The sequence below is a fragment of the Pipistrellus hanaki genome, assembly GCF_964339955.1.
Source record: "Pipistrellus hanaki genome assembly, chromosome: 3".
Taxonomy (NCBI): domain Eukaryota; kingdom Metazoa; phylum Chordata; class Mammalia; order Chiroptera; family Vespertilionidae; genus Pipistrellus; species Pipistrellus hanaki.
Window position 1 is genome coordinate 95,704,580 of NC_140505.1, and position 237,469 is coordinate 95,942,048.

A 237,469-nucleotide genomic window follows, 5' to 3' on the forward strand; every position below is an offset into this window, starting at 1 on the left:
TTTCTTTGGTAACCCAGTCCTTGTTTAATAGCATGCTGTTTAGTCTCCATGTGTTTGATTTCTTTGGATTTTTTTCATTGTAGTTAATTTCCAGTTTTATGCCACTATGATCTGAGATGATGCTTGATATGATTTCTATCTTCTTGAATTTGAAGAGACTTGGCCTATGTCCCAAAATGTGGTCTATCTTTGAGAATGTCCCATGTGCGCTTGAGAAGAATGTATATTCTGTGGCTTTGGGGTGGAATGTTCTGAAGATGTCGATTAATTCCATCTGGTCTAGCGAGTCATTTAGGATTGATATTTCTTTGCTGATTTTTTGTTTAGATGATTTGTCAAAGGGTTACAGTGGGATATTAAAATCTCCTACTATGACTGTATTGCTATTGATCTCTCCCTTAATGTCCTCCAGCAGTTTTTTTTTTTAATATATTGGGGTGCTCCCGTATTGGGTGCATATATATTTACCAGGGTTATTTCTTCTTGTTGGATTGCTCCCTTTAGTATTATGAAGTGGCCTTCATTATCTCTTGTTATGCCCTTCACTCTGAGATCTAATTTGTCAGATATAAGTATTGCTACCCCAGCTTTTTTTTCATTTCCATTCGCCTGGAAAACCTTTTTCCATCCCTTCACCCTCAGTCTGTGTGCATCTTTTTTTCTGAGGTGGGTTTCTTGTAGACAACAGATATAGGGTCTTGTTTTCTTATCCAATCTGACACCCTATGTCTTTTGATTGGAGCATTTAGTCCATTTACATTTAAAGTTATTATTGATGGATACTTATTTGACACCATTTTTATTCTATACCCCTGTGTTCCTTCTTTGCTTTCTATTTCTTTAATTTTACAGTAGACCCTTTAGCATTTCTTTCATTGCTGGTTTGGTGGAGATAAATTCCCTTAGTCTGTTTTTGTCTGTGAAGCTCCTGATTTCACCTTCACTTTTGATTGATAGCCGTGCTGGGTACAGTATTCTTGGATTCAGATCCTTCCTTTGCATGACTTTGTATATTTCATCCCATTCCCTTCTGGCCTAATAAGTTTTTGTGGAGAAATCAGTTGCTAGTATGATGGGGGTTCCTTTATATGTAACTTTCTGTCTCTCTCTGCCTGCTTTTAAAATTCTTTTTTTGTCGTTGGTGTTTGCCAGCTTAATTATAATGTGCTTAGGGGTCGGTTTTCTGGGATTCATTTTGCTTGGGACTCTGTGAGCATCTTGGATTTGTGTGGGTTTTTTCTTCTCTATCTCAGGAAAGTTTTCTGTCATTATTTCTTGAAATACGTTTTCCATGTCTTCCTCAATTCCCATTTCTTCTGGAACCCCTATTATTCTAATATTGTTTTGTTTTGTATTGTCCCAAAGTTCACTTAGACTTTCCTCCTGTTTTTTAATTTTTTCCCCCAGCAGCTGTTCTAATTGGGCATTTTTTTCCATCTTGTCTTCTAGCTCACTGATGCGGCCTCTGCTTCTTCTAATCTACTCTTGATGCTTTCTATTGAGTTCTTTACAGTAGCAATGTCATTTTTCATTTCTTCTTGGTTTCTCTTCATTTCCTCTTGGTTCTTACTCATATTGTCAAATTTGTCTTCCATTCTTTTTAGCCATCTTATGATCATTACTCTGAATTCTTGCTCTGGTAGGTTGCTTGCCACTATCTCGTTTACTTCCTTTTCTGGTGAAGCCTGCTTTTCTTTCATATGTGGGCTGTTTTTTGGTCTCCCCATGATCTAGGATGTCTGGTTGTGTAGTTCTCTTTCTCCTGCTTTGATTTAAAGGCACAAAATACAACACAACCAGGCACAACACACAAGGCACTTAACAGAAATGTGTTTGCGATATTAATAACCACCAATAAGGGTGACTAGAACCCAGCTAACAAAAATATACAATCAAACAAAAAGCATAGGCAAATCAATCTTATATAAAAAAAGCATACAACTTCAGTATAGTTAACATTCAACATACAACTTCAAAGAGTTAGAGAGAAAGACTGTTTTGTTTTGTTTTGTTTTGTTTTTAGGACAACTGCGAGGGAGGTGTGAATGGGTTTGGAGCAGGTAGTTGGAAATTAGATATATACAAGTAGGGTGAAATTTTAGGAGGGGGTAGACAGAAGGAATGGGGAAAATCTAGAGCAGGAAAGGTTTAAGATAAACGGGGTACCAAAGGAAAAGTTCGGAAAGAGGGTGAAAGCATAAAGATAGGGTTGAGATAGAATAAAGCGTTGGAGAAGGAAAGATAGATAAAGACTGTAGAACAGTAATCCTGAAATAAAATATATATATATATATATATATATATATATATATATATATAATCAAATGAAATAAAAATAATAAAAATCAACAAAGGAAAATAAGATGAAAAAGGTAAATTAGTAGTAGTAATAATGTTGATTACATATACAATGTAATAATTATAAAGATAAAATCAAGTGAGGAAAAAGAAAAAAAAATAGTTTCTTGAGTAAACGTTGCAAATAATGAAAACAAAAATAAAAAACAAAAATTTAAAAATTAAAAAAAAATAATAAAATTTAAAAAATTTAAATAAAATTTGCAGTAATGAAGGTCATTCACTTCCTCTATTGTTATGATCCAGTCCTGATTTTTAGGCAGGTTTTGCTTTGCTTTTATTACACTAGAGTCAATTTGTGAATTAGCCTCTGGGGGCAGTGTTTCTAGGTTGACTTCCCAGACTCTAGAGCAGTGTTTCCCAAACTTCTCTCATGATGAGAATCACCTGGTGGAGTTGTTAAAACACAGATTCCTGAATCCCAACTAAGAAGTGCTAAACTAGAATTTTTGAGAACATATAGGTAAAATTGCATACCTAACTTAGTGCTCTGTATATAACATCTGTCTTAGAGGACTAGTTAAGTATACAATTTTACCTATATGTTCCCAAAAATTCTAGTTTAGCACTTCTTAGTTGGGATTCAGGAATCTGTGTTTTAACAACTCCACCAGGTGATTCTCATCATGAGAGAAGTTTGGGAAACACTGCTCTAGAGCCTCTCAAGTTTTTTTTTTTTTTTTTTTTTTTTTTTTTTTTTTTTTGGGGGGGGGGGGGCAGGCCTGAGCAACTGCAATCTCCCGCAACTCTCCGATATCCCTCCAAGCCAGATCCAAATGTGTTGCTCTTTAGATATCTCCCCTGTTAGGAGTCCTGTCCACTTTCATCGGTGACACCCGCCCAACAGCGGGGTCTTCTACTTGTAATCACCGCCCTTGTCTTCCAGCTTCCACGCGCGCTCTGTGCGCTCAGGCTTTTTGTTTTCACCGCGAGCACTCTCCACCCTCTCCCCGCGAAGTCTGAACTTTTCGCTGAGCAGTGGGGCACTCCTGTGAGGCCAGGTGTTCGTGCCGCATGGGATCCGCATTCTGAGGGTCACAGCTGCTTGGTGGTTGCTGCGGCTGTGGATATTCAGGCCTCTGAAACGATCCTATCTTCCTCTCAAGATGGCGAGGTTTCCCCGTCCAAGCTGGTAGGTAGCTCCGGGCAGGGACGTAGCCTGCGTGGGTGCTTCCCTGTGAGGAGTACCTCTTTCAGCGGCCCCCCAGCAGATTCTTCTGGTGTTCGCTGTCTCCCAGCTTGCTAATAAACACTCACAGCACAAGACCCTCAGTTGCTCTCTCTTTCTGCTTCGGGAGAGGGCTCAGAATCCGCCCATCTATTCTTCCGCCATCTTACCTCCTCTCCCAGATGCCTAATGTTGATTTCCAAGTTCAGGTGGAAAATAGAAAAATCAGAGTATATCGAGTTTTTCCTTCTTTATATCAGGGAAGTTTTCTGTCATTTCTTCAAACAGGTGTTCTATTCCTTGCTCAGTTTCCTCTCCTTCTGTCACCTCTATTATGTAGATGTTATTTCATTTTGTATTGTCCCAAAGTTCCCTTAGGCTCTCCTCCTGTTTTTTTTTTTTAAGGGTTTTTTTTTTTTTCCCTAGATGCTGCTCTGCTTGAATATTTGTCTTCTAGCTCACTGATGCATTTTTCCATTTCTTTTAGTCTATTGTTGATGCTTTCTATTGAGTTCTTTATTGCAGTGATGTCATTTTTCATTTCTTCCTGGTTCTTCATTTCCTCTTGGTTCTTACACATATTGTTGAATTTGTCTTCCAACCTTTTCAGCAACCTTATGACCAATTTCTGAATTCTTTCTCTGACATTTTGCTTGCCTCCACTTAGTTTATTCTTTTTTCTGGTGATGCCTACTTTTTCATATGCAGGCTGTCTGTCTCCACATGATCTCTCCTCTCCTGGTTTCTGATTATGTAGCTCTTTCTCTCCTACATTGACTTAAAACACAACAAGGTACAACGCACAAGGCACTGAACACAAATGTACTCACAATACTAATAAAGGTCACTACCAGAGAAAAGAGAATTAGAGGATAAAGAAAAAGAGTGCAAAAATGATATTGAGAAAAGGAAAAAAGTGAGAGAAAAGGAAGAATAAAAAAGAAGGGGAAAAACTATTTATATGGGGAGAAAACTCCAATAGAACAACAACTAATCCAAAAAAATGCAAACAACAAACACCCAAAGATGAATGTAACCTACAAACAACAACTAATAACAAGTGAGGAGAGGAAAAACAGAAGCAAGAAAAAAAGAGGGAAACAATCACACAAAAAATAAAAAAACCAAAAACCCATAATCTAATCAACCATCAAACAAACAATAGGACAGTGCAAAAGAAGAGCAAAACAAAACAAAAAACAAACAAACAAACAAACAAACAAAAAATGGAAGGGAGAAAAAAATTTGGTTAGTGAAAAAAGAGAGAAGTATGTATGGTCTTGGAGCAGGGGATCAGAAATTTGATATGTAAGTATGATGAATTTTAAAAAAATATATATTTATTGATTTTTTTACAGAAAGGAAGAGAGATGGAGAGCTAGAAACGTCGATGAGAGAGAAACACCGACCAGCTGCCTCTTGCACACCCCCTACTGCAACTAACGTACATGCCCCTGACCGGAATCGAACCTGGGACCTTTCAGTCTGCAGACCAATGCTCTACCACTCAGCCAAACTGGTTTTGGCTAAGTATGATGAATTTTTAACGGGGGATAAAAAGAAGGAATAGGGAAAATCTAAAGCAGTAATAGGGTAAGAAAAACAGCACAACAAATGGGGAAAAGGGAGGAAGAGTGTGTTGGCATAAAGGTAAAGTTGAGATAAAGTAAAATGATGCTAAAGGAATAATGAAAATAGAATGTAGCACACTAATCTCAAATTAAAGAGAAAATAAAATGAAAGTTTAAAAAGGTAAAATAACAGTAGTAATAATACTGATTAAAAAATAAAAATATAATTAAAAAGGTAAAATCAAGTGAGAAAAAAAGAAAAAAATTAGTTTCTTAAGTAAAGGATAAAAAAATGTGTAGTAATGAAGGTTATTCACTTCTCCTATTCTGTTTGGCATACCTGTTTCCTGTCAGGTAGTCAGGACAGTATTGAAGTTCCCTGTGTTCCACCGCTCCTCTGTGTCATAAGCCACAATCCTGTTTTCAAGCAGTCAGTATTTGTTTCTCAGCCTACGTTTAGTTGTAGCTACACAAGTGTCCATTTGTTATTCAACCTCTGGGTAGCAGTGTTTTGGTATTGATATCCAAGGCTATAAGTCTTCTTTACCCAATATTTAGATTTTGTTTTCCCTGCCGCATTTAATACTGGTTTCGGGGAATTGACTTCCCCAGAGCTGGCTTTCTGGTTGTTTCTCCCCTCTCTGATCCCCAGTTTCCACAAAAACAACTTTCCCTTGCAGTATCTGAGAGTGTTTTGGGGTGATCATATGTACCGGGCTTAGTAATCAAAAGCAAGGATATAAAGAGAAACAGAGACAGAGTAAGTGCTCATACTCATGATTTTCCCCTCCTGGCACGGCGCATGACTCTGTGTACGTCCTTTTTCCACTGGCACTGCGCAGCCGGTATACGGGTAAAACTTCAGGCTGCTGTTTTTGTGCCCAGACCAGCTATCGTTTGATTTCTAGAGTTCCCTTTTGCCAGCAGCCCTGTGGGCCCTCTTCCACATTCATGGACTATGCTGGCTCCAATGGCTGTGGATTTTGTTGGGCACAGAATGCTTCTGAACCTCTAGATCCCACTGCACGTGTTTCTCCCTCAGCCTGGATCACAGACCTCAACTTTCTCTAGGTGAAATCTGACCTTTATCTGAGAAAGTGCAGAGCTCATCCAAGTCCATATATTCATGCTGCTTGAGACCTGGTGTTTGTGGGTTTGCAGCTGGCTTCTGGGTGTTGTGGTTATAGAGTTCTGGGAGGTATCCAATTTTTCCCGGTTGAAGGTAAGGCTACGCTTCTGATTATAGGCACTCTCCCCTTCAAGATGGCGCAGTCTCTGCAGCAGAGTCGATCACTCCAGGAGAGATTTCAGCAATAGTCCAAGAGTTTTTAATGACAAATTAAATAATTCCTATATAATGTTAAAAGTAGCAAATACAACCTGTGTGTAAAGTATCAATATGATCTCAAATATGGAATATAGTCAGAAAAATAGAAGTTTATCAATTTCTTTTACAAGAAAAACAATTTTGAGAGGAATTGACAGGAGTGCTCCAGCCATGAAGACAGAAGAGAAACAGTCCAGAGATTGAAGACGCTGACAGTGCCTTGTCATACTAGCAGTCAACACTGTGCATCACTGCAGGTTGCCCAGAACAAAAAAAGAGAGGATCAGACTTGCATTTCCTCCATTTGTCCACCATCCAGAACTGAAATATCATTGCTGATATGTACACATAAGGAACTGTTTGACATTGAAATTTGGACTCAAAAGAACTGTTGGCCCAGAAAGAAACTCACTACAGACTGATTCATTTGCCTCTCAGCATAACCCTTATTGCTTGTCTCATTTTTGGTTCTTATAAGTGTATTTCTAGGATCACATGAGCTCACTCATCTAGGGGAAATGATGAACAACATGGACTGATGAACAAGAACAGCATCGATCAGACTGTAGGACCTCAGAGGGATGGTAGGGGAGGATGGGGATAAGGGAGAGAGATCAACCAAAGGACTTGTGTGCATGCATATGAGCCTAACCAGTGGTCACGGACAACAGGGGATGGGGGCATTCATGGGGAGGGGTTTGGGATGGGAATGGGGGGGATGAGGACAAATATTTGATACCTTAATCAATAAAGTAATTTAAAAAATAAATAAAAGATGACCTTCACATTGGTAAAAAAAAACAAATGATTTTAAGTATAATATTACATGCAATAAACATTAATATTTCAAGAAAAAGTCTCTATGTGGTCTCTACTTTTGGTCCTTAGGTATCAGGGTTCTCTCCTGCGAGTTTTCCGTTGATTATTCAGAAAGTTTTTCTGGCCGAAACCAGTTTGGCTCAGTGGATAGAGCATCTGCCTGCAGACTGAAAGCTCCCAGGTTCGATTCCGGTCAAGGGCATGTACCTTGATTGCGGGCACATCCCCAGTGGGGGGTGTGCAAGAGGCAGCTGATCGATGATTCTCTCTCATCGATGTTTCTAACTCTCTATCCCTCTCTCTTCCTCTCTGTGAAAAATCAATAAAATATATTTTTTAAAAAAGTTTTTCTGTATTTTAGTTGCAATATCAGTCTATTCCTGGGAGCATGCCCTGGGAGCATCCACCTACTCTGCCTTCATTTTTAAAATTTTTATTTTATTTAAAAAATATATTTTATTGATTTTTACAGAGAGGGAGAGGGATAGGGTTAGAAACATCGATGAGAGAAACATCGATCAGCTGCTTCTTGCACACCCCCTGCTGAGGATGTGCCTGCAACCAAGGTACATGCCCTTGATTGGAATCAAACCTGGGACCCTTGAGTCTGCAGACCGACGCTCTATCCATTTAGCCAAACCGGTTAGGGCTGCCTTCAAATTTTTAAATATCTTTAAAGAAATTATGAGACAGTGTTAAAAAAATGGTCACCTCTTCTGGGTTGTGTGACTGTGGGTGAATTTTTTTCTCTCCATTATAGTTTCGGTTTATTTATTTATTTAAAATATATTTTATTGATTTTGTACAGAGAGGAAGGGAGAGAGATAGAGAGTTAGAAACATCGATGAGAGAGAGTCATCAATCAGCTGCCTCTTGCACTGGCCATGCTACTGTGTCATTATCTTCGTTTCACAAAATTCTTAAAATATAAAAGGCCGTAAGCTGCATTTTGGTTCACTTTGCCCTTTTGTAGTAAAATGAAAGTTATTTTGTTTCTCAAGCAATAAGAATTTATTTATTTTTAAATCCTCGCTTAAGGACATTTTCCCATTTATTTTTAGAGAGAGTGGAAGGGAGAGGGAGATAGAGAAATGTTGATTGGTTGCCTCCCACATGCACCCTGACCAGGTCCAGGAGCCTGCAACTGAGGTATGTGCCTTTGACTGAAATCAAACCCAGGACCCTTCAGTCTGCAAGGTGATGCTCTATCCACTTAGCCAAACTGGCCAGGGTTCATACTATAAAAATTAAGTAACTTCCTCAATGTGGAAATGCCAAATGAAAAACTCTGTTTTTCAATGGAACTAATAATGCAATTCTTCTGCAGTGACATAAACACATATAAACCTTGCCCAGCCAGTGTGGTTCAGTGGTTGACTGTCGAGTTATAAACCAGGAGGTTATGGAACTATTCCTGGTCAGGGCACATGCCTGGTTTTGGCCTCAGTGTACAGTGGGGGGCCTGGAGGAGGGTCCTTCAATGATTCTCCCTTTCTCTCTCAAAACAAACATATACATACATACATACATATATATATTTTATATCCCCCACAAAACCTCAAAAGTGTGACTTACTTATAACTAGGAAGAAGAACTAGAGGAAGATTTCAACAGAGTAAACTTAAATACCCTGAAATACAACTTTCTGTTGTCAAGAGAACTCAAAAAGAATCTGGATGCTTTGGCTAGAAATAAGGTGTTTTTTTTCAAGGATCTTAAAGAGTTTGCAAACGTGGAACACAGGTTGGCAAAACCCCAGAAGTATTCCAAAAAAGAAAGAAAGTTTTCTTATAGAAAAAAGTGCACTCTTGAGAATTACAGTCCTGCATTCTTACCCTAGGATTGGTCCAGGACAGTTACCAACCAGTTAGTCAGGTGTCCTGGATAATAGACACCAGGTCTGGTCAGGTCCTATAGTCTGGGATATGAGAGTCCTTCAGGGAGGTAATCAGAAGGCTATCTGGAGGTTTGGTGTAAGTCCAGATGTATTGTACATTAAGGCATTGACCCAAGACTGAAAACTTCAAAAAGTTTTGAGTTCCCAGGCTGCTAGAACAAGAACGGAGTATTTCCTCATGCTTCAACCTTCCTAAAGTTAATAATTTTTAGCAGCTTGGTTAAAGTGACCCCAGTTTCTATATTTCCTATCTTCATTCTTTCCTCACTGTGTAGACCCAGAGAGCAGAGCAGCAAGAAAGCAGTAACCAAAGTTATAGGAACAGGAATATGGGCCATAAACTAAATACACCCTCAAATCAATTTGTGTGAATTCTGAGTCCGCTTTCTCAGGACCACGTGCCTGAGCATTGTAAAGCAGAGTGCGGGTGTGTGTGTGTGTGTGTGTGTGTGTGTGTGTGTGTGAGGGGTGTTACTGGTGACTCAATGGCCCTCCCACAGGGACCCAGAATTAACAGGATGAAACCGGAAAACGCGACATAGCTGGCGGCCTGGATGCTGCAAGTTCTCACTTGGCTAGAGAAGCACCAGCAGCCTGGGTCCCTCTTCCCCCTCCTGTGGACTGAGCCTGGGCTGAGAAGAAACGGCTGTTCGGCGGGTGTCAGCAGCCTCGGTGTGAACGCCGTCTGCGGTGGATTCCCCCGGACGCCGCCTCCAGCGGGGCTGCCTCCGCGCCCCCGCGGTCCCGGGGGAAGGCCGGGACGCCAGGGAACGTCCTAGGGCCCAGGTCCCGCTCACAGGGTCCGCGCGGCGCGGACGGAGGGACGAGGAGACGGCGGAGGCCCGCGCGACGCCAGGGACTCGGGTCAGTGAGGAGGCGCCGCGGGCCGGTGCGGACGGACCAGGGAGCCCGAGACCAACAACGCGCCGGAGCGCCTTGGCCGCCGTCCCGCAGCGGGCGGACTTGTCACAGTGCCCCAATCCCAGGCCGGACCCGGACCCGCCCCTCCGCTGCGCCCCATCTCCTGCCTTGTCAATCCTCACGGGCGCCGGCGCCCCACCGCCCTCGCTCCGCCTCCCGCCGCATCATCGCCGGGAGCCGCGGAGCGCGGGGGCGGGCCGCTCGCCCATTGGCCGGCCGCGTCGCCGCTCCCAGAATGCACCGGATGGCGCGTCATTGAAGAGAGACCATGATGGCGGCGGCACTGGGGCCCCCAGAAGTGATCGCCCAGCTGGAGAACGCGGCCAAAGTTCTCATGGTGAGCGCGCCGCCCCGCCCCGGCCTCCGCGCCGCCGCGCCGCCCCCACCCCTCGGCCCCGACGCGTCCGCCGGGCCGCCTGGGAGCCCCGGGGAGGCGGCGAGGAACCGGAGGCTGCCGGACGGGTCTGTCCATCCCGGGGATGTGCAGCTGCTGAACTGTGCTTCTCGAGCCGCGGGGTTCCCCCAAACTGCGCGCAGCATAGGTGGGGAGCCCGGCGCGGGGCCGTGCGCGCCGCTGGGCTTGGAGCCGGAGAGAGGAAGAGCGGCCCGGCCCCGTGCCCGGGGCACCCTGCGCCCGCCGCCGCGTGCTCCCTGATGCAGCTCCGCCCGGGCCGCCCCGGGCCACCTCGGCGCCGGCACGTGGGGAGGCGGCCGCGGGAGGGAGGGGACTCTTTGGGACCAAGGTCATTGGGGCCAGACGTTTTTCCAGTCCGCTCCGTGGTCGCGTGTCCACTTCATTCTGACTCTACGTCAAACAAATTAGTTTCAGGGAATTTGGGAAGAATAAGGATAAAAAAGGATTTCCCATAGGGAGAAGTCAGGATTAGCTGTATTCCTTTACTCGGTAAACTGAATTTGCTGATTCAGTTTTGTTTTTTATTTATGTTTTACTTTTAAAAACTTTTCATTGATTTTAGAGGGAGGGAGGGAGAGAAAGAAAGAAAACATAGATTTGTTCCACTTATTGATTGGTTGATTCTTGTATCTTACGTTACCGGGATCCATAGGGAAACCGTGCTGTATACCACGCACTAACTGAGCTACCTGGCCATGGCTCAGTTTGTTTTTTAAATGATTTCCGTGTCTGTAGATTTTTATTTTTGGAATTTAGAGGCTCATTTGATTCCTTTAATTGATTCGGCTTTTCTAGGAATTGAATCCTCTGGACTTCTATTTTATTTTATTGACTTTAAAGAGAGAGAAGAGAAACATAATTTGTTGTTCCACCCATTTATGCATCTTGGCATATCTGGGTATCTGGACAATGCTTTAATCAACCGAGATACCCGGCCAGGACTGGACTATTTTTTCTTCCTTTTCCTTTTGGTTCTGTGTTTAAAAATATCTGAACTAATTCTAGCACAGTTTGTAGTTTCATTTACCAAGGGTTGTTTTCCCATACAACACCAGATAGTTCATGAAATTGAGAAGTTTAATAGAAAGGATTTACTGCTTCAATCTGAGCAAGATTAAATTAATCATTTTGTCACAAATCTGAGTAGTTGTCAGATTCTTGCTAGTAAGTCTAGAAAAAGCTAGTTAGTGTCCTCTTTAAAAGAAAAATAAATAAAAAAGTTGAACATCATTGATGCCTCTCCCTCCCTTTCTCTCCCCTTCCTCTCTGAAGTCAATAAAAGTATATTTTTAAAAATGGAAAAAATTTATTTCAGAGAAGAGAGAAAGAGAGAGTGATAGAAACACCAGTGAGAGAGAATCAGTGATTGGCTGCCTCCTGCATCCTCCCTACTAGGGATGGAGCCTAAAACCTGGGCATGTGCCCTGACTGGGAATGAAACCATAGGTCAGTGCTTAACCATTGAGCAACACCAGTGGGGCTCTAGACTCCTTACTAAAAGGTTCTTAAGATCCCTTACGTAGAGAACTTCCTGAAACACTGGTTAGTTTTCTAGGAGCTCAAAACCACTGCTTTCTCTCATGGATCAGAGAAAATGAGTGTCCATCATTGGCCTGTATTTTAGGATTTGTGCTTGCCTATGCTTTTCCTCTTCCCTGGCAAAGCTGTTTTTATTACTTATGAGGGATAGCTTAGAAGAATAGTCATAAATGATGTTTGAGTGCATACTACATACCAGACACTGTGCTTGATGCTTTACATACTTAGTACTTCTTGCAATAGCTTTATAAGATTGAAAGAGTTTACATGGCCTGGATTACATAATTATTGAGCTATTGAATTTGGTCTAAAACTGAATTGGCTCTAAAGCTGGATTTCTTTCTACTCTACCTCACCACTTCATACATACATCTAATAGATAACTGTTTACATACTTTTAATCTTTCCAGGGAAGAGTATGGGGGAAAAATGTTACTGAAAATAGGAAATTCTGTTGTAGAAATTTCTACTTACTATTTAAAAATGTGTACCAAAAATATGTAAGAGTAGCAGTTATTGTATTATTCCTCAGTTATAGCAGCATTTCAATTTATCCTATATAATAAAGAGCTAATATGCAAATGGTCATCATGCCTCACACCACCACGCAGAACTTCTGACACTCAACACTGGGGAGAGGAATGGTACCAGTCAGGTACAAATGAGCTCTAGAGAAGAATGGGGACCAGCCAGGCTGTGGTCTGGAAGAGGGACAAGCTGCCCGCCTCGTGGTCCCAGACACCAGTGGCTGTGGCCTGGGCAAAGCCGCCTGCCCACAGTCCCCTGCGGCTGTGGCCAGCCTGGGTCCTGGGAGCCTACGGCTGGCCAGAGGGAAGGAATCCTGGATCCCAGGTGAGGGGCAAGGCAGAGGCAGTTAGAGGCGATCAGGCCATCAGGCAGGCAGATGTGGTTAGGGGCTAGCAGGCAGGCAGGCAGGCAGGCAGGCAGGTAGGTATATGAGTGGTTAGGAGCCAGCAGTCCTGGATTGTGAGAGGCAGTTGGATATCCCCTGAGGGATCCTGGATTGGAGAGGGTGCAGGCTGGGCTGAGCCCTCTCCTCCCCGTGCATGAATTTTGTGCAGCAGGCCTCTACTTAATAATAATAGCTCATATTTATTAAGTGTTTATTGTGTGTAAGCACTTTGCATGTTTTAGCTCAGTAATTTTATGAGTTATTTCTATTTTCATATAGACTAGGGGATTCAAACATGTAAATGCTAAGTAATGGACTTAAATTTGCAAGGGAAGTGGTAGAGCAGAGACTCCAGTTCATGTCTGTTATTAGTCTGTGGTTCTTAACCTATAGGAAAGTGGGATAGAAAGCAGACAAATTAATTCATTTGGGGTAGCTAAGATTGTTAAATGCCCTTTACTTACTAAGCATTAGAGTATGAAAAAGGAGAATGGGAGATTTTTTTCCATTTATCCACCTGTGGGTCAGATATGTATCTATCTGAAGAAACATTGTTTACAGAAATTTGTTATATATTATAGTTCTTAATATGTTTTGGGATTCAAAGTAAGTAGTGATGCCTTTCACAGTAGTATTTTTGCTTAGTTTTTTCTTTTGGTATATTTCATAAAAATCAGAAGTTTTAATGTGTAGATCAATCCCAACACATCTTTTTGTTCAAGTCTTAGGAAGTACACGATGAATATCAGAAAAAAAATTATAAGAAAATTTTTGAGTACAAACATACATTTTTGGTAATAGGTTCTGTAGCTTTTTATCAGCTTCTCTCAGGAAATAGAGACCCCCAAATATGCTAGTCTAAGCATTCTCCCTTCCATTCTACAGATGGGGAAACTGAGATTCAAAGAGGTAGAAGTGACTTGCCGAAGGTAGGTCACAGAACATACTTGTGATAAGTCTGATCCAGAACCACGAGCACCAGACTCCCATTTCAGAACCGTGTTCCTTCTCAGAGTCCACATATTATAATACCATAAATATTACATGTTCTCATTTGATGAGAAATTTCAAAATATATTTTTGGATATTGCAGTTGGTTGACTGTCAGCATTTATATTCATTCCTATTTAGGTTATTGAATGAGCAGCCAAATAAAGTGGTGTATTAGCCTTTAGGATATTTATGATACTTAACGAATTTTATAGGCCTCAACATGAGAATTCCCCCCCCCCCCCCAATCCCAAAAGTAGCAACGGAATATTTTTTGTATATGCTTATACATACTACTTAATTTTCTGATTCAAGGCAGTGAATCTAAGCTAATGAGACAGGGAGACCTTCTGGACGTCCTTTAGGACAAAGCTATTGGTGGTGTGGCTGAGACAGGCGGTTAGGGGCTATCAGGCCAGGAGGGGTGGGCAGTTAGGGTTGCCAGGGTGGGGAAGTTGGAGGTGAGTAGGCTGGCAGGAGGGGCCAGTTGGGGATGAGCAGGCCGGCAGAGTGGGGGACAGTTGGGGGTGAGCAGGCTGGCAGTGAGGTGCAGTTGGTGGCAATCAGGCTGGCAGGAGTGAAAGTTGGGGATGAGCAGACTGGCAGGGAGGCAATTGGGGGTAAGTAGGCTGGCAGGGGGAGCAATTTGGGGCAAGCAGGTTGGCGGGGGCGGGGGGGGGGGAGTGTAGTTGGGGACAAGAAGGCTGGTTGGGGGTGAGCAAGCTGGCAGGCAGGTGAGCGGTTAGGAACCAGTGATCCTGGATTGCAAGAGGGATGTCCAACTGCCTCCCCCGAGGGGTCCCAGATTGGAGAGGGTGCAAGCTGGGCTGAGGGACACCCTCCTGAGCACGAATTTTGTGCACTGGGCCACTAGTTAGAAAATAAACTTGAAGGTGAACAAACTAGAAGAAAAGACTGTAAATTATTAAGAGTATGCAAGTGAACTTTTCTATTGTGAAAATTGTGCAAATGGAATATTTAAATAGAGCCCGAAAACTTACCTTTTAAAATTTATTTTTTGAAAATCTTTATTGTTGAAAGTATTATTAGGTCTAGTAATAATTAATGTCGTTTTCTAATACTTTTTTAAATCGAATTTATTTAAACAATACAACAAAATTTAATCAACAATATAGTTGCCGTTGTTTTCTACTACTTGTGCCCAACGCTCAGGAAGCATTTTAATCCCTCTGTTGTAAAATTCTTGTGATTTTGATGCAAAAAATTCGGTCAATGCATTTTTGAGGCATTCTTCATTATTAAATTTTTTTCCAAGAAGAAAGTTTTGCAAAGAACGAAACAAATGGTAATCGGAAGGGGCAATATCAGGAGAATATGCAGGTTGAGGGAGAACTTCCCATTCCAACTGGCGCAGTTTTTCAGCAGTGATTCTTGCAGTATGCGGTCGTGCATTATCGTGGTGAAGAATTACGCCCTTCCGATTAATCAGCGCGGGTTCTTTTTCTCTTAAAGCTTGGGCTAACCTTTCCAATTGGGCACTATACACTGCACTTGTAATGGTTTGGTTAGATGGTAAAAGTTCATAATGAAGAATTCCTTTAAAATTCCACCAAACACACAACATCACTTTTTTCGCATGCAAGTCAGGTTTTGGCGTGGGCTGCGGAGCCTCATTTTTGTCCAACCATTGAGGCCGCCTTTTCAAATTAACATACAGCACCCATTCTTCATCTCCGGTAACAATTTGCTTTAAAAACGGCAAACGGTTTTGACGAGAGAGGAGCGAACTGCAAATTGTGACTCTTTTTTTTTTTTTTAAATATATTTTTATTGATTTTGTACAGAGAGGAAGGGAGAGAGAGATAGTTAGAAACATCAATGAGAGAGAGTCATCGATCAGCTGCCTCCTGCACACCCCCCACTGGGGATATGCCCGCAGCCAAGGTACATGCCCTTGACCGGAATCGAACCCGGGACCCTTCAGTCCCCAAGCCGACTCTCTATCCACTGAGCCAAACCGGTCTCGGCAAATTGTTACTCTTTGATTACGGTTGTTGTCGGTCAACTCATGAGGAACCCATTTTCCAAACTTTTGGACTTTGCCAAGTGCACGCAATTGATTGGAAATTGTTTTTTGTGAACAATTTAAAGTTGTCGCAAGCTCTTGTTGGGTAATTTGAGGATTTTGCACCAAAAGAGCTTGAAGAGCTTCTTGATCAAAATTGGACACACGGCCTCGACCACTCTTGTCATCTAACGAAAAATTTCCCTCGCGAAATTTCTCAAACCAACGCTGGCATTTTCTGGCGCTAACTGCATTTTGACCAAGATGTTTTTTGCAGCCTCACTTGCTTTTCTTCCTAATTGGAACTCGTAAAGCATGCAGTGCCGAATATGCTCTTCATCCGCCATCTTCTTAGCCCTAGTTTCGCAACAAAAACCAAACCAAACACAAACTTTTTCAAGCAAAACTTGTTAATTGCACTTCACACGTTCTGTAGATACCACGTGTTTGAAGGTTATGTCAATACACGTCAACGCCAAACAAGATTTTAAACGAATGTTAAAAAACGACATTAATTATTACTAGACCCGATACATATGACCCCTTTTTTCCTATTGGCCCCTTTTATTCCACCTCCTACCCTCTCCCTGGCCGTCACTACCCTATTGTCTGTATCCATGGTTTATGCATATAAGCATGCAAGTTCTCTGGTTGATCACTTTCCACTCTCCCCTTCCTTCCTTCTGAGATTCCATAATCTGTTATTTGCTTTTATGTTGTTCATCAGTTTATTTTGTTCATTAGATTTCATATATAAGCAAGATCATGTGATACTTGTCTTCCTCTGACTGGCTTATGTCACTTAGCATAGTACTTTCCAGTTCCCTCCATGCTGACTCAAAGGGTAAGAGATCCTTTTTTACTGCTACATAGTATTCTGTGGTGTAAATGTACCACGGCTCTTAAAAGTTTTAATTTATTTTTTCTTTCAGACAAAAAGGGAGAGGGAGAGAGAGATAAAAACATGAATGATGACACAGAATCATTGATCGGCTGCATGCCCCAAACTGGGGATTGAGCCTGCAACCTGGGCATGTGCCCTGAATGGGATGGAACTGAGTCCTCCTTGCACATAGGTCGATGCTCAACCATTAAGCCATGCCAACTGGGCTATTTTTTTATTTTAAAAAAATCTTTTATTGTTGAGAGTATTACAAATGTCCCCCTTTTTCCCACCAGTGCCCCCTCCACCCAGTTCCCACCCAACCAGGTCCTCACCACCCTATTGTCTGTGTCCATAGATAATGCATATATACATACAATACCTTTGGTTGATCTCATCCCGCCCTCCTGTCCCCTTTCCTCTGAGATTCATCAGTCAGTTCCATGTTTCCATGCCTCTAGTTCTATTTTATTCATCGTTTTCTTCCCCTCATAAGATTTTTCATTTATTTTGATTTTTAGATGGAATTAATGGTAGATATGTATTTTTTGCCATTTTATTGTTCATATTTTTTTCTTCTATTTTGTTCTCTTCTCCTCCTCCTCAACCCCTTCCCCTCCCTCTCCTCTTTCTCTCCTTCCCCCTCTTACTCCTCCTCCTCCTCCTTCAAAAATACCTTCAACATTCCATGTAATACTGGTTTGATGGTGATTAGCTCCTTTAGCTTTTCTTGTCTGAAGTTCTTTATCCGACCTTCAATTCTAAAGGATAGCTTTGCTGGGCAGAGTAATCTTGGTTGTAGGTGATCACTTTGAGTATTTCTTGCCAATCCCTCCTGGTCTGCAAAATTTCTGTTGAGAAATCAGCTGACAGTCATATGGGTGCTTTCTTGTAGGTAAGGAACTGCTTTTCTCTTGCTAGTTTTAAAATTCTCTCTTTTGCCGGGACCGGTTTGGCTCAATGGATAGAGCGTCGGCTTGGGGACTGAGGGGTCCCGGGTTCAATTCCGGTCAAGGGCATGTACCTTGGTTGCGGGCACATCCCCAGTGGAGGGTGTGCAGAAGGCAGTTAATCGATGACTCTCATTGATGTTTCTAGCTCTCTATCCCTCTCCCTTCCTCTCTGTAAAAAATGAAAAAAAAAATGTATTTAAAAAAAAAGATTATGTGACCATATCCTTTGAACAAAATTAATTAGAAAGTGGCTCTATCTTTATTTTGTAGTTTTGTGGCAGGGATTAGAGAATGAATTAGAAACACCAGTTGTATAATAGTGACCTAATCAAATGACAGGAGAACAGTCACCCTGTTGCTGTATTGTAAGTACACATGGAAATTATTAAAATTTAGAAATTGAAAGGCAGTATAACATTGAGGATTTGGCGCCAGACTATCTGGATTCTTCTTGGCTCCACCTGGGACTAGCTGTGTGAATTTGGCAAGCCACTTAACCTCTCTCTGTGTGTGTTTTTTTGTTTGTTTTGTTTTGTTTTTGTCTCTAAAAAAGGAAAGTAATGATATCTATCTCAGGGAGTTAATGTAAAGATTAAATTGTTTCACTTACATTATAAGAAAAGTATTTAGTGTAGTGCCTGCCACATAGTAAACACTCTGTAAGTGTTAAAAATTATTTTGTACTTTACTGTATCAAATTACTTTGTGTCAAAGCACATAACTTAAGGGAGCATTATTATAAGCACTCAGTAAATATTATTATTATTATTATTTTCCTTTTTCAAATTAAAAAAATATATATTTTATTGATTTTTGTACAGAGAGGAAGGGAGAGAGATAGAGAGTTAGAAACATCGATGAGCGAGAGTCATCGATCAGCCGCCTCTTGCACACCCCCCACTGGGGATGTGCCCGCAACCAAGGTACATGCCCTTGACCGGAATCGAACCTGGGACCTTTCAGTCCCCAAGCTGACTCTCTATCCATTGAGCCAAACCGATTTTGGCCCTTTTTCAAATTTTTATTTTAAAGTTTCAAAATTACAAAGACAGCAATTCTTCCCGGCACAAATAACACTTGTGGGTTTTTGTTTTGTTTTTTCTTACAAAAGGGCGGGGGGGGGGGGGGGGGGCGTGGTGCGGAATACGACGCGAACTGTGCCTTTTCCTATTTTATGAGAAAGACGACTGTACAGTTTTTTCTCCCAGCTCCCGGTGTGAACTGAGTGCTAGCCTAAGGAGGTATGTACACATATACACGCACAGACACGGACCTAGCTTGTAAACTACTTAGCGATTCAGTCGACGGTATGTCTTACTGTCCACTCCCCACGCCCGCCCCACTCCCACTACTTAGAAAAGACTCAGAAACAACGAGGACCGGCCGTGTTTAGGTGGCGCTGGCAGGGCTGGAGACTCACCAGACCACCAAGCCACCTCTTGTACAGGAGGAACCAAAACACCGGGGGAACACAATCCAATTGTGTGGAAAACCCGTTTCAACAGGGCACACTGAGGCACTTGGCTGACTGACTCCCTACCCTTACCCCAAAGTTTCCACTCCCACAACAGGAGGCTTTCCGAAGCCACAAAGACCCCCCTCTCCCGCCCCCAATGGCTAGTTTCCAGCTGAGAGAAGCCACAGCCTCTCAGACCAGCTGTCGTCGTCTGTCTCTCCCCTCCGACCCCCCAACAATAGGAAGCCCCAGGACAGACTCACAGAAGTGAGAAGGAAACTGGACTTGGACCCCCCCACTGCTCACCACCGGGAGTGGAAGTCTGCCCGAGAGGGCTTCTCCCACCTCCCTAACCTGGTGTCCAGCGGCTGGTGCCCCCCCCCCCCCCCAACAAGGTCCTGAAACTCACAAGGGCCGCTCAACTTAAAAGAAAACTCACTTGTCTCAAAGATATTCCTACAGACCTTACAATTCCTGGGCTCCCTTTCAACTAGCCAAAACAATCCCTCCCCCCCTCCTCCATTTACCTTCATAGCGAACAAGCCATCCACCTAAACAAAACACACAAAACCCTCCCCAAACCCTAAGTAGATTAATAACAAAGTAACAGAACAAAATATAAGTACATTCTCATTATTACAGAGATGAGATAGTTTTTTTGTTTTTGTTTTTTTGCTGTCCTTGCACGACTGGTGAAAGAAAAAGGAACTATTCCCTAATTTCTAAGGAATCCGAATTGTCTCACATAAAGTCAGAATATAGAAAGGGGAGAGGGGTGCAGGTGAGGAGTTAAGAGAGAAGGAAGGAGGAAAGTATTTACAGAAAATAGGAGAGAGGCAGGAGTGTCCAACAAGAAAAGCCTCATTGTCACTTCTTGCCAGCCTGCTTGGCACTGGACTTGGCTTTGGGCTTCACCGGTTTGGCCTTCTTGGGCTTGGATGCCTCGACCGGCTTGGCTTTGACAGTCTTGGGCTTTTTGGTTTTCTTGAGCGTGGCAGCCGCCTTCTTCTTGGCTTTCTTGACCGCTGTGGCTTTGGGCTTCTTGCTGGGGCTTTGGCGGCCGCCTTCTTGGGCTTGGCCGTTGTCTTTGGCGTGGCCACCTTCTTGACTTCCTTCTTGGTCTTCTTGAAGGCCACCGACCGCTTGGGCTCGTCGCCCACGCCTTTGGTTTGCTTGAGTCCCCCGGTGGTTACCAGGCGCTTGATGGACAACTTGATCTGCCAGTCGGCATTCTCGCCCACCTTGTAGTGGCTCTTGATGTACTTCTGGATGGACTGGCGCGAGGAGCCGGCGCGGTTCTTCTCTGCCTGGATGGCGGCCACGATCATGCCCGCGTACTTGGGGTGGTCCGTGGACTTGGCCCGCTTGGGTTTGGCCGCAGGGGCCGACGTGGAGTTCTCGGTCATGGTGGGCTGCCCGGTCCCGCTGCTGAAGAATGCGCCTTCAAAAGGGCCGGCCCCAGTCGGAGGCCGAGGGGAGCTTCAAGAGTGGCTTTCGCACCCCGGGTTCTCTGGGACCGGGCTCTGGTGCAGGCAGAGCTCGCTGCGCTGGTTCTGCGTGGCTCGGCCCCACCAGCCGCTCCGTCGGTAGATCTGTCTGTCTGTCTGTCTGTCTGTCCCTCCCTGCGCGCCGCGGCGGCTGCTATGGCTCTGGTCTTGCCACCGCCTCCGCTGCCTCTCTTTTCCCAGCTCCGTGTCTCAGCATTCAGTAAATATTAGTTGAGTTAATTAAATTTCGTCTATAGAAGTGTTAATAGGATTTTCTGTGATGATTAAAATGTTCTATGTATACATTTTTCGTCATGGTAGCCAGTAACCATGTGTGGCTGTTGAATACTTGAAATTTGGCAAGTGCAGTGGAGGAGATAAATTTTAAATTTTACTTAATTTAAATGGCCACACAGGAGGAGTGGCTATCATAGTGGGCAGCACAGAGTGTGGTTGTGTGTCTATTTGCATTCTTCTTCTGTTTTGTAAACTGGTCCCAGATGTCAGTCACATAATCCTCATAGGTCCCATCATTACTTCTGCTTGTTGCATTCCTACTGTTAAAATGAATACTGAATTTTATTATTCTGATTTCTTTTCTTGCTTTAGAATCATTAAAATACAATATTGTTGAAAAGAAAACATTGATAGTACTATATAGTGATGGTATTATACACTTCATAATTACAACTTATTTTCACTTGTAGATTTATAAGTGCCACATAGAATGATCAAAACGATGTTTTTCTCATCATATATATATATATATATATATATATATATATATATACCTACCTTTAATATTTATCCATTTATGAACAATATCAAGAGAGAATCATCGATCTGTTACATCCTGCATGTTGTGGGGATCGATCCTGCAACCAGGGCATATTTCCTGACTGGGAATAAAACCATAACCTCCTGGTTCGTAAGTCTATGCTCAACCACTGAGCAACGCCAGCTGGGCCTCTGCCCATTTTTTGGGTTGTTGTGTTTGTTTGGTGTTGAGCTTTATGAGTTCTTTATATTTTTTGGAAATTGAACCTTTGTTGTAGCTACTGTGTGTGAATATCATCTCCCATCTGGCTAGCTGTCTCTTTTTTTTTTGTTGTCAATTTCTTTTGCTGAGCAGAAGCTTTTTTGATATAGTCCCATTATTTTATTTTTGCCTTTATTTCCCTTGCATTTGGGGTCAAGTTCTTAAAATGTTCTCTACAACTAAGGTCTATAAGTTTTGTACCTATATTTTCATCGATGAAACTTACTGTTTTGGAGCTTATAGTTAGGTCTTTGATCCACTTTGAGTTAATTATTGTACATGGGGACAAACTGTAATTCAGTTTTATTCATTTGCATGTGGTTTCCCAAGCACCATTTATTGAAAAGACTATCTTTACTCCATTGTGTGTTTCTGGCTCCTTGTGGAAAATTACTGTCCATATACATGTGGTTTTATAGCTGAGCTTCTATTCTGTTTCACTGGTCTGTTGTCTCTTTCTCTGCCAATTCCATGATGTTTTGATTATTGTAGCTCTGTAGTATAATTTGAAGTCAGGTAGTGTGATATCTTCAGCTTTGTTCTTTTTTCTCAGGATTGCTTTGGCTATTCTCTGGGTTTTTTATGGTTCCTTACAAATCTATTGAATTTTCATGGTATTCTTTATGTATGTCTTTCATGGTATGTCTTTAAAAAATGACAGTGGGATTTTGATGGTCATTGCATTAAATCTGTATATTGCTTTCAGTAATATGGCTATTTTAACTATGTTGGTTCTTCCAATCCATGAACATGGGGTATTTTTCCATTTTGTTATATTTTTTTCAATCTCTTTTAATAAAGCTTTGTTATTTTCAGTATATAGGTCTTTCATGCTCTTTGTTAAGTTTATTTCTGGGTATTTTATTCTTTTGGTTGCAATTGCAGAAGGAATTGTTTTGAGAAACATTGATTTATTGTTCCACTTATTTATTCATTGACTATATGTGTCCTGATTGGGAATCGAATCCACAACCTCGGCATATCAGGATGACACTCTAACCAAATGACTCTACCTGCCTAGGGCCTGGCTTATTTATTATTGTTATTAAAAATATATTTTTTATTGAATCAGAGAGGGAAAGAGAGGGACAGAGAGATAGAAACATCAGTGATGAGAGAGAATCATTGATCAGTTGTCTACTCCATGCCCCCTACTGGGGAACGAGCCCGCAACTTGGGCATGTGCTCTGACTGGGAATCGAACTGTGACCTATACTGGTTGATGCTCAACCATTGAACCTCACTGGCCTTTTTTTTTTTTTTTTTTTTTTAAATAGTTTACTCTTCTACTGAAGATCCCAGCTTTATGTGGAAGGATGTTTCTTAGATCTCCACTTTGGGAAGGCCCTGGTTATGTCTCTTCTGTAACTTGGGCAGCTGTCAAAATGAAAACTCAAGGTCACTTAGGGTTGATGTGTCTTTAGGGTGCATGCATGCGTGTTTCTTTTTATCTTTAGATCCCTGCTTTTGCTTCCTTTTTACTAGTAGCTTCTGAGGATTCCTTAATTTCTTGTAAGCTCAGCAGTACATTAAAAATGTTTGGAAATATTTTATTCACCATTTTAATTGGTTTAAGCAGAAGAGTTGTTCAAGGTATCTAGTCAGCATTATCATCACTAATGGAAAGCCAACATATTCAAAAAATAATAACTATCATTTTGTGCTAGTGTCTCCACCCACAGGTTGAGAACCGCTGCTGTAGAGCCGATTCTCAATTACAGTTATGAAGTAGCAACATAAATAATTTTATGGTTGGGGGTCACCACAACATGAGGAACTGTATTAAAGGGTCATGGTATTAGAAAGGTTGAGAACCACTGCTCTTTGTGGGGGGTCCCTCTGACTTGCCTGCCCCCTCTCACAGTCCGGAAGCCCTCAGCTGTGGGAGGCTACCCGCTGATCAGGGGAAGGCAATGCTCTCATCACACCTCTGCTCCTGCCACTGCCAGCAGCACAAGCCTTGGCTGGCTCTGGTTACCTGAGCCTCTGGTGGCCCTGGGCAGCTGGGCAGCCACCATCCGAGGCTTGCCTGTGCTTTGGGTGTTGGCTGGGCAGCTGCCATCTGTGGCTTGCCTGCGCCTTTGGCCAGCGATGGGCGGTTGGAGGGCTGACGGGGGGTCCGGCTGCACTGTGTGCCTGCTGCCCCCCTGGCTAGACCGAAAGGACCGTGGGATTCCGGGGCAGCCGCACCGTGCACCTGTCACTCCTCCTACCCCCCACCTGGCGGGACTGAAAGGACTGGGGAACTCTGGAAGGTCTGAGGGGGCTGGGCGCTGCCAGCTTTGTAATGGCATGATGGTCAATATGCATATTCTCTCTTTATTAGATAGAATTGTGTATGAAGTCTGATGCTTTATAAGTGGAATATCAGCCCTGGTCAGTGTGGCTCAGTTAGCTGAGTGTCATCCCATGCACTGAGAAGATTTTGGTTTAATTCCCAGTCAGGGCACATGACTGCGTCTCAGGCTTGATCCCAGTAGGGGTCATGCAGGAGGCATCTGATCCATGCTACCTCTCACATCAATGTCTGTATCCCTCGCCCTTTCCCTCTCTGCCACCCCTTCCCCCCTGAAATGAATAATAGAAACATTTTAAGTAGAATCTCATACTTTGTTATATTAAAATTATAATCAGATCTGTACTTTATAAAGTATGTGATTATCAGTGTGTCCAAAGGCAGTTGGCTTTAGAAAATATATTTTTTTGTAAACTTAACTATCATATTAACTTGTAAAATTATGCCTGTGTAGTGCTGCTTTTCAAGGATGATGAGAAAAAAAGAAAGTAAAATTCAGAAAATTTTTGAGTAATCTATAGTTGATTTGTATTTTCAGAAGTGTAATGTGGTAGTTGTTGCCTAGTAATGTGCTGAGTATACAGGGTATAACCAGCTGACATTTATGATGAAATTACCTTCTGAAAACAAACTTGCTCTAACCGGTTTGACTCAGTGGATAGAGCGTTGGCCTTCGGACTCAAGGGTTCCAGGTTTGATTCTTGTCAAGAGCATATATCTTAGTTGCGGGTACATACCCAGTAGGGAGTGTGCAGGAGGCAGCTGATCCATGTTTCTCTCTCATCGATGTTTCTAACTCTATCCCTTCCTCTCTGTAAAAAAATCAATAAAATGTATTAAAAAAACACACCACAAACTCAACGTGTTGAATTGGAGAAGATAGTGGGAATTAAGAATTTGCAAGTGGAAGGAAAAACATATATTTAGCAGTTTGCTGTTCACAGTGTATTCTTAATAAAGCTTTTAAAGTATTAAAGAGTTTGACACTGTGCTTTATTGGAAATGTTTGCACTTTTACCTACAGAGCTATAGAGGGTGCTGTATCCTTAAAAAAAGTAGTGGGGTTTGGCTTTAATTTCGTTAGGCCAGAGCATTAAAGTTAATTTATTTTTCTTGGATGTACATCTTTTTTTTTCTTTCTACTATTTTAATTGAAGTTAGAATTACTAAAGTTGCATAATTGGTATAGTTTACAATGAATATTGATATAATGGACTTGGTTGTGAAATGTTTGTCTTCGAGAATATTTAAATATAGTTGAAATTATGATTTCCCTACTTTATACTGGTTAACAAAGGTTTATTTTCCTACCATCTGCCTTCTTCTCCCTCTCCTTCCAAATTGAGAATTGTCCTGTTTTGACAGTCTCTTTTCTTCAGATGGGTCAAAAAACAGTCAAACCATATAATGAACTGTATGCTTCGGTAGGTTTGGTTCAAAGGGTATTATCTTGAGAGGAGAGATTGTTAGAACAAAGTGGAATTTAAAAACCTCGCAGACTTCAGAAGTTGTTTTTTCTTTTCTTCTTCTTTTTTTTTTTTTTTTTTTTAAAGAAGCTGACTAATTTATTCAGATAGGAGTTCTTTAAATTCTAGACGTAGTCTCTATTTTTAAAAATTTAATGGTGATTTTAGAAAACTTGAAGTCAAATTATCCGATAATACTTTTTTTTTTATGGTTAAAAAAAGTTTGGGTTTTTATTGTTTTTGCTAAACTGCTATTTTTTATTTTTTTTTTATTTTGAAGGCAGGGATGGAATTATTAATTTTGATCCATTTATTTAATTTGTAAAAAAGGGGAAAGAGATCATGGCGTAGAGATAGTAGTTAACTCCCACTGCATCCTCGAAGTTCTAGTCAGTGACATGAGCATCACCTACTTTCCACTATTCAGATGATGGCATACTTTGCCCCAGTGGATCACCCTGAAGACACAGGGCAATGGGTCTTAGTTTTAGTTCTCATCAGGTTATTCAAACCAGCTAAAGTCGTGAGCTAAAGTCCAGAAATTCCTTTTTCCCACTCCTTAATCCTTATCTCTACCTAATAAAGAGGGAATTTGCAAATTGACCACTATGCCGTTACAAAGATGGCGGCGCCAGTCCTTTCAGCCTAGCTGGAGGGATGGCAGGTGCCGCCCGAGGCTCAGGTAACCAGGGCCAGTCAAGGCTTGCGCTGCTGGCAGTGGCAGCATCAGAGGTGTGATAGGGCATTGCCTTCCCCTGATTGCCAGGTCACCTCCCGCCCCTGAGGGCTCCTGGACTGTGAGAGGGGCAGGCTGGGCTGAGGGACCCCCCTCCCTCCAGTGCATGAATTTTCATGCACCGGGCCTCTAGTGTGTGTGTATGTGTGTTTACTGATTTCAGAGAGGAAGGGTGAGAGAGAGATAGAAACATCAATGATGAGAGAGAATCAATTGGTTGCCTCCTGCACACCACCCTCTGGGGACCAAGACCATAGCCTGGCATATGTCCCTAACCGGAATTGAACCTGGGTCCCTTCAATCCGAAGGCCAACGCTCTACCCACTGAGCCAAAACGGCTAGGAGAAGTCTGCAACCAAGGTATATGCCCTTGACTGGAATGGGACCCAGGACCCTTTGGTCTGCAGGCCAGCTCTGTCTTTTGAGCTAAACTGGCTAGGGCTGTCCAGAAATTCTTTCCAGGATTTCTGTCCATTGGCTGACCACATGAAAACTATCAGGAGCTTATAAAATTTAAGGGGGGTGGGGAAGGAGGAGGTTGGCAGAAGATAAATTATATAGGCCATTCAAGCTTTCTCCTGGGCTAGTGATTCTGGATACAGACTTCAGGGGAGGTTGTGATAGGTGGACTGTAGGTTTCTGATGAAAGAAAATCATCCCTTGAGGAGGAGTTCAGACATGCCATGCAGAGAAGTTCTTGCAGAGTGCACTGGAGAAAGGGCAGTTGATCCATCTAGGACAGGGGTCTTCAAACTACGGCCCGCGGGCCACATGCGGCCCGCAGAGGAGTCTGATCTGGCCCGCCAGGTTTTTTGGGTAGTGAGCACAGCCGAGGTGTTACAGTAGGGATTAGTAGTTCATATAGTCCGGCCCTCCAGCTCTCTGAGGGACCGTGATCTGGCCCCCACTTTAAAAAGTTTGAGGACCCCTGACTAGGAGATAGGAGGTTCTCCTACTGTGTTTCCCCGAAAATAAGACATCCTCCGAAAATAAGTCCTAGCGCATGGAAAAATAAGACATCCTCTGAAAATAAGATCTAGCGCATCTTTGGGAGCAAAAATTAATATAAGACACTGTCTTATTTTGGGGAATCAGGGTAGTACCTTGAAGTAAGATGGAAGGCTGATGGATAATCCTGAGGTTTCGGCCAAGTATGAGACTGGTACACACATACAAAACTGAAAAGTCATCAGGAACACCCAAAACCAACTCCACCTACATTCATTGGCTCTGCAAAGTGCTGCCAGAGATTTTTGCTGTCTGTTAGTAAAAAGAAACATGTAAGAAGCAGAAAATATTTAGAGAACATTCAAATATCTCTTCCCCAAGATTATATATTTAAAGTTAAGAAAAAGTAAAACTGATTCAAGCAGTACCCTGTGTAAAAAAAAAAAAGGAAAAGAAGAAAAATTTAAAGCGAGACCTCTGTCTGCTGCTACATCTCAACTTAAGTATCACAGTCGAAGAGAAGATGTAAAAGTTTCTTTCATTCATTTAGAAGTCAAGTATGCCACTTATAAAAACACTACCGTTTCCCCGAAAATAAGACTGTGTCTTATATTATATTATATTATATTATATTATATTATATTATATTGCTCCCAAAGATGTACTAGATCTTATTTTCAGGGGATGTCTTATTTTTCCATGCGCTAGGTCTTATTTTCGGAGGATGTCTTATTTTTGGGGAAACATGGTAAAGGCCCAGTGCACGAAATTACGAAATTCATGCGCTGGGGGAGAGGGGTGTCCCTCAGCCTGGCCTGCACCCTCTCCAATCTTGAACTCCTTGGGAGATGACTGACTGCCTTTTTAGGCCCGATCCTGCCTAAACCAGCAGTCGGACATTCCTCTCACAATCCAGGACTGCTGGCTCCTAACCACTTGCCTGCCAGCCTGATCACCCCCTAATCATTCCCCTGCTGGCTTGATTGATGCCCAAGTGCTCCCCTGCCAACCTGCCCTCCCCTGCTAACCTGATGACCCACAGCTGCCCTCCCCTGCTGGCCTGATGGTCCCCAACTGCCTGTCCCTGCAGGCCTGGTTGCCCCCAGTTGCCCTCCCCTGCTGGCCATCTTGTGATTATGTAGGGGCAGCCATCTTGAGATGACACGGGGACAGCCATCTTGTAAGGGTGTGAGGGTCTATTTGCATATTACATCTTTATTGTATAGGACTAGAGGCCTGATGCATAAAATTCTTGCAAGAGTGGGCCTTTCTTCTCCCAGCTGCCAGCACCAGCTTCCCTCTGGTACTTGGGACCCAGGCTTTCCTCTGGCCGCTGGCAACCACCCAGGACCTAGCTTCCCTCACAGCCCTGGCTTTAGTCTAATTAGCATATTATGCTTTATTATAGATAAAGGCAGGAACAGACTAGGAAAGGAAAGTAACTTTGGATTCAGTTTCATCAGTGCTAAAGAATTTTGAAATTATTTAAACTTGGTCAAATTAAGTGGAGTGGTACATTTTGGAATAAAAGGTAATAAATTATCTGGGTTTAAAAAAATACAAAGAACATCTTAGATAAGTATCTGTTTTTCTAAAATGTAGGCAATTTTAAAGGATTCTGACCCCAACCTTGCAAGTAATTTCTTCCTTTTTCCTAAAACTGTATTTTAAATACTGGTATTTATTATGAAGTTTCAGGTTAATAGTTCCTTTAAAAAAAAAAAAAAAAAAGTAAGAATTTGTGTTCCTTTGGTACCCCTACTCCACAAAGTGAAAATGTTTTTTCATTGTGAGTAAAAGGATTGTTGTTCAAGTTTCCTTACTGAACACATGTGCTCTATTTTTTTTTTTTCTCTTTAATGTCAAGGCACCTCCTTCCATGGTCAACAATGAGCAACGCCAGCATGCAGAGCACATATTCTTATCATTTAGGAAATCGAAGTCACCATTTGCAGTTTGCAAGCATATTTTGGGTAAGAATTCACTTTAAAAATATTTTTGCATGATCACTTCTAATTTTCCTCTCCTGAATATTACATATTTTAAATTCCTTTTAAAATAAGCAGGTTGTATAGTTATAATTTTTTTTTTATTAATAATCATTCTCTGAGGTGGCTTTAAAGATATCCCATATAGCCAGACAGAAAACATTTTTTAATTTTGGATTTTTCTCCCTTAGATATAGTGGTCAATAATTTGTTTTATTATTGATCATAGTGTGAAGGTTGTTAAGAGTGGGGGGGGAAAAGTCTAATATTTTTTCAGTTGTTTTCAACTGTGATGTCATTTATTATACCAAATGTACTACGTATTATCTCAGGGTTTTAAAATTTAGATAGTTTTTGGAACTTTTCTACAATTTTCTTTTTCATAGTTTTTTTTTTTAAACCATGTAGTTTGTACTCAGCTTGCTTAAATAACTACTAGTCAGTTCTGTGTAAGTTATCACTGTATATCCTAAAGTGAAGCATTGATTTTTACACTTGTATTATGAATACCTTATATCTGACATATGTACAGAAATGATCTCTTTCCAAAAACGATATTATTTATATACATACGTATATACATATATATATAAATAATACATATATATATAAAATATGGCAGGTGCCATAACTACATTAACTGAGTTCTATTAGTGTTTCATTTAACACACACACACACACACACACACACACACACACAGTCTTCTGCCTCTTAAATATTTTATAATCTTGTTATTATTGGCTCTTTTTTTTTTTTTAAATTGGAACCATTTTTGTCACCCAGAGTTAAGGCTCTAAAATGCTGCGTTATCCAATGACCACAGAATTGGCTAGTTGAATACTAGGAACTAAAATAAAATAGCTGACCTTTTATTCTTATGCTTTGACTTATCTGTTAGCCAGCAGATTGAAATCGCCTACAATGAAAGTCATGATGTTATAAGTACTCTACATATACGAGGTTATAGAATTGTTAGATTGAGTGGATTGGAAAAGCTCTGTTGCAGGGGCTGATGAGGTCCCAGCTGCAGTGGTGCCTGCTGCATTGAGTCACTGACCCTCTCTGAGCCTGTTTCATCTGTGAAATGGGAGTAGTGATGTCCTCTTCCTTCAGGGATTCGGCTATCTTAAGTTGTTGTGAGGTGCAAATGTAGAATGTAGGTAACAATGTAGAAAAGCACTTTGTAAAAACTCAGGTAAATGTCCTGATCCCATTATACATTAAAAATATGATAAGCTTTTTGAAGGAGAAAAATATAAGCTTTAAAATGCTGTATTTTGTTTGCGAGGAGCTCGCAGTGGTGGTGAAGGTGGCTCTTTCCCACTCAGGAGTTAGATCCCACCATTAGAGGGGAAGCTTTAATAACCACCTTTAAGTTCCAGATGAGGAAGTTTTGAAAAAAATTTTGAGTGGTAGTGGTGAGTTTGTTTCTGGCACTGAGATAATTTATTTTATGCCTGTGGAGAATATTTAACTCAGCATTACATTAAAAGAAGCAAAACTAAACATTAGCCTTCAGAATTTAATGGAGACTTGCTTCATCCTTGCTTCCTGGAAATTGTTCAGCATTAATGGATTTAGAAAACCATTTTGTTAACTAGCACTTAAAATAAACTGAGAAGGGTTTTCTTCATGGCAGGTGCCATAACTACATTAACTGAGTTCTATTAGTGGTTCATTTAACTTTCTGTTACAATTCAGTCATCATTCTTTACTAGTCAGGAAGTAGTTGATCTAAGTTAGAAGAATTTTATTAGTATATTTGTTTATACCACTTTTTTCGAATATGTATATTTATGTAGTATTATTGTTTTGTTATGATTTAAGTTATTTTGGAAAACTTGTTTTTCTGATAAAAATTTCTAAAGACTGGTGTTGCGAATTCCAGCCGTGCTTCTAAAATCATTTTGCATTTTGAGACATGAACTATTTAAAAGCCTGAGTGCATGTATTACAGTCATTAATGTACTGCCAAGCCCTGTGTTACGTTATGTTACATCTAAACTTCACAGAGTATCTTTTAACTCCATCCTCGTCCTCGGTTGCCATCAGCACAGAAAGATTAATTCCTCTAAGAAGACTTCTCATGCAAGTGGCAGTCAATCACAGTTCAGAATTTTCACATTCTTGTCTAGGAATTGTATATAATTTTTGTAGAATGTAGGGGCAATATATTCTAATAAAAGGGAGACTTTCTCCTTGATGCTTCCCTTTTCTGGCCTCTTAAAATTCCTCCTTTCCCCTTCTCACTTAGGTTTTATTATGTTTCTCATCTTTCTTCATTTCCTGGTCTTACCCTTTTGTTTTCATTCTAGTTTTATTTTTTTTTTCTCTTTTCTGAAAGTGTGTTTACACACGTTTGTGCATGTTACATGCTTGTGCATTTTGTCAGAAGAGCACTTCAGACTGCTTCACCTCAGAAGTCTTTGGCATAGGAATTTTTTAGGTTTATGGGGTCCAATGTTTCTTAAGAAATCCTCAGTTCTCTTATTATTAAAGAACTATTATATTCCCAGACAGTGAGGGAGTCACCGTCTCCTGGGGCTTTGTGACATTCTTTTGTCCTCCTGTCAGGGAGAAATTGAATTCTTTTATTTGTTACCCCAGAAGTATCCAAAATAAAACAAAATGATGTGCATATGTGGCTATCATCAAGCAGAATTTGGGGCTTACATTACTTGTACTTTAAAGCCAGAGAGGTGATTGTCTTCACTGATATCTAGACTTGACTACTAGGGCTTTCTTTAAAAACAAAACACAAAAAGCCAAACAAAACAAAAAAAACCCCACAAGCACAACTTTCTGATCAGTCAAAACAGAGTGTGTACATTTTCTCTCTGACATTTACTTCATTTTAACTTTTGTCTTCATGGCTCTGTCTAGTTTCAGATGGTTGACAAGATACAAATGAATTTTAGTTATGTAATTATTATTAAAGTTACTGTGGTAGGAAATGAAAGTATGCAACAAAGTGGCCTGAAAATAATTGGTCATTTAGACTGTGCCCTAGCTAGTGGAAAGTTACCCTAGTTAGAAATTCTAGATGAATGTGACTTTCTTGTGAAGACCTGTCCCTTTCCAGTGTCTCTCCAGCAGAGAGCAAAACAAGCCTTAGGTACTGTGGGTCCTGCTGGAAAGTTTCTAGGTGCCTGCAAGCAGCATTCGCACATCTACTAGTATGTTAGGGGTAAGTGTAGTGTAGGAAGGCTAATAATAGTTTTCATGAAAAAGTGTAATTTATTAGGTTACAAAAATTCTTCTTTAAAATTTGGCTTCTTTTTTCCAAATTCCTCCTTTCATAGGGAGTTTTTTATGGGGGTAGTAATATAGAGATCTTCATTTCATACCAAGCAGGAGAAAAGAGTTACCTTGAGCCATGGCCAGGTACCTCAGTTGGTTAGAGCCTTGTACCATTATGCCAAGGTGGAGGTTCAATTCTCGGTCAGGATACATAGAGGAATCAATTAATGAATGCTTGGATCAGTGGAGCAACAGATGGATGCAACAGATCAGATGGATGTTTTTCTCTTTGTCCCGCTCCCTTTTTCCTTCCTTCCCTCTTCTCTCTCCCTCTCTCCCTTTCCCTCCTCCTCTTTCTAAAAATCAATTTATAAAAAGTCACCTTGGAAACTTTGAATATCATTCACCATTTATAATTGTGCCTCCAGCACAAATACTTAGAAGTAAGCATGTTCCATTGTCCTTGAAGGCCAGAAGGTCTTACCTTCCTTGGCATGTGCAGTTGGGGCTGGATCAGTATTGCTCAAGGAACACTCCAGCCTTGTGATCTTGGATTTCCTTCTTCATCTCTTGGTGCTTCACTTCCTTTAATTGTAAAATGGCAGGAATTGAACTAGATGATTTTTGGAGTTCTATTTCTAAAGTTCTGTGAATCCCTACGATCGTGCTTTCTTGTTAAAAATCCATGGTTAAGGATTTCAGGTTTCTTGCTCTTAAAATTTTTACTGTTGTAATGGAATATGAAGATAGCAGAAACCATAATTTTGTTTCAAAGATTTATAATAAGAGATAATTTGAATTACCATTATGAAGCAGTTCTGTATTTCTCCATAAGCGATCCAAATAGATAAAACTGGTTTTTGTTTCAAATCCTTTTTTAATAAAACACTTAATTTTCTCTTGGAACTTTACATGCATCTTTTCATTATAAGTTTCCATTTTTGGAAGCCATTGCTTTATTTATTAAGGTTTCTAAATTTTTGTGAGTTTTGATGATCATCTGAATTAGAATTCATGTAAAGATAGCATGGAATAATAAAACGTTGAAAAGAATGTCCAGATTGGTTCCTCTTATTAGTTTCGGAATTTTCAAGATTCCTAGATAGTATTGTAGTATAATGTAATAGGAATTTAAGTAGAGTATACCTTTTCTCTCACATTTTTATGACTAATTGTGTCAAGATCTCTTGTAAGCTTTCTAAATGACCTAAACTTGAACAGGAGAGAAAATGGTGTATCTTCATGCTCTGCTGCTAATTTCTTGAAGGTGCCATTGTCTGCCTAGAGTAAATTTCTCATGGCTTTCAGATAATCATGTCCAGTGATCTTGGCAAATAACCTGCACTCTAATCATAGACACTTCATGGTACATGGTTACTTTTTGGAGCTTCAGAAAATTTCCACTTTTTCTTGACTTTATTTTGACTGTTTCTTCTTTTTGATCAATGCTGTTTGAAAAGACTAGACTTGTAATGTGAATAAAAGAAAAATAGAAAATTAATATAAAATATTTTTTTGGTATGTTAATTTTCTATCTCCCCCCCCCCCGGATTCAATTTCTAGTTCAGATACTATCACTTGCTAGTTATGGCTGGATCTTTCTAAGTGTAGCTTTGGGATTTTACTCAGTTTGATCAGTATTGCAATCAGAAAATTCACAAGAACTTCTCACCTTGTGTAAATTGATTTCTTTTTTACTTTTTTTTTAATTTTAGAAAAATATCTTAATGATTATATTTATTTCTGAACTTACTATTGGAGATGGGTCATCCTGCTGCAAGCTTAATTACTTACATTGAAATTTTGTTCATCTTCACCTTAGAATATTTTTCCCATTGATTTTTGGAGAGAGTGAAAGGGAAAGGCGAGAGGGGGAAGAAAAGAAAGAAAGAAAGAAAGAAAGAAAGAGAAAGAAAGGAAGGAAGAAAGGAAGATAGATGAAAGAAATAAAGAGAGAGAGAAAGAAAGAGAGAGAGAGAAAGAGAAACATTCATATGAGACATCCATAGATTGGTTGGCTTCCATACACACCCCAACTGAGCCCGGGGATCGAACCTGCAACTCAAGTACATGCCCTTGACTGGGAACCCAACCCAAGACCCTTCAGTCTGCAGGCTGATGCTCTAACCACGGAGCAACCAACCAGGCTATATTGAAATATTTTAACAGTGTGGCTCATCACAAAATAGTAATGTTCAAAGACTAGTTTATTAAGGTATTTTGCAGGTATCAAGTTCTGTTTTGCACAGGGTGAGAATCTCTTAGGAAGTTTTCTGAATGCTTTCTATTTTTATTTTTATTTTTTTTTAAAGCTGTGTTATTTTTTAGTTCCTCATGCTTTGGAAGTAACAGTTGAAGAGAGGTGAGGAAAGTTTGTGAAAATTGTGATCGGGGATTAGCTGCCACCTGCCAGAGGTGTCTTCTAGAGGAACTAACCTCTTTGTGGTGCTAGAGCAAGGTCACTGGATTAAAAAAAAAACAGGTAACCATCTTATTCCTTGTCTGAAAAGTTCAATTAATAAATGCAACGTGTTCAAGGGAAGGTGAGCTGGTGTTTACAGAAAGAACCTAATTCTCTCCTCAGAAACAAGCAAGGTGGACTATGTCCTCTTTCAAGCTGCCACGGCCATCATGGAGGCAGTGGTCCGAGAGTGGATCCTCTTGGAAAAGGGAAGCATTGAGTCACTGCGAACATTCCTTTTAACCTACGTCTTACAGAGGCCCAAGTAAGTACACAAAGGAGTTCTGCTGAAACACTATGCTAAGCTTATCCTTTTGGAGCCTTTCCCTTTGTTTTTCTTTATTTCTTTTAAAGATAGACATTATGGGGAAGCTATGTGTGGGCCTCATATTTTAAAAACTCATTCGTCCCCAATTGTTTTGGCTTAGTGAGTAGAGCATCGGCCTGGGGACTGAAGGATTCTGGGTTCGATTCTGGTCAAGTTGAGGGCTCCATTCCTGGTGGGGGGTGTGCAGGAGACAGCCTGTCAATGATTCTCTCATCATTGAAGTTTCTGTCTCTCTTTCTCTCTGAAATCAATAAAAATATATTTAAAAACAGCCCTGGATGGTTTTCCTCAGTGGATAGAGTATCGGCCTGCAAACCGAAAGGTCCCAGGTTCGATTCTGATCAAGGGAAAATGCCCAGGTTGTGGGCTCAATCCCTCATGGGGGACTTGCAGGAGGCAGCTGATCCATGATTCTCTCTCATCATGGATGTTTCTCTCCCTCCCTCCCCCCCCCCCCCCTCTCTCTCTCTCTCTCTCTCTCCTTTCCTCTCTGAAATCAATAAAAATATATTAAAAATATATACATATTTAAAAACAAAGCAAACTCATGATTATAGCTTGTTTTGCTACTTAATGAAACAGTGATTTTTTTTTTTAAATTGAATTTATTGGGGTGATAGTGGTTAATAAAATTATATGGGTTTCAGGTGTACATTTCTATAATACATCATCTGTATATTGTATTTTGTGTTCACCACCTCAAGGAAATAATGATTTTTGGGTTTATGATACTAGATTTTGTTTCTTTGAGGAGATTGTGCTGGATGTTAGTTTTTTTTGTTCTTTGTTTTGTGGTTGTTTAGAAGATTTTGGTTTTAAGTAAAAGTTGATTTTGGACTCAGTTGAAAAGCCTTTTTAGTTGTTCTTCCTTTGGTGCTTGGTAAATATTATAAGACAGGTGAGTATCCCAAGATGGGTGAAGGAGGAATTAAGTACACTGACAAACCAAACATTACATATAGAAATGTATGTTACATAAAAAGGTTGTAGAAGAAAAAAAGCACCAAATTCTTTTAACATTTTTTTTGGAGAGGGGCTCCAGTTTAAGTAATGGGGTGAAGGTGAATTTCTTTACATGTTATACACATTGTAGTGTTTAAACATTTTATAAGATTGTATGTATTTATTATTGCTTTATGTTTTTTTGTTTTTTGTTTTTTTTTTTAAATAAGAGGAAAATTATTAGCACACAACTTTTGGGGGGAGATTCACTTATAACTTTCCTTTTATGGTAAGTCCCTTAAATGCCAAGTCTTCTTTTAAGAAGAGGCAATGCACAGTCTCTATGTGCTGTCTGGGCTGTTGGATACTTTTTTGAATGCATGCTGTTAATTTCCAAGTTTTTTTTTTTTGTTTGTTTGTTTTTTAATCAATCTTTATTGTTCATATTATTACAAAGGTTCCTCATTTCTTCCCCCTTCCACCAGGTTCCCACCCCATCCTCCGCCCCCTCCCCACCCCCCCATTGTCCTCATCCATAGGTGCACAGTTTATGTTCAGTCTCTTCCTCCCTCCCTTTCCCCGAGAACAGTCAGTCCACTCCCCTCCCACATCGCCGACTCTACTACAATGAACCGCTATTATTGTTCATCAGGTTTTTCAATCTCCTTTTTTTTTCTTTCTTTTAAATTAATAAACTTTTACACTTCTAAGAATAAATTTTAAAATCTAATAATTTTAAACCTTGTTTTTTTTCTGCCCTGGGAATTGAGAGCAAACTTGTGACATCTAAACTTGTCCTTAGGCTATCAAAAAGTGTAGCCATTCAAGTGTAAATGGACACCTTGTTTAAACATAGCTGCTGGTTGGAGTTGGATTACCTGTTCTGGGTGGGAAGGGCTTGTCATTCCCTTTCTCCATTAAAATTAAGGTGTTAGCTTTAAAACCTCTTTTTGGCAAGAGACCTTAAACTTTCAGAATTTTAAATTTTTCAGATAGTAAATCAGTTACTTAGCATTTTCTCAAATCAATAATACCTCCACATGCCCAGGGATACACTTCAGACAAAAGACATTTCCAAATAGATCAACCAACCTCATCCAGGCCCCACACAAGGCACTCACAGATCAACACCCCAGCCCTATACTAACTCAACACATCCAGATCTAAGCCTTCCTCATTTGATTCAACAGACCCTCAAGTTCCCGCAAAAGTTTCCAGCCATGTCTGAGAGGCAGCCTTGGGGTGGAGGCAGGCGAGGAGCGAGCTGTTCCGGGCCTGGCTGCTCCGGGCCTGGCCTCTGTTGCTCTGGTCCGTTCCACAACCAGCTGCTCCGGGCCTGGCCGCTCCCAGCCTGGCAGCTGCTGCTCCGGGCCTGGCCACCCGACCCGGCTGCTCCGGGCCCGGCCGCTCCGGACCTGGCCGTTCCCGACCTGGCTGCTCCAAGAATGGTTGCTGCTGCTCTGTGCCTGGCTGCTCCCAACCCGGCTGCTCTGGGCCCGGCTGCCCCGGGCCCAGCCGCTCCGAGCCTGGCAGCTCCCGGCCTGGATGTTCCGGGCTTGGCTGCTGATGTTCTGGGTCTGGCTGCTCCCGACCCGGCTGCTCTGGGCCCGGCTTCTCCAGGCCCGGCCACTTCGGGCCTGGGTGTTCCTGGACTGGCCACCCTGGGCTTGGCCGCCTCCGCCTCAGGCCTGGCTGCCACTGCCCCAGGTCTGGCTGTTCCAGGCCTGGCTGTTGCTGCTCTGGTTCTGACTGCTGCTGCTCTGGGGCCTGGCTGTTGCTGCTCCAGGCCCGGCTGCCACTGCCTTGTGCCTGGCCACTCTAGGCCTGGCCACCGCCGTTCCAACATTCTGTCCTTTTTTTTTTTTTTTTAAAACGCATTTATGTTCCAATGTTGGCTACTGAGTTGAGTTCTGACTTAGTCTTCGATTTTTCAAGATCTTTTTTGTATTCTTTCTTAAGTAATTTTACTATCTTTTGCTCTCACTTGATTTCTTCACATTGAAAACTTCTTTGGTTTCTTCCTCCTTGTCCTGGAAGCTCAGCAGGTTGGCCTGTGGCACCCCTTTGTTCTCCGCGCGCTCCTGTGCTGCTTCAGCCTGTTGCAGGGGTCGGCAGCGCCGCCCAGGAAGCAGTCCCCGGCCTCGGCTCCGTGGCCCGCGCTCAGCGGTTGAAGGCCCAGGGGCACCCCCCCCACCTGGGGGCCCCGTCGCCCGGCTCCTTGCTGGTGCCCAGATGGCCGGTGTCCGGCAGGGGCTCCTGCTCCTCTTCGCGTTCCTCCAGTCTGGAGCTTTTTTTTCTCCTTCCCGCTAGGGGCGTCTAGCATCAGAGTCAACAGACTGTCCTCTGCGCGCAATGTGCGCGACTCCAGGGGCTCGCTTTTCGCCGCTCCCCCAGGACTCCACCTCACAGCCCCGTCTCCCTCTGCTTGAGCCTGGGTCCCCAGGGATTGGCCTAGAACTGGGGTTCAGAGCAGTCGGGAGTGGGGCTCAGCACCGCCAGAGGTTTTGTTTCTTCCCGCCTGGGCAATCCAGCATCAGGGTCAGCATTCCGTCCTCTGCGCGCAATGTGCGCGACTCTGGGGGCTCTGCTTTTCGCCGCTCCCCTGGGACTCCGCCTCACAGCCCCGTCTCCCTCTGTTTAATTTCCAAGTTTAATGAAGAAAATTTTACGTAATTAAAAACGTTAGTCGTGAGGAATGTGGATTGGTAATGATAAACATGCATAAAGCTTTAAAAGTAATAGGGAGCACAGTGTTGTTTTACCTTCCTACTGACTGTTCATGGGAAGTCTTTGAATTTGTAATATTGAATCATAATTACTGGCATGACTTTAACTTTCAGTTAATTGCTGATTGCTTTACATATAGAAGATGCACAAAAGAAAAAAGCCTATGTTAGTTTAGCATGTTAGCATTGCATGTTTAATGAATGTGTTCTATATAGATGAGTGGCTATACATGTATGTTTTCTGGTTTTAACAGTGGAAGATAAATTTGCTCCAGTTTCAAACCTTTCTCTTTTTTTATGCTGGTTTTCTTAATTATTTTATTTTTTAAGTGTTCTTTATTATTTATTTTCCTAGTCCTATATAATAAAGAGGGAATATGCTAATTGACCATCACCCTCACAAAGATGGTGGTGCCCACAGCCAATAAGGAGGGAATATGCTAATTGACTGCCATGCCCTCAAAGATGGCGGCACATACAGCCACAAGATAGAGGCGCCCAATCCCTTCAGTACTGCTGGGGCAGCAGGTGCATGGCATGGCCGGGCCTGCCCCCAGGTGGGTCCAGCACTCTGTGAACCTGCCTCTGGAGTACCCCGGTCTCTTCAGTTCCTCAGCTGCCCAGGGCCAGCCCAAGGGATGACCAAAGACTGAACAAGCAGGCTGCATGGGGCAGCCAGGCCGGCAGTGGGAATTAGTGAGGGACAATCAAATGACTGAACAGCATGCTGCATGGGGTGACCAGGCTGGTGGGGAGGAGTGTGAGGGTCAACCAGGTTGGCAGGGGTGGGGGGCAGTTGGGAGTGACCAGGATTGCAAGGGAGGCAGTTAGGGGCAATTAAGCGGGTGGCGGCGGTGCAGTAAGAGGTAACCAGGCCAGCAGGGGGGGCAGTTGGGGGCGACCAGACTGGTGGGGGGAGCAGTTAGGGGAGACTAGACTGGCATAGGGATGTAGTTGGGTGTGACCAGGCCGGTGGGGGTTGGAGGCTATTAGGGGTGACCAGGTTTGTGGCAGAGTGGGGGGAGCAGTTAGGAGCGACCAGGCCAGCAGGGATGGGGCAGTTGGTGGCTGCCTGGTTGTCAGTGGGGAGCAGTTAGGGGTGGTCAGGTCAGCATGCAGAGGCATTGAAGGGTGATCAGGCTGGCAGGGTGGGGGTCTGTTAGGGGTGACCAGGCAGGCAGGCAGGCAGGTGAGCAATTAGGAGCCAGCGGTCCAGAATTGTAAGAGGAATGTCTGACTGACCGGCAGTCGTGCACCTGGCCTCTAGTAATTTATAATTCTTGTCAGTAGAGATAATTGAAACTAGTTTTATGTACATTCCTAGTAATAGTATTCAGCTTTATGTACTTTTTCTACTAGTAGTCAGTGAGTGTATTTGAAACTGTCGGGTTCCTCAAAAGTACAAAAATTACCTTTGGTCAACTCATATTCTTGCCTATAATAGGATCTCTCTGTTTGGTTAATGAATGATTCAAGTCTGTATTTTGAAGAAACATTTTTCACATTAGTCTGGATGTAGGGACATGTATTTATTCATTTGCATAAATTTCTCTTTTTAAAAAAATCCTCATATGAGGGTATTTTTCCATTGAATTTTAGAGAGAGGGAAAGACAGAACTATCAATGTGAGAGAAATGCATCCATTAGTTGCCTCCTGTATGTGCCCTGATCAGGGCCTGGGCTGGGGCAGAGCCTGCAACCATAGTATGTGCCTTTGATGGGAATTGAACCTGGTGCCTTTGGTCCACAGGCCTACCCTCTGTCCACTGAGCCAAACCAGCTAGGACCATTTGCATTACTTTCTAACATGCCTATCATGTGGCAGGCATTATACTTTACCGGGGACTACAGTACCAGCAGGCCTGGTATGGTGGCCAGTCTGGGAGATGAAGTTAAACCCCTGGCAACAGATGGTGTTATAATAGGTGTTGGAGAGCCTCCTTATACCTATTATGACCAGCCAAGTGTAGGAACTCTCTTCAGGGATGATGTCTGGACAAAGTAGTGCCACAGTCTGGGCAGAGGGCAGAGCAATTCAGAGGCCTGGAAGTGCCTGAACCTTGTGACAGTAACTGTGAAGAAAGTTCAGTATCTGCAATTCTTAGTGTGTGTAGAAAGAATGAGATCAGAGAGGGAAGTCAGTACCCATCCATAAAGAGCCTTAGGAAAGGGTAACCATCATTTACTAGTATGTCCAAATGGGGATACGTTCAGAGTAAAAGAAAGCACTATTTTGAAAAATACTGATTTTTATAGATAGGGAGGGAGAGAGAAAAACACCAATGATGAGAGAGTTGTTGATCAGCCACCTTGTGTATGCCCCACACTGGGGATGTAGACATGTTCCCTGACCAGGAATTAAACCATGACCTGGTTCATTGGTCAATGCTCAACCACTGAGCTGCACTGACCAGGCAGGAAAGCACTATTAATAACTGGAGGCCAATGCACGAAATCTGTGTGAGAGTAGGCATTCCTTCCCCCGGCTGCTGGCATCAGATTCCCTCTGGCACCTGGGACTCAGGCTTTCCTCTGGCCGTTGGCAGATTCCCAGGACCCGGGCTTTGCCTGGAAGGACGTCTGGTCTAATTAGCATATTGTACTTTTATTATTATAGATTGTGTTGGACAGCAGGAAATTGGGAGTGTTCCATAAAAGTTCATCTAGGTCCCATTGCTTATAAGTCATGTTAAGGAAATAGGGATATTTTTGCAAGTGTTAGAGGATATGTATAATAGCTGGGTCCATCTACAGGGTTTTATGCTAAGTGAAATAAGTCAGAAAAAACAAATACTCCTATGTGGAATCTAAAGCAAAATAAGTGAACAAACAAACTCATAAATAAATACAGAGAACATACTGATGGTTACCAGATGGGAAAGTGGTTCAGGGGGTTAGTGAAAAAGGAAAAGGGATTAAGAAATATAAATTGGCAGTTACAGAATAGCCACAGGGTAACTCATTTGGTTAGAGTGTTGTCCTGATATACCAAGTTTGCAGGTTGGATCCCCAGGGCACATATAACAATCAACCAATGAATGTGTAACAAAGTGATGCTTCTCCCCATCTCCCTATCCCTCCTCCCCTCCCTCTGTCTCTAAGAATATATCAATTAAAAAGTAGTCACAGGGTGTAAAGTGCAGCATAGGGAATATAGTTAATATTGTAATAACTATGTATGGTGCCAGGTGGGCACTTGGATTATCTGGGGGATTACTTTGTAAATTATATAATTGTTTAACCTCTATGTTGTACAACTGAAACTAATAAAATTACTACTGACCCAGTGCACTGATTCGCGCACATTGAAAGGAAATTAATTAGAAGGTGGCCAGTGGGGCAGGACTAAGCGAGATGGGGTTGGACACGCCCTGGAGCCAACCTCCCGTGGTCCCTCCCTGGCCAGCTGCACCTGGGTTGGTGCTGTGGCTCAAAAGGTGTCTGTACCCCAGTTCTGGGCTCACTGGGGAAGAGCCTAGACTGTTTGGTAGCAGGCGAAACTCGAGGGCACCTCACTCTCAGAGGTGCTTGCAGCGAGTACCGAAGGACCCAGAGGAACACTGAGACTCAGGAGCCGCATAGGGCATGGCTGACGAAGCCAAGGCTGTAGGCTCCACCCTGAAACTCCGCCCCATCTAAGCTGAACACAGAGACTTTTAAGGCTACCAACTCAGGGAAGCTGCGAAAATGCCGAGACAAGGAAACAGATCACAAACGAAAGAAATGGAGGACAAAAAGCGACTGGATATAGAGGTCAAAACCACGGTTATAAGGTTTTTCAAGAATTTCCTAGAAAAGGTCGATGAAGACCTATGAGGATATGAAAAGGGATCAACTAGAAATAAGGGATCAACAAGAAATAATAAGGGGTCAACAAGAAATAAAGAATACATTATCTGAAATAAAAAATATTATACAGAGTCCTAAAAACAGAATGGAAGATCGCAAGAATCAAGTCAGATTTGGAACATAAAAGAGCCAGAAGACACTCCTCTACAGAAGCAAGAAGACAAGAGATCCCAAAAAGTTGAAGATAATGTAAGAAACCTCTGGGACAACTTAAAGCAAACCAACATCAGAATTATGGGGGTCCCAGAAGATGAGAGAGCAAGATATCGAAAACATACTGAAAGAAATAGTGACATAAAACTTCCCCCACCTGGTTAAAGAATTAGACTTACAAGTCCAGGAAGCGCACAGAACTCCAAACAAAAGGAATCCAAAGAGGACCACACCAAGACAAATCATAATTAAAATTCCAAGAGCAAAGGACAAAGTGAGAATATTAAAAGCAGCAAGAGCAAAGCAGGTAGTTACCTATAAAGGAGTACCTATACGATTGTCAGCTGATTTCTCAACAGAAACCATGCAGGCCAGACGGGAATGGCAAGAAATATTCAAGGTGATGAATAGCAAGAACCTACAGCCAAAAATAATCTACCCAGCAAAGCTATCACTCAGAATCGAAGGCCAGATAAAGAGCTTCACCAATAAAAAAACGCTAAAGGAGTTCATCACCACCAAACCAGAATTATATGAATTGCTGAAGGGGGTTCTTTCGGAAGAGAAAGTAAATAAAAACTATGAACAACAGTTACTAACTATCAAGTGAATCTAAAAAGCAAGGAAATAAAAAAAATCTGATGAACAATATTAACTGTTGAATATAATAGAATCAGAGGTATGGAAGGGGAGTGAACTGACGATTCTCAGGGAAAAGGGGAGTGGGGGGTGTGGTAAGAGACTGAACATAAACTGCACCTATGGATGAGGACAATGGGGGGTGGGGAAAGGGCAGAGGGTGGGATGGGAACCTGGTGGAGGGGAGCAATTGGGGGCGGGGGAGGAACATTTATAATAATATGAACAATAAAGTTTTATTTTTTTTTAAAAAGTGTGAAGTGCACGGGTACCTCTGGCAGGTGGGGTCCCTTGGCCTGGACTGCGGGGATATTCAATATCCCCGATTGGGTCCTGCAGTGCGAGAGAGCACTCTGAAAAGTTGCTTTTGTACAGGGTGTAGAATGGAAACATAAGTGTGCTATTATATAAACCATATTTGGGGTGGACAGTGCCCCAGTAGCAACAAACACATGGCCGAAGGTGGAATTGTGCGGACCTATGAGGAATCTGGCTCCTCCTCTCTGGTTTCAGGGTGTGTCACTTGAGAATGGCCCCTGCTAAGTCACTGCAGTTTGGCAACTCCTGTGTTGAGCGTCTGCCCTGGTGGTCAATGCGCATTATAGCAACTGGTTGGACCGTCAGACACATAGCATATTAACCATATCTTTCTTTCTATCTATCTATCTATCTATCTATCTATCTATCTAATCTATCTATCTACTGGTTGGACCGTCAGACACATAGCATATTAGCCATATCTTTCTTTCTTTCTATCTATCTATCTATCTATCTATCTATCTATCTATCTATCTATCTATCTATGGTTGGACCGTCAGACACATAGCATATTAGCCATATCTTTCTTTCTATCTATCTATCTATCTATCTATCTATCTACCTACCTACCTACCTACCTACCTACCTACCAATGTACCTGAAGCCCAGTGCAAGAAATCCGTGCATGGGAAGGGGGGATGTCCCTTAGCCCAGCCTGTACCCTTTCCAATCTGGGATCCCTCTCACAATTCAGGATTGCTGGCTCCCAACTGCTTACCTGCCTGCCTTCCTAATTGCCCCTAACCACTTCTGGCTGCCAGCCTGATCTCCCCTAACCACTCCCCTGCCAGCCTGATTGATGTCTAACAGCTCCCCTGCCAGCCTGTTTGCCCCCCACTTCCCTCCTCTGCTGGCCTGGTCACCCCTAACTGCCTTCCCCTGCAGGCTTAATCACTCCCAACTGCCCTCCCTTGCAGGCCTAGTCCCTCCCAACTACCCTCTCTTTCTGGCCATCTTGTGGTGACCATCTTGTGTCCACATGGGGGCAGGATCTTTGACCACATGGGGGCAGCTATCTTGATCTTGTGTGTTGGAGTGATGGTCAATCTGCATATTACTTTTTGATTGGATAGAGGCCTGGTGCATGGGTGGGGGCCAGGTCGTTTGCCCTGAAGAGTATCCTGGATTAGGGTGGGGGTTCCCTTGGGGTGTGGGCGGCCTGGGCGAGGGGCCTATGGTGGTTTTCTGACTGGCCAACCCTCCCTCCCCAATCCACCTGCCAGGCGACCCAAGTGGAGGCCCTGGTGTCTGGAATTTATTTATCTTTTACAATTGGAACTTCGTAGCCTGGAGCAAAGCAAAGCCTTCTGCTCGATCTGTGGCTTCAGCCATTTCTGTTGGAATTTATGTATCTTATATAATTGAAGTGGAGGCCTGGGCCTGCCACTGTGTGTGGAAAGCTTGGCTTCCTCCATTGTCGGGGAAACCCAAGCCTCCCTTCTATTCTCTGTGGTGGCAGTCATCTTGGTTGGGGTTAATTTGTATACTAACTTTGATTGGCTGGTGGGCATGGCTTGTGGATGTAGCGGAGTGATGGTTAATTTGCATATTACTCTTTTATTAGGTAGAATATTACACTGAGTGGCCAGATTATTATGATCTATGAGCACATAATAATCTGGCCACAGTGTGTGTGTGTGTGTGTGTGTGTGTGTGTGTGTGTACACACACGCATACACATACACTAGAGGTCCAGTGCACAAAATTCGTGCACGGGGCGGGGGTTGGTAATGTCCCTCAGCCCGGCCTGCACCCTCTCCAATCTGGGATCCCTCTCACAAACCAGGACTGCAGGCTCCCAACTGTGCTCGCTTGCTTGCTTTCTTGGTTGCTCATAATTACTTCGGCCTGCCAGCCTGATCACCCTCATCCCCTTCCCTTTCAGCCTAATTGATGCCTAACTGCTCCCCTGGCAGCCTATTTGCCCCTAACTGCCCTCCCCTGCTGGCCATTTTGTGGCAGCCATCTTGTGTCACATGGGGATAGTCATCTTTGACCACATGGGGGCAGCCATCTTGTGTGTTGGAGTGACAGTCTATTTGCATATCACTCTTTTATTAGATAGGAGAGAGACCTGGTACACGGGTGGATGCCAGCTGGTTTGCCCTGAAGGGTGTCCTAGATCAGAGGGCGTTTGCTTGGGGCGTGAGGCATCCTAGGTGAGGGACTTGTGGTGGTTTGCAGGCCAGCCATGCCCCCCAGTGACCCCAGCGGAGGCCCTGGTATCTGGGATTTACTTATCTTCTATAATTGAAACTTTATAGCCTTCAGTGGAGGTCAGGGCAGGCCAGGAACTTGGCTTCCTCCATTGCCGGAAAAACCCAAGCCTCCTGCTTGCTCCATGGCCACAGCCATCTTGGTTGGATTAATTTGCATACTCACTCCTGATTGGCTGATGGGTGTGGCTTGTGGTTGTAGCAGTGGTATGGTCAATTTGCATAATTCCTCTTTTATTATATAGGAGATACACACACACACACACACACACGCACACACACACGCACGCACATACATATATGTATATTTTAGTGGCCCGGTGCATGAATTCGTGCACGGGTGGGGTCCGGCCAGCCTGGCCAGGGAGAGGGGGCTTAGGCAGTTGGCTGGCCTCCCTGCTGGTTGAACTCCTGGTCGAGGGGACAGTTTGCATATTAGCCTTTTATTATAAAGAATGTACACTGAGTGGCCAGATTATTATGCCTTCAGAGATCATAATAATCTGGCCACTCGGTGTATATAGATATTGAATGTCAACTGTAATTGAAAAGTTTGGATTTTATTTCAAGGGCACTTGGTAGTTGTATCCTTGTGCACTCTAAAGGCTGGATTGTAAAGTTCAGGGTTATGGTTTCTTTAAGAAACAATTTTGCAATGGCAGTTAAATCTCTATGCCCTTGTCTAATGAGCCTTTTAAAAAATATATATATAATATATATTTTTATTGATTTTAGAGAAGAGGGGAGAGTGGGAGAGAGATAGAAACATCAGTGATGAGAGAGAATCACTGTTTGGCTGCCTCCTGCACCCCCAACCCACTACAAGGGATCGAGCTCACAAACCAGGCATGTTCCCTTGGCCGGAATTGAACCCAGGACCTTTCAGTCCATAGGCTGAACCAAAGTTGGTGAGGGCTAATGAGCTTATTATAATGCCTTAATTAAGACCAATACTCCTGCCACCACACCGAGGAACACATCTCAGAGATAAGATTTTAAAATAGATTTAAAAATTTTGTTTTTATAACATTGTGTAATGAATAGCTAGCATGCTGCCTTTCCATGGGAATAGACAAGATTACTTCTTGGAGATGAATATTCGGTCAGAATTTCTCTCTTAATTGGTGGAATCTTAATCTGGCTCTTAGTGAGGTGACTTACATGAATCGAACATTGATTGAAGAAACTAATGATTACATAGTGCTTACTGTGCACTGGGCAAAGTTTTGAGAACATTCAATTCTTGTAATAACTCTGTTATTGTTGTCCCCACACCCCAGAAAAGAAAACTGAGACTCTGAGCGTTAACTGTCTTACCTATGGTCCCAAAGCCAGTAGAAAATGGAGTGTGGATTTGCACCCAGGTCTTCTGGCTTTGGAGTCTATACATAATCACTGAGATAAAAGCAGGGTTATTAGGAGGTCAGACATAGTGAGACATTGGGGAATATTTTTATATTAGAATTATGTGAAATTTTTCACTTTGATCTTTGTTTTACAGCCTCCAAAAGTATGTTCGGGAACAGATTCTCTTAGCAGTAGCAGTAATTGTAAAACGAGGCTCACTAGATAAGTCAATTGACTGCAAGAGCATTTTTCATGAAGTCAGCCAGTTGATCAGTAGTGGCAATCCCACTGTGGTAAGTATGCTAACATTTTGTAAATATTTATTTTTTATATTATATAGATTCCATTATTGCAGTGGCTATCTACATAAAAGAAAAAGCAGTTTTTAATTGTTCCTATTTTCTCTAGTCCTTTTCATACATGTGTACATACTGTAGATATAGTGTAGTTCGTTTTTTCATTTGGTCCTGTTTCCATATTGCTCTAGTATTCATAATCATCATTTTAAGATGTAAAATATCATAAACTAATATATCACACTATGCTTAGCCATTTTCCTTCTATTGAACATTTCCTCCATATTTAATAAACCTTTGATAGCTACTAATGAACATGGATATAGTGTTGCCTAAACTTCCTTTATAAAGGAGATTTATAGAGATATTTGAAAAAAAGAGATTATTGATGGTGTTCTGTGGATGAAATAGGGTTGACCTCATCAGTTAAGTGAGGTTAAACCATTTAGTTTCGTTGGCCAGAAACTATCTACAATAGTTTGGCTTTCACTCTTCCCTTTCTAATAATGTATTTTTTGTGGCCATCCCTTATACTAGTCTAACTTAAGTGTTTAAATAAATTTGGGGCAGTATAGTAGATTCACTGGTTTTTATTGTGGATTAACACTTAGGGGCTGCCCAGAGGAGACAGCGCTCAATAAGCATTCATCAAGTGTTGATCTCCCCAGTGGTATCACCCTTATATTTATATAATCTTATTAGGACATGAACAATACTAAATGATCTCTTGTTCTATCAAATAATATTTTAATTATTGAAAATTAGAAGTAAGTATTTATGCTATTATTTGCGAGTGAAAACTAATTGTGTATTAAGATGGAACACCAACTTATTAGCTCTAATTTTAATGCCTTAAGAAATATTTTATAGTCTTGATTCTCTATAGATAATTTTGTGGACGACTATCTAATTTATAAAATGTTTCCTAAGGATATTATATTTTTCAGACACAGTACTGTTCCCATTTATCATAACGTGTTTTTAGAGCAAGTGTGCTTGTACAGTTATTAGATAACTAGAGGTCTGGTGCATAAAATTCATGTACTGGGTGGGGGGGTCTCCTCAGCCCAACCTGTACCCTTTTGCAGTTTGGGAGCCCTCAGGAGCTGTTCGGTTGACAGCTTAGGCCTGCTCTCCCCCACGGGGAGTAGGCCAAACCCGTCAGTCAGACATCCTTGGAGTTGCTGCGGAGGCAGGAGAGGCTCCCACTACTACTGCTGTGCTTGCCAGCTGTGAGCCCTGCTTCTGGCTGAACAGTTTTCCTCCTATGGGAGTGCACTGACCATCAGGGGGCAGCTCCTGCATTGAGCATCTGCCTCCTGGTGGCCAGTGTGTGTCATAGTGACTGGTTGTTCCGCTGTCGTGCTGAAACCGGCTCTCCAACATCCTCCGAAGAGTTCCGGATTGCAAGAGGGCACAGGCCAGGCCAAGAGACCCCACCGATGCACGATTAGGGAAGGGAGGGATGCGGAGATTGGTCAGCTGGGGAGGGACCATGGGAGGGCTGTAGGTTGTGTCTAGCCCATCTCACTCAGTCCCGATGGACTGGACCCCATCAGGAAGCTGACCTACTGGTCGGAACATCTGCCCCCTGGTGGTCAGTGCATGTCATAGTAAGCAGTTGAATGGCCTTAGCATATCATTAGCATATTATGCTTTGATTGGTTGAATGACTGGATGACCAGACACTTAGCACATTATGCTTTTATTACAATATATAGGATAGTTGTTTCATGCCCTTCTTTGTGATGGTTCATTTTCCTTCTGTTGCTATAAAGGTTTCTGAGGTTACTTCACTGCAGTTTGCAAGGGTCAGATTTACTGTGTACTAGTTAGAGGGATAGATATAGAAACTTTAACTTCTTAAGGAAAGGAGCTAAATGTTTTTGTTTGAAATTAATGTTTAAGCAAAATTTTAATCTGTTTTATGTGTTTTTTTAATTTTCTTTGATAGTAGGCATACATTAAATCACTTTTATAGCTGTTTAATTTAGCATTTCTTTCTTTCTCTTTGCCATGTGAGAGAAGTGGGTGAGAAACTCACTTATTCATAGCAGCGCTGCCCTGGATGTGATACTAGCTTAATCTCTCTTATCACAAGTCTCATTGGTTAGAGGAACAGCTGGAAGTCTGAATGTACGGCAACCTTTCATAAAGTTTATTCTTGGTAATAAAGCTCCTGGGGTAAGAGCCAAGCTATTATAAGAGACAATCCTCTCTCTGAACAAGAGTATTGTGTTTTGTCAGCTGGAGTTAGTGTTTGAATATCTTGTGCTTGTGACAGTAAGCTGGTGAGTAAGGCAAGCTACCTCTTAAGGTATTTTTTCACTGTAATGAAATTAATGGCTTTTAATAAAAATGAGAATGCTGCTGTAAGACTTTAATGTGAAGAAAACAGTTACTTAGTTGTTAGTGAATTAACTTGTGGATTTTCAGTACTTCAATGAAAGAGAACAGATTAGACAATTTTATAACCTTGAAATTGAATTTCTTCTTGTTCCACATATTTAATTTTCTTTTTGGAATTTATCAACAACTAAAAAGATAGTGAATATATTGTATATTCATTTTTCACTTCCCCTTTGTATTAATATAGTGTTGATGTAGAGATAAAGTTGACTCATTAATCCAGGTAACTGAGCATCTACTGTTACTTTAGTGATGCTCTAGTTATGACTTTCCCTTATTAATTATAACCTATCTTGAGATTTTAATTTGGTGGAATATAGATAATAAAGAAGTAGGATTAGAAAAGCCAAAATAGGTGATTATTTTATATCATGATGATAAAAATTCTGTTGCTTCTTTATCTTATGGTAACCTGCTACATTTTACATGGTACTTTTACCTGCATGATTTAATTTGAACCTTAGGACAGTCACATGAATTAGGCAGGGCAGAGGGTGTGACCCTTTTTGTAGGTGAAAAAAGTGAAGCCAAGACAGAAGTGAATTGCCCTCAGGTACAATCCTGAGCTGTTGTAACCCAGATTTCCTGAATTCTTTGTCTAAACAGGAGGATTCTAGTACTGGACTCCAGAAAGAGTCCTGTAATGTTTTCATTTAGAATTTACTTTGGATATAGTTTTAATAAATTGTATTACTTGGTTTCTAATTTGTTGGAAATAAGAATTATCAATTTAGGATGGCTTGTTAGTGCTACTTACATTGCAAACAGCTTGTGTGCCACTAGACCAAGATGACTGAGAAAACGGGAGTGTGTAATCCGTGGTCATAGCACGTAAAGTAAAGCCTGTGTGTTTTGGTAGATTTCATTTGTTTTTTGTTGTAACATCAAACAGTAAATGCCTTAGAAATAAGTCTTTTGGAAAGATTTATAAGAAGTAAGTTCCATTAAAAATATTTGCTGCATTTGGAAAATGAACAGATATTTGCTTAGTTCTTTTTTTATCTTGGATAAATGAAGCCTTGCTATATTAACTTTTCATAAGTCTCAGACTTGTTAATGGTGTTTATACTAGTTTAATTCCTGTAAACTGTAGTAGACAATCTCAATCTTTTATCAGTCAACTTTGATCAAATTTCATTGAAATTCACCATTCTGAATTATTTAGAACAGCTTTTTTTCTTTACCCTCTTGAGCACATATGTCAAACACAAGGCCCGCGGGCCAAATCCAGCCCGCCAGGCCTTGCAATGTGGCCCGCACCGCGCTGTCATCACTGCACTCCGCTGTCAGTTTATGACATTGTCAGTTTATGACTGTTCAGTAAACCATTCGGCCCGCGATTTAGGCTGGATTTTAGATTTTGGCCCCTTCTCTGATTGAGTTCGACACCCCTACTCTTGAGGATCAGAGTCGTCGTCTCCAGTACAGAAATAATAGCCCTGACTGTGGTAAGGGATTGAGAGGCAATACTTGAAGATACAATAAAACCTCCATGTAATGGACTAATGTGAGGAGTTTGTCATGAAAGCTGAAAGTCTTTCAAAGTAGCTTTTCTGAATTCGTTTGTTAAAAAAGTGACAAATTAGTTTGTTTACCTGCCTTTACTTATGTAGACATGTTTGTGTAATAAAATTAAGTATGCATGCCCCTGGCTGATGTGACTCATTGATTAGAGCATTGACCTGCACATCGAAGGGTTGTGGGTTTGATTCCCAGTCAAGAGCACATACCTGGGTTGCAGGTCCAATCCCTGACTCTGGTCAGGGCATGTAAAGGAGGCAACCAATCCATAATCTATATTTCTCTCTCTTACATTGATGTATCTCTCTCCCTATCTCTGTCATATTCTCTTCCTACATCTCTTTCTCCCCTTCCTTTCTCCCTTACACTCTTTCCAAAAATCAATGGAAAAAATATACTCAGGTGAGGATGAACAAAAACACTTTAATTTTAACCTGAGACATATGAACTGGAAATTTTGTCTCTTAAATCCGAAATCCATTAAATTGAGGCCCTCAAAATCGAGGGTTTACAGTACTAATTGGTGGGTGGGGTTCAGATGGGCTAACCATTAAGATCTAAGTCTGAAGCAAGCACACAGGAACCTCCTTCTACAGGGTAAGAAAAGCAATACACTTGTGACCTCTCATAGGGGGGATTGGATGCTTACCCCTTTCCTCTCTCTCTCTGTCCTGAGAGGGAGCTGTCCCCTTCTCTCTCTTAGGATTACATTTTCAGCTTGCTTCCCAACTATTGTCATTGTAATGCACTTACCATGAGAGTAATTTTGAGATTTTATTTAATTGATAATTAAATACTAAAAATGAGTGAACACTTTGGGAAATGAGTCTTAGATGCCCTATGATATTAATTCTTCTTCTATGAATAGCCAGAAATACCCTGTTGATATGTGCAGAGGTGCTTTGCTATCTTAATGTACAATCAGTACTTAATCATTTATTATTCTCCAGGTATGGCACCTTTGAGCATGAACAGTATAGTATAATTAATGTTTATGATACTGCTCTCAAGTCTTTATAGGGCTTCCAAATTAAGGAGTAATTAAACTATTTGGTATCTTTTAATGATGAAATATTTTAGTTATTTGAAAGCTGGTAATTTTAGATACATTAAAATCAGAATATTTGATTTCTGGTAATAACTCTCAGCCATATTGCATAATTTATTTTCATGTATTTCTTAAGTCTTTGAGTGGTAAATTTGAAAAGAACACAGTTGCTTTTAAAAATTTGTGTTTTTATTTTATAAATATGAAGAGGAAAAGGAAAATACAAAACCCGACATCTCGGTTGATGGTAATGGGGTGTATTTAATGATACCTGTGCGTTAACACACCTGGAAGTTGTGGACAAATGTTAACAGTCGTGGCCCTCGGATAGTAGGATTGTGGGAAATTTTATTCCCTTCTGTGCTTTTCTGTACTTTCTGGTTTTTAAAAGAAGATGATACATTATTTTTGTAGGAAGAAAAAGTTAGTTTAAAACAAAATGTTCAGAGAGCTAATAAGTCTGTAATAAGAATGTATTTTGATTTAATTATCATGGATTAAGAATATACTTGCTTTTATGGGTGAATTAGAACTTCCTTAGAGTAAAAGGTTGCTGTTTTAGAGCAAGCATGTCAAACCCAATGGCTAAGATGGGCCAAATAAACACGGTTTAAGTTTATGTAGCCGTAAATAAATAAATAAATAAATAAATATTCAGTTTTTATAGAAATATATCTTTATTTCAATAGAGACACGTTGAATATAAAGGACTGAAATAAACAAGTGATGGTCAACATAAAATAATAGAACATTTTAATAAAAATGTATTTTCCCTTGAACATTATCAGACACTGATTAACTGCACAAATTAATAAGCCTAATGCAAATAAACCTATTTTTCTTGTCCTCCGAAAGCAAAATATTTCTTGTTGCACACACCAAACAAGTCAGTAGAAGACTAATAACATGGTAGTCAGCTGCTAAAAGATTCGCTGCTGGTGTTAGTGGAGAGAAATGGTGCACCTGCACATAAAGTGCATAAGGAAAATGAATGCAACATGATTATAGTAATCAGTCATTAGCGAATGTTGTAGTTCGTTATTAATGATTATGTGTAACAGGATATTTTAAAAATTAAGTTATGAAATTTTTATTAAAATGTTTCTTATTCGTTGTGGGCTGCATGCGGCTCAAGAGTTTGACATTCTTGCTTTAAACTGTAAAATGAAATGAGTGTGAAACGAACTGTTCTCTGTAAGAGAAGGCAGTTAAACTTGTACACTTCTCTAAATGATTTAGGGAAGAGGGACATTTTTATATTAAAACAAATGTTTATTTTGAGGTAAATTTACAAAGTGTGTAGTGTGTGTTTAAGTGGGTTCAGAGTACTTTATCCTTCTTGAAAGAAGTTTGGTCTGTCCCCCTGATTCTTGGCAAATTTGCATGTGTTTTCTGTTGTTAGGGCTTCCTATTATGGAAGAATGTGAGAAAATGCTGTAATGTATGGGCTAGTATGCCATCTGTAAATATCAGTTATATATCATGCTTATTTTAGTTGAGATTAAGAGGCCAATAGTAATTTAATTATTTTTACATTTTGTAGAAGAAAATTTCAGATATATGCAAAAATAGACAAGAGTGTATTGGTCAGTCAAGTAACCATCATTCAGTTTCAACCAATATCAACTCATTGCAATACTTGGGAATTTGATTTTATGTATATTTGCTAAGATTTGCCAAGAAAAGCATCTGTAAGGTCAAGGTACCCACATCACAAGCATTTCTGAACAAAGATGTGGCAGTTGGTGGGTGGGATGACTGTTCAGCTGTTGGCTTGCATGAATAGTATCATCTTGACTTTAATCTTTGGTTATTCAGTGGTAGTGAGCATATTTCTGTTTAACCCCTGGAAATGTGCCAAAATAATTTGTATCCTCTCCATTCTTGGCACCTTGATTCTAAATAGTCTGTGAATAAAAATAATGAGTTGATATTAGTAGCCTGTTGGATAGAGCCATTGAGAAGGAAAACCTTAATTTTTAATGGAAATTAAAAAAAATATATTACCTGGTTAATATTTGGAAGACTATAAACTTTCAGTTTTTCATCTATTTGGAAATACATTTTATGGGCTCAATTTCAGCTGGACTTCATTTCTTTTTCTTCTTTTTAAAAAATACTTCTTTGTGTTTATTTATTTATTTTTATAAATCAACATTGTTGAAAGTATTAGATATGTCCCTTTTTTCTGCCCCCATTACCCTTACACGCTCTCCGTCTTCATTTCTTAATGTCTGTGAATCTCATTTCTTTCTAATGTAAAGTGGGGCATGATTAAGTGTTGTGTGAATTAAATGAAATAATACATTCAATATCTCAAAATATCACTTGTACTCTGATCAAATTAGGAATATATCCTGAGTTCAAGTGTTGGATGGATTTGGGTAACTGGGATTGAGGAAGAACTAACAATTACTAGGCCACTTAGGAAGGAGAGCCAATCATTATTTTTACTATCTGATTTTCTGTTTGGTAGATATAAATCTAAAGACATAATGGAAGATCTAAAGATAGAAAGGAAATGTTTCATTATGTTTGAACAAATGTGGTTTTGAAACAAACTGTTAGAAAAATAATGCCTCTTAATTATTTCTTACCTAATAATTACAGCAAACTCTGGCCTGTTCTATTCTGACTGCACTATTGAGTGAATTCTCAAGTTCAAGTAAAACTAGCAACATTGGACTGAGTATGGAATTTCATGGTAACTGCAAAAGAGTTTTTCAGGTATTAGCGTTTTTGTTCTTACGTTTTAATTATCAGATCATGCACTTTTTATGTAGTCTGTTCCCAATGCAGTGAGAACATTTATTTTATCTGAATGATAGCCTGCACCTGAAGGTTTGTGTTGTGATTTGTTAGAATATATAGAAGTGATAGGTTTGGTGAGTATAGATGACAATTTAAGGTTATTTGTTTAATGCTAGTTTTTAAATAAAACAAAAAGGAAATACACTCTAAAGATTTCTAGTTTATTTAATTTGATCTTACTGTGTTTAGATGTCAGTGCTTCAATTGGTGGAACTCTCCTGGCCTTAAAAATAGGCCTGGCAGAACGCCCATGAGGGCTGTGTATTTAAAATGTTATTGCAGGTGGTATGGGCTCTTTGTCTTGTGTGTATTGTTTGGCTCTGAAATAAAGTTATGTGAAGGCACTGGCTTAAGTCCGAGGACCCTGTACTAGAACAGCTGACCCTCCAGCTCTGTCTAGTGGTCAGACTTATTGCTCCACAGAATAGCCTTTTTCTTTTTTCTTTTTTAATATATTTTATTGATTTTTCACAGAGAGGAAGAGAGAGGATTAGAGAGTTAGAAACGTCGATGAGAGAGAATCATGGATCAGCTGCCTCTTGCACACCCCGTACTGGGGATGTGCCCGCAACCAATGTACATGCCCTTGACCGGAATCGAACCTGTGACCTTCCAGTCTGCAGGCAGACGCTCTACCCAGTGAGCCAAACTGGTTTTGGCCACAGAATAGCCTTTTGTCACAGTAAATGTGCTCAAACTGGCGTCACTTGAAAGCTTACTGTGGTGAAAAGATGAGCAGGCCTTAAAATGGAAAATGTTCCTAAAAAATAGTGTTTTCTATTGGAAATGTTAAGGTTTTTGTTTGTTTTCTTTTATAGTTCTAAAAGGGAATGCGTTTTGAATAAGCTTTTGACACAAAAATACTTGTGACTTATTTACTGCAGGAAGAAGACCTTCGTCAGATCTTCGTGTTAACTGTGGAAGTTTTGCAGGAGTTCAGCAGGCGGGAAAACCTCAGTGCTCAGATGTCCTCAGTGTTTCAGCGCTACCTCTCACTCGCAAATCAGGTCTTGAGCTGGAACTTTCTTCCTCCAAATTATATCCTTTAACAATGGAATAAGATGACAGTATGGCTGAAAGTACCTTATCTCTGTGGTTTCTAAAACATGTTGAAAGGAAATAGTATTTTTTAGAAGTGTAATGTAATTAACTTGTATTTTATATTAGAGACCTGGTGCATGGATTCATGGACCGGTGGGGTCCCTCAGCCTGGCCTACACCCTCTTGCAATCTGGGATGCCTTGGGGGATGTTGGACTGCTGGTTTCCCAGGATTGGGCCTAAACCAGCAGTCCAACATTCCCCGAGATATGTAGTAGTGCGGGAAGCGGCAGGTGGCTGGGGAGGACCCCCAGCTCAGGCCAGGTGCCACACTGCATCCCGGCCTCTCAATGCCTCCCTTCATGGCAACGTGGTGACACTGCCTCGAGGTTGGAGAGGATTGTGTCGCCATAGCAGTGCTCACTAGCTGTGAGCCCGGCATCTGGAGCCTGTTGGTCAGCTGAGCATCACTCCCGCTTTGGGAGCTCACTGACCATCAGGGGGCATTCCTGTGTTGAGCATCTGCCCCCTGGTGGTCAGTCTGCATCATAGCGACTGGGCGGTCGACCAGTCACTTAGGGTTTTATACCTAAACCAGGGGCCCAGTGCACGAAATTTGTGCACTGGGGGTGGGGTGAGGGGGAGGCGGGTCCCTCAGCGCATCCTGTCCTCTCTCACAGACTGGGAGCCCTCAGGGGATGTCCTACTGACGATATCATATAGGGAGCGGGCCTAAGCTGCAATCTGGCCTCCCTCTGCAGAAGGCAACCAGGCTGATCAGGGGAAGGCACCAGACCTATCTTCCCTCTGCCAGCCACCACAGCCACCAAGGTGTTTTCAGCAACATGGACTCCATCTTTTCTCCATGAATGGATGACAACTTTCTTTAGGCATTTTCAAGATGTGTCTTTTATAGTATATGACATTTCTTTTTTTCTTTTCTTTTTTTTAATCCTCTCCAGGGGATATATTTTCATTGATTTTTTTTTTTTTTTAAATATATTTTATTAATTTTTTTTTTTTTTTTTTTTTTTTACAGAAAGGAAGGGAGAGGGATAAAGAACTAAAAACATCAATGAGAGAGAAACACCGACCAGCTGCCTCCTGCACACCCCCTATCGGGGATGTGCCCACAACCAATGTACATGCCCTTGACCTGGGACCTTTTAGTCCTCAGACCGATGCTGTATCCACTGAGCCAAACCGGTTTTGGCTCCATTGATTTTTTAGAGAGTGTGGAAGAGAGAGAGAGGGAGAAACATTAGTGTGAGAGGGAGACTGATTGCTTGCCTCCTAAATGAGCCCTGACCTGGGCCCTGGCTAGGGAGGAGCCTGTAACCTAGGTACATGCCCTTGATTAGAATTGAACCCGGACCCTGTGGTTGGCAGGTTGAGGCTCTATCCACTGAGCAAAACAGGCTAGGGCAGGATATGACATTCCTTAGCCCCTCCAGCAGCAGACCTTTGGTTTTTTTCCTCCAGGAGTGAGGTGAAAAAACCCTAGATCACCTTCTTGGATTCTTATTACCCAAATTACCAAGAACACTGCAAGTGGAGGTGTTATAGGGAGTTTAGCCAACGAGTGGTCAGATAAGGTGATTATGCTCAAACATAGTTTGGCTCAGTGGATAGAATATTGGCCTGTAGACTGAAGGGTCACAAGTTTGATTCCTGTTAAGGGCATATACCTTGGTTGGGGGCACATCCCCATTGGGGAATGTGCAGGAGGCAGCTGATTGATGTTTCTGACTCTCCCCTTTTCTCTGTAAAACATCAATAAAATATATATTTTTTTAAAAAGAAAAGAAACGGTGTTTCCTCTGCAGCCCATGTGCAGAGGATCCCCTGCTTTATGTCCACTGGGCTAGGGGTGTGTCCCTGACCGCTGGGGGCATGCCCCCAAGCCAGCTGCCGTTTGTTTGCTATGTTCGTGGGCTGAGGGGCGTGGTCCCGGGCCACTTGGCGCGGGTGCAAGTGGCCCCGGAGCAGGAACTTATGCTGCATTGGCATGGTGACACGGCTCAAGTGGCAGTGGGGTGGAAGTTCCCACCCCCATCCCGCGACCACTTGCGCTTGCTGCTCCCAGCCAATCATCCTGAGACCTTGGCTGCTTGGTGCCAGCGCCTATCGGCCACTTCTGTCTTGGGACATTCTGGGACCCTGGCTACTCAGGGCCTACAGGCTTGGAGCGGTCTAGGTCCTAAGGATGTTCTTGGGACCCAAGCTACTTGGTGCCCATGTATGCAAATTAACCTGCCATCTTTGTTGGATTAATTTCATACTCACTCCTGATTGGCTGGTAAGCGTAGTGGAGGTACAGTCAATTTACATGTTTCTCTTTAACTATATAGGATTATATAGGACTAGAGGCCTGATGCACGACATTCATGTACAGGTGGTGGGAGAGAGTCCCTCAGCCCACCTGCGATCTCTCGCAGTCCAGCACCCCATGAGGGATGTTGATTGCTAGCTCAGGCCCATTGAGCAGGCCTGAGCTTGCAGTCGGATATTCTTAGCATTGCCGTGGAGGCAGGAGAGCCTCCCGCTGCTGGGCTTGCCAGCTGTGAGCCTGGCTTCTGGGAGCACACTGACCAACAGGGGGAAGCTCCTGCATTGAGCATCTGCCCCCTGGTGGTCACTGCATGTCATAGTGACCGGTCGTTTTGCCATTTGGTCGATTTGCGTATCAGGATGTAATTATATAGGATACTAGAGGCCCAGTGCACTGGAGGGTTGTCCCTCAGCCCACCCTGCACCCTCTCCAATCTGGGTCCCCTTAGGAGATGTCCGTCTGCCAGTTTAGACCTGATCCCTGTGGCACACAATTTGTTTAGGCCTAATACCTATGGGAAACATCCCTCTCACAGTCTGTGATTGCTGGCTCCTAACCACTCGCCAGCCTCCCTAATTGCCCTTAACCGCTCCCCTGCCAGTGTGATTGAAGCCTAACTGCTCCCCTGCAGGCTTGATCATCCCCAACCGCCCTCTCCTGCTCACCTGGTCGCCCCCAACTGCCCTCCCCTGCCTACCATCTTGTTGTGGCTATCATGTGACGATATGGGGGCGGCCATCATATGATGATGTGAGGGCACGAGGGCCACTTAGGCTTTTAGTAGTATAGATTATATCCTATATGACAAAGAGCTAATATTGCTAATTAGACTGAACAGCAGAACAACTCTCCGGACGACCTGGATGAAGCCGAGGGTCTGTGAGGGCTGAGCCCCTTGCATGAATTTCATGCATCTGGCCTCTAGTAGATATATAAAAACCAAGCAACCAGAACAACCAGTTGCTATTGATGTGCACTATGGCCGGCCAACTGGCCTGCCAAATTGTGTCCCGCCCCTCCCAAACCTTGACAGGGGGCATGGCAGGCTGGCCACCCTCCTTTGGTCCCTCCCCCATGCACAAATTAGTGCACTGGCCTTCTAGTATATAGATAATACATAGTACACTGGACCACTCAGAGGATTTAAAAATTACATTTACAATTTTGTAGAAGATTGACTAAATGGAAAACTGACTGGATGTTGGGAATTTTGTTCCCTAAAGGAAGGGCAGTTACTATTAGGCAGGAAAAGGAGAAAATGAGAAGTGTATTTCTATCAAGCAACTGAATCGTTTCTCCTTATAGAATGTAATGACTTGGATATTTTGACTGTCTTTCCTTAAGTCTCTAACTTGACTTTTTTTAAAAATCCTCACCTGAGGATATGTTTTCAGAGAAGGGGGGAGTGGGATAGGGAGGGACAAAAGGTGAGGAGGAGGGATAGAGAGAGAGAGAGAGAGAAAGAGAGAGAGAGAGAGAGAGAGAGAGAGAGAGAGAGAGAGAGAGAGAGAGAAACATTAATCCATTGCCTTCCATAGGCACCCTGACTGGTGATTGAACCAAACCCTAGGTATATGCTCTAATAGGGAATTGAACCAGCCACTTTTCAGTGTATGGGACAGCTCTCCAACCAACTGAGTTACCTGGCTAAGACTCTAATTTAATTCTTTTTCTTTTTCTTTAAATCAATCTTTATTGTTCATATTATTACAAAGGTTCCTCATTTCTTCCCCCCTCCACCAGGTTCCCACCCCACCCTCCGCCCCCTCCCCATCCCCCATTGTCCTCATCCATAGGTGCAGTTTATGTTCAGTCTCTTCCTCCCTCCCTTTCCCCAATAGTAAATCCCTTCTCAGATAGTAAATCAGTTACTTAGCATTTTCTCATATCAATAATACCTCCACATGCCCAAAGATACAGTTCACACAAAAGACATTTCCAAATAGGTCAACCAGCCTCATCCAGGCCCCGCACAAGGCACTCACAGATCAACACCCCAGCGCTATACTAACTCAACATATCCAGATCTAAGCCTTCATCACTTGATTCAGCAGACCCTCAAGTTCCCGCAAAAGTTTCCAGCCATGTCTGAGAGGCAGCCTTGGGGCGGAGGCAGGCGAGGAGCGAGCTGTTCCGGGCCTGGCTGCTCCGGGCCTGGCCTCTGTTGCTCTGGTTCGTTCCACAACCAGCTGCTCCGGGTCTGGCCACCGCCGCTCCCGACCTGGTTGCTCCGGGCTTGGCTGCTGCTGCTCGGGCCTGGCCACACCCAACCCGGCTGCTCTGGGCCCGGCTGCTCCGGGCCCGGTCGCTCCGGGCCTGGCCGCTCCGGGCCTGGCCGCTCTCAGCCTGGCAGCTGCTGCTACAGGCCTGGCCGCACCCGACCCGGCAGCTCTGTGCCTGGCTGCTCCCAGCCTGGCAGCCGCTGCTCCGGGCCTGGCCGCACCCGGCCCGGCTACTCCGGGCCTGGCCGCTCCCAGCCTGGCAGCTGCTGCTCCGGGCCTGGTTGCACCGGACCCGGCTGCTCCGGGCCTGGCTGCTCCCAGCCTGGCAGCTGCTGCTCCGGACCTGGCCGTACCCGACCCGGCTGCTCCGGGCCTGGCCGCTCCCAGCCTGGCAGCCGCTGCTCCTGGCCTGACTGCACCCAACCCGGCTGCTCCGGGCCTGGCTGCTCCCAGCCTGGCAGCCGCTGCTCTGGGCCTGGCCGCACCCGACCCGGCTGCTCTGGGCCTGGCTGCTCCGGGCCCGGCCGCTCCTGGCCTGGCCGCTCCCAGCCTGGCAGCTGCTGCTCCGGGCCTGGCCGCACCCGACCCGGCTGCTCCAGGCCTGGCCACTCCCAGCCTGGCAGCCGCTGCTCTGGGCCTGGCCGCACCCAACCAGGCTGCTCCGGGCCTGGCCGCTCCCAGCCTGGCAGCTGCTGCTCCGGGCCTGGCCGCACCTGACCCGGCTGCTCTGGGCCTGGCTGCCCCGGGCCCGGCCACTCCGGGTCTGGGTGTTCCTGGACTGGCCACCCTGGGCTTGGCTGCCTCTGCCTCAGGCCTGGCTGCCACTGCCCCAGGTCTGGCTGCTCCAGGCCTGGCTGTTGCCGCTGTGGTTCTGGCTGCTGTTGCTCTGGGGCATGGCTGTTGCTGCTCCAGGCCCAGCTGCCACTGCTTGTGCCTGGCCACTCTAGGCCTGGCCACCGCTGTTCCAACATTCTGTCCTTTTTATTTTTTAAATTTTTTTATTATTTTAAAAATGCATTTATGTTGCAATGTTGGCTGGTGAGTTGAGTTCTGACTTAGTCTTTGATTTTTCAAGATCTTCTTTGTGTTCTTAAGTAATTTTAGTATCTTTTGCTCTCCCTCGATTTCTTCACATTGAGAACTTCTTCGGTTTCTTCCTCCTTGTCCTGGAAGCTCAGCAGGTTGGCCTGTGGCACCCCTTTGTTCTCCGCGGGCTCCTGCACTACTTCAGCCTGTTGCCGGGGTCGGCAGCGCCGCCCAGGAAGCAGCCCCCGGCCTTGGCTCCATTGCCCGCGCTCAGTGGTCGAAGGCTCGAGGGCACCCCCCCCCCCCCCGGGGGGCCCCGTCGCCCGGCTCCTTGCTGGTGCCCGGCTGACCGGTGTCCAGCAGGGGCTCCTGCTCCTTGTCGCATTCCTCCAGTCTGGAGCTTTTTTTCTCCTTCCCGCTAGGGGAGTCTAGCATCAGAGTCAACAGACTGTCCTCTGCGCGCAATGTGCGCGATTCCGGGTGCTCAGCCTTTCACCGCTCCCCCAGGACTCCACCTCACAGCCCCGTCTCCCTCTGCTTGAGCCTGGTTCCCCAGGGATTGGCCCAGAACTGGAGTTCGGGGTGGTCGGGAGTGGGGCTCAGCACCACCGGAGGCTTTGTTTCTTCCCACTAGGGCAATCCAGCATCAGAGTCAACATTCAGTCCTCTGAACGCAATGTGCGCAACTCCGGGGGCCCTGCTTTTCGCAGCTCCCCTGGGATCCCGCCTCACAACCCCATCTCCCCTGCCCGAGCCTGGGTCCCCAGGGTCTGGCCCATAACTGGGGCTCAGCGCTGCCGGTTCGGGGGTTCAGCCCAGGCTGGGGGTTTTATTTCCTTCCTGCTAGGGAACGCCAGGCAGCACCCAGCTCTCTCCTCCTCTCCGGCTGTGACCTCTCCGCGCTCACGCGCGCCTGCGGGCGCGCAGCATGTCTCCGTACCTTAGGCTTTTTTCAGCTCCTCTGATTTTCCTTCTGGTTTTCTCTTTCCTTCTTGTTGTAGAATTTTCAGTCAGTCCACTACCTGTAGCTCTGGGCAATGTCCACTCTACATTTTAGTTGTATTCCATTGAAATTGTTGTGTGCTGCTGCGGCTAGGTGTCTACCTGAGTAGCCATCTTGGATCCCCTCCCTCTAATTTAATTCTTATGGTGACAGTATTGTTCAGGGGTAAATAATAAGGTCATTATGTTTATTCTTAAAGATGTGTTTAATGGAAAATATGAAAATTTTATTTCTAGCGAATTATTAGTAATACAAAAGCAGTTTAAATGGGTTAGATTACAGCTTTAAATATATACACTTTTTGCCCAGCTGGTATGGCTCAGTGGTTGAGTGTTGACCTATGAACCAGGAGGTCATGGTTCGATTCCTAGTCTGGTCACTTGGCCAGATTGTGGTCTGGATCCCCAGTGTAGGATGTGCAGGAGGCAACCTAATAATGATTTTCATCATTTATGTTTCTTTCTCTCCCTCTCCCTTCCTCTCTGAAATAAAAAACAACAACAAATATTTAAAAAATATATCTACTTTTTTAATCAGTTATTGAAGTTGGAAGTTTATATTATGGAGAGCATCTATTTAATGTTCACAATTTGCTATTCTGGAACATTTGCTGCCCATTGATAGATTGAAGGCAGTGCTACACAGTGGCTCCCATTTGTGTCACGTTGAGTCAGACATATCTAAGATCAGTCTCAGCTGAACAAAGGTAAATTACTTAACCTCTCTGAGACTCAGTTTTTCCAAATGTAAAATGAGGATATGGAATGTTAAGTGGATTAAATGAAATAATCATCTACAACACTCAGGACTTAGCCAGTATTTCTTGAGGTCCTATTAGTCTCCTTGAATAAAGAAGTTCATCAGCTAGCTACCTGCAAATGCTCTTCCTTCTTAAATCTGACATACTACCTATGGATAGGAAATTATAGTTTAATTTAATTTATTCTAGATGTCTTTAGTCAATCCTTTCCCTAAGGCAGTTATGGTGAATTGCTGTTCTGTGGGGCAGTTTACAGGAAGTTTATCACTTCCTCCTTTATCCCTAATTTCTAATCTTTTTTCTTAACAAACAATGTTATATATTATTTATTTATGTTTTTGGATTGTTAAGAAGCACATATTTTCTTAGGTATGCTTTAAAATTTTTCTCTTTGGGTGGTACAGTATAATTTTTGCTTAGGTGTTTTTTTAATCACACACACACACACACACACACAAATAAAACAAAAACAAAAAAACCCACTTTTTTATTTTTTATTGCTGACAGTATTACAGATGTCTCCCATTCACCCGCGTTTTACTGCCACATCCTCCTTGTCCCCCACCCCCACATTGAGGTATGTCATTCTATTCCATGCCTCCATGCTTCAAGTCTTATTTTATTGGTCAATTATTTTTATTAGTTTCCACAAATAAGTGAGATCTTGTGATATTTATCTTTCTCAGATTGGCTTATTTCACTTAGTATAATAATCTCTTGGTCCATTCATGCTGTCCTAGAGAGTTAGAAACATCGATGAGAGAGAAACATCTATCAGCTGCCTCCTGCACACCCCCAACTGGGGATGTGCCCACAACCAAGGTACATGCCCTTGACCGGAATCGAGCCTGTGACCTTTCAGTCCGCAGGCTGATGCTCTTTATCCACTGAGCCAAAATCGGTTTCGGCTTACTGAGAATTTTTATCAAGAAAGAGTGCTGGATTTTGTTGAATGTTTTTTGTGCATCTATAGATATGATCATCTGGTTTTTATCTTTCATTTTGTTTTTGTGATGTATCACATTTACTGATTTGAGAATATTGTACCAGCCTTGCATCTCCAGAATGAATCCCACCTGATCATGGTGTATGGTCTTTTTTAATATATCGCTGGTTCTGATTTGCTAATACTTTGTTGAGTATTTTAGCATTTGTGTTCATCATGGATATTTACCTGTAATTTTCTTTCTTTGTATTGTCTTTATCTGGTTTTGGGATAAAGATTATGCTGGCCTCATAATAAAAGAACTTGGAAGTGTTCCTTCCTCTGGAGTTTTTTGTAATAGTTTGAGGAGAACAGGTGTTAGTTCTTTTGAATGCTTGGTAAAATTCTCTTGTAAAAACATCCAGTTCAGGACTTTTATTTACTAGGAGTTTTTAAGTGACTGTTTTAATTTCATCATTTATTATATTTCTATTTTGGTAGTTTATTAGTGCTTTTCTTGTTTCTTGAGGTAAACTTGTAATGCTATGAACTTCTCTCTCAGGACTGCTTTTCTTATGTCCCATAGGTTTTGGTGGTTGTGTGTGTGTTCATTTTCATTTGTTTCCAGGAAGTTTTTAATTTCTTGCTTGATCTCATTGGTAATCCATTGATTAAGAACATGCTATTTAGCCTCCCTGTATTTTATGTTTTTTATTGTAGTTGATTCCTAATTTCATGCCATTGTGATCTGAGAAGATGCTTGGTATGATATCAGTTTTCTTGAATTTGTGTAGATTTGTTTTGTCTAACATGTGTTCTGTCTTTGAGAATGTTTCATGTGCACTTGAGAAGAATATATATTTTGTTGCTTTGGAGTAAAATGTTCTTAAATATCAGATCCATCTGATCTAGTGTGTCTTTTTTTGTTTTTTAGTAGTATGTAATTTAAGGCCTCTATTTCGTTGTTGATTTTTTGCGTGGAAGATTTATCCCGTGATGTCAGTGGAGTGTAAAAGTCCCCTACTTTTACTGTTTTGTAGTCAATCTCCCTCTTACAGTCCATCAAGAGTTTTTTTTAACCCTTTGCACTCTGAACCATTCTGGACATTGGCTACCAGCTACTCGACGCTAACGGCGGAAACGTGCGTTGAATTAACTCAATTCCCCGTAATCACTAATAAACTGCGATGTCCCCTGAGAGGGGACATCCGAATGATATGCTAGAATTCCGATGTCCCCTGAGAGGGGAAAGCGGAGTGCAAAGGGTTAAATATATATTTGGTTGTGCTGGTATTGGGTTCATATATGTTTACTAAGGTTATATTTTCTTATTGAATCATTCCCATATTTATGTAGTGCTCTCTTTGTCTTTTGTTATGGATTTTGTTTTGAAGTCAACTGTTTTGTCAGATATTAGTATTACTACTCCAGCTTTGTTTTTCTTTCCATGTGTGTGGAATATATTTTTCCATCCTTTCACTTTCAGTCTGTGTGTATGTTTTGTTCTGAGGTTGGTCTCCTGTGGACAGCATATACATAGGCCATGTTTCTTATCCATTCAGTTACCCTATGTTTTTTTTGACTAGAGCATTAAATCCATTTACACTTAAGGTTATTCACAGGTATTAATTTATCTCCGTTTTTATTTTCTTATGCCTATGATCCTCTCTCCTTTTCTTCTTAAGGCAATCCTTTTAACATTTCTTGCTTTGCAGATTTGCTGCTAATATACTCTGTTAGCTATTTTTTTCTCCTGATAACCTTTTTATTTCACCTTCAATTTTAAATGATAGCCTTGAGGTATACTGTAGTCTTGGATTCAACCCTTGTTTTCATTACTTTGTATAGTTTAATGCAGTTCCTTCTGGCCTGAAGTCTTTCTATTGAGAATTCAGTTGACATTCTAATGGGGGACTCCTTTACAGGTAATTTTTTTTCTTTCTCTTTCTGACTAAGACTATTTCTTTGTCTTTAACTTTTGCCATTTTAATGATGTGTCTAGGTGTGGGTCTCTTTGGGTTCATCTTAACTGGGTCTCTTTGCTTCCTAAACTTGTGAGTCTTTTTCCATCATCAAATTGGGCAAGTTTTCTGTCATTATTTCTTCAGTTTCTCTGTTCCTTGCTCACATTCTTCTTCTTCTTCTTCTGGGGTTCTTATGATATGGATGTTGCTATGTTTTAAAATAGCTCCCTTAAGCTGTTTTTCTTTTAAATTATTTTTTCTATTTGCTTCTCTAATTGGGTATTTATTTCTACCTTCCAAATCACTAATTCAGTCCTCTGCTTCATCCAATCTACTTTTAATTTCTTCCAGTGTATTTTCCATGTTCGATACGCTAGTCTTCATTTCTTTCTGGTTCTTGTTCATGGTTTCTGTTTATTTTTTCATGCCTTATTTAGTGTCTTATAATTTTTACTAAGTTCCTTAACATGTTAAATGCCATGTCATTCACCAGTGTCTGACATTATACTTTTTCTTTGGAAGACAAAACAGACTGGGTGCTTAACATGTTAAGCATGTTTATAAACATTACTTTGAACTCTGGTAGGTTGCTTGCCTCCATTTATTTAGTTCTTTTTCTGTATAATTCTCCTTTTTTAAAATTTGTGTTTGTTCTTTGTCTCCCCAGTTTAGTTGTCTCTTGTATTTGTTTTTATGTATTAGAATTCTTCTCTCGGTCTTTGAGGGATGGTCTTATGTATTATGTGTCTTTAGGGGTCCAATGATGCAGTCTCTTTGATCTCCTGAGCTACATGCTCTAGGATTTCCCCTTGTGTGACTTATTTGGACTCCTTTGTTGTAATTGGAATTTGACTGTTGATGTCCCGTTCATGGGATTTAATAAAAAACACCATGAAAATCATCAAACTACGCAAAACAAGAACAGGAAAAACTAAGAAGGAAAAAGAAGAGAAAGCAAAGGAAAGACAAAAAAGAGTATTAAAAGTCATGAGACCAAAGTCTTGGAGGGGATATAAAGAAAAAGGGAGAAACAAGAATAAGAAAAAATGGCAACATGGAAGCAAGAAGGAAGCTAAAATAACTAATCCTATCTAATAAAAGAGTAATATGCAAATTGACCATCGCTCCAACACACAAGATGGCCACCCCCATGTGGACACAAGATGGCCACCACAAGATGGCCTGCAAGGAAGGGCAATTGTGGGTGACCAGGCCTACGGGGGGAGGGGCAGTTGGGGGGAAACAGGCCAGCAGGGGAGTGCAGTTAGGGGCAATTAGGCCAGCAGGGGAGCAGTTGGGCATCAATCAGGTTGGCAGAGGAATGGTTAGGAGGTTATCAGGCTGGCAGGCAGAAGCAGTTGGCAGGCAGGTGAGTGGTTGGGAGTCAGTAGTTCTGGGTTGTGAGAGAAATGTCTGACTGTCTTCAAGGGGTTCCAGATTGGAGAGTTTGCAGACTGAACTGAGGGACACCCACTCACCCCATGCATGAATTTTGTGTACTGGGCCTCTAGTATGGGAATAAAAAAGAAACGGAAACAGAAAAGAAATTTAATAATAAGAACTGTGACCTTCTGGTTCATGAGTTGATGCTAAACAACTGGACCGCACTGTCCTAGCAATAATGATGGATTTAAAAATCACTAACAATGTATATATTAAGACACAGACAGGAAAGTTAAATGGAAAAGCATGGAGAAAATAAGAGAAAAATGAAATAATTAATAATAATAAAAAGTCAAAGAGAATAGAACCAAAGAGAAGAAATTAAGAGCAAAGAAAAAAAAAGGAATAAAACTCAAAACAAAACAAAACAAAAAAAGGGCTACACACACACACCAGGGTGAGGGGTGCGGCCTGAGGTCCCCTGTCAAGCCCTACAGGGACTTGGGGGGTGGGTGGTCGTCACAGTCCCAGGTCCCTGCTGATGGCTCATTAAGGCTTGTTACAGCTACTCGGCCTCTGCTGTGGGCGTCGCCGTCTTTGTGGTGGAGTGATGGTCACTTTGTATATTCCCTCTTTATTATATAGGATTATATTATCTTTCTCTTTTGTCAAATATCCTTTGAGTATGTTTATGTGGCTCGGTTTTTGGACTTTCTCTTCTGTTTCACTTCAACTATTTGTTTTTTCACCAACAGTACATTGTTTTGTTTACTGTAGTTTTAAAATAAATTGGATTGTATCATTCTTCAACTTTCTTCTTGACCTTAAGATCACAAAGATTTAATCCTGTATTTTCATCTAGAGTTGTATACTTTTAGCCCTTACATTAGTTCTATCATCCATTTTAAGTTTATTTTTGTGTGTGATATAAAGTAAAGATTCAATATAACACAAGTGACCTTAGTGTAAATGTAATGGTATATTTCTGGTTTCTGAATCCTGTTCCATTGGTCTGAATTCATGCCAGTGCCACACTGTTTTGATTACTTAGCTTTCTAATAAGTTTTGAGATCAGGAAGCATGAGTTCTCCAACTTTGTTCTTTTTTGAGATTATTTTGTCTTCTCTATGTTCTTTGCATTTCCATATGAAATTAAGGATCAGCATATCATTTCTGCAAAAATGGCAGCTGGTATTGTGCATAGGGCTTGTGTTGAGGCATCAATCAGTTTGTGAGTGTTGCCATTTTGACAATGCCAGGTTTTCCCACCCATCAGCATGGGGTCTTTCCATTTAATAGATGTTTATTTTTCTTCAACACTGTTTTATAGTTGTCAGTTTTTAATACTTTTTATTTATTTCAGGGAGGAATGGAGATGGGGAGAGAGAGATAGAAACATCAGTGATGAGAGAGAATCATTGATTGGCTGCCTCTGAGGATGGAGCCCACAACCCAAGCATGTGCTTCGACTGCAATTGAACTGTGACCTTCTGGTTCAAAGGTTGACCTCAGTCACTGAGACACACCATCTGAGCCACTATAGTTTTTAGAGTAAAAGTTTTGGACTTATTTTGTTGAATGTATTCCTGAATATTTTATTTCTTTTAGTTTGATTTTAAGTACAATTAACTTGTGTTATTTTCATATTATTCTTTTATATATATATATTTTATTGGTTTTTTACAGAGAGGAAGATTGAGCTATAGAGAGTAAGAAACATCGATGAGAGAGAATCATCGATCAGCTGCCTCTTGCACCATCCCTACTGGAGATGTGCCCGCATCCAAGGTACATGCCCTTGACCAGAATCGAACCAGGGACCCTTCAGTCCACAGGCCAACACTCTATCCATTGAGCCAAACCGGTCTCAGCTTCATATTATTTTTTACTTGTATATAGAAATAAGAATTATTTAATGTTGATTTTGTACTATGTAACCTTGCTAAACTTTTTAGCTCAAATACTTTTAGTGATTTAAAAAGTTTTCTATATACATGATATCATCTGTAAACTCTTTTTTAAAAAGGATTATTATATGTAGGTTTTATATATGTAGAAGGTGATTGAAAGTATCCTCCCCTTTAGGCTTGGGTGTGGTATAAAATCTATAGCTTCTGGGATTTGGTGGATGTTAAAATCACCCTGGCTCAATGATCTAATTCCTCAGCCATTGTGGCCGGTCTTATTCTCTCAAATGAGACTGAGATTAAATCCACCTGTTTTTATTCTGTTGTAGATCACTGCTGTCCAAAGAGTGTCCTTGTTCTATGACTGACCCTCTGTCATTCATCATCCACATTTAAAAATGGGCTCTTGAGTACCTGAGTGGTCTGATCTCTGCCTCCCTCTTGAAGCTCTTTTCCATGCTCTCCTAGTTAGAACTGCAATCAAAAGCCCTGTCTCTTCCTTCCCTGGTGCCTTCCCACATGGAATGTCTCTGCCTGGATCCCTTTACCCTTCTTTGCCTAGTCACCTCCTAATTGAGCCTCCGTTATGAACCAGGTCAGGTTTCTTGTGCTGTGGCTTCTCATATGTGTTACATGTGCTTTACTTCTACTTGCCTCACATCTCAGGTGTAAATTTTCATTTCTTAGCTGACTTGAATAATCAAGAATGAATGAATCTGTTGACTCACTGGTTTGGGAGCTAACAAAAGCACAGGTCATGCTTTGTTTACTGTATTGTTAGCACCTTGCATAGTGGCTAGGACATAGTAATAGATGCTTAACAATATTATCTGTTATTTGATTATTGAGGTGAGGTGTTTCAGAAATATTATCTCAGTTCTTGGATATCTGTTTATGCTGCTAATATTCTTTAGCTAGTGGTTCATCTAGTGTCCATAAATGCTTAGGGGTTTTGGCAATGCTAATTGTAAATGACAATATCGTTTTGTAATAAGAATGTTTGGCAGGTATGTTTGGTATGTTGGCTTCAGTGACTCTTCTATTTTTAGTTTGGTTACACTGCCTTTTATTAGTATTCTATTTTTGTGGATCTGATTTGATTTTGATAAAAAAAAATATTTTTTTAACTCAATCTCTTGGGGAAAGCTAACTGGATCATAAAATAGTAGTGGGATATAGACGTCTTCACCTAAACTAGGATTTCCAGTAAAGTCAGCATTTCTATTTGGAGGTAAGGTTTGGGAAAACATCCTGGTGAAGTCAGGTCTCCTTTATTTCAAAGGACTTCTGGTTACTTGCAATAACTGTATGTGTAAGACAGGCTCATAGCTATTGTTTTATGCCAGGAGAGAAATAGCAATTTTTGTTGTTAAGAAAAAATACTATGCTTCTGAAACTTTGTTTTTACTAATGAGGTAGCATAAAAAGAATATGGAAGGATGGAGAAATTATTTATTACTTTGGTAAAAAGTCCATTGTTGTTACAAACCTGTATTGTGAAGTAAGAATAGGCAGTGGAAAATTTCAGACTTCATATTTGATCAAGGACAGTTTGTAGATTTTTATATGACTCATTTAATTGTCTTTTTACTGTCAGTCACCATTACAAATGACACCCTTACTGAATGTGTAGGTAAGTGAACAAGAACCCATTGCATATGTAAGAACACATATATTTCCAAAGATGGTTTCCCCCTTCCCCCTCTTGCTAAGAGGCATATACTTGTGATAATATGGTTTGTTTTCTGAGACAGAAGACTTGGTGTGTTATTTCCAATGACAGTCAGTAGCAGTATGCTCTGTCCTGGCTCTTAGCCTGGTTGTTTATGTCTTGGGTCATGTAGCTATAGAGCATTTTATGTGTCTTTGGCTTCTTAGAAGATGGTGAGTTTTCCTAAATGGAAAATTTTAGAAGTAGGTAGGATTGTTGTGGCTTGGATTTGATACAGTGAAAGAAAATCATCATATTATAACTCCTTATTCTTGAATTCGGTGAAAACATGGGAAGGTGAAGCAAGATTAGATGTTGATGAAAAAAATTTAAAAATACATAGATTATTAAAATGCTGAAAGTAGCTCTGTATTGCTATCTTACTAGTGGAATTTTATTTATTTGGTTACAAATGAATTATTCTGATATAACTTGTAAATTATCTGAGTTCATTGTTCATTTTAGAAAAATGTGCAAGAAAACCCTTGATTTAAAAATCTGATTTAAATTTTGGTAAATGATAGCTATTAATAGTATCAATCTGTTGTGACTATATCTGTTCTAAAATTTGACAAGCGTATAATAGTTATAATAAATGATTAATTTACTAAATAATCACTTAATTTAGACTTCTCTTTTACTGATGACTTTTTTAAAAAATATTTTTTTTATTGATTTCAGAGAGAGAGATGGAAACATCAATGATGAGAGAAAATTGTTGATTGGCTGCCTCCTGTCTGCCTCACATTGGGGATTGAGCCTGAAACCAGGGCATGTGCCACATTGGGAATTAAACTGTGACCTTCTGATTCATAGGTCCATGCTTAGCCACTGAGCCACGTCAGCTAGGCTCAGTGGTGGCATACTACCTTATAAAAGAATAATATGCAAATTAGCCACCACTCCGCTCAAGCCACGCCCACCAACCAATCTGAGCGAGTATTCAAATTAACCTCAACCAAGATGGCTGTAGCTACAGAGAGCAGTTGAGAGGCTTGGGTTTCCCCGGCAACAGAAGCCAAGCTTTCCACACACTCTGGCCAGCCTAGGCCTCCACTCAAGGATACAAAGTTTCAATTATAGAAGATAAATCCCAAGAAAAATTGCGGCAGCCTCAGAGTTGGAAAGAGCAGGTTAGCGTTGCCACCGTCAAAGAAAGAAGCAAAGCTTTTCACCTGCCCTGGCTGGAGTCTGGGGATTACAGTGAAACTGACTATTCAGAACAGACAGGCTCAGATTGAGGTAGTACTTCTGCCTCCGCCTAATCATCAGAGCTCTCAAGGCTACAAAGTTTCAATTATAGAAGATACATAAAACCAAACAGAAATGGCGGCAGCCATAGTGAGCAGGGAGTTTGTCTCTGCTCCAGACTACAAAGTTTCAATTGTAGAAGGTAAATAAGTTCCAGATTCCAGGGCCTCTGTTTGGGTCGCTGCGGGGTGTGGCCGGCCTGCAAACCACCACAGGCCCCTCGCCCAGGCTGCCCCACGCCCTAAGAGAACCCCCACCCTGATCTGGGACACCGTTCAGGTCAAACCAGCTGGCCCCCACCCATGCACCAGGCTTCCTATCTAATCAAAGAGTAATATGCAGATAGACCATCATTCCAGCACACAAGATGGCTGCCCCCATGTGGTCAAAGATCCTGCCCCCATGTGGACACAAGATGGCCACCACAAGATGGCCAGCAGGGGTGGGCAGTTGGGAGGGACCCAGGCCTGCAAGGGAGGTTAGTTGGGGGCAACTATGCCAGTAGGGGAGGGCATTTGGGGGGGGGGTCCAGGCCCGCAGGGGAGGGCAGTTAGGGGCAATTGAGCCAGTAGGGGAGCAGTTAGGCGTCAATCAGGCCGGCATGGGAGTGGTTAGGGCGTGATCAGGCTGGCAGGCAGAAGTGGTTAGGGGCAATCGGGCAGGTAGGCAGGCAGGCGAGCAGTTGGGAGCCAGCAGTCCTGGATTGTGAGAGGGATGTCCGACTGCCTGTTTAGACCCGATCCCAAGGTGGTCCCATATCTTACCTTGGGATCGGGTCTAAACGGGTAGTCGGACATCCCTCGTGGGGACCCAGATTGGAGAGGGTGAGCCTGGGTTAAAGGACACCCCACCCCTCTAGTATTTAGATAAAAAAGATAAAGCCATATAATGTCCAGATATTATGACATGTCAAAGTAGTACTATAAAACTAAAACTTGTGAAAGATTTGAAAAGGAAACTATTTTATTTAAAGCTATTCTTAAAATAAACTATTGCTTTATTTACACTTTAAATCATTGAAAATGTATTTTTTCTCTTTTTTTAATATATTTTGTTGATTTTATACAGAGAGCAAGAGAGATAGAGTTAGAAACATCGATGAGAGAGAATCATCGATCAGCTGCCTCTTGCACACCCCCTACTGGGGATGTGCCCGCAACCAAGGTACATGCCCTTGTCCGGAATCAAAGCCAATGCTCTATCCACTGAGCCAAACCGGTTTCGGCAGAAAATGTATTTTCTTAAGATGGAAGCACTAGCTTTTGGTTTTCAGCTCAGATGAGGCTTAGGCGCAACTTTCTTCAGTCCTCCCATATCTGGGTTCATCCGACACCAGCTGCCTTCACCATGCTGCTGAAGTTCAACTCTAAGGAGACCAATATATATTTGAGGTACACTGGTGGGGAAGTCAGTGCCACGTCTGCCCTCACACCCAACAGCAGCCCCTGGATCCATCTCCAAAAAAGGTTGGTGATGACATTGCCAAAGCAACCAGTGATTGGAAGGGTCTGGGGATTACAGTGAAACTGGCTATTCAGAATAGACAGGCTCAGATTGAGGTGGTACTTCTGCCTCCGCCTAATCATCAGAGCTCTCAGAGGACCACAAAGAGATAGAAAGAAGTGAAAAAACATTAAACACAGTGAAAATATCACTTCTGATGATATTGTCAACATTGCCCAACCAATGCAGCACTGATCTTTAGCTAGAGAGATTCTCTTTTTCCCTTATTCTTTTTTATTAAATTATTATCTGTGTACATATCTTCTTACCATTGTCCCTCCCCCCCCCATATATATATATATATATATATATATATATATATATATATATATATATATATATATATACCTTCCTCCCCAGAGTTTTGTGTCCATTGGCTGTACTTATATGCATGTATACAAGTCCTTCGGTTGATCTCTTCCCCAGATCTCCCTACCCTCTCCGCTGTAATTTGACAGTCTGCTTGTTGCTTTACTGTCTCTATATCTATCTTTTGGTTCATCAGTTTATAATGATCTTTATTATCCATAAATGGGTGAGGTTATGTGGTGTTTCTCTTTCACTGACTGGCTTATTTCACTCAGCATGATGTTCTCCAATTCCATCTAGGTTGCTGCAAATAAGAATTCCTTCTTTTTTATGGATAGCTAGAGAGATTCTGGGGACTGCATTGGAATGCCCAGCTAGTTATGAACTACAAAGGAAATTATTTCTATTTGGGATCGTTTGACAACCACCCCTCACCCCCCCCAAAAAAAGTCCTAGATTTCTGCGTTTTAGTGGTAGTCTTTTTGTTTTATTTTAATAATATTCTACATTAAGAATCACCTGTGGGAGGAGTGGTATTATGCTAATTCTTTGGCTGTCTTTAAGTATTCTGTTCACATTGTAATATGCTTTGAAATAGTTTTAAAGTTGAAAAGTAATACCACAATATTCATAGTAACCTTTCAGGTAACACGGAAGAGACCTCTTAGTCTCCTCTTCAGAGGCAACTTCAACAGTTTCCCTGCACAATCTGCTAACTAAAACTCATTTCTTGTTGGAATTGTATTGTTCTTAAAATTTTTGTTCCATTCATTATAATACTGTTCTTTCTTGTGTTTTCATGTTTAAGTTTTTATTAAAATGCTTTTGGGGAGAATTATTTGGTTTTTAGTACAGAGATATTATTTGTAATTAAGTTATGTTGGGTGTATCTTATACAAATTAGAATCTGTGCATTTTTATTTATTTATAAAAATATTTTTTATTCATTTCCGTGAGGAAGTGGGAGGGAGAGATAGATAAAAGCACCAAGGATGAGAGAGGGTAATTGACTGGCTGCCTCCTACACACCCCCTACTGGGGATATGCCCTTGACCAGAATCAAACCGGGACCCTTTGCAGGCTGATGCTCTATCCATTGAGCCAGATTAGCTAGGGCTGTGCATTTTTATTATGAGAACATGGTATTTTTAATGGAAGTGCTCATAATAAGGTTGGGTGGTGGTTCTTCAAAGAAAATCAGCATGACTCTTTGTGAGTGAGGTGCCCTACAGATGAGCTTTCTTGATGGAAGGTAGACTTTGTGTCAGAGAAAACTCCTTCCAGGTTCTGAGCTGGAAAACAAAACCACATGTATATAGAAAGATCTTGTATTCAATCAGGGTGTTACATTATGAGTGAAGATCATATTGTTAACAGCCTTAGATGTCTAGTGAAGACATGAGATCATTTTAGAAAAGATTAGCACACTGAAAATAAAAACAGTATTTTTTAAAAATAGATATTTTTATGATTTCAGAGAGGAAGGGAGAGGGAGAGAGAGAGAAAAACATTAATGATGAGAATCATTGATTGGCTGCCTCCTGCAAGCCCCCTACTGAGGATTGAGTCCACAACCCCAGGCACGTGCCCTTGATTGGAATCGAACCCAGGACCCTTCGTTCCGAAGGCTGACGTTCTATCTACTCAGACAAACCAACTAAGGCCAAAAACAGTATTTGTTGGCTATTTCTGTTCTCTTAAATTCAGGCTGGCTTTATTGAGTTCTATCAGTTACCTTTTTTGGCTTTGGATTCTCCCTACATCTCCACAAGGGGGCAGGTGAGGAACTGAGATGGACCTGGTTTGAGTCTTAGTTTTATTCATCCATTGAGTGGAGTGATTTTTCAAAACCCAGCAATCCGACTCTCTTCTGAAATTACTACCAACTATTCCCTTTCTCTTTAGATACAAAATAACACTAGAGATTTAAAAAGGGTTAAACAGTAATCTTTAAAAAAAAAGGTTTCCAAAACATTGACACAGCTTTTAATGTTCTCTGTAAATGATTTGGGGTTTAATAAAACTATAGCAGTTTTGAACTTGCATCTAAGTTTTACAAGCTGTAGTTTTGGATAATTGTTGTTGCAATTTATAATGCTATGATGAGAACGTAGCCCACTGGGTGTATTTCATTTGGACATTTGATGAGCTATGGGATAGGCAATTACTGTCTTCCCTAGTTCTGAAAGACTTCAGTTATCATGTCAGTGTCATTGAGTGAGTTATGTTCACAAACTCTTGTAAATATGTTATGGTGACTTATGTATGGCAAAGAAAGTATTCTTTTAGAAGTATGTTTGATATGGAGCACCTGAACACCTAAGACTGAATTTTAGTCTCTGGGATTTTAAAATGAGCATTGATAGAGTTTTATGTGATCCAATTATTTCTTTGTGTGAAATTGATACTCTGATGTGGGAGTTTTTCTTCTTCAATGCAATGTATGTTTGTTCTTAAATATATTGCCTTTGGGGGAAATAGTATTTTTCCAAGTAGACTATGTGAGATTCATATTCTATATATTGATTTCTCTTTTTGTATATATTTTGGCATCTGTTTTGCATTAGTGTTACCACGGTTAAGATCTGTGGTCATCAAAGTTTCTGTATTCCTGACACTGTTATCTTACATTCCTATAGCATTCTTTTTTTTTCAGCACTTAATGCCTTTTATTCCTAAGCTTCATGCATGAATTATGTAGCATATGTGAAGAGGCTTAAACTGTTTCCATTACATTCTTTCTGGATGGCTCCTGTTATATTTCGGGTATATTTATACTTTAGACAAAGTAAGAATGTTATTGTTGTTGACCTTGACACCAGATAACTGGGCAGACATTATATAGCCATGTTTGAATCCTCACAAAATGTGCTGTTAAAGCCAACGGAGTCCTGGCGGGAGACCCTTCTGGACAGCAGAGTCATGGAGCTTTTCTTTACAGTAAGTTGGAAAGGTTTTCCTCTCCAGTGGCAAAGGTCACAGAAGGCCTCTAAATGAGTGTGAGTCTGTAGTTTTTTTTAGGTAAAAATCGCTTTTGTCCTCTAAAGTCTTCTCTTCTAATCAATCTTTCTGCTGAAACAGAAATTACATAGAAATGTTCTTGATATTTTATAAAAGTATATAGAATTATGAAGGGCTTATATCCTAGAACTGAAGTTTTCAATATTTTTGGTTTCAGGACTCCTTTACACTTTAAAAATCTTTTAAGGATTCAAAGAGCTTTTGTTTATGTGGGTTGTAATATTAACACATTGCGGACCAGTAGTTTTATTGCCAGCTTTACCCAGTGGCCAAATAAGTTTCTATTGAACGAGTACAAAAACATTTTACATAAATGGAAAAGGCACTCTTTAAAATGAAATGTCCATTGCATTTTGAAGTTATTACATGTTCTTACAAGCTAATATCTTTTTAAAGTATGACAATTTGTAAAACACTGTGTAATATGAAGTGAGAATTCTCATGATCTGTTTGCAATGTGTTAATACTTACCATATTAAAAATTCAAGCTAAAATTTAAAACATAATTTATTAATTCATTTAAAAATAGCAATAACGAATCATGACATAATATTTTAATGAACAAATAAAAAAGTTAATTAGAAATGAGAAGAGTAGCATTATACATTTTTTGCAAATGTATCTAATGTTAGGTTTAATACAAGACAGCTAATCTCTTACTTGCTTCTGTTCAGTTGGTTGTAGTATTACCACATATAGCCTTGGGGTAGCTCCACTGTGTACATGTGTGACAGTAAGGATGGAAAAGATAATTATTATCTGAGTACTGTAGGAAAACAGTTTTGTCCTTCGAGATAACCTGGCAAGATCTTAACCTTTTGGGATCCCTGGAGTACATTTTGAGAACTCCTCTAGAGATGTGAACTTTTTATATATGAATTATCAGTTGTGAGTGAAGTTAGTGTTGTTGTGTAGAATTTATATCTTTAAATGGTGCTTTTTGTGTGTGTGTGTGCTAAATATAAAGAAGTAAGCAACATGTCCCATGTTTGTCCACAACCACAATATAACAGTCAGAAGCTGGGGGAAAAATGTGTGTGTGTGTGTGTGTGTGTGTGTGTGTGTGTGTGTGTGTGTTTTGGAGGCTGCATGCTTAAATAGCATGAGCATATTATTTAGGCAGATCTAAGGACTAGGGCAAAGACCCAAATAAAGACCAATTAAAAAGAAAAAAAAGATTTTTGCTTAGTTCCAACCATTAATTATAATTTCTTGCCTTTCCATGTTTTAAAAATATTATGTACTAGTGTTACAACTATGTCCCCTTTTTTGGTTGAACTATTTAAAATATTGCATATATTTAAGAACCTCTAGAAACGAGGTTACTCATCCATGGGTGTATAAATTAAGGCGTTTTTATGAAGGGTTCATACTGAGCATTAGCTTTACTTTTTTCTTTAAAGCATAAATAATTCAAAGAACTGTCAGTATCAGAAATCATTGTAACTAAATTGAAAATTCTGTTGTCTTCCTCATCTGATAGAAATTGTTTTGATATGGATCCAAGCTCAGATCTTATGTTGCTCATTTGGCTGAGAGTAGACCCCACTCCAGCAGTTAATGAAAAGGTAGAAAACTTGCTGGTAGCCTGGAAATGGTGAGTCTCAATCTGAACAGCTGTCTCCACAAACCAGACAGCTGCTCCTGTCAGCTGTGAAAGACCACATGCAGATAACTTTTGAATTTGAAAGTTAACCCTTTTTCATTTTGTTATTTTTGTTGTGGTGGTGGTGATGGTTTTTTTGTTGTTGTTTATCCTGACTCAAGGATTTTTTATTTTTATTTTATTGATTTTTAGAGAAGTGGAAGGGAGAGGGACAGACAGAGAGGGAAATATTGATGTGAGAGAGACACATCAATTGGTTGCCTTCCGTACACTCCCCAACCAGGGCTGGGGATCGAGTCTGCAACCAAAGTATCTTACCTTGACCAGAGTGAACCTGAAACCCTTCAGTCTGCGGGCCGGTGCTCTAACCACTGAGAAAACAGGATACGGCTCACTTTTTTATTTTAACATCTTTGTGTTTGTGGCCTCTCACTTTCATTTAAGTAGTTTATAAGCCATTTACATTTTATTTGTTAGCAAAATGACAGTTGAAATCGTAAAATTTCATTCAGTTTTTGTTAAGTTTACAATTATAGGATTCATTACCTAATTGAAAGCAGCATAAGATATCACTATTTATTGAGTGGATAAACAAATATACTATGGAATCAAGACTTGAAGTATGTTGATTACCTGAATTTAGGAATACTTTAAACCTAAAGTATTTATTTGCCTCTCCAAAGTTTATAGTCTTTTCAATTTCTCTCTCTTCCATAAGGTGCTGGAAAAAACAGTCTCCTTAATTCTTCCTCCTACCTTTTTGTCAGGTTTTTTTTTTGTTTTGTTTTGTTTTCATTTAGGGTCTCTTCTTTCTCGGTTCTTTGTATAATTGTATTCCTATGACAGTTCTCAACTCTGCTGACTGATTACGCTTTCTGCAGGCTGCCTCTTCCCCACATAGGACCTCAGGCACCACTTCTACACTGCTGACTCTTAGATCTATATTCAGCACAGGCTACTCCAGAGTCCAAGGCCTTATAATCCTAGTGCTTACTGGAGGCTTGTGTTTGGAAGGCCCACAGACATCTCAGGGTCAGCATGTTCCATAGGAATCACCACCTCACTCACTGTTTTTTTTCTGTTCCTTGTCTTCATCCTTATCCTGATTCATAGTTAGGATATTCTGCTAGATATTCTTCTCAGGATTTTCCGCTAGAATTGGCTTTTCTTTATACCTCTGCTTCTTTCCTATTTGGGTGAGGAATTCAGTTTTAAATGTGTAGAGTGTAATTCAGATATAGTAGAAGTCCCTTATAATGCTGAAAATAGAAGAAGGCATGAACCTACTATTTTATGTAGAAACTAGTGACCCGGATCACGAAATCTGTGCATGGTGAGGGGTGTCCCTAAGTCTGGCCTGCACCCTCTCCAATCTAGGACCCCTTGGAGATGTCTGACTGCTGGTTTAGGCCCGATCCCTGTGTGCCTGATCACCCCAAACTACTCCCCCCACTGGCCTGCTCACCTCAACTGCTCCCTCCACTGGCCTGCTTACCCCCAATTGCCAGCCTGATCACCCCCTAATTGTCCCCCACTGCCAGCCTGCTTGCCCGAACTTTCAATTTCTCCCACCCCCCGCCGGCCTACTCACCCCCAACTGACCCTGCCAGCCTGATCACCCCCAACTGCCCTCCCTTCCTGGCCTGATCACTCCTAACTACCTCTGCCTTGGCCCTGCCACCATGGCTTTTTCCAGAAGGTCTTCCAGAAGGTCTCCCACTCTAATTAGCATATTACCCTATTGTTAGTATAGATATTGGTTTATCACTGATTATATGTGGCTCATAGTTCAGAGAACAGTACTGGTAGGCTCTGAGGGCAGTTTCTTATTTTTATTTTACTACATAATATTAGTTATTTCATTAAAGGTATTATTTCTTTTGATTTGTCACTACTAGACCGGGAACAAGCAACCATTTAGCTCTCTGGGCAGAGAAGAAACACACTGTTGTCCCACATTGCATTGTATCTGTTGATAGGCACCCTCAGATAATCATGTTTAACGTTAGATGCAAGGGCATGATGACAGAAATTCAGTTAGTTTTCAGACAAGGAACTTCCAAATGAGTTGTATTCAAAACTACATGAATTAGACAATATGGGCATAGGAATTTGTATAGTTTAAATTTACTATATAACACTTAAAATATAGAATATATTTTGAAAAACATTTGCATTGTTCTAGACCAGGTATTGGCAAACTTTTTGTGTAAAGGCCCTTTAGACTGTGCAGTCGTGTATTCTCTGAGGTAGCTATTCAGCTCTGCCATTGGGGTTGTTGTATAGAAGTAGCTGTAGACAACACCCAGACAGACAAGTGTGGCTGTTCAATTAAAACTGTTATGAACTTCTGTAAAAATGTGGATTTTTATAATTTTTACATTTCTTGAATATTCTTTGATTATCCCCCTTTATCCCCCATATAAAATGTTAAAACCACAGCTATACAAAATGGGTGGGAAGCTAGACTAGGCTTGCAGGCCATGGTTTGCCATCCACTACTTTAGACCAAAGGGGGAAACATTTTAAAATATGCCAGTAGATCATTTAACTTTGTGACTTTTTATTATTTTAAATTTCTTAAAACCTTAAGTTCGGGGATTAATTCTTAATGAAATCAGTGGTGAATAAAAATTTTTTTAGTATTTGTTCACTGTGTCCCAGCACTATACCAGTGAATACTTAAGAGAAATGTTCTGACTTCAAATAATTATTATGGTTTGCAGAGTCAAAGTGAACATAATCTAAACCAAAGAGAGAATAGATGTTTAAAATTATGCTACATTCAGAAAGCAAAAAGATTTATGTAGAAAAAGAAAGGCTAAAGAAGTTATATATTTATGGAAAATAGAAAATGGTTACAAATTCTTTACTGTTTTCCTTGGCTATTTTAATTAGGTGGCTCACAGTAATGAAGCATCTTTATTTTATTTCATTTTTAAAATTTATATATATCATTTATTTCAGAGAGGAAGCGGAGGGGGGAGAGAGGTAGGAAAATCAGTGATGAGAGAGAATAATTGATTGGCTGCCTCCTGCATGCCCACCAATGGGGATATACCCCAGGCATGTGCCCTTGACCGGAATGGAACCAGGGACCCTTCAGTCCACAGGCTGACAATCTATCCACTGGGCTAAACTGGCTAGGCAAAATGAAGCATCTTTAAAATCTGAGAATATTAGTAACAATGTAAAAGTAGGGAGCAATATAGGAACATTATATACTGGTTGTTTCAAGTCTGCATTGTATCATTGAAATAAAATCTAGATGAGGTTTAAGATAGATTTAAATATAATTGAAATACAGTTTTTAAATATTTTAGCATTTATTAATGATGTAGGGTAAAATGAGATTGAAACAAATTTTAAGCAATCTCAGAGTGATTAAGAGAGTGCTTTATATTTGTTGAATGAATGAGTGTCTAGGAATTGAGTGGTATGTTGGTTTTCTCCATATGCAACTGTTTACTTCCACTAAAGCAGCATCTGTATACTCTTGATTGAACTTGTCTGCTAACTTTAGCAAGGAGCTGTAGTGAGGCATAGCTAGCATAATACAGATGACTGTCGTTGCTGTTTTTAGAAGAAGCTTTGTGTCTGACTAGCTGGCATCTGTTTCTCTCTTTGTCATAGCATGCTGGAGACAATTCAATGTTAAAAATGTAATTGATTTGTTTAAAATCATGGACTACAATGTAAAGTGGACTGAGGGACATTCTCAAATTTAGCTTAATTCAGGAATTAATTTTCTAGAAATAACCAGCTATTATGATGTTTTCACTTACCTCATTCAGCATGGTAGTAATGTGACCCTTACAACAGAAGAATTTATTTTTATTAATTAGTAATTCTTTCTAACAGGTACATCGAAAAATCAGAGAAGATTCGGATATGGCACAAGATTCTCTGCAGTGTCTCGCCCAGTTAGCTTCTTTGCATGGACCTGTCTTCCCCGATGAAGGAGCACAGGTTGACTACCTAGCACACTTCATTGAGGGTTTACTGAGTACTATCAATGGGTAGGTATACTTGCCCTTTGTCACCAAAAAAGGAACTTTCAGGTTTGTTTATATGTTTAACAGTGGTAGAACAAAAACTAGTGATTTTTTCCCACTTTGTATGTTTTGAATTATATGATAATTTGAAATTAATACAGAGACATGCCTTTAAAAATGAATAGGTGAAAATTTTTGCATGTTTGGAAATGAGTTATTGTAACTTGTCTTCCATCACTAGTAACATTTGTTACCTGGTTTGTAGAATTGAAATAGAAGATTCAGAAGCTGTGGGGATCTCCAGCATTATCAGCAACCTGATAACTGTGTTCCCTCGAAACGTTTTAACTGCCATTCCAAGTGAGCTTTTCTCGTCCTTTGTGAACTGCCTCACACACCTCACTTGTTCTTTTGGGCGTAGTGCTGCTTTGGAAGAAGTGGTAAGTGACCATTCTGAATTAATGGTGTCTCTTGTTCACAAGGAAATTTACTGTGCCTTTGAGGTATTTCTCATGACAAGTAGTAATTTTAAATGAGTGCTAGTTGTTAAAATTTTTGCTTTTATGTGCAAATTACTTGGTAATCTGTGTTTAGAAACATGATTTTTTTTTTAAATGTGGATTGAAATCAATTTAGTAGATAAAATGTATTGGATTCAAAATTTAACTTTATAATTTAGTACCTGAATGTAGGAAATGGAATGAAACAATTACATTAAAAGCTAGAGACCCGGTGCTTGGGGGAGGAAAGGGGAACGACGATTCCCCTCAGCCCGGCCTGCAGGATGTCCAATCTGGGATCCCTCAGGGCATGTCCGACTGCCTCTTGTGATTCGGGACCACTGGATCCTAACTGCTCCCCTGCTGGCCTGATCTCCCCTAACCACCTCTGCCTCACCCTGCACCCAGGACCCAGGATTCCCTCCTCTGGCCAGTAGTAGGCACCCAGGATCCGGGCTAGCTTCCCCCCGGGTCAGCTGCAACCACAGGGGACCATGGTGGGCGGCTTCGCCTGGGCCACAGCCATAGGTGCCTGGGTCCACAAGGCGGGTGGCTTATCTCTTTCCTGGGCTGCAGGCGCAGTCTCTGATGCCTGTGACCACCGGGTGGGCAGCTTTTCCCTCTCCTGGGCCACAGCCTGGCTGGTCCCCATTCCTCTCTTGTGAGCTCATTTGTGCCTGGCTAGTCCCCATTTTTCTCTCCCCAGTATTAGAGTGTCTGAGCCTTTAAGACATAAGAGCGTGATGACAGTTTGTATATTAGCTCTTTATTATATAGGATTATGTTGAAGTTCCATTTTACAATAAGAACTTTTACGTTTAAATAGTGATGTTAACTTTGTGGTATTGTGATTATATGTAACTTTATTATATATTTACTAGTGGCCTGGTGCACGAAATTCATGCACGGGGGGTGGGGAGGGTGGGTGGGGTTGTCCCTCAGTCCGGCCTGCACCCTTTCTAATCTGAGATCCCTCTCACAATATAGGACTGCTGGCTTCTAACCGCTGCCTGATTGTCCCCAAGCACTCTGCCTGCTGGCCTGCTTGTCCCCAACTGCCCCCCTTACTTGTCTGCTCACCCCCACCTGCCCTCCCACCAGCCTGCTCACCCCCAATTGCCCCCCCCCCACCAGCCTGATCACCCCCAACTGCCCTACCACCATCCAGCTTGCCCCAAACTGCCCCCCCTACTGGTCTGCTCGCCCCCCACCTGCCCTCCCCCCCACTGACCTGATCACCCCCAACTGACCCCCCACTGACAGCTTGCTTGATCCCAACTGGCCTCTCCTGCTTTCCTGCTCACCCCCAGCTGCCCCCCTTCCCCACCGATCTGATCACTCACAACTACCATCCCATCTTGGCCTGATCACCCACAACTGCCTTTCCCTTTTGCCCCCTAACCACCTCTACCTAGACCCGCCACCATGGTTCTGTCCAGAAGAATGTCTGGAAGGTCTCCTGGAAGGCTTCCCAGTCTAATTAGCATATTACTCTTTTAGTAATGGGTGTGAGAAATGAAACTGGAACCCTTCTCCTTGAACCCTGTTGTCTTTGGGCGTGTGAATGGATTATTTTTTATTTGATGCAGCCTCACGTGCCTGGCCTTGTGTACATGCAGCCAATCCCACTGCTCCTGCCGAATGTTACCCATGAGGGCGTCCTAGCTAATTAGCATATTCGTTTTTTTAAAAATATATTTTATTGATTTTTTATAGAGAGGAAGAGAGTGGGACAGAGAGCTAGAAACATTGATGAGAGAGAATCATTGATCAGCTGCCTCTTGCACATCCCCTACTGGGGATGTACCCACAACCAAGGTACATGCCCTTGACCAGAATCGAACCTGGGACCTTTCAGTCCACAGGCCAACACTCTATCCACTGAGCTAAACCGGTCTTGGCAGTATATTCCTCTCATTATATAGGACTAGTGGCCCGGTGCACGAAATTCGTGCACAGGGTGGGGGAGGGGAAGGGTGTCCCTCAGCCTGGCCTGCACCCTCTTCAACCTGGGACCCCTCAGGGGATAACCGCCAGTCGGACATCCCTCTCACAATCTAGAACTGCTGGCTCCTAACCGCTCACCTGCCTGCCTGATTGCCTCTAACTTCTTCTGCCTGCCAGCCTGATTGTCTCTAACTGCTCTCCTGCTGGCTTGATTGTCCCTAACCACCTCTGCCTCGGCCCTGTATCCAGGACTCAGGATTCCCTCCTCCAGCCGACCACAGGGACCCAGGATCCAGGCTTCCCTCCCTCTGGTCAGCCATAGGTGCCAGGCTGGCTGCAGCTGCAGGGGATGGTTTGAAGGTGGCTTTGCCTGGGCTGCAGCTACAAGTGCTGGTGCCCGGGACTGCTTGGTGGAAAACTTCTTTGTCTCCCAGGCCACAGCCAGTCGCAGGTACTAGTGCCCAGGACTGTGAGTTGGGTGGCTTCTCCTCTACCAGGCTGTATCCAGCTGTAGGAACTGCCACCTGGACCACAGATGGGTGGCTTCTCTGTCTTCCCTGGATGCAGTGTGGGCGAATTCTCTAGCTGGCTGTGGCCTGTGATCATGGGGCAGGTGGCTTTTTCGTCTTCCAGGCTCCTCAGGCACTGGGGCCCAGTTTCTCTGTCTCCCCCAGGACGTGGGGAAGGCAGATGTGAGGCTTCTGCTGTTGGCTGCGGCCTGGGATCATGGGGCAGGGGGCTTCTTCCTCTCCCAGGTTGCAGCCAGCCTCAGGCGCTGGTACCTGACTTTTCCCACCCCCACAGGCCTAGAACAGTGGGGGGCGGGGCTGCTGCCATGTTTTCAGGTTCACTTGCATACTCACTCTGATTGGCTGGTAGCGTAGTGGAGTGACGGTAATTCCATGTTTCTCTTTTATTAGTGTAGATAGATTGCCAGAAGATACAAAACATTCTTGGTTTACAGAATTCTAAGTTTAGAGTTCATTTATATTGACTAGAAGACAGACAACTTGGCAACAGTTTTTCTCTCAAGGTTTCACTCAGAAATATTAGAAATACAGAAACCCTAGACACATGTTCTGAGAAGTGTGCTTACTTTAAAAGAAGGTGTGCTCTAGTTATGACATACCTGATAGGTTTCATTGAAGCTAAGTGTTATTTCTTTTCATTAATCATTTCTCTTAACTGATCTGTTTATGACACTTAACATTGTTTTAAACAATAATTTGTTTCCTTTTAAAAAAGGCAGAGGGAAGAGATATGTTTAAAGCTTGCTTGATTTATACTAACCATTTTGGCAAGGTTGGTGAAGTTTGGCTGGGGTTGGGAGCCACCCCAAAAAGATGAACTGTCAGTAGACTGAAGACATTCTCATTAGTGTCATCTCATCCTTCCACTGTTTGCATTGTGTCTCCTTTATGCTGGTCCAAGGACTGGATAGGTGCCGCTGACATCAAAGTGGAGCTTCTGAGATAAAGTTTCCTTGAGTGATTGTGGTGCCAGCATATAGTATAGAGTTGAGCCAAGTTGGAAGATGTGTAAAGGAATGATCTTTTAAGTTAAAATAGAAAATTTGCCCTACTCGATTGACTCAGTGGATAGAGTGTCAGACTGGGGACTGAAGGGTCCCGATTCGATTCCGGTCGAGGGCATGTACTGCAGTTGCAGGCTTCTCTCCAGCCCAGGCCCTGGTCAGGGCTCGTGCAGGAGGCAACCAATCGATGGTTTCTTTCACATCAATATTTTTCTGTCTCTCCTTCTCTCTTCCACTCTCTCTAAAAATCAATGGAAAAAATATCCTCGAATGAGGATTAAAAAAATAATAATAAAATAGAAAAATTGAGGGATATTAAAAAAAACAAAACTGTTTTGGGAGTCAGCGTGGAACAGAGAGTATGAACTTTGAATCGCTTCTGAAAGAAGACAAAGCTCTGCATTTGATAGAATCAGGAAGGTGTGGTGTATTATGAACTTCTAAAACCAGGTGAAACTGTTAGTACTGATCACTACCGACAATAAATAATCAATCTGAACCATGCTTTGATCGTGAAACGACCAGAATGTTCCAAAGACACTGCAAAGAATTTTGCTCCATCACACGCTTCAAAACCATTTAAAGTCACGTTAAAAGATCTTGCCTGGGAAGTATTAATTCACCCGCTGTGTTCACCAGACCTTGCTCCTTCAGTTTACCACTTGTTCTGATCATGGCACATGCACTTTCTGAACAGCACTTCAAAACATACAAAGAAGTGGAAAATTGGGTCTCTGAATGGTTTACCTCAAAACAAGAAAAATTCTATTGGGACGGTATCCTCAATTTACCTGAAAGGTGGGGAAATGTGTAGTTAGTGATGGACAAATTACAAACTGTGAGTGGGAAGCAAACCTGAGTGATATTGATAAGAGTAGTAGCTGTAGCTGACTTTTTGGAATGGTGATGTCAATACAATAAACCTTAGCTCATTAGAGGATGGGACTGTTTGGGAAGCCACACTGTACCCCCACCCAGCAGTTCTGATGATACTATGAGAGCAAGACACTGTCGAGCCCATAATAGGCATTCGCTCCCTCTGCTTGAAAGATCAAAGAATTGACTGAGATATCAGATTATTTGTTTAAGCCTTGCATTTACGATAGTTTCCTTTTTAATATGAACAGTAACTTTAGCTCTACTAGGATATTTGAAAGAAATTTTGTTATTACATCTTATATATTCTCTACTAAATAATTTTAGTGTTTTCTTTAAATTCTGATTGGTTTATAATTTTACCAATGCTGACTTGTCATTTCTTATTTTTTCAATCCACTGCACCAGTCATAGCACGGAACCATCGTTTAACTTTTATAGATTTGTGGCACATGAAGAGAATAGTAGATTTAGAATGAAGCCAATTTACTAACATAACTATTGTTCCATACAGCATTAGAAACATAAACTGATGAATGGGTTAAAGCAGGGGTCTTCAAACTACGGCCCGCGGGCCACATGCGGCCCTCAGAGGAGTCTGATCCGCCGGCCCGCCAGGTTTTTTGGGCAGTGAGCGCAGCCGAGGTGTTACAGTAGGAATTAGTAGTTCATATAGTCCGGCCCTCCAGCTCTCTGAGGGACCGTGATCTGGCCCCCACTTTAAAAAGATTGAGGACCCCTGGGTTAAAGGTTCAAAAGAACACTACAATGAAGTAGAGAAAGGGGATCTTTGTACCCAAGTAAGCCAGGGGAATTCCTGCGATGTTACTCAACTGGGAGTGCTGCTGATTAATTAATTCACTTACATAAATATGTCCGAATAACTACCATGTGCTTGGCATGCTGTTAATTCATATGTATTCTTTAGTATTAAGAATTTGGGAATTTGTTATGCATTTTCAAAAGGAAGACAGTATGTTAATCTACGAATGCATAATTTAAAAAAACTTTTGTCAATCACAACTCAAACTCATGGTGTTTTTTTTTGTGGGGTAGATTATTTTTAAGTAATCTATCTATAGGACTCACTGAACAGCTGCACTGTTTGTCCACTAAATCAATTTCTCCTGGGGGATTTAAAAAACCAGGAATAATGTCAGCTGCACAGGTACTTTGAAGTTTAAATAAGAATCACGAGAGAAGGAATTAATTTTATATTATATTTGACATTCAAAGACTTCTAAATTCTTACTTTTGTAAAATAGAGAGTTTTACTTGTGTCATTACTACTACATTTCTCCAAATTGCCATATTTGCCTTAAATGATAATACTACTTACTCTAGGGAAAGAATCTCCGTACTTACACGATGAATAACAGCATGCACCAGTACAGCTTTTCTAGTCTCCATTCCTGCGTTATCCTGTCTCATGAATGTTTTGCACTGTGCACTACATGTGTAATTTGACCTGTCATTGAGCTTTGGGTGTTGTACCAAAGCCTGTACTCAACTGGCTGTAAAATGTTTCACTTATATAAGGAAAAAACTTAATATAAAAATTCTAAGAATAATAAAATGAGCAACTGTGTACCAACCATCCAGATAAAGAAATAGTATATTGGTGAAACCTGGAGTATTTAACCTCTTTTATTATTCTCAGCACATTTTTTTTAAATTTTATTATTTTATTAAATTATCTGTGTACATATTTTACCATTGCCCCCTCCCCGCCCCCCCCCCCCCCATACATACCCACCCTCCCCAGAGTTTTGTGTCCATTGGTTGTACTTATATGGATGTATACAAGTCCTTCGGTTGATCTCTTATCTCCCCCAGATCTCCCTCCCCTCCCCGCTGTAATTTGACAGTCTGCTTGTTGCTTTACTGTCTCTATATCTATCTTTTGGTTCATCAGTATATAATGTTCTTTATTATCAATAAATGAGTGAGGTCATGTGGTGTTTCTCTTTCATTGACTGGCTTATTTCATTCAGCATGATGTTCTCCAATTCCATCCAGGTTGTTGCAAATGATGAGAATTCCTTCTTTTTTATGACAGCATAGTATTCCATTGTGTAGATATATCATGGTTTTTTGATCCAATCATCTGCTGACGGGCACCTAGGCTGTTTCCAAATCCTAGCTATTGTAGATTGTGCTGCTATGAACATAGGGGTGCATATATCCTTTCTGATTGGTGTTTCTAGTTTCTTGGGATATATTCCTAGGAGTGGGATTACTGGGTCAAATGGGAGTTCCATTTTCAGTTTTTTGAGGAAATTCCACACTGTTCTCTACAGTGGTTGCACCAGTCTGCATTCCCACCAGCAGTGCACTAGGGTTCCTTTTTCTCTGCAACCTTGCCAACACTTGTCGTTTGTTGATTTGTTGATGTTGGCCATTCTGACAGGTGTGAGATGGTACCGCATTGTTGTTTTGATTTGCATCTCTCAGATAAATCCATTGCCCATTTTTTAATTGGATCATTCATTTTCCTTTTTTAAGTTGTATAAGCTGTCTGTAGATGTTGGAGATTAAACCTTTATCAGTGATAACATTTGCAGATATGTCCTCCCACACAGTGGGCTTTTTGTTGTTTTGTTGATTGTTTCTTTTGCTGTGCAAAAGCTTTTATTTTGATGTAGTCCCATTTGTTTATTTTCTCTTTGGCTTCCATTACCCTAGGGGCAGTATCAGTGAAGAAGTTCTTTTGGCATATGTCTGAGATTTTGCTTTCTGTGGATGCCTCTAGTATTTTTATGGTTTCCCGTCTTATGTTTAAGTCCTGTATCCATTTTGAGTTTATTTTTGTGTATGGTGTAAGTTGGTGATCTAGTTTCATTCTTTTGCATGTATCTGTCCAATTTTCCCAACACCATTTATTGAAGAGACTGTCTTGACTCCATTGTATATTCGTGCCTCCTTTGTCAAATATTAATTGAGCATAGTGATTTTGGTTGATATCTGGATTCTCGATTCTATTCCATTGATCTATATGTCTGTTTTTGTGCCAGTACCAGGCTGTTTTGAGAACAGTGGCTTTGTAATACAGCTTGAAATCTGGTATTGAGATCCCTCCTACTTTACTCTTCTTTCTCAGGATTGCTGTGGCTATTCAGGGTCTTTTATTGTTCCAAATGAACTTTTGGAGAGTTCTTTCTAGGTCAGTGAAATATGCCGTTGGTATTTAATGGGGCTTGCATTGAACCTATAGATTGCTTTGGGAAGTATGGACATTTTGATGATGTTGATTCTACCAGTCCATGAACATGGTATGTTCTTCCATCTGTTTACATCTTCCCCTGTCTCTTTTTTCAGTGTCTTGTAGTTTTCCGCATATAGGCCCTTTACTTCTTTAGTTAAGTTTATTCCTAGGTATTTTAATTTTTTTGGTGCGATGGTAAATGGAATTGCTTTTTTAGTCTCTGTGTCTCTAAGTTCACTGTTGGTGTATAGAAATGCCATAGATTTATTGGCATTTTTGGCATTTTTATTTCCTGCTACATTGCCAAATTCATTTATTAAGTCAATTAGTTTTTTATTGGAGTCTTTTGGGTTTTTTATGTACAATATCATGTCGTCTGCAAATAAGGATAACTTTACTTCTTCTTTTCCAATTTGGATGCCTTTTATTTCCTCTTATTGTCTAATTTCAATGACTAGCACTTCTAGTACTGTGTCAAACAAGAGTGGCGAGAGTGGGCATCCCTGTCTTGTTCCTGTTCTTAGAGGGCATGGTTTTAGTTTTTGCTCATTGATATGATGTTGGCTGTGGGTTTATCATATATAGCTTTTATTATGTTGAGGTATGATTCTTGTACTCCCACCTTGTTGAGAGTTTTTATCAGGAAAAGGTGTTGGATTTTATCAAATGCTTTTTCTGCATCAATTGATGTGACTATATGATTTTTATCTTTCAATTTGTTTATGTGATGTATCACGTTTATTGATTTGCGGATATTGTACCATCCTTGCATTCCTGGAATAAATCCTACTTGGTCATGGTGTATGATCTTTTTGATGTTCTGCAGGAGCTATTTCCTAGAATTTTGTTGAGGATTTTGGCATCTATGTTCATTTGGGATATTGGCCTGAATTCTCTTTTATTGAGTTGTCATTATCTGGTTTTGGTATTAGGGTGATGCTGGCTTCATAGAAGGAGTTTGGAAGTGTTCCTTCCTCATGGATTTCTTGGAATAGTCGGAGGAGGATAGGTTTTAGTTCTTCCTTGAATGTTTGGTAAAAACTCTTCTGTGAAGCCATCTGGCCCTGGGCTTTTGTTTGCTGGAAGCTTTTTGATGAGTGTTTCAATTTCCTCCCAAGTCACTGGTCTATTGAGATTTTTAGATTTTTCCTGATTGAGTTTTGGAAGGTTGTATTTTTTTTAGGAATATGTCCATTTCCTCCAGGTATTTCAGTTTGTTGGATTAGAGTTGTTTGTATTATTTTGTAACAATCCTTTGTATTTCAGCGGGGTCTGTTGTTATTTCACCTCTTTCGTTTCTGATTTTGTTTACTTGGGTCCTCTCTCTTTGTTTCTTGGTTAGCCTGGTTAAAGGTTCATCAGTCTTGTTTATCCTTTCAAAGAACCAGCTCTTGGTTTTGTTGATCTTTTGTATTGTTTCTTTGGTCTCTATGTCGTTTATCTCCGCTCTGATTTTTATTATTTCCTTCCTTCTGCTTACACTGAGCTTTTCTTGTTGCTCTTTTTCTAACTCTTTGAGTTCTAGTGTTAGATAATTTGTTAACATTTTTTCTTGGTTTTTTTGCAATAGGCTTGTAAGGTATGAACTTCCCTCTCAAAACTGCTTTTGGTGTGTCCCATAGATTTTGGATTGTTGTGTTTTCATTGTCATTTGTTTCCAGGATGTTTTTAATTTCTTCTTGATTTCTCTGGTTACCCAGTCCTTGTTTAATAGCATGCTGTTTAGTCTCCATGTGTTTGATTTCTTTGGATTATTTTTATTGTAGTTAATTTCCAGTTTTATGCCACTATGATCTGAGAAGATGCTGGATATGATTTCTATCTTCTTGAATTTGAAGAGACTTTGCCTATGTCCCAACATGGGGTTTATCTTTGAAAATGACCCATGTGCACTTGAGAAGAATGTATATTCTGTGGCTTTGGGGTGGAATATTCTGAAGCTGTCGATTAATTCCATCTGGTCTAGTGAGTCATTTAGGATTGATATTTCTTTGCTGATTTTTTGTTTAACTGATTTGTCCAAAGGTGACAGTGGTGTATTAAAATCTCCTACTATGATTGTATTGCTATTAATCTCTCCCTTAATGTCCTCCAGCAGTTTTTTTTTTTTTTTTTTTTTTTTTTTTTTTTTTATGTATTTGGGTCCTCCCGTATTGGGTGCATATATATTTACCAGGGTTATTTCTTCTTGTTGGATTGCTCCCTTTAGTATTATGAAGTGGCCTTCATTATCTCTTGTTATGTCCTTCACTCTGAGATATAATTTGTCAGATATAAGTATTGCTACCCCAGCTTTTTTTTTTTTCATTTCCATTCGCCTGGGAAATCTTTTTCCATCCCTTCACCCTCAGTCTGTGTACATCCTTTTTTCTGAAGTGGGTTTCTTGTAGACAACAGATATATAGGTCTTGTTTTCTTTTCCAATCTGTTACCCTATGTCTTTTGATTGGAGCATTTAATTCATTTACATTTAAAGTTATTATTGATAGGTACTTATTTGACGCCATTTTTATTCTATACTCCTGTGTTCCTTCTTCGCTTTCTATTTCTTATGCGGGCTGTTTCTTTGTCTCCTCATGATCTCTCTTTTTAGGATGTCTGGTTGTGTAGTTCTCTCTCTCCTCTATGATTTAAAGGCACAAAATACAACGCAACCAGATACAACACACAAGGCACTGAATAAAAATGTGTTTGCGATATTAATAACTTACAATAAAAGTGACTAGAACCCAGCTAACAAAAACATACAATCAAAAAAAACAATAGGCAAATTAATCTTACAAAAAAAAAAGGCATAAAACTTCAATATAGTTAACATTCAACATACAACTACAAAGGGATAGAGAGGACTGTTTTTCTTTTTCTTTTTTCTTTTTTTAAGGATGGCGATGAGGGAGGTGTGAATGGGCTTGAAGCAGGGGGTTGGAAATTATATATACACAAGTAGGGTGAAATTTTAGGAGGGGTAAACAGAAAGAATGGGGAAAATCTAGAGCAGCAAAGGGTTAAGATAAACGGCACCAAAGAAAAAGGTTAGGAAGAAAGTGATGGCAGAAAGATAGGGTTGAGATAGAATAAAGCGTTGGAGAAGGAAAGATAAATATAGACTGTGGAACAGTAATCCCGAAATAATAATAATAATAATAATAATAATAATAATAATAATAATATAATAAGAATAAACAAGAAAATAAGATAAAAAAGGTAAAATAGTAGTAGTAGTAACAATGTTGATTATGTATACAATGTACAGTAATCATTAAAAAGGTAAAATCAAGTGAGGAAAAAGAAAAAATAGTTTCTTGAGTAAACGTTGCAAATAATAAAAAAAATAAAAAAATAAAATTTAAAAAATTTAAATAAAATTTGCAGTAATGAGGGTCATTCGCTTCCTCTATTGTTCTGTTTGGCATGCCAGTCTGGACATTATTGCAGTTCCCTGCGTTTCACTGCTCCTCAGTGTTGTAATCCGGTCCTGATTTTTAAGCAGGTCTTAATTATATTTTATTATACTAGGGTCAATTTGTGATTGAGTCTCTGGGTGGCAGTGTTTCTAGATTGACTTCCCAGGCTGTAAAGCCTCTCTAGCTCCCCCCTCCCCCCCCCCCCCCCTTTGGCACTGATCTATGGAGGAGGGAGCGGGCAAGTCCGAGCCAACTGTAATCCCCTGTAATTCTCCGATATCCCTCCAAGTCAGATCCAAATGTGTTGCTCTTTAGATGTCTCCCTACTAGGAGCCCCATCCACTTTCACGGGTGACACCTGCCCAACAGCCAGGGGCTTCTACTTGTAATCACCACCCCTGTCCAGTTTTCGCGCACTTGGCGCAGGCTTTTGTCTTCGCCTCGAGCACTCACTTACCCTCTCCCCGCAAAGTCTGACCTTTTCGCCGTGCAGTGAGCACTCCTGTGAGTCCAAGTGATTGCGCCGCTTGGGATCAGCATTCTGGGGGGGTCACAGCTGCTTGGTGGTCGCTGGGGCTGTGGATATTCAGGCCTCTGACACGATCCAATTTCCCTTCAAGATGGCGAGATTTCCCCGTCCAAGCCCGTAGGTAGCTCTGGGAAGGGACCTAGCCCCGCCGTGGGTTTTTCCCTGTCAGGGGCACCCTGGTCAGCGGCCCCCCAGTTTCTTCTGGTGTTCGGCTGTTGGCTTGCTAATAAACACTCACCTCACGACCCTTTCAGCTGCTCTCTCTTTCTGCTTTGGGACAAGGCTCAGAATCCACCTATCTATTCTTCCGCCATTTTGTCTTTTCAAGGGTGAATATTTTAGATGCAAGAGAAGGGTGAAAAGAAAGGGAGAGGGGTCCGAGGCAAGATACTAGTGTCAGTGTATTGCCATTGGCCAAGGAAAAGACAATCCACAGCACATTTTTTGTTACATAAGCTATTTCTGCCAAGTGATTTTTTTTCATTGTTTGCAAATGAATGCTGTGAGTAAACTTTCTACAAGTGCTCTTGGCACCCCCCCCACCCCCCCCCGCCCCCCAATTCTCTTGTCAGTTCTGTTGTGTTTTCATTCCCAAATCCTTGTTAAGAGCAGTATGGCAGCAGCAGCTTCCAGCTGGGAATTGGAATACAAAGTCTAAGGTCATGGAACTTCTTTTTTAATTTTAATTTTTATTTATTTATTTATTTTTGTCATGGAACTTCTTAAAGATGGTTATTCCTTAGAGTAAAGTCTTTGATGTGAATATTTACCACCCATTCCCATCTTACAGCTTTTTTAAATGTCTATGACTCAAAGCTTTTAAAAACTAAGTCATTTAATTTATGTTTACATACCTAAGAAGATATTACTAATGATCAAAGATAGAGCTTTCCAATTTCATAGAAAAGTTTGGAAGTTGTTATTTGTTTTTTTGCTAGTTGCAGAGAAAAATCTAGTGGGGGATGGCTTATACCAAAAACCTGCTAGTAGCTGTAGTATTATAGTGGTTAGGTATACTTTTGGAGTTTGCAGCATAGCAATTGGATTTAGACCTACTCTACATGGGATTTATCTTGACTTACCTTGTACATTTCTGTTGTATCTGATATTAGGTATACACACACACTATGCTTTTTACAGAAGTTTTGGATTCACAGCAAAACTGAGAAAAATAGAATTCTCTTATATACCTGCCAACAAACACAGCTTTCTAATATCAACATCCCCTACCAGATAGTACATTTATTAAAGTTGATGAACCAGCATTAACATGTCCATATTACTTAACGTCCGTAGGTCACACTAGGGCTTAGCACACTCTTGGTGTTGCACATTCTTTGTGTTTGAACAAATGTATAATGTTATGTAGTATTATAGTATCTTACACAGAGTAGTTTCACTGCCCTAAAAATCCTATGATCTGCCTATTTATCCTCCCACTTCACCCCCTGGCAACCACAGTTATTGTTCGTATTTTTTCATTTTCAAGAATGTTATATATCTAGAATCAAACAGTAATGCTAGATTCAGTTTCTGAAATTTAAAGTAAAAACGTGGAGCAAGTTTACATAGTGAAAATTTTCTTTTCAAAGCTTTGTTTGGCAGCATCTTCATAAATACAATTAATGATTTTTTTTTTTAAATATATTGACATCAGACAAAGACAGACTTTTTTTTTCTTTTTTTCTTCTTATGGCTGAAGAGCTGTAGATTCACCCCTATACACTTCCAAGTTAATCATGGGCATTGAAATGTAAGTGCTGATATCATATTTAATCACCTTCCCCACCCTTCATTTCCAAATGGAGTAAAGTGTGGGGTCAAGTAGTCTCATAAGCTCTAAGCCCCTTTCCAAAGCCTTTCTGGCAGCAGGCCTGCCGATAGTTAGGGCATGAGCACATAGTGTCTACTTGGGACTACTCCATCATCACTGTGCACGTGCTCAGGCTTGGCTGCTGGGTGTTGGCCAGGGTGGCCAGGGAGCAGGGCCAAGGTTTATGAAAAAGCACACGGTTAGGTTTCAGCTCTCCGTGATTAGACTGGAAGCTCTAGTTGCCAATTGTCATTAACTTTTCTCACACTTTGCCTGATGAATTATTTGTATTGGTGTTCAAAAGGAGCCAGAGGCTCTTCAGCAGTTTTTAGTTCTTATTTTATTTTAAATTACCATCCAGTGAATAGGGACTTTTACATTCTCCTGTGGCCTTATATCAGGGCTTTATAGGAGGGATTGTTGAACTCTCTGACAACAAAAAGGCTTTTATATTTTGTATTTTTGTGAATATGAATAAGTAAACTACAATACCATGTTTGATGTATATATACTGAAGAACAATGAAGATAGTTCTTAGAAAATGCCCTTGGAAGTCAAAGGATGCTATTCCCTAAGTTCCTCTTAAGATGGGTTACCAGTCTGTTTTTTTTGGCAAGAGAAACTGTTAAGACTTAACAAATGATATCTGCAAAGCACATGCTTTGTGAAGTATATAATCAGGCCACAGATGTTTCTGAGAGAAGAAACAATCTTATTCATCTTCATATTCTACATGCTTAGCTATTAGCATTCAATAACTGTTTGTTCAGGAATAAAACCATCTTCTTCTGCTAGTAATAGCAAATTGAGCATTGTATTGGCCTTTTTAACATTGTGTTTTTTATCATTATATATTCTTTCTTTAGTCCTCAAAACCATTATAGTTGATTTTATTATATCATATTTGATACAGACAAAAAATAAAACATAGTTTCTGAAATGTTATAAGTTGACGATGAGTGATTCCACAACCCAATGCAAGAATGTTACCGGTACCATGGCTGATGGTACTAGTGAATCCTTCCCATAAAAAAAAAAAAAAAAAAAAGTTTTAAAAATTGATTTTAGAGCCCTAGCCATTTTGGCTCAGTGGATAGAGTGTTGGCCTTTGGACTGAAGGATCCTAGGTTCAATTCCAGTCTAGAGTATGTACTTCAGTTGCAGTCTTAATCCTGGCCCTGGTTGGACCCGTCATGTGCAAGAGACAACCAATTGATGTGTCTCTCTCACATTGATGTTTCCATTTCTCTGTCTCTCCCTCTTCCTTCCACTCCAAACATTAGTGAAAAATTTTCTCAGGTGAGGATTAACAAAAATAAAAAAAAATTACTTTACAGAAAGAGGAAGGAAGAGTGAGACTGAGAGAAGCATCAATGTGAGCAAGAAAAATCAATTGATTGCCTCTCATACACTCCCCAACACGGGACCAAATCTACAACCCTGGTTGTGTGCCCTAATCTGAATCGAACTGACAAACTTTCAGTGCAACAGGGCAATGCTCAACCAATAGAGCCATACTAGCCAGGATGAGCCCCTCTCACTGGCAGTACAGTTTCCATATATCTTTACCAACTTTCCCTAATATTACCATGTCTTCACCATCAGAGTTTTTACCAAACTTTCAAATACTGTATAAAGCATGGTTTGGAGCAGTGTTCTCCAACCAGTGGTCCACGGATGGTCTGAGAGGTCTGAAATGTTGGCAACCACTGGTCTGGAGGATATGGATGTCTTTTCAGGTTCCATTTTTTCAGTCTACCATAGTCTGCCTTTTGGCCCCTGAATGTTTACATCTGTCCATGCAAAATAAATTCATCCTATCCCAACATTCTCCAAAGTCAACCCATTGGAAGCATCACCTTAAGTAACGATCTCAGCTAAATATTATCTGTTCAGAAAACCAAGATGGCAGCATAGTTAAACACCTGAACTTGCTGCCTTGCACAACCACTTCAAAACTACAACTAAAAGACAAAAGGTTCTATCATCCAGAACCACGGGAAGAAATGAGAAAAGCACACTGAGACTCAGAGGAAGTATGGAGGTCCAGAAGTGAAGTGCAGATGTACGTAGGCGCACACACAGAAGAAGTTGGCAACTGGATATGCTGTTTTTTTCAGTCAGGAGGGAGATACCAACTCCCGACTGCTCTGAACTCCAGTTTCCGTTGAGACTCTGGGGACCCAGACTGATACGGTAAGAAACTGGACTGTCTGGCATCCGGTGCAACTCGAGGGTGGCTTTCTCTCAGAGGTGCTTGCAGTGATCATTGTTCCTGCATTGTGCTGCAGGACACAGAGGCACATGACCTCTTCCAGTTAGGGCTAATGGTCAGCCATTGATGTTTGCTCCACAGTGGAGATTCCCTGAGACCCCGCCCCATCCAATTTACAACCCTACCCTAGCTGTGTGCAGAGGCTTTTGCATATGAATGGCCTGGCCCTTTGTAATCTGAAACATAACATACTGCAGCTGGGTCTAAAAGCCCCAGAGCCTCGAAAAGAAGACCCTTATTTTTTAGATTCCACATATAGGAAAGATCATTCAGTATTTGTCTTTCTCTGTCATATTTATTTCACTTAGCATACTACCTTCAAAGTCCATCCATGTTATCACACATAGCAAGAGTTCATTCTTTTATAAGGCCGACGAGTGTTTCGTGTGTGTGCGTGTGTGTGTGTGTGTGTGTGTGTGTGTGTGTGTGTGAGTGAGTGAGAGAGAGAGAGAGAGAGAGAGAGAGAGAGAGAGAGAGAAAGAGAGAAAATGTCACATTTTCTTTATCCATTCATCCAATGGTGGACATTTAGGTTTTTTCCATGGCTGGCCATCCTATATAATAGAAGGGTAATATATAAATTGACCTTAATGGCAGAATGACCAATCACTAAGACACATACTGACCACCAGGGGACAGATGCTCAACTGCCCCCTGGTGGTCAGTGTTCTACAGAGGGAGCTCCACTCAACCACAAGCTGAGATGATGGCTGCAAGAACAGTGGCAGTGGCAGGAGCCTCTCCTGACCCCTTGGCAGCACTAATGATGCCCGACTATGGTTTATGCCACGGGGAGACCTAAACCATCAGATGTATATATCCTGAGAGCTCCCGGGCTGCCAGAGGGATGTCTGACTGCCAGCTTAGTCCTGATCCCCTGGGGAGTGGGCCTCTGCTGGCAGGTGGACATCCCCCAAGAGTTCCCAGACAATGAGAGGACACAGCCTAGGCTGAGGGGAACCCCCTCCCACTCCGCCGAGTACACGAATTTTCATGCACCGGGCCTGTAGTTGTCAATAATGCTGCAATGAACACTTTGAGGGGAGGGCAGCTGCCTCCTACCGGGATGTGCCCACAACCAATATGCATGCCCTTGACCGGAATCGAACCTGGGACCTTTCAGTCCGCAGACAGACACTCTATCCACTGAGCCAAACCGGTTTTGGCTAAGGTACCTTTCTTTATACTGTTTTCCATATTGGTGAAATCCCCAGTCGGGACCAGGGATCAAACTTGCAACCCAGGTACATTCCATCAACAGTATTGTAGGAGGCAGTTCGTCGATGTTTCTGTCTCATAGATGTTTCTAGCTCTCTATTCCTCTCCCTTCCTCTCTGTAAAAAATCAATAAAAATTTATTTAAAGAAAGAAAGAAAGGTACCTTAAAAAACAAAAATAGAATTACCATCTGATCCAGCAAGTCCATTTCTAGGTATTTATCCAGAGAAAACAAAAACACTATTTGAAAAAAATATATGTGCTCCCCCGCCCAAAAAAAAAGTGTTCAGTGCAGCATTATTTTTCCGTGTAAATATTAGGGGTAAGGATTATTTGCCTCCTTGAGTAGGCCCTGAGCATTCCTGGTGGTAGGCTGGATTTAGATATCAAAAACCCACTTCCCCACACCATGTTTACAAGACAAGTCAAGTCTTGTAGTGCAAGGCCAGCTGCTGTCAGCCAAGTCTCTGTCTTTTACCCAGGTCCCGATTTCAGCTGGGCATGGGAAGATAAGCAGCCATGGGGGCAGGAGACTCCCTCAGCAGGGTTGAGGTTTCAGGCCCCTGCAAAGTTGGAGGGGTGAGGGTCTGTTACCCATCTCAGTTGACCCCCAAGTTCTCTCCTGATGGCCCCTCTTCGACTGTGCCTGTCTTAGGTTGTTCTTTCCTTGAGGAATCTTGCCTGTCACTGACTAACCAGCATCCTCTGGGGCCAAGCAGGGTGATGTGGGGTTTAGTTCTGTCTCCTTGTTAGCCTATACCCCCACATCCACGTCCAGCTCCTGCCTTAGGATCCCCTTGCCTGCTGACGGGGCCCCAGCACTGATCACATATCTTGAGGAACCTGGGAGGGCCCAGCTTGCCCCACTGGGTGAGAGACAGATCCATGGTACCCGTCATCACAAGGCTTCAGCTTCGACCTGAACAGAAAGCTCAGGCAGCAGCTGTGGGCAATTGGATTGTGACAAGAGGGTCCCTCTTGGCTAAAAGAGCAAAAGGGGCCAATATTGAATGCTCAGGCGCCTTCCCAGGTAGCCCTCTACACAATGGAAGGGATTTGTATGTTATTCTTTATTTCAGTCAGTGTATGCTTAATTTCTTTTTTTAAAATATATTTTATTGAATTTTTACAGAAAGGAAGGTTGAGGGATAGAGAGATAGAAACATTGATGAGAGAGAAACATTCCCCTCCATTGGGGATGTGCCCGCAACCAACATACATGCCCTTGACCAGAATCGAACCTGGGACCTTTCAGTCCACAGGCCGTCCCTCTATCCACTGAGCCAAACCAGTTAGGGCTGTATTGCTTAATTTCTGATTGGTCCTTTTTCATATCCTTGAGGGTCTCACTAAATTTCTGGGAGGTTTCTAGAAGATTCTTGAGTAACCTTATAACTATGGTTTTGAACTCTATATCCAGTCTTTTGCTTTTATCCATTTCTTTCATTTGTGAGTTGTTTCTTTGTCTCTGCATATTGGCTTCTTCCCTGTGTTTGTTTCTATGTACCAGTTAGTGCTAAGTCTCCTTGAGTTGATAGAATGACCTTGTGTGGTTGGTGTCCTATATGGCCCAGTGTCTCAGCCTCCCCAGTCACCTGAGGTGGACATTCTTGGTGCATCCCTTTGTTTGCAAAATGTTGTTTTTGTTAACCCTTGATTGCTGTTGGTATTGCTGGGAGGAATTGATCTCCAGGCCAGTTGGCTGTGATGACCAACTGTGTCTACACTGGAAGATCTGCTGGGGGAGGACTTGCTTCAGTGGGGCTTTGGTGCTCACTGATTCTGCCCCTTGAGTGTGTCTCTTATGGATGTGAAGAGTTGTAATCCAATATGGTCTCATTCTGACCATAGGGTACAGTGGCTCTTGGATCTCTAAGGAGGTGCAAGGTCAGCCACTGTCTGGGGCCGCCCAGCAGGAGCTATAGAGACATCTGCAGATTCCACCTCTTTATATGGGGTTTGGAAGTGTACAGAGAAGGTCTATGCCTGCTGCTGCCTGGTAGTGGGTCTTCTTTTGGAATTTCTGGGGCTCTCTGACCCAGCTGCAGTTTGTTTAGGTGAAAGAATAGGCCAGTCATATGCAAAAGCAGCTGCTCACAGCTTGGGTGTGGTTGTAAATTGGATGGGACTGGATCTCTAGGAATCATGAGGGCAGAGCCAATAGCAATGGCTGCCCTGAACCGGAGAAGTCCCTGGTTCTCCATGTCCCAGGTGCAGGAACAATGATCGCTTGCGAGCACCTTTAAGTATAAACTGTTCTCGTCTTCCTGCCCGTATGTGTCTGGGTCCCCCAGAGTCTCTCCTAGAACTGGAGTTTAGAGCAGGTGGGAGCTTGTATCTCCCTCTTGGTTTAAAAAGCAGCGCATCCAGGTGCACACTTTTCACACCTCTGCACCTCTTAACTGGTCTCAAAGAGCTTTCTTTGCCCCTCTGGTTGTGGAATTTCCACTCAGCCAGCTTTCTTTCCCTCCATTCTGGATGGTAGTTGTACTGTTGTTTAGTTGTGTTTTTTATGTGGTTGTAAGAGATAGCAAGTATAGGTGATTACCTATGCCGCCATCTTCGTTTCTCTCCTCACTCACACTTCTCCTTTTATAATATTAATATTTTGAGGAGTTTCCATACTGGTTGATCCATTTACATTCCCAATAACAGTGCACAGGGTTCCCTTTTCTCCATATCATCTCTAGTACTTGTTATTTCTTATCTTTTTTATGATAGTCATTCCAACAAGTGTGAGGGGACATCTCATTATGACTTTGATTTTAATTTCCCTGATGATTAGCGATGGTGAGCCCCTTTTTATGTATCTGCTGGCCACTTGTACTAGTATGTCTTCTTTGGATATGAACCCATATGAGATATGTGGTTTATAAATATTTTTTCTCATTATTTGTAGGTTGTCTTTTCACTTTTTTTGTTCTGTTTGTTTTTTGCTGCCAGCAATCTGTATTAAATAGCCCTTCATTTCTTAATGATTTTCTGGACTACTACTGTTGTATGCCTAGTTTTCACATATAAATGGGTTTTTCTTGATTAGTCATTTTGTCTTTCTGCACGTGTATTTTGCTTTGTTCTAAGGGGATGTCCGGATATGGTAGGACAGGTGTCATTTTTCCCCTCTCTGTTCATCCTCCAATTCTCCAGAAGAGTCTTGGATGTATTTGCTTTTTATTCTTTCATATAAATCTTCTGTTTGTCAAGTTGAGTTATAGGGAACCTTTAATGAAGAATGGACATGACTACTATATCAGCTCTATCCATAAATGTGGTATTTTCTATACTAATTTACATCTAATTAATTGTCTTCCAATAAAGGAACAACTTTTTATTTAGTGCCTTATATTTTTGTTGCTATTATATCTTTTTTAAACCTGACTTTTCAGGTTGTTCCTGGCATTGAGAAATGCATGCAGTTGGTATTCTATATTGGTCTAATGTATACTAAATTCTTACTGATTTTCATAATTTGTCTTTAGTCATTTTAGTTTTCTATGGACAATTATATCTTCTCTAAGTAATGACAATTTTGCTTCTTTAAAAAAATATATATTTTTTTGATTTTGTACAGAGAGGAAGGGAGAGAGATAGAGAGCTAGAAACATCGATGAGAGAGAGTCATCGAACAGCTGCCTCTTGCACACCCCTACTGGGGATATGCCCGCAACCAAGGTACATGCCCTTAACCGGAATCGAACCCGGGTCCCTTCAGTCCCCAAGCTGACGCTCTATCCATTGAGCCAAACCGGTTTCGGCGACAATTTTGTTTCTTTAGAGTCTTCACAATTTGTATTTCTTGTACAATGTTGAATACTAAAGACATTTTTTCTAGCTTACCATTAGGAATAGTGTTTGTTAATAGGTTTTTGAGCTATCCTTTATCAGAATTGCTAATAGGTTTTTAAAAACATGAATGAGCATTGCATATTATTGAATGTATTTATGCTTAATCTGATAATGTGATACATTGCTTTTATAAATTTTTCCAACATTAAAATTACCCTTTATTTCTGAATTAAACACAACTTGATGACCATGTATCATGGCACCTTATGAACTGCTAATGTGTTTTGTATCCGTTATACCAGCTTCACAGATAACTCTCCAGCTTGTCTTCTTTTTTGTTTGCTTAAAATCAGTTTGAATAAGATTAGATAGTTTTTGCTTTTTTTTGTTTTGGCAGGTTGACTCGCTTTCACCTAGAAATCAACTGAGCTGGTATTTTGCGGGGGAGGGAGGGAGGGGTTTAAACTTTTTGGAGTCATTTAAACTAACTAAAAATTAAGGAAGTATCAGTTTTTCCTCCAAAAAACAAGTCACATGTTTTTTAGGAATGTGTCTGTTTCTTGAAGGCTGAGTTTTAATTTTACTTTTTTCTTCACATTTATAATTACAATTTGATTACTTAGATCACTTTAGATTGCAGTTTTAATGTAAAAATGTATATTCATTAGTAAAAATAGTTCAAATAGTGCATAAAATTAAAATTCAAAAAATCCCATCACTTTACATTTTTCTTGTTATCTCTTTAATCATACACAGAGTTATATAATACCTTTCTTCCCCTGAATATGGACATTCAATACTTAATTCATTATGTTTTAATTTTTTTTCTGAAAGGCAAAAAATTAGAAGTAAGCCAAATCATTTGTAGTTTCCCCTTTTGAAACTTGTTATATTAATGTTTTTATGTTACCCCACTGTTACGGCATACTAATTAGACTTTAATAAAAAATAGCATCATTATGTTTATTTAAATTATTATGAGCTTTTCTTATGTCAGCAATTGGTGTTAGAAATTTTGATTTTTAATATAAAAAATTAGGGGAATAATTAAATAAATTTTTTTGCCCTGTTTTAAGTAATGCTTCAGCAAATATTCCGTTAGTAAACATTCTTTTTTAAAAAAATATATATTTTATTGATTTTTTACAGAGAGGAAGGGAGAGAGTTAGAGAGTTAGAAACATCAATGAGGGAAAATCATCGATCAGCTGCCTCCTGTACACCCCCTACTGGGAATGTGCCCACAACCAAGGTACATGCCCTTGACCTTTCAGTCCACAGGCTGATTCTCTATCAACTAGGCCAAACTAGTTAGGGCAAGTAAACATTCTTAAGTCAGTTTTCTTTTCAATTAATCTTTCAACTGTTGTCTTGTTTCACTAAAGGCCATTCTTCACAGCTAATGTTTATGAATCAGGCAGACATTAGAAGAGTGAATAGGTCAGAGAGAAAGACAAAGGGTAATGAGCATAACAGTTGAAACTTTAGGAATGATTTTATTTTTTTTTCATAATTTCTTTTTTCTACAAGATTTCTGTTGGCTTATAAAAAGTACATTTAAAATGAAATAATTATTTAAAACTTGCAAAAGGCCATTAGAATTAAACAAGAGTAGCAAGTCAAGACTAGAAAAAAAAGAGCAATCTACACTAATAAAAGAGCAAGTTGCAAATTGACTGTACCTTTGCAATGCTCACCAGTCAATCAGGAGTGAGCATCCAAATTAAGCCAGCAAAGATGGTGGGTTAATTTGCATATGCAGGTGCCAAGTGGCGAGGGGTGTGGCAGGGCGCTTGCATCGTCATCATTTATTGATTTCAGAGAGAAAGGGAGAGGGGGGGAGAGAGAGATAGAAACATCAATGATGAGAGAGAATCACCCATCAGCTGCCTCCTGCACACCCTCTATTGGGTATCAAGCCCTTGACTGGAATCGAACCTGGGACCTTTCAGTTCACAGGCTGATGTTCTATCAGTTGAGACAAATCAGCTAGATCATATTTTCTCAATTTAAGTTAAAACAACAACAAATCTTTTGCTAAGCTTCAATTAGGAGACAGTGAATGGAATCCTCAATTTCATGACCATAGATGATGCTTGAACAGATTTTTACATTCTTTAACCCTCAGTATACTGCAGGGCTTATTTTTAGTTTCTTTTTTTAATAGTTCTAACTATTTTAATTTTTTTTTGTTTTCCCCCATGACTGTTCTTTCTTGGAGCCTTTGGGACAAAAAGAGCATTTACTATCTTTCAATTGCCTTATGGATATATCAGATTCTTCCATAAGTCTAAAATACATTATGGATCTTAATGATCTGATTTCTCCTGGGTCTTGAAATATTTGGCTGTTTTATTATGTCAGGAGTATTTCACAATTACTCATCAATTCTCAGCTATAATTTTTAAAAAGTCTAAAATAATAAGAAGTAAAAGAATGATGAAATAATCTAAAAGGATGATTTTAGTAAACTCAATCACTACCATTAAATAAACAGCTATTCGTTACTTTCAGCTTTTGAACTACATTTTCCAAAGTATGGCATGACCTTTCAAGAAGCTATAAAAGGAAGTCTGGAGATGATATCTTTTAGTCTCTTTTTTTTTTTTTTTTTTTTAAGTTTCATTGAATTCCATTCTATGGAATTCAGAATTTTTCATTTTCTGCTCAGAGTAAAAGAACTTTGCAGAATAAGATATTTCACTGTGAGAAAAATAAATCAGAAAATGAATGTAAAGCGATAGCAGCACTGTGGGCTCTTTAATGATGGTGACAATGATAGTATAAGTGAAATCTGAGTTCTACCTGATTGTACCCTAAATTATCACTAAGAATTCATAAGCAAACAGTATATTTTCAAAGCCAAAAGAAAATATGGCATTGTCATAGCACATGGAAACTTCATTCAATACTTGGTGACAAGAATTTGGACTATCACATTTTATTTATTTATTTATTTACTTACTTAACTTATTTTCATTTTTTAAATCCTTACTCGAGGATATAGTCCCCCTTCCCCGTCCCCCACAATTGATTTTTAGACAGCATAGAAGGGAGGGGAGCGGGGAGATACACACACACACACACACACACACACACACACACACACTAATTGGTTGCTTCCAACACAAGCCTGGACCATGGCTGGGGATTGAACCTGCCACCCAGGTATGTGCAGTTGACTGAGGATTGAACCTGTGACCCTCTGATGCTCAGGCCAACACTCTAACCATTGAGTCATGCAGGTCAGGGCTGGACCGTCATATTTTGCTAAAGGATGTTGACAGTGCTTATTTATTTTTTATATTTATGCAACAAAATCTACTTACTACTGTTTATAATTGGATTAGTTCTTATAGCAGTATGTACAGTGGTTAGAAGGAAACATTAGATAGAAATGAAAAAATTGGTTGAATTGATCCTTTTCATTGGTATTTATATATCTTAATAAATATGTTATCGAATTTATGGACCCAAGAACTTGACTGTTCTTCAAGAAAATTGTAAGCTATCTAAGTTTTCAAAAGGGTAATGCATGTTGATGATGCATGAGCAAAAAGAACCAGCAATCAGAACCTATTAGAGACAAGTATAATTAATCCTCATATTTTGCAGATTCCATATTTACAAATTTGCCCCATTGCTAAAATCTATTTGTAATTCCAAAATCAGAGCTGGAAGCACTTTCACCATCATTCACAGGCAGGTGCATACAGAGTGATGAATAATAAGAATCGTTTGGCTCACTTGTTCCCTCCTGAGGTCTAATAAGGCAATTTCATTTTTGCTGCCCTGTCTTCCTGTTTCAGTCCTTATACTGCAAACAAGTGTCCTTTCATGGTCTCCAGTGATACATTATTTTTGTATGAAATGGGCCATTCCCTATTTTTGTCATAAGATATTGAAGTTTTTCTTATGCAGTGACAGACTGATTTCAGTTTTTAAAATGCCTGTCCGCATTTTGCTGAAGGCTGTTCCAGAAAAAAAGGAGGCTGTGATGTGAACAGATGCAGACAAGCTTCATTCATGCATGAATTACAGCATTGCTGGCTATGACTTTATTGTTTATGAATCAACAGTGTATATTAAATGAGTGTCTATAAACAGACACAAAACAAGGTGATGTGTTGATTTGTTTACCTGTACCTGGTGAAAAATGGAAGGAACTCTTAACCCTGTGTTCACTAATTCAGAATATGCAACAATTTTATAGATATATACATACCACAAATAATAAGAATGGAGTTTTTACAGGATAATTATGTTCAGTTACATTAAAAGAATGTTGTTCGTTTTCAGTATACAGCAAGTTCACGAAAAATATTTTTTCATAAAATTATCCTATGGTATATTGGTTGTGGTACCTGATTTTACTGAAAATTGCAGAATCTACTGGTGACATACTGGTAAACTGTATGGCCCCTAACTGTTTCAAGGCCAGGAACATATCGAATAAAAATTGGGTTTGCTATGTTTAAATTCTTATTAAAATTATCTATTGAAGTTCTCTTAATTTTCCCTTCATTCTTAAGTAAATTTTCAAAAAAACTTAAATTTTTTTTTTAATTTTGTAGGCTTATTTAACCCAGAAAATAACCATTTTTCTTTGTAGTCTGTGGATTAATGAAAGCTGAAGGCACAAGGAAATAATTAACTGGCAGCAGTTTACCTGATGCTTAGAAGTCATGAGCTAGTGGTAGTATTTGGTGGTCCAGATGAGTCTGGAATACTTTCTGACCTAGTTCTTCCAGCGTTTTTCTTTTTTGAGTTATCCACAAACTGACGAAAGTACTCTCTTAGGAAGGTTCCAGAGTTCTGCATTTGTAGGTTAGGCCAGTCTATTTGTTGAAGAAACCAGAAAAGCAAGTTACAGATTAGGTCTCTAGACCTTTAGCATTTCTAGGTTTATTACATATTAACAGAATGTCAGAAATGGTGGTTTGTGCGCAAACCTTTTTAAGAGTGAATATATACATAATTCAAAGACTCTTTATTTGTAACTATTAATGAGAGATGCCTGTTTTTACAAAATAACCTGGAAATCTATGTTTGCTGCTTATGATGGCCTTTATTGTATTTTCTGTTTGTTTCTTACTCTTCCCCATTGGACAAAGCTTAAAAGCATGAATGGTACATTATTTATGTTGGTTTTTTTTTACGCTAAGCATAGTGCTTGACACTAAGAATTCTGAGTATCATTGAATGGTCATCTAGTGAATTTGTGATGAAGAAATTGATACACAGATTATATACCTAGATTATTAATTAAATAGGAAGGTCTCAACATCTTCCTCAGACTCCTCTGTATACCCTATTGCTTTAAAAAAAAAATTATAAAATGTTAAGGAATGTCTGTGAAGTTCTCCCCACAATTTTTTTATGAGGGAAAGTTTATTTTTTATTAATCCTCACCCAAAGATATTTTCCCATTGATTTTTAGAGAGAATGGAAGGGAGGGATGAGGAGAGACACAGAGAGAAAAATATCAATGAGATAGAGACACATCAATTAGTTGCCTCCCAGGTCGAGCCTGCAACTGAGGTACATTCCCTTGACCAGAATCAAACTCGGGACCCTTCCGTCCACAGGCCAATACTATATCCACTGAGCCAAACTGGATAGGATCCACATTCTTTTTTTTTTTTTTTTTCTTTTCTTAATGTTTTTATTGATTTTAGAGAGCAATGAAGGGAGAGAGAGATAGAAATATCAATGAGAGAGAATCATTGATTGACTGCCTCCTGCACACCTCTACTGAGGCTTGAGCCTACAAACTGGTGGGAATCAAACTGGTGACCTCTTGGTTCCTGAATTGATGCTAAACCACTGAGCAGCACCAGCTGGGCTCACCACATTATCTTAATATATAAAAAGCCAGGGGCTGTAACGAACCAGACGGACAGTTGAACAGCAGGCTGCATGGGGTGACCAGGCCGACACAGGGGCAATTGAGGGTGACCAGGTTGGCAGGGGGGTGAGGGGAAAAACAGTTGGGGACCATCAGGTCGGCATGGGGAGGGGAGAGGTAGGGGCCAACAGGCAGAGGTGGTTAGGGGCGATCAGGCAGGCAGGCAGGTGAGCAGTTAGGAGCCAGCGGTCCTGGATTGTGAGAGGGATGTCTAATTGCCGATTTAGGCTCAATTGGCCCTAATCAGGGTGGGCCAGCTGTACCCCTTCTGTGCACAAATTCATGCACCAGGCATCTAGTTCTTAAGTATGCTGATTAAGCTAGTGATCACTCTACATTTTGTTGTTGTTAATCCTCACCCGAGGATATTTTTCCATTGATTTTTAGAGAGAGTGGAAAGGAGGGGGAGAGACAGAAACATTGATGTGAGAGAGACACAATGATTGGTTGCCTCCTGCATATGCCCTGACCAGGATTAGGGATCAAGCCTGCAACCAAGGTATCTTACCTTTGACCAGAATCAAATCCAGGACCCTTCAGTCCACATGCTGACACTTTATCCACTGAATAAAACTGGCCAGGGCTCATTCTCCATTTTTTAAAACATATACTTTTTTTAAAAAATGGATTTCAGAGAGGACGGGAGAGAGAGAAACATCAATGATGAGAGAGAATCATTGATCGGCTGTCTCCTGCAGGCTTCTTACTGGTTATATACCCTGACCGGGAAACCATGATCTCTTGGTTCATAGGTCCGTGCTCAACCACAGCACACCTGCTGGGCTCATTCTCCCTTTTTAATAAATTCTTTAAAAGTGTGTAGTAAGTACACATTTTATATTTTCATTCTGACAGGTCTTTTGACTGCTGAAAAATGTTCATATTATTTTCATTTGAAAAAAAAATTCCACAAAGACACTGAACTAGCTAATCTTCTTAAAAAATAAACATTGGTTCCTTTTTGTGATTTATTTAGATCAAGTTATATTTTAGAAAGTTTAATTCAAAGCCTCCACATTTTTACTGCAATGTTTGAATTGATTAATTTTAGATTGAACTCAGCTAGATTTTGAGTAATAGTTGGGAACCTTTAGTAAAGGAAAAACTTATAAAACTATATGTATAGCTATTTGACTCTTGTTAAATATGTTTCTGGTCATTGTTTTGTAAAACTTCTTTTCTCTTAGCTTGATAAAGATGACATGGTCTACATGGAAGCATATGACAAGTTGCTGGAGTCCTGGCTGACTTTGGTTCAAGATGACAAACATTTCCATAAAGGCTTTTTTACCCAGCATGCAGTTCAAGTCTTCAATTCCTATATTCAATGCCACCTGGCTGCTCCAGATGGCACAAGGAATTTGGTAAGTTTTAAGCCAGATTGTGATTAAAAATCTGTTTCAGTATAGGCTCTATTTTGTTGGTTTTTATCCTCTTGTACATTGTGTAATGCTAGAAATTTGGACTGAATTCTTCAGAATATTTGCTGAGAGCATTAGAGAGCTATAGTGGTCCCTTGTCTAAATGCACCATGTTTTGTGGTATGTGGCTAGTAGTTTAACTTCCTTTCTCTTCAATTTTCAGTTACCCACCTTTGTCTTCCTTGTTTTCAAGTGGTATTAATAACTTTGTGTTTACACAGATTGTAGATCTTAAAGATGTCAGATCTTCTTAATGACAGAAGTTAAATTCTATGGTGTGGGAGGTGGGTTGTGAGTGGGCAGTTAACTGTGTTTACATATGTGTTCTGTGGGTTTATATCCTTCGCTTCTTTCTCCTCTGTGTTTGCCCCCTCCCCCTCATTGAGTGACTGTAAGGCTGTCAGCACAGTTAGATTGGGGTCCGTAGACAGCTGCACTGAAAGTTAGCTCTGGCTGGCTCCCCTTCTTACGTGAAATTAGGAAGTTATTTCATAATGCAACAGAAATGCGTGGCTTATGGGATGAGGACATGCAGCTCATTACTCATTATTTCTCTCATTGAAAACAGACTGCCAATGGTGTGGCCTCTCGTGAAGAAGAAGAAATAAGTGAACTTCAAGAGGATGACCGAGACCAGTTTTCAGATCAACTAGCCAGTGTAGGAATGCTAGGAAGAGTTGCCGCAGAGCACTGTATACCTCTTCTGACAAGGTACACACAGGCCAGAGAACCTATGGAGCAAATACCCTGTACTTACACCTCCTTGGAGAGCACTTTATACACCCCTTCCCCATATGCACACTGGAGCAAATGGACAGAAACACACTTGTAGTTGCAGTCATTGGCTTGTACAGTAGAGCCAGGTACTACAGCATAGATGGCAGAGAGATTATGGAAACATGGTCTGAGACATGATTTGACCATGTCAATAAAAACTTGGGATATCTAGTTTTCAAATGCCTGTTTTAAACCTTGATTATTTTTAAAGCCCTGTTTTAATTCTGTGTGGGTTGTTTTAAAAATATTTTTACTTGACTTTTTACAGAGAGGAACAGAGAGAGATAGAGAGTTAGAAACATCGATGAGAGAGAAACATCGATCAGATGCCTCCTGCGCACCCCCTTCTGGGAATGTGTCCATAACCAAGGTACATGCCCTTGACCAGAATTGAACCTGGGACCCTTCAGTCCACAGGCCGACACTCTATCCACTGAGCCAAACCGGTTAGGGCTTTAATTTTGTTATAAATGATAAATCACAGTTCTGTAGTGCTGTGAGAACAATTGCGTATAATAATAATAATTTTGTATATATATTTTTGTGCAACATTTTAATTTATGTTAATATATGGAAATTATGTTATTCTAGGTCTTTGCTTATTAAACTTTATGAAACTATTATTTTTTCTTCTTTTAGTTTATTAGAAGAAAGAGTAACAAGGCTCCATGGTCAGTTACAGCGACATCAGCAGCAGTTACTTGCTTCACCTGGTTCAAGCACCATTGACAGCAAAATACTTGATGAGCTATATGAAGATATTCACTGGCTTATTTTAGTTACAGGTTGGTTGGTTATTTCTTTTTAAAAATGTAATTGCCAGCTGAGCAGTTTAAGCCTTAAAAATAAATTTTATGTATTTAAAATAATAGTCCATACATAGTATTGGATGAATTTGTCAACAACTGTTATGTTACAGCTACAGATGCATTAAAAAAAAAAATATATATATATATATATATATATATATATATATATATATATATATATATATATATATTGGCTAACATGTATTCAGTGCCAATTGCATACCAAATATTTTATGTAGAGCTCATTGTAACCCACAGAATTGGTACTATTTTTAGGTATTATTATTATTGTCATTATTATTATCCTCTTATAAATGAAGAATCTGAGACTTAAAGAGTTGTAAGGAACTAGCCCATGGTTAGACTGCTATTAATTTTTGGTGCCAGTATGAAAATCTAGGCAGTCTGACTTTTAGAGTCTTCTTCTTTAACCATACTGTTAGTATTTCTGTATTTTAAATAATCAGGGAAAATCTTAATTTTTAAAAGGCTATTGAGTTTTGATGTAGATAATAGTAGCATTCTTACTAACTTTACAGAATATATTACTGAAAATTACTAAAAGGTAGTAAATTAAAAGGCCTACATGTCAGTATAGTGATAAAATTGCTGAATAAAACACTTGTCCTTTGGTTTTTCCTGTGTTTTTTTTTTTTTTTTGAGTTAATTATCTAGAAATAGAAAGTTTTTTCTCATCAAACTTGATATAACATATTACATTTATAATTTACATTTACATCAATTTATATGATGTATGTAAATCAAATAAAACAAAACATTTATAGTGCAATTTGATAAATGTAGATTTGTTAAGTGTTCATTTTTAATTTTTTTTAAACTGAAGGCTACCTCTTAGCTGATGATACTCAGGGAGAGACTCCGCTAATACCTCCAGAAATAATGGAATATTCCATTAAGCATTCATCTGAAGTTGACATTAATACAACACTTCAAATTTTGGGATCTCCAGGAGAAAAGGCTTCTTCCATCCCAGGGTACAACAGAACAGATTCTGTGATTAGGTAATATGAACTCTATAGCTGTGCTCTTGTAATTTATACTGTTTATTAAGTTCTGAGTTGATGGGTAGATGACTCAAGTGATAGATACCTTATAAATCTGATATATGAAAGAAGATAAAACTTGGAGAAGCCTTGATATAAACAAGGACGGCAAGTACTTAGTATGTTTAAGCATTGCCACTCTGGTGAGATTAACCGCCATACCCCGTACTGAGGAGAACAATCTTATAGTTATTCTGAATTCAGGGAGACTTTGACTCACTGTGCTGATTTCTGGTTTATGAATTGAGAAAGTATTCCCATATTTCCCATAATACCAAGACTGGGTTATTTAGGACACTGAATGCTGTCTGAAATGTAAAATATGTTCAGATAGCACGCTGAAGAAACTGTAGTAGGACCAGGGCATCAATCTTGGGATAGCAACAACTAAAACAACATTGTAATGTTTTCAGTTGTTTTATCTTTGAGAATGTGATAGAAGGGTGATAGAGTAATGTTGGAGGACCAAGGGAAGGGCTCCTCAAAAGAAGTGGCATTTAAACTGACAGTTGGAGGATGGATGGGAACTTGCAGCATAAAGAGGAAGGACAATAGTATTCCAGGCATTGACAGCAGCCTAGCAAAGAGCCCAGAAGTGAGAGGAGGGGAGAGGTGTTTGAAGGTGGAGAATAGGGAGGGCCAATGAAGTTGGATTAAAAGTGTTGAAAGGGTTTGAAACAGGGAAGTGAGCTAATCAGATTGTTTTATTAGAAGATTGCAGCGTAGAAGCTGGATATAAAGGATGCTGGTAAGTTAGGAAGCATTTCCATTAGTGGGGTGAAGATGGGGAAAGGGCATATGGACAGCAGGTGTTTCAGGGGCAGCTCTTGAGAACTTTGGGGTTGATTAAGAGCGGTGAGGAGAGGCAGGAATGAGGACAGGCTCCGGAGCCCAGGGTTCATCTTCCTGTGGTACTCTTCTTGACCTTGCTCCCATTTTACAAAAAAGGGGCAAAACTCTTCCTCATTCCAAGTCTTACTGTGATGGGTTGGCAGGTGTGTAGAAACCTACAGAGTTCCACATAGTGTGGTATTAGGATTGAGTGACTAGAATAATGGTAAACCAGTAATTTTATAAGTCAGGAGGATTCCAGTCCTTTGCTTTAAATAACACTGAAGAATTACTTAATAAATCTGTCAGCTATTATGTTATTAAAAATAGTTTTTGGTGATAAAGCTCTAGTGATTTTTGGCATATAACTTGCAGAAGTTCAGATAATTTAGGGCCCTGTTATTTTCAAAATGCCTTCAATTTCCTTACATGAATGAGTTTTCAGTCTTTTTATCTATTAAAATGCAAAACAGGAGCCGAATTATATTCAACTCTGTCTTATTCTAGTAGTAAGAAATATTTTAAACAGGTGCATAAACTTATTTTGAAAAATAAAACCCTGCTACATTAATCTCATTTAAACATTTATGTTTAATAACTTAAATGTGTATTTGATATTTTGTGCAATTGTGGACTACTAAGTATTGTAATAACTCAATACAGAAGACACTTTATATAAAATTATATTTAGTAGCTAGACATTTGTTTCAGAGAAGCATATTGTGTGATTAATAAAATAAATAGAAAATTTATTATATTAGAATAATAATCTGCAGGGGAATGAAATAAAAAGTTAAGGAGTTAAAGAAACAATGTAAAGTGTCCAACTGTTAAAAACTTGTTTATTTTTCAAATGGATGGTGGTGAGTATGGTAATTAAATTCCAGTGCATAAATTTAAATGGCTACTCCAGCTATTTCAGATTCTATTAGGCTGAAAATTATAATATTTATTCTTTTTAAAAAAATTCTAGATGTCTTAATGAGATTTCTTTGTTTTAGAGAAGAACAGCTTCTTTAAAACATCAAATTCTATCTCACCAAAACTATTTATCGTTATAGGAAAATTTTAATGTATTGTGAAGTTGTCATGATATTATTGTTTACGTGCACCCTAAAATAACTTTTTTAAAGTTTGAACACTGGTGGTGCAGGGAGTATATATAGTGAAAAAGAAGAGGTTCTAGGGACAGAACCTTAGAAACAAACTGTTTAAAAGAAGAAGGGCATCAGAGGAGAAGAGGAAATCATAACCTGAGGAAGAGTAAGAAACAAATTAGGGGAAATATGTAAAGTGTGGTACAAGGGAAGACATTTCAAAAGGGCAGAGTGGTCAGTAGTATCTAGTATTTCTGGGGCATCGAGCTGGATAAAGAACTGAAATGTCTGATTTCATCACAAAAATACAGTTCAGTTATCTTGAGAGTGGTAGGAAGTAATGGCCAGACTTCCTGTGATTAATGCCCCTTTCTTAGCACTGATACCACAGAATGGTATAGCAATGGGTTCTTTCAATTAAATCTTTGCTTCTTTGCCGTTTAACTAAAGGCAAGTTAAATATATGTCATGTCTAGTTATATGTTCTGCTAATCCCATCCTGAAACAAATGCTTTTTTTATTTATCTGCACGTCATGCTGTGTTGTGAGTTATGTAATATAGGAAAGGACATTGCATACACCATGTACGTGATTTTTCTAGTAAGATTTTAATTTTATAATAACATTAAGAATCAAGTTTGATAGGAAATGAATAGGACTATCAGATTTTTTAAAAATATATATATTTTATTGATTTTTTACAGAGAGGAAGAGAGAGGGGTAGAGAGTTAGAGACATTGATGAGAGAGAATCATCGAACAGCTGCTTCCTGCATACCCCCCACTGGGGATGTGCCCGCAACCAAGGTACATGCCCTTGATCGGAATCGAACCCAGGAACCTTCAGTCCGCAGGCCAACGCTCTATCCACTGAGCCAAACTGGTTTCGGCCAGATTTTTTTTTAATCCTCATCCAAGGATATGCATGTTTGTGTTTGTAAGAGAGAGGGGAGAATGGGGGGAGGAGAGAAACAAAGAGGCGGGGAGGAGGGGAGAGAGAGGAGAGAGAGAGACAGACAGACAGACAGACAGACATACAGACATTGGTTGGTTGCCTCCCTTAAGCATATCTACTGGGAATCAGACCTGCAACCTAGGTACGAGCCCTGACCAGGAATCGAATTTGCAGTCTTTTTGATGAACAGGATGACACTCCAACCAATTGAGCCATCTGGCTGGGGCACGACTATCAGATTTAAAGACAGGACTCAATATTCAAAACATTCTGGATAATCCTATTATCAGACCTGCACCATAAAATGATCAATGTTAATCATGACACTGTTAAGTAATGATGATGTGCCGAAAATGTTATCATTTACTCTGAAATTTTATTTTATTATTTTATTTTATTGTATATGTTTTTATTGACTTGAGAGGGAAAGGGAAAGAAAAATATTCTTTTGAGAGAGAAACATTGATCAGTTGCCTACTGATTGGCAACCGAAACTCAGGCATGTGCCCTGATGGGGAATCGAACTGGCAACCTTTTAGTATACAGGACAATGCTCGACCAATTGAGTCACACTGGCCAAGGCTACTTTGAACTTTTAATTTTATGTATTTCTCCATTTTGAATCTGAAAAATTTCTGTATATAGTAATGCAGGTACAACTCCTCTCCATTTCTTTGTCTTGATTGCTGCTTTCTGAAAGATCAGCAACAAAGTAGGACATTTGTCTACAGCCTTATTAATGAAAATTTCAAGTATAATCTGGCCTAAATCCAGAGAGTTGGGAAACAAAAAAAGGACTTTTATGAAAAAATTAACTAATAAACGAAGAATAATGACTTCTTTTTCTACCCATAGGCTGTTATCTGCCGTTCTCAGAGTTTCGGAAGTTGAGTCTCGAGCAATAAGAGCAGATCTCACTGATCTGCTAAGCCCTCAAATGGGCAAAGATATTGTTTGGTTTCTAAAACGCTGGGCAAAGACTTATCTCCTGGTGGATGAGAAGCTATATGATCAGGTCAGAATATAAAACTATTTAACTTCATCTGGATTTATGATTATGGCAATTATAGAAATGAGAACATTTTCTTGGAGATTTTATCATCAAAATGTGACTAAGAGCTGAACATTTTCCACATTGAAGAGAACTGCATTAATGGCATGCTATTTTAATAACTTTTCTTACAGCACATCCTTTAATTCAGTGTACTTTAACTAATATTAAATTTTAGATTACTGTTTGAGAATGGATTAACTTATGTTCTTTGAATTTGTGTAAATATCATGTTAGTGTGTTAATAACAACAATTAAAGTGAACAGGAAAATCACATTGGCTAATACTTCCAGCAATTAAGATACATTTTTAAAAATCACATTGGAAAAGAGCTCCAAACTTGTGAACAGAAAGAAAAGCCTGGACCCTTTGCCTTTCAAGGATATTGTGGTACATAAAAAGGCAAAGTCTGGGGTGAATGAGCAGCTATATTGAGATCAGACTTGCTTTTGTAACTTGGAATAAAAAAATAAAATAAAATAAAAATCACATTGGAAAACATTAAGTGGATTGAGGATGTCTCTTTTGGATTTACAGATATGAATTTATAAAATGATGTGAATTTTTATTTAGCACTTAATATTTAAATGCTGATTTCAGCTTGATTTTTCTTTGGATTTTTTTTTTTTTTTTTTTTTTTTTTTTTAGCTGATTATTCTTTCTGACCTAAAATATTGGTTTTCTCTTTAAGATAAGTCTACCATTCAGTACAGCATTTGGAGCAGATACTGAGGGTTCTCAGTGGATTATTGGCTACCTCTTACAGAAAGTCATCAGCAATCTCTCGGTGTGGAGTAGTGAGCAGGACCTTGCAAGTGACACTGTGCAGCTTCTTGTCACTTTGGTGGAAAGAAGAGAAAGGTAAGCTGATTGTAAGAATCAGGCTATGTGTCTGTGTCTAATGAGCTTGCTTTTTAGTGTATACTTTGCAAATGACAAACAGTTGGTTCTCAGGTCTAGGTAGATCCTGCATTTTTGGAGCGGTGTGTTTAAAAACAGTGTCATGTTATTACAAGTGCAAACAGGGTTTCCCTGTGTTACAAGTGAAGGTTGCATTGACTGTTCCAGGATTCGTTATGAAAGTATCTTATGAATACCATAAATATTTAATTTAGTAATTTATTTATGCATTAAAGTTTTTAAAAACTTTACTATAAAATAGTTTCATTTGATTTTTTAGGTATCCTATTAGTATTATCCCATTATAAAGATGAGAAAAACTGATAATTTAGTAATTAACTTTCTATAACAGATTCTGGAAATATTTTTCTTTTTCTTATTGCATAGGAATATAGTTATTACTATTGTCATTGGCTACTACTTACCGATTTCTTACAATATACTAAGTACTTTTCCAAGCATTTCATATAAAATATCCCATTTAAAAAGAAGGAAAAAAAAAAGTATCCCATTTATTCACATCATCAATCTCGGCCATGAAATGTAAGGTTGTTATTATTACTGTAATCCCTATTTTACAGATCAGGAAACTGATTAATAAGAGAGGTTAAATACATTTTACATTGTCAGATTGCCAATGGAATTTGAATGCAAGCTTGTGGGCCTCTAAATTCTATGCCCCATTTACTTGAAAATCAATTAAATCTAGCCTGGCCAATGTTGCTCAATGATTGAGCATCAACCCATCAACCAGGAAGCCATGATTCAATTCCCGATCAGGGCACATGCCTGGGGTGTGGGCTCGATCCCAGTAGGAAGCGTGCAAGAGGCAGCTGATCAATGATTCTCTCTCACCATTGATATTTCTGTCTCTCCCTCTTCCTTTCTCTAAAATCAGTAAAATTAAATAAATAAAATTAATTAAATCCAGGCACCTTCCATTTTGTTTACTTAGTTTACGTACAGTCTAAGTGGTACATCTTTCTTTTGTTGTTTTTGCCCATAGGGCAAACCTAGTAATCCAGTGTGAAAACTGGTGGAATTTAGCTAAACAGTTTGCGACCCGAAGCCCCCCTCTGAGTTTTCTGTCCAGTCCGGTGCAGAGGACGCTGATGAAGGCCCTTGTCCTGGGAGGTTTTGCACAGATGGACACAGAAACCAAACAACAGTATTGGACTGAGGTAACAGTTCCCCTGATAATGATAGCACCCTCTGGTGGAACTTCGTTGTTTTATCTATGTATTGCCATAAAACAGTCCCTGGAGATATAAACATTGGTCATTGCTTTTCTGTATTTTTTCCCTTCTAATGTATAGGTTGAAGCTTATTATTTTGTAAATATCATCTTATGATTTGTTCGTATCTGCTTGTGATGACATTGAATATTAATTATCAATATTCTGCAGTGTTCTGCAGTTTAGGTATATTTTTCTCCCCAACCCAAATGAGAATCTGAAGTGGTATATTAGTTCTTCATTAAGAATCAGTGAAATGTTTTTTTGTTTTGAACAAGGAGATACGAATAAACCATTGTATTAGTTTGTTAAGGCTGCTATAACAGAGTAACACAAACTTAGTGGCTTAAACAAGAAAAATTCATTGTTTCACTGTTCTGAAGGCAGGAAGTCTGAGATCAGGTGTCCAAGGGTTGGTTATGTCTGAGGCTGTGAGGGATCATGTGGTCCACGCCTCTCTTTACTTCCAGGGCTTTGCTGGAAATCTTCAGCATTCTTTGTCTTGTTGACACACCACTCCAACACCTGTCTTTATCTTCACATGAAAATCTCCATGTTTGCTTGCCTGTGTTCAAATCTCCCCTTTTTATAAGGACACCAGTTGTAATGGATTAGGGGGTCTGTAATAATGACCTGATCTTAATTTAACTAATTGTATCTGAAAATAGCCCTATTTCTTTAAGGCCATGTTCTGAGTTTCTCCCAATTTGGACTTCAACACACCAATTTTGCAGGGACATAATTCAACTTATAGTAGCCACCATGGACATTGCCTCACATAATAAGCTTTAAATTGGGAGCCAAGACTTAGCATTGTATGTAACATACCAATTGAGACTAAATGGGGCAGACATTAGGAAGTTGTAACTTTAGAACCAGAAAAACCAGGCTGACCATGTATTTTAGTTGAAATAATTGTGTTGTTATAAATACAGCTTTAAACAGAATTAAGGTATTACCTTCATGAATATGTCTATTGACTCTTATACTTAGGGCATGACTGAGTATCCATAGTTATGTTCTATGCTATGAGAAGTTGAAAGGGAGAAAAGCAGGAAGGTGCTTTTATTGGGCTTAACGCTGTAGAACAGAAGTTGGAAAACTGTAGCACACAGACCAAATCTAGCATGCTATCTTTTCCTACAAAGTTGTATTGAAATGCAATTACTCTTAGTTGTTTACATGTTGTCCATCGCTGTGTCTGAATGACAGCATAGTTGTGATGGAGTAGTTGGGCAAGAGGTAGCATATCCTGCACAGTCTAAAATAGGCCTTTATATAGGGTGGGGCAAAAGTAGGTTTATAGTTGTTCATATGGAAAATAATACAATTATTAATAAATCCTAATATATAAAATCTCTGGGTCATAATGACCAGTAACCACCAAGGCTCTCCCAACCGGACGTCAGTCCTGCATCAGCGCTGACTGCTTCTGCTGCAGGCATGGTGCCCTGCACTGAATGCTGAACCAGGGCCAGAGAGAGGCCCGAAGAGAGAAGCAGGGACTGATCTGTTGCCTCTGTGGCAGCTTTTGATCAGCACTTGCCTCTCTCTTTCCAGGCCTCCACCTGGGCTGCTGATCAGCCCTGCCTTTCTGATCAGGACCTGTTGATAGGCCCAGAGATGCTGACTGGCATAGAAACCGACCAATCAGAACCAAATCTGGGTGAAGTGTGAGTAGCCAATGACTGCCTAGGAGGTGAAGCTTTTGACACTGGCTGGCATAGAAACTGACTAATCAGAACCAAATTGGCCAGTAGATGAGGGCAGTTGGGGGCAAGATCAGGCAGTCAGAGGGAGTTGGGGGCAAGATCAGGCCAACAAGGGGAGGGCAGTTAGGGGAGATCGGGCAGGCAGGCAGATGGGTTAGGGGCAATCAGGCGGCCAGGCAGACACAGTTAGGTGCGATCAGGCAAGCAGGCAGGTGAGCAGTTAGGAGCCAGCGGTCCCAGATTGTGAGAGGGATGTCTCCCAAGGGATTCCTGATTGGAGAGGATGCAGGCTGGGCTGAGGGAACCCCCCACGAATTTTGTGCACCAGGCCACTAGTGATAATATAAAAATAAACTCTGTTTTGTGTACTCAAACTGTAAGATTACTTTTGCCTATTCCTGTAGAATAGGGGTGTCGAACTCAATCAGAGAAGGGGCCAAAATCTAAAATCCAGCCTAAATCGCGAGCCGAATGGTTTACTGAACAGTCATAAACTGACAGTGTCATAAACTGACAGCGGAGTGCAGTGATGACAGCGCGGTGCGGGCCACATTGCAAGGCCTGGCGGGCTGGATTTGGCCCGCGGGCCTTGTGTTTGACACATGTGCTGTAGAACATAGTGTCAGTTTCTATTTTGAGGTTTGTTGTTTTATTGGAAAGAGATGAGGATAGTGGTTGAATTTTGTGGATGGCATTGAAGTTGTTGTTCTGTGAGTTTTCCTTTCTCTCTCTCTCTCTCTCCTTAAAGCTAAATTACTTAAGGAAGTAATTTAGCTTTAAGGAGAGAGAGAGATGATAGCATGCACATATATTTTTCCATGAATTACAATTTTTGCTATATTGAGATATAATTGACATACCTACATTACTGTATAAGTTTAAGGTGTACAGCATAATGGGTTGACTTATCTACAATGTGAAATAAGGTCAGTTATCCATCATCTCATATAGATACAAAAAAAAAAAAAGAAAAATTTCCTTGTGATAACTTTTGGGATTTATTCTCATAACAGCATTTTTATGTGATATATAGTCATCATGTTGTATATCACAGTGGTTGCCAACCCGTGGTCCACTAGGTCCAAAAAGCTGGTGACTGATGGTATATCACATCCGTAGTGCTTATATTTATTTTATAACTGAGAATTTGTACCTTTTGACTACCTTTTTTCAAACCCCCATTCCCTCACTCCTATTGTTGGAAACGACAAAAGGTTTTCTGTGAGTTTGTGTTTTTTTAGTAATCCCACTTATAATTTTTTTTTTTAATATATTTTATTGATTTTTCACAGAGAGGAAGAGAGAGGGATAGAGAGTTAGAAACATCGATGAGAGAGAATCATCGATCAGCTGCCTCTTGCACACCCCCTACTGGGGATGCGCCCGCAACCAAGGTACATGCCCTTGACCGGAATCGAACCCGGGACCTTTCAGTCCCCAGGCCGACGCTCTATCCACTGAGCCAAACCGGTCCCGGCTCCCACTTATAATTTAAATCATTCAATGTTTGTCTTTCTCTGTCTGACTTATTTCCCATAGTATAATGCCTTCAGGGTCCATCCATGTTGTTTCAATAGAAAATATTTTTGGGTGTGTTTTTTTTTTTTTTTTTTATGGCCGAATAGTATTCCATCATGTATATACACCACAGAATTCTTTATCCATCATCCATCAATGGACATTTAAAGTTAGACTGTTTACATGTCTTGGCTATTGTACATAATGCTGCTATGGACATGTGGGTGCAGATATCTTTTCAAATTAGTGTTTTCATTTCCTCTGAATATGTACCCAAAAGTGGAATTGCTGTGTCATATGGTAGTTCTATTTTTAATTTTTTGAGAAACCTTCATATTATTTTCCACAGTGGCTGCACCAGTTTACAAAGTTATCAGTATTGTAGGAGGGTTCCCTTTTTTCCATGTCGTCACCAGCTTTTATCTCTTGTCTTTTTTATAACAGCCATTCTAACAGGTGTGAGGTAATGTCTACTTCACGCAGAAGTTGTGATGATCCTCAAAATGGGGAATATGATGTATGGTTCAGAATTCTTTGTTTTCTGTGCTTTTTCTATCTCCAGCGGTTAAAAATGTTTTGGAAAGTGACTTTTTCTTAGTGGAGGAAATAAAGATAAAGAAAAAAATAAGGTAGGCTTTTAGAAAATCCATGCTTTATTTTTATAGGTTCTTCAGCCGTTGCAGCAGCGATTCTTAAGGGTGATAAATCAGGAAAACTTTCAGCAGATGTGCCAGCAAGAGGAGGTCAAGCAGGAAATCACTGCCACCCTAGAGGCCCTATGTGGCATTGCCGAGGCTACCCAGATTGACAACGTGGCGATCCTTTTTAATTTCTTAATGGACTTCCTTACCAATTGCATTGGATTGATGGAAGTTTACAAAAATACTCCCGAGACTGTCAATCTTATAATAGAAGTTTTTGTTGAAGTTGCACATAAACAGATATGCTATCTTGGAGAGGTGAGTGCTTTCTAATTTTATCCCTTAAGGGTTAAAACTCCTTAAAGCTATCATATACACTGAGTGGCCAGATTATCGGGTCTAGTAATAATTAATGTCATTTTTAAACATTCGTTTAAAATCTTGCTTGTCGTTGACTTGTATTGACATAACCTTCAAACACGTGGTATCTACAGAACGTGTGAAGTGCAATTAACAAGTTTTGCTTGAAAAAGTTTGTGTTTGGTTTGGTTTTTGTTGCAAAACTAGGGCTAAGAAAATGGCGGATGAAGAGCATATTCGGCACTGCATGCTTTACGAGTTCCAATTAGGAAGAAAAGCAAGTGAGGCTGCAAAAAACATCTGTAGTGCTCTTGGTCAAGATGCAGTTAGCGCCAGAAAATGCCAGCGTTGGTTTGAGAAATTTCGCGAGGGAAATTTTTCGTTAGATGACAAGAGTGGTCGAGGCCGTGTGTCCAATTTTGATCAAGAAGCTCTTCAAGCTCTTTTGGTGCAAAATCCTCAAATTACCCAACAAGAGCTTGCGACAACTTTAAATTGTTCACAAAAAAACAATTTCCAATCAATTGCATGCACTTGGCAAAGTCCAAAAGTTTGGAAAATGGGTTCCTCATGAGTTGACCGACAACAACCGTAATCAAAGAGTCACAATTTGCAGTTCGCTCCTCTCTCGTCAAAACCGTTTGCCGTTTTTAGAGCAAATTGTTACCGGAGATGAAGAATGGGTGCTGTATGTTAATTTGAAAAGGCGGCCTCAATGGTTGGACAAAAATGAGGCTCTGCAGCCCACGCCAAAACCTGACTTGCATGCGAAAAAAGTGATGTTGTGTGTTTGGTGGAATTTTAAAGGAATTCTTCATTATGAACTTTTACCATCTAACCAAACCATTACAAGTGCAGTGTATAGTGCCCAATTGGAAAGGTTAGTCCAAGCTTTAAGAGGAAAAGAACCCGCGCTGATTAATCGGAAGGGCCTAATTCTTCACCACGATAACGCACGACCGCATACTGCAAGAATCACTGCTGAAAAACTGCGCCAGTTGGAATGGGAAGTTCTCCCTCAACCTGCATATTCTCCTGATATTGCCCCTTCCGATTACCATTTGTTTCGTTCTTTGCAAAACTTTCTTCTTGGAAAAAAATTTAATAATGAAGAATGCCTCAAAAATGCATTGACTGAATTTTTTGCATCAAAATCACAAGAATTTTACAACAGAGGGATTAAAATGCTTCCTGAGCATTGGGCACAAGTAGTAGAAAACAACGGCAACTATATTGTTGATTAAATTTTGTTGTATTGTTTAAATAAATTCGATTTAAAAAAGTATTAGAAAACGACATTAATTATTACTAGACCTAATATTATGATCTCTGAACACATAATAATCTGGCCACTCATTATATATCCTATATAATAAAAGGTTAATATGTAAATTTCCCCCTCAACCAGCAGCCAGGCCGGCCAACTGCCCATGTCCCCTCCCCCTGGCCAGGCTGGCCGGACCCACCCATGCATGAATTCATGCACCAGGTGTCATACATATACATATATACATACATATACACATACATATATATACACACACACACACACACACAGAGTGGTCAGATTATTATGCTTTCGGAGATCATGTATAATAAAGAGGGAATATGCAAATCGACCATCACTCCACCACAAAGATGATGGCGCCCACAGTGGAGGCGGGATTTTTGTAACACAAGATGGCTGTACCCACAGTGGAGGCCGAGTTTCCCTAACGAGCCTTAACAAGCAATCAGCAGGGACCTGACACTGCGCCCCCATCTCCCACCACTGTGGGGCTTGACGGGACCTCAGGCTGCGCCCCCCACCCCATACCAAGCCAGGGAACCTGAGGTTGTGCCCCCCATCCTGCGGGGATTGACGCAGGACCTCAAGGTGCGCACCTCATCCCAGTGCTGGGCGGGAGAACCTCAGGCTGCTCCTCCTGCTCTGGCGCCAGGATGGGGGATCTCAGGCCACAACCCCCGACCCAGAGGGGCTTGATCTCAGGCCATGTCCCCCACCCAGCGGGGCTTGACGGGGGACTTCAGAGTGTGCCCCCCGCCCCAGTGCTGGGCCAGGGTACCTGAGGCTGTGCTCCCCACCAGAGGGGCTTGACCAGCCGGGTCTGGATCTAGCCCAGTGTGGAGGTCTGGGGGTGGCTGGGTCTGGGTCTTGCGTGATTTTGAGTGCACGTGAGTAGGCGGGGACTTGACTCTGGGTCCCTTGGTGTGTCCCAGACTCTGACAGGAGAAGATTTTCAGATACATTTTACTAATTTGCTTTAATCTCTGATACTTCTATTATAGATTAAGGGCAAATTACAATATTAAAATATTTCCTCTAATTAATCCCCTTTTAATGTGCACGAATTTCATACACCAGGCCACTGGTAACAAAATAATAGGTATTTGCCTTCAAATTTAATAAATATTATCAGTAGTGCTTTTATGCCTCCGAAAGGTTTTTCAAAATACTGTTTTCAAAAGAAATTGGAATTCAGAGTATGGCATGTTGTATGAATATAAATGCTTGCCCTAAATACATGTAATCAGTAATTTCTTTGGGCTAATATGTTATTAAATCAAATAATTCAAATGAGGAATATTAATATTTGATAAATCAAATGAATTATGATGAGAACTTTGATCATTTCTCTGTGGTAGAACACTAAGGCCTAAGTTTTGTTTTTAAGGGTTTTCTTTTTTCTTAATATTTTTTTAAATTGATTTCAGAGAGGAAGGGAGAGGGAGAGAGAGAGAATCATCAACAATGAAAGAGAATCGATGATTGGCTGTTTCCTGCACACCACCCCCTGAGGATCAAGTCCACAATCCTGGAATGTGCCCTGAACGGGAATTGAACCTTGATTGACCTCCTGGTTCATAGGTTTTATGCTCAACCACTGAGCCACAGGGAAAGCCTAAATTTTAAAAAGTATATATATTTAATTGACTTTTTACAGAGAGAAAGGGGGAGGGATAGAAACATTGACGAGAGAGAAATATAGATCAGCTGCTTCTTGCACACCCTCTACTGGGGATGTCCCTGCAACCAAGATACATGCCCTTGACCAGAACTGAACCTGGGACCCTTCAGTCCACCGGCCGACGCTCTGTCCACTGAGCCAAACCAGTTAGTGCAAGCCTAAAAATTTTAATGGCAGTTTGTATATCTGTTTTGTATGTCAGATAAGTGTTTAGACACACTAAGTCCTTTTATATTTAGTAAGCAAAGATGCATGTTTTGTTCCATTAAATTATCTAGAAAGCTTTTTTTTTGTTTTGTTTTATACAATATTTTACTGATTTTTTACACAGAGGAAGGGAGAGGGATAGATAGTTAGAAACATCGATGAGAGAGAAACATTGACCGGCTGCCTCTTGCACACCTCCTACTGGGGATGTGCCCGCGACCAACGTACATGCCCCTGACCGGAATCGAACCCAGGACCTTTCAGTCCGCAGACCGACGCTCTACCACTGAGCCAAACCAGTTTCGGCTAGAAAGCTTTTTAAAAACAGCCTTAAACATATATTTGTACTTGTTAGCAGCAGATTAGCTTAATTGTTGTCCAAATCATTTAATATGGGCTCCTGGCTTGTTTTTTTTTTGTTTGTTTTTTTTACTAGATCAAAGGAACTTACTTGAAATTGAGGTTATATTTAAAATATTAAAAATGTAGTCACAGGTAAATTATTGAGAGAGCATGACAGTGCATTCTCATGTTTAAGACCACTGTTTGGTACTCTGTGTTTTTGCAAGTTATACAATTTTAAATATTAAAATCAGTGAAGAAGTTGAATAGCAGCAATAAAGTAGTTCTGTTGCCATAGTCTTTCCATCTCTAGTCAAGTGAAAAAAAAACAACACAAAAAGGATATTAAATTTTATTGCTGGAAAATTGTTAATATTTTAAGTATGACTAAGTGTGTATTTTTTCATTTTTATTAATGTTTTAATATACTTTAAAAAAAGCATTTGAGATCGTTGGGATTTAAAGTAACTTTATTAGACTATGTTTTTTAATTTATTTAATATTTTTTAAAAAATTTTTGGTAGCCTAATTTCTGCATGCTTTCTTCTAGTCCAAAGCGATGAACTTATATGAAGCCTGCCTCACTTTGTTGCAAGTGTATTCTAAGAATAATTTGGGGCGACAGAGAGTGGATGTCACAGCCGAGGAGGAACAATACCAGGATCTACTTCTTATTATGGAACTCCTTACAAACCTTCTGTCAAAAGAATTCATAGACTTCAGTGATACAGGTAGGGTGTAAGCTTTGTTATTATTGTTATATTTGTTAAAGCAATGGATATTTTTGTTAAGTAAAATCCTATGAGGAAGTTCAGTTTATAAAATAGATGAGAATGTCATCACTCGTCACTACAGTGAGGGCGCAACCCCCGGTCTTTTCTGCTTGGCTTTCCTCTTGTAAGAAGAATAGTAAAATCTTCCATCTGTTAGGTTCTTACCAACTGCCAGGTACTATACCTATCAAAATGGCGTGAAGCAGGTACCACTGCTACACTCATTTTATGGATGAGGAACAGTTGCAGAAACACTTCCCCACAGATGTGGAGCAGTAAATTGCAGGACTAGAATCACATCCTGGCAGCAGACTTCAGTGTGAGGCTTTACTGACTGGTCCCTCCGTGTCCTGAGGTGGCTGCCCTGGAAAGCCTTCTGGAGTGAGGCTTGGGAATTCTTGTTGGGGTGGAAAATGCTGAACTCTGGAGCTCACAGGCCATGCTTGGGAGAGCCACTTAGTGGCTCATGGACAGCAGAACCCTGGGAAGTCAGTCATCCTTCCAATAACTTTCCAATGGGTATGCTGAGAAATGCCCTTTAGAGTGTAGAGTGTTCGTGGATGAGCTTAGAAGTCTCTGGTCCTTAGGTTGGTGCCTGGCAGCCAGGAATTATTACAGGTGAGAACTTCACCAGTAATTGAAACCTTAGGTATTTTGTAGAGTGTTCTCTTACCTCTCTCCTGTCTCACGGCCCACCTTCCCTTAACACGAAAGAAATCTTGCTTTCTGTGAGAAAACTATCCTGTTGAGCATCTCCTTTTATGTTCTGCAGATATTTATTGTTGTGGACACTTTTTCCTTATAAAATTATCTTTTTGAGCTGGGTGCTGTAACTTTCCACCTTCCTTATTTTGCCCCATACTTGAGCTTGTGCTTTCTCTGTTTCCTTAGTCACTGGAAAACAGTTCTTTTCGGTGTCTGTGGACTCATGAACCCGCAGGTGAAACTGTTTTCAAGGCCCTGACCCACCTCCCCGCAGTGGTTCCTTCCTATACCAAAGCCGGAATGGCCACCCTGCCAGGGGCCAGGCGCCTCTTACACGGGTGTTATTCCCATGCTTTCTGATTTCTTAGATCCTTAATTCAGGAATTCTCAACCTTTTCTAGGGCGTGAGCCTTTAAATCCTGAAGTAGTTACTGAGCCTTTTCCTTGAAAAGTAGTTTTATACCAACCTGCAGTTTCACACACTGAATCTGTTGATTGGTGGGTTCTTGGAAACTTTTCTGTAGACTTTCCAGGATGTAAGCATCCTGTCAGAACCCGGTACCCTGAGTAATTTGACTAAAAAATGAGAGCTGGCATTGCAAGGGAGGGAGAGCTTGCCCTAACCGGTTTGGCTCAGTAGAGAGAGCATCAGCCTGCAGAGTAAAGGGTCCCAGATTCTATTCCGGTCAAGGACATGTACCATGGTTGCTTGTACATCCCCAGTAGGAGGTGTGCAGGAGGCAGCTGGTTGATGTTTCTCTCTCATCAATGTTTCTGACTCTCTATTCTTCTCCCTTCCTCTCTGCAAAAAAATCAATAAAATATATTTTTTTTAAAAAGAAGAAAAGGAGGGAGGGAGAGCTGTTAAAACATTAAGAAAAGAAATTGAGGTTAAAATCCTCAGGATTGAAAGTACAAAGTTATGGGGTAAAGAATAAAATAAGGGTAAATAGGATTGAAGTTCAGATGATAGAAAAATGAAGACAGTTAAAATAGAAAAATGATAAAGGAACAGCATTAACTATTTAAATAAGTGGTAAAAAGGAAGATAGTATTTTTAATTCATTATTTTTAAAATAAAGCTAATAGGTGAGTAAAAACAAAATATTTTAAGTATTATGAAATGAAATTAACATGCTAGGTGGCTATTAAATGCATAACTGGCAGTGTAGCTTTGTTCTCCATTCTCAAATTCTTAGCAGAGCTAGTGACTGGAGAGCTGTTCCCATCATGCCCCAGGTTCCAGCCTCCACGGAGAGAGCCTGTTTTGTCAGGGAAGCCTGCGGGCAGTGCCAGAACAGCCTTACGGCCCAGACAGACCTCAGGTTTGCATGCCTTGCTTTGGAAGATCAGATTCTTCCAAATGGAATTGAGTGAGACTCCTGTGGAGAAGTTCAGAATTAGGTGGTTTTTAAGTAGAATTGCTTTTTTATTTACTCCATTTTATCTTTTTCCCCCTTTTTCTAAAGTATTATGTTCTTAATAGAAAAATATACTTTTATTGATTTCAAAGAAGAGAGATAGAAACAAATGATGGGAGAGAATTACTGATTAGCTGCCTCCTGCATACTCCACACTAGGGATGGAACCCACAACCCAAGCATGTGCCCTGACTGGGAATCGAACTGTGATTTCCTGGTTCATGGCTCAACACTCAACCACTGAACCACACTGGCTGGGCATTATATTCTGCCCTTTTTATTAATGTATTCTTGGCCTTTTTTTCCTCATTAAGAATTTTTTATGACTCTTTGATAGCTGAGTGGTTTTCCACTTTGGGGAATTTAATCAGTTTTACTAATATTGGACATCTGAAACATTTATGATTTTGTTATTATAAATAGAGATGCAGCAATCATTTCTGTGGGCAAGTCTCTGTCAGAATTTGATTATGTCTTTTAGTATGTACAGTGCTCTGAAGGTGTTTACTATATAACTCTTAAGGGTAACTGTCACACTATGTCCTGACCAACATGTAAATATTATCCTTTAAAAGTCATCTTCAGCCCTAGCCAGTTTGTCCCAGTGGAGAGAGCATTGGCTTGCAGACTGAAAGGTCCTGGCTTCCTTTCTGGCAAAGGGCACATACCTTGGTTGGAGGTTCCCCAGCCCTGGTTGGGGTGCATGCAGTAGGCAACTAATCAATCTCTCTCTCTCACATCGATGTTTCTCTCTGTCTTTGTCTCTCCCTTCCACTCTCTCTAAACATCAATGGAAAAATTTCCTCTGGTGAGGATTAACAACAACAAAAATACATCTTGAATTTAATGAATCAGAAATAGTAACTTTAGTCCTGGCCAGTTTTTCAGTGGTGAGAGCATCAGCCTTTGGATCAAAGGGTCAAGGGTTTAATTCCCTGTCAAGGGCACATTTGCTTGCAGGTTCAATCCCTGGTCCCAGTTTGGGCGTGTGCAGAAGGCAACCAGTTGATGTGTCTCTCATGCCTATGTTTCTTTCCCTTTCTTCCCTCCTCTCCTCCCTCCCTCCCACACTCTTTCTGGAGATCAATGGAGAAAATATCCTTGGGTGAGAGGTTTAAAAAAAAAAATTACATTGCTTGATTAGAATGAACTGTTTTTCATTGGATTGGTAGTTTTGTAGGGTGTTTGTTTATGGACTTTGCTCGCTTATCTATTTAAGTCTTATGATTCCTATTAATTTATAGGCATGGATTAAGGTTAATAAACTCTTCATTCTCGTAGCTCTTTTTTTAAAAAACGACTTTCTCTTTTATGTGACATGTTAATTTCTATATTTTCTCCCATTTCTTTACAGCTAAAAAAGTTCCACACACCTAAAAAATAAAATAGATATTATCATGGAAATTAATTAACTCATAGTTTGACTAGTAGGGTAGATTTATTTTTCACAACATTGATTAAGCATTAGTTTTCTCTTATTATATTAAGTATATTTTTTATTGATTTCAGAGAGGAAGGGAGAAGGAGAGAGCAGTAGAAACATAAGTGATGAGAGAGAATCATTAATCTGCTCTTCTCCTGCACACCCCACACTGGGGCTTGAACCCACAACTGGGCATGTGCCCTGAGCCGGAATCAAAGTTTGACCTCCTAGTTCATAGATCGACGTTCAACCACTGAGCCACACCTGCCTGGCAGTTTTCCTTTATTATTGAATAGTAATATTTGATGTAAACACAGAATACCATCTGTATATACAATAGTATGTTGAGATCCTAAACAGTGAAATACAGAAGGCAAGCTTACCAGATATCCTGCTATCCAGTCAGATTTATTGTGGCTTAAGATTCAAACCTGTTTTTATTTCTCAAGGGTAGAATGTATCCAACTTTGCAGATTTATTGATATTCTGGCTGTATGACTGCGTGGTTTCTGTTTATAGATGAAGTGTTTAGGGGACATGAGCCGGGGCAAGCAGCAAGCAGGTCTGTGTCAGCCGCGGATGTTGTTTTATATGGAGTCAACCTAATCCTGCCCTTGATGTCACAAGATCTTTTGAAGGTAATTGAAGAAAGTGAATATGAACATTAAAAAGTGTGTGTTTGAAGTTTCAAGATATTTTAGACAACAATGTCCCTCTGATTTAACTAAGGGATATGAATACCTGTTTGTCTGATAAGTACATGTGGAAATAAAACATTTGAGTTGCTGTTAGTGTCATTAACAGTCGTGTTTACAGCTCAGAACACAGGCCTTCACTCCTGCCCCAGAGTTCTGCATTCAAAATAAGTTATTACAGAAAAAGTGGGGCTTTTAGAAATTTCATTCTCATGTTAGCAACTTTGATTCCCTCATCATTTATCATTAAGCAATTAAAATTATGTTAGATTTTCAGTTGTATGCATTCTTCTGTTACTTGTTGAACATTATTCTCAGATTGAGGGATTAAACAATAGAATGAATTCATAAATCCCTCCATGTAGAAACAGGATGGTAAGAAACCAAGACTTATACAGTTTTTAATTTTGTACCTTTGGTCTGTGCTGTACCTTGGTTTTATCACTCAGTATTGGGTGTGATGGAATTGAGGCCGCCTTTCTTACCCCTCTTTTCATGAGATGTCATAGGAGTCTGAAGCTGAGGACAAGGACATGAATGGAGAGGAAGTGGGAGGTGTGTTCGCCTGTGCACATGTGCATAGCCGGGGGGGGGGGGGGGTATGAGTGTCAGAGTGAGAAGGCCATAGATTTCCAGACCATTGCTTCTCTCTCTCTCTCTCTCTCTCTCTCTCTCCCCCCCCCCCCACCCCGTCAATATGTTTTAACTGATTTTAGAGAGGAAGGGAGAGGGAGAGAGATAGAAACATAAATGATGAGAGAATCATTGATTGGCTGCCCCACATTGAGTATCGAGTCTGCAACCTGGGCATGTGCCCTGACCGGAAATCAAACCATGATTTCCTGATTTATAGGTCGATGTTCAACCAATGAGCCACACTGGTCAGGCATCTTATATGTGTTTTAAAAAAATTATGCACTGGCCAGGTTGGTTAGAGAGTAGTCTCAATATACCAAGCTTTTGGATTCAGTCCTGGTCAGGGCACATAGAAGAATCAACCAACAAATGCATAAATTAATGGAATAAAAAATCAATGTTTGTCTCTCTCTTTGTCTCTCTCTCTCCATCCCCCCTCCCTCTCCATTCTTTTCTTGTTCTAACATCAATTAAAAAGTCATTGTACTTAGAAGCTTACCTGTTATTGTTACTTTTTTTGTATTAAATAAAATAAAATGAGATAACATTTAGCACTTAAATATTTAATTTTTCTTTTTTAGTTTCCAACACTTTGTAATCAATACTACAAATTAATTACATTTATTTGTGAGATTTTTCCTGAAAAAATACCACAACTTCCTGAAGACCTTTTTAAAAGTCTGATGTGCTCTCTAGAACTGGGAATGACTTCGTATCCTTTAAATAGGCATTGTTATCACTTATCACATGGGGGAAAGATCTTACCTGAAGTTTTAAATTTTTTTTGTTTTATTTTGTATTTCAGTTTTATTTCTTAAAAAAGCCACCATTTCTATAACTGCCCTAATTCTGTGTTTATTTCGATGTTGTTAGTTCTTCTTTCACAGATTCTAGGGACATTTGGCTCCGGCTTCCCAAATAATTTCACATGCTGTTGCTGAGTGTCTGATCTTAGCTACCCGATGGCAGAAAATAGCAAGGCTCTTATCAATGTGTGCCTCATAATCAAAAACATGCTGGAAGTCTCCAGTCGCAGACCCTGAACACTTGTGGATCACTTCAAAACCTTGGGAGTCTTTTCTCACTTAGCTCAGTAAAGACACATTGTTCAAGCTATAGCTTTCCTGCATTCATTTCTAGAAATACACTCCATGTGATAATAGCTGTAATTTTTTGTCTTTAATATGTCAAGTGAGTCTACTTGCATTTGCTCTTTGACCTTCATGATCAGAATGAGCTCGGAGGTTTGCCAGCTGTGTCTGGAGGCCCTGACACCATTGGCTGAACAGTGTGCAAAAGCTCAAGATACGGACTCACCACTGTTTCTAGCGACACGGCACTTTCTGAAGGTAAGGTGCTTGGATAGCAGGTTATGAGGTCACCTGCTTTGATAAGGACTGTCAATACACATAAATCTTTCAAATCAGGAAGTGCTTATGTTCTTTAATAGTCACTTTCTGTTCACTGTTTTCTGGAGATCCACTTTCTGGACATGTAACTCTCCACTTCTGTTTTCTTAAAAACTGATATAAATATAATGGGTAATTGGATAATTTAATTATTATACCACAGGAAGTAATTACATCATATCTTAACCTACTTAAAAAAATACTTTCTTTAATGTTCAGATATATTTATTGATCACAAGCCACCCTCTTTCTTTTTTGGAGCAGGGAGGAGCTGGAGGACTGTGTGATTTTTGTGTTGTGTGTCTTTATTTAGCGGTTTCCTTGTGCACTTTCAGCTGGTTTTTGATATGCTGGTTCTGCAGAAGCACAACACTGAGATGACGACAGCAGCCGGTGAGGCGTTCTACACATTGGTGTGCCTGCACCAGGTATGGCCGCAGCTCCTTTGGGCGCTGTCTTTTATTATAGAAGGAGATGATTCAGATCCACTGTGGGTGTTAACTCTACAGATCTTAGGGGATCTCTGACTCAGGGCTACAGTTCTGTTGCAGTGTAGTCCTGTTTCTTAAACTCCTCATTAGCTCTGGCTTTTTTTAATTAGGTAAGCTGTTTATCAGTTAATAAGCATTTATTACCCCTTCTGCATTGTTATAATCTATCCTTTGCCCTAAAGCTTATCCTTACACAATTGCTAGGAACCAGGAGTCAGATTTGAGAGGATAATGGAGATGTGCTTCTGTCCTTGAGGAACTCAGTTTTGTAAGAAAAACAAGATGAAAGAGATGGGGCACCCAGAAGAGACTATCTTCAGAGAGCCGAGAAACAACAGTATTTATTCCATACTACAATATGGAAAGTGTTCTTCCCTTCCCTTCACCTCCCTCACCCTCCCTAATTCTTTGAGTCTTTAAAGACTGAAGCAGTCACTGATGTGGGGCCAATATAACCGAAGAAGAAAAGTTATGCTGGCTCACCCATCTCCCTTCCTTATTGTACATGCCCATCAAGTGTATGTGAAGAATCAGTTTCCCAAAACCTATCCCCTACCCCGCTTCTTCACACATGTCCCAGCAAGACCAAGTGATTGGCTAGAGGAACGAAGACATTATAAAATGTATTTTTATTGATTTGAGAGAGAGAGAGAGAGAGAGAGAGAGAGAGAGAGAGAAAGAGAATATTAATGATGAGAGAGAATCATTGATTGGCTGCCTCCTGCACACCCCACACTAGGGATAGAGCCCGCAACCTGGGCATGTGCCCTGACCGGGAATTGAACCGTAACCTGGTTCATAGGTAAGTGGTCAACCACTGAACTAAACCAGCAGTTCACTAAGACTTTTTTAAAAAAGTGTAGAGGCCACCATGGCCATGTGGCTCAGTTGGTTGAGCATTGTCCCATGTAGGGGTCATGCAGGAGGCAGCAGATCGATGTTTCACTTTCACATCGATGCTTCTCTCTCCCTCTCCCTTCCTCGCTAAAATCAATCAAAAATTTTTTTAATTTTTTTATTTTTAAAGCGTAGAGGCCATAGCATCCTCTGTGACTGGCCCCTTGGGGCTGCATTTATTTTCTCTTAGAAAGATAGGATTTCATAGCGGTTGGCAAAGTACTTGAAGGCCACCGTTAGGCCAGCTTCTGTATTGTTTGTGCAGGTATTCATAAGTTCACTTCCTGAAATGATGCCCATCCCAGTAAGGGGCCTTTCTGTCATTTGACTTCCTGTCTTACTAGGAAAATGTATAAGTCCTTATATTCTGGTTGCCTTTTTTGTTGTTGTTAATTTTCTCCTGAGAATATTTTTCCATTGATTTAGAGATTGGAACCTAAGGGGAGCGAGAGAGAGACACTGATGTGAGAGAGACTCAATCTGTTGCCTCCTGCATGCGCTCCGACCGGGGCCAGGGATCACGCCTGCAACTGATGTAGATGCCCTTGATCAGAATCAAACCTGGGACCCTTCAGTTCGAGGGTCAGCACTCTGTCCACTGAGCTCTGGTTGCCTTTTTTAAAAACATTCATACATGTAGGACAGAGAACAGGAGCCTGGGACTGGTGAGGAGGCTGTCCCGCTGTTGGCCCAGGAACACAGCCAGGTCACCTTAGCTGGGTGCGGTTTGAGTTTATTCTTCTCCTGTGAACAAGCCTGTCCCTTGGAGGTGGGCAGTGAAGGCAGCCATCTGGCTCATGCCTGGGTTTGGTAGGTGCTATGCCCTACTCTTCTTTTCCAGTGGTAACTAACATGGTTTTACCATTTTGGTCCATCATGATATGCCAAGAAGTTAATGAAAAATAGTGGCAGACCAGCTTTTTTCAAGAAAGTTTATCGCACTGTCCGGGTGGCTCAGTTGGAGTGTCATCTCGTACATTGGAAAGGTTGCGGGTTTAATTCATGGTCAGGGCATATACCCAGGTTTTGGGTTCGATCCCTGGTCAGGTCGAAGACAGGAGGCAATCAATCGATGTTTCTCTCTCACATTGATGTTTTTTTCTCTCTCTTTTTCTCCCTTCTTCTCTCTGAAAACATATCCTTAGGTGAGGGTTTAAAAAAGAAAGAGAGTTTATCTTAGAAAGCTGCCCTGCCTTCATTTCCCACACCTCTGTATAAGGCTATAATATGAAGGGCACTAACAATATAAAAGATACACATAACATACCCGTATATTTGTTAAGCTCCTGCTTCCTTCTTCCCTGAGCCGCTGAGCCACAGTGCTGGTTTGAGCTGTAAGTGCACAGTCAATTCAGATTTCCTACTTCCACTTTGAGAAAAGACCAAAACACCCTTCTCCCACTCCGCCACTTTTCACCTGCACTTGTGTGACCTGCTGTCTACCGAACTGCGTGGACATAGTGTCTATAGAACCTCTCAGAAAATGTACAAAGTTGCAGACTTAGGTTATATATAAAATGTAAAACAAACCTGAGTAATGTGCTTTGAAAACAAAAGAGGCAACACAATGAAATTGGTAATTACATTGCTTCTGGAATCAAACAGTCTGGGTTTTTGCTAAAAGGCAATATGATTTTGGATGTATTAGGTAATCTCACTATTATGTAAATTTCCTTTAAAACAGGAATGTAAACAGTACTTGCCTCATAAGGTTGTTATAATAGGTGAATTAGCAATGGCAAAGGCTGGATGGAACCTAGATTATGTGCTAACTGTGAAGAAGACTTGGCAGACCCTGCCTCTTAGAATCCCACCATCCAGTAACTGATATGACCTACTTATCTCGTGTTTGAGAAAGATGTGTTTTTATATGCACTTTATCTCTTCAATAGGCTGAGTACTCTGAATTGGTTGAAACATTACTGTCAAGTCAACAAGACCCAGTTATTTACCAGAGATTAGCAGATGCCTTCAACAAGCTCACTGCAAGCAGCACCCCTCCTACGCTGGATCGGAAACAGAAGATGGCTTTTCTAAAGAGTTTGGAAGAATTTATGGCAAATGTTGGTGGTCTCCTTTGTGTAAAATAAAGAACAAAACTCTATGCTTAATTTAGATCCTTTCTACAAAGTGCATTGAATTGCTAAAAGTTGACTTGAGTCTTGTCCTGTCCTTCAGTTTCTTGGCCATTGGGGTTTTGGAGAGCTTGACATGTAATGAATGCAGTGAGACAGGAGAGCTCAGCCTCAAATCAGCGTCTGCTGTTCGGTGTTTCCACAGTCGGTCATAAGTATTCTGTAGGTTTCGAATGGTGATTTAACATTTTCAAAATGAAATATCATCTATGTGCAAACAGATAAGGGCACCATGAAATCATGTTCAGTGCCTTTTCCCTCTTTGTCAAATGTTAGGTGACTAGCCAAAGTTTGAAATTTTTGTTATGAACTATTAGGTGGCTGTGTTCGGTGATGTATGTTAAACGTCCGTGGGGCACCTGCAGCGCTGGGGAACTGGACCCACCTGGAGGCCATCATTGTCAGAATTTCTGTTTATGGGCTCTGGGTTTTTTCATTTTAATGAACTCCTCCCCTCTGCCAACCCAAAAGTTTTGAATCACTGTGAAAACTCGGGAGAGGTTTTGTGCTGTGGTGCTTTTCTCCCTGTGATTCAGTTTGAGTCTGGCAGGAGGGGAAGGCGCTGTGGGTGCTCACTGGCTAATGGGTTGGTGGGCAGGTTTTGTGGAGTACAGGCCTCTAGTCACACTCTGGTGCCTGAACTTCAGGAGGAAAATGCATGTATATTTTTGTTCCATAAAATAAACTTTAGGAACTGTAGCCATCCCATTGCCTTAATTTTAAGAAGAAAGACAAAAAACAAAACAACCAACAGTTTTGATGCCTCAGAGTTGGTTTGGAAGTTAGCTACTCTGAACTTGGTGGTGCCCTTTTGGTGGTGTATTCATGTGGGTTTGTGAGTGAAACAGGCTCATCCATATGTAGTCTAACTCTTGGAATATGTTTCTGTCCAGCTTTATATCCATTGCTACAGTACTCTACTCTGAGGATGGGAGTGACTGATTCCTGCAGATTTTAGACATTGGGGCATTAGGAGAAATAATTATGCTGGAATGAGTATTTTCTCGTTTCATAGGAGTTGTGTAAATTTAAGAGAAAATTTTGTATTGCTACCATACTCCCCTTAAAGTATGGAAACCACAGGCATGTAATACTGCCCGCGGCCTTGTCATAGTCACGGGCACAGTGACATTGCTTTACAGGGACGGTGTCCTGCTATGCTCTTGACACATCCGTGCTAACTGTCCCTGGAATGTGGTGGGATTGCGTTGAGCACTGAACCTTCACAGTGACACTTTGTGAAACTGTGTAGCTGCTATTAACAATTACCAAAACAGGAACATCTAAGTTATATCCAGCTTGGCATTCTACCTTAGACATGCACCAATGCAGAGCCTTGAGCCAGAACTTCAAGGACCATTTATTTCTCTTAGTTATCATCATCTAGTAATAGCAGAGGGGAAGCAAAGCATCTTAAAAACAGCTAGGAAAAAATTATGTCACTGTTTATCAATATGCATATTGTATTTTTTAAAATACTTTGAACCATGTGTTAATTTTTAGATTTCTTTATTTCCCCTTAATGAACATGAAGTCATCTGCACCAGGAACCACTATTTTGCCTTGTTCTTGATGTGTGGTCTCTCAGCTCCGCACACTGCTTAGTGGGTGTAAGCCCTGCCCATCTGTGAGTGATGAGTGCAGTCCCTTTGCCAGAGGGTACTGGGACCGGCAACTGACCAGAAAGGCCCACTGGCTTTAACAAAACTATAATCAAGATTTTAAAAACAAAGATGAGTAGAAAAGGGATGCCTTGGGAAATAAAAAGGCATCTGTATTTAATAACTGCTATCTAGATGGAAATGTATGGGCTTAATTATCCTAGATGCTGTCAATAATATTGCATTGTAATTAGACAACTTTAAAGAAAAGAATATGTACTTGGGATTGGACCAAATAAGCCTTAAGATGTCACCAGAATGTGATTAGTAGCAAACAGGAAAAAAGAGGCAACACCATTTTTTAGGTAATGGGGATGCCACTTAACTGCAACAGCTGGACATTTTTCCGGTGTTGGTGTATGTGTTTTTCTGACTCGTATTTGTTTAATTTGGGTCATCTTTTTTTAAACTTTATTTTTATTGTTGAAACTATTACAGATATTCCCATTCACCCCCCTCCTTTGTACACCTCCACCTAGTTCCTGTGCTCCCTTTCCTCTGACTGTCACCATATCGTTGTCTGTGTTAATGGGTTGTGCATTTATGTGTTTTGGCTAATCCCTTTACCCTCTTTCACCCAGTCCTCCCATTCTCCCTCACCTCTGAGAGCTGTCAGTCTGTTTCATATATCTGTGTCTCTGGATCTATTTTGTTGGTCAGTTTATTTTGTTTATTGGGTTCCACATATAAGTGAGATCCTATGGTACTTGTCTTTCTCTGACCAGCATATTTCATTTAGCATATTTACCTTCAGATTCATCTATGTTGTCTCAAAAGGTCATATTTTCTTTTTTTTTTTAAGCCTTTTTATGGCCACGTAGTATCCTATTGTATAAATGATCAATTTTTTTAGATGTAGTCTAAATTTGTTTAGTTTGAGTCCTTTTTTAATTTTATTTTGTCCAGTTTTGTCTTTAGCTGTGCTTATTGACTTTTCATTTTTAGAGGTTTTGCTTTTTGCCCTGTGGGGGTCAAGAACACTGACTTAATTTTAGTAAATTAATTTTTATTATTAAAACTGACTGTTGTCCAAAGTGTTTTAAAAATAAGAACATTATTTGTGCTCCCCTTTTTTATATATGTTAAAGGGACATTGTCAAATATTTATTTAGAATTTTGTCTTGTATGAAATTTCTGGTCATATATAATTACCTTTAATGTCTAGTTTTCAGTTTATTCTATATTTGATTTTATTTTCCTGGGCCAATTTGTTTCCCAGGGCACAGTCTCTATGGACTTGTACTTTCACAACTGGTATTCATATAACAGCACCTGTCATCCTTGTAGCTCTGTTACAAGGATTGCTTGCTTGTTTGTTTTAGTTTTTTCCAGAACAGTACTTCAGTGTCCTCTTCACAGTTGTGTCTTTATTACTTGCTGTCTTTTAATCTGTTGGAAGACAATGGCATGTTAACAACACTGCAATGAGTTTTGTCTGGTAGAAAGTGTGACATTTTATATAAAAAAATGCACCTTTGCATTCTTTTTCAAACTAATTTTAAGAACATTCTTACTTCGTTGTAAGCCATGTGTCTAATTATATTACATTATCCTGTTAGAATGAGATGGTTACTGTTTTTACAATTTTCATTTCAAAACCCAGCATCTCTAAAATACCTTCCCCTAGTAACACTCCTTACTATCTTTTTTTGTTTTTTGTTAATCTTAACCGAATGATATTTTTTCATTGCTTTTTAAAAATATATATATTTTACTGATTTTTTACAGGTAGGAAGGGAGAGGGATAGAGAGCTTGAAACATCAGTGAGAGAGAGACATTGATCAGCTGCCTTTTGCACACCTCCTACTGGGGATGTGCCTACAACGAATGTACATGCCCTTGACCAGAATCGAACCTGGGACTTTTCAGTCTGCAGGCTGACGCTCTGTCCACTCACCCAAACCAGTTAGGGCTTTCATTGCTTTAGTAGAGAGAGTGGAAGAGTTGGGGGGGGGGGGGGGGAGGAGACATCAATGTGAGAAACACATTGATTGGTTGCCTCCCACATGTGATCCCACCGTGGTGGGTATTGAACCTGCAGCCCAGGAACGTGTCCTTAACCCCGAATCCAACTGCTCTGACCATTTCTGTTAATACTTGTATGAAACTCTCAAGTATTGAACTAGCTGTTGATTTCAAGTCTTAGTATCCTAGTAGACCATGTCAGTTGAACCCTTAAAATGCTATTTTTTCTATTACAGTTTTATTGTTTCTGTTTGCCACCTCTGTCTGTCATTAGAGGTGTTGTCATTAGACCTTACTAGGTTAGTTGTCTCTGATGGCTAGTTGTCCTTATTGGATCCTGAAAAAAATATTAACTGTTAAGGCAGCAGGAACCTCAATACTTCTTAGGGTTTTTTTTTCTTAACTAGAGAATAAGGAATTGATTTGGATATAAGTTTTTAATATAACTTCTTATAAATTCTTCTATAAAATAACAGCTGATTTGAGGATATAATGCTTTAAATTATTTTAAAATATAAGTGGATATCCTCAGACTTGGTAATAACTATGTTCTGAAAACACTGATTTTCTAAAATTAAAAAAGTCCAAATTAGGTTTATTTTCTGAGTTCAAATTGATATGAAGTGCCGTAACTCAAATTGAACTTTAAACAGTTTAATTTATATGTAATTCTGATAAATTATAATGGAGACTCATGACGTATTTAGCCAAAGAATATATTTGGTTCAGGTAAAGACACATAGTTAATAATGAGCATCCATTCTGCTCTAGAGGACTGGGGGAGTGATCTGTTACTGACCTTTAACTCCATAGCTAAGTCTGAAGACTGAGCTATTGTATATGCACACGGGTTTGTCCTCACCCCCTGGGATTCGCTCCTCACCTATTCCTAGGCCTTCCTAGCAGTGGAGAGTCTTCTCCTTTCAGTCTGTATGCTTAGGTCTCAGCTATTAGGAGCTGTCAGGTATGTACTGTTAGCTAACTTTATTAGCCTGAAATTAAATAAATCACCTGTACTATGTATCTAACATGGACCTGACCTCAAGAGTGTTCTGAACCTAGGCTTTCTGGTGTCATCTACCACATAAAATTATAACACATTGCAAATACTGGTGTTGCAATTCAGCTGTCTGAATGGAGTCTCATGCAGTGAGTTTGTGGTTTAATCGTCACAAAGTGTTAGCATTGCTACCATTCAGCATGTGTAAAATTTTTTAAATTTATAAATATTAAACATTTAAACTTATATTAAGACTTTTCAGTTTTGTTTTTTTTGAGAGACCCAGGGACAAGTATATGGCTTAAATATTTACCTCTATTAACATTACTAATGAAGGTATAAGGTATAAAGTTGCATTTCATTTTTCAAAAGATGCTATAATAGGATTTTATTAAATAAATCAGGGCTATGTATTGAGCCAGTTAAAGGCTGACTATCAAATTGGTAAAATTTTATTTGTATTTTTAAATCTATAAATGGGAGTTATGTGTCATTTAACTAAATATTTTTATTACATTTTTGTTTTGACTGTGTGTGATTTGTTCGTGGGTATTTAGTCTTTTATGAAACTGATTGAAATGGTGCTAGTTTGTTTACCATCATAGAATGACTGACACTGGAGACATTATACAGTCATACTTTAAAATTAAAAAAAAACACGATATATCTGTATAGATAGGATTTGCATTACCTTCTGTGAGAACACCCAGCCCCTAATAGAATATTCAGGATTCAGAAAGAAAACGTTTACATTCAAAATTTATTCAATGTATTTTTATTTCAGCTTAGTCTTAGAAACAATATCAAAGTTATCAGTTAAATCATTGAAGTTGAGGATGTATTTGTAGTAAATCTTTTTAATGGTTTGGGTCATTCTTTTTATGGCCTTTCAGGGAAAGTGAAAAATTGCCATTCTGCTGTGTCAGACAGACTCTCACTCTTTGCTTAATCTTAAATCTTGTAAATTTATTTACTGAAAAGTTAATTTTAAAAAAATTCTCTCCCCAGGATATTTTTTTTCTATTGATTTTCAGACAGAGTTGTAAGGGGGGTAGGAGGAAAGAGGGGGGAGGGAGAAGAGGGAGAGAAACATTGACGTGTGTGTGTGTGTGTGTGTGTGTGTGTGTGTGTGTGTGAGAGAGAGAGAGAGAGAGAGAGGGGGGGGGGTGGAGATTCAGAGAGACATCGGTTGGTTGTCTACCATAATCGCTGAGTGGGGTGGGGATCGAACCTGCAACCAAGGTACTTGTTCGTGACCAGGAATCAAACCCAAGACCATTCAGTCTGTGGGCTGACATTATAACCACTGAGCTAAATAAGGTGAAAAGTTTTGTTTTATTTTTTAAAGAAAATGTGTTGCCAAGACTGGTTTGGCTCAGTTCGGTCTTCAGACTGAAGGGTCCCACGTTCAATTCTGGTCAAGGGCATGTGCATTGGTTGTGGGCGCACCCCCCTTAGGGGTGTGCAGAAGGTAGCTTGTCAATGTTTCTAGCTCTCTATCCCTCTCCCTTCCTCTCTGTAAAAAATCAATAAAATATGTATATTTTTTTAAAAAAAGAATGTGTTTTGAAAATATATTTATTTTAAACTTGATTTTGCTTTGAATATTAATTTATTCATAATGTTATTTTTTAGATTGTATTGAGATTTGATTTTACTCCAAGAGTGGATATAGAAAATTTAGGTTTAAGAGGACTAAGCAGAGTTGTATTGAGTTTTCATTTTCTCTCTTTAATTATTAAGCGCAGGATCTGGGGACACAGGCTAATAATCACCTGGTATTTGAGAGAGCCATAGATGATTTTAAAGGTCCTAAATATAAAAATTTGTTATATTTTTTAAAAGGCATATTTAAAATAATTGTGCTCTCTAAAAATACAGTTGGTTTATATTGACTGGCTTAGAAATGATGCTTTGGTGTGTTGATTAGATTATGCATCATTTTGTTTATTTTGTAAACATGGGGATTTTAGATTGAGTCAATATGAATTCTTTGTAATCTCAAATGGTGGTTCGGTTTTATTTTTAAAGCTAAGTGGAAGTAAAAGAGCATATTTGAAATTAATGAGAAAATCTTTTGCTGGGACATTTCATATAGTCCTAATGACAGTATACTGTCTAAATTCTAGCACATAAATAATTTCCTTATTGAATTCTTTCCATGTAAATTATTCTCCCAAAGAAAATATTTAAAACACGCTGGTTGATAAAATATAGAAGATACTCAATAAATTCTATTATATTTTAAAATTATTTCTAAGAACACAGTTCCATTAGATAAGTGTCTTTACACAAAGTTTAATACCTGATAGTCATTAATTTTTAAATACTGTGATGTCTTCACATACAATATGACTGTATAGCCCCTGCCACAGCCACTATGGTGCTATTGTGAGAGAATTCACTGTATTTTCTTTCTTAAACAAGAAAGTTGATCTACTTAAGGGTATTTCTACTGAATACACTCATATCAATCCTACAACAACTATACAAAAACCCTAAGTGATTTCCAAAGACAGTTTCATGTATCACTGTAAGTCAAATAAATTGGAGAAGTAAAACAAGTTTATATCTGTGTGAAGTTAAGAGCTTTACTACACTGCTCTAGATCTGATTTCCTCAGTTTATGTAATAGACTCAAACATCAATGGGTCTAGAATACGGGAACACCCTTTGCAATATAGGTTAATTTGAGTAATTTGATGACAAAGCACTTGAAGAATGGAAGAAAAACACTTGAATCTGACTTTAATTTATAGGTAATTGGTGCTTTTAAAAATTAAATGATTGGCTTGAGATTGGTCAACATGAACATAAGGTTTCAGGTGTGGGTTTCTTTTTAAAAAATGAAAATTGAGTCTGGTTTCATCTTAGATCTTTACAGAGTAATCTTCATTTCTTTTTGCTCCTCTTCTGAAGAGTAGCATGATGGACAGAAATCACTTATAAATACACAAACGGAATAATTCATGAATCAAATCAAATTTGAAAACATCTTTTCAAGTCCAGTTTAACTTAAACAATTTTCCCTTTACTTCAGTGAGAATCAAATTGCCTTTGATATTTTAAAATTTTTATGATTTGTAAGAACCATTAAATTACAATGCAAATGTTTCACCAGGAAAATTAATCTTCATGTGGTACTGTAAACATACTGCCTCAGCACTGGTGGTGGAGGTATAACTGAACCTCCTGACTTCCTGATCACTTTAATAAAAAAAAAATAACATCATAATACACACTACATGAAGGTAACTATTGCATCTCACATGCTATGAAAACAATTGAAACTTAAAGTTTAAAAAAAATCTATTTCAAACCAAAAATTGCTTTAACTTGGTTTTTAAATTATAGGCCAAGACAGTCTCCAATGTATGGAATGCTACACCTCTGTTAAAAAAATATATACTGCCATAAAGTTGGTTGTTGCTTCTTGGTTCATGTTATTGATTTTTGGTTTGCTCTATATATTTTCTTTCCTGCTCTTTTCCTAAGCTACACCTGATTTTTAAATACTTGGTGTAATTGACTTGTCATCACTTAAACCCCATCAAAATCAAAAGTAAAGCAAGGAAAAACAAAAAAGGAAAGCATGGGTTGCCATAGACCAGGAAATGGTATTTATAATTGAAATTATGGTACTCCCCAAGTTGTAAACTTGTTTTATATATTACTGTTATTTGACAGCTGAGTCATTTATTTATATCCTTAAGCAGAATCGATTTAAGGCGATTCTGCAGACTATATAAAACAGCGCGATAATAAAGTTGGTTAAAAAAAAATGAAAGAAAAGCAAGAATGTAATACAGGTTGAATGCCTTCTTGAATGGAAAATAAGTATATCACTTATGATTTGATATTGCCAGGTTTAACAAGTGCTTGTGTGTCGGGTGCTTTGCTGGAGGTTTTTATACTGAAGGAATGCCCTCAATATGGAAGGTTCTGAGAAGTTCACGGCACGTCTCCCACATTTGGAATTAATTCCATAGAGAAATGTTACGCCTGATAGATAACTCGCCAAATCAGTAGCTAACCATATTTCAGCGTAAAAACGGCTTCTAGCTCGTTTGCTCACTGGCTGGACCTTGCTTTCGCTGTCACACCCAGGGGAAAATGAGCGTGGCTGGACCTAGTAACCACGTTGAGTTTGGGAAGGATATTGATTACAGTGGAGACTCTAAAAAAGTTTTTCTAAACCTATTAACATTATAAGGCCTCTCACGTCTTGATTTGTCTATTAGAAGATTGAGTAGACAGACCAATGAAGTCCTCCCTGATCGATGCTTGTGAAATGTACAGCTACCCAAGAACAAATAGGTTCCTTGTATTTCGTTTGAACAACCTTAGGTTTTCATTGGATTGCCACCTTCGGAGGAGGGACCTGAGCGCCTCCAGGGCCAGCGCCTGCGCACTGCTAGCGCGGCGCCGCGCTCCCCGGGCAGTGAGTGTGCGCAGGCGCGGGCCGCTGGGCTGACGTCGCCCGCGCTCCGCGCACCGCCCTGGCCACCGCGCACGCGTGGCGGTGAGTGGACTCGGGTGGCTGTACTTCTCCCGACTCCGGGGCGCGGTTTGGGAGGCGACCTGCGAAGTCTGTGCCGCAGGAGGTTGTGTGGTGGGTCGTCCGGTGCTGGATCCAGGATCAGGGTCCCGGGAGGGGCCGGGAGGCGTGGGGTGTTGCGCGGCCTAGACGGAGGCGGGCAGACTCCTTGGTGACCAGAGTGCAGAGGACCGGACGGCGTTCGTGATCATATTTCACAGGACAGAAGTTGTACCTAATATCTGAGTTTAAAATAGCGTGAGTACCGCTTTAGAAGGCGGGGTAAATTCCCACCGCGAAGACGGGAGGGCAGTGAAGAACAGCGGGCACTGGCAGGGCTCCTTGGAGGAGGGTTCTCTGTAGGTGACAGGAAATCTGGGGAAGAAATCCCGGTTAATGCTCTGTCCTCTGCACCCACTGCCTTCCCAGAATCACTTGCCGAGAAGGTGAAAATTTTTGTTAATCCTCACTAGAGGGTTTTTTTCTCTTTTAATAAATCTTTATTGTTCAGACTATTACAGTTGTTCCTCTTCGCGCCCCCCCCCCCATGGCCCCCCTCTACTGCGTTCTCATCCCACGCGATGCCCTTACCTACCCACCCCGCCCACACACGCACTGTCCTCATCCATAGGTGTACGGTTTTTATCCAGTCTTTTCCCGCACCCCCACATTCCTTTCCTCCCGAGAATTGTCAGTCCACTCCCTTTCTATGCCCCTGATTCTATTATATTCACCAGTTTATTCTGTTCATGAGACTTTTTATTCACTTGATTTTTAGATTCACTTGTTGATAGATATGTATTTGTTGCCATTTTGTTCATATTTTCTATCTTTTTTCCTTATTTTTCCTCTTCTTCTAGAATACCCTTCAGCATTTCATATAATACTTGTTTGGCAGTGATGAACCCCTTTAGCTTTTTCTTGTCCAAGAAGCTGTTTATCTGACCTTTAATTCTAAATGATAGTTTTGCTGGGTAGAGTAATCTTGGTTATAGGTTCTTGCTATTCATCACTTTGTATATTTCTTGCTACTCCTGTCTGGTCTGCATAGTTTCTGTTGAGAAATCCTCTGACAATTGTATGGGTGCTCCCTTGTAGGTAACTAACTGTTTTTCTCTTGCTGCTTTTAATATTCTCTCTTTGTCTTTTGACCTTGGCATTTTAACCTGTTAACCAGGAAGTTCCCTTTTTAATTACGCAACATACAACGGGCACATACTCTTTCACTAGGATGGGTCAGTATATTTTTTTGTTTATTTATATATAAAGCACAAAGGAAAATACAAAATTACAAACAAATAGAAAAGAATACCAACAAAAAATGGAAACATCGAATTAAAAAATTATAAATTTTACAATTATAAAGATTACAAAAAATATATATTTTTTATTTCTATACACAATAAAAAATATAAAAAAGTTAACAATTACAGAACAATAAACAAAATCACACAGATAAAATAGAAATTTTGAGTTTAAAAAATTGAAATATAGATGTAAAAATTCAAAACACAACTTCCGTGTGATATATTTTAAAACAATAGTTGATACATAGTGCTACCTTACAATCCGGACACCAGTATGTAGATTCTTTCCTAACACCTTTTTTGTAGCAAACTTGGCATTTCCTGGATTTAGTTTTTCCTATATCGCTTTTCATTTGTTCTGGAAAATGCCTTTCAACTAAGCGTGATGGTTTAGATGTAGAGCTGCTTGTTGATGTCTTTGGGTGGGTTTTCACTATTTTGTTATCTACTAATTTCTCTGCACACTCTATCAAAAAGTGTAATCAATCCAAATGACCTTTATCTTTTTTTGTATATAATATATGCATTGAAGCAGCACATATCAATTAATCGTAGAAAAATTTTTTAATAAAATTTTTTTACCTTATTACGGGCAGCCGTGTAGGCCACCATAACTCCATCTCCCAAATCTACGCTGCCCATATTCTTGTTATAATACAGGACAACATTCGGTTTTTCTTGCCTTCTTCCTCTCTTTTCAATCATTGTCTTTTCGTCATTATGAATAGAACTGAGCATCAATACGTCTTTTTTATCCTTCCATTTTAAAACCATAAGTTTGTCTTTGATTCTTACTATATGTTCATTTTTCTGTAATTTTTTTGTTTTTATTTCACTGGGGATTCCGACTCTGTTTATCCTCATTGTTCCAACAATGTCTGTATTGTTTTGACACAAGAGTTCAGCCAAATGAATTGACGTATAGAAATTATCTAAGTAAATCCTATACCCTTTATTCAGTAAGTCATGTGTTAACTCCAAAACAATTCTTGTTGATTGTTTTTCTTGTGGGTAGTTCGAACCATAATTTGTGTCCTTGCCTGTGTATAAAATTATATTTTGTACGTATCCAGATTGGCTTTCACTCAAAATAAACAACTTCATTCCAAATCTAGCTCTTTTTGTAGATATATATTGTTTCCAAGATAAATTCCCTTTCCATAATAAGAGATTCATCTAGTACGTACGCATATTTCTCGTTCACATACATAAAAACTTTTAAACTTTTCTGACAAATTATTGACGATTGGATCAATTTTATATGTTTTTCTATTATATAAAGGTTGGAGATATAAAAAATATAAGTAAATAATATATAATATGAAAATAGGTAAGTGTAAGTACGTACCCGTCACTGCTCACCCTGAACACGTCCACCACTCTCAATAGCGAAATTATACTGATTCCCTCTGTGTCTTAAATTCATGTCGAGACATGTATGGATGACTAATACCTTTGTTGTTCGGAAATATACATCCCGCCCGTTTCAGGGCGCAACATATATTTCAAGGACGTATTCATATGTCCTATCCGTACCCAATATTGTTTACGTTTGACGTATTTATACGTCCCACTCAGTTAACAGGTTAATTAGGATGTTTCTTGGTGTGGTCCTCTTTGGATTCCTCTTGTTTGGGGTTCTCTGTGCTTCCTGGACTTGTAAGCCTATTTCTTTCCCCAGGTGAAGGAAGTTTTCAGACATTATTTCTTCAAATAGGTTTTCAATATCTTTCTCTCTCTCTCTTCTTCCCACCTCCCCCCATAATTCAAATGTTGGTACACTTGAAGTTGTCCCAGAGGCTCCTTAAACTATCTTTATATTTTTTAATTCTTTTTCTTTTTGCTTTTTCCAGTTGGTGTTTTTTGCTTCTTTGTATTTCAAATCTTTGACTTGATTCTTGGGATCTTCTATTCTCCTGTTGGATCACTATATATTATTCTTTATTTCAGTCAGTATATGCTTAATTTCTAATTGGTCCTTTTTTATATCCTTGAGGGTCTCACTAAATTTATCGGTGGTTTCTAGAATATTATTTTTTAAATATATTTTATTGATGTTTTTACAGAGAGGAAGAGAGAGGGATAGAGAGTTAGAAACATCGATGAGAGAGAATCATAGATCAGCTGCCTCTTGTGCACCCCTAGTAGGGATGTGTCCGCAACCAAGGTACATGCCCTTGACCGGAATCAAACCTGGGACCTTTCAGTCCACAGACCTACGCTCTTATCCACTGAGCCAAACCGGTTTCGGCTAGAAGATTCTTGAGTGATCTTATAACCGTGGTTTTGAATTCTATATCCAGTCTTGCTTTCTTTCATTTGTGACATGTTTTTTTTTTGTCTCTGCATTTTGGCTGCTTCCCTGTGTTGATAGAGTGGCCTTGTGTGCTAGGTGTCCTATAGGGCCCAGTGGCTCAGCCTCCCTAATTACCTGAGGTGGACACTCTTGGTGCTCCCCTTTGTGGGCTGTGTGCACAGTCTTGTTGTAGGTAAGCCTTGGTTGCAGTTGGTATCACTGGAAGGAATTGACTTCTAGGCCAGTTGGCTGTGAGGATCAGCTATTTTTACAATGGGAGAAGTGCTGTACTTATGGGGCAGGACTTGCTTCAGTGGGACGTTGGTGCTCACTGAGTCTGCCCCCTGAGTGTATCCCTTATGGATGTGAAGAGTTATAATCTGAATGGTCTCACTCTGACCACTGGGTACACTGGCTCTTGGATCTTCAAGGAGGTGCAAAGTCAGTCACAGCCTGAGGCCACCTAGCAGGAGCTACAGTGAGATCTGCAGATTCCTCCTCTTTGTTTGGGGTTTGGAGGTGCCCAGATGAGGCCCAGCTGTGAAGCAATGCAGGCTGCTGCTGCTGGGCCTTAGGCCTTCTTTTGCAAGCTTTGGAGCTCTCTGACCCAGCTTCAATTTGTTAGGTTTTAGGTTGCAAAAGGACAGGCCATTCATATGCAAAAGTTGCTTTGCACAGCTTGGGTGGGATTGTAAATTGGGTGGGGTGGGGTCTCAGGGAATCAGCAGGGCACAGCAAACAGCAATGGCTACCAATCAGCCCTGCCACACATCTCTGCGTCCCATTGCCCCGTGCAGGAACACCTCTGATAGAAAGCCACCCTCATGTTCCTGCTTGATACCAGACAGCCCAGTTTCTCCCCATATGAGTCTGGTCCCCAGAGTCTCGCCCCGCACTAGAGTTCAGAGCAATTGGGAGTTTGTATCTCCTACCGGATAAAGACAACAGCGCACCAAGCTGCCAGCCCATTTCGCGCCTGCCTCCACATCTCCACACCTCCGCACCTCCTACTAGTCTCAATGCACTTTTTCTTTCCTACTATCGTAGTTGTAGAACTTCCACTTAGCCAGGTTTCCCCTGGTGGTTCTGGGTGATGTTTATTTTTTCTCTTAGTTGTAGTTTTGCTGTAGTTGTGAGAGGCAGCAAGTACAGGTGTTTACTATGCCACCATCTTGGTTGTTTCCCAGAGGATATTTTTTCCATTGATTTTTAGAGAGTGGGAGGAGGGAGGAGAGAGAGTGAGAGAGATTGAGAGAATGAGAAACATTGATGTGAGAGAGATACATCCATTGATTGCCTATTGCAGGGCAGATCCAACCTGCAGCCCAGGTACCTGCCCTTGATCTGAGATCCACGCTGTGACCCTTTGGTGTGCGGGTGACACTCTAACCAATGAACCAAACCGGCCAGGGTGGGAGCCTATACAATTATGCAGCGGGGGTGGGAGAGTGGGCCTTGCTTTAAGCAAAGATCATATATGGAAACTGAAGAATTTTACACATTTCTTTGTAGACCACATTAGTCAGCTGCTATGTAAAGAAATAGAAAGTGATCATACAGCCCATTAGGATCCTCCTCACCCCTATTTAGGCTGTGCGTGATTGTGCCCATTACTTTACCATGCTGTTCCATCATCTTCATGCTTTTCCTTCTGCAATTTTCTCCCTCAAGGTGAAAGTAAACCCCCTGTGGCCTCACTTTTATCCTCCATCCACACATGCTCTTTACTCTGATCCATGGCTCTAAATGCAGATTCACCACATCATCATAGTAGAGCAGTTTTTTAACCTCCTATCATTGTTGACATTTCTGGTCACATAGTTCTTTTTTGTGGAGGGTTGTCCTATCAATTGTATGGAGTTGACCAGCTTCCCTGACACACTAGATGCCAGAAGGACCTTCCCTAGTTATGATAACCAAAATATTTCCAGACTTTGCCAAATATTCCCCTGAGGGACAAATCTTGCCTGATTCTTCTGTGAGTGCCACATAAGTCTCACTGTCAATTCGATAATATAACACAGCACTTCTCAACTCTTTTGTACATGAAAATCTCTTTCATAGCAGTTTCACAAATCTACTTAGAATTTTACTACTGCTAAAGATGTGACAAGTAAAAAAATTAGCACATTAAAATTTAAAGTTCATTTAATTTAAACTTTAGTGGTGTGTATCACTTTAAATATTTCTTGCCACTGCCTTCTGGCCTGCAACGTTTCTGTTGAGAAATCAGCTGACAGTCACATGTGGTAACTAACTGCTTTTCTCTTGCTGCTTTTAAGAGTCCATCTTTGTCTTTAACACTTGGCATTTTAATTATGATGTGTTTTGGTGTGGGCCTCTTTGGGTTCATCTTGGTTGGGACTCTGTGCTTTCTGGACTGGTAAGTCTATTTCTTTCACCAGGTAAGGAAATATTTTCATTATTTCTTCAAGTAAGTTTTCAGTATCTTGCTCTCTCTCTTCTCCTTCTAGCACCCAATAATGTAAATGTGATTGCTTGAAGTTGTCCCAGAGACTCCTTACACTATCTTCATATTTTTTGATCCTTTCTTTTTGCTCTTCTAATTGGTTGGTTTTTTTTTGCTTCTTCATATTCCAAATCATTGACTTCATTCTCAGATCCTCTATTCTACTGTTGAATCCTTGTAAATTCTTCTTTATTTCATTTAGTGTATTCTTAATATCTGATTGGTCCTTTTTCATGGCTTTGAAATTCTCACTAAGAATCTTGAAAGTCTCACTAAGTCCCTTGAAGCTCTCATGAAGATCCTTGAGTAACCTTATGTTACAACCATGGTGTTGAACTCTGTATCCAGTAGTTTGCTTTCTCCCATTTTTTTCATTTATGATGTTTCTTTGTCTTTGATTTTGGTGGATTCCCTTTGCTCGTTTTTAGATATTAAGTAGAGCTGCTATGTCTTCTGGAATTGGTAGAGTGGCCTGTGTATTAGGTGTCCTATAGAGCCCAGTGGCTCAGCCTCCCCAGGCACTGAGCTGGGCACTGTAGATGGGCCCATTGACACCAGGCACCCTGTGTGCACAGTCATGTAGTTGAGCCTTGATGGCTGTTGGTGTCACTGGGAGGAATTGACCTCCAGGCCAATTGGCTGTGAGGACCAGCTATGACTACAGTGGGATTGCTGCTGTCACTTGTGGATAGGTAGAGTTGTAATCTGGTATGGTCTGAAGCTGTCCAACAGGTGCAATGGCTTTGGGCCTCCAGGAAGATGCACAGTCAGCCTGGGGCCACCAGGCAGGAACTACAGAGAGATCTGCAGATGGCTACTAGTTGTATTGGGCTTGACATGCCCAGGCGAGGCCCAGCTGTGAAGAAAGGCAGGCTGGTGCTAGTGCCGGTTTTGGGGTTTTTATTGATAGGTTTTGGGCCCACTGACACCAGCTGTAGTTTGTATTAAAGATTTTAGCAGAGTTTGAAGCCTGAGCCAGCATAGGCCATTCATGTGGGAAAACTGCTGCAAATAGCTTGCTTAGGGCTGCAAAGTGGATGGCTTGGGGTCTCAGGACAAAGAGTGTGAGCCAGGCTGATGGAGACTCGGATATGGCCTCTGCCAGTCAGCTCTGCAACAGGGGAGCTCCCAGCATAGGAACAATGGTCCCCGGAGCACCCCTGTCTGGGAGAAAGCCTCTTCCAAGTTCTTTTTTAAGATCAATCCTACAACACTAGGGAGCCCTAGGTCACCTTAACAGTGACTTTCAAGTACAAAAAGATGTTACATAGATAATTATGAAATGTTTGCACATGGCCATTGGGCTACCAGAAGAAAGCAAAATGTCTTTAAATACTTAATGGTAAAATTTTCCTTCAGCAAGGGATTATGAAAATCTCATTTGTAAAAAGTGAAATCCTTTAAAGGAAAACTGTGCATTTGTTAAACTATAATTCAGTGGACAACTTCTGTAGATGTTTGATCTCATTTAAATATGTTTTCCCTTTTTAAAAAGATCACTTTCTGTTTGTATCTTTACTGTGAGATAAACATTTTTAAATTATTATTTGATGAGAAGAAGCACTTTTACTTTTTATCTGCAGGTCATAGACAATTTGTGAGATGAGTGACTTGGAAGATGACGATGTCCCCCAGCTTTCTTCCCATGCCTTAGCAGCTCTCCAGGAATTCTGTGCTGAGAAGAATCAATGTAGGGGAGACAAATACAATGTTGGGAGAATAGAAGAGAATTGGGTGAGTAAATGCATTCCATATATAATTGGAAATATTGGTGAGGAACCTGTTCTGGACCTAGTTTGGTGTTTGTCTATATCCCACCTTATACCAAAAACTTTGTCACCTGTCAATCAAGAGCTGATAACCTATTTGGGGAACTAGGACAGAAAGCTGTCCAGGAATATTTTAAGATGGCATAAATGTGGATTTTCTTGGTTATAAACTTTCAAGTTTGTTGATGATCAGTGGATGGGACTTTTCAGACGGGAATAGCATGTGATGTCCAACACAAAGATGTGACTCCTGTATGCAGTGCATTCTATTTGTTTTTTTAGAGAGAGCTCAGCAAGCCTGTAGAAAGGGTAAAATATCATGGCAGTAACTGAATGTAAACATGTAATGAAAAATTAATGAAAGGGAGTTCAGATGATATTAATAGTTTCTGGTGCATAGTGTGTATTTTAATTACATGGTACAAATAGGAAGTAAAAGAGAAAAAAAATGAGTTGAGGGAAACTTCTAACCTAAGCTCAACTAATATAAAACCTGAAACCAATACAAAATAATATTGAGTGTAAAGAAATGAAAATTGGAGTGAAATTTTTATAAATTTCGAAGTTTAAATAAAAGCTGTAAAGGAAGGAAGGGGAAAATAAAAATAGTGTTTTTCATTTTACCACTTTATTGTCTTTTCAGTATATGAAAAAGACAGTTGTCTTTATATGGTGCTTTTATACTTTTCTAAGTCATTATCTCATTTTAATTTCAGGGCAACTTAAAGACAAGATATTTATTCCCTCCACTATTCAAAGAAAGGAAATCTTGGTGTCTGGTCCCAATGATTCAATCATCAAGCCCTTATTGTAAAGCAGGGTTAGTAAAATTTTCTGTGCAGGGTCATATTTATACTAATAAAAGCCTTGGGAGTGATCAGGCCAGCAGGGGAGGGTAGTTGGGGGCAATCAGGCTGGTTAGGAGCAATCAGGCAGGCAGGTAAGCAGTTAGGAACCAGTGGTCCCATATTGTGAGAGGGATGTCCAACTGCAGGTTTAGGCCTCATCCACAGGGGACCTGCAGTTGGACGTTCCCCAAGGGGTCTCATATTGGAGAGGGTGCAGGCAGGGTTGAGGGACACCCTCCCCAGTGCACAAATTTCATGCACTGGGCCTCTAGTCTTATCTAATAAAAGAATAATATGCCATCTGGAAATGAGAGTTTTACTTCCTGCTTTCCAATTAGGATGTCTTTTTGTCGTCATCTTGTCTGATTGCTGTGGGTAGGACTTTATTACTGTGTTGAATTAAGAGTGGTAAAATGGGGTGGGAGAGGCTGGGGGGGTCAATGGGAGAAAAGTAGACTACATAATACTTTAAACAATAAAAAAAAAGTGTTAAAAGAGGACATTTCTGTCTTGCTTCTTATCTTAAGGAAAATGCTTTTACTTTTTCCCCCATTGAGTATGACATTATCTGTGGGTTTGTCATATATGGCCTTTATTATGTTGAGTTATGTTCCTTCTATTTCTGCTTTGTTGAGGATTTTTATCATAAATGGGTGCTAGATTTTTGTCAAATGCTTTTTCTGCATCTATTAATATAATCATATGAGTTTTATTCTTTATTTTTGTTTATGTAGTGTATCACAGTGATTTATGATATTGAACCCAGGAATAAATCTCACTTGATCATGATGTAAGATTTTTTTAAAATATGTATTTTTATTGATTTTTAGGGAGAAAGAGATGGAAACATCAGTGATGAGAGAGGATCATTGATTGGTTGCTTCCTGCATGCCCCTTAGTGGGATCAAACCCACAACCCACGTATGTGCCCTGATAAAAAATCGACTGTGTTCTCCTGGTTCATAAATCAGCAATCAGCTACTGAGTAAGACTGGCCAGTTAATGTTTTTAATATATTGCTGAATTTGGCTGCCTAATATTTTGTTGAGGATTTTTGCATCTATGTTCATCAGAGTTATTAGCCTATAATTTTCTTTCTTTGTAGTGTCTTAATATGGTTTTGGAATTAGGATAATGCTAACCTCATAAAACGAGCTTGGGAACCTTCCTTCCTCTTGAATTTTTTGGAGAATGCACTGTTTTCATTTTCATTTATCTCAATTTATCTTTTGATTTCTTAATCTCATCGTTAACCCAGTCATTGTTTAATTACATTGTATAGCCTCCCTCTGTTTGTGTGTTTTTTATGTAATTCATTTCTAGTTTCATACCATTGTGTTTGGAGATGTTTGATATAATTTCTGTCTCTTAAGTTTATTGAGACTTGTTCTGTTACCTAACATATAGTCTATTTAGGGAAATGTTCCATGTACACTTTATTTATTTTTAATTTATTTATTTAGTAAATCTTTATTGTTCAGATTATTACAGTAGTTCCTCTTTTTCCCTTTATAGCTCCCCTCCATCAGGTTCCTACCCTACCCTCTGCCCTTTCCCCACCCCCCCACCCCCACTGTCCTCATCCATAGGTGTATGATTTTTGTTCAGTCTCTTCCTGTACCCCCCACACTCCTTTTCCCCAAGAATCGTCAGTCCACTCCCTTTCTATACCTCTGATCCTATTATATTCACCAGTTAATACTGTTCATCAGATTTTTTAATTCCCTTGGTTTTTAGATTCACTTGTTGATAGTTACATATTTGTTGTTCATAATTTTTATCTTTATCTTCTTCTTCCTCTTCTTAAAGAATACTTTTTAGCATTTCATATAATTCTGGTTTGGCGGTGATGAACTCCTTTAGCTTTTTTATTTTTATTTGTGGAGCTCTTTATCTGACCTTCAATTCTGAATGATAGCTTTGCTGGGTAGAGTAATCTTGATTGTAGGTTTTTGTTATTCATCACTTTGAATATTTCTTGCCATTCCCATCTGTCCTGCATAGTTTCTGTTGAGAAATCAGCTGACAGTTGTATGGGTGCTACCTTATAGGTAAATAACTGCTTTTTTTCTTGCTGCTTTTAATATTCTCTCTTTGTTTTTTGCTCTTGGAATTTTAATTATGATTTGTCTTGGTGTGGTCCTCTTTGGATTCTTCTTGTTTGGGGTTCTGTGCGCTTCCTGGACTTGTAAATCTATTTCTTTCACCAGGTTGGGGAAGTTTTCTGTCACTATTTCTTCAAATAGGTTTTAATAGTATCTTGCAGTCTCTCTCTTCTTCTGGGACCCCCATAATTCTGATGTTGGTTCACTTGAAGTTGTCCCAGAGGCTTCTTACACTATCTTCAACTTTTTGTATTCTATTTGCTTTTTGCTTTTCCGGAAGAGTGTTTTTTGCTTCTCGGTATTCCAAACCTTTGACTTGATTCTTGGGATCCTTTAGTCTGTTTTTAGGTCTCTGTAAAATATTTTTTATTTCAGTCAGTGTATGTTTAATTTCAAGTTGATCCCTTTTCATATCCTCAAAGATCTCGTTTAATTTATCGGCCTTTTCTAGAAAATTCTTGAAAAAGCTTATAACTGTGGTTTTGAACTCTATATCCATTCTTTTGCTTTCCTCCATTTCCTTCATTTGTGGCCTGCCTCTTTGTCTCTGCATTTTAGCTGCTTCCCAGAGTTGATGGAGTGGCTTTGAGTGCTAGGTGTCCTAGCAGGGCCCAGTAGCTCAGCCTCCCCAGTTACCTGAGGTGGACAGTCGTGGTGCAGCCCTTTGTGGGCTGTGTGTGCAGTCTTGTTGTTAAGACTTGCTTGTTGTTATCACTGGGGAAAGTTGACCTCCAAGCCAACTGGCTGTGAGGATCAGCAATGTCTCAGCTAGGAGGGCTTCTGTGCTCAGCTTGGATGGGGCGGACTCTCAGGGTGGCGCAGGCCAAGCTTTGGTTTCCCGTCAGCCCCACCTATGAGGGCCCTGTTCTCCGAGTCCTGGGGCAATAGCTGCTGGCCGTGTGCACCTCTTGAGAGAAGCTGCTCTTGAGTTTTGCCCACTGCCTGACAGTCAGTTTCTCCCTGACTGGAGCTGGATATCAGTGCAGTTTGGGAGTTTTGTTTTTCTCCTGAATGAGAAAAATAGCAACTTGGAGGGCTTCTGTGCTCAGCTTGGATGGGGCGGAGTCTCAGGATGGTGCAGACAAGCTTTGGTTTCCTGTCAGCTCCTCCCTAAGAGGTCCTGTTAGCAGAGTCCCGCAGCAATGGCTGCTGGCCGTGCGCACCTCTGAGAGAGTTTTGCCCGCTGCCCGACCGTCCAATTTCTCCCTGACCAGAGCTGGATTTCAGTGTAATAGGGAGGTTTTGTTTTCCTCCTGAGCAAGCTAGCCACGTGTTAGCTGCCCGCCCCCTCCGTGCGCACCGTGAGTAAGCCAGCAGCGTATTTAGCCACCCGCTCTGTCCGCACTCACGGATCTTTGTACCTCCACAGTTCCTGAGGCTCAGCATCCTTTCTCTTTTTTTCTAGTTGGTAGAGGTTCCACTCAGCCAGCTTTCTTGTGATTCTGGACGATCTTTGCTCTGTTTTCCAGTTGTAATTTTAAATTTGTTGTGGTAGGCTACATTTAGGTGTTTACCTTATGCCGCCATCTTGGTTCCTTCTGCACTTTATTTATTTAAAAAATATGTTTTTATTGATTTTAAAGATAGGGGCCGGGAGAGGCATAAAGAGAAACATTGATTGGCTGCTTCCTACATGCCACCTACTGGGGATGGAGCCCGAAACCCACGTGCCCTGACCAATAAGTAACGTCTTGATTTATGGATTGATGCTCAGCCACTGAGCCACTGCAGTCAGGCTCCATGTGCACTTTAAAATAATGTATATTTTGTTAATTTGGGGTGAAATTCTCTACATATATCAATTAAATTAATCTGACCTGTGTTTTTAATACAGCTGTTTCCTTATTGATTTTCTGTCTAAAAGATCTATCCATTTATATCACTGGGGTGTTAAAATCCCCTACTTTGACTATTACTGTTGATCTTTCCCTTTATGTCTGCCAAGATTTGATATATGAATTTATTTTTATTTTATTTATTTATTTATGTTAATATTTTTATTGATTTTTTACAGAGAGGAAGGGAGGGAGGGAGGGAGGGAGGGAGGGAGGGAGGGAGAGAGAGAGAGAGAGAGAGAGAGAGAGAGAGAGAGAGCGAGCGAGAGAGCGCGAGCGCTAGAAACGTCGATGAGAAAGAAACATCAACCAGCTGCCTCCCGCACACCCCCTACCGGGGATGTGCCCGCAACCAACGTACATGCCCCTGACCGGAATCGAACCTGGGACCTTTCAGTCCGCAGACCAACGCTCTACCACTGAGCCAAACCGGTTTCGGCTGATATATGAATTTAGATGCTTCTTCATTGGGTGCATTTATTTCTTATTTTGGCCTTTGTTTTAAAGTCTGTTTTGTCTGATATAAGTATTGCTATCCTTTTTGTTTGTTCCTATTTTCATGAAATATCTTTTTCATCCCTTTACTTTCAGTCTGTGTGTGTCTTTTGATCTGAAGTGGATCTCTCATAGATAGTACATAAATGAGTCTTGTTTTCATATCCAGTGAGATACCCTATGTCTTGTGATAGGAACATTTAAGCCATTTACATTTTAAGTGATTCTTTAAATCAATAAATACATCTTTAGATAAATACATCTAAAGATGTATTTATTGCCATTTTTTATACATATTTATGTTCCTCTTTTTTCTTCTTAAAGCAGTCACTTTAACATTTCTTATAATATTGGTTTGGAAGTAATAAATTCCTTTAGTTTTTGTTTGTTTGTTTGTTTGTTTGTTTGTTTTGGGGGGTCTGGAAGGCTCTTTATTATCTTTCAATTTTATTTTATTACTTAAAAAAAAAATTTCTTTTTGTTGTTGTGAATTCTTACCCTAGGATATTTTTTTTAGATTAAAAAGGAGGGAGGGAAGAGGAAGGGAAGGAAGGAGAGACAGACATTGATGTGAGAAAGACTCTTCGATTGGTTGCCTCCCACACACATCCTAATTGGGTGGGATCAAACCTGTAACTCAGGTACATGCTCTTGACTGGGAATCGAACCTATGACCCTTCAGTTCATGGATCGACACTCTAACCACTGAGGAAAATCAGCCAGGGCTATTTTCCTTCAATGTTAAATGACAACCATGATGAGTAGAATAGTCTTGTTTATAGATCTTTGCTTTCCATCACTTTGTATTTCTTACCAACTCGTTCTGGCTTGCAGCGTTCTGATGAGACATCAGCTGACAGTTTTCTGGGAGCTCCCTTTGCTTCTCTCTTATTGCCCTCTCCTGTCTTTAACTTTTGGCATTTTAATTATGATGCGTCTTGGGCCTCTTCAGGTTTATCTTGTTTGGGACACTCTGCACTTCCTGGACTTCTGTCTTTTTCCTTCACCAGGTTAGGGAAGTTTTCAGTCATTATTTCTTCAAATGGATTCTCAATCCCTTGTTCTCTCTCTTCTCCTTCTGGTGCCTGTCTCTATAATGCGGATGATGTTATACTTGATGTTGTCCCAGAAGTCCATTAAACTGTCCTCATTTTTAAAAATTTTACTCCACAAATGTTTATTATTATTATACATTAGGTACTCTACTGGGATCTGGGGTTGTCAATATGCATAGAATGATCCCTGACTACAGGCATTTACCATCTGGTGGGAAAAGGAAACTGTTATGCAACATAACATAATGCAGGTTCTTAAAATAGAATACAATGCTACAGAAAAGGAAAAGAATAAGAACAAAATGATCGCAAGGTTAAGGGGGTCCTTCCAGAGCAGGAAACCTTTCACTTAGGTCTTTTAGGATGGGGTGTAGGAAAGGAGAAAACCATGGCATGTTCAGGATGAGGAAGCTGCCCAATCACTAAAAAAATTGTTTTTATTTTTGCTGCTTCGATTGGGTATTTTATGCTGCCTTGCCTTGCGAATTGTTGATTCGATCTGCTTCATCAATCTACTGTTTATTCCTTCTTGATTCCTTCTAGTGTAGTTTTTTTTTCTTCATTTTTTTTATTAAGGTATTATATATGTACATATCTTACCATTCCCTCCCCCACCCCACTTCCATACATGCTCTCACCCCCCAGAGTTTTGCATCCATTGGTTATGCTTATATGCATGCATACAAGTCCTTCGGTTGATCTCTTATCTCCCCCAACCCTCTCTAACCTTCCCGCTATAATTTGGCATTCTGTTTGATGCTTTACTGTCTCTGTATCTATCTTTTTGTTCAACAATTTATAATTTTCTTGTTAACTTTCTTTTTAAAAAAATATATTTTATTGATTTTTTACAGAGAGGAAGGGAGAAGGATAGAGAGCTAGAAACATCGATGAGAGAGAAACATCGACCAGCTGCCTCTTGCACATCCCCCACTGTACATGCCCTTGACTGGAATCAAACCCAGGACCCTTCAGTCCGCAGGCCGACGCTCTATCCACTGAGCCAAACCGGTCTTGGCTATAATTTTCTTTATTATCCATAAATGAGTGAGATCATGTGGTATTTTTCTTTCATTGACTGGCTTATTTCACTTAGCATAATATTCTCCACTTCCATTCAGGTTGCTGCAAATGGTAAGAATCCCTTCTTTTTTATGGCAGCATAGTATTCCATAATGTAGATGTACCATAGTTTTCTGATCCAGTCATCTGCTGACTGGCACCTCGGTTGTTTCCAAATCTTAGCTATTGTAAATTGTGCTGCTATGAACCTAGGGGTGCATATATCCTTTCTGATTGGTGTTTCCAATTTCTTAGGATATATTCCTAGGAGTGGGATTACTGGGTCAAATGGGAGTTCCATTTTCAGTTTTTTGAGGAAACTCCACACTGTTCTCCACAGTGGCTGTAGCAGTCTGCATTCCCACCAGCAGTGCACGAGGGTTCCTTTTTCTCCACATCCTTGCCAACACTTGTTTGTTGATTTGTTGATGATAGCCATTCTGACAGATGTGAGATAATAACGCACTGTCATTTTGATTTTCATCTCTCAGATAATTAGTGACATTGAGCATGTTTTCATATTTCTCTTGGTCTTCCTTCTGTCATCTTTTGAAAAGATTCTATTTATGTCTGTTGCCCATTTCTTTATTGGATCATTTATCTTCCTTTTAAGTTGTATAAGCTGCCTGTAGATGTTGGAGATTAAACCTTTATCAGAGATAACATTTGCAAATATGTTCTCCAATACAGTGTGATTTCTTATTGTTTTGTTGATACTATTATAGTTTTAATTTTAGATATTGTAGTCTTCATTTCTGACTGGTTCTTTTTTGTGGTTTCTATGTCACTTTTTATGCTTATTATCTCTTTGTTGAAGTTCTCACTACCGAGTTCATCCATTCTTCCTCTAAGTTCCTTGAGCATCCTTATAACCATTGTCTTGAGCTCTGTGTCTCTTGTCTCTATTTCATTTAGTTCTTGAGCATCCTTATAACCATTGTCTTGAGCTCTGTGTCGCTTGTCTCTATTTCATTTAGTTCTTCTTCTGGAGATTTCTCCTGTTCTTTTATTTGGGGCCTGCTTCTTTGCTTCCCCATTTTAGCTGCCAATGTGTGGTGGAGTGGGGCTTGTGTATTAGGTAGATCTGTTTTTTCTGCCAGACTTGGTAAAATAGCCTTATATATTAGGTATCCTGTAGGGCCCAGTGGTGCAGTCTCCCTGATCACCTGAGCTGGGTACTCCACAGGTGTCCTTTGCCTGGGTTATGTAAGCGAGTCTTGTAGTGAGCCTTGATTACTGTTGGCCCATCTGTGGGTGGGGTTGACCCTCAGGCTGTCTGACTGTGAGGATTGACCCTAACCACAGTATATGAGCAGAATTTGTCCCAGTAGGGTATGGTAGTTGCCAAGATCTTCCTTTGGATGTGCCTTTTGTGGAACTAATCAGGTGGTACTCTTTGATGGTTTGAAGCCAGCTTCCAGGGTATGTTGGTTCTGGGGCCTTTTGGGAGAAACTCATGTGCAGGTCAATGTCAGATGCTGCCTGTGACCTGAGGTGCCTGTTAGGAGCTACAAAGCAATCCACAGGTGATGGCTGCCTCTGTCTGGGACTGGATGCATGTGGTAGGGGCCAGCCCTTTTTGTGTCTCTGCCCTTCTTACCAGTCTTGATCCGACTATTCTTTTTTATTTTTATTTTATTTTATTTTATTTTTTTAAATCAATCTTTATTGTTCATATTATTACAAAGGTTCCTCATTTCTTCTCCCCTCCACCAGGTTCCCACCCCACCCTCCGCCCCCTCACCATCCCCATTGTCCTCATCCATAGGTGCACAGTTTATGTTCAGTCTCTTCCTCCCTCCCTTTCCCCAATAGTAAATCCCTTTTCAGATAGTAAATCTGTTACTTAGCATTTTCTCATATCAATAATACCTCCACATGCCCAAAGATACACTTCACACAAAAGGCATTTCCAGATAGGTCAACCAACCTCATCCAGGCCCCACACAAGGCACTCACAGATCAACACCCCAGCGCTATACTAACTCAACATATCCAGATCTAAGCCTTCATCACCTGATTCAGCAGACCCTCAAGTTCCCGCAAAAGTTTCCAGCCATGTCTGAGAGGCAGCCTTGGGGTGGGGGCAGGCAAGGAGCGAGCTATTCCGGGCCTGGCCTATGTTGCTCTGGTCCGTTCCACAACCAGCTGCTCCAGGTCTGGCTACTGCCGCTCCCGACCTGGTTGCTCTGGGCTTGGCTGTTGCTGCTCCGGGCCTGGCCACACCCAACCTGGCTGCTCTGGGCTGGGCCGCTCTGAGCCCGGCCGCTCCGTTGATCTGACTATTCTATAATCTTTGGTTATAGGACTTCTCTTCAGCTAGTCTTCAGTTTGTTATTCAGGTTGGTTATTTTATAATTTAATTGTAATTCCAGTGTGGTCCTAGGAGGATTTGAGTATAGCTTCTACCTACTCCCTGCCATCTTGGATCCCTATTTGTCTATTAATTTAAAATCAACCAAAGGACTTGTATGCATGCATGTTAGCATAACCAATGGACGCAATACTCTGGGGATAGGAGGTAGGGGAAGCCAGGGGCAGGTCAATGGGGAAAAAAGGGAGTCATATGTACTACCATTTGTAATACTTTAAACAATAAAATAAAATTTACAAAAATAATAATTTACCAAAAAAAATGGTTTTAAGATGAAAAATGAAAATATTAAGTATATGCACAGGTTTAAATTTTGGAACCAAATTATGCTAATTCTAAAATTATCTGAACTCGTCCCTCTGCTACAGCAATTGAGCCAGTTTTGGTACAGTCAGGAAACTGCTTTGCGGCTTGCTAAGGAAGTGACTGCAGCTGCTGGGGAAGGTGGAAGGTGAGCTTCAAATTTTGTTTCTCTTTTGTTTTAATCTAAATTGATATTTTCAATGTCCTTCCTCAATGAGATGATTTGTAAGAAATCTGATTCATAATTTCAAAATTTGTAGTTCATCATATGTAGAATATGAGGAATAAGAACTGCTATAATAAGTTTAGGGGCACCCAGAAATGTATTCATTGTAGGATTTCTTATCTCTGTCCTTTTAGTATTTGCTAACCTGCTCCTTAATTTTATACCCTTACAGTTTGCTTTAAGAGAAAAAAAAATCTTAATACTTGACTTTTAAAAATTTTAAGAATGTAGGTTTTCTTTTTCTTTAACTTGGTTTTTATTTTTATCAAGACTTTACATGCATAGCCTTGACCCAGTGGGTCATTTGATTAGAGCATTGTCCCATATACCTAAAGGTTGTGGGTTCCATTCCTGGTCAGGGCACATACAGGAGCCAACAAATTGATGTTTCTCTCTCACATTGATTTTCTTTCTCTCCTGCACTCTCCCTGCCCTCTCTCTAAATCATTAAACATACTCAGGTGAGGATAAAAATCCACAAAACTTTACATGCATGTAATTTATCATCAATTTGTCCGAAAAAGCTGGTTCAGACTTTATCACTTCCACAGATGTGCATGCTTTCTGTCCATGCTCCCAATATTTGGACTGTATTTTTTATTTATTTCCAGATTTGGGCTATAATATGGTTAATATTGTTATGAAACATAATGTTCTTTCAGCTGAACCTTTTACTTTTTTCTTATTGTAAAATTATGTTTCCTATTTTTTATGTGTTTCTATGTCCATGTCACTGCTAACCATCAAATTCTTCCCCATATCTCCTATCTATAAATGCAAAATTATTTCAACTCCTTGAAAAAAATTACCTCAGGTCTTTACCAAGCTGACTGGCTGATTTCTAGCTTTGCTGCAGCTCTTTTCTTGGTTTCTTTCTTCACCATCATGCTCATAGTCCCTTTTCCTTTCTTTTATTTTGGATTTCCAGTTTCCTGTATCCCAGTTCTCATTTTGCAGCCTCAATCTGGGTTGTGTCCATCCTTCAATAGCTTCCACAGAAAAGATATGTGGGAAGGGAATTTTAAAAACCTTTCATTTCTGAAAATGCCTTTATTCCATTCTTACTCTCAATTGTAATAGATTTGCTGGGTATATAATTCCAGGTTTTGAGGACATTGCTTCATGGCCTCCAAGTATCCACAGGTGTTGTTGAGAAATCCCATGCTGTTTAAGTTCTTGAGGAAACCTGTTTTTTCCTTGCTCAGTGCAAACTTGGGTTCTTTTTTCAATTCCTAATATGTGATGTGTCCTGGCATAGAGTGTTCCCCTCTTGTGCTGGATGGGAGCTCTTTCAGTCTCATTTCCTTCAGTTTGGGAAAACTGTCTTAAGCCCATTTCCTCTCCCACTGTTTTTTCTGTTCCTCTTTCTGGAACTCCTGTTATTTGAATGTTGGACCTTACCTTACTTTCTGGGAATATTCCTCAACTTTATTTTCTAAACATTCTGCTGAGTTTACCTTTTCTGTTGTCATATACACTGAGTGGCCAGATTATTATGACCTCTAAACACATAATACTGGCCACTCAGTGCATATCCTATATAATAAAAGGCTAATATGCAAACTGTCCACTCAACTAAGAGTTCAATCAGCAGGAAGGCCGGCCAACCACCCCTGTCCCCTTCCCCTAGCCAGGCTAGCCAGACCCCACCCATGCATGAATTCATGCACCAGGTCTCTAATATACACACACACACACACACACACACACACACACACACACACTGAGTGGCCAGATTATTATGTGTTCAGAGATCAAAATAATCTGGCCACTTAGTGTACATATTCATTTACAGCTCTCTTTTGGGATCTCTGAATATACATTTATTTATTTTTTTATTGATTTTTAGAAAGAGGGGAAGGGGGAAAAAGGGAAACATCAATTTACTGTTCCACTTACTATTGCATTAATTAATTGTGCTGAATATTTATTATTGTATCTTGTTTATCCTTCTGAGGACATTAATTACAGGATTTTTTTTTTTTTTATAAATCTTTATTGTTCAGATTATTACAAATGTGATCCTCTTCCCCCCCTCAATTGCTCCCCTCCACCAGGTTCCCACCCCACCCTCTGTCCTTTCCCCATCCCCCATTGTCCTCATCCATAGGTGCACCGTTTTTGTTCAGTCTCTTCCCGCACCCCCACTCCCCTTTTCCCTGAGAATCGTCAGTCCACTCCCCTTCCATACCTCTGATTCTATTATATTCACCAGTTAATATTGTTCATCAGTTTTTTTTTTAATTCCCTTGGTTTTTAGATTCACTTGTTGATAGTTACGTATTTGTTGTTCATAATTTTTCTCTTTATCTTCTTCCTCTTCCTAAATAACCCCCTTCAGCAATTCATATAATTCTGGTTTGGCGGTGATGAACTCTTTTAGCTTTTTTTCACTTGTGAAGCTCTTTATCTGGTCTTCAATTCTGAGTGTTAGCTTTGCTGGGTAGAGTATTTTTGGCTGTAGGTTCTTGCTATTCAGCACCTTGAATATTTCTTGCCATTCCTGTCTGGCCTGCATGGTTTCTGTTGAGAAGTCAGCTGACAATTGTATGGGTGCTCCTTTATAGGTAACTACCTGCTTTGCTCTTGCTGCTTTTAATATTCTCTCTTTGTCTTTTGCCCTTGGAATTTTAATTATGATGTGTCTTGGTGTGGTCCTCCTTGGATTCCTTTTGTTTGGGGTTCTGCGGGCTTCCTGGACTTGTAAGTCTATTTCTTTCCCCAGGTGGGGGAAGTTTTCTGTCACTATTTCTTCCAGTATTTTTTCGGTATCTTGCTCTCTCTCTTCTTCTGGAATCCCCATAATTCTGATGTTGGTTCGCTTGAAATTGTCCCAGAGGTTTCTTACACTATCTTCAACTTTCTGGATTCTCTTATCTTCTCGCTTCTGCAGAGGAGTGTCCTCTGGCTCTTTGTGTTCTAAATCTTTGTCTTGATTCTTGCGATCTTCCATTCTGTTTTTAGGACTCTGTGTAATATTTTTTATTTCAGACAATGTATTCTTTATTTCTAGTTGATCCCTTTTCATATCCTCATAGGTCTCGTTTATTTTATCGGCCTTTTTTAGGATATTGTTGAATAACCTTATAACTGTAGTTTTGAACTCAATGTCCAATCTTTTCTTTTCCTCCATCTCCTTCCTTTGTGTCCTTCCTCTTGTCTGCATTTTAGTTGTTTTTCCCTGATTTGATGGAATAGCTTTGTGTGCTAGGTGTTCTGGTAGAGCCCAGTAGCACAGCCTTCCCAGTTACCTGCGGTGGACAGTCTTGGTGTAGCCCTGTGGGCTGTGTGTGCAGTCTTGTTGTTAAGCCTTGCTTACTGTTGGTATCACTGGGATGCGTTGATCTGCAAGCCAATTGGCTGTGAGAATCAGCAGTGTCTCAGCTAGGAGGGCTTCTGTACTCTGCTTGGATAGGGCGGGGTCTCGGGGTGGCACAGACAATCTTTGGTTCCCTGACAGTCTCGCCTTAGAAAAGTCCTATTCGCAGAGAGTTTTGGAAGATTGGTTGCAGGCGTGGTCACCTCTTTAGTAAAGGCGCAGACAAGCTTTGGATTCCGGCCAGTCCCTCCTTAGAGAAAGCCAGCCTCTGGGAGAGCTACTGTGCTCAGCCACAGATGGGGCGGAGTCTCGGGTTGGTGCAGACAAACTTTGTTTTCCCTTTGGCTCCTTCCCAAGCCCCGCAGTAATGGCCTCTGGCTTCACACACCTCCGAGAGATCTCTGCCCACTGCCTGACAGTCTGGCCTCTCCCTGTCTGGGGCTGTCTATCAGAGCAATAGGCTGATTCTGTTTTCTTCTCAAACAAGAAAGCCAGTCTTGCGTTAGCTGTCCGCCCTCTCCGCGCGCCTGGAGTAAGCCAGTAGCGAACTCAGCCCGCCCTCTCTGTGCCGGGAGTAAGCCAGCAGCAATCTCGGTCCGGCCCTTCCTCTTCGCGCACGGGGGGGGGGGGGGGGGGGGGCGGGGGGGGTAGGGGGTAAGTAGGGGGGGTGGGGGGGATGGGGGGGGGGTGGGGGGGGTAGGGGGGGAGTGGGGGGGTGGGGGGTGGGGGGGGGGGTAAGCCAGCGCTTTTTCGCGCACACAGTTCTCAGTACCTTTACAGTTCCTGAGGTTCAGCGTGCCTTCTCTCTCCTTCCCAGATGGCAGAGCCTCCTCTCAGCTGGCCATCCAGCGCTTCAGGGCAATGCCTCCCCTGTTTTCCAGTTCTAAATTCAAATTTGTTGTGGTAGGCTGCATTCGGGTGTCTACCCTATGCCGCCATCTTTGTTTCTCTCTAATTACAGGATTTTTAAAAAAGTTTTCTCCCCATTTAATCTGCTTATTACATCGTGCCTTTTCTGTTCATTTATTTTGGTCTCTAATATTAAATGTTTTCCTTGAATGTCCATTGACCTTCTCTGTCCACTTAGATTATGTCAGAAAGCTGTGGCACATGGCAAAACTTATTTGCTTGGAGACGTGGGTGAGCTATTCCTTGGAAACCCCAGTGTTGTTTTGTCTGAGTCTTTTCCTCTGGAGCTGGTCAGAGCTCTAGGAAGAGTCTTCTAATTCTTCCCTGGAAGTTATGTGTGTTGTGACATCGTCTGGAGGACCACATTACCGAGAAGACTGAAGGTCCTAGCATCCAGTGGGTTTAACTTAATCCTTGTCATTCCACACAGCACCACATTTCTAGATGTGCTGGCACTCCATTTTTCTCCCCCAATCCAGAGACCTTCCTTCCAGGTTTCTGTCTCCTGGGAGGAGGAGAGTCTCGGGAATTACTGTCTGCCTACATGGACCTTCAGCCGCGTCCTGAGTTACGGACCTGCAGACCCTGAGCCTTGGGGTGTGGTGATGGAGATTAGGCTGCTCCCCAGCTTTCCTGGCTGCCAGTTCAGGATCTGGTGTTTGGGCCTGTCAAGTCAGATACCACTCTCCATCGTTTCCCAGCTTTTTATGTGTGTTTCTTGTCTCTTCTTACATTCTCTTTCTCTTCTTGGCTTTAACAAAAAAATAGAATCTTACTTGTGGTGTAGTGAGTGGACTTCATGAGGGTGCAAATCTACGTTCCCATCCACCATCTTTAACTAGAAGTCCCAAGTTTCTTTTTTTTTTTCTGTTTTCTTTCTAAATTATATGTAGTTTTTTTATTAGGTTTTTCTCAATTACACTTTTTCATACATTTTTTTCTTTTTTCCATTAATATGAGGGTTTGGGTTGCAACTTTTAATTTTTTTCTGATAGGCATCTTCAGGAGCTGTGTCATAATCTTTTCTTTTAAAATAAATTTTTATTGATTTCAGAGAGAAAGGGAGATAGAACACCAATGATGAGAGAGAATCATTGATCTGCTGCCTCCTATACACCCCTCCCCTTCACCCCTCCCAATTGGGGATCAAGCCCGCAACCCAGACATGTGCCCTTGACTGGAATTGAACCTGGAGCCCTTTAATCCACTGAGCCAAACCAGCTAGGGCAATAATTGCTGCCTGTCCTGTTCTCTGTGTCAGCAGTTTATGATGGTCACCTTGTTTAGTTCTAATACCCCTGTGAGGCAGTTACTGTTATATTCTCTATTCTAAAGACAGAGCTGAGGCTCAAGAGATTCAGCCAATTGCACAAAGGAACTCAGGAGTGATTTGCCCTAGGACCCCACCACTCCATGACAAACCCCATTGACCCCCTGGGTTCACCACACTCTACTCCCTCCTTCTTGCATCTGAGACACTTTTCTACTGCCTGTGTACATCCTTCAGAATATTTTAGAGAAATTCTGCCGGCAACAAGCTCAGATTTAGTTGGTCTGAAACTACCTTTATTTCACCCTCTTTCTTGGGTGATAGTTCATTGTGCATCTGAATGCTGCTTGTTATCCCAGCACAGTGAAGACATACTGGCTCTATAACTTCACTTTCCCTCCTTCCCCCCAAACTGGGCTGAGGCTCTGATTGCCCTGACACCCAGACTGAGACATGCGCATTTTCCACAGACGCATATATGCCATCATCAGGCTGTTACATACTTCAAGTGTATTTGGGCCAAGCAGCCTATTTAGCTAGCTTGGATGCCTAATGTGCACGTGTACAGAAATGAATCTCACAGGTTTAAGACTGAGTTTAATATTCAAAAGTACTGTTTTGAATGATAATATATATGCATGGTAAATACCTAAAAGTTATAAAGGGGATTGAGAAAATGTCAGCCTCCTTATCTCCAGGCCCCCAGTTCTCTTGTGGGGCAGCCATGGTCTCTGGTTCTTGTGCCTCTGAGCATATTTTCTCACTCATGCAAATGTCTTTTTGCCCATTGTGTTCCTGGAGTGTCTTGGGGTGTGATATTACATAATATTCCATTATAACAGATGGACCACAATCAACTCAATAGTTCAGTATTTATTTCTAGCTTCTTTCACAGTTAGTTTTAAGTTAACTATTGGGCCCTGGCCAGTGTGCTCAGTAGTTAAGAGTGTCAACCTATGCACCAAAGAGTCTCAGATTCGATTCCTGGTCAAGGGCACATACCTGGGTAGTAAGTTCAATCCTCAGTTGCAGAGAAGCAACCAGTCAATGTCTCTCTCTTCTCTCTCTCTCCCTCCATCCTCCTCCCTCCCTCCTTCCCTCCCTCCCCCCCCCCCTCTCATCTTCTCTTCATTCCTTCCCTTTCCACTCTCTCTAAACATCAATGAAAAAATATCCCTGAGTGAAGATTAACAAAAAGAGTTAACTGTTTGAATAGTGCTTACCTGTTCAAAAACTGTAGGCTGCTAATAATAATTTCCTTATACAAAAAAGCAGCAGAGCCCTAGCTGGTTTAGCTCAGTAGATGATAGAGCATCAGCCTGCAGACTGAATAGTCCTGGGTTTGATTTCAGTCAAGGGCACATGCCTGGGTTGCAGGCTCGATCCCCAGTAGGGGGCGTGCAGGAGGCAGCCTATCAATGGTTCTCATCATTGGTATTTCTATCTCCCTCTCCCTTCCTCTCTAAAATCAATTAAAAAAAATTATATATATATATATATATATATATATATATATATATATATATATATATATATATGCTGCAGAAATTTAAAGTAGCTTTTCTGCACTGAGACTCATTTTAATGTATCTTTTTAGAAAACTGGAGTTACTAAAGCAGTTATTTGGGGGTTTTTTTCTCAAGATTATGAACATTACAAAGTAACTTCAAAATATTTAGTTTGAGATTAACAGTATTTGACATAAATGTTAAAGGAACATGAAATAATAGGTAAATTTAGACTTCGGGATACCTAATTTTGTCTTTATATGTTCCTAATGTTTTACATTTTTTATTATAAAGAACACATGTATCAGTTTTGTACGAGTTTCAGATTTTTAAATACCAGATTCCTTGAAAGTGAGGCATTTTGTTTTCTCTCACAATTTACTGCTGTCATGTTAGTTGCAGTGTTATTTCCTTTAGGAAGGTCTGTGCATGGAACCCTGGTGTTTAGCAGTTGGCTAATGTTAGAAGCTGTCTGCCAGAGCTCTGTGCACATATTCACTCTGTTTTCCAGGGTAGCCTGTGTGAGCACCCCTAGTGTTTACCTGAAACTGAGAGAGCTGCACAGAGAAGACTTGGCTGTACACCTCTTTGAGTATGACAGAAGATTTTCCATTTATGGAGAGGAGTTTATCTTCTATGATTACAATAATCCATTGGACTTCCCTGTAAATATTGCCCATCATAGTTTTGACATTGTCATAGCGGATCCTCCCTATCTTTCTGAGGAATGTCTCAGGAAAACGTCAGAAACCATCAAGTACCTGACTCAGGGCAAGATTCTGCTGTGCACAGGTAGGTGCGGGGCTGCCATCTCATAAAGGTTGATAATGGTGGCTATTCAAGCCTCAGGTGTCAAGAGTTGAAAGATCTTAGATCTCAGATCCTAAATCTACCACTTATTGTGCTCTCTATGGCCCCGTTTCCTCACTGTAAATATGGGTTGGTCATGCTGCCTGACTTCCAGTGTTGTGAGGACTGAGCGCCTGACACACACTGGGTGGGGTCACATGTGGTGAGCGTATTCATCATGGTTAGCATCAGTAGTTAACACAGCCTCTGCACTTGATGTCGAATCTGTGGAGTTAACGTGCATTGCCTGAGGTTACAAGTTAGGCATTGGATCAGGTTTGTTATAGCAGAACAGTGTTCTTTCTGGGGAGATTGAGATACACTGTTTTCTTAAGATGGATGTACTGAAATCTGACACAGAACTAAAACTATAACTACCTCTCTGGTCTGGGCAGCCTGGTGTCCAAGCCCCGAGTACAGTCCCAGCTCCTGTGCCCGACCTGTGCCCATGCTTCTGCCCGGATCTCCCTGGGCTGAGCAGTGGAGCTGTTCTTCTGGTTGTCAAGTTGCAGACTTAGTCAAAAGCACAACTCTTGTTCACACAACTAGTATTTACTTATTAATTCACTAGTGGGAATTAATTAGAGGAAACATTTTAATATTGCTATTTGCCCATTCTCTATAATAGAAGTGTCAAAGATGAAAGAAAATTAGTAAAATGTATATGAAAATACTATATAAATTTATTAATAATCACACGATATAACAACAGCAAAGACATGATATATTGTAAAAACAACAAATACATGATGTAAAAATAACGCTGATACAATGACTGATAAGTAGATTAAACTTATTCTAATATCTCCCTGTATACCACATTAAGTGAAAACACTTTTGGAATGCTTGACTAATTTCCCTTATGATGAAGTATTTATAACTTTGACATCACATGCTCTTTGAACTCAAGAGAAAGTAACATATAACTGACCATGTGTGAAAATGGGTTCAGGTAGGAATATTTCTACCCTGTCTAAAGTTTGTCCTTGTGACTTATTAATAGTCATTGCAAATGCTGGCATCATGGGAAACTGTCTTCGAATTAATTTAAATGGGAGGCCAGTGTCAGAGGGGGACAAATCACTTCTTGGAATCAGAACCACCTCTCCTGCAGATCCTGTTAATACTTCAGCTTCGATTATGTTAGGTCGCAATCTTTTGATAATAAATCTAGTATCATTACAAAGACCCCATTTACTACTAAGATTTCTCAGTAGCATGATGATTGCACACACTTTCACTTTTATGACATGGCATTCCTAAAGGAGTAATACTCTTAAGAAATTCAATGGGAAATTTTTCCTTTTCAGCATTATCTGTTGAATCAATGGAGTCACCACTCTTACACAGCTTTCAGAGGGCTTTATGCAAATAACATGACCCTCTAGCTCCCTCTCGCTGCTGCTGTGTCCAGGCGGGGGCTCCCTCCTGCTGGCAGCCGCCTGCTCAGTCATCCAGTCCTTTAGGCTGTGATGGCCCCGGGTTTTATACATTAGGATAGCTGTGACTAGCCCTTTGTGCCAGCTGACACGCAGATTGTCTGACCTCATGTAGCATACATTTGGTTTTAGGGGACAGATTAAAAAATGTAATACAACAGAAGAATGAATTCCTAATTTTGATAAGTATATGAAAAAAATCAGAGAAAGACACGCTGGCAGAGTCAGGGGGCTGTACTCCAGATCCACAAGTTCTCTGGGCTGAGCAACATTGCAGCAGTGGCCTCAAGGGGAGTCCAATGAGAGGGCCCCAGACAGTGCTAGTCAGAGTTGGCATTTTCTTTTACAGTGTCCACCCCCAAAGCAACAAGATCCAGTTTGCCTGGAAAAGTTCACTTTAACTTTATACCAAAAAGATTTATGGGGGTGAGTGGATGTAGCTCTGGATGAGGTTGGAGAGGAAATTGAAAAAATGTGCTGTGCTCTGCATGTGGGAAGTGAGAAAGGGGAGAACTCAGGATGAGTCCTGGTTCCTATCTGCACAGCACTTGCTACCATAGGCATCAAGGGACAGGTGCTTGGCAGCATCTGGGGTGATATCCACATCAGTGGGCAGTGCAAGACAGGCAGTGGGGTGAAGATGGGGGGCTGAGGGAGAAACAGTTTGGTCATCCAAAGGTTGGTGTGAATATATCCCTATGAATTTACAAGATTAGATATTATTAAAAAGGGGATGCTTTTTAAGAAATATATCATTTAAAGTATTATAAATAGTAGTACATGTCTCCATTTTCCCCCATTGACCTCCCTTGCCCCCTGGCACATGCCCCTCACCCCCACCCCCCAGTCTTGCCTCCATTGGTTATGCTTATGTGCATGCATACAAGGACTTCGGTTATCTCTTACCTCCTCCCAACCCTCCCCTACCTTCCCACTGTAGTTTGACAGTCTGATGCTTCTTTGCCTCTGTATCTATTTTTGTTCAATAGTTTATAATGTTCTTTATATCCCACAAATGAGTGAGATCATGTGGAATGTATCTTTCACTGACTGGCTTATTTCACTTGGCATAATGCTCTCCAATTCCATCCATGCTGTTGCAAATGGAAAAAAAAAAAAAAATCATTTTTTACTGCAGCATAGTATTCCACTGTGTAGATGTCCCACAGTTTTCTAATCCACTCATCTGCTGATGGGCATTTATACTGTTTCCAGATCTTAGCTATTGTAAATTGTGCTGATATGAACATAGGGGTGCTTTGTGTTTCTGTTTTCTTGGGATATATACCTAGAAGTGGTATTACTGGGTCAAATGGCAATTCCATTTTTAATTTTTTGAGGAAACACCATACTGTTTTCCACAGTGGCTGCACCAGCAGGGCAAAAGGGTTCTGAAAAGGGGATTCTTGATTAAAGTGGAAAATACTTGATTTTTTCTCTTTTTTAAAGGCATTACAATATTTTATTTAATTGGTATTTTTTAAAATCCTCATCCAAGGATATGTTTTTATTGATTTTAGAGAGAGGGAAGGCGGAAGGGAGGAGGAGAAGAAGGGAAAGAGAGAGAGGGAGAGAGAAACATCAATATGAGAAACATTGATTGGCTGCCCCCCATATGCACCTAAGGATTAAATTCACAACCTAGGTATGTTCCTTGACCAGGAATCTAATCTGCAGTCTTTTGGTGTACGGGACAATGTTCCAATCAACTGAGCCACTCAGCCAGGGCAACACCAGTGTTTTTTATTTATTTACTTATTAAATTTGTTGTGGTGACATTGGTTAACATGAACAGATAGGTTTCATGTGCGGGTTTCCATATTATACCACCACCAGTTTTTAATACTTATTTTTGCTTTTTTTATATTACTTAGTAGTTTATAATCTATTTCTAAGACACTTGAAGTGTCTTAGCTTTGCAGAGACAGGAAAATTACTTATTAAATGAGAAAGAAAAGGAAGAAAGTTAAATAAATTTAAAAAATGTTGGAAAAGTAAAGAGGAATATGAAGAACTGACCTCCACCCTCATTTGCTGAGTGGTATGGTCACGTTGTGCCAGGGCCCAGGTGCATGGTTGTATTTGTCTTCTGGCTCATCTAGTCTGTTCTCTTCAGGTGCTGTCATGGAGGAAGAGGCAGCAAAACTTCTTGGAGTGAAGATGTGCAGATTTATTCCAAAGCACACCCGGACCTTGGCAAATGAGTTTCGCTGTTACGTGAATTATGACTCTCAACTAGATCATGATATGTAAATGTAGACAGAGTATATATAATACAGGACAGGACCCTGTGACATTCCCCTTTTTATTTTCTTAGTGGGTTGTAAAGCTGTGCACTCGGCCATCACACTTTTGGATAATTTGAAATTGACTTAAAAGATCACTCAGTATTGTCCTTGCTGGCTTTGTTCAGTGGTTAGAGCGTCAGCCGTGGTCTTGGGTTTGGTTTCCTGTCCAGGATGCGTACCTGGGTTGCAGGTTCAATGTTTTTCTTTGGTTCCCCCCCCTCCCTTCCACTCTCTAAAAACAATAAAAAAAAATGTCCTCGGGTAAGGATTGAAAAATAATAATTAAGAAAAGATCACTCAGTATTTTTGAGACACATATTTTTATCATTGTAATGTTTTTTTAATCATTAATCTGAGATTTTATTTATTTATTTTTTAAATATATTTTATTGATTTATTTACAGAGAGGAGGAGAGAGGGATAGAGAGTTAGAAACATCGATGAGAGAGAATCATCGATCAGCTGCCTCTTGCACACTCCCACTGAGGATGTGCCCACAACCAAAGTACATGCCCTTGACCGGAATTGAACCTGGGACCTTTCAGTCCGCAGGCCAACGCTCTATCCACTGAGCCAAACCGGTTTCGGCTAATCTGAGGTTTTAAATATTCAGTAAATGTTCTTTTAAAAAATAACCCCTATGTTAACATTTCCTTAAGGTTGCTAAAAATTAACTAAGGAGGTAACATACTATAACAAATCATGTGTAGGAATGTAATGTATAATTTAGGAATGGTGGGCAAGTAGCAGTATAAGAAGTAACAATTTTAGTTGGTCTATAAGTCTAGCCTTTAAGATGAGGGAAACTTTTTCTCCATGGGGATAGAGGAGGGAAGAGGCAAAGCTTTACTCATATAAAAATGCATTTTAATAAGTAGCCAACATGTCTTTTTTGCGTTGGATTCTTCGTGATTAGTTTTGTGTATTTCATAATTGACTTTAGAGACAGGGGAAAGGAGAGAAAAAAACAAAACATCAATTTGTTGTTCCATTTATTTATGCGTTTGTTGGTTGTTTCTTGTATGTGCCCTGACTAGGAATCAAATCCACAACCTTGGCATAAACCTCGGTGTATAGGGATGACGCCCTAACCAACTGAGACACCTGGCCAGGGCTTGTGATTTGGTTTTAACAAACCATATTTGTTTCTGGTTGGTGTCTGGACTTTAAGAGTGACTTGTAGCTGTATCCTGGCAACCTGAAAAGCTTGACTTAGGCCTGGGTGTGTTCCTCTCTGTTTGGCAGGTAGGGTGCTCATGGCCACCAGCTGTTGAATGGCAAGGAAGGCTGGGTGATGCTCTCAAGTCTGTCTGTAAGCAGGGGGTTCTTAGGAGGTGACCTCATCTCTGACATTTTTACCACAGAACTGCAAAAATCACAGAGGATGATTAAAAGACATCTTTGTAAGTCCGTCCTAATTCAAAAGTTTGCATTTACACCAGGACAACCATGATGTGAGTAGAAAGGGGAGGGTTAATAATTGCAGTTCTGCTAGCAACTCAGAGATTTCCATGTTATCAGCTGTGTGCAAGAGCAGATGAAGTGTGTGGTGAAATGAAACCCCATTTCAGATGAGAATCCCATGCTCGTTCCTTTCCTTCCTGCAGTCTGAGCATGAACCAGTTACTAAAACTGACCTCTTGTCCCTTTTGCCTTAATAAAAGAAACCCAGTCCTACCAGAAGTCTGGGTCTTTGGCCTCTGAATGTGGAACAGATGGCAGGTGCCAGTGTCCTTTGAGGGCTCTTACCAAATGATTCCATTTTTATAAAACAAACATACAACAGAAATATTGTCTGTTGGAAAAAATCTTCAATCACCAGTAAGATACCTCCATTCTGAGAGTTGCCATGAAACCCTCAAAATAGAATTACTTGAAGGAAAAGTAGGCATGGTGGCACTTTTTAAGAGGAGGGGAAGAAGCTATGAAATTTACAATCCAATGCTGCCCGAAATTTTTGTACTTGCCAAAATCAGCAAGATGCAACTGTGTTAACAATGTTACCACGATCAGGAGGAAAGATGTACTTGAACTTTGATGGCATAATTCTCTAGCCAGTATATTTCCCTAGGTGTTGTTAAAACACACTAGACCCTTCCCTTCCAAAATAAAAAACTTTAATTTTAATGAGAACAAAATTCTGTTCAATAAACTACTCATTGAAGCAGTATCTCCCCATAATGGATCACTGCCCTCTAATTTCAAAATATTATCTCTAATTGCTGCTATCTAGGGATAGATTTTGTTTTTATTTCTTTCAGTTTTTATTTATTGGTTTTTGAGAGAGAGAGATTGGGAGGCAGGAAGGAAGAGAGATAAACATGGATTTGTTGTCCAACTCATTTATGCATTCATTCATTGGTTGATTCTGTCTGTGCCCTGTGACTAGTGATCGAACCTACAACCTGGGTATATTGGGACGACGTGCTAATAACCAACTGACCTACCTGGCCAGGGCATGGGTAGATTTCATTTTAAACTTAGCTTTTATACTTGAAAACAAACATACACATAAACAGGCACTTAGAATTAATATAAACACTTCACATAAGAGCTGGATACTACTTATTCTCAGTGTAACTCTTGAGTCACTGGGGCTGTGTTTTTTTTTGAGATTGCTAGGTGCTAGAGCAAGTGCTCAATAAATAGTTAAGTGGATGGATGTGCCACTCAGAGAAAAAGCACAAAAGTTGCCTCTATAATCTTAGAATGAAAAGCCAGTTTCTTCCTAACGTTCGGACAATGCTCTGACCCAGCGGTCGCCAACCGTTCGGATCATGGGCCTCCAGTGGTCTGTGCACCACGCTGGCAACTGCTGCTCTAACCAGCTGAGGTGCCTGCCAGGGCAGTGGACTGTTGTTATCTGAACTAGCAACAAAAGTTGCTCTGAAGCTCTTGTTTCTGGACAGCATACTCTAGAGCACATGTGTCAAACACAAGGCCCGCGGGCCAAATCCAGCCCGCCAGGCCTTGCAATGTGGCCCGCACCGCGCTGTCATCACTGCACTCCGCTGTCAGTTTATGACATTGTCAGTTTATGACTGTTCAGTAAACCATTCGGCCCGCGATTTAGGCTGGATTTTAGATTTTGGCCCCTTCTCTGATTGAGTTCGACACCTACTCTAGAGATACCACCACAAACTACATGAACTATCCACAGCTGCTTGGAAAATCCCGATTCTGTTTAGCAAGGTGTTTTCATGCACAATTTCTGTCAACAGACAAAGCCCTCTTAGTGAACTTGTGTCCAGATCAATTGAAGACTGATGGTGACTCAGGCAGCCAAACTGTGCTTCTGAAACTTGGGAGTGAAACACATGAAGAAAGGGCACTTTTTGGCTTGGTTGGGCGTCACAGGAGAGCAAAGAGATTGTATGTGATTACCTGATTTAAGACAAATAATCTTAAACTTCCACCATAAAATTAAGATAAAGACTTTAATAAACATATTGTTTCCTCTGAAACAAAGTTGAGCTGATGAGAAAAAAATACACACAAGCAATATACCTACACCAGCAACCGTTCTAAAGATTTAAAAAGTACCTCTTGGCAAATCATTATGTTCAGGGACAGACTTCCAGGCTAAAGAAGTAAGGGTTCAGCTCACACTGCAACATATAGAAAAAGAGGCTCAGGACTGCTTTCTGGAAATTGTAAGCTCATTTCCCCCTCACATGTGACTTGGCCCTTCAAACAGCCAAGTTAGGTTCCTGGGAGTTGGCAAAGAAGTCATGTTCCACCTGTCACCAACAAATTGGCCCACTGACTTTGAAAAGTGAAAAAAAGAAATTTTAATTCAGTGAGCCTGCAGCCATTGGTATGCTAGTAAAGACGCCCAAGTTTAGGATTTCTGGGATGGCTCTGGAGTGCCTGAGCCGATGACACTTCCCTTTTATCCCAGGAGCAGCTCCTGGAGACTGAGGCCTGCCCGTTGGGCATGTCGGGTTCAACCCTGCCCGTCTGGTGGTGCCAGCAATGGGGGCAGGCTGGCTGCAGAGACTCGGGACACAGCACCCCTTATAGTTTATCTGAGGATTCCAACTGTGCTACAAGCTAGCAGAAGTGAAAACAAGGTTAATAACACATGCAAGTAAAAGTTTTAATATTAAGTAACTAATATAAAAATAGTTTCTGCCCCTATTGAAAATAAGTAGCTATATATGCTTATAAAAAGATAGTTTGAAACTCATCTATCACCTACGTGTGGCCTGCTTGTCCTGGCAGCGGTGGGCGGGTCCGCAGCCTCAGGGGCGGCCGCTCCCTGCTGAGGCCAACTCCTTCCAGGCCCATGGGGCGCCCACTCCGCCTAAGGAAGCCGGCGGAGAGGGTCCCCTGCGGGCCCGGGAAGGCCGGCCCAGGTCACTGTCCGGCTCCTGCACGGAAAGGCCTGCGGAGGCCCCGGTCCCACTCCTCGCGGCCGGGCTCCTGGTGCCGCTCTCTCCCGCCGCGGTCCGCTTCGGGCGCTGGCGCGTCGCGGTCGGGCGCGGGGACGCAGGTGCAGCCCACGGGCACCGCCACGTACTCCTCCGCGTAGACGGAGCGGCCGCCCGCGCAGCCCGCCGTGCGGCGCAGCACCACCGTGGGCAGCAGCACGGGCGCGCTGCGCAGGCTGAGGTCCTCCTCCCCGCGCGGCCCTGTCAGGCAGCCGCGGCACAGGCAGTAGGCCTCCGGCAGGAGCCGAGGGTAGCGGGTGGGGTCGTAGGACAGCCTGCGGGGAGAGGAGGGATCAGTGCCAGCTTAGGTAGTGCCTTTTAGGTCGCTGCCAGCTTTTGCACAACGGGTCAGAGTGCTCTGCGTTCCGTGAACAGCTCCAGTCACTGTGCATAGGGTCAGAGTGCAAACTGGGGGGAAGGAGGGGAGAACCAATAGGAAGCGCCGAGGTCACCGCTCACACGAAGCAGGAGGTTAGCCGCACGCTTGATCCCAGGTAGTGTCCACGTGAGCCTCGGATCTACAGATCCCAAAGACTTAAATCAGGCTCTTAACTAGTGCCCTTAGAAAAATAACCTCTACACTGTGCACATGCACCAACAGGTGACCCACACACCAGGGAGTGTGATCAGACACCCCCCTGCGCCAGGCCCAACTCCAACTCTAAGGGGCTACCCTTGAGCAGAACTGTCTCCTCCATCCCTCCTGGCTCTGCCCACACAGGTCCCCAGGTCAGGCCACTCTGCATGGGGCTGGTTGACCTGGACACGAGACCATGCAGACACTGGTCACCTGGCCGCTGAAACAGCCACGAGCAAAGGCAGCGTTGAGAACCCTGTCAGAAGGCCACACGTGAGCCCTGTGTCCATCTGTCAGGGTCCACGTGCCCTCCTCTGTGAAGATGCTGAAGTGGCATCAGGGAATGGCAGGCCTGGCCAGGCTGGGACATTTGAAAAGTGCAGGAAGGTTTAAACTTTGTCATCTTCATCCTGATCCAGGCCTTCCTACTTTCAAGTCAGATGCCACGGGCCAGATGTCAAACACCTGCATACAGCCTGCTGCCGCCCTGCAGCGGGTCTGGTACTCCCTGGGGCAACAAGAGGAACCCCAGGCTCCTCTACTCCCCACCTCCTCCTCCCCAAAGCAAGGAAGCCATGAACGGGGCCTAGGACTCCTCCTTAGTTTCTCTTTTCAGAGGGTGGGATTATCCCTCTTTCTCACAGGATTGCCATACTCCACATTCTCATTTCCATTAGTCGGCCCACTTAAAACTTGTGTGATTGTCTTATGAATATTTTCCTTTCTTCTGGAGCTGAGTGCTGGGGACCCTAAAATCTCAGAATCAGAGCTACGACTTCTCCAGCCACTCAAGGAACACCCCCATTTGCAGACCTATCATGTGCCAGTGCGGGAAGACCCCCAAAGTGCTGACCAATGGGAGCCTGAAATAAATGGGAAAACTGATGGGTGCTTAAAAGCTTCTGAATCCTCACCGAAACCGGTTTGGCTCAGTGGATAGAGCGTCAGCCTGCGGACTGAAGGGTCCCGGTTCGATTCCGGGCAAGGGCATGTACCTTGGTTGTGGGCACAACCCCAGTAGGGGGTGTGCAGGAGGCAGCTGATGGATGATTCTCTCTCATCGATGTTTCTGACTCTCCATCCCTCTCTCTTCCTCTCTGTGGAAAATCAATAAAATGTATTTTTTAAAAAGTTTCTGAGTCCTGAACTTGAAATGTGTATCGTTTCTCCTCCGTTTCTTTTACTGTTTGCCCCTGGCAGCAGCAAGGCTGCAGTGCCTTAGGCGTCCCGGGGCCTGGCCAGGGCTCCTCTGACCCCTGTGCTTGCATAGGTCCTTCAAGTGACTGGTTCTGTGGACTAGTCCTCACTGTTAATGACTAAATGCATCAGTCAGGTTGAGAGGTTTCCAGGTAAGATGTTGGGACTGTCTAGGCAAGTGGGCAGGAGCAGCAGGAAGGGGAGGGGTAGAGTGGGTTAGGCGCAGCTGAGGCTGTTGCAGGAGTGAAGTGGATGATGCCGCTGGGCCAGTGTTGGGCCCAGGGAGGGCGTGACAGGATTAAAGAACATTCTCCATCGAGGAGACCAGGTCACTGAGGCCCAAAGAGAGTGGATGGCCCTGGACGGGTAAAGAGGGTACATGAGTCCTCCGTGGGCCAAACATCTTCAGACACTGATGACTAGGATGGCTGGGCAGAGAAGTCTAGAAATGGTATCTTCATGAAATAACAAATTTACTCAATGCCAACTATGTGCCATTGACACAGTGGGAGAGAGCTAAGATAGCTGTGCCTAAGGGAGGTGCTGCGGGTGTCCATGTTAGAGGTGAGTAACACTTGTGGAAGGAGAGGGCTTGAGGGAGGATCACAGTTCAACTGGAGGACCTGCCCCTGGAACGTTTGAAGCTGAGAGGTGCATTTTCTGTTTGAGTCATCAGGGATTCCAAGACTCCCATTGGGGTGACCAGGATGAGGGGAGCAATGGGGGAGCATGGAGGCCTCAGGCACAGGCAACCCTGCTGGTGATGTGCACACAGGCAAGATCCCCTGATTTCCTTCTCATTGCTGCACTTTGGGGAGAGAGTCACACTCAATTGTGAACACTATTACGTGTGTTATGTGCAAACACTTTCATTTTGTAGGCAGCTGGGGCTGCCTACAAAATGAAAGTGTCTCTGACACCAAGACCCTTACATTTACAGATTCCACTGCTCACATCCCAACACCCACTCAAATTAGACTGCGAGCTTCTCATCACCGCTGCTCCCTTGTACTGCTGTTCCCTTGTACTTTGTAGTTCAGGGAACTCTATCCTTAGGAGGACTGGCAAAGCCGTCCATCCCTACCTCTCCCACCTTCCCACCTCCTTTGCAACGCCTCATTCCTACCAGCTGGGGTGCTGAGGCGTAGGCTTCCTCGGACTCCCTCATGCTGGGGGCTCACGTCAGGAGGAGTCCAAAGTCGTCTGCTTGGCTTTCAGAGGCGTGCACAACGTGGTCCTTCCTGTTACCTTCCTCACCTCTTCCCCATCTTCCCTCTGTGCAGCCTCACTCACCCCACAGTGGGGTGTGCCCTGCATGGGCTGCAACTCAGCTCTGCTCAGGGTGCTCTTTCCCAAAACCACTATCAACTCAGGGAAGACCCACTATATTAAAGGTCCAATTCAAGCCAATATCTTAAGTTTTCTAATTTTCTTAGTTGAATTTAATCTGCTCTTTCCCCATATTCTCATAACACCTGGGACCGCTCAGAGAAACAGATGGTGAGCTGATGATGATTTCCCATCCTTCATACCTGGAGGTTAATATAAGACCCTAATGAACATGTGAAGGAAAGGGAATTTTAAAATCTGTAGTCATTCTCAACATTTATTTCTTAAGCATCGTATGCCAATGACTTTTGGGGCACTGGAGTGTCAATGAAACATCTTCCATGAACTCATTTGGGGGATAAATGTGCAAAGAAACCCCTAGACAGCTGACCCTGCATGGCAGCCAGGAGAGGCTTCCTGGCAAATGTGGTTCTCGGGTGCATGTGTTCAGAGGAAGAAAGGAAAAGGGCTGTTAGGGCAGAGGCCAAAGCTGAGAGTTGAGGGCCCAGGTTAGAGTTAGAACTGCAAGGAAGGAAGGCAAGTTAGGGTTGGGGTGACCATGGAGACTGGGCCAGCAAGAGTCTTGATTCATAGCAGGGAACTTGGGTTTAACTCTGAAGGTGAGAAGAGTGTTAGAGAGGGAAGCGTCCTGATCAGATAGTGTTAGTGGATCCCTCAGTTGATGAGATGGAAGATGATCTAGAGCTGAGGAAGGAACTGGTGAGAAGGAACTGATGATATGCTAATAATATCTTCAAATTATTAGCATATAGAGCAGGGGTGAGGAACATATAGCCTGTGAAATCATTCAGTCTGACCCTGCCAAGGCATTAGGGATGAATTAATGAAATGTTTGATCAAATATAACAGGATAATTTAAATTGATAATTTTGTATGGCCTGCAAATGATGTGATAAATATCCAAATGGCCCCTGGCAGAAAGAAGGTTCCCCACCTCTGATATAGAGGGTGGTTCAACGAAATTGTTCAGGGCAGTGTGTGAAGATATATCAAGTAAAAGGAAGGAAAATAAACTTTTAAGAGACAAGAAGTCTAACTGTAGAGACTGATAGAGGCAACAGTGGCCTCCCTGGAGCTAAGAAGGGCAAAGGCTTGAGAAGAGGCTGGTCCAACTGGAACCTGATTTAGCCAACTGCCACTGTTAATATGGGTATGGAGAACACACTCAAAATACTATGAGGATATGACCAACAGCATATAGAATGCAGGAGATTCTGCAGACATTTCATTCCAAAGGGAGAAAAAGAGGGAGGGGGCCTTCCTATTAAAGAGCAGCCTCAAGGAGCCCTCAGTGGCTGGACTGGGGGAAAGGCGATCTGCACGATCGAGGGAACCAGACTGATGCTTCCCTCATGGGAGAACTGATAAAACTCTAGGTTTCCAGCCAATCCCAGGGGTCTCCATACAAGCACCTACGTTCAGACAAGGGCAGAGTAACATTGGGCCACTGGCTGAGGACTAGCTCTGGGACAGGGAAACACACCCACCATATTCCCTGAAAGCTAAAGAGCACCTCTCCCACCCAAACCCTTTCAGACACAGACGTTTGCGTGATTGACAGCTGGCTAGCAGGCAAAGGCAGGCAGAGGTGAGCTGAGAGCCAGGGGAAGTGTGCTGACCCAGCCCTGGGCCTTGTGCTGCTATCACACCTACTCTAGAGGGCACATTGGCCCCTCCTGCTTGCAGCTGAGGCCTGTGGAGACAGACACAAGTGGTGGTGGATTGATGGATTGCTAGGAACATCAAGCAGATTGCTGAAAGCCAAAAGACAGTACCTAACAGGAAGCCCAGAACTGGCAGACAGAACAGAAGAGTGGGATCCAAAGCGAGCTCCCAGGGGGCACTAAGCTTGGCTGAAACCAAAGCCACTTAAGCACTGTGTTGTTTTTTTACTACCTGCCCCTTTTTTCCCCTCTCCTTTTTAATTTTCCCCTTTCTTTATTTCTATTTTTAAATTTATCTTCTTTATATGCTTTATTTGTTATTATTCTAGTCTCTGTTGTTTCATTCATATATCTACTTTTCCTCTTTCCTTTGCCTATGCAATTTTTTTCACTATTCACCTTTTTCTCTCTTTTTTCTTATTGTAGACCTATCTGCTTTATCCTCTATTTTCCTTTTAAAAAATTTTCTTGTCTTTTCCACCTCCTTTATTTAAAATGGTTCCCTTCCCTTTTCCTCTAATCTTTATTCTTATTTTATTTCTGCTCTGCACCTAACATATTCTGCCCCCTTCTTTTACTTTTGTTTGTGCTTTTTAAAATTTGCTTGTTTTGTTTCTCAAATGTATTTTTCATTCTTGTGAGTAACTTAAAGAATTAGAAAAAGAACAATAAAAGCCTAGAATAAGTAAAAGGAGGGAAATAACAAAAATCAGAACAGAAATAAAAGACATAAAGATTAAATAAACAATATACAAGATCAATAAAACCAAGAGCTGGTTCTTTAAAAAGATGAACAAGATTGATGAACTTCTAGCCAGACTTATCTGGAAACACAGAGAGAGGACCCAAATAAACAACAGACACAAAAGAAGTGAGGTAACAACATCCCACAGAAATATAAGGATCTTGGAAAAAATACTATCTATATATGACTATATTCCAACAAACTGGACAACCTGGATGAAATGGACATTTTCCTAGAAAAATATAATCTTCCAAAATTCAATCAGAAAACTTGAATAGGCCAATAACTACTAATGAAATTGAAGCACTTATTTAAAAAAAAAAAAAAAAAAAAAAAAAAAAGACACCCAACACAAAAAAAAAGTTCTAGCAAACAAAAACCCTGGTCTGGAGAACTTTACAGGGGAGTTTTTTCAAACATTCAAAGAAGAACTAACACTTATTCCCTTCAAACTATTCCAAAAAATCCAGGAGGAAAGAACACTTCCAACTTCTTTTTATGAGGCCAACAGTATCCTAATTCCAAAACCAGATAAAGACACTACAAAGAAAGAGATTACCAGCCAATATCCCTGATGAACATAGATGCTAAAATCCTCAACAAAATACTAGCAAATCGGATCCAGCAATATACTAAAAAGCATACATCACGACTAAAGAGGATTTATTCTGGGGATGCAAGGCTGATACAATATTTACAAATCAATAAGTGATACATCACCTAAACAAACTGAAAGACAAAAATCATATGATCATATCAACAGATACAGAGAAAGCATTTGACAAAATCCAACAACCATTTTTTTAATAAAAGTTCTCAGCGAAGTGGGAATATAGGGAAAATATCTCAACATAATAAAGCCATATATGACAAACCTATAGTCAATGTCATGCTCAATGGGCAAAAACTAAAAGCATTCCCCCTCAGAACAGGAATGAGACAGGGATACCCAATTTCACCATTCTTGTTCTCTTTAGTACTGTTAGTCCTAGCCATAGCAATCAGACAAAAAGAAAAAAATAATAGGCATCCAAATTGGAAAACAGGAAGTAAAACTCTCATTATTTGTAGATGACATATTATACATAAAAAACCATAAAACTCCATAAAAAAAAGTCTCCAAGATTTAATAAATAAATTTGGCAACATAGCAGTATACAAAATCAACACCCAGAAATCTATGGCATTTTTATATATCAATAATGAACTCACAGAAAGAGAAATTAAAAAAAAAAAATCTCATTTACCATTACAAAAAAATTAAAATACTTAGAAATAAATGTAACCAAGGAGGTAAAAGACCTATACTCAAAAAACTCAAGGACATTGAGAAAAGAAACAGAGGAAGATATAAGCAAGTGGAAGAATATACCATGTTCATGGATTGGTAGAATCAACATTAACCCAAAGCAATCTACAGATTCAATGCAATTCCTATTAAAATAGTAAGCATATTTCACAGGTCTAGAACAAATACTCCAAAAAAATATATATTTTTTTAAGTTTCTTTTTTTTTTTTAAATATATTTTATTGATTTTGTACAGAGAGGAAGGGAGAGAGATAGTTAGAAACATCGATGAGAGAGTCATCAATCAGCTGCCTCTTGCACACCCTCTAATGGGGATATGCCCGTAACCAAGGTACATGCCCTTGACCGGAATCGAACCCAGGACCCGTCAGTCCCCAAGCCGACGCTCTATCCACTGAGCCAAACCGGTCTCGGCCAAATACTCCAAAAATTTATATGGAACCAAGAAAGACCCTGAATAGCCACAGCAATCCTGAGAAAGAAGAACAAAGTTGGAGGAATCACAATATCAGATAGCAAGTTATATTACAAAGCCACTGTATTCAAAATAGCATAGTACTAGCACAAGAACAGACATATATATCAATGGAACAAAACTGAGAAACCAGAAATTGACTCAAACCATGATCCCCAATTAATATTTGTCAAAGGAGACAAGAGCATGCAATAGAGTCAAGACATCATTCAATAAATGACGTTGGGGAAACTGGACAGATACATGCAAAAAACAAACAAACAAAAAAACTAGACCACTGACTTACACCATATATATACAAGAATAAACTAAAAATGGTTAAAAGACTTAAATATACATTGTGAAACTATAAAAATCTTAAGAGAAAACATAGGCAGCAAAATCTCAGACATTTCTTGTAGCAATATGTTTACAGATACATCTCCTAAGGCAAAGGAAACTAAGGAGAAAATAAATGAGGCTGCATCAAAATAAAAAGCTTCTATACAGCAAAAAAAAAAACAAACAAAAAAAACCCACACAATATTTGCCAATGACACATACAGTGGAGGATTAATTTCCAAAATATATAGGGAACTCATACCACTTAACAGAAAGAAGATAAACAATCCAATTAAAAAAATGGGCAAAGCATCTAAATAGATACTTCTCTAAAGTGGAATTACAGGAGGCTAAGTGACATGAAAAATGCTCAAAGTCACTGATCATCAGAGAGATGCAAATCAAAACGACAATGAGGTATTACCTCACACCTGTCAGAATGGCTCTCATCAACAAATCAACAAATGACAAGTGCTGGTGAGAATGTGGGGAAAAGGAACCCTCGTGCACTGCTGGTGGGAATGCAGACTGGGGCAGCCTCTGTAGAAAGCAGTGTGGAGTGTCCTCAAACAATTAAAACTAGATCTCCCCTTTGACCCAGTGATCCCACTTCTAGAACTATAATATATCCCAAGAAACCAGAAACACCAATCAGAAAGAATGTATGCACCCCTATGTTCATAGCGGCATAATTTACCATAGCTAAGATTTGGAAACAGCCTAAGTGCCCATCAGCAGATGAGTGTATAAAAAAGCTGTGGTACATCTACACAAAAGAATACTACTCAGCTATAAAAAAGAAAGAACTCTTACCATTTGGAAGGACATGGAGAGTATTATGCTAAGCAAAATAAACCAGTCAGTGAAAGATAAATACCACACGATCTCACTCATATGTAGAATTTTATGAACAAAATAAACTGATGAACAAAATAAATCCAGAGATACAGAAGCATGTAACAGACTGTTGAATCTCAGGAGAAAGTTGGGGGAGAGGGAGTATGAAGAGATCAACCTAAGAACCCGTGGACACAGACAATAGGGTGTTGAAGGCCTGGGGTAGGGTGGGGTGCAGGCTGGAAGAGGTCAATGAGGGGGGGAGGGATATGTATAATACTTTCAACAATAAAGATGGAAATCCAACTGATATCTGACTTAGCCAATTTACTATTAGTATAGGTATGGAGAACACACTCAAAAGTACTATGAGGATATGACCATCCACACGTAGAATGTGGGAAACTCAGCAGACATTTCATTCCAATGGGGAAAAAGAGGAAGGGGGGCTAGCTATAAAGAGTGTTGGAAAATCACCAACAAAAGGTAGCCTATTGAATGGGAAAGATGTCTGTCAATCATATGTCTCATAAGTGATTGATACCCAAAATATATAAAGAACTCATACAACACAATTGGAAAAAAAGGAAAAGGAATACAAGCAATGCAATTTAAAAAATGAACAGGTGTTTTTCCAGAAAAGAAGTACAGATGGTCAACATCACTAATCATCAGAGAAATGCAAATCAAAACTACAAAGATATCACCTCACCCCTCTCAGAATAGCTATCATCAAGGAGAAAGAAAAACCTAGTGCCCTTTGGATGGGATTGTAAAATGGTGCAGCCACTGTGGAAAACAGCATGGAAGTTCCTCAAAAAATTAAAAATGGAACTGCCAGGTGACCTAGCAATCTCTCTTCTGGGTTTATTTTTAAAGGAAACAAAACGCCAATTTGAAAAGTAAGTGCACTCCTATGCTGACTGCAGCATTATTTACAATAGCCAAGACATGGAAGCAACCCAAGTAGCCATCAATAAATGGTTGGATAAAGAAGATGGGATACATGTATGGAATGTAGTAATACTCATACATAAAAAAGAAAGGAATCTTGCCATTTACAACAACAGGGATGGACCTGGAGATTATTATGCTAACTGAAATAAGCCAATCAGAGAAAGTTAAATACAATATGATCTCACTTACTATATATGTGGAATATAAAAAGAAAAAATCTGATACAGATGCAGAGAACAGATTAGTGGTTGCCAGAGGGAGGGGTTTGAGGATGAAATAAGTGAAGGGGTCGACAGATACAAAACAATTATAAATTAAGTTCCTGGGATATAATGTACAGCATGGTGACTACAATGAATACTGTATTGTGTCTTTGAAAGTTGCTGAGAGTAAATCTCATCACAAGAAAAAAATTATAGCTATGTGAGGTGATGGATGTTAACTAGACTTACTGTGGTGACCATTTCCCAATATCCTCTCTAATAAAAGAGAAACATACAAATTGACCATACCTTTGCTACACCCACAAGCCACGCCCACCAACCAATCAGGACAAGCATGCAAATTAACCCAACCAATATGGCGGTTAATTTGCATATCCAGGCCAGAGCGACGACTGAAGACAGCGTAGAAAGAAGCCAAACGCTGCACAAGGGAGTGAGGCTGTGGAGAAGCAAGCAAGTGGGGTGCTGCAGAAGGGAGGGAAGCCGGCGGGCAGCGGAGACCGCAGCAGGAAGCCCTACTGCAGGGATCTTCCTGCAAGGGGCCTCTAGTATACAGATATCAAAGCATTACATTATCTGCCCAAAACTAACAATGTCGTATGTCAATTATATCTCAGTAAAAAGAAAAAAGAGAGCATCCAGCAGTGACAGAACTACCAGAGCACCACTTACACCTACTGTGCAGTTATGAAATGAGACCCTGTATTCCCAAGTGTCTCTGTTTAGATGAGAAATAATATGATTGCTTAAAACCCATATCAAACCCAAACTGAGGGACACCCCACAAAATGACTGACCAGTACTCTTAAAGTGTCATAGCCATGGAGGATACAAGAACTGAGGAACTGTCACAGACTGAAGGCAGCTAAAGAGCTCTGAGCATCAGAAACCATGTGTAAGCCTGGGCTGGATTTGGAGCAGAAAGGGGGACTTATTGGGACACCCCTGTGCCAGCCCACTTCCTGACCTTCAGAATGCTGCTTAGTTGTGATGCTGACCTTTGGGCAATCTGGTTAAGTGGTACCGGGAATTCCTTGTACTAAATTCACTTTAAAAACAATATTTTTATTGATTTCAGAGAGGAAGGGAGAGACAGATAGAAACATCAATGATGAGAGAGAATCATTGACGGGCTGCCTCCTGCACACCCCTCACTGGGGATGGAACTTGCAACATAGGCATGTGCCCTTGACCGGAATCAAATTCGGGGCCCTTCAGTCCTCAGGCCAATGTTCTTTCCACTGAGCTAAGCCCACTAGGGCTCACTTTTTTTATTTATTAATTCTTTATTGTTGAAAGTATTACATGTCTTGTTTTCCCCATTGACCTCTGCCAGTCTGATCCCACCCCCAGCACTGGCCCTAATCTCCCTATGTCTGTGTCCATTGGTTATGCTCATATTCATGCATACAAGTCCTTTGGTTGATCTCTTACTGCCCACCCCCCTCACAAATTCACATTTTTTCATTAGTTTGAAATTATTTAAAAATGAGTTAAATAATAAAGCAGAAAAAATAAAGAGAAAAATATTTTAAAGTGTTAAAAAAAAAAACCCAAAAAACAAACAAAAAAAACACTTATGAGACAATCAGGGATATTTGAACCTGACTGGGCATTTGAAGATATTAAGGAAATATTAACTTTTAAGTGTGATCATGGTATTGTGTGGTTTTGTTTAACCAAGGGTACTAATCTTTTAGACATGCATACCAAATACTTGAGTGTGTATGCAGATACACATGGTGCTAGAGGCCAGTGACAAAGTGCCCCTGAATCGGTCACACAGTGGGCAGTGGTGGTCATTACCCAGCAGAGGTGTCAGGCTCCTGAGGTGGGCATGAGAGCATGGACTCTCCACGAATGCACCGCCAGCGGTCAGGACCGTCCTCACCATGTGTGCCACAGACCACTATGGACACGGCGGATGGCCACTGCCATGCCCAAGGAGGTGTGCGGTGAAGCTGGAGGCCAAGGAGGGCTGACCGTGGCAAAGAAGGGGTGAGGGAAGGCTCAGCTAAGGAGCCGGAGAGCAGAAGACCATGGCGGGGCGGGCTGCCAGTGGTCACTGTAGCTGGAGTGACGGGTGCGTGTGTGTGTTCATGTTGGGTGGAATTTAGTGAGAAGTGAGAGGAGTGTATGGGGCCTTGAAGACCAGAGGAAAGTCTGGATATTACCTTGAAGACTATGGGAGGCCACAGATCATTCTGACAGTGATACAGACTCAACTGTAAGACAAATTGGGAGGGAAGGTAAGAAGGTCAGACACAGCTTCTTCAGACTCAGTTTCCTCATCTGTTCCTAAACAGGGGAGATTCTTCAGCACATCACATGTGCAGGTGCCAAGCCATGTGTCACCCATTACTTTTATCAATGGAACCACAGTGGCTTGGGTGCTGCCACAGTCAGAAGGCTCATCTGACTAAAAATATACACCTCACCTCCACCAATCGCTCCCCAGGGAGTGAAATTCACACCATCACACTGACATCTCTGGGCTGAGACATGAGACAAGCAGACACCGCCTCCCCCTGTTTGAAACGGGGACATAATGAGAAGGCATAAGGTGCAATGGCTTTCAAATTGTGGTTTTATGACCAGGAGGTTCTCTTAGAAGTGTCTACCAGGGCAGGAACACAATGCACACATCACCCCTACACCCCCTGCTGTGGTGCCCGTGCCACCTGTGCCCACAGAAAACACAGACACAGCCATTGGACATGGGCTTGGGGAGAGGAGAGACCAGGAAAGAAGGTGCAGAAGCCTTGGGGCAGCCGGGTGACAAACAGCGCTAACGCCCATCAGCCCAACCTCCAGACTTGGTATTCTGGGAAAAATATCAGCTAGAGTGCTTTTTGCATAAAGAAAGCTGCCATGAATATGAAACATGAAGATACTCCAACAGGGACTAAACATGGCTGTAGGGCCGCAGAGAGACCTGTGTGGCGGTCGCCTCCTCGTAAGCAATAACTTTATATATATATATTTTCTTGATTTTAGAGAAGGGAGAGGGAGGGAGAGAGAAACATCAACGTTAAGAGAGAATCACTGATCAGCTGCCTCCTGCACGCCCCCTACTGGGGATCAAGCCCGCAACACAGGCATGTGCCCTTAACTGGAATCGAACCCGGGACCCTTTAGCCCTCAGGCCAATGCTGAATCAAACCAGCTAGGGTGCAATAATTCTTTTGTCTTCACATGTTCTGTGTGCTGTTCCACGAAAGCCTGGCATAGACACACACTTGAAACACATCAAGTTCCCCCTTCTGACTGGACCCCAGAAGTGCTCCGGGCCGTGTGGCAACTGGAGGGCAGCTGGCCTGCTTCATTGGAGAGCAAAGGCTGCCCTTCCGGACAGCGGAGGTGACGGCAACTCAGCCGGGCACGGCAGAGAAGAAAAAGAGCAACTGCCCTCAGGGACCCTGAGCGTGGGAGGAAGAGTCAGGAGTGGTTTGTGTAGGAACAACGAGGCGCCCAGCAGACCCTGTGGCAGCTCCTGTGTGCCCCAGCTGAGGCCCAATATCAAGAGCTAGGGATTTACTGCCGCAGATTCACAGGTCTGGCTCCCCCTCCCATTTCCCCAAACATAACATTATTTTAATTTCCAAGCAGCAGAGGCTAAGTCTACTGCAATCCGAGACCCAAACCCAGGAACCAGGCAGAGATGCCTTCTTCGGCTGACTGGAGACCCACAAGCACTGAACCGTGTAAAGCAGAAACAAAGCCACCTCAGTAGTCCTGATTCTTCAGTGAATTCAACCCAACAGACTTCCATGAAATTTCGTTCAAAGTTAGTTTCCGACCGGTGGCATCGGGCAATCACTGCCCTGCCAAGTGAAGGGATGACCAGCTATTCCCCCACTTCTTGATGGCAGAACTGATAGTCTGACTTTGTATCTTCTGCTTAGAAAAGACTCTTGCCATCCACTGAGTGTCCAAGATACTGGAGAATCCCCAAATTCATCTAGAAAGTTAGAGCAATTCTAACCCAAATCCAATAGATGTCTCTTAGAACCTGGCAAGCTGACCCTAAAATTTGTATAGAGAGAAAAGGGCAAGAAGAGTCAAGACCATCGTGAAAAGGGATGAGGGGCTCACTTACCAGATACCAAGACATCACGGGGTTATGGTAATAAAAGGCACCTGGAGCCCTGGCAGGTGCAGGGAGAAGCGACTTCCCTTCCAACAGCTAAGCTTCCTCTGAAAAATGCCTGTCTTTGCCTGGGATGTGGGCAATAAAAAGTCACAAGATTTCCAAAATGTGGTTTTCGGATCCCTGCATCAGCGCCATGAGCAGCGCAGTGACAAACACATCCTCACATTTCCCCCGCCCTGTCTGCTCCCAAACTGAGGACAGACAGGAAACTGGGCGGTTTCTCTACAAGGGACTGGCCCATACATACACCGACTCCGCTCACAGGAAACCGTGGGGTGATTGCATTTCCCCAAATATGCCGAGTTTCATGATCCTACTGGCGCTGGGCCCCAATGCCGAGTCACTGCCAACCCAACAAGCACCTGGCATTGCAGAGGACACGGTGCGGAGGGTCAGCTGTCCTTCACGGAGGCACAACGAGGGCGTTTAAGCCAGTGGTCTATCCCTGACTCAGACTCAGTCACGCCATGGGTGGGCCAGGATGTTGGTGGGGTCAAAGCCCCCAGGTCATCCCCGCACGCAGCCTGGTGGGTTACTTGGTTCCCAGGTTTGAGAGAGAGTCACTCGGGCAGGAGTTTGTATGAGCCCTCCACACTCCCTTTCCTCTTGGCAGTGGCTTGCAGCTGGGCCCAGTACAGGTGGTGTCGGGAGGCTTGCTGGCCAGGAGGTACCTGGGGACATGAAGACCAAATGCTTTTCCTGGGCCGGGCAGTAGCGCCCCGTGGGCTGGCAGCTCCCCCTCTCCACTCACTGAGCCTGAGTCACAGATCTCAGCACATGCAGCCAGGAGCTCTGGACGATGCTCTCTTGGCCCCACAAGAAAACATCAGTTATGCATTCCTCATGAATGAGGACATGGAACAAATCTGCCCGGAGAGTGGTAGGCACGGATGCCTGCAGCCAGGTCCCCGCGAGCTCCACTTGGCCTCTCTGAGGGCCAAGCACAGCCAGGCATCAAGGTCGGACCTTAGGATGAGCCACGAGGCAGGGCCTTCTTAGCAGCTCTGGGGTGTCAGGGGGAAGGGCCCGCTGCCTGCCCTCTCCCTATTCTGGGAGAAACTGAGGTACCAACAGGGGAGGGGCATGTCCAGAGTCTTCCACCAGCCATATTGCCCTGAACAACTGCCCTGCAATTAGCTAGATGCCTGGCCAGTGGTAAAGCTAGAAGTAGGAAACCTGCAGATACCATGTAAAATCTGCCTGCCTGGAAGGTCAGGGACCAGGACACTATGGCTTATTAAAGAGTTTGGAAAGTAACTCAGAAAAAATGCTTTACAGAAGGGAGGAGAGAAGAGCAATGTGAGCAGAGCCAGAATTTCTCCTGGGGTTGTGTCCCTTTGCCATGGCAGACGCCACCCACTCGTGCAAAGAAGGACAGCTCAGGCCCACAGCATGCGTGCGGAGCTGTCTTTGATGTGTCCACCTCTGGGCAAAGAGAACCCACCTTGATCTGCAATGAAGCAGAGTTAATATAACACACAAGTCTAGACTCCAGCAAGTCCCAGAAGAGCTTCGGGAGATGGCTTTGCCTTTGTCCTCATCAGGTAATCTCCACGTGTCAGTTCTGGGAGACAGACCACCGGGGTGAGTCTGCCTGCAGGTTACACTGGGCAGGCGCAGCCCCCTTCCCACCTTCCCGGGTCAGACCACACAGGGCCCGGCCGGAAACCTTTGTTCTTAGGGCTAGAGACAAACGAGGAAGTGCACACAGGGGAGGGTGCCCCTGGAAGAGAGATAAATGGGAATATTAAGAGATATAATCTGCAGTAAGGACTCTTTCTAACATTATGCTTCCAACTTCTCCAACTTTCTCTAGTTAATATCATAGTCCTTTTACAATTGTAAAATAGGATGAAGAAAAACTGGTGTGCTCCAGGAGAAAGGCGTCAGGATCTATGTTCTGGGCACCGCTGAGTCACTATTAGCTGGGTGGGAAGTGGCGGATGCCCTGGAGAAACGAATGTTTGGGTTAGAGGAGGCTGAGGCAAAAATATTCTTTTATTTCAACCTGTTCTGATGAAAACCTTTTTTCGATACAGTATTGCTAAAAATCTGATGATGAACTTAGCGGACTTCAGATTGTGAAGGTCGATCCCAGTGAGTAGACATCACTGGCCTGGCCCAGGCGATGACCTCGTCCAACCTACATAAGCTCCACAAAGTCACCTGCCCAAAGTTCTGGGACAGAGAGTAGTGCCAAGTTCAATTGCTGCCCATTGTCTTCACTGGCAGAGCGGTGTGGACAGGAGCCTGGAAGGCTGGTGAGCCGTGAGCCCTGGCAAAGGTCAGAGCTGCACCAACTGTTTAGTCTAGACAATGGTAGCTGAAGCAACTTCCCAACCAGACAGTCATGTACAATAAATCCTCACTGATAAGACAGTCTGTCTGCTGCTGGAATTGCCTGCCTAAGGGCTGTAGGTGGATCCCAAACTGAATAAATGGATGGCAAAGACAGCACAAGTGGAATCCTTCCTCTTGCATTGGGCTCCCACCTGGACCCCCAATTTCCAATTTATTATTTCTCGTCTCATCTCTGTCATTTGTGGTTGGCCCTTCACCAGAGCCCAACCCCGAACCACTCAGGATGTGGGTCATCACATCTGGCGCCTCGACAACGGACCTCTGAAGGAGCAGATTTCACCTGGAGCGAAGAAAGAAGTTTCACCATCAAGGTGGGGAAGACTTCACTGGGCAGGCGGGGAAGAAAGTACCGTATAGGTGGGGAAATGCACCACATGTAAAGCCCATGGTCAGCTGCAGAAGTCGTGATCGGTACGGAGGGTGAGAACGTCAATTTTTGTTTGTTTGTTTTAAACAAATCTTTATTATTCAGATTATTACAATTGTTCCTCCACCCCCCACCATAGTTCCCCTCCACCCCCCGGGTCCCACTCCACCCTCTACCCTTAACCACCACCACCACCCCCACTGTCCTCATCCATAGGTGTACAATTTTTGCCCAGTCTCTTCCCGCACTCTCAAACCCCCTTTCCCACAAGGATTGTCAGTCCACTCCCTTTCTATGCCCCTGATTCTATTATATTCACCAGTTTATTCTGTTCATCAGATTTTTTATCCACTTGATTTTTAGATTCACTTGTTGATATATATGGATCTGTTGTTCATAATTTTTATCTTCATCTTCTTCTTTCTCTTCTTAAAGAATACCTTTCAGCATTTCATATAATACAGGTTTGATGATGATGAACTCCTTTAGCTTTTTCTTATCTGTGAAGCTCTTTATCTGACCTTCAATTCTGAATGATACCTTTGCTGGGTAGAGTAATCTTGGTTGTAGGTTCTTGCTATTCATCACTTTGAATATTTCTTTCCACTCCCGTCTGGCCTGCATAGTTTCTGTTGAGAAATCAACTGACAGTCGTATGGGTGCTCCCTTGTTGGTACCTAACTTTTTCTCTTGATGCTTTTAATATTTTCTCTTTGTCTTTTGCCCTTGGCATTTTAATTATGATGTGTCTTGGTGTGGTCCTCTTGTATTTCTTTTGTTTGGAGTTCTCTGTGCTTCCTGGACTTGTAAGTCTATTTCTTTCACCAGGTGGGAGAAGTTTTCTGTCACTATTTCTTCAAATAGGTTTTCAGTATCTTGCTCTCTCTCTTCTTCTGGCACCCCCATAATTCGAATGTTGGTACACTTGAAATTGTTCCAGAAGCTCCTTACACTATCTTCATATTTTTGAATTCTTTTTTCTTTTCCAGTTGGGTGTTTTTTACTTCTTTGTATTTCAAATCTTTGACTTGATTCTTGCAATTCTCTAGTCTGCTGTTGGAGCTCTGTATATTATTTTTTACTTTAGTCAGTGTATACTTAATTTCTAGTTGGTCCTTTTTCATATCTTCGAGGGTCTCACTAAATTTATCGGCCTTTTCTAGAAAATTTTTGAAAAACCTTATAACTGTGGTTTTGAATTCTATATCCAGTCATTTGCTTTCCTCCATTTTTCATTTGTGACGTGTTTGTCTCCACATTTTCGCTGCTTCCCTGAGTTGATAGAGTGGTTTTGTGTGCTAGGTGTCCTATAGGGCCCAGTGGCTCACCCTCCCGTTACCTGAGGTGGACACTCTTGGTGTTCCCCTTTGTGGGCTGTGTGCAGTCTTGCTGTAGTTAAGCCTTGATTCTTGTTGGTATCACTGGGAGGAATTGACCTCCAGGCCAACTGGCTGTGAGGATCAACTGTGTCTATGCTGGGAGAATTTCTGTGCTGGAAACACTCTTATGAGATAAGACTTGCAAAGGGCTTTGTGCTCAGCTTGAATGGGGTGGAGTCTCAGGGCGGAGCAGACAGCAATGGATTCCCGTCATCCCTGCCTAAGAGGCCCCTGAGTCTCAGTGTCTCGTGGGAATCGCTGCTGTAAGCACCTCTGAGAGAAAGCCACCCTCGAGTTCCGCCTGCTGCCAGTCCAGTTTCTTCCCGAATGAGTCTGGGTCCCCAGAATCTTGCCCAGAACTGGAGTTCAGAGCAGTTGGGAACTTTTATCTCCCTCCTGGTTGAGAAAGGCAGCTGGGTACTCAGTTGCCAGCCCCCTTCATTCATGCCTTCTGTAGCTCCTGAGTCTCAGTGTGCTTTTCGCTTTCCTTCCAGTTGTAGAATTTCCACTCAGCCAGCCTTCCTGTGGTTCTAGATGATGTCCGTTTTGTCTTTTAGTTGTAGTTTTTAAATTGTTGTTCGAGGCAGCAGTTTAGGTTTTATCTATGCCGCCATCTTGGTTTCTCCAGGAATGTCTTTTTTTAGCCAGGAGGGTGGAATTCTTCCACCCTCCTGGAAACATCGACCAGCTGCCTCTTGCACAGGTGTGATTCCAGTCAAGGGCTAATAGGGCAGAATTCGGTTAAAAAGTAAGAAACTTTATTGTAGACTTTTGGTTTGCATGCTTAAGGAATTAAAGTTTCAGAATGTATTTTCTTACAGTTTTTGCTTGATGTTAAAAACATAACACTTGGTTTCCTGAAGAAGGTACATTAGATCTTGAATGTTGGCAAAGAGTGGGTCATAAAAGCTCAGCAGCAGGGGAAAAACTTGCCTCTAAACTGTTTCTCCTTGTGGCACACGGTATTTAATTTGCTAGAGCCTTTTAGAGATGCTAAGGAGGATAATATCCTCCTTTGCACCGTCTGCTCCCAGAGAGGAGCAAAAAGAAAAATTAGAGGAATGGCCTTCATGGTCCCCTCCACCTCCATGTCTTAATCCTGAAATGTTTAAATAAGATCCTGCTGGATAAGCCACCCAGCCTCATTTTTTTAAAAAAATATATTTTACTGAATTTTTACAGAGAGGTAGGGAGAGAGATAGAGAGCTAGAAACGTCAATGAGAGAGAAACATCGACCAGCTGCCGCTTGCACACCCCATACCGGGGATGTGCCCGCAACCAACGTACATGCCCTTGACCGGAATCGAACCTGGGACCTTTCAGTCCACAGACCGATGCTCTACCACTGAGCCAAACCGGTTTCGGCCTAATCCTGAAATGTTTAATTCACCATTAACAGAATTATACAAAGAGCCACCAGAGAAGGATTAAAGGACATGTCAGAGGAAGAAAGACTTGCTTTTCCTATTAAATGGGTAGCTGACCCACAGCTCCTGAATCAAATAAAATGCCATGAAAAATTTGACTTTAGCCAAAACCGGTCTGGCTCAGTGGATAGAGCGTTGGCCTGTGGACTGAAAGGACCCAGGTGTGATTCCGGTCAAGGGCATGTACCTTGGTTGCAAGCACATCCACAGTAGGGGGTGTGCAAGAGGCTGCTGATCGATGTTTTTCTCTCATCAATGTTTTTAACTCTCTATCCCTCTCTCTTCCTCTATGTTAGTGTTTCCCAAACTTCTCTCATGATGAGAATCACCTGGTGGAGTTGTTAAAATACAGATTCCTGAATCCCAACTAAGAAGTGCTAAACTAGAATTTTTGGGAATATATACTCCACTAGGTGATTCTCTTCATGAGAGAAGTTTGGGAAACACTGCTCTATGTGAAAAATCAATAAAATACTTTTTTTTTTTTTTTAAATTTGACTTTAAAATAAAAAAGGTCTTATGAGAAAGTGTACTTCAGAATGGTCCGGCAGCTACTTTTACGGGAAAAATTATGAATAACATTTCTGAAGCATTCTTAGCTCCTTATGATTGGTATTCTCTGGTTCCCACAATTCTGGATGGAGATTATTTACTAAGGAAGGGAAAATTTTTGGAGAAATGTCAGGAGCAAGCCCACGCAAACTGCAGGCTGAATGCCCAAATAACTTATGAAATGGCAGGACAGGGACATATATTGATGTGCAAAATCACCTAAATTATGTGCAACAGGCATATAAGCAAATTAGATTTTATGGAAGAACAGGAAATTAAAAAAAAGTAATAATGTAGGCAACCAAAAAGGACACAAGGTGGTGCTCTAGGGAAAGGTGTGAGCATTCCACCTCTCAATTAAATTAATGAAGATTAAAACCTCTTTTATGTCCTCGATACTAAAAAGAAAATTATTGGGTATTTTTCTATTAATTACTGTTTTATCTGTTTTTGTTGTTTATTGCTAGTTTATTAAGCATAATTTTAATTTAATTTAAATGAAGTGATAGATGGTCAGGCCATTGCTGAGTTTCCCCAGAACAAATAGAATGTGGGAATGGGGAGAGAAAGAATATGAGCAATACACATGGCCAATAACATAGGTCCTAAAAAAATTCCCTAGGTAAAAGGAAGTAACTAAAAAAGGTCCCAGCCCACTGACAAGTCATTTGGTAATCCTAAAAGAAGGACACCCACTCCCAAGAATGCTATTGTTAAAAGTTGCATCTTTGCCATGTTTTTCCCCCGTTTGTAATTTAAAAGTTTTAAAAATATAGGAATGTGTCTGGGATTTCTGTGCTTGTGAAGAGAGAAAGCTAGCTTAAAACAAATGTGTGCACTGTATGATTTCAGATTTTAGATAGTTTTGAGCTAAATTTAATCTCTTTACGATGCTACAAAAAAAAAAAAACCAAAGACTGCTTTTTCTCAAAAGAAAGATGGCGAAGACAATCCGAAGATTTCAGTATTAAAGGGTAATTTTTGTATAATAATGTACTGCATTCCAAGGTTGTCTCCCAAATCTTGGGGGCACTCCTATTTTTATAAAATAAAATAAAGTAAAATAAAATAAAACTTTAGCATTGAAGCCACTGAAAGTCAGTAAATTGTTAAAAATTTTCCGAAGAAAATACCTTCTAAAATTATAATTGGATTTAAAATCTCAAAACTCGGGGGGGAAATGGTGGGAGAATAGACAGACGTGTTCTGAGCCTTGTCCCAGAGCAGAAAGAAGGAACAGCTGAGAGTCACACAGGGAGTATTTGTTGGTGAGTGAAAGGCCAGCTAAACGCCAGCTAAAGGAGAAGGTGGGGGACTGCTGGACGGGGTTACCTTGACTGGGCAGCCCCCACTGCTGCTGGGTTCCCTCTCAGAGCAACCAACCCATATGTGGAGACCGCACCATCTTGAAGGGGAAAGTGGATTATATTGAAAGCTTGAAAAGTTGCAACTGTGGAGACCACGGAACAGATGTGAGCCGCAGAACACCAGTTCCAAATCAAGCAGTTTCAGAGGAGGTCTACACTCCACCACAGAAAGGTGAGATTTCACCTGGAATACGGTGAGGTCTCTGGGAGAAAGAAACATGCGCACTGTGGGAGATGGAGGACTGGGGAAGGTCTGTTCCTAGAAAAGTAGGTGGCTGTTGGGGCTGGCGTGAATCATGAATGTGAAATGGGGTCCTCAGAGATGCTAACAGAGGGAAATCTAAAAAGTAACCCAGAGAGAAACCAAGATGGCGGCATAGGTAAACACCTAACTGCAGCCTTGCACAACAATTTCAAAAAATATAACTACCGTGTTCCCCAGAAAATAAGACATCCTCTGAAAATAAGACCTACTTACAAGTTTCCTTCTGAGTGAAATATAAGGCATCCCCGCAAAAATAAGGCCCCCCTAGGCTAAACATGAGAGATTTGGTCCACTGATTCTGAAAGAAATGGAGTCACGAGAAATTCACCAGGAAATTCAGGAATTGGATTGTTAGGATGATGTTCCAGAAGATGATGACATGATTGTCATTGAATAAATGAGTAAATTCTTGATACTGTAGGATTCACAGTTTGTCTAGTTTGCGTAGACAACTACCATACTACTGTACCGTATACAGATAATAAATTTCCTTTCTTTTCTTTTCTTTTTAAATATATTTTTATTGACTTTTTACAGAGAGGAAGAGAGAAGGATAGAGAGTTAGAAACATCGATGAGAGAGAAACATCGATCAGCTGCCTCTGGCACCCCCCCACTGGGGATGTGCCAGCAACTAAGGTACATGCCCTTGACCGGAATCGAACCTGGGATCCTTCAGTCCGCAGGCCGACGCTCTATCCACTGAGCCAAACCGGTTTCGGCAAATTTCCTTTATTTTCATTTAACAATAAATGTGTACCATATTCTTCTTCATGGAAAAATAAGACATCCCCTGAAAATAAGACCTAGTGCATCTTTGGGAGCAAAAATTAATATAAGACACTGTCTTATTTTCGGGGAAACAGGGTAAAATACAAAATAGACATATTATCCAGGACTACAGGAAAGTTGACTGACTGGAAATTCTACAACTAGAAGGAGAGAGAAAACCAGAAGGAAAATCAGAGGAGCTGTAAAAGCCTAAGGTACGGAGACATGGTGCGTGAGGGGGGAAAGGACGAAGTCGAAGAAGAGGGGCGGCTGAGTGCCTGGCTGGCATTCCCTAGCGGGAAGGAGATAAATGCTCCAGACTGTGCTGAACCTCAGTTCTGGGCGAGACCCTGGGGACCCAGGCTCATTCAGAGGGAATCTAGGCAGTAAGGTGGAAACTCAGGGGAGTGGCGAAAAGCAGAGCCCCGGTGGTGCACACATTGCACGCAGATGGACTGTTGACTGTGCCGCTGAATTGCCCACCCGGGAAGGAGACAAAAGCTCCAGACTGCATTGAACCCCACTTCCAACTGCACTGAACCCCAGTTCTGGGCTCATTGGGGGAGAGACTAGACTGTCTGGTAGTGGGCAAAGCATGAGGGCACCTTTCTCTCAGAGGTGCTTGCAGCGAGTACCAAAGACACTGAAGAACACTGAGACTCAGGAACCTCAAAGGGCGGGGTTGACGGTAAGCCAAGTCTGTAGGCTCCACCCTGAAACTCCGCTCCATCCAAGCTGAACACAGAGGCTTTTGCAATTTTCCAAGTCTAGTCAAATAAGGCTGTCTCCCGGCATAAACACAGCTGATCCTCACAGCCAATTGGCCTGGAGGTCAGTTCCTCCCAGTGATACCAACAACAATCAAGACTTAACTATTGTACAATAAGGCTGTACACACAGTCCACAAAGGGATACACCAAGAGTGTCCACCTCAGATAACTGGGAGGCTGACCCACTGAACCATATAGGACACCTTAACACACAAAGCCACCCTACTAACTCAGGAAAGCAGCGGAAATGCCAAGACAAGGAAACAGATCACAAACGAAAGAAATGGAGGACAACAAGTGACTGGATATAGAGTTCAAAACCATGGTTATAAGGTTTTTCAAGAATTTCCTAGAAAAGGCCGATGAAATAAACGAAACCTATGAGTATATGAAAAGGGATCAACTAGAAATAAAGAATACATTGTCTGAAATAAAAAATATTATACAGAGTCCTAAAAACAGAATGGAAGATCGCAAGAATCAAGTCAAAGATTTGGAACACAAAGAGCCAGAGGACACTTCTCCACAGAAACAAGAAGACAAGAGAATACAGAAAGTTGAAAATAATGTAAGAAACCTCTGGGACAACTTCAAGCAAACCAACATAAGAATTATGGGGGTCCCAGAAAAAGAGAGAGAGCAAGATATTGAAAACATATTAGAAGAAATAGTGACAGAAAACTTCCCCCACCTGGTGAAAGAAATAGACTTACACGTCCAGGAAGCGCACAGTACACCAAACAAAAGGAATCCAAAGAGGACCACACCAAGACACATCATAATTAAAATGCCAAGAGCAAAAGACAAAGAGAGAATATTAAAAGCAGCAAGAGAAAAGCAGGTAGTTACCTATAAAGGAGCACCCATACGATTGTCAGCTGATTTCTCAACAGAAACCATGCAGGCCAGATGGGAATGGCAAGAAATATTCAAGGTGATGAATAGCAAGAACCTACAGCCAAAAATACTCTACCCAGCAAAGCTATCACTCAGAATCGAAGGCCAGATAAAGAGCTTCACAAGTGAAAAAAAGCTAAAAGAGTTCATCACCGCCAAACCAGAATTATATGAATTGCTGAAGGGGGTTCTTTAGGAAGAGGAAGAAAATAAAGATAAAAATTATGAATAACAAATACATAACTATCAACAAGTGAATCTAAAAACCAAGGGAATTAAAAAAATCTGATGAACAATATTAACTGAATATAAGAGAATCAGAGGTATGGAAGGGGAGTGGACTGATGATTCTCAGGGAAAAGAGGAGTGGGGTGGTGCAGGAAGAGACTGAACATAAACTGTGCACCTATGGATGAGGACAATGAGGGTTGGGGAAAGGGCAAAGGGTGGGGTGGGAACCTGGTGGAGGGGAGCAATGGAGGGGGAAAAAATGAGGAACATTTGTAATAATATGAACAATAAAGATTTATTAAAAATAAATAAAATTTAAAAAAAATAAAAATCAACCCAATTTGTTCTGACGCAAAAGAAAAGCCTAAGGATCTTAAAAGTGTGCCAGTTGCTTGGACCCAAGGGGAAAATGGGGATACCCAGACTTGTCTGCAGCCCTGTTGTTTGCACACTTGGGCTTTTTCCTCTTCAAATCCTTGCTTCTGATTACTAAGCCCAATATGTTGGACCACCCAGGTGGGGACACCCTGGGAGACTGCAGGGGAAAGTTGTTTCTCTGGAACCTGGGGATCAGAGTGAGCAGTAACCATCGGAGAGCCAGCTCTGAGGAAGCCCACTCCCACAAACCGGTACTGAGTGCAACAGGGAAAGAAGGATCTAAACACAGGCTAGAGAGGCCAAATAGACCCAAAAGTCAATCAAGAAACACTGCCACCCAGGGGGCTGAATCACAAATTGACTCTTGTGTAATAAAAAATAAAAGAATACAAGAAATTAAGACATGGCCTGCTTAAAAATCAGGACTGGCTTACAACACTGACAAGCAGTAGAACACTTTCCTGATTGGGAAACAGGTGTGCCAAACAGAATAGAGGAAGTGAATGACCTTCACTACTGCACATTTTTTTTGCTTTTTATTTTTTATTGTTTTTTATTTTTATTTTCTTTATATTTTACTTAAGAAACTAATTTTTTTACTTTTTTTAAAAAACATTTTTATTTGTATTTTTTATTTTTAAAGTGTCATTTTCTTTTCACTTTATTTTACTTTGGGATTAGTGTTCTACATTCTATTTTCATCTTTTCTTTAGCATCATTTTACCCGATCTCAACTCTACCTTTATGCCATTACTCTCTTTCTAACCTTTCCCCTTTTGATGACATGTTTCTCTTACCCTTTTCCTGCTTTAGATTTTCCCTATTCTTTCTGTTTACCCTGTTAAAATATCACCCTACTTATATATCTAATTTAAAAACCCCTGCTCCAACTCCATACACATCTCTCTCTTCTGTCTTAACTATCCAAAAAATTGTTTTTCTCTTTGTTCTTATCCTGTTGTTTCCTTGAATGTTGACTATATCAATTCTTTATGCTTTTTTGTGAGATAGTTTTGCTTTTTTTTTGCCTTGTTTTCTGCTTCTGTTTTCCCCTGCCTTGCTTGATTTTAGTTGTTGTTTGTAGTTTGTATTAATCTTCAGGTACTTGTTGCTGGCATTTGCTGGGATTAGTGGTTGTTCTACTGGAGTTTTCTCCCCATATATATATAGTTTGTTATCCTTTTCTTCCTTAGTCTCTTTTCTCTCTTACTTTTTTTCCCTTTTCCCAATTTCATTCTGACACTCCTTTTCCCCCCTCTTTCCTCTTCTTCCTCTCCTATTTCCTAATTTGCCTTTCTCTGGTGGTCAAACTTTATTAGGGATTATCAATAACATGAATATATTTCTGTTCAGTGCCTTGTGTTTTATACCTGGTTGTGTTGTATTTTGTGCCTTTAAATCATTGGAAAAGAGGGAACTACATAACCAGACATCCAGAGAAGAGAGACCATGGGGAGACAAAGAAACAGCTTGCATATTAAAAAAAAAAAAAAGGGGGGGGGGGGGGGGGCCATCACCAGAAAAGGAAGTAAACGAAATACAGGCTAACAACCTGTCAGAAAATTAATGCAGAGAAATGGTCATAAGGTGGATGAAAAGAATGAAAGACAAATTTGACAATATGAGTAAGAACCAAGAGGAAATGAAGAACCAAGAAGAAATGAAAAATGACATCACTGCTGTAAAGAACTCAATAGAAAGCATCAAGAGTAGACTAGAAGAAGCAGAGGACCGCATCCGTGAGCTAGAAGACAAGGTGGGGGAAAAATACTCAATCAGGGCAGCTTCTAGGAAAAAAAAATTAAAAAGCAGGAGGAGAGCCTAAGGGAACTTTTGGACAACATGAAACAAAACAACATCTGCATAATAAGGATTCCAGAAGGAGAGGAAACTGAGCAAGGAATAGAAAACCTGTTTAAAGGAATAATGACAGAAAACATTCTGATATAGGGAAGACAAAACCCACACAAATCCAAGAAGCTCAGAGTCCCAAGCAAAATGAACCTCAAAGTCCAACTCCAAGGCACATTATATTTAAAATGGCAAACACCAACAACAAAGTAAGAATCTTAAAAGCGGCCAGAGAGAGACAGAAAGTTACATATAAAGGAACCCCCGCTGGATCCAAGATGGCTGCGCCCAGGTGAACACCTAGCCGCAGCTGCACACAACAATTTCAATAAAATACAACTAAAATATAAAACGGACATTGCCCAGAACTACAGGAAGGTTGACTGACTGGAAATTCTACAGCGAGAAGCAAGGAGAAAACCAGAAGGAGGCGCAGAGGAGCTGGAAAAACCCAAGGTACGGAGACATGGCGCGCGGAGAGGACGGAGCCAGAGAGGAGGGGGAGGCGGAGTGCCTGGCGGGCGTTCCCTAGCGGGAAGGAGATAAAACTCCGACTGTGCTGGGCCCCTGACTGCTCTGAACCCCAGTTCCCCAGACCCCGGGGACCCAGGCTCATCCAGAGGAAGCCGGGCTGTAAGGCGGGACCCCGGGGAAGAGGCGAAAGGAGGTCCCGGAGGCGCGCACACTGAGCGCAGAGAAGGGAAGGTCGGCTGTGCCGCGGGATTACTCTGGCGGGAAGGAGACAGGGGCTCCAGACTGCTCTGAACGCCACCTCCAACTCCACTTCCAACTGAACTGAACCCCAATACCGGGCTCATTGTGGGAGAGCATAGACTGTTTGGTAGCAGGCGAAATCGAGGGCACCTTTCTCTCAGAGGTGCTTGCAACGAGTACTGAAAGACCCTGAGACACAGGAGCAGCATAGGGCGGGGCTGACGGAAGCCAAGGCTGTAGGCTCCACCCTGAAACACCGCCCCATCAGGGAAGCTGCGAAAATGCGACAATGAAATAGATCACAAACGAAAGAAATGAAGGACAAAAAGTGACTGGATATAGAGTTCAAATCTACGCTTATAAGGTTTTTCAAGAATTTCCTAGAAAAGATCGATAAGTCCTATGAGGATATGAAAAGGGATCAACTAGAATTAATAAGGAATCAACGAGAAATGATAAGGGATCAACAAGAAATAAAGAATACATTGTCTAAAATAAAAAATATTATACAGAGTCCTAAAAACAGAATGGAAGATCGCAAGAATCAAGTCAAAGATTTGGAACATAAATAGCCAGAAGACACTCCTCCGCAGAAACAAGAAGACAAGAGAATCCAGAAAGTTGAAGATAATATAAGAAACCTCTGGGACAACTTCAAGCGAACCAACATCAGAATTATGGGGGTCTCAGAAGATGACAGAGAGCAAGATATCGAAAACATACTGAAAGAAATAGTGACATAAAACTTCCCCACCTGGTGAAAGAAATAGACTTACAAGTCCAGGAAGCGCACAGAACTCCAAACAAAAGGAATCCAAAGAGGACCACACCAAGACACATCATAACTAAAATGCCAAGAGCAAAAGACAAAGAGAGAATATTAAAAGCAGCAAAAGCAAAGCAGATAGTTACCTATAAAGGAGCACCTATACGATTGTCAGCTGATTTCTCAACAGAAACCATGCAGGCCAGACAGGAATGGCAAGAAATATTCAAGGTGATGAATAGTAAGAACCTACAGCCAAAGATAATCTACCCAGCAAAGCTATCACTCAGAATCAAAGGCCAGATAAAGAGCTTCACTAATAAAAAAAAAAGCCAAAGGAGTTCGTCACCGCCAAACCAGAATTATATGAATTGCTGAAGGGGGTTCTTTCAGAAGAGAAAGTAAATAAAGATAAAAATTATGAACAACAAATACGTAACTATCAACAAGTGAATCTAAAAACCAAGGAAATTAAAAAAAAAAAATCTGATGAACAATATTAACTGGTGAATATAATAGAATCAGAGGTATGGAAGGGGAGTGAACTGACGATTCTTGGGGAACAGGGGAGAGGGGGATGTGGGAAGAGACTGAACATAAACTGTGCACCTATGGATGAGGACAATGGAGGGTGGGGAAAGGGCAGAGGGTGGGATGGGAACCTGGTGGAGGAGAGTAATGGGGGGGGGGGGGGAGAGGAACATTTGTAATAATATGAACAATAAAAAATTTATTTAAAATAATAATAATAATAATAATAATAATAAAATAAAAAGAATATAGGAAGCAAAGAAGGAACACAGAGGTAAAGAATAAGAATGGTGAAAAACAAGTACCTATCAATGATAATTTTAAATGTAAATGGATTAAATGCCCCAATCAAAAGACACAGGGTAACAGATTGGAAAAGAAAACAAGACCCATATATCTGTTGTCTGCAAGAAACTCACCTCAGAAAAAAAAAGATGCACAGAGACTGAGGGTGAAGGGATGGAAAAAGGTTTTCCAGGCGAATGGAAATGAAAAAAAAAGAAGAAGAAGAAGAAGCTTATATATGGGTATCAATACTTATATCTGAGAAATTAGATCTCAAAGTTAAAGACATAAAAAGAGATAAGGAAGGCCACTTCATAATACTAAAGGAAGCAATCCAAGATGAAATAAATCTGGTGACCATTTACACACCCAATACAAGAACACCCAAATACATTAAACAAAAAACAAAAAGCAAAAAGCAAAACAAAACAAAACAAAAAACTCCTAGAGTTAAGCAAGGGAGAGATTGACAGCAATACACTCATAGTAGGAGACTCTAATACCCCACTATCACCACTGTACAAATCCTCTAAACAAAAAATCAGCAAAGAAAACACCAATCGTAAATGACTTATTAGACCAGATGGAATTAATTGACATCTTTAGTACATTTCACCCCAAACCCACAGAAGATAAATTCTTCTCAAGTGCACATGGGTCATTTTCAAAGATAGGTCATATGCTGGGACATAGTCAAAGTCTCCTCAAATTCAAGAAGATAGAAATCATACCAAGTATCTTCTCAGACCACAGTGGCATAAAACTGGAAATCAACTACACTAAAGACAATCTAAAAAAATCTAACACATGGAGACTAAACAGCAAGCAGTTAAACAATAATTGGGTTACCAGAGAGATCAAGGAAGAAATAAAAAAACATCATGGCAACAAATGACAATGAAAACACAACAATCCAAAAATCTATGGGACACAGCAAAAGCAGTCCTGAGAGGGAAGTTCATAGCTCTACAAGCTACTGCAAAAAACAAGAAATAATGATAATATATTACCTAATCCTAAAGAGCAAGAAGTAAAGCTCAGTGTAAGCAGAAGGAAGGAAATAATAAAGATCAGAGCAGAGATAAACAACATAGAGACCAAAGAAACAATACAAAAGATCAACAAAACCAAGAGCTGGTTCTTTGAAAGAATAAACAAGATTGATAAGTCTCTAGACAGGCTAACCAAGAAACAAAGAGAGAGGACTCAAACAAAATCAGAAATGAAGTGAAATAACAACAGACCCCACAGAAATACAAAGGATTGTTACAAAATACTACGAACAACTTTATTCCAACACATTGGACAACCTTGAGGAAATGGAAATATTCCTAGAAAAATACAACCTTCCAAAACTCAATCAGGAAGAATCTAAACTAGAGGTGTCGAACTCAATCAGAGAAGGGGCCAAAATCTAAAATCCAGCCTAAATTGCGGGCCGAATGGTTTACTGAACAGTCATAAACTGACAATGTCATAAACTGACAGCGGAGTGCAGTGATGACAGCGTGGTGCGGGCCACATTGCAAGGCCTGGCAGGCTGGATTTGGCCCGCGGGCCTTGTGTTTGACACATGTGATCTAAACAGTTTAATAGGCCAATAACTATGTAAGAACTTGAAGCAGTCATAAAAAATCTTCCAAAAGCCCGAGGCTAGACGGCTTCACAGGGAGTTTTGCCAAACATTCAAGGAAGAACCAAGACTCCTCAGACTATTCCAGAAAATTCAAGAGGAGGGAAATTCTATGAATTCAGCATCACCCTACTACCAAAACCAGACAAAGACAACACAATGAAAGTGAATTACAGGCCAATATCCCTCATGAACATAGATGCCAAAATCTTCAACAAAATTCTAGCAAATCGGATCCAGCAGAACATCAGAAAGATCATACACCATAACCAAGTAGGATTTATCCCAGGAATTCAAGGATGGTATAATATCTGCAAATCAATAAACGTGATACATCACATAAACAAACTGAGAGATAAAATCATATAGTCATATCAATTGATGCAGAAAAAGCATTTGATAAAATCCAACACCCTTTCTTGATAAAAACTCTCAACAAGGTTGGAATAGAATGATCACACCTCAACACAATAAAAGCTATATATGATAAACCCACAGCAAACATCATACTCAATGGGCGAAATCCAAAACCATTTCCCTTAATAACAGGGATAAGACAGGGATGTCCACTCTCGCCACGCCTGTTTGATATAGTACTGGAAGTTTTAGCCATTGTGATCAGACAAGAAGAAGAAATAAAAGGCATCCAAATTGGAAAAGAAGAAGTAAAGCTGTCCTTATTTGCAGATGACATGATATTGTACATAAAAAAACCGAAAGATTCCATCAAAAAACAGACTTATTAAAATAAATTTGGCAATGTAGCAGGATACAAAATTAACGCCAAGAAATCTATGGCATTTCTATACAGCAACAGTGAACTTACAGAAAGAGAGACTGAAGAAGCAATCCCATTTACCATCGCACCAAAAAAATTAAGATAGCTGGGAATAAACTTAATCAAGGAGATAAAAAGACCTATATGCGGAAAACTACAGACACTGAAAAAAGAGGTAGAGGAAGACGTAAACAGATGAAAGAACATACCAACATACTTGCTCTGGGGAGAGGTACAGTAAATGTAACTTTACTAAGACACCCCACTAAGCCATTATATAAAAAGTCTTGTCAATGACACCACACCCCACCGAGGAAGAAATTAATTGGCAAGACTGTTATAGTGGTTACCCGACCACCAACTAACTTAGCAACAGTTTTCCTTTGTGGATTGGAGCCCCTCTGGGTCTGAGCAGAGTAACAATCGGACCCTAAAATGGAGGGGACCGCATCCTGTCCACATGTTGATGCAAAGCCCTCCATTTCATGGCCTGGAGGAGGATCTGTTGGATCCAGTTACCACATGACAATTGGCCCCTACAAAACATGCAACGGAAATTAGCTGCTGCACTTGCACCTGTTAAATGGTATAGTTTTAATTATAGCTCAGATAATTCCATTTGTACCTTATGGGGAACTCCCAACGAGGCAGTATTTGCCACCTCCTGTGTGTTTGATCCTTCTGTACTCCTCTCAGGCTCCATCCAGATGTGCCTTAATGCTACAAGCCATCTGTATGAGGTGTTATGCACAGGCTGCACACTATCCCATTGTATTAATTCTATATTCCAAAAGGATTCCCTCGTGATTTTAAAACGACTGGCTTCTGCTTGGGTTCCTAGTAACCTGAGCCTTGGGAATCTCATCAAACCTACCAACTGTTACATGACCTGGTAAAAATCTAAAAAAGACAAAAATGATTTCTTGGAATGTTAATTGCAGGAATTTTTGCCCTTATAATGTCACTTATTTATGTGGGCATTGCTGCTTCATCCATGCTACAAACTGTTCAAACTTCTCAGTTTTTCCATCCCTTCACCCTCAGTTACAGAAAATGTAACGAAGACCTTGTCTATACAAAAAAGAACTGACAGCCAGTTTGAGATTGAATTGTTGGCATTCAAGTCTCCAGTCCTGTGGATGGGTGATAAAGTCCGCAGCCTAGTGCAAGGGTATTCTTGCATTTGCATCTCAGCATAACCACTACTGCTTGTCTCATTTTTGTTCTCATATGTTTATTTCTAGTCTGCAGATGAGGAATGAAGAGTCTTAAAAATGACTCAAACCCTTTAGGCGGCATTCAGTTTTCAAGATTTATGAAGGAAAAGAGAAGGGGGAGATGTTGGAAGCTGCCCATTGTCTTCACTGGCAGAGCGGTGTGGACAGGAGCCTGGAAGGCTGGGGAGCAGTGAGCCCTGGCGAAGGTCAGAGCTGCACCAACTGTTTAGTCTAGACAATGGTAGCTGAAGCAACTTCCCAACCAGACAGTCATGTAAATCCTCACTGATAAGACAGTCTGTCTGTTGCTGGAATTGCCTGCCTAAGGGCTGTAGGTGGATCCCAAACTGAATAAATGGATGGCAAAGACAGCACAAGTGGAATCCTTCCTCTTGCATTGGGCTCCCACCTGGCCCCCCAATTTTCAAATTATTATTTCTCGTCTCATCTCTGTCATTTGTGGTTGGCCCTTCACCAGAGCCCAACCCTGAACCACTCAGGATGTGGGTCATCACAGACTTTCCATAGAAAGACATCAGCTTCACTGATGTTTACTAATGGCCCACCCAGCGCCTGGGCTGCCCTGATGGTCCCCCGTTTTTAAGACTTCCCATTCCCTGTCCTCCTCCTTCACTCCTGGTCCTGTTTCTTTCCTTTTATTTCTTTGCTGTTACTGCTCTCCATGGGACTGTTGACTAAAAAATAAATTTGGGTGTAGCCTCTTACATTCCCTGCAGGAGAAGGGCTATGTGAGAAAGTAACGAAGCCTGAAAACAAATGGTTGTGCACTATTCATTTCCTAGAGTAAAGCTATCTTTAGGTTACTACCCAGAACTTAAAAATATAAACAATAAAAACTATTCAGAGTACTAGGAAGTGTTTATATTTAGGATTTCCACACAAGTGAGTGTATCTTTCAATCTTCATAAACCTCACTGTTCTTACAATATATTCCTGACTATGTCAATTTAGCTTAAAAAGAACGTATTGATTCTATTTTTGGCATTTTTGTTTTTAGAGCTCAAGAGAAACAAACATGATGCCACAAAATAAATGAGAAAATATTTTTATATTTTGGAGGTTGAATGTTGATTTTCTAATAATGCATTGGTCAGCAGCATGGGATATCCTCTGATGGAATCACAGGGTCCATTTACTGTCTGATCCTGGCCCAATTATTACTTTTTATTGATTTTTTTTTATTGATTTCAGAGAGTAAGGGAGAGGGAAAGAGAGATAGAAACATCAATGATAAGAGAGAATCATTGATTGGCTGCCTCTTGCACATCCTCTACTGGGGATAAAGCCGGCAACCCAGGCATGTGCCCTTGGCCAGAATCAAACCTGAGACCCTTCAGTCTGCAATCTGATGCTCTATCCACTGCGCCAAACCAGCTAGGGCATGGCCCAATTCTTTATGCTCTCCAAGCCGAGTTCTTCATCGGTGGTCAGCCCAGCGCTGGGTCGCAAGGAGCTCTGGGAAAGCTACCGAGTTGTCCTTCACTCCTGTGCTCTCAGGAAATCAAGGGCCATTGTTACCTGTGGAGCTTCGTTTCTTTAGTATCTGCTGTGTCCTCATGGTTACTGAACTTCCCTTTCTAGCCTCTATTTAAAAATTAAGATGTTTTTAAAATAAGGAATGGATGAACAAGGCAGGAAATAGTCAAAACAAAAGTGAAAGTCTTGTCTCCTTCCCACCCTTATCCCCTCTTGAGAGGCATCATGATAGCCAGATTCCAAAGATGCCCCAGTGTGTGTGTGTGTGTGTGTGGGGGGGGGGGGGGGGGGGGGGGAGTTTAAAATAGCACTTAACATATGTCTGTTATGTAACTGCTTCTCTCTTTACTGCCACAGGCAGAGGACTGCTTATACTGTGCGCCTTGCCTGCCTCTCTGATGCTGATGATAGATTCTCCACTGAGGCACTTTTAGACCAGCCCCCTTCCCTCTATAGTACCTTTAAGCACATGTGTCAAACACAAGGCCCGTGGGCCAAATCCAGCCCGCCAGGCCTTGCAATGTGGCCCGCACCGCGCTGTCATCACTGCACTCCGCTGTCAGTTTATGACATTGTCAGTTTATGACTGTTCAGTAAACCATTCGGCCCGCGATTTAGGCTGGATTTTAGATTTTGGCCCCTTCTCTGATTGAGTTCGACACCCCTACTTTAGAGCATTAATCAAACTAGTTACCTACTGGTGGACACTCTAATCCCTTGCTATTACCACAGTAAACACCACTTGTAACACGGACAAGTGTAGAATTCCAAGTGGAACTGCTGGGTTGAAGAGCATGTGATTTTATTAATACTCAACTGCCCTCCATCAACTTTGTATCAGTGCACACCCTCTACTGCACAAGACACCTTTCCCTGCAACCTTGACAACAGAGCCTGATGGTTGGAAAAAAAAAAAAAAAAGTTTTTCAGTACAGTTTTAACATGCATTTCACTCATTGTGCCTGAAGTCCAGCATCTCTTCATGTTTCCAGTGCCGAGTCATTTGACCTCCTTTCTGGGGACTGTCCACGGCCCTGCTCAGCGTGTCACCAGGCCTTCCTTTAACTGGTTTGGAAGAGCTCTTTAGGGAAGGACCCCTTAGTGACATGGGCCACAGGTATTCCTCCCTCTTTGCCCTTGTATTTTTCTTTTTAAAATTAAATTTTTTCAAGAATAAATGGGGTATATTTATATAAGTGAATTGATGAATCTTGTTTCTTATGATTTGGAGTCTACAAAGTAGGCCTTCTCTCCTCCAAGATTATAAATATAACTGAACGTGCTTTTATCTGTTTTTGTGGTTTTACTTTTTGCATTAGAATTTATTTTCATATAGGACTGAGATCCAATTGTACTGGGAGCTGTGCCCAACGGGTCTTTACAAACTACCGCTACTATCTTGTGTTATACTCTCCCCCTGCTGGCCCTCAGGCCCTCAGCCACCTTTGGGAAGCACCTGTGGCCTGGAGAGGTCCGCATTGGCCATAGAAAATGCAAAGGGAGCAGCTTCTGTGCTGAGAAGCCTCAAGACTATTATGAGAGCTATGACTCATTAGGCAATAGGTTAGTGGCATCATCGCTCCGTTATAATGTACGGAACCAATGTCCTATATACTTCCCACCCAGACATCACGTGGCGCCTAGCTGTACAGAGCAGCAGGTTCTCTTCAAGGGAGGTGGCGGGCCTTTGTGGGACTGAATTGCTCTCGACCCAGTCGCACCACCTGTCCTGGGACACCTACCTACTTGGCTTTCCCCCGCCGCAGCATGCGCCCGTTTCACCCGCCCATCCCCGTACCCACATCTCCCTGCCTCGCCCTTCCACTCCCCCGCTCCACCCTACCTCTCACCCCCGCTGCCCTTCCCCCAGTCTCCGCCCGCCCCGGCTCCCGCTCACCTGTAGGCCCAGGGCGACACGCTGCGGAGCGGGGTGGGCGGCCGGAAGCGGCGGTCGGGCCGGCCCCCCGGGCAGCTGGCGTTGCGCGCCTGCTCGCGCGGGCCGGGCTGCAGCGTGTGCTGGAAGGCGCCGAGCACGCCGGCCGCCAGGCGCCCGTACAGCTGCTCCAGGAGCTCCTCGGGCCGGTCCGCGCAGCCCCGCGCCGGCCGCCGGCCGCTCCTCGGGGCGCCCGCCCGGCCCGGCCACAGCAGCATCGCCAGCAGCGCGCCGGCCGCCAGCGTCCGGACCTGCGGGACAGGCCGCTCAGCCGCTCCGCGCCCGAGGATGGGCGCCGAGCACACCGGCCCCCGCGCGCCCCGCGGCCCCGCCCCGCGCCCCGCGCGCCCCGCGCCGCCGCCGCCGCCGCCGCCCCGCGCCCCCCGCGCCCCCCGCGCCCCCCGCGCCGCCCCCGGAGCCCGCCGCGGGGGCGCGTGCGGCGTGCGCGTGTGCGTGTGCCGGCCGGGCTGCTGCGCCGCGGGCTGCGAGTGCCTGTGAGCGGCCCGCGCCATCGCCTCCCGCCGCGGCCGCATCCCGGCCCGGCCCGGGCGGATCCCGCCGCCCCTCCTCGGCGTCCGGCGAGCGGGGTCCGGGGCGAACCGGCGCGGGGAGCCTCCGCCGGCGGCGCGTACTCACCAGGGCCCCCATGTCCCCGGGATGCTGTCGGGATCCGCACGCCGCCGCTGCCGGGACCGCGGGCCGGACTGGGCCGGGCTGAGGAGGGGCCGCGGCGGAGGTGGCGCCGCCCCCGCCGGTGTGCGGCTCCGCGGGGCCAGCCGCGCCCGCGGGGGACGGACGTGCTCGCGGGAAAGGCGTCGCCGGTGACCGAGCTCAGGACCGCGCCGGCCACCGGGGAAGCGGGCCCAGGTCCTGGAGGATTCTCTCCCGCGATGACTCCCTCCTCAGACGCTGCTGCTCAGAGACATTACAGACTTTAAATGACTTCCAAGGACGAGAGGGGGCAGTTTCTCCTTTCTCCTAAACTCCGAGAAAATGATCCTTCCGTGTCTCTGTCAACGGGGAAAGAAAGGACTAAAATCTCTCAACTTGTATTTTTACGGCTGTGAGTGTCACAGGGTTGGGGATTCCTACTTCATGATAACTAAATTGTAAGTGCAAGCAATTATGTCAAATAAACCTCATATCCTGTGAATAAATGAAAGGGAACATACTTAAATTGCACGTGTCATATTTAAAGAAAACGCTCATTTGTTCATTCCACACATTAACGCTTCATGCTTTTTAGGTGGCAGGCTCATAAATATGGTCATTGTACAGCAGTAATAATTTGAAAATAAAAACAAAAGATCAATACCTGCTGAAACATTTTCAAACATGTGGAAAATACTTGTCATGGCTCCCTGAATCATTTGCAGCTTTGGTGTTTGACTATCTTACAAAGCCATTAGTTAAACTACATTTCAGCTATTGCAGTGTAGAAAAGCAACACTTTTATATGCCTTGAATATTCTATAACTGAAGGGTTTAGGAATTAATGTTATTTACTACTAAAAATCCCCAACCAATATCCAACTTAAGTGATTTATAGCTTTTGGTGGGTAAGCATTTCTTTTGAGGTTATAAAACACATTTTTCTGATGAGTAAATTGTTAATGTTCTTTTTAAAATATATTTTTTTTTATTGATTTCAAAGAGGCAGAAAGAGGGAGAGAGAGATAGGTCTGTGAAATATGCCATTGGTATTTTAATGGGGATTGCACTGAATCTGTAGATTGGGTAGTATGGACATTTTAATGATGTTGAATCTACCAATCCATGAACACAGTATATTCTTCCATCTGTTTACTTCTTCCTCTATCTCTTTTTCCAGTGTCCTGTAATTTTCCAAATACAGGTCTTTTACCTCTTTAGTTAAGTTTATTCCTAGCTATCTTAATTTTTTGGTGTGATGGCAAATGGGATTGCTCTTTTTAGTCTCTCTTTCTGTAAGTTCACTAATGGTGTATAGAAATGCCATAGATTTCTTGGCATTCATTTTGTATCCTGCTACATTGCCGAATTCATTTATTAAGTCTGTTAGTTTTTTTTATGGAGTCTTTTGGGTTTTTTATGTACAATATCATGTCATCTGCAGATAAGGGCAGCTTTACTTCTTTTCCAATTTGGATGCCTTTTATTTCTTCTTGTCTGATCACAATGGCTAATACTTCCAGTGTTATGTCAAACAGGAGTGGTGAGAGTGTGTATCCCTGACTTGTTCCTGTTCTTAGGAGAAATGGTTTTAGTTTTTGTCCATTGAGTATGATGTTGGCTCTGGGTTTGTCATATATGGCTTTTATTATGTTGAGGTATGATCCTTCTATTCCCACCTTGCTGAGGGTTTTAATCAAGAAAGGGTGTTGGCTTTTGTCAAATGCTTTTTATGCATCAATTGATATGACTATGTGATTTTTAAAAAATATATATATTTTATTGATTTTTCACAGAGAGGAAGAGAGAGGGATAGAGAGTCAGAAATATCGATGAGAGAGAATCATCAATTAGCTGCCTCTTGCACACCCCCTACTGGGGATGTGCCCGCAACCAAGGTACATGCCCTTGACTGGAATCGAACCTGGGACCTTTCAGTCCACAGGCCGACGCTCTATCCACTGAGCCAAACCGGTTTCAGCTCGTTCTAATTCTTTAAGTTAGATGATTTACTACCATTTTTTCTTTTTTCTTTTCTTTTCGGCCTGTAGAGCTATGAAACTTCCCTCTCAGGACTGCTTCATTGTGTCCATAGATTTTGGATTGTTGTGTTTTCATTGTCATTTATTTACAGGATGTTTTTAATTTCTTCTTTGATCTCTTTGGTAACCCAATCATTGTTTAATAGCATGCTATTAATATTTGCTATTTTAATTATGATGCGTCTATATGCGACATCCTGATTGGGACCTTCTATGCCTCCTGAACTTGTGTGACATTTTTCTTCACTAGGTTGGGGATGTTTTCTGTCAATATTTATTTTATTAAATTTTAAAAATATATATTTTTGTTGATTTCAGAGAAGAGGGAGAGAGAGAGAGAAATATCAAGGATGAGAAGAATTATTGATTGGCTGCCTCCTGTACTCCCCCTACTGGGGATTGATCCCACAACCCAGGCATGTGCCCTTGACTGGAATTAAACCAATGGGCCCTACAATCTGTAGGCCGGCACTCTACCCACTGACCCAAACCAGCAGGGGCTGTCATTATTTCTTTAAACCAGGGGTCTTCAAACTACGGCCCGCGGGCCACATGCGGCCCGCAGAGGAGTCTGATCCGGCCCGCCAGGTTTTTTGGGCAGTGAGCGCAGCCGAGGTGTTACAGTAGGAATTAGTAGTTCATATAGTCCGGTCCTCCAGCTCTCTGAGGGACCATGATCTGGCCCCCACTTTAAAAAGTTTGAGGACCCCTGCTTTAAACGGATTCTCTGTTCCTTGCTCACTCTCTTCCCCTTCTGGTATTCTGTCATGTGCATGTTGTTACATTTATGTTGTTATGTTTATTTGCTTCTTTGTATTAGATAGTATTGCTCTGCCTCCCAGTCTTTGTGGGATAGCCTTATGTAGAAAGTGTCTTGAGGGGTACAGTGGTGTAGTCTCCTTGTTCAGCTGAGCTGGATGCTCTGGAAATGACCCTTGAGTGCATTGTTTGAGCTCTCTGTTACACTTGGGACTTGATTGTGGATATCCCATATGTGGGTGAGATCTTCCTTTTTACTTGCTGCCATTGAGGTTTAATTCCATTGTCATCTTGCCAGCCATCTAATGATTGGGGACTCCTTAGCCCAGAGGATTGGTCTCCCTTGAATCTTACACCTTGATTGACCCTGTTCTGAGCTGTACTTCTTTACCCTACAGAACTGGCCCCACAGGTGTCAGTTGCAGATATTTTGGGTCCTGCTTGCTTTTACCTTGCTGAGCAGTCTGGGATGGGGTCTGCAATGGGGAATCGAATTTCTATTTCTGACTAATTAGACCAGGCAAAAACTAAAATCCTACAGAGACCCACCTCTGCCTGCAGACTGATTGGATTTGGTCTGGAGTAGCCTCAAGCAAACATCTACAGGTGGGGTGAGAGGTTTTCCAACAGGGCAATTGCTTCTGCCTGGAGGTTGACTGTTATTTTTGGTGTCTTAATGGGCCTCAGAAACTCCACAGCGTGGGGCAAGGGATTTTCCAATAGGGTGGTCAACTGTCTCCTCCCCTAACCCCCCCACCCCAGGCAAAAGCTACAGGATTCCAGAGGTCTGCCTGAGAAAGGAATGGCTCAGCACAGGAAACAAGGATTTCTGCCTTCTGAGTTTTAACTCGAGATCCCTCAAACCTGGCTTATGTTTATAGAGTTCCAGCCCACTCTACCCTACCTCTGCCAGAGGCCAGAGTGAGTGGCTGCACTCAAAATGTTGTGTGTAGGCCCTTTAATTGTGTGCCTGCATTCTTAGCCATCTCTCCCTGGCAGACACCAAACCCTGATGTTTTTCACAGCCAGATGTTATGTGCTCTCTGCTGGGGGGCCCAGCTTGGTAATTAGACACCAGTGGCAACCTCCCACAGCTGAGATATCTCTCCTTAACTTCAGCTGCTGTCTGTGGGAGCCCCACTGCCCTTCCACAACTCCACCCTTCCTACAGTGACTATGTGGTCTCCACTTTCCATCCCTGGTTATCAGGGTTTTCTCCAGCTAATCCTCAGGGTGGTTCATATGTATTTTAGGTGTAATTCTAGTTTAGGGGCATGTTTGGGGGCTTCCACTTACTCTGGTACCATTTTTAATCCCCCCTCTTGGATTTTTTGGATTAGTTTGAAGAATATAGGTATTAATTTCTTCTTTGAATGTTTAGTAAAATCACCTGTGAAGCCATCTGGACAAGAGCTTTTGCTTGCTTGGAGTTTATTTTTATTACTGCTTCAATTTCATCAGTTGTTATTGGCCTATTCAGGTTTTCTGATTTTTCCTGATTCAGTTTTGTGAGCTTCTATTTTTCTAGGAATTTTTCCATTTCATCCACATTGTCCAGCTTGTTGGCATATAGTTGTTCACAGTATTGGCTAACAATTTTTTTTTGTATTTCTGTGGTGTTCATTGTTATATTGCCTCTTTCATTTCTGATATTATTTATTTGGGTCCTCTCTCTTTGTTTCTTGATGAGTTTGGTTTGGGGTTCATTAATCTTGTTTATCTTTTCTAAGAGCCAGGTCTTGGATTTATTGAATTTTTGTATTGTTTTTTGTTTTTGTTTTTTGTTTGTTTTTTTAGTCTTTATAAAGACTTCTGCAATAACCTTTAGTACCACTGTTTACTAACTCTGGGCTTTTGTTGTTGTTCTCTTTCTAATTTTTATAGTTGTAGGGTTAAATAATTTATTTATTTATTCTTGTTTTTTGAGATAGGCATGTAGTGCTGTAAACTTCCTTCTCAGGATTGCTTTCACTGTGTCCCATAGAATTGAGGTTGTAGGTTCATTTCTTTCCAGGAGGTTTTGATTTCTTTCTTGATCTGATTTGTAACCCATTCTTTGTTTAATAATATGTTATTTAGCCTCTATGTATTTGAGTGTTTTTATTATAGTTGATTTCTTTTTTTTTTTTTAAATATATTTTATTGATTTTGTACAGAGAGGAAGGGAGAGAAATAGAGAGCTAGAAACATCGATGAGAAAGAGTCATCGATCAGCTGCCTCTTGCACACCCCCTACTGGGGATATGCCCGCAACCAAGGTACATGCCCTTGACCGGAATTGAACCCGGGACCCTTCAGTCCCCAAGCCGATGCTCTATCCATTGAGGCAAACCGGTCCCGGCTATAGTTGATTTCTTATTCTTCCATTGTGATCTGAGATAGTGTTTCAAATGATTTCAGCCTTCTTGAATTTGTAGAGACTTGTTTTGTGTCCTAACATGTGGTCTATCTTTGTGAATAACACATGTGCACTTGAGAAGCATGTATATTCTGCAAATTTGGGGTGAAATGTTCTATAAATGTCAATTAAATTAATCTGATCCAGTGTGTAATATAGAGTCACTGTTTCCTTTTTGTTTGGTAGATCTATCCAGTGAAGTCCATGGGATGTTAATGTCACCTACTATGATTTTATTATTGTCAATCTCTCCCTTAAAGTTTTTTAGAAGTTTTTTCATATTTAGGTGCTCCTCTATGGGATGTTATATATATGTTTACCAGGGCTATGTCCTCTTGTTGGATTGATCCCTTTAGTATTATGTAGTATCTTTGTCATCTTTTGTGATGGCCTTCATTTTTGTCAGAGATGAGTATTGCTACCCAGCTTTTTAAAAATTTCTATTTACATGGAAATTTTTTTTATCCCTTCACTCTCATCCTATGCGAATTTTTTATTCTTGGTGGGTCTTTTGTAGATAGCACTACATGGGTCATGTTTTTGTATCCATTCAGCTACCCTATGTCTTTTGTTTGGAGCATTTAATCCATTTACATTTAATGCTATTGTTTATAGGTACTTGTTTATTGCCATTTTAAATTCTGTATGTCTGGGTTTCTCTCTTTGTTTCTTCTCATTACAGCAGCCCCCTTAGCATTTCTTGCAGTGCTGGTTTGGTGGTGATAAACTCCTTTAGTCATTTTTTTGTCTGAGAAGCTCTTTATTTCACTATCTATTTTGAATGATAGCCTTGCTGGATATAGTAATCTTTGGTTTAAGATCCTTGTTTTTCATTACCTTAAATATTTCATGCCATTCATTTCTGGCCTGTAGAGTTTCTTTTTTTTATTATTATTATTTTTTTTTTTTAAATATATTTTATTGATTTTATACAGAGAGGAAGGGAGAGAGATAGAGAGTTAGAAACATCGATGAGAGAGAGTCATCGATCAGCTGCACCCTGCACACCCCCTACTGGGGATATGCCTGCAACCAAGGTACATGCCCTTGACCGGAATCGAACCCGGGACCCTTCAGTCCCCAAGCCGATGCTCTATCCATTGAGCCAAACCGGTCCCGGCTGGCCTGTAGAGTTTCTGATGAGAAATCAGCAGACAATCTTAAGGGAGCTCCTTTATAGGTAACAAATTGCTTTTCTCTTGCTGCCTTTAAGATTCTTTCTTTGCCTTTAATTTTTTTTTTTTTTTAATATATTTTATTGATTTTTTTTTTTTGCCCCCCACCCTCCCTCCCACACATCCCCTCCCTCCCCAGAGTTTTGTGTCCATTGGTTATACTTATATGCATGTATAAAAGTCCTTCGGTTGATCTATTATCTCCCCCAGATCTTCCTCCCCTCCCCGCTGTAATTTGACAGTCTACTTGTTGATTTACTGTCTCTATATCTATCTTTTGGTTCATCAGTTTATAATGCTCTTTGTTATCCACAAATGAGTGAGGTCATGTGGTGTTTCTCTTTCATTGATTGGCTTATTTCACTCAGCATGATGTTCTCCAGTTCCATCCAGTTTGCTGCAAATGATGAGAATTCCTTATTTTTTATGGCCGCATAGTATTCCATTGTGTAGATGTACCAAAGTTTTTGGATCCAATCATCTGCTGACGGACACTTAGGCTGTTTCCAAATTCTGGCTATTGTAGATTGTGCTGCTATGAACATAGGGGTGCATATATCCTTTCTGATTGGTGTTTCTAGTTTCTTGGGATATATTCCTAGAAGTGGGATTACTGGGTCAAATGGGAGTTCCATTTTCAGTTTTTTGAGGAAACTCCACACTGTTCTCCACAGTGGTTGCACCAGTCTACATTCCCACCAGCAGTGCACGAGGGTTCCTTTTTCTCCGCAACCTCGCCAACACTTGTCGTTTGTTGATTTGTTGATGTTGGCCATTCTGACAGGTGTGAGATGGTACCGCATTGTTGTTTTGATTTGCATCTCTCGGACAATTAGTGACTTTGAGCATGTTTTCATGTGCCTTTTGGCCTTCCTTCTGTCTTCTTTTGAAAATGTTCTATTTAGGTCCATTGCCCATTTTTTAATTGGATTATTTATCTTCCTTTTATTTAGTTGTATAAGCTGTTGGTAGATGTTGGAGATTAAACCTTTATCAGTGGTATCATTTGCAAATATGTTCTCCCACACTGTGGGCTTTCTTGTTGTTTTGTTGATGGTTTCTTTTGCTGTAAAAAAGCTTTTTATTTTGCTGTAGTCCCATTTGTTTATTTTCTCTTTAGCTTCCATTGCCCTAGGGGTAGTATCAGTGAAGAAGTTCTTTTGGCATACGTCTGAGATTTTGCTGCCTGTGGATGCTTCTAGTATTTTTATGGTTTCCCGTCTGATGTTTAAGTCCTGTATCCATTTTGAGTTTATTTTTGTGAATGGTGTAAGTTGGTGATCTAGTTTCATTCTTTTGCATGTGTCTGTCCAATTTTCCCAACACCATTTATTGAAGAAACTGTCTTGACTCCATTGTATATTCGTGCCTCCTTTGTCAAATATTAGTTGAGCATAGTGATTTGGGTTGATATCTGGGTTCTCAATTCGATTCCATTGATCTATATGTCTGTTCTTGTGCCAGTACCAGGCTGTTTTGAGAACAGTGGCTTTGTAATATAGTTTGAAGTCTGGTATTGAGATCCCTCCTACTTTACTCTTCTTTCTCAGGATTGCTGTGGCTATTCGGGGTCTTTTATTGTTCCAAATGAACTTTTGGAGAGTTCTTTCTAGGTCGGTGAAATATGTCGTTGGTATTTTAATGGGGAGTGCATTGAACCTATAGATTGCTTTAGGAAGTATGGACATTTTGATGATGTTGATCCTACCAATCCATGAACATGGTATGTTCTTCCATCTCCTTACATCTTCCTCTATCTCTTTTTTCAGTGTCGTGTAGTTTTCCCCATATAGGTCCTTTACTTCCTTAGTTAAAGTTATTCCTAGATATCTTAATTTTTTTGGTGCGATGGTAAATGGAATTGCTTTTTTAGTCTCTGTTTCTGCAGTTTCTCTGTTGGTGTATAGAAAAGCCATGGATTTCTTGGCATTAATTTTGTATCCTGCTACATTACCAAATTCATTTATTAAGTCAATTAGTTTTTTAATGGAGTCTTTTGGGTTTTTTATGTACAATATCATGTCATCGGCAAATAAGGATAACTTTACTTCTTCTTTTCCAATTTGGATGCCTTTTATTTCCTCCTCTTGTCTAATTGCAATGGCTAGTACTTCCAGTACTATGTCAAACAGGAGTGGCGAGAGTGGGCATCCCTGTCTTGTTCCTGTTCTTAGAGGGAATGGTTTTAGTTTTTGCCCATTGAGTATAATGTTGGCTGTGGGTTTATCATATATAGCTTTTATTATGTTGAGGTATGATCCTTGTACTCCCACCTTGTTAAGAGTTTTTATCAGAAAAGGGTGTTGGATTTTATCGAATGCTTTTTCTGCATCAATTGATATGACTATATGATTTTTATCTTTCAATTTGTTTATGTGATGTATCACGTTTATTGATTTGCGGATATTGTACCATCCTTGCATTCCTGGAATAAATCCTACTTGGTCGTGGTGTATGATCTTTGTGATGCTCTTCTGGAGTCGATTTGCTAGAATTTTGTTGAGGATTTTAGCATCTATGTTCATGAGGGATATTGGTCTGTAATTCTCTTTCATTGAGTTGTCTTTATCTGGTTTTGGTATTAGGGTGATGCTGGCTTCATAGAAGGAATTTGGAAGTGTTCCTTCCTCTTGGATTTTTTGGAATAGTCTGAGGAGGATAGTTTTTAGTTCTTCCTTGAATGTTTGGTAAAACTCTCCTGTGAAGCCATCTGGCCCTGGGCTTTTGTTTGCTGGAAGCTTCTTTGCCTTTAATTTTTGCCATTTTAATTATGCTGTATCTGGGCATAGGCCTGTTTGGGTTCTTCTTGCTTGATACTCTCTGGAATTTTGTGACTTTTCCCTTCAGGTTAGCAAATTTTTCTGCCATTATGTATTCAAACACGTTCTTTATCCTTTGCTCACTTTTTTTCTCCTCTGACACACCTATTATGCGGATATTATGTTTCATGTTGTCCTATAGCTCTCATAAGCTGTCCTCCTGTTTTGTTTTGTTTTTTTAATTTTTTTCTTTTTAGTTCTCTGGCTAAATTATTCTTTCTATTCTGTCTTCTAATTCACTGATCTGATCCTTGACTTGCCTTAATCTGTTGTGGTTTCATTTCAGCGTGTTCTTTTTTAGTGTTATGTCATTTTTATTTCCAACTGCCCTTTTTTTCATAGTTTTATCTTTTTTTTTTTTCTTTTTTTTTCCTTTTTTTTCTATTGAGCATCTTTGCTACCATTATTCTAAACTCTGTATCTGGTAAATGTCCTATGTCAATTTCATTTAGCTGTTCTGGAGAATTCTCTTGTTCCTTTATTTGGGGCTTTTTTTTTTTTTTTTTTTTTTTTTTTTTTTTTTTTGTCTCCTCATTTTAGCTGCCTGTTTGGGTTTGTGTCTGTGAATTAGATAGTTCTGCTATGACTTCCAGTATCTAGTGCAGGGCAGTGTCAGAAGCTGTTTATTATTGGCCCTAAATTCCCTGTTTGGAGCTATCAACAATTCACAACGTGTGGCTCCCTCTGCTGGAATTGGGTGCTTTTGGAAAGGACCAAGATGTGCACCAGGCTCTGCTTTTCCTAGCCCCACACCCAGAAGGAGATCAGGCAAGGACTCACATCCTCCAGAGATCCACCTCTGTCTACAATCTGATTATTCTGAGTCTTAATTTGCCTCATGCTATTGACCATAGGGTGGAGCATGAGGTCTTCCAATAGAGTGGGGAAGTTGCCCTCCCCCCAGGCAAAAACTGCCTGGATAGAAAAGTTCCATGGAGAAAGATGTCCTCTATAGCATGAGAGAGTGAATCAGCACAGGAAACCAGGTGGCTGCCCTCTAAGCTCTAACTTCAGAGTCCCCAACCCTGGATTTTCCACACACAGCTCTAGCCCACTTTGCCCTCCCTCTGTCAGAGCCTAAGGTGAGTGGCTGCACACAAAATTTTGTGTGTTGGCCCTTTCAGATGATGGCATCATTTCCAGCCATATCTTGCTAGAGGACAGCACCCTGCTGCTTTTCATAACCAGATGTCTATGAGCTGCTTTCTCAGTTTTGGTTCTCTGGGATGGGGAGCTGAGCTTTGAGGTTAGACCTCAGAGTTCTCAGTGGGAACCCCCAACAGATTAGCTATCCCTCCAACCTTCAGCTGCTGTCTTTGGGAGCCAGGCCTACCCTTTCACACTTTTGCACTTCCTACCAGTCTCTATGCAGTCTTCACTTTCTGTTCTTGGTTGTCAGGGTTCTCTCCAGCTAGTCCTCAGTTGATGTTTTAGGGTTGATTTGCTGTATTTAGCTGTATTTCCAGTTTGGTTCTGGGAGAGTGTCAGTATAGCTTCCACTTTACCACTATTTTAAATTCTTTTTCATTTTGTTGATGATTCATTTTGCTCTGCAGAGCTTTTATTTTGATGTAGCCCATTTGTGTTTTTTGTTTGTTTGTTTTTTGTTTCCCTTGCCCTAGGAGATACATTGGCAAAAATATTGGTACAATATATGTCTGAGATTTTACTGCCTATGTCTTCTTATAGGTTTTCTATGTTTTCATGACTTACATTTAAGACTTTTATCTATTTTCAGTTTATTTTTTGTGTATAAGTTGATGATCTAGTTTCTTTTATTTATTTATTTGTTTGTTTGTTTATTTATTTATTTTTGCATGTAACTGTCCAATTTTCCCAGCACTGTTCATTGTATAGACTGTCTTTTTAAAAAAATATATTTTATTGATTTCTTTTTGCCCCCCTCCCTCCCTCCCTCCCATACATACCCTCCCTCCTCAGAGTTTTATGTCCATTGGTTGTATTTATATGCATGTATACAAGTCCTTCGGTTGATCTATTATCTCCCCCAGATCTCCCTCCCCTCCCCACTGTAAATGGACAGTCTGCTTGTTGCTTTACTGTCTCTATATCTATCTTTTGGTTCATCAGTTTATAATGTTCTTTATTATCCATAAATGAGTGAGGTCATGTGGTGTTTCTCTTTCATTGATTGGCTTATTTCACTCAGCATGATGCTCTCCAATTCCATCCAGATTGCTGCAAATGATGAGAATTCCTTCTTTTTTATGGCAGCATAGTATTTCATTGTGTAGATGTACCACAGTTTTTTGATCCAATCATCTGCTGATGGGCACCTAGGCTGTTTCCAAATTCTGGCTATTGTAGATTGTGCTGCTATGAACATAGGGGTGCATATATCCTTTCTGATTGGTGTTTCTAGTTTCTTGGGATATATTCCTAGGAGTGGGATTACTGGGTCAAATGGGAGTTCCATTTTCAGTTTTTTGAGGAAACTCCACACTGTTCTCCACAGTGGTTGCACCAATCTGCATTCCCACCAGCAGTGCACGAGAGTTCCTTTTTCTCCACAACCTCACCAACACTTATCGTTTGTTGATTTGTTGATGTTGGCCATTCTGACAGGTGTGAGATGGTACCGCATTGTTGTCTTGATTTGCATCTCTCTGTGTAGACTGTCTTTACTCCATTGTATGCACTTGCCTCCTTTGTCAAATATTACTTGACCATAAAGACATGGGTTGATTTCTGGGCTCTCTGTTGTGTTCCACTGATCTATTTGCCTGTTCTTGTGCCAATATCAGGCTGTTCTGAGTACAATAGATTTGCAATATAGTTTTCTGTCTGGTATTCTGATTCTTCCAACTTTGCTCTTTTTTCTCAAGATTGCCACAGCCATTTGAGATCTTTGTTGGTTTCACATAAGGATTTGGAATATTTTTGCTAGATCTATGAAATATGCCATTGATATTTTATTAGGCATTGTTTTGATTCCATAGATTGTTTTGGGTATTATGGATATTTTAATGATGATAATTCTTCCAATCCATTAAAAAGGTAAATGTTTCCATTTATTTGTATCTTCCTCAATTTCTTCAATGTTCTATAGTTTTCCAAGTACAGGTCTTTACTGAGAGTTTTGGTCATAAATGTGTGCTGTATTTTGTTGAATGCTTTCTCTACATACCTGGTATATTGATGTGATCATATGATATATCTTTCATTTATGTGATATTTCATTTTTATTTATTTACAAATATTATACCAACCTTGCATCCCTAGAATAAATATCACATGGTTATGGGGTATGATCTTTTTAATGTACTGCTGGATCAGGTTTGCTAATATTTTGTTGAGGACATTAGCATCTATGTTCTTCAGGGATATTGACCTGTAATTCTCTTACTTTGTAGTACCTTTCTCTGGTTTTGGGATTAGGATAATGCTAACCTTGTAAAAAGAGATTGAAAGTCTTCCCTCCTCATGAATATTTTTGGAATACTTTGAGGAGGATAAGTGTTAGTTCTTTTTTGAATCTTTGGCAAAATTTGCCTCTGAAGCCAGCCAGTCCAGGTCTTTGGTTTTCTGGAAGTTTGCTGATTACTGCTTCAATGTCACTATTATATAGTGACCTTCTTTGTCAGCCTATTCAGGTTTTCTGATTCTTCCTGACTTTTGGAAAAATGTATGTTTCTAGGAATTTGTCCACTTTGCTCAGGTTGTCTAATTTGTTGGCATTTAGTTGTTTGTAGTATTTCTTTTTACAATCCTTGGTATTTCTGTGGTGTTAGTTGTTACTTCTTCCCTTTCATTTTGGATTTTATCTATATGGGTATTCTCTTTGCTTCTTGATGAGTCTGGTTAAAGGTTCATCAATGTTGTTTATCTTTTCAAGGAACCAACTCTTGATTTCATTGATCTTTAGTATTATTATTTTTTTAAAGTTTCTATGCTATTTATTACTGCTCTGATCTTTACTATTTCCTTTCTCCTACTTACTCTGTTATTTTCCTCTTGTTTTCTAGTTATTTTAGGTGTAGGGATAGATTGTTTACTTGAGATTTTTCTTGCTTCTTGAAGTAGGCCTGTAATACTATGAATTCCCTCACAGGACTATTTTCACTGTGTCGCATAGATTTGAGATTGTTGTGTGTTTATTTTCATTTGTATCCAGGTAATTTTTGATTAATTTCAGAAATGAAGGGAGCGGGAAAGATGGAAATATCAATGATAAGAGAATCATTGATTGCTGTTTCCTGCACACCCCCTACTGGGGACCAGGCCAAAAACTGGCCTGTGCCTGACCAGAAATCGAACTGAGCCTCCTGACTCACAGGTTGACCCTGAGCCACACGGGCTTGGCTGTTTCCAAGTAATTTTTTCTTCTTTTGTCTCATTGGTAACCCATTCGTTGTTTAATAACATGCCATTTGGACTACATTGTGTTTGTTTGATTTTGAGGTGTTTTTTTTTAATTTTTTAATTTTTAAAAAATATATTTTATTGACTTTTTACACAGAGGAAGGAAGAGAGCTAGAGAGTTAGAAACATCGATGAGAGAGAAACATCGATCAGCTGCCTCCTGCACACCTCCCACTGGGGATGTGCCCGCAACCAAGGTACATGCCCTTGACCTGAATTGAATGCGGGACCTTTCAGTCCATAGGCCGATGCTCTATCCACTGAGCCAAATCAGTTTTGGCGAGGTGTTGTGTGTTTTTTTTAAAATTGTACCTGATTTCTAGTTTCATGCCATTGCAATCTGAAAAGATGATATGATTTCAATCTTCTCGAATTTGTTAAGACTTATTCTAACATGTGGTCTATTTTTGAGAATGATCCATGTGCACTTGAGAAGAATATATATTCTGTAGCTTTGGGATGAAATTTTCTGTAAATATAAATTAAATCTATCTGATCTAGTGTGTTGTTAAATGTCTCTGTTTCTGTGGTGATTTTCTGTCTTTAAGATCTATCCATTGATGGCAGTGGGGTGTCAAAGTCCCCTTCTATGACTATATTGCTATTGATATCCCTCTTAAAGTCTACCAAGAGTTTATATGTTCATATACTTGGTGCATGTGTCTACAAAGATTATATCCTCTTGTTGTATTGATCCTTTTAGTATTATGTAGTGACCTTCTTTGTCTCTTTTTATGGCCTTTGTTTTGAAGTATTACTATCCCAGCTTTTTTTGTTTCATTTGTATGGAATATTTTTTTCCATCCCTTCACTTTTAGCCTGTGAGAATCTTTTGTTCTGAGGCAGGTTTCTTGTAGACAGCATATATATGGGTCTTGTTTTCTTATCTATTCAGCTACTCTATGCCTTTTGATTGTAGCATTTAATCAATTTACATTTAAGGTCATTATTAATAGGTACTTATTGCCATTTTTTTTCTTTATGCCTATGATCCTCTCTCTGTAGATTTATTTTTCTTCATAAAGTAGTCTCTGTAGCATTTATTGCAATGCTGGTTTGGTGGTAATGAACTCTTTTAGTCTTCTTTTGTCTGGGAAACTCTTTCATTTCATCTTTGATTTTAAATGATAGGCTTGTTGGATAGAGCTGCTTGGTTGCAGCTTTTTATTACTTTGAATACTTCATGCCAATCCCTTCCAGCCTATAGTGTTTCTGTTGAGAAGTCAGCTGATAGTCTTATGGGAACTTCATTGTAGGTAACTTACTGTCCCTCTATTGCTACCTTAAAATTCTCTCTTTGTCTTTAACGTCTGTCATTTTAATTATGCTGTGTCTTGGTATTGGTCTCTTTGTGTTTATCTTGATTGGACTCTCTGTGTTTCCTGAACTTGTGTTTTTACTTCACCAGGTTGTTCCCCAACCTGGTTTTCTGTGATTTCTTTAAACAGGTCCTATAGCCCTTGCTCACTTTCTTCTCCTTCTGGTATCTCTATGATGCATGTTACATTTCATGTTGCCTCTAAGTTCCCTTAAACCACCATCATTCTTTTTGCTGTTATGATTTTTTTTTTCTTCTATTGTGTCTTCCACATTGCTGATTCGATCCCTGGCTGCTTTTTTTTACCAATATATTCTTTATTTCAGATACGGTATCTTCATTTCCGAATGGTTATTTTTCATGTTTTAGATGTCATTTTTCATGCTGTTGAGCATCCTAATAACCATTACTTTGAACTCTGTTTCTGATAAATTTCCCGCTTCCATCTCATTTAGCTCTTTTGATGGAGATTACTAGCATTCTCTCCTTTAGGATCTATTGCTTTTTCTTTCCCCCTCCCTATTTTGGCTGTCTTTTTTGTGTCTGTTTCTATGTATTAGATGGAACTTCTATGATTCCAAGTATTGATGTTGTGGCCTTCTGCTGCAGGTGTCCTGTGGGACCCAGTGTTGCAGTCTCCATCTCCTGAGCTGAGTGCTCTAGGAATGTTTCTTGTGTGCCTTCAGGAATGTTGTTTGGGCCTTCAGGTTGGTAATTGAGTCTTAATTGCTGTTGGCCAATTTGTGGGTAGTTTAAACCAGTGTTTCCCAACCTTCTCTCATGATGAGAATCACCTGGTGGAGTTGTTAAAACACAGATTCCTGAATCCCAACTAAGAAGTGCTAAACTAGAATTTTTGGGAACATATAGGTAAAATTGTATACTTAACTAGTGCTCTAACACAGATGTTATATACAGAGCACTAAGTTAGGTATGCAATTTTACCTATATGTTCTCAAAAATTCTAGTTTAGCACTTCTTAGTTGGGATTCAGGAATCTGTGTTTTAACAACTCCACCAGGTGATTCTCATCATGAGAGAAGGTTGGGAAACACTGGTTTAAACCATCTGGCTGTCTGTCTGTCTGTAAGGCTCAACCCTGATCATGGCATGCAACTTATTGTGCAGGTGCAATCTCAAGGTGTCTTGTTGGGCTCAGTGTCAAAATCTTCCAGATCACTTGAGCTTCATATTCCAAGAATGTTTCTTGTGGATTATGTGTATCTCATGTTATAATTCCAACTTGTTGAATGCTGTTCTGGATGCAGTTAATCTTTCAGGTTGGATGATTATAGAAGTAGACCTCTATCACATTGTATGAGATGCTATGTAGGGTCTGCTTCTCAAGGTTGGGTTATTCCTATCAGGGTATGGTTCTTCTGGAATCTCCCTGTGGGTTTATAATTTGTGTGGCTGGTTGGGTCAAGCTCTGGTTTCGTCTAAAGCCCACTACTTGTGTTGGTTCTTGGTCCATTTGAATGTGTTTCAGGTTCAGGTTGCTGTCAGACATTATGTGTAACCAGTTTTGGTCCACCTGTCTAGAGTTACCAAGCTGTTCACTGTGTGTGCCTATGTCTACTTGACTTGGGTGTGTGTGGGAGGGGCCAATCTGTGTAGATGACCTGACTTCCTAGAGCTTTGAGCTGGGATCAGTTCAACAAAAGTCTAAGGTATTCTGAGGTTGGCCTTCACCTGTTGGCTGCTCCACCTGTACCCCACCCCATAGCTGCCTGGACTTTCTCCAGAGTCTTAGGGAGAAAGGCTGTAGAGTGGGCCCATGATGGCCATGCCCCACTGGCCCTTCCATAGGGCTCAAGCTCAGTGGGTCATAGTAACCAGATTGAGCCGACAGGGCTAGTTGGTCTCCTAGTTCAATGCAGCATGGTCTAGCACACAACGGGAAGGATATGGCTCCTATAACAGAGCCATACCATTTGGTCTCTGCTACAGCCTTCAAATCTAGCCCCCCAGGAGGAGCACACTGCAGGCTCAGGCCTGGTATAGCCAGCTGTCCTCACTGCAGGATCAAGCTCAGTAAGACAGGACAGGGTCACTGGAATTTAGGCAAACAGAAAGAGAAAGCCTTCATTAGGAGTGCACCATGGGGTGAAATGGGAAGGGGTCAGATGCACTTGTTCTTTTAGCTCTGTAGCCACACCTGCTCAAGTCCTGGACTGAAGCCTCTGAGATAGATGCACTCTGAAGGTCTAGCTCTGAGTGGAGCCTCCTTCCTCCCTTGGAATAGTCTAGCAGGAGATGGCCAGCTGGGGGTTTGAAAACAGATAAAGTCAGTCTTCCATTGGTGATGGCACTGGCCCATGAGAAAACTGCATGCCTCCTCCCCATGGCTCTGCAGGTGTGCCTTCACAAACTTTGATGTTGTAGCTGCATTCTGGAGCTCTGGGCTCTCAGATGTGCTCCCTGTTCCCCCCTCCTCTTGCAGGACATGGAGGATCAGATCAAGGCAGCCCTCAACCATTGGGAGGGAAGCAAACTGCTCACCTTCCCCTAGCTCAACAGTGTACCACCAGAGACCTAATAGGAGGACCTAAGGGGGCACCTCAAATGACACAGTCCCGAGTTGTGCCCCTTTCCCCCTGTAAAGCTGCACCAGCAGGGAAGTGCCAGCAGGCCTTGGAAGAACAAATCAAGGCAGCACTACACCGGGCATGGTGCTGGTTCTTGGGAGGGGAGCCATCTGCTCACCTCTGCCTAGCTCTGCAGTGCACTTTCAGAGACCCTAATGAAGGGCTCTAAAGGGGCGGTGCACCAAATTTCCTAGGTCTGAGTTGTGCTCCCTTCCTCCTGAAGAACTTAGCTTAGTAGGATTTGGCTATGCAAGTCTGTTGAGAGTGGCACAGGCCCATGGGAGGGGAGAAAACAGAAGCCTATCCTAGTTTTACAGCTGCCTGCCGCCAGAGACCCTGACAAGGAAGTGTCCCTAACTGTGGGATAGGGCAAAGACTGGCCTTTGTTCCGAAGCTACCAGTCCAATGACCATCTGAAAGCCTTTCTATGCTAGTAGTTTCTTCAGGTCTCTGTTGTGTGCAGCCAACAGTGCTTTTTGCAGGACTTGATCTTAGAAGTATTTGGAGGATGGGGTTAGTGCCCTTTCCTCAGATGGTGCTGTAAGGAATGCCTGACCCTGGGAGATGGTGCCGGTGGGCAGTGGGGGATGTTGACTCAGGACTGGGACCTCAATAGCCACACCTCCAGATCTCTGGATCTATGTTACCCAGATCGTCTCTCTATAGCTTCTGAGTCTTCTTGCCTCTATAAGAACCCTGGGTAAGTGCCCAAGAGCATGCTCCTGTGCAATTCCCCTTAGGAGGGCACCTGGGATGGTAGCAGATTTTCTTCTCTTCTCAGCAAAGTCCCTGCTTATTTTTGCTGCCAGATGTTATGTAGGCTCTGGTGCTCTGGTTTGGGGATTATGGCATGGGGTTGAGTCCCCACTCTTCTCAGGGAGGGCTTAAAAATATTTTTATTGGCTTCAGAGATGAGGGGAGAGAGAAAAATATCAACGATGAGAGAGAATCATTGTTCACCTGACTCCTGCGTGTCCCACACTGGTCATTGAGCCTACAGCCTGGGCATGTGCCATGGCTGGGAATTGAACTGTGACCTTCTGGCTCCTAGGTCGATGCTTAACCTCTGAGCCACACCAACTGGGCCTGGGGGGGAACTTCTGCAGCCACAATAACCTTCTGGCTTCTCAGCCACTACACCTGGGTGCAGGGACCAGCCCTCTTCATGTCTCCACCCTTCTACCAGTCTCTGTGTAGCTTCTTCTAGTAATCCTTGGATATAATACTCCTGTTTAGTTCTTTTTCAGTTATTTAGGTTGATTGTTCTATATTTTGGCTGTAAATCCAGTTTGGCACATGGAAGTG

The 237,469-nt window shown here is 41.1% G+C and overlaps 3 protein-coding genes and 1 pseudogene across 7 annotated transcripts; 2 read left to right on the forward strand and 2 right to left on the reverse strand.

The window, feature by feature from the left end:
* Positions 1-9,642: 9,642 nt before the first annotated feature.
* Positions 9,643-138,907, forward strand: XPO4 (exportin 4). Of its 2 annotated transcripts, XM_084878547.1 has the most exons (23): positions 9,644-10,398; positions 29,076-29,181; positions 35,022-35,163; positions 47,571-47,709; positions 55,301-55,417; positions 56,386-56,539; positions 77,665-77,777; positions 83,326-83,483; positions 83,725-83,899; positions 111,641-111,817; positions 112,443-112,585; positions 113,291-113,436; positions 114,305-114,482; positions 118,262-118,421; positions 119,150-119,319; positions 120,365-120,539; positions 124,489-124,782; positions 128,893-129,073; positions 133,184-133,302; positions 134,577-134,707; positions 135,227-135,344; positions 135,740-135,832; positions 138,685-138,907. In XM_084878547.1, the coding sequence occupies exons 1-23, from the start codon at positions 10,330-10,332 to the stop codon at positions 138,880-138,882; spliced, it is 3,456 nt and encodes a 1,151-aa protein (XP_084734673.1). In that variant the 5' UTR covers positions 9,644-10,329; the 3' UTR covers positions 138,883-138,907. The 2 variants fall into 2 exon arrangements, with proteins under 2 accessions (XP_084734674.1, XP_084734673.1); XM_084878548.1 differs by lacking the exon at positions 77,665-77,777 and having other exon boundaries at positions 9,643-10,398; positions 56,386-56,508.
* LOC311619924 (histone H1.0-like) lies at positions 19,726-20,871 on the reverse strand (annotated as a pseudogene). Its single transcript has one exon. The product of its transcript is annotated as a histone H1.0-like (transcript).
* Positions 138,908-147,991: 9,084 nt separating the features above from the next.
* EEF1AKMT1 (EEF1A lysine methyltransferase 1) lies at positions 147,992-178,896 on the forward strand. 3 transcript variants are annotated; one of them, XM_084878650.1, is made up of 5 exons: positions 147,992-148,076; positions 155,748-155,898; positions 166,076-166,158; positions 173,754-174,034; positions 177,647-178,896. In XM_084878650.1, the coding sequence occupies exons 2-5, from the start codon at positions 155,767-155,769 to the stop codon at positions 177,781-177,783; spliced, it is 633 nt and encodes a 210-aa protein (XP_084734776.1). In that variant the 5' UTR covers positions 147,992-148,076; positions 155,748-155,766; the 3' UTR covers positions 177,784-178,896. The 3 variants fall into 3 exon arrangements, with proteins under 3 accessions (XP_084734776.1, XP_084734774.1, XP_084734775.1); XM_084878648.1 differs by having other exon boundaries at positions 148,032-148,166; XM_084878649.1 differs by having other exon boundaries at positions 148,056-148,349.
* A 1,206-nt stretch (positions 178,897-180,102) lies between these two features.
* IL17D (interleukin 17D) lies at positions 180,103-219,193 on the reverse strand. Its single transcript, XM_084878647.1, has 3 exons — positions 218,668-219,193; positions 217,996-218,282; positions 180,103-182,526 (listed from the first exon to the last, which is right to left on the reverse strand). Exons 1-3 carry the CDS (start codon positions 218,677-218,679, stop codon positions 182,178-182,180), a joined length of 648 nt encoding a protein of 215 aa, XP_084734773.1. The 5' UTR covers positions 218,680-219,193; the 3' UTR covers positions 180,103-182,177.
* Positions 219,194-237,469: the final 18,276 nt, after the last annotated feature.

Bases quoted from the DNA above. Each gene is read 5' to 3' on its own strand.
- XPO4 (XM_084878547.1), top strand. From the start codon at position 10,330: ATGATGGCGGCGGCACTGGGGCCCCCAGAAGTGATCGCCCAGCTGGAG. The intron at 118,422-119,149 runs GTCAGAATATAA...TTTCTCTTTAAG, and splicing joins ATGAGAAGCTATATGATCAG to ATAAGTCTACCATTCAGTAC. The intron at 134,708-135,226 runs GTATCCTTTAAA...CTTCATGATCAG, and splicing joins CTAGAACTGGGAATGACTTC to AATGAGCTCGGAGGTTTGCC.
- IL17D (XM_084878647.1), bottom strand. The intron at 182,527-217,995 runs GTGAGCGGGAGC...CTCTCCCCGCAG, and splicing joins GTGTCGCCCTGGGCCTACAG to GCTGTCCTACGACCCCACCC.
- EEF1AKMT1 (XM_084878650.1), top strand. From the start codon at position 155,767: ATGAGTGACTTGGAAGATGACGATGTCCCCCAGCTTTCTTCCCATGCC. The intron at 155,899-166,075 runs GTGAGTAAATGC...CCTCTGCTACAG, and splicing joins GGAGAATAGAAGAGAATTGG to CAATTGAGCCAGTTTTGGTA. The intron at 174,035-177,646 runs GTAGGTGCGGGG...TGTTCTCTTCAG, and splicing joins CAAGATTCTGCTGTGCACAG to GTGCTGTCATGGAGGAAGAG.